Source organism: Nuphar pumila, chromosome 14, assembly GCF_984573655.1.
Source record: "Nuphar pumila chromosome 14, dmNupPumi1.hap1.1, whole genome shotgun sequence".
Classification (NCBI taxonomy): domain Eukaryota; kingdom Viridiplantae; phylum Streptophyta; class Magnoliopsida; order Nymphaeales; family Nymphaeaceae; genus Nuphar; species Nuphar pumila.
Genome location: NC_143262.1, coordinates 87142911 through 87431268, shown reverse-complemented (window position 1 = coordinate 87431268; position 288358 = coordinate 87142911). Strand labels below are relative to the sequence as shown.

General features: G+C 37.9%; 6 protein-coding genes and 1 pseudogene across 7 annotated transcripts; 4 read left to right on the top strand and 3 right to left on the bottom strand.

The window, feature by feature from the left end:
• The first annotated feature begins 25448 nt into the window (after nucleotides 1–25448).
• On the top strand, nucleotides 25449–32844 carry LOC149817264 (putative glucuronosyltransferase Os03g0107900). Its single transcript, XM_089987428.1, has 8 exons — nucleotides 25449–25938; nucleotides 28001–28147; nucleotides 28500–28564; nucleotides 29288–29357; nucleotides 30086–30307; nucleotides 31266–31409; nucleotides 31722–31857; nucleotides 32456–32844. The coding sequence occupies exons 1-8, from the start codon at nucleotides 25540–25542 to the stop codon at nucleotides 32683–32685; spliced, it is 1413 nt and encodes a 470-aa protein (XP_089843554.1). The 5' UTR covers nucleotides 25449–25539; the 3' UTR covers nucleotides 32686–32844.
• Nucleotides 32845–33439: 595 nt separating this feature from the next.
• SYN3 (Rad21/Rec8-like family protein) lies at nucleotides 33440–43118 on the bottom strand. Its single transcript, XM_089987055.1, has 13 exons — nucleotides 42995–43118; nucleotides 41293–41551; nucleotides 41146–41192; nucleotides 40761–40804; nucleotides 40622–40689; nucleotides 39858–40228; nucleotides 39583–39673; nucleotides 38547–38683; nucleotides 37752–38188; nucleotides 37565–37601; nucleotides 37207–37249; nucleotides 36996–37122; nucleotides 33440–33502 (listed from the first exon to the last, which is right to left on the bottom strand). The coding sequence occupies exons 1-13, from the start codon at nucleotides 43116–43118 to the stop codon at nucleotides 33440–33442; spliced, it is 1848 nt and encodes a 615-aa protein (XP_089843181.1).
• Nucleotides 43119–56010: 12892 nt separating this feature from the next.
• LOC149817262 (psbP domain-containing protein 4, chloroplastic-like) lies at nucleotides 56011–67123 on the top strand. Its single transcript, XM_089987054.1, has 7 exons — nucleotides 56011–56215; nucleotides 56267–56356; nucleotides 57318–57421; nucleotides 57599–57707; nucleotides 58164–58170; nucleotides 66753–66973; nucleotides 67059–67123. The coding sequence occupies exons 1-7, from the start codon at nucleotides 56011–56013 to the stop codon at nucleotides 67121–67123; spliced, it is 801 nt and encodes a 266-aa protein (XP_089843180.1).
• Nucleotides 67124–70258: 3135 nt separating this feature from the next.
• Nucleotides 70259–72142, top strand: LOC149817261 (pentatricopeptide repeat-containing protein At3g29230 pseudogene; annotated as a pseudogene).
• A 2267-nt stretch (nucleotides 72143–74409) lies between these two features.
• LOC149817260 (putative inactive ATP-dependent zinc metalloprotease FTSHI 4, chloroplastic) lies at nucleotides 74410–109170 on the bottom strand. 2 transcript variants are annotated; one of them, XM_089987426.1, is made up of 17 exons: nucleotides 108828–109170; nucleotides 107703–107949; nucleotides 107008–107383; nucleotides 105256–105514; nucleotides 104870–105001; nucleotides 103633–103707; nucleotides 103419–103544; nucleotides 103209–103318; nucleotides 103047–103125; nucleotides 102808–102945; nucleotides 102532–102643; nucleotides 80425–80588; nucleotides 80202–80307; nucleotides 79906–79982; nucleotides 78258–78401; nucleotides 78006–78168; nucleotides 74410–74804 (listed from the first exon to the last, which is right to left on the bottom strand). In XM_089987426.1, the coding sequence occupies exons 1-16, from the start codon at nucleotides 109146–109148 to the stop codon at nucleotides 78025–78027; spliced, it is 2610 nt and encodes an 869-aa protein (XP_089843552.1). In that variant the 5' UTR covers nucleotides 109149–109170; the 3' UTR covers nucleotides 74410–74804; nucleotides 78006–78024. The 2 variants fall into 2 exon arrangements, with proteins under 2 accessions (XP_089843552.1, XP_089843553.1); XM_089987427.1 differs by lacking the exon at nucleotides 74410–74804 and adding an exon at nucleotides 74912–75191.
• Nucleotides 109171–127074: 17904 nt separating this feature from the next.
• Nucleotides 127075–133456, top strand: LOC149817259 (endoglucanase 25-like). The gene is made up of 6 exons (XM_089987988.1): nucleotides 127075–128025; nucleotides 130028–130335; nucleotides 130553–131011; nucleotides 131389–131524; nucleotides 131678–131850; nucleotides 132786–133456. The coding sequence occupies exons 1-6, from the start codon at nucleotides 127656–127658 to the stop codon at nucleotides 133188–133190; spliced, it is 1851 nt and encodes a 616-aa protein (XP_089844114.1). The 5' UTR covers nucleotides 127075–127655; the 3' UTR covers nucleotides 133191–133456.
• A 13894-nt stretch (nucleotides 133457–147350) lies between these two features.
• Nucleotides 147351–275863, bottom strand: LOC149817258 (uncharacterized). Its single transcript, XM_089987053.1, has 22 exons — nucleotides 275582–275863; nucleotides 274653–274901; nucleotides 274323–274559; nucleotides 273697–273797; nucleotides 267742–268166; nucleotides 265294–265484; nucleotides 265083–265206; nucleotides 258795–258892; nucleotides 258357–258653; nucleotides 248692–248756; nucleotides 234936–235357; nucleotides 216564–216688; nucleotides 208060–208252; nucleotides 192135–192223; nucleotides 189499–189683; nucleotides 189247–189401; nucleotides 186278–186336; nucleotides 169124–169219; nucleotides 168797–168909; nucleotides 148928–149048; nucleotides 148807–148834; nucleotides 147351–148365 (listed from the first exon to the last, which is right to left on the bottom strand). Exons 1-22 carry the CDS (start codon nucleotides 275861–275863, stop codon nucleotides 147716–147718), a joined length of 4305 nt encoding a protein of 1434 aa, XP_089843179.1. The 3' UTR covers nucleotides 147351–147715.
• Between the last annotated feature and the right edge of the window lie 12495 nt (nucleotides 275864–288358).

Here is a 288358-nt window from a genome sequence, read left to right as displayed (position 1 = left end):
TGTAAACGTAGATCTTTGTTCAAAAGTCAAGCTTCTCATTTTTCCAAAAATGCAATGATTACAATTGAAATTACTTTTACAAAGATCTTTGTCTTCGCAATCTCTGTATTTGTCTTCGCCTCAAAAGAATAGCGCACAAAGTATTGGCGATCTAAGCCATGAACAATAATTTAACGAGTTCTGACGGCACAAAGGTTTGTATCCATATACGATAATCGTGAAAAGGTATTTGTGTTAAATAATCAATAGATAAGGAAAGGATTTGTTGCCATCGCTGGATACTTCGTGCTTTGAGTCGGAGAGCAATCTGTGGCATCGCAGCATAGTGATTTGTGGGTATTGTTCGAATGTCAAATCACACGTGGAAAACGTATTTTTGAATATTTAAAACTTAATGAGCGGCATGGAAAGACGTATTTTTGAATACTTCGAACGCAAGCATTTAATTTGGAGGCGGTTATCAAAAAAAGGCGGCATGCGAAAAGCCGTATTTATATTTTTTCTAAACGCAATCAATTAATTAGCTTCGTGCTTTGAGTCGGAGAGCGATCTGTGGCATCGCAGCATAGTGATTTGTGGGTATTGTTTGAATGTCTAATCACACGTGGAAAACGTATTTTTGAATATTTAAAACTTAATGAGCGGCATGGAAAGACGTATTTTTGAATACTTTGAACGCAAGCATTTAATTTGGCGGCGGTTATCAAAAAAAGGCGGCATGCGAAAAGCCGTATTTATATTTTTTTTAAACGCAATCAATTAATTAGCGGGTTGTTTTCAAAAAATGGTTGCACGTTAAAGGATTTTACCTTTGTAGGTGAGGACGGCGTTTCAGTATCTTTGTTGCAAAGGTGCCATCGATATCTCCGTCCAGGCATGGCGCCGAAGAAGGGGACAATCAGAGCAGTACGACCAGCCATGGCGGACAAGAAGAGGACTAGTGGAGCAATATGACCCCGTACGACGCCAAAGACGATAGGAGCACTACGATCGGGCACGGCGGCAACGGAGAGGACGATGGTAGCAAAACGACCAGGCACGACGCCAGAGGAGTAGACGAGGGGAGAAAAACAACCAGGCACGGAGCAAACGAATAGGAGGATGGGAGCTAAACGACCAGGCACGTTGCCAATGGAGTGGACGATGGCAGCAAAACGGCCACGCACGGCTCTGAACAAGAAGACAACCACATCCACAGTACCAGGACTAGCGCTTAAGAGGTATATTCTTTGAAACGCCTAAGCGGTTTAGTGAACATTTGGCTTTTCATATTGTATTTGGACTAGTGTTGTTTACTGTAGACAATAATTTCAATGTCCAATCCTGAATACCACGCTCATGGTGCACTCAGTGCAACATCCACAGTCTCGGGTGAGCGGCAACGCCCTGACGAGTTCGTAGATGACATCGAGCAGATGCAAGATGAATTTGCAGATGGGAACACTATCAGTAATTTTGTAAGTATTTGTCCACTATCAATTTCTAGGTCATCGGTTTGCATGTTTTGAAGTTCGTAACTTTGTGCAACCAGACAATGTATGATTTTGTCAATTACATTCAGAGCAACCCAACGAGCAATACAGTACGCATCATCAGCCCGTATTTCATGGTATGTCTGTGCCGCTGTTGTTCTGTTTGCTTTCATGACGTACTCACGTTTCTTGGTGGTTAAACCTTGCTATTTCGTGCAACAGATGTACGTCCGGCGAAAGCCATACGGCATAGGATTCGAAGATGCACTACCTTGTTGGAACAGCGATGATGAGTGCATAGACATTTCGAAATTTGGAAAGGTAAGTGAACAAACCTCTTATCCAAGGTTTATTCGTAACATCCACATCACGATAAGTCTCTAGAACGAAAAATGATTTTATCGATTCACAGATTTTACTTCCTACACTCTGGCAACATCCAGACCATTGGGTCCTATACGAGATGAATTTTCAGCTAAAACAACTATGGTGCTACAACTCATTGGACTGCCACAGTGGCGTAGAACGCGATGCTATGCATTTGGTAAGCTTGTACCCAAAGGTGAAGTAGCTATTCGAGGTGGACCGGACTGTAATATATTATCCCTTTTTCACAGGCGGGATTCCTTAACGGGCAAATGGGTGTCGACATTGGTGAGTGGATGTTGCTCTGTGCTGACGATGCTTCGTTACAAAGTAATGGGGTCGATTGTGGCATATTCGTAATGAAGCATATTGAAGCAATATACAATGGAGAACAACCTTGTTTCCACGCTGTATGAGCTTCGTATCCGATGTTATTGGGTATTCCTGTTATATATTGGTTTCACATTACCTGTATGCTGGTAATACGCGACGAAATATGCGGAAAATTGATTGAGTTTAAAACGAACGGCAGACAGAATAGTATAAAGTGAAACCTATCGATTGCTCTGTCTGTACAACCTAACGAGGCCCTCCATCATCGTTCTCGCCGACCTCCTCGACAGTAACCCAGTAGGTGCAGTCGCGCTGAGGGTGGCCAGCAGGAGCTCTGCCAAGTCCTCTTCCTCTCCTTAGCGAGGTCTAAGCGGATTTGTCGTTCCGGTGACGGGTGTTCATCTCGTTCCGTTGACGGGTGTTCTATGAAAAGTAAATTGTATTCAGAAATAGTTTTGTGTTGTATACGCATAACCAATGCTGGTAAAGTTGTTCTTAAGCAATGAAGAATACTGTACGGCGAAAAATATTTCTAAATATCGCATTACGTGAACTTATCAATAAGAAAGGTTTGTTCTTAGAAATCGCTGTATTGATGAACCGACGGTAATGTACACCTAAGGCGATTTCTTTAGACGTACTTGTGGATTTATTTGAGACCCAAAGATTCGGTCCAATCGCATTGACTACCATTCAGAATAGCCCTCTGGCATGACATTGTTTTCATTAATGCGGAGTGCTTTTTTATTTAAGATTTGCTTTTGGTTTAATGAAACTGACGTATATACTCGAAAACTGACGGAGGGTGATAGGACGTTTCATTAATATTTAAATGACACAACACACAGTTCCACTTTGCTTCGCGAATAAGGAACTGACATAATCGACAATTCCTGCATACACGACTTATTCTTGAATCGAGTGCATAGGCGGCTTCGACGCAGTTGTCGTATCCGTCTATACCTTTTTCATAGGTCTGTAAGATCATAATTGAAGAAACCGTCGTTTAAAATTCAAGCAATTTTCAAATGCTGGCACAGGTTTTCATGGTCGTAGCAGTGTAGTTTGACGTTAGACCACCAAGCGTATCGCTTTGTACTATTCGTAAAATACGAACGCGACATTAAAGCGATGTTTAAGCATACAACATTTCATAGCGATGTTGAATATTATCATTTCGAACATTAGAAGTCTTTGTTCATTGCACACATCGCAGTCTCACCCTGCGACTGTCAATCACGCGGGTTAAGCGCACATCTTTTATCAATTACAAGCCTTTTAGATCCTCGTCTCCGTCAGTTTCTCCTCCGAAATTAGAAAGGACGTCAACTTTTTGCAGAGTTGTTCGCGGAATCCGGGTATATCAACCTGCAAAAACAGATTGTAAACTAGAAGCAATAGACATGCCCTTAATTGCCAATAACAGAGGCCAAGGAATGGCATACAGCGTCGAAACAGGGTTCTGCATCATTGTATATCGCTTCAATGTACTTCATTACAAATACGCCGCAATCAACGCCATTATCTTGTAAAGGAGCATGGTATGCCGTGCGATAGATCCACTCGCTGACATCGACTCCCAAAATGGCTATGAGGAAACCGATCTGAGAATAATGCGACCGAAAGTAAATTCATGACCCCAGTACACTACACGATACTCATATAGATGGAATCTTACGAGATGGGAAATGTCTAGCCGTAAACCACTGTCAACTTCCAACGAATTGTAACACCATAGTTGTTTTTCGCGTAAATCCATCACGTATAAGACCCAATGCTTTTCAGACTGCCAGAGTGTAGGAATTAGTATCTGCAAATAGATCGAAAAAATGTTGTTACCACTGTCACGCTGTAATATTGCACTGTAGGTTTGTTTGCTTACCTTTTCACTTGTCATAAGGTCTCTGCAGTGATTACCGTTAACCCAATAAGGTTTGCCGTCTTGAAATCCACTGGAGTATGGCAAATGGCGTAATATAGTCTGCAAACCGAAAGAAACATTGCTAACACCAACGTTAACATACGAATCAATTGGACTAAATCAATAATGAAAAGCAACATAAAATACAACCGATATACCATGAAATATGGGCTGACGACGCTCACAGTCTGGCTTGGTGCGTTGCTTTTAATATAATTTACGAAATCGGATATAGTCTGTTTGCAGCAAATATGGTGTTGTATTGATCATACGTACACATGGCTTACGTTTATAGACAACTACTACTAGTTTCATACTAACAAAATTACTGATCATGTTGCATTGTGTGAATTCACTGCGCATTCGGTTGATGTCCTCCAGAAGTGATTGACTAAGTTTTCGCCCAACTTCGTCGGTGGATGTTCGACTGAAATGAATGCGGACATTGCAACGACCGATATTTAAATTACATTATATAGTACACAAAAACAAATCGCAAAAAACGCATGAAAGAGACGGATTTTGCTGAACATGTAGACTATGTGTAGACAATATACCCATGATTCGCCATTGTTGGTCGTGTAGCTGTCTTCGTCTGCCTCACCGACTATAATTTTCTATGTTCGAGGGCGGATCTCCAGGTTTATGAAGGAACCGTCGGTTTGGTTGTTGCTGGTTCACGAAGTAGAAGACAAACACACCTTCCAGTGCTTGTGCGACTATTTATGACCTAAAAGATGTACTGCTCAACCAACATGATCAATGAATATTGTACGACAACTCAAACATTTATGGGTATCCGTTGGAAAATACACATTGAGTAGCCTTTTATTTATAATATATGGATACAACTTTTCACAAGATAACAATAATGATTTCAAAAGGCAAGTGGAGGTGTCGGGAACGCGAAAGATTTGCTGGAGAAGAAGTTGACTGGAGGTATATGGCGATTTGTGGTTATCGTTGAATAGCGATCTGTGGCATCGCAGCACAGTGATTGACAGTCCTACGCTGCGATGCCACACATCGCAGCACACTTGAACAATCCTTCGCATCACGCTAAGATTGACAGTCCAATAATAATCAACAACGTTCTACGCTGCGATGCCACATATCGCTATTCAACGATAACCACAAATCGCCATACAGTGATGTCATCATTCACCTTCCTGCAGAAGCAAAAACCCGCTATCTATCGATTTGAACAAATTCAACCACGAACCGCAAGTCGTCAATGACAAACAACTATAAACTCTCAAAAAATCCGGCATTGTGGAGATCGGGTCATGCAAAGAGGCATGACAACTAAGTTAATAGCCCACATGAGATTCCTGTGTCCCAAACCTATCTGTCGACTGCATCATAGCCTGTCATGAAAGAGAAAATATTAGACACTGAATTATGTTTCACAAGAAATGCGTACCTCCTCGCAACATCGATTACATACCAAAAGCCTTGTAAAACTGTAGCGATCGTTGCCGAAAATCTGGTCGTGAGGAATGTAGGTTTGAACGTTTGTCGGTACTTCTGCAGGGTATTGCTGCATGATGGACATTACACAAGTTAGCTATTTGACAAGCTTCACGCAATGGGAAGCAATATAATGTTTTACATACTTGTTCATTCGAAGGGCTTTGTTGTTTTTTATTACAGGTTGGTTGTTTCTTAGTCCTTTTCTTGCCAACCAATTCTAGTGCACCCTTTGCCCTCCGACGACTGCGATCAGAGGCAGGTTTTCTTTTGATACCATGCGCTTCATGAATATGTCCATCATAATCAACAATGTTCACTACTGACTTGTTGAAGATAATGTTTACGCTTCGGCGCAACTTGTCGGGAGTGTCAAGCGAGACATGATTTTGACCTACGTTGTTCGATCCCATTATCTTCGGCTGGTATTTATTCGCTGCAACAGACTTAATGTGAATTAACTCCACGTTTTCAAGTAACTTCGTTGCAGCTTTTCTCACACATGCATAGCCTTCTTCGCTTCTCGATGCCAAATCAGCAACATGCATGAATGACCTACACAGTTGTTGGTAATGGGAGGCTATGTGGCACTTCTCGTCAACACCAGATTTACTCGCATTGTCCATAACGAGCATTTCAATCTTCGCGCGTCTCGTCCGTTTTCGCATTACGTAAGACTCAGGTATTTCTTGTATCTTCTCTTGATTGAGTGCCTTTAATGCATGACAGCATAGGATACCTTTGAATTCATACATTTTGCACGAACATTCTACCCTTCCGTTGTCGACATTGTACGTGACATGCGCTTCTTGCCTTTCCTGATGCTTTTCGCCCTGACAAAAAATATGGTATTTGTGCATATTCTCGGTTTGCACCAGTTCTTCTATTTTGCAATTCATGACATGCAACACCTCTTTCTTGATCCATTCAAATACAGTTAGTGTATACAGAGCTGCAGGTCGCATCAATATTTTCATGCCAAAAGTTAGAGGTCGTGTATTGAAGCATTTCATGTCTTGTTCAAGCTCATTCTGTCTTAGACCGTCTACAAATAATTCATATTGTTCCATGAAACGAAACATTGTTAAACATGAATACAGGGTTTTCTTCAGCGTGGCATGCATAGATTCGGCTCTTTATGTGCTTATCATACCTGCACAAAAGTATTGTCTTCCATATGCCAATGCCCACTTCTCTTTTTCTGCATATAAATTTTGTAACCACAGAGAGTCAGCAAGGTCGTATGTCTTAATCATTTTGTCCCAATCTGACTTAAAGGTGACCTTGTCTACGCTATGAAGTACACACCTTGTAAAATATTTGTCAAACCCTGTATTCTGATTAAATATGTGTCCTATGTTCTTTGCTGCATTTTAAAAGATATGCCACAAACACAGGCGATGATGTGCATCTGGCCACACATGAAGCACTGCAGCCGCAATTGCGTGATCACCATCTGTAAGTACAGTTTCAGGATGCTTCCCGTTCATTGCCTGTGTAAATACTCTGAACAATCACTCAAAGGTTTCCTTGGTCTGGTCATACACAAAAGCACTGCCTAATATACAACTCTGTGCGTGATGGTTCACTCCCACAAACTGCGCAAATGGCCACTGTTCAGTGTTAATCTTTGTTGTAGTATCAAACACAAGCACATCATTGAAGCATTCATAATCTAATCTAGACCTTGAATCTGACCAAAACATATTCACGGCATATCCATCTGCGTCCACTTGCATTGCACTAAAGAAACCATGTTCATTACTTGATTTATTCTGTAAGTAACGAACCAAACAACATATTTCTCCTTTTTTCATGTTATCTGTCCTCTTCCTGCTCAAGTGGTTTCTAAGATCCAAAGGTGTGAATGGCACATTTTCGCGACCACCATCAATGCGGGTAAACAAATTGTATGTCTTCCTTGGTGCAATGCCGGCGCTATCGGCTATTTCAGCCATTGCAGCATGAGCTACAGTTACTTTACGATGTGACCTTAGCATAGGAGTCATAAATGATGCAGATAAATCATGATTATGATCACTGATTAAAGTACGCACGACAAATTTCCCATTCGGATGTCTTCTCAAAACCAATCTCGCCTGACATCCACATCTTGATTCTGACGTGCTCCTAGTTGGATTTCCCATTGATTTCTTCCAACCTTGCTTGGAACAGACATATGTCTTTCTAACCAAGATACCCTGTGCATTTTTTGACCAAGAAAACCTTCTCACACTGAAGCCAACTTTTAAGGCATAATCATTGTAAAATTTATATGCATCTTCTTCGTTATTAAAATGCATTCCTTCTACAGGAACATAGTCAAGTGCAATTCCATATACATTCCCAGTTCCTACGGTTTTATTAAGTGTACTGACATCAAAATCAGGATCATTATTGAATTGCATTTCTTCTCCTGGAACATTGAAGTCAGGTGTACTTCCGTGTATATTCCCGGTGCATACACTTTTATTATGTGCGCTGTCATGGTATTCTACCTCATCATTGAATTGCATTTCTTCCACTGGAACATTCAAGTCAATAGTGGGTCTAATGCCTGCACCCTTCTTTTCATGTGCATCGTCAGTGCAGATGTTCAATTCTTTAGTTGGGTCATAAGTATAGATATTCAATTCTCCAGATCTTTCTATTGATTGAGCTACATCGTCTTTATTACAACCTGATGATAAGCTCAATAATGTTTTAAGCAATATATCAATTTGTGTTTGCAGTAACATGGCAAACAAGTCGATATTATCTCACAAAAACGAGAGTCTGTTACTAATACAGCGGTTTGAGATACAATGCATATGATGAGTGAATGTAGGATACCTGATGGGGTAGAGGCCCTTCCTAGCATCTGCAAACAAGCATTCTTGTCAACAGGTCCCAGCGTCTTACAAATATCGATAAGTTACCAACCTTCGTAAGAACAAGATCTACCTGCAATAACCAAACAAAGCCTTAATGACACACAAGACGACATGCCTTCTTCATCGATAGCATGATGCTGGGAAGCTACTCACGCCGCCTTGATGGAACTGGTTGGAATGTTTGTGCATCATTGCTTTCTTCCTTAATGCCTAACAACAACGACAAATAAAAGAAGACAGTGGAATGTTTTGTAAGCAATATATCAATTTCCGTTAGCAAGCGGCATAGGTTTACTACGATTTAATCAGGATGCATATAAGAACGGATACCACTAGGGTTACGCAAGTCAAAGCAACAATTTAATGAATGAAAGTATCAAAGCAAGTGCGGTTTGATGTTTGCTTATGCTGAGCATCGACGTGTCGCTTACCATGCCAATAAAATAAACATGTCATACATGTGTGTTGACGATAACGCTCTCATAATATCCACGAGGCTCTAAAGCGAGTTCAATAGAAGTCGTTGAGAGAGCAACGATATGCATGCGAAAATCGCCCCGCCATGCGTGTCAAGATGTGTTTCTGCACCCAAACGTTTTCAAAGTCTGTGTACAAATATCTTACAAATACATATTACAAAACATATAATATCTTACAAAACGATATGTATAGCGATTTGTCAGATATTGAAAATCGATACGGCAGTTCAGTATTTATAACTTATAACTCGACGATACAAAAACATACTATCTAAAAGGTCGATAAATATATCGCACAATAAATTACAAATCGATAAGGAAGAACTTGAACATAATAGCAAACAAATCGATATTAACTAACAAAAATGTATCTCACAAAAACGAGAGTCTGTTACTAATACAGCGGTTTGAGATACAATGCATATGATGAGTGACTGTAGGATACCTGATGGGGTAGAGGCCCTTCCTAGCATCTGCAAACAAGCGTTCTTGTCAACAGGTCCCAGCGTCTTACAAATATCGATAAGTTTCCAACCTTCGTAATAACAAGATCTACCTGCAATAACCAAACAATGCCTTAATGGCACACAAGACGACATGCCTTCTTCATCGATAGCATGATGAGATGAAAAGCTACTCACGGTGCCTTAATGGCACTGGTTGGAATGTTTGTGAATCATTGCTTTCTTCCATGATGCCTAACGACAGCAGAAATGAAGAGAAGACAATGGAATGTTTTGTAACACAAGGCAGGCACGAGAAGGCGACAGTGTGTTGTACAACAGGATAAAAAACAAGGCGGAAAGCTCGACTGGAGACGAAGGCAAAGTTTGCGTTGATAATGGGAGCACTGTTACAGCAGATGGCGCAGGCGAACGTCTCCACTTTAAATGGTTAACATCAAACTTTCTGGAAGGAGGACTTTTTTGTCCTTTTCCCCACCCGTCGTTTCACAACTTTTGAATGGAGGATATTTTTGTCATTTCCTCAAACCGTCATTTCAGGGCAAGAAAAGCAAGTAAGGGTGATTAAGTCTTTGCAACAGCACCAGAGTCCGATGCAAAGTTATGTCAACATACACGGGAATACGAGCCCCATGTGCATGAATACGTGGCGCTCATTCGATTCCCCGAACACGGACGTGGGATTCAGTGAATCATCGGGGGCGAACATACACAACCCTCCCGTGGAAGAGATTCTGAGAGTGGTACCCCGTCCTGTATAAAAAAAAAATCTCAGTTCAATTCCACTCGTACACTGTGTCAATCTCCAACTTCGTATCCCTTTTAGATCTTATGAGGCAAACAGTTTTGGTCAAATATTACTTAATTATAGATGGATTCAGCATGGTCGATCTAATACTAATCGACCTTTGGCTTTGGGTCATCTTTTTTTTCAACAAAAATAAATATGATTTTTAAATCACAAAACTGTGTGTTTTGTCAACAGTTGATTTTAAAATCCTCAATGAAATCTGAAAGAAGGGTACGACGATAGGGATGACATAGAAGATGAGTGAAAAACGATTTGTTCAAAGCCACCCTTTCCTGTCTGTTGGATGACTTCGCCTTGAATGGACCTAGATCCACATGGACCTCACTGTCAGACAGTTACAGGTTGGGGTGTCAACGGGTTGGGTTTACCCGGACTCGACTCGAACCAAACCTTATAGCGTCAGGGTATGGTGATAAATAAGAAGACCTGATTAAGACTCGGGGTCTGGGCCCGAAAGTCTGATTAATACATGGAACCAGGTATAGTTTGTAAAATTTTATACCAGACCCGACCCGAATTCTGATTAAGACCCGCAATTTTTCAATGTAAAATTGATAAAAAAAATATGGTTTTACCCGGTATGGTCCGGGTGTGATCGATTCATGTAGTTCGTATTGGGTCCGGGTATGATTTTTTTATAACGGACCCCACTAGACCTGGTTCCGGACCTGATACAATACCCAAAAATCAGGTCTGGACCCAATAGCATACCCAAAATTCAGGTCCAAATCTCTTTTCACCTGGGTCCGTAACAAACCCGACCCGTTGACACCCCTATACAGGACTTGGATTAGCTTGGCGAGCAAGGGAAAGAAGAGTTTTAGTCAAAAACATGGCAGCAAGGAATGGCCCGTCTTGACTTTCAGGTACAAGACCCTCAAGGGAAGGTTGCCTGGGGCCAAAAAGGTTTGTCTTGTTTATAGGAATGTGGTTTGGCGTGACATGACTCCAACATCTGGAACATGGATCTTGACCCATTCAAGTGGGTCCACTAACCCTTTTGTGTGTAATCCTACATTTGCTAACATCAGGGACCTTGACCAAGTTCAGAGCACACATGTTTTAGTTAATACCATAGCTACAAAAGTTTAAAACAGTAGACTTTGGTTACCTGGATTGTTGGTGGCCCATCTCTCTCTCTCTCTCTCTCTCTCTCTCTCTCTCTCTCTCTCTCTCTCTCTCTCTGTTAGGTTGCAAAGGGTTCGGATTCGGATCAGAAAATACACTGATGAGTCAGTTCGGTTCGGATCTGAGGTACAGCCAAAATTTGCAAAATCACCCTCACATTGTCTGAACCATTTGCAACCCTACTTTGTGTGTTCACTGCAAGTCCACTTGGTGGTAAATGGTAATGAAGGTTTACTACTACTGATTATCTTGGTGCTGAGTCCAGGAAAACCAAAAGGAAAAACCCATCTCACAAAAACATGTGGACACGAGGATGTGTGAAGTGGTTTGATCCGCAAGTTAGAAATTTTTGTTTTAAAGGACACGTGGACACAATTTTTTAAATTTTAATCACTAAAAAACTAATTTATTGATATTTTAATATCAAAAATGGGTTTTTTATTAAAATAGTAATTAAAATCATTAAAAAATTATTAACATAATCATTGTACGTGTCTGTTTCCGTGTCCACATGTCCCCTCAATTTACAATTGGAAGAATGGAAAAAAGAGTAAAGTCACTTGCAATTCTAACTTGATATTGATGGTGGTCAGTTTCACGAGCTTAAAGCTAGGCAAGAGGAACTCATTGGGAAAATCTAAGAGTGGAGGGCGAGAGAGGAAATCCGGTTGAAGCAGAAAGCTAAAATGCATTAGCTTCTGCAACATGGTGATGCTAACATGAGATACTTCCACCTCTCTGCGTCCTCCAAGAGAAGGATAAACTGCCTACCTGCCCTAGTTATAGAGGGTAGAAGATGGAAAGGTGAGGATATCTTAAACAAGGCAACCGAATTATGAGGCCAGATTCACCCACATTCAAGATGAACTCTTTGACGCATAGGGCATGAATTACAAACAGTTTGATTCCCCATCGCAAGAATTGCTTGGTGCCCCATTCTCTACCGAGGAAGTGAGGATGTCTGTGTGAGACTTACCGGGGGTTAGACCCTGGGAGTTGATGGTTTTTTCATAGAGTTTTTCAAGTTAATATGGGAGCAATGTAATAAGGACCCAATGGATGTGTTCAATGACTTTTTTTATAACTCTCGCATCTCAAAAATAGCAACCCCGATGACCAAACTTCTTTGTAAATGAATTAAATTTGTATCGACTCAGCAATGTAAACAAAGTTTTTAGGAGCCGAAGAAGAGGCTTATTTCAGCCCCAGTGCTCACGTTACCGTCGGGCCATAGAGGATTTGTGGTTTGCAATAATGCTTCAGGAATAGGACTTGGTTGTGTTCTGATGCAACACGACAAGGTTATAGCATATGATTATCGTAAACTAAAAGTGAATGAGTGAAGCTATCTTACACACGATTTGGAGCTAGCAGTTCTAATTTTTGCTTTCAAAGTGTGGTGACACTATCTGTATGAAAAAAAAATTGAGGTTTGTTCTGACCACAAGAATCTTAAGTATATTTCCTCACAAAAGGACTTGAACATGAGAAAAAAACGGTGATTAGAATTTCTAAAAGATTATGACTTTTCTATATCCTACCACCCAAGCAAAGCAATTGTCGTGGTTGATGCCTTGAACAGAAAGGCGAAAAGTTTGACAAGCATTATGAGCAGTAAATAGAGATTACTCAAGGATTTGATCGCGGATTGTGGATCGCCTTACGAAGTCAGCACACTTCCAAACAACCAGGGTGAATCAAACCTTAGAGTGCTTAGCAGACTCGTACGTAGATGAGATTGTCAAATTGCATAGAGTACCTGTCTCTATTATTTTGAATAGAAATTTGCAGTTCACGTCAAAGTTCTGGAGACAGTTATAGAAGGCTTTAGGAATAAAGCTTAAGTTTAGCACAATAGTACTGCAACTAGCAGAGTTTGTTTATAATAATAGTTATAATTTGAGTATCAGTATAGCTCCATACAAGGCATTATATGGGTAACCCTTTAGATCTCCTATTTGTTGGAGTGAGGTTGGTGATTGATCTATCAAGTCACCTATAGTACTGCAACACTATACCAATCAAGAGCAATTGATTAAGAAGAGGTTTTTGATTGCGCATAGTTATCAAAAAAGCTACGCAAATCCAAAGTATTGCGAGCCTGATTTTGAAATTTGGGATCATGTATTCATCAAGATTTCACCGACTAAGTGTGTGTTTCGATTCGGCAAGAAGGACAAGCTTAGTCTGAGGTATATAGTTCATTTTTTCATTCTCGAGAATATCGGAGAAGCAGTGTACAGATTGGCCCTTCCTCTTCAGTTTTTAAATATCCATGATGTATTTCACGTATTGATGTTGAGAAAATATATGTCAGACCCAACACATATCATTCGATACGAGAAGGTTGAGATAGAAAAAGACCTCATGATCAAGCAACATCCGATAGAGATTTTGGACCAACGAGAATAAGTGTTGCGGAACAAGACAATTCCTTTAGTAAAAATCTGATGGCAACACCATGAGATCGAGAAATACACTTGAGAGTTGGAAGCGAAGATAAAAGCGGAATATCCAGATCTATTCGGTGAGTAGCCTTAGTTAAATTTTAAGAACGGAATTTCTTTAAGGGGGGTTGGATGTAACACTTATCATCTTTCAAAGTATTTTTAATGTATAAAATAATATTAATAAGGATTTTTATGTGAAAGAAATATAAAAATACAATTTAGTCTAAGTTGAATTATAAAAGATATTTTATAAAGAATTAAAGTTTGATTTTAGTGAAATTCGCATTCAAAATCAAACTTATAAAAAAGAATAAAATTTTAATAAAATAATTAGCAAATTTTATTTAAATAAAATTGAATATGATTTTAGATGAATTTAGTTTTAATTTGATATGTATGTAATGTGATTTTATTAAATTAGAATTAGTTTTGGATGGCATCATATATATTTAATTTTTTAAATTCGAAAGTAATACAAAATATCAAGTAGGAATTTTATGAAATGAAAAACTTAGATTAATTAGGTTTTATAATATGGTAGAGGTTTATATGTAAGGTGGGGCATCTCTTTATGTGGGCCCTTCCTATGTGGCATTTCATGTTGGAATTAAGTTTAAAAATTGGTAAGTTAAAACCCTTGTAAATAACATTTTTAAGTCTCCTAAAAAATTAAGTAAATTAGAAAAGAAGATAAATAAATTAGATATGTCAAAAGTCAACACAAAGAAAAACATTGTGCAAACTTTTGAGACATAGAAAAGAAGTTCCTTAGAATGGGACATCTCATCTTAGTGAACTCTCTTGGCTAGAATAATATCTCTTAAGCAATAGTAATAAAAGTCAAAACCTACTAAATAAGTTAGAGAGGTTAGTATATTAATACCTAAACTATATAGTTTTAATATTTAGTAAGAGAGCGCAAGAGGGGACGTCCTATGCTTGTGGGGCCCCTATATGCTTAGTTGGAACCCCTTTAAGAGGTAAACCAACTCACACTACAAGAATTTTGTGGATTAGCGATGGACGTTATCCGTCGCTAATTCATCGCTAAAATTATTAGCGGCGGATAATGTTCATCGCAAATTCTTGGTTGCTAATTAGCGATAAAAAAGATTTGTCGCTACTTCTATCGCTAAATGGTGAGGGATTAGCGAATGCCATAATTCGTCGCTAAATAATGACTAATTTTGTTTTTGAGACGGATATAAATTCGTCGCTAAAATTTACCGACGGATAATATATGTCACTAAATTATGTCACTATTTTGTGCCTAAATTTTCAGTGAATTTTAGCAACGAATACATATTCATCGCTAATCCATCACAAAATTTAAAAAAAAAAAAAAATTTGGTCGAGGGGCACTGCCCTTCTACGACCCCCCACCCCCCGAGACCCGCGTTGGGGGGAACCCCGAGACCCGCGTTGGGGGGAACCCTCAGACCCCCCTCCACTAGAAGAATTTTATGGATTAGCAACGAACGTTATCTATGTCGCTAATCCACCGTCGCTAAAATTGTTAGCGACGGATTGGCAAAAGGTGACCCGCGAGAATGAAAAATGACCTCTATACAACAAGCAGAAAGGTTCAATTCATCATAGACTTTTACAATATAAGAATTTGATCACTTCACAACTATGCAATGGAAATTGCATAAGCTCTCAAATTGACAAAACTGGAATTTTCTTTAGATCCACATGCAATTGTAAACCACATTTACCTGCCAGAACCCAACCAAACTGGAGATGCACCACCTCCATTATATTTGTAACGATAAATATAATCACCCTCTTGTTTCTTTAGCTCCTCATCTGTGAGTTCATTCATTCTATCATACATTAGCCTGTCAAGATCGATTTCTTTGTTTCTAGGATCCATTCTGGCCTGCAAAAGAAGGAGAAGCAGTACAAAACTATCATAACTACAATCTTAAAAGAATAATGGCAAAAAACTTCAAATTATTTAGAATGTACATTTATCAACTGAACAAATAACCGCAGGAAACATCAGTAGCATATCCTATCTCACAAGGTAAGCATCAAAGGCAGATAGAACGGGGTTGCATCCTATACTAATTACACATTCTAGGTATTGGAAATTTGGAACTTAGGACACAAAAAAGTGGAGGCATGCTTTTACCTTATCAAAATTTACAATGAATATAACACTAGGTACAGACCGATCCTTCTCAGCCATAGACGACATGCTTTCCACATCAAACATGAAGGAGTATAATTGCTTAAACACATGCTCCACTTTTGTTGCTTCCACCTCAAAAATAGGTAATTCCCTCCTGTATTCACTCTGAAGTGCAAAAAAATAGTGGTTTTACTTCAATAATTGTGCCATCAACCTCATTTACGAGATTATACCAAGCAATACCGATGTAAAATAAAAAAAATGCATAGCTTGGTGAAAGTACAATAATTACCTCTCATGCAGTTCTAGCAGGAACCATGGCCTCCTTCAATAATTTCTCAAGCGCTATAAATTCTTGTTGTCCCACCTGGCATCAATGCTTACAAGGTATATATTTTCATTTTAAGATGGCAAAAACTCAACATCAAGCAAAATCTAAACAAATACAGATTTTACCATTACCTAAACATTCCCAAAATTTAAATTATGGTGATGAAGGTGTTGGAGACTTGCAGCACCTAAGAAAAAGAGAGAGACTAAATACATCCAAACTCAACTGAAAATATGGCACAATATCAACAAAGAAGCTAATATAGGTACTAAAATAGAACATCCCTTAATTATAGTTCAAAGGACTTCTAATTTTCACTGAAACAACTAAATTATAAGGAAACTAGACAAAACATATAAATACATCCAGCATTTGGATCACAACTACAAAATAATCCTCAATCAATCCAAAGAAAATGAGCAGGTTTTGAGAAATCATAGATATAATAATGTTGAAAATGCAGAGAGGATATGAAAGTGTGCAGTTGCACCTTCCTATCATGATGCCTTGAACATATGATTATTAAGCACTAAAAACATTGAAATGAATCTACGCGCAGCTGGAGTCAAAGGCACAAAAAAGATTTTGCATACCATGACATGAGGCAGCGGCTGAAGATTCTGGTTTCTAGCTCCTGCAACAGAATATGACCCTGAAGAAGATAAGGGACCACTTGTTGCAGGTTTGTGTGCTTCCAGTCAAGTTGATTGATTCAATCAAAAATCCGATAGACAACCAAATTATCATTGCTGGTCAAGAAACACTAAACTCCCATGTTAATAGTTAAAAGTTTGTTCCTCTCTTACTGAATCTAGTTGAAGAGAAGTTTACAAAATGAAAATAAAAATCAAGATTAAAATAGCAATTCCAATTCCAATTCCATTTTCACCAAAACATAGTCTCTACAGTTGTTCTATTCATCGAAAATAATCAAACAATTGACAAATGCAGAAAAATAAATAGGAGGTTCATCGCACTACTCATGCAGAATAAGAATTAAAATGCAGACTAGCATATAAAAAATTCTTGTTCACAACATAAACATGCTGAGAGAGAGAGAGAAAGAGGACTAACCGCAGCTTCAGCGGCCCTTCTTTCGAAAGAAGGCCTCGTCGCGATTAATACATATTGGGTGGTAAGCCTTAGGGCAGAACCTAAAGAAGCAAAGACGCAAAAGAAAGAAAACAAGTCAAATAGGCAAACAATCAAAGAAAAAGAAGAGAAAGAAAACATGACAAACAAGAAAACAATTGGAGAAAAAGAAAGGTGTGCCTGCCCTAATAGGGGAAAGAAAGTGAGGAGTACCTTCGGTCACAAAGCACAAGGTTTCCGCCATCGAAACAAATGAAGCACAAGTCTTCCTCCTTGTTCTTCTTCGCTTGGACCGTTGGTTGAGCCCTCACCCCTTTCTTCCCCCTCTTTTGTTTCTCGCTCCCGCTCTAGCTCGACTCCGGAATGCCACCATCCTCCACCACCTCAACTGCATTGACGATAGCCATTTCCAGATCCAGCAGTGCATCGTCTATGGTTGTGTCCCCAACTTTGCGAACAGGCGATGAAATGAGCTTTTCCAAGTCGACGCCTTCAAAAGGCCGAAAACCTGAATTCAAGAAGACATTCTCATACTCAACTGGCTCTGGAGGCGGCAAAACGTCGAATTCCAAAAGGCGGTAGACGTCGACGGCAGCTTCTTCGTCCATGGTGAGTTTCTCCCTCACACCGTCGTCGGAATCCTCTGATTCCCCCTTAAGCGAAGGGCATCTGGTTTTCCTAGGGTTACTTCTTCTTCTTATTGGGGTTTCAGTTAGCTAACCTACCTTCTCTCCTTGAGAACTCACCCTTCATCATCCACTCCTGTAGCAAGAGAAGAAGGTCTTGTTTAAGAGTGGAGAGGATTGTTCCTCTTCATATGCCCTTCTTCTCTTTGTCTTATTATTCGAAAATTGCAAGCTTTCTTTCGAAATGACCCTGGATTTTTTGCGATATCATAGATTTTTGAGGAAATATCAAATGACCCTAGCTCGTCAAGGGTGTCGAGGAAGAGATCGGGAAGGGATTTTTCCATTGATGGTACGGTGGAGGAGCTTCTCTCTGGTGTCTCCGCGAGAATTTTGAAGAGGGAGGGAGAATTTTGTGCCCTATACCATTTTATATCAAAAATTAGCGATGAAAAAATTTTATCATAAAATCCGTCGCTAAGTTGTGACGAAGTTTGAGACAGAATATTTTCATCGCTAATTCGTCGCTGCTTAGCGATAGATTTTGCGACAGAATTGTTTAGTCGTTAATCTGTTGCTAATTAGTGACAAAAATTTATGATAGAATTTTTTCGTCGCTAATTCTGCAACTAATTCTAATTTTAGGGACGGCTAGTTTTCTCTAGCTATTTCGTCACAAATTTGTGACGAAAATAATCTGTCATAAATTTTCGTCGCTAATTAACGTTTTTCTTGTAGTGTCATGTATATATATATATATAGCATACAATATAATATATAGTATAATAATAAGATGTATATACATATATATGTGAGAAAGTATTTAGGAGTCCAAGAAAAGAGAAAATAAAATTTCATGGAAACAATGGGGGATGGAGTTAGAGTAAGTTTAGGCTTGTTAGAGCCTCTATAAGAGGAGGGGTTCATGCCCCCTGTCTCTCTCTTATTTCCTTTTTCTCTCTCTCTCTTTCCTTCATTGAGTTGAGGAGAACTGGAACTCTATTAGAGGGAGCTCAGCCAAGGAGTGTAGTCACTTCGAAAGAGACAACCGGTTTGAGTCCACGTTAAATAGCTCGGTGTTCGCGCAGTTTCGACTCTAATGATTTTTTGCAGTTTCTCAAGGTAAGGGTTTCTATCTGATACTCGTAGATCAGAGCTTGTATGCATGTGCATACTCTGAGACTAAATAGGGTTGAACCCATACATTAATCATTACATATGTGAAGGCCGATGTTGGTTCAGACCTATTAAGCATTGGATCGGTCTCAAAATCGATATCTGATTTCATGGACTGGTCCAAGGATTGATCAGTCATGAGCATTGTTTGATATGAAACTGATTGATTATGATATATATATATATATATATATATGATTGATCCTTTTAAAAAATAGAATATTTTTGATAAAAAACAGAAATGGGTGTTTTTTGAAACCGATTTCGAAAATCGTTGGAGTGATCGATCCATATGTGGATCAGACATGAGTTATGACCTAATTAAGGTCCAGACAAACCTCTGATCATAAGTGTTTGATGAAGTTTTTCAATGAATGATTTTGTTTGATTTATGTTAAAACTTGTGTTATGAATTGTTTTGCCTTATTTTGGTCCTTGTTTCTTAAACTAGTATGAAGGTTACATGACCTTCAATTTTCGTGAACCATAATCGTAAAGGATGATAATAGATTGTTATAGAGGGTTGAACCACTCATGTTGTTATAGAGGGTTGAACCACTCATGGTTCAGCTATGAAGTAGTTCAATATGAATTCGAATATGATGGACATGCTTTAATTTGGATTCTATGTCTCTAATGTAAAAATCTTAGATTTGACTATATTGAATTTGGTTATTTTGCATGCGTTGTTAATTCCATTCCTTAGTTATTTTGCTTGGATTCTGATCCAACTAATGATTGAACTTCACTAGTTATTTAGTGGGCTGGGTCAGTTTGATTCCTAAAAGAAAAGATATATATATAATCGGTTTTCAACGTACAAGAGAAAATGCCCAAAATCTCTTTGTAGGGTGATTGTTTGGGGTATGGTTCGAGGAACTAACCCACTCATGGATCAGTTCTGAACTACCTTGGAAATGGGTCAGGTCAGTCATTCAATGGATTGGGCCTGCTTGGTTTCAATGAAAATCTTTAAGAAAACCACATGTTCTGTATACCTATAAATACGCATATATGTGTGCAAACGTGTGGTTGTGTGTGGGTGCATATGTGTGTGTGTGCATGTACATGCTTTGGTGTTGCAAATAAATACATGTATGTGTGCTCTTTCTATTATTCATGTTGAGAAAAAGTCTTTTAGGATATATGCTAATGTAGGTCATTTAATTTTTGTTACTCATATATGTATTGCATGTTATACAAAGAGGGCATATGGTGATCTCTTATATTTTTATTTTATTGTTATTATAAATATTAGTATTACTTTATTGTCTAGTTTCTGTAGAAAAGAAAAGATATCATGTGTTTGGTAGTTTGTACACGTTTAAATATTCTCATTTATGCATATGAACTCAGACCATTACCCGGTAAATCATTTGTATTTTCCTCATCTAGAGTTTTTATGAACGGTTTGCAGCATCAGAAAGCTAACAAAATTTTGCACATTTTGTAGAAGTTTGAGCACTTTTTTCAGTCTATGCATAGAGCAGGGACTGTCAAAACAACATAGCAGTTATGGACCTAAACAGACCGTGAACCGGTTATGGACCGGTTAATCAATGCATAGAATGAAAGCCTGGTATAAACCTGTGATTTTAAATGTAAATTAGCATGCAAACGTGACATGTGATGTGTATATGCAGGTTCTAAGTTCTTAATGAGCATAACACCGAAAAATATTATTAATGCAGGCTTATGATTGAATGCACATTGCTATCAAATTTTATGTGTTGTACATTATATTGATTCATGTGATTATGTATGGATGCATGTAGTTAATCATAAGCAATGCCTATGAGTGAATGCAAAAATAAATTTAATGTGTTACAAATTACATATGTGGCATGATAGTATCATTGACATGCATCTATGAGCCTAAATGGGAGGTTTGAATCTTAAATTAGATTCATTGTATATATGCATGTAATAGAATTGATATATTAAAAGAGTAATCATGTAAACATTAATTCTATTGAGCCTACAATAAGAGGGTAAGTGGTACTCTAGGCTTCATAGAATAAGTTTTTGATCGGATGATTCAAGAGCGGGTTCTTATGGAACCAAGCATCTAGATTACATATGATTAAATTCAAGACAAAAGAACAAAAAATCCATAAAAATGGTGGTTCACACATTAGTTTTCATTTTTTTAGTTCTCATATTCTAGCGATTCTTGATAATAGAAAACATCTAATTGGTCTTTTTTTTTGTTAAAATTTCATTCAAGTCCTTACAGTTAAGAAATTTGTCAAACTTGGCAGGGGCACATACCATAGGCACGATTGCATGCTTCTTTATGACGAAGAGCCTATATGCTTTCACTCCCAATGGAAGGTCTGACCCGACGTAAATGTTAGGCTTGCCTTGGATCGGGAAACCAGATCGTGTTCAACAAGAGCATTCACCGAAACATAAGAACCAGGATTGTGGTTCTACAATCCGATGCCCAACTCTATGAGGACCCCTCCACTAAAGTGTCGTGGGCTCGTATTTCTGGCTCCTCGGTTGGGTCTTTGGTCCATAGTTTCAAAATGATTTTGCAAACGCAATGGTGAAAATGGGTCGGATTGGGGTGAAATTAGGAAGGTGTGCTCCAAATTCAATTGATGTCTTACCTTACCTTTTTTCTGGTGGGGGGCATACGTACGGTTTGCTTATTGTTTCCTACTTGTGTCATCGTAAGGGGTATTTGGATAAATGACAGAATATGAAGTCTTTTTTTGTCATTAAATGTAACTCATGAGGGTTTGGGAATAAATCATGAGATACACTTCGTTGAACACACTGCACCAACTTCAAATAGTTGTTTTGCACCCATTTTTCAATTCATCATGGACTACGTCACAAGGACACGCTTTAAAAGACACTGATAGGCAGCTATTATTGTGTAATTTTCTATTAAGATTAGTGCATAAGAGGATAGGACACATAGATAAGTTGTAGTATCCCTGTGACCAATGTTGTGAGTATCAGAATCAGACCTATATCGTTTGGCCAATGATTCAGGTGAATCGGCAACATCGATTCTCAAACGAATTCGGACAAAAAATAATTTAAAAATATTGTGTATCAATCAAAACATGATGCATGTTAAAGCCATTAAAATATTATTAAAATAATATTAGAAAATTAATTTTAAGTTATTTTTACATTTATTAAAAAATAGCCAATTCATGTCAGTATCGTATCAATTTTTTGGCGACATGATATATGTATCGGCCGATACGCATCACTGATACTGACAACACTCCCTGTGACAGATCATTAGCCCCCAACTAATGGCAGTTGATGTATTAGATTTGAAAAATCTGCATAATTACCTATTAATAACTTTTTCTTTGCTAACCAACAGATCCATATTTTCTTACTGAATCTGTTTAAATGAGCAACTTACTTAGAGTTGTTTAACAATAAAGTTGTTCAATATTTGGATTATTACTAAGGATGGCAGTGGACCGGAATGGGGGACAAGGTCCCCCCCCCCGCCCCGCCTCATCTCAAAATCCTACCCTCCATCAAAGCATGGGTTTTGGTTTTAACCTCCATCCCCGCCTTCATCCCCGTTTCATGTCCTCCATCCCCGGTCTAAACTGGGCAAGGCGCGGTGGAGCTGTGTTTCCCTTCGGTCTATTGCCATCGGGGACAAGGCGGGTTGGGGTAAGGGGCAGGGTAGGGGAAAGCGTAAGTCCATCTTCGCCTCCATCCTTGCACGTGTTTTGATTTCAACCTCCATCCCCGCCTTCATCCATGTTTCATGTCCTCTATCCCCAGTCCAAACCGAGCGAGGCGGGATGGGGGAAAGCTTAAGTCTATCCCCACCTCCATCTTTGCGCGGGTTTTGATTTTAACCTCTTTCCCCGGTCCAAACGAAGTGAGGCGAGGTGGGGCCCCATTTTTTTCCCATTCCACTGTCATCCCTAATCATTACATTGAGCCACCTACTTTTATATTAATGCATTTCAAACACCAAACAACCTTTTTTATTTTTTTCTAATCAAATAACTAAACTCATTATCTTTCAGTAAAGAAATCAATAGTGAAGCCATTTTAGCTATTTTGTTTGTCTAAACAAAGGTCAAGTTAACCTTTTTTTTTTTTTTACCAAGCATGTTCTTGAAACATGAATGGCAAAAACAGGGAACTAAATGTAATAATAAAAACTTTGGTCACCTTCATGCAAGTAATTGATCAATTGAGTGATTTTCTGTACATCACTCTGAACAAACATGTTAAAGATGTGAACTCAGTTATATTATTGTAATATTGTTTATCTGCTAATCATAATCAAAATCAACATTATCACCATCTATTATTTCTCTAATAATTCGGCTCCACAAAAAGGGAAATATAGAAGTATCATGACAAAGTGAACAAAGTAATTCAGTAAAATACTAATTCAGGATGTTTTGTATTTATTTTAATAGGCCAAAGAAAAAAACTCTATCACCAATCTCACATTGGCTTGCCTCTCCTCTAGTTGGTAAAGCTCTTGAGGTCTCCTTACCCACAAGAGAGTACACCCAGCTTGGACCTTGCGAAAAGGATGCCACCCATGAGTTTCGAACTAGTGCCATCCTGTCAACTTGATGACACTCAGAAGTCACTCCTTCCAGATGAGTAGAGCTCTTGTAGGTTATGATTTACATATTTTTCACATTAAATCAGATTGCGGGTCTTCGAATCAGCATTCTTTTCTTTTTAAAGTTTGTGTTTGTCACCAAGAGGGGCTCCGCTTGTCTGGTAGGAAATGTTAGTGCACATCACCTTGTGTTGGGATGTTGCAACTTCAAACCCCAAATGGTATGGTTGTATAACTGGCATGAGTCTGCCTATCCCCCAGCTTTCTCTATAGAACAAAAAGTATGTGTTTGCCAAGCTTTCATTACAAAATCTGGAAACTGGATATGAAGAGAACAAAGATGTCATTATCAAAGCAAATGGGTTCAAATATGGGTTTGGATGGAATCAGATAAAATTGAATCCAGATCTGGCTAGCTTAAAACCCGATATTTAGACTTAATTGGTCAGGGTTTTAGCTAGATTTGGGTTCAGGTTTTAATGCAAAATTTAATCTCGAACCTGAATCTGATTATTAATGAAGAAGAGAGAAATAGGAGCTCATGGTTCTTAGATGAAGATGAGAAAAGAGATTTGAGAAAGAGTTTTATGTTAGGGTTAAAAATAATATGTATATATATATATATATATATAGAGAGAGAGAGAGAGAGATAATATTTATAAAAGTATGATAATACATTTTTTTAACAGGATTTGGGTTCAAATATGGGTTTGGATGGAATCAGATAAAATTGAATCTAGATCTGGCTAGCTTAAAACCTGATATTTACACTTAATTGGTCCGGATTTTTAGTTAGATTTGGGTTTAGGTTTTAATGCAAAATTTAAACTCGAACCTGAATCTGATTATTAATGAAGAAGAGAGAAATAGGACCTCATGGTTCTTAGATGAAGATGAGAAAAGAGATTTGAGAAAGAGTTTTATGTTAGGGTTAAAAATAATATATATATATATATAAGTATAATAATAAATTTTTTTTAACAGGATTTGGGTTCAAATATGGGTTTGGATGGAATCAGATAAAATTGAATCCAGATCTGGCTAGCTAAAAACTTGATATTTACACTTAATTGGTTCGGGTTTTTAGCTAGATTTGGGTTCAGGTTTTAATGCAAAATTTAATCTCCAACCTGAATCTGATTATTAATGAAGAAGAGAGAAATAGGAGCTCATGGTTCTTAGATGAAGATGAGAAAAGAGATTTGAGAAAGAGTTTTATGTTAGGAATAAAAATTATATATATATATATATATATATAAGTATAATAATAATTTTTTTTAACAGGATTTGGGTTCAAATATAGGTTTGGATGGAATCAGATAAAATTGAATCCAGATCTGGCTAGCTTAAAACCCGATATTTACACTTAATTGGTCCGGATTTTAGCTAGATTTGGGTTCAGGTTTTAATGCAAAATTTAATCTCGAACCTGAATCTGATTAATGATGAAGAAGAGAGAAATAGGAGCTCATGGTTCTTAGATGAAGATGAGAAAAGAGATTTGAGAAAGAGTTTTATCTTAGGGTTAAAATTAATATATATATATATATATATATATATATATATATATATATATATATATATATATATAATATGTATCAAAGTATAATAATAAATTTTTTTAACAGGATCAACAACGGGGAGGAGCAAAGGCAAGGTGGGGGCACGGATTTTGATTTTAACCTCATATCTCCGGTCCATTCTAAGTTTGATGTCCTCCATCCCGATCCAAACGGGAAGAGGCAGTGAGGGACTCGGTTTCCCCCGGTCCACTGCCATCCCTACTGATCACTGCTCTCTCTCACTGAAACTGAGGAAGAGGAGAGGGAAGATGAAAACCCTAAGCAACAGCAGGCCTAGGGCTTCATCCCTACCCTCTCCCTGCACCAGAGCCCATCAGATCGGCGCCCTAGCTCTCGTCGTCCTCACTTTCTTCGCCACCAGGCTCCTCGATCGCTACTCCGACTTCTGCTTCGCCTCTTCTTCTTCTTTGACGCTGTTGCCGTCGGTTTCGACTGAATCCGATGGCGGCCGATCGAGAGGAGAGGGTTTTCGATCGGTGTTCGGCGGCGGGAGATTGAATTGGCCGGAGAGAGGGTACGGTTCACGGCTCTCGCTCCGGATCTACGTCTACGAGGAGTCGGAGATCGAGGGATTGAAGGAATTGATGCGCGGGAGGGACGGCAGAATCACCGCGGAGGCGTGCGTTAAGGGACAATGGGGAACTCAGGTGAATTTTCGTGATTTGGGTTCTTTTTTTATGAAAAATGATTGAGACTTGGGAATTCTTGGAATGGTGTGTCTCTCGGATTCTCTTTTGAAGAGTTGGAGCCGTGAAGTTCTAAGAATATAAAAATTCTAGGCATTGCTTGAGAAATCTGGGGAATATTGAATTGGGGAAATCCTAGTATCGCCAAAGCTTTTCTTGCGCAAAATCGTGTTTTTCATCATTTGGACATTTGAAAGTGGGAATTTTTCGTAATGTGGTATCTTAATCACATTCTTTTTTATAGAACTTGCGACATTTGGAAAAAAATTTGATCTTATGATGATATTTTTTCGAGATCGATTGTTTTCAGGCCTCCAGAAATTGCATTTTTCATTTAGATTATTGTATGTATGTTCATTAAGACTTTTAGTGGTTACCAAGTTTTCATCCACATTTTGAACTTGTGATAAGATTGATGGACTTCGAATTTTCTATTTTGCCAGTCTTCTAAATTTTAATTGGAGATTATATGATCGGATAATAAAATTGTTTATATATGAGATAATAAATTTTCTAGATTATATGATAAGATGCTAGTATTTAGGAACACAAATTCTTGTATTCGCTATTTTTGGAACAAGCCCTTGGGGAAAATCATTCATCCATGTCTCCCTCCTTAATGATATTTACTGGTTCAACAACTCTATGGAACAATGTGCTGGTCTCCATTCTTTTCACTGTCACCGTTAACTTGAATCCACCATTCTCCTACATGTTCTCAGCAATTGAATGCACTATGTGCACCACCTGTTCCATGTCGGAATCCATTTTTCCCCTTTGCTTCTTAACCATGGTGCTATACATTTTTATTTTTTTTTGCTTCACCAGGCTGCCCTCTTTCCCATCCATGCCCCAGTCTAGTGAATCAGGTGCTATGAGTTGTTTAAAGAAGGGACAACCAAAAGGGGTGCAGAGTAGTTATCCCATCTACTTGATAGAAAGGACACCAACTCAACAGTGGTAATCCCCTATCTTGTAGGTTTGACTGTGTGTCTGCAATCTATACATAGCAACATGGAGAAAACTTTATCTTTGATTCGGTCCTTCTCATAGCCATTCTGAGGAAGTCTATTGATGCCAACAAAGGGAATACGTTAGCTCCTTGATTTGGTCCTTCTCATAGTATTCCTATGAAAAGTGAAAATTAAAAGATCCAAGAACGAGATGTAAATAACTGAGAAGTGCTTGTATACTAGAGTCTCGACACTGTGTTCTCCCAACTCGTGTGTTAGCCTCTGTTGTTCTTCCAGCGCCCCTTCACCTGGAATCCTTCTCCAAATAATGTCTAGAACACTTCTGTAGGGGAAAGAAAGGATGTGCCATCTGCAGATATGTCCAAAATCTAGGTTTTATTCCCCATTTCCCAGCAGTATGCCCACACACTCCTTGAAATCCTCTAGCACATTTGTCAGTCACTTGCACATCCTAGTAACTAGCCTTGCACCATGATGGTGAGGGCCAGCTACTTGGCAATCGTGCTATCCCTTATTTGCTTTTTACTAATATGGATTACTTTCTCTCTTCATGGAATAACCACCACCACTTAACTAAGAAAGCTTCATTAAAAACCTATTTCACTTTATCCCGATGAATACCAATTCTTGTGGGAGAGTGGCATGCCTCTAGGGGTATGACGCAAGCTCATTAACCCCCCTAATACCCTTCAGTCGACTTCCCAAGCTTTGTTCTTGTGTAGAGTTAGTTTTAGATTTTTTAAATTTTTCTTGACTTACATTTGCTATTCTGCAAGGTTGACGATAACTGAAAGAGTGGTACTTTATATTGAGGTTTTCTCTATCAAAACATTATTGTCCAGCTTTGTGTCAACTACATGGCTTCTGCTATTATTTCACGAATTTGCTATTCTATTTTGAAAGATGTGGTATGTCGCCAGAAAGCTGTTGCCATATAGTTATATACAATGTAAATCATTAATTGTTGACATATTACTATTACAGGTATCGTCCTCATGATTGTTCTTGTTGCTCTTGTGAAGATGACATGGTCTTGGTCACTTTGTTAGGTGAAAATCCATCAGTTACTTCTGAGGTCGAGCTTTCGTACATTTGACAAACACAAAGCACAGCTGTTCTTTGTTCCATCTTATGTTAAATGTGTGCGGATGATGGGTGACCTTAATGACAAGGAGATCAACCAAACATATGTTAAGGTTATTTTCTTGGGCCAGTTCTTCACTTTTTTTGTCATACTTCTCCTATTCTGTTAACTTGATCATGGGGGAAGCCCAAGATCTTTAAAATACATGTTTTGCATAATCATCTTCTTGACTTTCTTCCATTTTTTTACTATCTTCTTGCCTTTACGATTTTATGCTTTTAGATATCTTCCACTGCTTTCAAGATTTTATTTATGATTAAGACATCTTGTTTTATTTCTCCATGGAAGGGTGTAACTTCTTGTTTTTTATCTACTAGATATCTATAGATTTCCATTTCTTTTCCCTCATTTTGTGATCATCTCTGTTTCTTTTATATTACTCAATGCCTTCCGTTTTGTACCAGGTCCTGAGTCAAATGCCATATTTCAGGCTATCTAGTGGACGTGACCACATTTTTGTCTTCCCAAGGTATCTTAACCTCCTCAATATGAATAACAGTATGCTCCTCTTTTTTCCCTTTGCCATCTCTTGTTGCTGATATGTCGAGAAGAATATGCATATGTTAGTTTTGGACCAGATATCCAGTCCATTCTATCCATTTAAACTGGATATGATCACAAGGATCATATTCAACTTTCAAACTGTTCAAACTCTAGTTAAGCTTGTTTGTGTTCAGAGCAGATTCAGATCAGAGTGCAGAAGGCTCTAATTTGATCTGCATCCCCATGCAGCCCATGAGAGTGAATGTGCTTTTGTTTCAAGAGTAGCAAAAGGATACAGACCACCTGCTGTAATGATGTGTTGGATTCCACTCACATGCATGCACACACCCATACATGTGCACGTGTGTGTGTACATCTCTAATTTTATGGTTAATTCCATGCTTCCGTTATGTTTCTAAAGAAAAGATGTGCCCCTTTCTTTGGCCGCAAAAATGATAGTACTGTCCAAGGTGGATTCAGATTTGTGCAGCATCTTAACAAGATATTATTGCTTCTGAAAGTCTTCATAGTTAATTTATAGTCATAGAAAGAATTTAAAAGTTACTTTACAGATCTGCTGGCTCACATTGTAGCTATTCATGCAAGAGACTGTAGTTTTCCAGTACTTTGATGCTAGGGAATATTTAATTCGGTATTATTAACTTATCAAGGTTTCCAGTTTGACTGGTTGACTTTATCTACTCTATAGTGGTGCTGGTGCTCATTTGTTTCGATCTTGGGCGACATATTTAAATCAATCCATCATTCTTTCTCCAGAGGTATGATTTTTCTAAGCTCTCTAGACAGCAATTTTTCTCTGAATGAACTTTTTGAACTTAAAATACTCACTGAATAGTACTGTTTATAATTAATGCCTAGAATCTAAGGTTTCAACAAGCTAACATAACTATATTCTCCTTTCAGAAAGTGTCTTGGTTTGCTGTCATGTGAGCCCTTCTGATTCAAACAAAACTCAAAGCCCTAAGGTGTTTCATGTTTTCTATCCATTTTAGTTTCAGGCATGCCCTCAGTGCATCAAGAAGTGGATAGCTTTGTTTTGTCTGGTAACTAGATTGTTCTATGTATTCTCTCAAAAGAAGAAGAAAAATCAGGTGTTTTATGTAGCAAAACCTTGTTGAGATGACATGATTATTCAATTGTTTTATGTTCTAAATGTGTAAGATATTAACAAGCAAACAGAAATGTCCTTGGACTCAAAAGCAACAAAAATTGTTTCCACAATTCTGGATGTTGCTTACCCATGACACAACCTATATGAAGCATTTGGCACATTTAGGAGAAGCAAATCCCTTTTCGGCTCCTGGTGTATCTTCATGGTTTCAACTGCACTATGTTCATGCCCCTAATGGAATAATTGCATCTTTTCCAAAGTGTTATATCTTTTTGTTTCAGTTCTGAAAGCAACTCCCTTGCCTTATGCATTCCATGTGAGTACTTGTGGTTGATTGCAACTCAAAATATTGATGACCATCTTGCATCAGTACAGGGGGACCGGACAGACAAGAGAGATAGAACTGCATTTGATACTTGGAAGGATATCATTATTCCTGGAAATGTTAATGATGGGATGACAAAATTTTCTGGCAGCACCCTAGTCAAACCTATCCCACTGTCGAAGAGGAAATATTTGGCAAACTTTTTGGGTCGAGCACAGGGTAAGATTGGCCGTCTTCAGTTGTTAGAGCTTGCTAAAAGGTTCCCCGACAAGGTTAGTTTTCTTCTATGCAACATGATGTGGTATATCGTTTGTATTAGATAGGGTTCTTTTTTGTCTCTTTCTCTGAGATATTGCTCTTCTGAGACTACTTTAAGCTTTCCTAGTAGTTACCTCTATATGCCTAAAACATTCAATGGACTCTTTTTTAGATTTCAAATAATTACATCAATGCACATACTGCGACATGAATAAGCCATATCTTCTTTGTGGTTTAATGTAAATGTATGCACTGGAAATTGCATATCAATATGTGCACGTGAAAGTCTCTCTTTCAACAGCCCATAACCTAGGACCCTAGGCACATGCTACAACACCGTGTGGAGAACTTGCACATGGACGGATAATAGAAGACGGGACTTATATATCCATGTGTTTTTTCATCTCTCGATAACCCAAAATCTGCGTCCTAGTCTAAGGATACAACCTAGGGTAGGAAATATATTTAGTTATTTGCACATGCATCTTTTCCTCTCTGAAGAACCCACATTCTGGAAGCCCAAGCATGCACTAGAACTCGCACTAGAGAACTTTGTAACATATCCTAGGCATAATCCCTTGGATCCTTGATAGAGGCTACAACCTAGAATAGAGAACATGCCATGATATGAGGTGGACAAAAGGGGGGCAAGCCTTATTGGTCTGGCCTTTGTCAATGTCAAATAGATGCATTGTCTTGTCGCATAACCAGGGCCAAAGTTAATATTCTCATGAAGTGATTGATAAGAGCACTGACAAGGTAACAAATTAGCTTTTAGACAATGGTGCCAGCAAGCTAAAGTACTGTGTAGCACCCATGGATGTTCTAATTGGCCGTATCAATACAGAAGTCTTAACATTTTTCCTGTCTTAGTGAGTTTCTTCCTTTATAAGTATTGTCTTGCATTCATGTCAATTTAATGTTTCATGATTTGAAATATTTTTACAAGAGTGCATGTTATCTCTGGAGCAGCTGGAGGCCCCAGAACTGAAGTTGTCTGGTCCTGACAAATTTGGAAAAGTTGAGTATTTTGAACACCTGCACAATGCTAAGTTTTGTCTGTCTCCACGTGGGGAATCATCATGGACTCTTCGCTTCTATGAAGCGTTTTTTGTGGTAATCTCTCTCTCTCTCTCTCTCTCTCTCTCTCTCTCTCTCTCTCTCTCTCTCTCTCTCTCTCTCTCTGGTGCACACGATGCAGGTACTTATTCAGATGCCTCACTATGGAACCATAAGAGATACACGTATGGCATCTCTTCTGAATGTGTGTTTATGTGCATTTTGTGCATCTAGGTGCAGTCTTGTCTTTGTGGGTGTTGGTTGTGCATGCGTAAGACATCTTCCTGCATTTCTCAACAATGTTTATCTTGTGTTGTCTCATCTTATAGAACTGAAACTAAAATATCTACTCTGGTTGAACATCTACAGGAGTGTGTTCCTGTCATCTTGTCAGATCAAGTGGAACTGCCTTTCCAGAACATCATTGACTATACCCAGATTTCAATCAAATGGCCAGCTACTCGAATTGGTGTAGAGCTTCTAGAGTATCTTGAATCCATACCAGGTGAAAATCCCTAAACGCTAAGATTTTAAACTAGAGAGCTGTCTCAGACTCTCAGGTATCAGAGAATGAGACCATTGATCTGACTGATTACTGACATGCTGATGTGCATAGTTAACAAAAGCCAGAATGATAAGCTGGCTTATTCTTGAAGTCTGCATTAAAAGCTTAGCCAACTTGCTCGATTGCCTGCTTAATAGTGATTTGAACTTGTAACCAGAATTGTTAGTTGTATCAAGTCGTGTAATTAAGTTCAGATGGCACAGAGGAATCAAATCACTAAATATTTCAAACCGAGGCAATCAAGCAAACTCGAGTCAAGTTGGCTGTTCCCAAAGGCCGTATAAACTTTTGGTTCAATGTTGACCAACTAGAAGGTCAAGCTCTGAAGTGCTGATATAGGCCATTCTTGCATTCAGACAAATTCAAGTTGCTTGTGGCCTCAAAGGCCATGATACTTTTTTCTTTAACATTGGGTAATTGAATTGTTTAGTCGACACATGTCATCTCCTCAGTGAACATGCTTTATGCTCCCTTGAGCTTGAAAACTTTGAATGCTTCAAATTGTACAAGGTGTCTGATTCCATAATTCCACGTGCAGACAATGAGATAGAAGGAATGATATCCCGAGGCCGGCTTGTTAGGTGCTTGTGGGTCTATGCTCCAGAAACAGAGCCATGCTCGGCTATGCTTGGGATCATGTGGGAGCTTCAAAGAAAGGTGAGAACCTTCCATCAGTCGGCTGAAACGTTCTGGTTTCATAATGGTTCTGTTGTCAACAGAAACATGGTTCATTTCAATGATTGGAAGCCACCCATGCTGCTTCCTTGAACTTGTCTTTGCATTTGATTCATTCAGTACGCATTGTTGTAATTCTCTTGTATCAATTCATTGAACTTGTAAATATGCTCAGAGGAAAACAATGAATTTTTTTTGCTCAACAAGTGTACACATTTCAGTTTTCAAGTATGATGCTAAACCTGTGAAGAACTAAGGGCCTTTCTTGCATCACCCATCCATGCTTTTTTCCCAGAAACATTTGCATTATGCAAATGTTTGCTGCATACTGGTTTCTGCACATGGCCTTACACATACCAATGCTTCTGGACACACTACATGGTCTTGTGCTCCTACAAATGCAATACAACCTAGCAACTTAAAGTAAAGTAGCACAGAGGTCTCAAGAATGCCAGTCACCGAGTGCCCGACCAGCTGTACTTTTTTTTTTTAAAGGCAAGCTGGGGTTAGGCAGACCCTTACCAGTTATACAACTATACCATAGGGTTTTGAACCTGCAACGGCCCAACGCAAGGTGACGTGCACAAGCTACTCTTACCAGACAAGCGGAGCCCCCGTTGATAAGTAAGAACCGACCAGCAGTATTTCTTCCATCTTGCATAACACTTTAATTAAAAATGTTACATTTACACAAGAAAGGGTCTGCGAGTCAAAAAGGACATCTTTTGCGATTTACTGGAGTCAAAAATTTCATGCATACTTTATCTTTGAACTGCTCCCACAGCGTTCAAAGAAAACACGAGAATGTTTGTCATAGAGAGAGCATGTACAGAGAAACTAGATTTTTTTAAACAGATTTATGCCCGTAATAGCCCTTGTAGCAACCATGGAAGTAATGCCCGATGAAGAACTACAAAAAAAACAGATTACACCATTATTAATTAGAAATAAACAAATAAGTGGTGCTAAGATGGCCTGGCGTTTCGATCAAATATCAATGCAGTTGACAGGAAGATCTCTCTTGGCGCAGCTACGAACTAGGGAAACTTAGAAAAACAGAAATTAACATAAAATGCATGAAAAATAACTAAAAAACTTTCATAAGCCATTCATCCTTGGGTTAGACATGATGGATATAAGATGATTTTGGGTCTGGTTACTAAAGTTTGGATCCTTACTAGTTTTGGGTGTAGAGGGGTTTTGGAGAGGTTCAATATGGATGCTAGGCATGGCTTGAGGTGGCTCAATTTGAACTGGATCCAATTGGGTTTGAGCATGACAGAATTGGGAATGGATATGAAAAAAATCATGTGGGATTGAACTTGGTAGGCTTTGGTTCAAGTTCAAATTGGGTTTATCTATGAATGGTTCCATGGATTCTAATATAAGCTTTGGGAGATCCAATAAAATGGGTTTGGATTTATTATGATATTCTATATCTAAATCTTCTCTAATTGGATTTGAGTCTTTGGGTAAGTCATGGATAGGTTCTAATGGAAGCATGTCTGAATTAGATTTTGAATTGGTTTCACCTACTTGGGTTTGGGTAGAAGCTTTAGGAACAAACCTAGTTCGTATCAAACGTTGCATCTCCTCTCATGTCTGAACTTGTCCCAAACCTTGGTTTTCACAATCTTTCTGCAACTCATCCTATCACATCTTGGTGGAACCTGGAAGTTGTGTCGTCACCAATAGAACCCTGCAATGCTTCGAAACATCATGCCTGTCAAGGTAGAACCACATCACATAGAACCAATCAAAGAATATATTTGCATCTAAGAGACCATGGAACTTTGAAAACTCCACTTTGAAATCTTAGATATTGGTTTGCTTGTATTGAATCTTAGTTGATTGGGATCTTGGGGCCTGTGGGTCATTTTGGGCTTTAGAAGGTTTAACAAGAAAGCAGTGATTAGGCTGGGTAGGCTTGTGGGTCATTTGTAGTGGAAATGTGTTGGGCTTGGTATGGAAAGTCTGAGTTTGAGTTTGATTGGGTTATGGGTTTGGTGGTTTGAATAATGAGTTCGGTTAATATCCGATTGGATTATAATTGAATTGAGTACACTATGATCTCGTCAAACCCAGATTAGGGTAGCACAGAGCCTGGATCGGATTTGAGGGATAATAGATCTGGTCTAGACCCAATTCATGTCTATAAAGTGGTTGGGTGTAGTTTTGACCCGGTCTAAAACCAAGTTGAAGCTTCGTTCGAACCTAATTAAGCCAAGTTTGGGTCCATTCAACATGAATGGAACCAAAGTAATGGGCTTGGGTCTGATTTGGATGAAAAATCAAACCAAACCCGACATCAAAGAGTTCAAAATTGGTCTAAACCTAGCTAGGACCCATTTGAACCAGGTCTAGGACCCAGGACGAACCGGTTCGACCACCCTGTTTTGCGGGTGAGAGTACCCCATATGTGTTAGGGCAAGCTCGGTGTACTCCCTCCCCACCCAGACAGGTCTGGTGGTTTGTTGTGGTCGACAGGTGGTATCCTGCTGACAAACGGCCAGCAAATGACCGCCGTGCCACTCTTGTGGATATGGGAGAAGTCAGTGGTGGTTCGACCTCTACCAGTACCGATTGTTTCTTCTTTATTTTCAGTGACCAAACCCACCACAATGGTCGGCTGGCTGCTGATAGTGGCGGGGAAACGAATGGTGGGTGGTCCGTGATGAAATTGATGCAATGGACAAGAGGATCACTCCTAAACCCTACAAGAATCAGCACCCTTGTGCAAAAAACATAAAATTAATATAAAATGCATGAAAAATAACTAAAAACTTTCATAATCCATTCCTCTACAATGAATGTTTATAATGAAAAGGGAAAAAACCTAGAAACCCTAATCCAACAATGGATCTAAGATAAGTCAGAAATTCAAAAAGATCCAAAATATAATCCTAAACTAAGATCCAAACTAAAATAAATACAAAAAAAAATCAAATAATAAGAGTGGATCCAAATGGATCATGTAGACCCGATGATGCTCCCGCTCCTGCATCAAATATGCAAAGCATTCCTGACTCTCTTCTATACAAAAAATCTCAGCCCACGGCATTTTAAGCTGTACCAAAATACAAAATACAGTACCAGTTATCAGAAAACACAGTACAGTTGGGACGTAAAATAATTCCTATGCTTTCTGAGAGAAAGAAAACAGAAATTACAGCCATCGGGTAAATGAACCAAGCTTCTTGTAATTCAGTTTAGTTTGGCATCATAATAAGCTTGTTGAGGCTCACAAAATGGCCTTGTATTTAGTGTAACGAGCATGTTTTACAAGATTGATTGGGGGAGAGAGAGAGGGAGATTTTGTCTGCATGAATTGGCTTTTAAGTATGACTTAAATACAAGACGGTGGGAATTTATTTCTTCATTCTATCATTCTTTGAAAGAACAAATTATTTGAATGAGCCTAGGAATTCAAATCTTTTCCTTGTCTCTTAATAAAAAGTTTCATTCAAGTGATCTTGCTTCTGATGAGGTGAGCTTGAGGTAGAGATCGGAGTCAACAAGGCAAGCTCTGCCAGTTCAACACAATGTCACAAGTCACAAATCTCGGTGAGAGAAAATCTTGTGACATTTTCAAGATTTGGTTTTTTAAGGAAAATATTGGCATATATAAAAATATATAAAATACATAGCAGTAAATAAAATTATAAATAAAGTAAAAAAAATAGCACAATGCTATCTATATCATGTTAATATCATAATAAAAAACATGGTAATTTCTGTTTAGTTACAATTTTATCGAATGTCTACGAAGAGACAAAAACATGGCAATTTCGAAAAGAGATATTTTCAAAATATCGCATTTTTTCCATATTATTTAGGCCTTGGAATCATGATAAAATAGTGTTCTCAAGATATCAGTTATATTTGTGACATAGGTTCAACACATTTAGCAGCCTTATTTCCAAGGAACTTTTTCAAGACTGGTTAGGTTCCTGCAAGATTCAGTAGCATGCTGAGAATGGAAGGGACAGATCATGTATTTACCTTAAATTACACAAAAATGGCATCACAAGTTAACATTTGTCAAACCAGGTGCAATTGAGATTGTGATATCATCATAAGGCTTTTCTTGGTCAATTTCAATACAACCCCTGCTCTTCAAAACCTACAAGGCCAAAGTAGTAGAGTGCCTTAGTACACGCTCATATAAGCTTCATATGAAACAGAAGGAAACAATTCCAGGTAAAGCAATGCCCTTTTCAGAAGTGAAAGCAAACATAAAAAGGAAACAATACGACCACTCAAAAAATCATTCCACTATTATTTTAAATTTTGAACTTCATTATAAGTACTTTTCTGACTGTTTCTGCAAACAAGATTATACATATAATAGGAATGATGATTGACCAAGGTGGCATCTTGACATAAGTAAAAACACATGTTACCAAAACTTCGAAGAACAGCCGGGCACATTCTTTTCTTGTTCTTCCTTCCAGAATATTGCTCAAGTTTAACTTTCCTGGTGGATCTAATGGACCCTTAAATGACTTCTTCAGATACTGAACCACAGCCCTAAAACAAAAACCAACTTCAGAGAGAGGCGTGCAAACGTGAAACATAGAAGGAAATGACTGCTCATGTTACAGAGTCAACTACCTGGTTCTCACAGACCAGCTTTCAGCCCCATCTTCTGTAATAACTGTAACAGAAAATAGGACATATGAAGTGAGATCCATTAACACAATCGGAATGAGAGAGACCATCATATGGTTGGTTTCAAAGAGATTCATCAATCAGATGATCATGAATCGAAGAAATAATTCGCTACACAAGAATCCAATTGTAATATGGTATAATAGTAAGTGTAGTCGATTCAAATTGAGCAAGTCTGATCTAAACTATTCTCCAATGACCACCAATTATTCAAAGGAAAAAGAAAGAAGATGAAGGAGAACTCCATCCAAAACCATATAACCACAATTATCTAAAGTTAACTTTTTGTGTTTCATCTCACCAGTTTGTGAGGCATCTGCTTCCAAGCAATCCAGATCCTGCAACAAAAGTAGGGCTTCAGATACATCCAAATTTTTATAGGAGAGAGATTGTTTTTTACATTAAGGAAAAGGCTAACACACATCTACTATGGATATCCACAGCAGAGAAGAATCCATTGAAGTCCAACAATCAGAGAAGGAACTAACCTCAAGAGGGTGTCTAAGCCTAAACTCTGGAGTCTCCTCCAGAGGTAGCTGATGTGCATCATCTGCAATGGACGCATCAACACCAGGAACATCTGGTTCAGCAGAAGCATGTACTTCTCTTTCTGGATCAAACCCAGATTCAAAAATGGGTACTCTTTCTGGATCAAACCCAGATTCAAAAGCATATTCCCCATGCATTTCTGATTCTAGAGTGACAGTAGTTGAGGGAGTCAAGTGTTGGGAAGGCATGAATTCTGCAATCAAATCATTGCTGTGACCAGCTTCGTGACGGAGTTGTTCAATTTCAATGTCAGGGGATGGAGTGCCAGCAGGAGGTTCAGCTACTCTGCATTCAAAAGCAACCTCACCAGAAGATGGACCAATCTTGGAGGTAAAATATTTTCTCTTCACGAGGTCTTGAAGCTTTGCACACATACCTGTAATGCAGTGGATATCATAATCTGATCTAACATGCCACAATTGACAGTTGAAGACAGGTGCAAGAAGCCACAACATAGAAGAACAACAAAATAGTTCATAAATGGGCTCAGATTGTGATTTGGCTGGGCTCTGAGTCAACTCAAATCCTGTGTTAGACTTAGCTGAAACATAAACCTAGACCCTATGTATTTAGCCATCCAGTCTGAGTAAACCTAAAAACTTCCTTTGAAGGCTTCAACTTGTCCAAGTCAATGGAAATTAAAGCCTTGGAAGCCTCTCTCATCTTACTAGTGCCCGTCAAACAAGTACATGTGACTGGATTCTAAACAACAATCCCACTGAAAATCAGCTCACCAGAAATTAAGGGCTCGTGGAAAATTTCCACCCCATGGAAGTTCCTTTGTGCCTGCAAAACCTTCACTGCAGAGAAAGGAGCTCTCTTTCTTTCACGCCTTAAATTCCTGGTGTCATCCAATTGTTTCTTCATGAACCTACAAATCATGAGAACACATGAGAATCTCGGTAAGTTGTACAAGTATATATATATATATATATATATATATACATATATATTATTTATAATGATGTAATAGGTAATACCCTCTATGGGTATTTTCGTCATTTCAGGGAATTGTAATAGAAAGTGCCCAATGGGCACTTTAGTCTTTCTTTCTTTATTTCCTTTTTTGTCTTTTTTTTAGCTAAGGGCATTATTGTCCTTAGCTCTTAGAGCAGTTGGGGGTGATCCCAAGGGGCTCTAAGTGCTCTCCTTTTGTCTATATAAAGGGAGTAATTCCCCCTCTTGTATCTGATGCTTCTCTTAAGCATTCATGCTCAATAAGATGAATATTTTTTACATTCTTGTGTTCCTCTCTTTAGTTCTTTGATGTCTTGAATGCACTTAGTGTTTGTGTTGTGCCTTCGTGCTCTTGTATTGTCCCTTAGTTGGAATTGTGTATGTGCATGCGCACTTTGTGTTTATAATCTTGTAAGCCCTTAGAGGCCCTCTTTTTGTATTTTTGCAAATTTCATTACAAATCTTGGTCTTCATCACACATCCGGTGGTACTGTTATTTCCCATAAATGGTCATTATGCAGTTAATTTGTGATCATAGAGGAGAAAAAACAGTCAAATGAGAAATGAACAAGAACCAACTTTAAAAATATGCATATCAATATATAGAGGATTGGACCAAAAGATGAGAGTTTGTCAGTCCCTACTTGCAAAAGTTACACATGGCTGCTGTTAAACACTAAAATAAATCAACACAAAGTATGCCTTTTAAGTGTGCATGTAAGTGGGTGTATTGGCTCGAAGCAAAAAGAAAGCATGCCTTCTTTTTTGAGAAAGAGAACACAAATAAAATAACACATCAGAAATATCACTTACTTATTACTCAACACAATAACCTCATCAAAATGTAGCTTTCTCTTCCTCGATTTGGCTGCTGGCTTCTGACCAGGTGGTGTTGGACGCAAAACTGACAAGTTGTTTGAATTACCAACCGTAAGTCATTGACTATATGCAACTTATGCAGATGACCATAAGTGAACATAGACAACAGCAAATAAAATGTTTGAAAGCAAAATCAGATTAGATAATAGCAGGTAATGCAAGAAACAGAAAGAGTTCATAGAGGCTGATCTATTAAGAAAGGCACGAACCAAAGGCATAATTCTTCGTCCGTTCATTGCTAGCTTCTGGTGATACCAGAGCATGATGTGATTGACGTGAATAAGTTGACAGGGTTGCTAATTGAGTCGGAATTTCTTCAGGAATAAAAGGTTGATTTCGGTCCTCAACAAACTGATCATCAGGTGCATGTGGTTCTTCGATGGTTTTTCCACGTTCTTGAAATTCATCAAAAATATGACCTGATCCAGAAACATTTACAGCATCACGCATAATTTCTGTTTCTATATTGTCTCTACCAATATCATCCCCATAGTGCATCTGATCGTGTTGCTCGATATTAATTGTTGTAGGAGGACCATCAACATGAATATCACCATCTTTTGGGGGAGGAGGATGGGAGCTGCCACAATTGACAGTCTTAGCAAAAATAAATTCATGCCAGTTTTTAGCAAGTAAATTGCATGCCCCCACATAATACTTCAACAATTTGACAAGTCCACTCAGGACTCAGTCAACGATGATGTAGGCCAACTTTTCATTAAAACTCAGAAGCTAGTCAGGAATTTATCTGAGCCCATTAAACAAAGAAGTCCATTGAAGTAAGTCATTAATTCCAGAGCCCCCTCAAAGAATTCCTTGGACAGGTTTTGACCCAACGAACTCCAGGGCCCCTGATTACATGTTCCAGAGTAGTGATCATGCTTCTAGGTAACTACTTCTGAGATGTGCCTTACACTACAAATAGCAAAAGGAAACATGAACGAAAAGAGGTTCTCAAAGATAGGCTGCTTACTCTATATCCATGTCTATGGGACCAAAATCCGGAAGCGCAGGCTCCACAATTATATCAGAAAAACATTCCTGCAAGAGAATAATATTTAGATAATTGCTGCTCACTTGATAAATTAGGTGGCAATTAATCCCATGCATACCTCATCTAAATCAAAAGTTGCATACAGCTCTTCTTCACCAGGGACTGAATACACAGAAGAACAAAAAAAGTGATCAAAACATGCCATCATTTTGAAAGTGTCTTCATTGACAAATCAAACAGGTCACCAGCCAAATAAAATGACCAACAACACTTGGACTCTCAAGAACAGATTGGAGTGAACAATTGCCATATTCTTTTAAAAATTAAAATCAATTCTGGCCTAAAGTATCGAAATCACATTGCATTTCAGACTGATGCTAGTTCAGTTGAGCTGGGTTGAGTTTAGCAAGTCTCAACTCAAACCACCAAGTTCTGTTACCATCAAATGCATAAAGGAACACTCAAAAGTTTCTCTTTCGAAAGAAAAGTAAAGCAATCAAGACCTGCAATTGTGATTTCTTCATGAGTTCTGATATGATTATCTGGAGCCCTGGGAAAAAAAAACCAACAAGCTTCTCATTAGTTTGATGTCATCATTAATCCAAAGTATACAAATTTTGCACACACCAGCAAGAATCAGACACACTTACTCTGCATATGGTGGTATTTCCAGTTCAAAGGCATCAAGTTCCAGTGTCTCAGGAATTGTGATAGTGTGGAATGGTGCTGTTGTTGCTTCTTCTGGCAAATCAACTTGTAGTGAGGCAAATGCATATCTCAGTTTGGTCAAAATCTCATTGCAATCATGATAAAGGTAGTCAACTTTCCTTGAATATATTCTGACAACACCAAGTAGAAGGTGCCCAGATAATCTCAGTGCAATAGGAACTTCGGGGAACATGATAGTGTCTGGCAAGACATGAACAGAAAAGAAATGAGAAAATCAATGAAACTGAAAGAAGTCCCCATCTAACAGGAAAAAAGAAAAAACATATAAAGCAGAGAAGAGATTCGCACAGGTCAATCTATAACTTTTGCTGATAATATACATAAATTCAAAGCCTTTTCCTGATAAATCAATGACAGGAAATTCATCAGGCTAAAAAGATTTTCGTGGACAGCTGGTAAATGAATGTTAACCAGAGAATGGAACTTTATCTGAATTGCTTTTTCAGCTATAATAAAGTGACAGAATTCAGTTTTAGCATATAAATTCATTAGAAATATAGAACAAATTGCTTTTCTTCATTCACTAGAAGTGTAGAACAATCTGCTTTTCTCTTCACCCAGTCCAGCACATATACTGCACATAAATCTGTAGTGTACACAATACATGGAAGACACACAAAAGGGTTTATACCTCAATCAAATGCTGCAAGCACTCCAAAGTCCAAACTACAGAAGCTACTGACTGTTCAAACTCAGAACAACCAGCAAAAAGTTGAGATGTTAATTTCTACAGGGAATTCTTTTTCAAAAAATGTCAGATATTCAACCAAAGTGCTTCATAGAGAAGATATAATCTTCTTTGCTCGATCATGACTAATTTCCAGAAAAGAATCTTACCAAACAAAAATAACGAGAACCAGAAAAGAAAATGATTTCTATTGAAATGCCAAAAACTTCATATTTTTTTAGGGTTGAAAACAAAATCTAGGCTCAAGGCACCAAAAATCAGCAGTTAGACAAATCAAATCAAATAATTCAATTGCAACTTTTCTTATTTTTATTTTCCCCATTTCCTTTCGCTGTTTTTTTTCACTTCCCTCTTTTTTAGTTAGAGGATGATATCAGAACAGAAAAATTGACGAAATGAAATCGATCTACCATGATGGCACCATTGCAATCCCTAAAATTCAACAGTAAAAATGGTGAGAAGAATAAACTGATTTTGTGCTCTGTTTTCAATTAATCTACCCATAATTTCATCTTTCCGAAAATGCACATGAAAAATAAGTGCTCAAATAATTTGTTATTTTTTTAATTCTAATAAAAAGACACCAACACCCCCTCCCCCCCCCCCAAAAAAAAAAAAAAACATGAGAAAAAACAGGAAAGATATGAAAAAGCGTTCAGTCAAAATACCAAGAAATCCAATTTCTGGATTTACCTCGGCTAAAACCAGACAACTCTATGCCTATATTACCAGAAAAACAAAATAAATCATCTTACTTCGGGTTCAATTAACGTGTCCTTATTAACTAAAAAAATAACACTAAATAAAGAAACAGACGAAGCACTTTTTTTTGCATTAACACTAAATTAATGGCGCAGAATCGCTATCCCTGAGAATTCCCACACAAAAAAAAAATAAAAAAGGGAGAAATCCCAATAGAGGGCACAAAAACTCACCGACGGAAGCAGAAATGTTCATCTCGGAAACCTGAGACTTTCGCAGCTTGTGCTGAAGATGAGCGGCCATCCAAACCGTCCCGAGTGGGCCCTTCCTCGCGAGGATGAAGTGAGAGTAGAACATGACGACCGATATCGATCGATCGTTTTCGCTGCGACGACGATGAAACGGAAGAAGACGCGCTGATTTCTAAGGTTTCCCTGATTTATACCTCCCTTCTTCTTCTTCTTCCTTCCTCTACAGAGAGAGAAAGAGAGGTAAGGAAGAAGATGCGCGAAGGATGAGAGAGAGAGGAAGATGCGCGCGCGAGAGAGAGAGAGACAAAGAGTTTCGTTTTTGGCGGGAAAGTTGCTGGGTTGGCGCCTTATGATAATTTACGTAATGCCCTCGAATATTTAATTTTAGTCGTGTGAAGCCACCGCATACGGGTCGATTCAGGTTTTGTGTTGAGAGAGATGTGGTAAGTCCACGACCCAACCCGGACTGATCTCAAACTCTGAATGGATCAATGGTTCGGGTCAAGTCCAAAGCTTGAACCTGTTTGCAGAAACCGGCTCGGACTTTCAAAAACACTTCTTTACCCCTATCCAACCGAGCTGACTTGAGGATGAACCCAATCTAGAGTTTGGGTCGGGTCAGTGGCACCATGAATAGATCACCCATGTTTTAGATGGGCCCCACTGTTTGTTTGAGAGTCGTCGATTACTTTCGATGATCGGCGAGCAAAGAGGAATGGATGGATGGATGCCTTTCATCACATAGATGAATGGTGTTCAAGGAACCCTTCATACCCCGAGTCAGGGATGCAAATGGGTCGGATCCAGGATGGAGGTTTTGCAAATTTTGGCTGTTTCAGATCTAACTCTCCCATGTATTTAGCTGTTCGGATCCAAATCGTTTGGATCCCTACCCTGAGCTTGGTCACACTTACTCAATTTATACACATATGGGTTTATATGGGTTTGTACTTAAACTGAATTAAGCCCATAAAACCCTGAGTTTGGCTCAACTTACATAAGCTTGCTAGGTGGTAAGAAATATAGTTTTTGTAATCTTATTTCTCCCATCTCTAAAACTGTATTTTTTCCATAGACAAGCCAAGCCAGCTCGAACTAGGCTCGTTTAACTCGGGCTTATTATGAGCTCAAACTCAGCTTTTCTCATTGCAAAACCGAGCCAAGCTTGAACACTTCAAGCTGGGTTCATTCAGCCCATTTACCAACCCTAAGCTTGACTATTTGGTTCTCAACAGGTCTGGACCTTCACCAGACCAAGGTGGGTCCTGACCCGAATCAGACTCTGAGGTGCTGGCAATGGATCTGGAACTGAAGAAAACCGCACTCGGGTCCTTACCGTTTACATAACCAGATCCAGTTCATACCCATTAAAATTATATTTTTTTCATGTTCTTTTATATTGAACATTACAAGATATTAATTGGAACTCGGCCCAAACCCAAGTCTGGTATGAAATTTCATAAATCATGTCCAACTCTGTATACTAATGGGAACCTATAAATCTGACATGAGGTATTAAGACCTTCTTATTTATTACCAAATTCAGACCCTATCAGATCCGGTATGGTTTGTGATTGAATTAAACCCAAACCATAGACTAATGCTGACCCAGAATTGCACGCAAATATAAAGCCTAAGCTAGGTAACCAATAAAAATTGCATTACACCCAATATGTGTTCAAGAAAATGCCCCCCTTTATCCGAATCAGTTTACTCGTATTCGGTAAGTAAAAACCCAATCCAAATGATAATCGGATTTGGATTCAGTTTTAGCAAATTTACATCCAAGTTTGACTATATGGATTAAAGTCCGGCAAGATAGGGACCCGATTATATGTAGTGCTGTCAATGGGGCAGATCTGTATACCAGTGTATGGCCATAAAAATGCCGACCTGAATAATATTCGGGTAGAACTAAATCCAATCCAAGTGATACGTGGGTTGGATTTGACTATGATTTGTATCGTATATCTAATCTGACCTAATTTGACCCCTGTATTTCATATGTATTTTTACTGAATATAGCCTTTTTTAACTATATGGAGTGGGATTTGAGATTTCATTTTGTTGACCCGACAAAACCCAAAATAGAACCCAAAACCAACAACCAACTATTTCGGCGGGTTTGGGTACACCTTGATGGGTCAGGTACCAACCCGTTGACAGTGGGAGGCATACACCCTAATCGAATTCATGTTTGATAGAGGTTCCATTCACAGAAATCTGAACCCGAATAAGGTTGGATCCAATTATATGATTCTGACCTGTTTATTGTTCTTCAGTTTTTTTTTTATTAACTGTAGGAAAATTTAGGTGCATTTTACGATATTTTTTAAAATATATCGTTGTTTAGGAAAACCCAGGGTTTTCCTTTCAACTCGTTTGAAAGAGCGGTGTAACGCCGTGCTTTTTTTTTTTAACAAGATCTATGGTTTTGTATCGCCGCTAAATCTATGTTTTTCGCCCAATGTTTTTCGCCCAGAGATTTAGTGATGGTCAAGACCGCCGCTAAATCTACTAAGCTCGCAAAAAAAAAAATGATCAATCGTGATGGTTCGTCCAATGCATTCAAACTTTATCCCCTCCTTTTTTTTATAATAATCAAGAAAAACCACCTCACTCGTCGAGTTCATTGGTTGTTTGTGTAAAAACATCAGGTCTCTCTTGCCGACCATGGAGCTGATAACAAGAAGGGTCCTTCTGCAGGTCATGACTCTCATGAGGATGGAAAGAAGGATCCTTTGTTAGCATAAAATTGATCGCAGAAGAGGTACTTACTGGATGCCGCCATGGATGATCTGAACGGTGCTTCGGTGGATGTGAGTGGTCGGTGTTCTCCTCAGTCAATCGATGCCCTCAATGAGCTCAGACTAAAATGTCAAATGGTGAGCAAGACCCTTAAACCCAGAGAGAGAAATCACACACGTACGTGGCACTCATCACACCACTATGGGTCTCCTATTTATAAGAAGATTTGATAGAGGTCCATAATGGGCACTAGTGGAGGTTTTAACTGAGTATGAATGAATAGTTATGAAACCTCGTAATTGTCCTGCAACCCTCAAAACCCAAGAGTTGCACCCATGTATATCCCTTGATGTGCCCATGTCAATATGAGTCACATCTAGGTTGGATCCGATTTGATCCAAAATTCAACATTCTTCCACTTTGCCCATTGACATGGAAAAACACTTCACGGAGGTTCTATACCGTTATCTCGATTTAATTTCCAAGTGGGTTCACATGTTATATTGTATTAATAAAATGAATGATACGGGTTATAGAGCTGGATACCTCTATATGAGATATCATGTCCATGCATCACAATATTATTTATTTTAAGTGTTTAGCATGTTAGGATTACCATTATAAACGAGTTGGTGTCTAACTCATTCTATTGGTTTTTTTTAATTTTATTATTTTATTATTCTCTCTTCACAAGATGAGCGACACTTTACACAGAATCAACAATGCACAAAAATCATAGAGAACCAATTTAGTTTCATAAATGTGATCACATATAACCATAATGTATTGTCATACATCAGAAGAATTCAAATAGACTCATCATCATTACATGTTGAGAATATAATCTCGATAGTGTTGGCCCTTTAGTAAAAGAATCAATTCTCATTTTCTTTGTACCGATTATATCAGTACACACTAAATGATTCTCAGTTCTTTCTTTGACAATAAAGCAAAAAACAAAAACTTCATTATCACAAAAGATCTTGAGTAACCTCTTAATAAAGTCCACAATACCAAGACCCAAAAATGAAGTTTTTTATCTATAAAGCCTAAGATGAAATATTATTTAAATCTATAGTTTTTTATTCAATGGCTTTCAAAAATTCTTTTCATTGTTCTGCAATGAGATATTGCACTTCAAATATTCTTAGTCACTTGTGATTGCAAAAGCAATACGCTAAAACTAATTAAGCACTCTCATTTTTCATATACAGCCTTCTAAGTTCTCCCACTTCTCATGGGCAGCCTTCTGATCGATTGTGCTTTGCTCTATAAGAGTAGGAGGTTCGTCAGTTATAAGAGCAAAATCTAGGTTTGTATATCTTAAAGAGAATAATGTTATTTTTTTCTAACTCAAAAAATTGAATCAATTTAAGATAAAGATATTATTAAAGCCGTCAATCATTAAAGAATCTGATACTGCAAAAACAGAAGAAAAAACCCATATAAATGATCATCCGAAACTTAAATAAAAAAGGTATACACGAGACCTTTTATTATTCTCATTTTATAGGGCAAGCATAATAGTCATTATTATTCCACTTTAGTGAAAACAATAACACTTAGAATTGCTTTGTTACCTCAATTCTCAATAAATTGACTTCAATTGGTGAAACTAGTAAATCATGTAATTAGAGGTAATTCGATATAGTACATTTGGGTATGAACATGTTTCATGGGCTGGTGTACACACCAACTATTACATCGTGTAAATTTGAAACACAATGACCTACTTTTGGGTAGAATCAATATTTCTAAAAGTCACACACAACCATAATATTGAATATCAACATGGTTCAAAGAGTTCTAAATCAACACAACTCAGATCGCTTTAATGATTACATGAGTCAGTTAATCGAGATCTTTTACCGTAAACATATTCTTATTAGAAAGCATGCTCATGCATGATGCATATTCATGGTAAACTATGTATAATAACATCAAAAGACACAAATTCATGTTACATCTCTTATGCATAAATGAAATTTTGATGAAACATATCACATATATCATTAATCAAGTCATACTTTCATGCTTAAATATCATGGATAACTGAAAAACAATATAAAATGCATACTAGAGTTATGCAGAAGTCACTTATCCATGATAAAAATACACATCAAGTATGAGAAAATAACAAAGGCATGTTGTTACGGGTAATAATTGGGGTTATAGTGTTAGAATCGACCATAAATACCCCAAATTTATCTAAAACAACCTCGAACCGACCAAGAAAGACTTTAAACCCATATATAAATTGTCGAACCAGCCTAAAACATTTACAAAGGCCTAAAAACCCTAAAATTGAATGAGAAAGCCTTTATTCGTTTTCAGTTACACAAAAACAGGGTCTCCTCTTGCAGAAACTAGTGAAAAACCTTTTGAAACCAGTCTGAAAAGGCTCTAAACCTGTTCTAAAATCTACCGTATCGATCACCAAACCAGTTCTACTTCTTAAAAGGGCCAAACAGTGCATGGATCTTGTAGACAAGATCCCTTTTCAGACCTGATCCGACCCGAAATAGTTTATGGGTTAGATTTTCGATCGGGTTCGGATCTAGACTCAGTTCTAAAATGGATATTAGGTCAGATCCCATGATCCAAAGCTAGTCCAGATCCCAACCCGGTCCAACCGAGTCCCAAGTTCTAGATCAGGCCAAATAGACACAGACCTAGTCTATCCAAAACTAAGGATGCCAGTGGATCGGGGTAGAGCAGGGGACAAGGTCTCCACCTTCGCCCTGTCTCAAAATTCTGCCCTCCATCCCTGCCTCGATCCCTGCACGGGTTTTGATTTTAACCTCCATCCTCGTTTCATGTCCTATATCCTTGAACCAAATAGGGCGAGATGGGGCGATGCACCATTTCCCTTTGGTTCAGTGTTATCCCTAAAGAGTATTTTAGCATTTTACCAATGGGGATCGAGGATGAGGCAAGGCGGGGCGGAAGAAAGCATAAGTATATCCCTGCTCCCCATTTCATGTCCTCCATCACTGGTCCAAACAGGGCGAGGTGAGGCGGGACCCCATTTTCCCCCGGTCCACTGCCATCCCTATCCAGAACCCTAGGATGGGTTCAGACCTTGAACCGGATACCTCCGGATTGGGTTTAGACATAGACCCAAAACCCCCCAACAGGGCTGGATTTGGATTGGGTCCCATAACTGATCCACCCGGAAACCTCAATGGGTATGGGTCAAATCGGGTCCCTCTAGTGTAATATCATGTATTTTTGTACTTAGTCATTTTTTAAAATTTGACTAAATCTAGAAGAAAAATCATTTAAACCTCGATATTAGACCGATGCTTTTGAGTTTGGGCTTGGCCCAGGTCTCGTCAACTAGTTCTAAATGAGTCACTTAAAACGTGAGAAAAAAAACTAATTTTTGACTTTTAAATTCAAGCAAAATTCAAGTTATTTTGGGGCAAAATTCAGAATTTGATAGTCGTGTAATATGTTGTTGGATGCGTCTCAGAATTCTGAGCACAACAATATTTTACTTTCCTGAATTCAAGTTCCGGTTGGCCCAAAAATCACAGTTTTTCAAAATTGAGCAGTTTATCAAAATGGATCCGGAGTTGGATCATGTTGGATCCGATGCATATGATCCAAATTAATAAGGGTTTGGATCTGATTCATGACACACTTTAATCTAGGCATGATCCAAATTTTGATCCAATTTCATTTTGGATATGGGTTTGGATTTTTTGATCCAGATCTGAATCCAAATCCATGTCCAAAAACATCTTAGCTTTAAATTTAGTTTAAAGCTTTAAAATAAAGTTAGTTATTGTTAAAAGACTTCTAAAGTAATTAAACCAACTTTGGAAATTTAAAATATATTTAATTAATTATTAAATTAAATTTTATTGATTTCAAAAATTTGGTTAGGGTTGAGTAGGACTTCTTAAAAGAGTCATCCTACTTACCTAAGAAGGCTTAAGAAGTATTAAGAGAGAGTTTTAAAAGAATTGAAAAGTTTTAGAAAAGTCAATATGGAGGAGTTGGAAAAATTTTTGAAACAAGAGAGGAGTTTCATTTTTTTTAGAAACTCACCCTCTCCCGCCCATTTAGAAAGGGCTGGAGAAGGGGAGGCGTCACCCCCCTCTCACCCTCTTTTTATAAAAAAAAAAAGAAGGGAAAGAGAAAGAAAGAGGAAATGAGAATAGAGAGAGAGAGAGAAAGGGAAGGAAAAGAAAGAGAGGAAGAAGGACGAAGAAGAAGGAGGACCCTCTTCTCCAATCATCTAGCCCCTTTTCCACCATTGCTCCTCATTGTTTTTCAATTTTTATAAAGGTATGGGTCTCCTCTTTTGGATTCAAGTGAGAAATCGAATGCTGATTTGATTTTATGCAATATCTTGGATAGAAATCCATGAAAAAATGTTTATATGGTTGATTTCTCAAAAACTTGTGGATCCATGGATCTTCCTCCATGTCCGAATTGCTTGTTTTTCTTTTATCTTTTTCAATAAAAAAAATTATCTACATGTTATAATAGAATTTTATTGGATGTAAAAGTGGTTCTTTTAGAAACCGCTTTGTTGGGTATTGATTTTCGTGGTTGGATCTTGATATGGGTGGTTTAGATGCATGCGAATATATGTTGAAAACATGTTGTATGCATGTATTTTTTAGAAAAAGTGTGCATAATGGTACTTTTATTGGGAAAATTGATTATGTATGCATTCTTGAGTAAGCTCAGTGCTCATGTTATATTTTTGAACATGCATAGGTTGTAATTTGTTTTGTAAGCTTATGTGATCAAGATCATTGCTTAATCATGGCATAAACATGCATATTTGGGTAGTGAATCTGTAAATGCCTGCAAGTACAAGTCTGATGTTGTTTAATACATGTTTTTCATTCATAAAAGCATGCAGAGTTCATGCATAGTTTTACAGAAGTAGAAAATTGGGTCATTAATGGACCCTTGCATTTTTATTTTGGACCTCACGGTCTGGCCGACCAGACCAGCCAAGCATGGCTCGGCTGGCCAGACCTGTCAATGTTTTGACAGGTCTGCCAAGTTCGGTTGGACTGAGTCTAGCCGGCCTGACAAGGCCTACCAAGCCACACGGCTCAGTCGAGTGGCTCGACTGAGCCAACTCAGGTAAAAAAAAAGTTTATATATTATGTTGGTGGGTTGTTCAGCCCTGACAGCACACGCATAGGCCCGGGCTAGGCCTGTGCATGAACTGTCAGGCCCAATCAGGGTTTGCCCAATCGAGGGGTTCGGCTGGGCTGGTTCGACTAACCTAGGGCTGACAGGGACTGGCCAGACCCAGTCCAACCCTTGGGCAAGACTGGGAGAGGCCTGGCAATCCACTGCCAAGCCCAATCAAGGTTTGCCCAAACTAGACCCAGCCGATCCTGGTCGGCTGGGCCTGATTGGGACCCAACCGACTAGGTTGGCTAGGTGTAAGCCCTTAAAATATATATATATATATATATATATATATATATATATATATATATATATATATATATATATATATATATATATATATATACGGATATAAGTATATGTGTTTAAAACTGGATGTGGTTTAAATCATTGATTTGAGTTGAACATGTATATATAATTTTTTGGACCTTATTATGAGCATGATTCAAAGGTATAGTACCAAAAAAAAAGAGATAAACATCTATATGTGCTCGTGCAGGATTAACTGGCAGCCCAACCGAGTTGGGCTCGATTGGGCAATACCCATTACCTGTGAATCTGACAACACTTGCCAAGTGCTGGCAGATTCCACCGCTAACAAAAAAAAATAGATATATAAAAGGAGGGTTTTCTTTTTAAAAGAAAAGTGACCCAGCCGATTGTCAGTCGGATGGGCATTGTTTGGCCATTAGCCCCAGTCGACTACATGTCGGTTGGACATTTATTATGGGCCCGATATGGCTTCACTTGGCAAGGTATTCAAAAATCTTGATAAGTTTCACACAAGGGTAAATTATATAATATACTTAGCATGTTATTTTCAATTGTCATTACACATACAAACTTGTTAGGTGTTTGAATTCATGTAGTGCATGAATTATTACTTGGCCTTTTGCGTGTTTGCACATTAGTGAATCATGCTTAATTGAAGTATGAATGCACAATAGCTCTTAGGTGCACGTGCATTCATGTAATCGATATGTTTTGCATATAAGCAATCGCATAAAATAGATACTCTATGCTGAAATTAAAGTGTTAATACAAGGTTGTTCTCTTATGCATGAGCATACACAAAATTGATATGTTGTTGCCTGTAAATATTTGCAAGAGTGTTCACACACTTTAATTGAAAGGATTCAGGAATGAATGCATGTGTTTGACATGAATAGGTGAATTAAATGAAAGCATGTAATGAATCTGAAGTAGTAAACCCATGTACATGCATATGCATGTCATTGTTTTATGCACATCTTTACATGGCATATATGAATGAGCAATTGTGAAGCATTCAAAAGTAATGCATTGTGGTATGTTATTCATGATTTTTGCATATGTGCAACGGTGATCAAAATGAACCATTGTGGCCTTGGTGGGCCTCGAGTTTTGGTTTGCTCCTTCTTTATTTATTTTAAATGCATCAAAAAAATCATATTAATATTATTGCATGGTATTTCAATGTTCTATGTTTTTTTGCAAGTGGTGGTTTCGTAATGGTTCTCGCAGGAGAATATATGAGCTTTTGCCTTTGTTTGCATGCTGAATGACAAATTAAAGAATTGATTATTAATAAACAAATAAAGATAAAAGAACAGTGTAATATATGTTCTGAGATCTCCCATCGTTAGAATGAAAATCTTAGAGTTTCAATTTTGGGGGACCATGAGGAAACAAAAACTTTGTGTACTTTATTGATTACTTCTGAACCCGATATTGATGTTCTTTCTTCTGGCCACGATTTTAGAAAATTACCGCTACTTTGTCTGGGGGTGGTGTGTAGACACAGTTGTTATTTTGGTATACCAAGAAAAGCGACACTTGTGGATGGTGGTTCCTAGTGTCCCTGACATTAGATGAGCGGTTTAATGTTCAGAAGGCTATTTCGATCGAGGGCTAAGTTTGGAACCTAGTAATAAAATACAAATTTTGTGCTAAGCTACCATGGTAACCTAACTTGACTTCAGAGATTTTACCCGTTTGGTGTATCTGCGGGCAACAATAATTAAAAAGAGAAACTTAAATTGTATGCATTTAATAGGAACATGCATATGAAAAAAATGTTTTAATAAGAGGTAATAATGTACTCATGCATTGCACTGAAACCATGCATATTTCTACTATGCATTAGATCATACATGTTTACCTATTAAATGTTGGTGAATGTATAATGTTGTTCTCTAATACATGTTAAATGATTGTATTATTTAAATTATGATCCCTCTTATTTTTAAAATATTCACTCATGCTTAATAATTGCCTCTATTGTATGAATCTTATCTGTATTCTTTATGCTCATTTATTTCACTAGAAGAATTTATACACAGAATTTCTTGAATCTTTGATACCTCTACTTTTATGGTTTTCGTAGCCACAGGAGATCAGTGAAGTGACTCACCTTTGAGAGAGCTATTAGTGTTACACGTTTGCTAGACAACTTCACACATGGACAGCGTGACTCTGCTTTTCTTTATATTTAATTATTCATGCACTCTGATTCCTTTTATGTAATTGTCTCGAGACTGCTATTTCTTAATTAATAAAATTTTGGTTTGCTATGGTGTGGATGATAAATATAAGATCCTTTGTGGTTGATTAGTTATATAATTGTGAATGGAACTCTAAAGGCCCCGGGTCTCTGAAAATATTTTCACAAAGGTTTTAAAAAAAAAAAAAATTTGCACTTTTTAAGGGGTATGAGTTGGGGTCGTTACATCTAGGGCTGGCTCAAACCCTCAAACGGGTTTGGGTCCGGCTATGTTGGGCATTGATCCAATCCACCCAAAACCTCCAATAGGTCTCGGTTATTTACCAGATCCTACCGGGTCAAGAGAAAACTCGATCCACCTAGAAACCCCAACAGATTCGGGTCCTGGATCGGGTCGAACACAAACCCGATTCATCCATAACCTCAATGGGTATGAGTTCTGGTGCAGGTAAGACAAAGACCCCTGGAACCCCCTAATGGGTTTAGGAACGTTCTTCTCAAAATACAAACTGCCTGAACAAAAGTTGCTCATAATTTAATTGCGAACATTGCAACTGAATTTCATGTTGGTTCATCATAAAATGTAAATCAAGGCGTCGGACTGTGCTTGGACAGAGTTCTGTCAGAATTTTGTTGAGCTGTTGAAAAACATGCTATAATCCCTCCACACAACTCTGATGATGCTTAAATCACTCATATAAGATCCTCACACATCAATGAACTTAGATTCACTGACGGATCGTCAATCCTCAATCGGATATGGACAAAATTTAAGGATATACAGTAAAGGTTGCCTCAGTAGTCGCTGACGGACGACCAACCGAATGGCAGGCTAAAACTATTATGGTTGTTCACAGCCACAGTCATTGACCGTAAAAGTGGTGGGAACTGTGGTTGGTCTCAGACTGCCAATGGCGATGATTTAACTAAGGTGTCGGGGGGGGGGGGGGGCAACACTTTCTGACGACCCGCAGGCGGTTGGTTGCTTGTCAATGTTTTTCCTATCATCATCTGACATAAAAAAACCAAACAAAAAATTAGCAAAGAAAAATAACGCTGATAAAATTTTTTGGCAAGGTTACATGAATGCCGACATACCCACACCCTAAATGGGTGCAACAGAAGCGTGATGTGGGCCCATAACCCATTGTTAGCATAAAATGGATCACGAAAGAGCTACTTACCGGATGCGACCATGGATGATCCGAACAACGCTTCGGTGGATGCGGGTGGTCGACGTTCTCCTCAGCCAATCGACGCTCTCAATGAGCCCAGGCTAGAATGTCTAATGATGAGCAAGACCCTTGAGCCCATGTCAGAATGTCTCCTATTTATAGTGAGATTTGATGAAAGTCCATAATGAGCAATAGTGAAGATCTCTAATGGCCATGAATGAACATTTATGAGACATCGTAACTATAATGTAACCCCCAAAACCCAAGAATCACACCCATGCATGTCCCTTGATGTGCCCATGTTAATATGGGTTACGTCTAGGTCGGATTCGATTTTGATAAAAAATCCAACATCCTTATCATAAAGAAGTTAAGAAAGATCTTAATGAAGTTTGGAAAGAATTTCAGCGTGATGGAAAAATTTTTTAGCATCCATGCATCAAGGAAAGTCTAGCCGAGGATCATCATGAAAATGAAAAGGAGTTTCAACATGGTGAAAAGGATTTTCAATATCACTAAACGAAGGACAGACTATCTAAGAAAAGAATAAAAAAAAAGCAAGGAAAAAGACATTGTTACTTGTGTTCTCTTTATGCGGTGGGCCTGCCTTTAGGAGTACACTCAACTTTAACCTTTTGACAAACGATGCACACTTGTAGGTTTTGAAGTCATGATTCTTTTCTTAGATGGTGGAGAGCTGAAAACTATGGAACAAAATCAAAGTGAACAAGCTGATGGAGCCGAGCTTTAAGTGTTCAAGCTTGGCTCATTCTTGTGACAAGCCAAGCTGAGTTCAAGCTGACTTGTTTATAAAAAAAAAAATCTATTGTTTTATAATTAAAAAGAATAAGATTACACAAAAATACATTTAAAATAGTTTAACTTAACAAGCTTATACAAGTATTTACTTGTTTTATGAGTTCAAAAAAGCTCTTTACCAGCCGAACATAAGCTGAGCCACGGCCGGCTCTCTCAGCTCCAATGAAGGGCATGCAGCGCCCCGCTTGACAGCCATCCATCTTGGCATTTCTCGAGATGGGTGGTCGTCAGCGGCAGCTGCGTGCTTCATAAAAAATGACCTCATGAAATAAAAAACCGAAATAAACAAAATAAACATAAAGATGATCACTGATAAGGTGCTCACGGCTCAGTCAGTCAGTACAGAATCTAATCAGAGAATGGGCCGGTGTCACGTTTCCTAGATAAGAAAGTTTCGGAAGGTACGGTGAAAACTTGTGCAAGTGGCATCGTTCACTGTTCACTGCTTGATTTTCATATGTAAAAATCAACTTCCCCATCCAGAAATTCTCCCCACTACGTCTCTGCCACCAGAAGCCTATTGCTCCACATATAGTTTTTGTTCGGTAAGCCACTGCTTCAGGACAAGAAGAGAGAATCCAGAAGCCTCTAAAGCTCTGCACAGCGTCATGTTTCCTTTGGCAACAGCAGAATTGAGCACCAACACCTTGTCAAGTTTCTTCTCCACCACCAAGACTTCTGACCATCCTCACCCTTCTGCAAAGCCTTTCACACCCTCTAGACCTTCAATTGGTACAGGTGGTTCTGGTTCAGAAGTTGGTGTCTGTGTTGAAGAGAGGAAACCCACTTCTTGCAATGGGCTGAGCCTGTCTGGTTTGTGAGGGAGGAGGTCAGCCATTGTCTCTGGCTTTTCCTTGTATGCAGTCTTGGGGATCCAAGGATATTCCTCTGCAGTAATTAAACAGGGTCTCTTGCCAGGCAGGATTCCTGGTTTATCTGAACCAGATGAAAGAGGTTGGTCTTCTTCTTTCTTGAGGTTACTGTCCATTTCAATTTTTCCAGGGAAAAATGGATTTTATGTATTCTCATTTTCACCTGTTTAGAGTATTCCATTGACCACGAACTTAAAAATATCATGTTCGCTGGTTTCCTTTTTTTTTCCTCCAAAAACAAGTTCTTACAAGAATGAATCCTGTCTATGGCCCCAAGGGGGTTGACGCAGTGGGGTGGGGCCTTGGCTGCTAGAACGGCAATCAAGGTTCGATTCCCATGGGCGTCGCCCCCTGCGCAAGCCGACCCTCAGCATAGGCCCTTGGGGCAGGGGTCCTAGCCTCGGAGTTTTACACCGCCGGCAGGCCGACCGTATGTATGGAACCAGCGCGGCCAGGTCTTCATGCCAGATGCGGATTCAAAAAAAAATCCTGGCTATTTTTCATTTTCACCTTTTTAGATTATTCCAATGGCCGCCCCCTCAACAGTTCCATGTATGCTTGTTTCATGTTTTTATCAAATTCTTGGTTTAGCTCTCTTATGTTTGATGTTTATTTGATCCTTCAAACTAGCATCTGTTCATAGCTATGCATAACCGTGTATTTCACATTCTTATCATGTTCTCTTATAAAAAATGAGTTACTTTTAGGTATTTGTTTTGAGGAAATTTTGTGCAAGTTTTCTGATTGTTACGATTTAGGCTGAAGAATTATTGTTTGTTTATGAAACTATTTCTTTTTTGGTAATCTTTTCCAGTCCCTTTTATATATATATATATGTATATATACATATATATATATATATATATATATATATATGTATATATACATATATATATGTATACATATATATATATATATGTATATATATATATAATTTTTTAATTTCATCCCATTGTGTTTTACATAAAATTCATTCTGATTTCGAGTCTACTCAATATCATACAATTGGGCTCTCTTTAATAGGAAATTGTTTGCTCAGACAGGTTGGAGGACCTATAGGAGACTAGATGAGAAGTCTGGGTGTCATGGTGTTGGATGGAGTCCAATTATACCCTACATATTTGCTGTTCCTCCAAACTGGGAAGAGGTACAGTGCCTTATTAAGCATTTCCATGCTGCCAAGAAATTTATATAACTGCTATGGACTATTTCTTTTTATTCTTAACCAATAACAAGAAAAAAGGATATCTTTTCTCAATATTATCTCTATCCTTGTGATTGTTTTTTTTTGTAGTCTGAATGTGAATGCTATCATATGTCATAGGTTCCTGTGTCGATCGCAGATCTTGGTGGCACTGAGATTGATCTGAGATTTGCTAGTGCTCAAGAAGGCCGAATATTTGTGGTTGTTGCACCTGTCCTTAGATTTGCAGGTACTTTGACATCTGGTTTCCTCTCTTTTACTTTGTTCTACTTCCTATATCCTTGGGACTGTTATTGAGGCTATGTAATGTAGTAGTATGTCAGTAACAGATAATATCAATTCACTCTTTTGACAATGAACTTTTGTCATTTTAATACTTCTGAGGATTGCACTTATATGTAGGATCATCATGAATTCACTTCACGTAATGTGAAACCCATTTGATCTTTTTGCCATTGAGAATTGCTTACTGTAATTTGACAGGAAGGCTCTCTCTTGCAGTCACGGCCACATCCTTTGTGTGGTGGATGAGCAAACAGAAGGCATGATCGATTTAGGAACCTAAGAAGCATCTCAGCCTGTTAATAGATGACAGATGCTTCCTAAATTTCCATACTTGCTCAGTATTTTTAATCAGTTTGCATCTCTAGATATCTAAGCATCATTGCTTAATCATGGACACAAGAAGACATGTCAATGGATGATTCCAAATTTTAAAAATGTTGATCTTTGTTAGTGGGACTTATGACATGAATGCAGCATTCCTCTTGAAGAGTAGGTCTTATTTTTCCCTCGTCCTGCATCTGGATCTCATAGAATTACCATTCCGAACATCCCCTTTCCCTCTGCATACCTCAAAACTCTTTACTATTAGTCTTAGAGTCATTATGTCATCATCATCATTATCAAGCTTTATTCCAACTGCATAGTCTCACCTTTATCAGTATTATTTCCCCCCATTTTTTCTCATCAAAAGCTACAATGTCAGCCGCCTCACAATCTTTGATATCTCCTATGTTACAATCTCTTTCTAAGTCTCCAAAGATATTTCTCATTGATTCCTTCTCTGCTCCGGGTCAACCTTTCTCATTGGTGTCATCATAGTCTATGTGCCACATATCCTAAACCGTCTCAAACAACACTCTTTTTTTTTTCTGTTTTTTACAGATAGTATTCTAAAATGCTTGTAAAATATTTGCTTTAAATTTTACTTTTTTCATTATCCTTTCTCTCTCTCTATATATATATATATATATATATTCATCTTAACATATGCAGCTCTGCAACATGTAGACTTTTTCAGATGCTTACAAAATTGGAGATTTTCATGAGTTTAACAGTCCATAATCTGATTCTGAATGTGGAGCCTGATTTTATACTGTTTCTTTGCAATATGTTAATTCCATACTGATTCTAGAATGAATTCATAGTATCAATAATTAAGTATAACCTTGATGGTTGATTGTGTGACTGTTATAGATCTTGGAGACTGATCATGCATAATTTCTGCATTTTATATACATATTTTTATGCATGATCTGTCGAAAAAAATGAATTGAAAACCCATTCTTGTCAGCGTTTTTCAATATACTGCTTTAAAATCAAAATAAAGCTAAAAAGTCATTTTCAAACCTTCCATGCGTTTTTACAGTGTTTTAATTCGTTTAAGATTTTTTAATTTATAGTTTAATTAGTTTAGGAGTTTTCAACTAATATTTTATCTTGTTTAGGATTGTCCTTTTCTAAAACACATTTTTAGAAGTGTGTGCATTTAGAATTTTTAAAACTTAGTTGGAGTTTTAGAAATTTTTGTTTTAACCTAGATTTTTAGTATAAAACTAATTTTCAAGAGGAGGTTGGCGTCTTTTCTCTAGGGTTTCACGCCAGCCCCTTCCTTCCCCTCTCTCTTCTCTCTTCTTCTCCCGTTTTACTCTTGGCCGGTTTTCTTCCTTTGTTCTTCCTTCTTCTTCTTTTCTTCTTTACTTCTTGCCCTCGTCATCGCCGGTTTCTTCTTGTCCCCATTGTCGGAGGCACGTGCAGCTCGGAGAAAGACTGTTCTACTTCTCACCCCCTCCATCGTAAGTGGCCGTGTGGTATGTTTCTTCTCTCTCGTTTCTTTAATTTTTTTATGCATTTAGTTAAGTTTTTTTTTATTTCATACATAATATTGTGTTTGATCATTGCATACAACATACTTCATTTTAGGCATTTTCGTTGCATCTAGGGGAGCGTGAGATTTATTTTAGCATGCTATAGGTAGCTTTCGATTTTTGTAACTCATCTTGCTTTGTTTCTTTTAGTGCACGTTGAAGCAGTGCAACCCTTGCTGATCCTATACCAGATCTGTCGTTATTGGCAGATCTGGTCAGGCTTGTATTGTCAGATTCAGCACACATCAAGTACCAGATTTATTTAGTTATTTATTGCATGTGGTGTAACGTCACATATAGATAGTTGTCGATAATTATTTCTGGTAGTTTTTACGTTTTTGGGAGAGGACAGCACGATCACTGAACGGATCTGCGTGACATCCATACCTGATCTGTCAATAACGACAAATCTGGTTGGATCCTTCTCGACAGACGTTGTGCTGGCTTGAACGAGTCCGATCAGACCAGAACAGACCCAGCACTCGCAGATTTGTGAGGTGCACCTGTGCTGACCTGTTCATGCTGATGTACTTGAGCAAGAGCGGGTCTGCAAAGCACGGTTCACATATTGGATCTTGAGAACCGATCTGCACAATTTTTTTGGGGTTTGGATTCAGCATCCCATTGTTGAATCTGCTCGGAGTTGCGTGCACTTTGTGTTAAAATGTAAAACTGTACATATATGTATATATAATAATATTATATTATTATATATATATATAAATACATTTTTAATTTCTTTCTTTTTGTATTTTTTTTCCTTTATTTTTATTTTTTGTCTTTATGTCATCTAGTTCAGTTTGAACTAGAATGACTGTTGCTAGTCAAGTCCTGTCCAGACTTGACTAGCAATAGAGCTGTTGGACTGACACATTCCAACAGCTCTAAATAGAGCTGTTGGACTGTGCCCAACAGCTCTATTGAGTCCTCTTTCAGCTGTGTATATAAAGGGGTGCAGCCCCTCTTGTATTTCACTCCAATGCTTCTTAAGCAATTGGTTTTTCATATCAATAAAGAATACATTTTTATTTTTATTTTGTTTCCAGTTATACCCTTTTTAAGGGTTATGCTTTAGTGTCATTCTTGACACTTGCTCTTGTTAATCAAAGCTCGTGTTTCGAAGATCCCCATTTCATTTCATGGTATCAGAGCCGCGGAAGTACTAAATCTTGAGGAAAAGCTGCCTCGGTTTCCGTGCCCGTTTGCAAAAGTGTTCGCCACTTGAAGAGAAGTGTTTTATCACTTCATTGGAGAAGATTTCACATCTTGTTGTATTGTTTTTTTTTCTTTCTTTCTCATTTTCCTTCTTGTTTCTCTTCTATCCCTATTCTTTCTCTCCTTGTAATCGATGGATGACAATGATAAAGTCACCATCATGCCTATGAAACTAAGCGATACGAACTATGTAACATGGGCTTCAATCATGAAGCACCATATATGGGGAAAAGGCTTATGGGGGATTGTGGATGGTTCCGATTCGGAACCTAAGCTATCTCTTACTAAAAAGGAGGGAGATAAAGACGTCCCTCTATCGGAAGAAGAGAAAATCAAGGCTATTGCCTCATACGAGAAGAAATGGAAAGAATGGAGAATATCTCATGCGAAGATAATGTCATGGCTTATCAATAGCGTTGACATTAAAAAATGCTCAAGTCTTGCCAAATTTGATCATGCCGATAAGGCATGGGAATACCTTAAGAATATGTATTCCCTTAAAGATATTGCACACGTGTGCAACCTCCAAGAAAAAGTTCGAATGATGACACAAGGAGACAAAACTATTCGTGAATATTACAATGGGTTGTCCGAACTTTGAGAAGAACTTTCCCTTTTAGAACCAAAGTGGCATTGTGCCGAAGACATCGAGCTTCGTCAGAAACAACTCGATGTTGAACATTTTTACCAGTTTATCACTGGATTAAGGCCGGAATTTGAAACCACTAAATCGGCCCTACTTCACCGGGGAAAAATTCCTTCTATTGTTGAAACTATTGAAGAGTTAACAATGGAAGAAAATCGTCTCCGTAAAGGTTCTTTAAAAATTGAAGATGATTCTGTTTTAGCCGTGTCTAGACCAGGGAATCATGTTCGATCATATAGGCCTCCTCACTTTAACCGACAAAATGGTGACTATGATAAGAAGAAAGTTATTTGTCATCACTGTCATGAACCGGGACACTACAGGCCACAATGTCCCAAACTTAAGGAGCTGAGAGAAAAAAGAGCTGCAATTGCTGGATCAGAGCCTAAAGATCAGGATGCACCAGTTTCCCTGGCCCAACTAATGGAGATCCTTCAGCCTCTCATCAAAGGTGCCTCTTCCTCATCTGAAGCTTCAACCGGCGCAGCAGCCTCATCTTTTTCTGATTTAGGTAAAATTTCTTGGCTTCTTGACTCTGGTGCATCTTTTCATATGACCCCAAATAATCAAAGTCTATCCAAATGTGTTAAAAATAAAACAAGTGTGTCAAAGGTCTTTACTGCTGATGAGACTTCTCTTGAAATAGAAGGAATAGGAGATTTTGAAAAAATTTATAAAACAAAATTTTTTTTTTATTCCAGAAATTAGACATGTTCCCAAATTAAATTTAAATCTTTTATCTGTATCTCAAATTTCTGATTATGGGTGTAATATTTCTTTTTCTTCTCATGGTTGTTGGGTACAGGATCGCCAGTCAGGCAAGCTGATTGGGGAAGGCCATAGAGAAGGAGGACTCTATTACATGGATTTTTTGGAAATGCCGAAGAAAGCTTTTTGTTATAATATTCAAAAAATAGAGTTGGAACTGTGGCATAAGAGACTTGGTCACCCACATATAGCCAAAATCCAACATTTTCCAAATCTAGGGAAATTTTGTAACTCTGAATCATTTGATTGTAAAGATTGTATTCTCGGCAAAATGAAAAGATTACCATTTCAGAACAGAACCTTTTTCTCTTCAAGACCACTTGAATTAATACACTCGGATGTTTGGGGTCCTGCACCAGTAATTTCTAAAGGAGGATTTGTTTACTATGTTATTTTTGTCGATGATTTCTCCCGACATACGTGGATGTACTTTCTCAAACATAAGTCTGAAGTATTTTCATACTTTCAAACTTTTCATAATATGGTTAAAAACAAATTTCAAAATGATATTACTATTTTTCGCACAGATTCAGGGGGAGAGTTTTTATCCACAGATTTTCAAAATTATCTTAAATTGCATGGCATCACACATCAAAGATCTTGTCCTTATACACCTCAACAAAATGGACTGGCAGAACGAAAACATCGCCATATTATAGAAACCACTAGAACTTTATTAATAGCAAATCAAGTCCCTAAAGACTTTTGGGCAGAAGCTGCCTTAACTGCCACCTATCTTATTAATAGGATGCCATCTTCTTCGTTACAAAATATCACTCCCATTGAAAAACTTATGAACATTTCTCCAGACTACTCTAGATTAAGAATATTTAGGTGCAAATGTTTCATATTTATTGACAAAAATGATAAACTTTCCCCTCGTGCGATTCCCTGTGCCTTTTTAGGATATGCTGAAAACCAGAAAGGTTATAGATGTTTTGACTTCAAAAATAATAAACTATATGTGTCTAGAAATGTTTCCTTTCTTGAAAAGGAGAGCTTCTTTGATTTTAAAAAATTAAAAGACGTCACTGAGTACTCCTTTTTGCTAGATCTAACATCAACATCTGATGAATATGACCTTGATTGTAACTTTGATGATGATCCAAGAATTATTGATCTTAATGTTGAAAATGAAGAAGTTCATAGAGATACTAGTATTCAATATTCCAGGCGACAATAGTCTAATACTCCATGTGCACTTGAGAAATATTCTAACATTCCAACTAAACAATCATCCCGAATCTCGAGGCCTCCAGAAAAGTTTGTATCATACGAGTCTTTCTCACCCACATATAGGGCAGTTATTGTATTAATTCACTCATATGAAGAACCATCCACATATTTTCAAGCAAAAAATGATATCAAATGGATAGAAGCCATGAAAGTTGAATTAGATGCACTTGAAAAGGTTTCTACATGGAATATTCAAGATCTTCCTCCAGGGAAGAAAACTATAGGATGTCGATGGGTTTATAAAATTAAAACCAAGAGTGATGGTACTCTTGAAAGATATAAATCTCGTTTAGTAGCCAAAGGTTATGCCCAAGAATATGGGATTGATTATGAAGAAACCTTTGCTCCGGTGGCTCGTATGACTACTGTCCGAACCTTAATTGCCTTAGCTTCTATCAAAAAATGGTCTATTTTTCAAATGGATGTCAAAAATGCTTTTTTAAATGGAAAGCTAGTTGAAGAAGTATATATGGAACCCCTCCTGGTCTAAGTATTCCTAAGGGTAAAATCCTTCGCTTAGAAAAAGCTCTTTATGGACTTAAACAAGCACCAAAAGCTTGGTATGATAGGTTTAGTCGTGTTATGATTGATATTGGTTTTCAATTCTGTTTAACTGACACTGCTTTGTTTATTAAGAATTCTGATGCAGGGATCATTGTGCTTCTTCTCTATGTGGATGATATGATCATTACCGGAAGCGATAAACAGGGAGTTGAAACAATCAAAACACTTCTTAAATCTCATTTTGAAATGACTGATTTGGGCTTGTTGAGATATTTTTTAGGCATTGAAGTTGCTTATTCTCCTAGAGGATATTTATTATCTCAGACTAAATTTGCTTTTGATATTGTTTTCAGGTCTGGTATTACTGATGATAAGAAAGTTGACACTCCAGAAGTTGTTAATGTTAAAATGAAGATTGATGATGGAGAACTTCTTGCAGACCCTACTTCTTACAGACAGCTTGTCGGGGCACTTTCCTATCTATCCATTACAAGACCAGATATAGCACATGCTGTTCATACAGCAAGTCAATTTCAACATGCTCCTACTTCTGTTCATATGGGAGCAGTCATGCGTATTATCAGATACATCAAGTCCTCTCTTTCACGAGGACTTTTCTTATCTTCCTCCTCTTCTCTTGATTTAATTGCATATACTGATGCTGATTGGGGAGGTGATCCCAATAACAGACACTCAACCACTGGCTTTTGTGTCTTTTTAGGGAAATCATTAATCTCGTGGAGGTGTAAAAAGCAGCAGAAGGTATCTCTCTCATCCACCGAAGCTGAATACAGAGCCATGGCAACCACGACCATGGAAGTAGTTTGGCTCCGACGACTGCTTGCTGACATGGGAGTTGAAGCAACAAAGGCTTCACAAATGTGTTGTGACAACAAAAGTGCGATCTACATTGCCAGTAACAGAACATTCCACGAACGCACCAAACACATCGAAATGGATTGTCACTACGTCAGAGAGGAATATCTACACGGGATAATTGATCTGCCATATGTCACTTCAGAATATCAGTTAGCAGACCTCTTTACAAAGCCTCTCGCTGCTCCCCGATTTCGCTTTCTCTTAGACAAACTTTCGCTCATTGTACCGTAAGTTTGAGGGGGAGTGTTAAAATGTAAAACTGTACATATATGTATATATAATAATATTATATTATTATATATATATAAATACATTTTTAATTTTTTTCTTTTTTGTATTTTTTTTCCTTTATTTTTATTTTTTGTCTTTATGTCATCTAGTTCAGTTTGAACTAGAATGACTGTTGCTAGTCAAGTCCTGTCCAGACTTGACTAGCAATAGAGCTGTTGGACTGACACATTCCAACAGCTCTAAATAGAGCTGTTGGACTGTGCCCAACAGCTCTATTGAGTCCTCTTTCAGCTGTGTATATAAAGGGGTGTAGCCCCTCTTGTATTTCACTCTAATGCTTCTTAAGCAATTGGTTTTTCATATCAATAAAGAATACATTTTTATTTTTATTTTGTTTCCAGTTATACCCTTTTTAAGGGTTATGCTTTAGTGTCATTCTTGACACTTGCTCTTGTTAATCAAAGCTCGTGTTTCGAAGATCCCCATTTCATTTCACTTTGCATGTTGCAGATCACGGCTCAACGTGATTCTCAGATATGGAGTTCCAGCTTGATTAAATGAGGTGTAGGTTCAGCAAACCACACCAATACGCAGATTTGCATGAACGAGATTTGCAAATTATTTTTTTTTGGTACTAGCGTGACCAATTGCATCATTTTTTTATTAGTATGTTTCATTAGTTTAGCTATAGAGTCTTATATTTTTTATTGCTTCATGTAATCAGTTCATTAAATTGAGTCAACATTTTCTTTAGTTTATTTTGTTTTGAATTGTTTTACATTAGGCAGTTAGATTGGTTTTAATTTTTTAGTATTGTTAACTAGTTAATTTAATATTGCACCGTAGTAGTTAAAGTTGTTTTACGTTTAACTATCTTCATATAGTAGCTTAGATTAGATTTTCATATGGTTTCATGCCATGAATTAGGTAGATTGATTTATGTTTTCTGATAGTAGTTTGTTAAGCTAGTAGTGCATAATTGATTAGTTAGAATTTGGTTTGCAATCAGTTAGTAGAATCTTAGTTTGTTATAAATTAGTTAGTAAGTTAGATGATGTCAAATAATTAGTTGAGTTTCACTTGATTTTGAATAACATTTGTGCTTAGTAATCGTGTCTTGTCAATTTGTTTTTTCTTTTCTTTTTCTGTTTTTTTGTTTTATTTTTTGTGTTGCAGGGAAGTATTTACATGTGAAAAAGAGCCCTTCGAGCCCTCAAAAGTTCCCTGAAAGCCCTTCAGAAGAGCCCTAAAAAAATACTAGTAGCTTTTATAAGCCTGCTAATTCAAGTGAAGCAGTGAAGATCAAGGGAGTAGATCACAAGCAACAAAAAGACCCTTTTTTATTTTTTTTTAGTTTTAAGATTATTTAATTTAAGTAGGTTTGTAATAAGGTCTGTAATTATTTTTATTCTTTAAGCCCTCCGCAGAGGGTAGCACTCTCATTCTATTACTTTATTTTATTTAATTTTTAAGGTAATAAAGATTGCATTTCTGTGCAATACAAAGATTTTCGCTCCGTTCCCTGAGTTCGACTCGAATCTTACCCTAGTGTGAGACGGTTTTTATTATTTGGTGTCTGGCTTTCACAAAACGTTTTTATCAAAAATATCTCTTTAAAAATCTATTTCATAAAAACTTACACCAGAGACAATGCAAAAATTGAAGATATTGGACCACCCAAAAAAGTAATCAATGCATTTGGGCCAGAAGTTATTGGAGAAAATGTTGAAGGAAAGGTATTGAGCATGGAAGTAACTGAACATTCTGGCAGGAAATATTATCAGTATGAGTTAGAGCCACCCCATGTCCTGATTACTGCAACTGCTGCTGGCAACCGGCTTTATTTGATTGGTTTAACTGGAAATGGTAAATATACAAATCTAATTTATGATGATCTTTAAAGAGACAATGGTTTCTATAGTTTTGTTAAATTCACCTTCTTTTTCTGCAGGTCTCCAATGGAAGAGACATTATAAGGATCTAAAGGAGATATCCAACTCATTTAGAGTTGTTTGACAACTAACTCATAAATAGAATCAAAAGTTTGGACTCTCCAGGGGAGCTTGTAGGAAGCTTCAACTGTGGAAGAGGTTGTTGTTGTTGTTCCTTGGAAATTTTATATACATGTGGATCTGCGGACCATTATGTACTATATAAAGATTTATATGTGATGTACACATTTTCCCTATTCCTTGAGCATTATGTATTTCTTATATTAAACTCCAATTGAGGAGACTTTTCTTCAGACCATGTATTCAGTATTCAACTTGCTTTATCACCCAAGAGAAGCACTCTGACCGATAGCAACTTTTCTAAAAAAACAACCAAAATATGTATTAATTCTTGCCTAGTCAAACTATTACTTGACCAATCAAATTTATCAACAAATAGTAATACAATAAAACCATTTTGATAATCTTCCTACAAATAGTTGAGTTTTAGACTCAGAATGAACAGCGAGAAACTGATATTCAACATTGCCAGAAGCCATGATGGAGCTGCAGCCTGGTATCTTCCGAATTCGATTCTTCACCATCATTTCCCTTCTGTCAGCATCCTCCCATCGATCTGAAGCTGCATACAAGTTTGACAGAAGCATATAATGTGCATCATCACTAGATTCTTCTGCTGTCACCCTCTCCACCACCTTCTGTGCCAACCCCATATTACAGAATTTGGCTTCATAGGCTTCTTCAAGCAGACCTGCTCGACCAAGAAGATCAACCATGCAACCATAATGCTAGATTCCTGCTGCAACTTCATCATTCTTGCCCATGGTAGCAAACAGTTCCATGCCTTCCTTCACATATCCAGCATGTGCACAAACAGAAAGAACAGCCAGAAAGGTCAACCTGTTAGGCTTCACCTCTTGTGACCTCATTTCAGCAAAGAGCTCTAATGCCTCGTCGACGTGACCATGAATGGTTACTCCGGATATCATGGAATTTCAGCATATTTCATTCTTCTCAGGTGCTTCATTGAACAGTTCCCTTGCCTTTGAAATGTCCCCACATTTTGCATACATATCAATCAGTGCATTTGAAACAAATTGATTCGATCGGATTCCTATTTGTTCAATCAAAATGGGAATCTCCTTTCCCGTTTCTAGTGAGCCCAACTGCGCACAAGCTGAAAGAGCACTTGCAACACTTGATGAGTTGTGGAGTCTGATTTAGAGTTTTTGCCCTTGCAGAAAGGACGGTTCGGGAGTTTCCTTCCGGCGTGGGTCTCGTTGCACGTTCAACGAGCGGGGGTCCAGGGAGAGCCGCCCCTGACGGGGTCTTAGGGGGGCAGCACCCCCAAGAAGAATTTTTTTCTTGGGCTTATGTTTGAGACCTGGTGTCTTATGGATAAGACCCGATTTGTTTAGGTTTAGCGTTGTCACCTTGCCTTGTATAAATTCTTTCTTTTCTTTCTGTCTTGTATCTGTCGAGAAAGAGCAATATAGTTTTTTTTTCTTTGGGCGGCCATGGTTTTTTACTCTCTCGGATTTGAGGAGAGGTTTTTTCTAAGTAAATATGTATTCTTGCTGTGTTTTGTTTCCTTCGGTTGTTTCTTGCTCGCGGTTTTTGTAACAACACTCACTATATCTGGCTTGACACATGATGCACACATATCCTGAAAGACTAGGGATTTCTAGTTTAACAGGCATCAAGGTGCTATAACTTGCCCCAAAAATTACATGAGGCGTTTTGACGACTTCAACTTGCTGACTCTGAAAAGCCGGTCAAAGCCGCGAGATCCATGAGATGCTTTCGTAATTTTTTGCAAGACTGGGACCTTTGTGAAATTTCTGGTATTTCATTCTCCTGATGATCCAACAAGCAAAGCTCCCAATGCCTCAGGAAATTGGACCTTTTTTGACAGAAAGCTGGGGTTAGGCAGACCCCTACCAGTTATACAACTATACCATTGGGATTAGAATTTGCAACGTCTCAACACAAGGTGACGTGCACTAACTGCTCTTTCAGAAAAGCTGTGACCCCGGTGCTCTCACCACCTTTTATTCAACATTGTTAGTGAGAGTCTTAATGCTCTATTCAAGAAAGCTTTGCTAATCCGATTAAGGCCCGGGTCCGGACTTGAAGGTCCGATTAATACATGGATCCAGGTATAGCTTGTAAAATTTTATACTAGACCCGAACCCGACCTTAGTTCCAATTAAGACCCGTAATTGTTCAATATAAAAATGATAAAAATTATTATTTTATGGGGTCTGGGTATGGTTTCTATTATAATTAATGTGATTAAACCCGAGTATGGTCCCGATACCATACCCAAAAATCTGGTCTAAGTCTTGTTCCAACTGGATCCCAACCAAACCTGATCCGTTGACACCTCTACCAAGAAGGCACATCGGGTACAATCACATTGCATATTTTGAGTGTGCCGCTGCACTAGACCCCTCTCAATCTCTAAGATACAGCCTTATCAGCTGTGGTCCGACAGGTCGTTCGATGGTACTCTCTCATCTTATATATATACACACACACGGGTTTATCATTTCGTAGAACAGATCCTGTTCAGCTAAGGTTGTGAGTCTATTAGACCCCGGGGGTTTGGCTTAGCGGGATGGGGGCCTAGACCGTTTGACGGGCAGTCTAGCTTGAAATCCCTTGCCCTCTTGCTTAATCTGAAGCTTGCAACTCTCTGAGGTCGAGAGGTAAGCCCTCGGAGTTTTACGCTGACATGGTACGGTAGGCTGAGCCAGGGTACGTCTCTAGGCCTGGAGCGGTTTCTCCAAGTAAAAAAGAAGTTGACATTATTTGATAGTTTGGTATGATTTACGGTCTCTTTAAATTCAAATAAAGTGGGTGCTACTCTTCTTTCTGACTAGGAAGGCTCTGCTCATCCAGTAGAAGTCACTCGTGAAGCTGAAGAGATGTTACAACTTACAAGTTGAAAAGTTACAGTTGCGCATCCCTTGTCGCGGCACCAAAGCTGGGTGTACTCCTTAATGGGCAAGAAAAACATAAGATTTTTACAGCAATGAGCTTGTGAATGATTGCCCAATTATCAAAAAAAGAAAAAAAAAAGCATCACCCCTCTGCCACTTGCTATGAGAGGACGTTTTCAGTCTCTTCATGCTTCTCAGTACTATGGCATGCATATTAAATGGTGTGATACAATGTCCCTATTAGCTTTGGAGACATGGAAAGCAGAATGTTTCAATTATTGAGGAAGTGCAATACCAAGAGAGAAGTCCAGCAGACCCATGTGCAGATTTTCATGCATGGGCTCCAGGGGAGCAACCTTTTGCTAGGCACACTCATCCACCTCTACTCAACCTTTAACCAACTCCAGGATGCATTCATGGTCTTCAAATTTGCTCCATCTCCCAATATCTTCCTCTACAACACCATGGTCAAAGCCTACAATCAACACAATCTTCACAGAGATGCACTGCTTGTTTACAAGGACATGAGGAATATGGGTGTCTTTCCTAACAATTACACTTTCACTTCTATATTGAAGTCTTTAGAAACTCCTGAGGGGCCCAACCAGGGCGAGGTGATGCATACCCATGTCTTCAAATCTGGGTTTGAGTCCAATGTGTTTGTTCAGAACACTCTTATAGATATGTACTGCAAGTGCGGTGATTTAAATGCTTCTCGTAAAGTGTTTGATGATATGCCTGAACGAGATGTTGTCACTTGGAACTCGATGATTGCTGCATATATGTTACATGGAGATGCTGAATCAGCTACAGAGTTGTTTGATTCTATGCCAGAGAAGAATGTAGTGTCGTGGAACTCGATGATCGCAGGATACATGAAGCTTGGGAGAATTGAATTGGCGCAGGCACTTTTTAATCGGATGCCTGAGAGGAATGCTGTATCATGGAATTCCATGATCTCAGGATATATCCAGCTTGGTGACATGAAAACGGCATCAAGTCTTTTCGACAAGATGCCTGCAAGGAGTGTTGTCTCGTGGACGTCGATGATCTCCGGCTATGCACAATCTGGGGATACATTCTCTGCTAGTCTACTATTCGATCAGATGTCACAGAAAAATGTGGTTTCATGGAATGCAATGATCACGGGTTATGTTCAGAACAGTCAATTTAGTGAAGCATTGCGCTTGTTTAACAACATGCTGCTCACCGACCTCAAACCCGATGAGGTCACAATCACCAGCGTTCTTTCAGCATGTGCCCATATGGGTGCTCTGAATCATGGAAGGTGGATAAATTCTTATTTGGACAAAACCAGGTCTGAGATCAGTTTGGTGATCAGTAACTCACTACTAGATATGTATGCAAAGTGCGGTGACATCCATAATGCGCGTAGAATTTTTGAGGGAATGCCTCGAAAGTGTATCATCACTTGGACATCAATGGTTTCAGGACTAGCCTTCCATGGACACAATAATGAATCTCTAACACTCTTTGACAGAATGTGCAAGGAAGGAACCAAACCGGATGATATTGTCTTCCTCGCTGTTCTTTCGGCATGCACTCATTCAGGATCAGTTGATGATGGTTTTCGATATTTTGAATCCATGGAGAGAGATTTTCATCTTAAGCCCAGAATCGAGCATTATGGCTGCATGGTTGATCTTCTGGGCAGAGCGGGGAAGTTAGAAGAAGCACTGAGGTTCATTAAGAACATGCCCATGAATGCCAACGCTGTAATTTGGGCTACATTGCTCGGATCCTGTAAAATCCATGGAAATTCCATAGTAGCAGAAATTGCAAAACAGGAAATCCTGAATTTGGATCATTTGAATCCTGGATATCAAGTGCTTATGTCTAATGTTTATGCGTCAGTTGGAGAATGGGATGATGTGCAGAGAATTCGAGCAATGATGAGAGAGAGTGATATAGAGAAGGTGCCTGGTTGCAGCTCTATCGAAGTGGATGGTATCGTCCATGAATTTCTGGTTGCAGACTTGCAGCATCAACACAGAAGACAGATCTATGAAACTCTTGATGGATTAACTCAACAGTTGAAAATAGAAGGATATGTGCCTTGTATGAGTAACAATGTTGTATGGGCCCGACCGTGTTCAACTATTTTACAAGAAGCCTGATATAATGCCTGAATTGTTATTAGTGAAAGGGGTTAACATTGAAGAATACTTTCAGCAGCATGATCATTTGGCATGAATGCACACACACCCTCACACCTTCCAGTTTATACGGTTGCCGACACACACTATAGTTTCTAGTGATGGTGAGCTTGGGGCCATTTTAGAGAGTAATGTTCCCTCTACGAATATTTAACCAGAATTGATAATTAAAAAGAAGTTTTTTTGCAAATTGGTCCCGCCTTATCAGCCATTTGCAAATTAATCCCCGCCTTATCAGGTTTTGCAAACAGAAAATGATTGACAAAAATGATGCATTTCCTGAAAAAACTCTACAAATTTTTAAAATCCGCCTGATGTACCCTTTACACATGCAATGGTATTTGCGAATTTTCTGTCACATTTGTGAATGTCCTCATGCATGCTTCCACGATTGCGAATGTCCTCACACATTTGCGAGTGTCCTCCTGCTTGTGCCCCTCATGCGATTTTTAATAAAAGGAATTTGTTGGGAAAAAACTGACACTTCAAAAGCATTATGGGCATTTAGTGACACTTCAAAAGCATCGCTAAAACCTTTAGCGCCGCTTCAAAAGCACATATTTGGGGGAAATTGCAAAATACAATACAACATTCACATATTTTGGAATAAAAATCACATATTTGGGAGGACATTTACATATTCTCATATTTGGAGAGAAAATTCATAAATGTGGAAGGAAATTTGCATATATGAAAGAAAAAATTGCAAATAAAGGAAGAAATTCACATATTTGAATATTTGAGATGGAAGTTCACATATTTAGAGAAAATTGGTGAAAAGGTCCTTTTACAACTGAAAAATTATGATTTTGGACATGGGTAGATTTTTTAAAATTATAAGGTTTTTCAGAAAACACATCATTTTTTTCGTACATTAGTCATTTTTTCTTTTGGAAATTTGACCCTGGGTTAACAGCCATTCCTGGAAACTGTTAAAACTTAAAAGCAGGCAAATTGATGGTTCTGCCTTCAAAGGGACTATTTTACAAATAAAGAATAAGGTAGGGACTAATTTGCAAAAAAAGTGTCAAAATGACTGTTCTGCCCTCATCGAGGACTATTTTGCAAGAAACAAAAAACCAAGGACTGATTTGCAAAAAGTGCTTAAAAACTATTTTGCAAAAAACCCAAAAGGCAGGGATTGATTTGCAAAAAGTGAGTAAAAGCAACTGTTTTGCCCTCATGGAGGACCATTTTGAAGAAAAAGACTGTTCTGCCCCCATCGAGGACTATTTTGCAAGAAACCTATAAGTTTAGGACTGATTTGCAAAAAGTTAGCAAAAACAACTGTTTTACCCTCCCAAGGACTATCTTGCAAAAAACAAGGTTGAATGTGCACGCAAAAAAACAAATAACGGACGAGAGATCAGATCCCTTGCTTGCAAGAAACCTATCAGTTGAATGTGCACGCAAAAAACAAATAACGGACTATTTTGAATAAGCATGCCCTAAATGTTTTTTCATCAAACAAGAAACCTCTCAGTCACTTCTCATGGACGAGAGATCAGATCTCTTGTAGTTTGGTACAGCTGGGTTAGTCTATATGGCAGAGAGGTTTCCAGTTCAAATCCTATAATCGTTCAGCATTAACTTTGTGTAAGCCATAAAGGGGTTTGGCGCAGTGGGAGGGGCCTAGGCCGCTAGATGGGTGGTCAAGGTTCCATTCCCAAAGGGGTTCGGCGCACCCCCTTGCATTAACCAAAGCAAGGCAACTTCCTGAAGGGAAGGGGGTGCACTCACGGAGTTTTACACCACCGAGCGGCGACCACACTTCGTTTCTTCATGTCATAAAAAAAAGCAGGATTTCAATGGTTTAGACTTTCCCTAATCTAGCCGAGGCTGGCCTTTCCAGTTAGACAAGCTAGAGTACTTTGTGATACCTTAGACCTAAATATATATTCTTAGAAAAAGGCCGTTGTAAAATGTTTCCTATCTGTGGCCTAAAACCAACTTAGCATCTCAACCTCGAATCCCATTTACAAAGCCCCTTTACACTTGAATTCATTTACTAATTCAATGCCAAATATAACAAGAATACTGGGAAAATTATCTGGTGTCATATAATTAAAAGTTGTGGTTGCATAAACAATCAAACATTGACGCTATACTTGATTATTTGCCTAACAAGATGTGTCCTACTTCAATTCTCTATCTTACATCAACGCTAGTAAGATGATAGGTTACAAGAACATCAAAAAGTTCTCATAGAAAACCAAAAGATCACAAAATTTTATGAACTTAAAAGTAGTTTTCTTTTCTTCAAAGTTCCTTTTGATTGATTAACAGCCTACAAGTACAACCATGGTGAGATCACTAATTTAATTACAAAATGCAAGAGATCGGCCTTAGTTTTTCTCCTTGTGCTTTTCAAAACTTCCAAAGAACCTTGGTAGCTTAACTATGGAATTTACTCGGATCACACCATCAAGACCTTCCCATTCTTGTTCTTTAACATATGGACCCTGAACCTTCTCAAGTGCCATTGCCTCACCGCCACTTTTACCTGTCACAGACAGATCACAACTTCCACATTCGAACTGCTCAATCATCTGTGTGATCGAGTGGCCATTATCAATTGCAAACTGATACACTCTTTATGACCTCTGCATTTGATAGGACATCCCTACCCAACAAACAGTGTAGTCAGTATTGATGAACATTTTCCTCAAAAATGACAAAATGAAAAAGATAATGAAACCAATCATAACGTTGAAACTCAGAAAAAAGAAATCATCCTATAAACCCTTTTAATTTCTCTCAACTTGAAAGTTGTTAAAATCTCAATTGAATGGAATCAAGAATAAAATAACACCTTTTTTCTTATCCAAATCTATAAAACTTGCAACCCAAAACACAATGGAAAGTTATTCATAACAAATTAAAAAAACAGTTGAGGTACAAGCTTGGGCAAACTGAGAAGCTGAGCAGAAAGAGAAGTCCCAATGTTGCAAAGCTGCAATCTTGGGTAGTGTACCCAATACCCTCTGATTATGTCCCAAATGTCCTGCCCCTGCACAGTTCTCATGAAATCATAATCCTCTGCATTATTCTATTTGTTTAATCATATTCTCTAAAACCAATCAGAGAATATTAAAAGGACATTACATTCTATAGTGTATACTTAAGAAATCCAAAAAATGATTATTGAAAAAGCAATCTAGTGAAAGACTAAGTCGCTTCAAAAAGGTTATTACCACACTATTAAACTGGGTTAGCTAATATTCATGGTTACTAATTGGAATTTTACACAAAACAGGTCTCTGCTGACTGCATAGACCGATAGGAGAATCAACCACTGAAAAATGTAACAGACAAGAAACTAATAGTACATAGAACATTAGATTGACTGAATATTATACAACCAAGGTGCAAAACAGGTCAATGTTCAATTTTGTGTAACATCCCTGGCTAGAACACAAGCTACGCCTCAAGTTAAACAGATCATGCTCCTACCATTCTCTCATTTCTCAATTAACAAGAAGATAGTGGCATAATGGAGTTAAAACAATGATATTTCAAGCAACTCAAGCCCGATGAAAAGAAAAGAGAAACTCAGAACGAACATATGACAGAGACATTTGAAAAACATTGACCAGATGTTATCATTCAAAAGAGAAAAGGAGAGTTGTCATGAGCCCTAAATCGAAACGAAGTAGCAGAAAAAACACCCATGTCTAAGAAATGAACAATTGAGAGAGGGAGAGATGAAAACCTACTATGAAGGTGTCACTGCTTATCGCTAAAGATATCCTGATTGACTGCTAAAGAAACCAATCATGCAGAACTTTAAGTTCATAGGAATACAATAGACACACATAACAAACTGGTCAATCTTCAAACAAAAAAACAGATTATCAGTTCATATGGAAATCACGTGATTTTATGAAAATTTTCCATATAGCAACCCTATCAGATCCTCATTGAAAAGAAAAAACCTATCAGATACTGGACTTCATCATCCCAATGAACTGTAAGAACAAGTTCTACAGACAATTAGTACAATTGTGAACCGCTCAAACGAACGAAAAAAAAATTCCAAAATCCTAACTTCACCAAAATCGTGAAGCACAAGTCAAACTAAAAGAACCAATCAACGAATCAACATCCACGGGAGAGATAGATAGATAGATAGATAGATAGATAGATAGATAGAGAGAGAGAGAGAGAGAGAGAGAGATCCAATATAGGTGGTAGGAGTCTCTTTTCTTTAGGGTTTAGATTTTATTTTTAAACTTGAAAAAGGAGGCACAAACACAACCAATCAAGCATCAACCCCATAATGTGCCCTTGCTTTGATTTTGTGGCCTTTTTTTCCATTTGGTGCTTTAGTCATATGAGGGTCTTTTTCCATTTGGAAGTGAGGTGTGTATGTGCCTCAGGTTGAGGCCTGTGCTTTAGGGCTTCAGGCGAACACCTCACAAGCCCTTGCGCTTCGAAGCGTAGGGCATACGCCTCACCCTGAGGTGTACGTTTCTCCCCTTGGGGCATAAGTACTTGACAACATTGTTCATAACAGTCAACTTCCCATCTATGTCACATGGGTGCGGGTGCGGCAAAATATATATATATATATATATATATATATATATATATATATATATATATATATATATAATTTTTATGTTTTAAAAGAAAAAATAAATCCCGTGATGTTTCGAAAAACCCTAGCCCTGTAAAACCCAGGATTTAAAAAAAAAATGGGTCAGACCCGGGTCAGGTTTGGACCCGACCCAAACCCAAACTCAATACCCCACCCCGTGCTTTTATAAAGCAACAGAGGGGTTAGGGTTTTCTCATTCGAGAAAACCCTCCCCACCTCCGCCGCCTGCCCTGGTCTCTCCTCCCGTCCGACCTCCAGTCGCCGACCGACGGCTCGCCGGAGCGCCGACCGATAGCCTACCCCCCGCCCTCCTGTGCTCGTCCCTCTCCCTCTCTTTGTTACCCTCTCCTCCCCCTTGAGCTCCCTCAGTCACTGGAACCCCGACGAGCCCCACCACTTGTTTCTCCCTCTCTCTCACGACGTTTTTTTGACAGTCGACCCCCCTCCCGCAGGCACCCTGTTTGTCGGCGACTTCAGCGCCCTCCGCAGCCTTCTCAGGTAAACCCCCCTTCCCCCGAGTCTTCTCTCTTCTCCTTCCCCAGAGTCTTCTTCTCTCTTCTTCTCCCTCGACCCTCCCACGTGCACCCTGTTTGACGGCGGGAGCATTTTTTTTTTGGGTTCATAAAAATGAACACAAATGACCCTGGGTGTGTTGACCGCACCCAGGGTCCCGTTGACCACACCGGGTGCCGCACGCACACCCGCATCACGTCGCGTCGACGCGGGTGCAGCACCCAGTTTGCCGAGTCCCTGTGACTTAGCTTCCCATGTAACAAGTGATTAACAAGCTATCTCCAGATGTGGAATTTGGATAGATCTCAAAAGAGAAAAGGGAGCAAATGTGAAATCTGTGTACACATTGCTGCTTGCACTCAAGATAGCTATTCTAAGTTTTGGATCAACAAAAATGTGTCCCACCTGACCAACTAATGGAGATGACCAAACATGATCATAATGCTGCTTGTATTGAAGGGTACATTTTGCAATAGTGATCCAACCAAAGATGAGCTACTATGTTTCGAGTCTATTGAGATGAGTCAATTTGACTAACCAATGATCAGCGTGGACCGATCTGGTGCCAATGACATGCACATTAGGGACAGACACATGCAAATGCGTGCAACCAAGTACACTATGGGATTCACTCAATTGAAATTTTCATTTCATGGTTTTTCAAGGGAAAAACATCCAAAAGGTGTCAAGCATAGATGACATATCCAATACCTCGGAAATCACACAATGCTCAAAGGAAGTGGTCAGCCAACAAGAGATGAGGCACTTCTGTATCTTCCTTAATCTCAACAGACACCTCCTCTTTAATTTGCTGCATTCTTTTCTCCCAGATACCATCTACCAGCTTCCATGTCTCATCGCTGATAATTTGTGTCTGAACAAGGGGAAAGAAATCCATTAACAATAGAAATGCAATTAAGAAATTTTCAGGAACTTCAACAGTCATGTTTCTTCATGACTAACCTCCATGGGCCTCGGTGCACCAAATGTAGCAAAGCCGATGTAACCTGGAGCGAAGGTTACCCTGCCTGGAAGAGAAACCCCATGGATTCCCCACCTCCCAGAATGAACAAGCACAGCATACTCATCAACTTCACGCACGGGTGGCTGCAAAATCAAATTCTGCTAGAATTAGCAAATATTTGCAATTTTTTAAAGCAACATGTTTCCAAAACATATCAGTTGTTGATAAAAATGCTGCAGTAACAATGACAATGGATATTGAAAAGAACATATAAAAAGAAATGGTTGACAGCTTCCACAACTAGCACTGGAAAATGAGCCAAGCAGTTCGTGGCATTGGCTCTCAAGCCAAGCATGAGCCAGCTTGTTTAGGTTTTAGAATACCAACCAAGCATAAATAAGGGGTGCTCAGTTCGTGACAGTGTCTATGCAGCTGGATGGCCCTCCCTGTGGATGGCTGTGGGGAGTGATGCAGGCCATCCAATTTAACATATCTGCAATCTAGCAAAAACAACCTTTAGAGGCGTTTTAAAGGCATGCTTCACAGGATCAGACAGCTAGTGCCCATCCAAACTCCTATATATATTGGCTACTAACGAAGGTAAGGAACTAATGAGTAGAAATCACTCTTTTCTTCAAAAATTTCTAATTTTTTGTAGATCAAATGTTACGGTTGTGATCTACATGGTTTGTTTAGTAGGAATCTTGTTTTGAATCATGTGATTATGACAAATAATAAGGTTTTTAAAGGGGTTTAAAAATCAACGTCCCACAATGTGCCAAAATTTCATAACTCAAAAAATCAAGTTTTTACATCAGAAAAGAATGAAACAAGGCTTGATCCTTCGAAAACAAACCATGTTGAACACATCTATTTGGTCAGATTGAGTCGATACAATTTGCATCTATGATTTCTAGCTCATTAGTAGCAAATATTTTCCCATATATATAGGAGAATATTTGGTACTAATGAAGGTACAAAACTATTGAGCTGAAAATCATAAATGCAAGTTATAATGACCCAATCTGGCCATATAGATTTGTTCAATGTAGTTTATTTGATAATGTCGGACCATCAATCGTGTTTTTCCAATACAAAAACAGTTTTTTTTAAGTCATGAAGTTTTGGCACAATGTGGGCCATTGATTTTTTACGCATTGAAAAACCTGCTTATATGTTGCAAATTCGCAATCACATAATTCAAAATCCATTTTCTACTACAGAAAACAAGTAGATCACATTTAAAGGGTCTGATCTACAAAAAACAATAGTAAAAATATAAAAAAGGTGATTCCTACTTGATAGTTCCGTACCTTCAATAGTAGCACACACACACACACACACACACACACATATATATATATATAGTCTTTTATGTCAAATACCACAAGGTATAGTAGCTGGTTGAGGTAGCACGTCCTGTAACTGGGAGGTTTTGTGTTCAACTCTCACAATTGTGACCATTGTAAAAAAAAATCATAAAAAAGGAGCCAGTTCAAGCTCACAGTAAGTGGACCCAATCTAGGCTTGAGCCTAACAGCGATGATCTTGAACAGCCCAAGGCCTGGTCATTCAGCTTGCTTACCAGCACCATATGTGATAAATTCAAAGAAGTCACATATAACAAACTGCAGACAGACACTGCACCTGAGGTATTCTTGGAGCCCTTGAGAATATATCCCAGATCCTCTCTGCCTTAATTTCCTCTTTCTCGAGAAGAACATCTGCAAAGAAAAACATGAAAATTCTCTATAAGAAAATGTTTTCCCCATGTAAATGCCATTAAATAGTTGCAGAATCTAAATTCTTTCAAATATTGATCCATTCATTGATTCATTCCATGTTTTGTTCTATGCAATTATTTCCAGTATAAAGAGCTTAAAAAATTTGATTATGAATAGGAAAAAACTACCCTCTAGTACAGTTGAGCTGATTGACTTAACCTGTAATGGTTTCTACAGCAGAACGGTACTCTCGTATAACCGCCAAACATTTCGCTACAGCGAAACGCATATACTCCTCTCTGAGAGCTTCTAATTTTGGTGCAAGCTGTGCAATGCAAATTTAGACATTATAAGAATGTGGTCTGGGACTAAAATCCTGCCAATTTAAGAACAATATATACAGAAACATGACAATTTGCACAGACAAATATCAACCACTTACATTTGGTACAAGATCACCCTGTGTTCTATAGTATGCTTTTCCAAAGGCTGTCATTCCAGTTTGCAGAATCAACTCCTCTGCAAGAGCTGAAGCTTCAGAAGTAGCTTTAGCAGAAATCCAGCACAAGTTGTCTAGGCCAAATAACTCCTCCTCGATGATCCTAGCTGCCCATCAATGACAAAGGTGAAGCAATCAACAAAATAGTGATCCAAAGAATATGTTACAACAAACTGCTTGTGAAACTACAGAACACAATTAATTTCAAGCACGGTAAAAAAAAAGTCAAGCAGCAAACTGTTTGGGCATCTAAGATGACAGCAGTAACTGGTACAGGTTCCAACAATGGTAAAGGTTGTTCCACAAGATAAATGCCGATCCTTTCAAGCGTTGGGACGGAAGATAGAGTTGGAATACATATGGAACTCATTCCATGTGTTCGTCACAATACAAAAAACTAGGGACAGGTCAAAGAATGTGACTAATTCTACTTTTAGATCTGTAAAGAATAAAAATTAATGTTTTTATAAGAATCCATATCGTTCGGCATTTACGGCCGAGGCATATAATTTAGTATTTGCAGATCATATTTTCCTATATATCACACCATTTTGTCATGACACTACAACAAAAAGAGATACTGGTGACCGCCAGGAGGGTTAGTCAATATTTTTACCAAACGAGCGACTGCTCACCACTAAGAAATAAAAAATGGGGAATCATGCACCCACTCCTCTCTCTCTCTCTCTCAACCAGAGGAAGATGGTGCCCATGGTTCAAGGAAGATCATCAGCCAATAGGGTCCGATCAATTTGGTTGACAGGGTCTGATCGAAGATTTGCAACAAAGTTTTAAGACGACCATGTATCATCACCTTCACTCATCGGTGAGGTCTCTCTCTCTCTCTCTCTCTCTCTCTCTCTCTCTCTCTCTCTTCCCAAAGTACCATCTTCAGGGTTTGCCTATCTGTTAATCACAGATGTTTTAAATTTTTAATTATGGCCTTCTAATTCATGGGAATAGTTTATTGCAGCTTTTTCTTGTTTGTTGGATTTTATCATGTCATCTTGGATTTTTGGGTGATTGTGCGTTTCTCGATGCTAGGGTATGGTTTGTGGTAAAGAGTTGCTATGAATTATGTAGAATCTTGATGTTAGTTGATTAAATTGGAAAATGGAATTTGTTGTACATATTCTGGAGTTCTTTGGAGTGTTGCCATGAATTATGTGGAATCTTGATTAACATCCTGACACTTTTGAGGGAACATCATTGCTGAAGACTGAACCTATGACTATCACCTTTTGTTATTATTCCTTCTTGTTTCTAGTAGTAGTAACCTATCACTTTAGCTAACTGGCCTTGTTTGATTGTTTTTTGTTTTCTTTTGAAAAACTTATTAATATAATACTTTTTAGATGCCTTTCCTTTTCTCTGAGGAACTGCCATTGATCCACAAATCCCCATGAATAAATTAGGACGTTAACATCAGCAAGATACAATTAACATATATGCAAGGATTTTCACATTTTAAATCTTCCTTTCTACAGAGGCAACCGGCAATCAGATCTTGAAGCAAGTCATAGTAGAGTGAGTTACTTATTCACACTCTCTTTTACTGCCATTTACTATATTTAATTTTTTTTATCACCATTGTAGTATCCATTCTGCTTACTGCTTTTTCCTTGGAATGGGGCTATTTTGTTACTGCTACTGTTGTATGCATCCTTCAATTTACTTATAACAGCGTATATGCTTTCCTTGATTATTTTTTAAACTTGATTAATCTGCTTGTATAATTTCTTGTATTCAATGGACTATGCAAATAAAAGAATAAATCAACCATATAAAGAGGTGATGTTAATTGTTAGTATGTTGAAGCACTCCTATTTGTTAGTTGATTAAATTGGAATGCAGAATTTGTTGCATACACTCTGGATTTCTTATTCTTCTTCTTTTGTTATTCCTATTAAATATTAATCTTCCTATGTTCTAAAGTGGTTTAAGGGTGAGCAGTTAAGTAATATATTTGTGTTGGGAGTAGGGAGAAGTGATGCAAAACCACTACTATTGAGAATCCAATTGCCTATAGAAGTGTTAATTCCTTATTTCTCCATGAATAGTGTAAGACAATGGGGAGTGAATTGCAGCTCTTCTAACAGTTGCTAGTAAGTACAGGCTGAAGATTGCTGATCATTTTTTTTAGGTAGTTCAATTTATTTCTTGGTGTTATATATATGGAATAGCTTTAAATTATTTTCAGGTTTAAGCTTATGTGAGTATGCAAGGTGGGGGCCACACAACTCACTTAACAAGTGATTGCATTTTTCTCTATGGTCTTCATGTTGGCGCTGAGGGCTTGTGTAGGCTCGAGCGGTTATATAAGAGAGGTACAAGAGAAGTTCATGTTCTTGTTTCTAGTAGTTCTCATGAGCATGAGGGAGGCTTTTCTTCTTTGTCATTCACAATGGTCACTGACTTCAGTAGGCCATCATCTGTTATTCCAATGTTGAACAAGGGTTTCTTGCTGCTTGTATTTTATTTAATCCATTTGTACTAAGAGAGTGTGATATCTTAATGAATATATCCAGCAGCAAGAAGTGGTACTTTACCATTTTTGTTTCCAGTTTTAGATTTTGTACACAAAGTTTGTGGAACTTGAAAGTTTATCACTTAGCTTTTATCTCTCTCTCTCTCTCTCTGTATATATATATATATATATATATATATATATATATATATATATGTGGATTCCAAGTTTTCACATGTTCATGAAAGGTTGTACACTTTTTTATCTAAATTTCATCGTAGAAGTGCATCTTCCTTCCTGTCAGATCTGAATTTGATTCTTGTCCCCGATCGATCTTGCAAAATTTGTTAAAATATTTTCTTCACATTTCTGCTGTGCTTTAACTGTGATTCTTTCTATGGACAACCTTACATTGTTTGGAGAAACTTTATATTTTTCTATTATGCTAGTTCTTGAATATCATACCATGTGGTTTCTTTAGATATAGTTCTGGATCATGTATAATAGCACTCATGCCATTTTTATTTCTTTACTGTAGGCCTATGTCACATGGGTATGGGTATGGGCGCGGGTGCAGGTGCGGGTACAAAGGGTACGACATGGCAATTTCAAAAAATGAGGCTATGGGGACACAGCTATATATATCACATAAATTCAAAATAAACTGAATATAATTTAAATATATATGTTATATCTAAAATATATATTATATACTGAAAATATAAAGTTATAAACTGAAAATATAATTATAAATTATAAATTATAAATTGAATACAAACTTGTATGTCCAGAGGGTAAAATGGCACGTCCAGGTGTTGATGTGTGTGTTAACATGGGGACACGTGTGTCGACAAAGGTAGAGAGGGAAAAATGGAGTGTCCATGTGACAGCTATAGGCTGTAGTTTTCACCAATATTGGTCTGGATGAAGCAATTGAAATTTGATGATTATTGTCATAATCTTGCACTTGTTTCATTTGTCGACTAAGTAACAGGAACTCGGCAAAGCAGGTGCCGCACCCGCGTCGACACGACGCGGGTGCGGCACTGGGTGCGGTCAACACGACCCTGGGTGCGGTCAACGCACCCAGGGTCATTTTCATCCACATTTCGGACGTTAAAAAAACACCCCAATGAAAAGGAGTGATTAGGGCAATTTTTTTTTGCCCAAATCACTCCTCTCCTCTCCCGCGCAGCTCAGCTCGAGCCCTCTCCTCCCGACGCCACCTCCTAAGCTCCTCCTCTCCCTCGTCGCAGGTACGTCCCTTTCGCTCTCTGCTTGTGTCGGTAGGGGAGGGGCTGAGCCCCCCCCCCCCCTGTGCCCTCTCTTTCTCTTGTTGGGTCGACATGGGAGGGGTCGAGCCCCCCCCCTGCTGCTCCCTCTGATTTTGGCAGGGGAGGGGCCAAGGCCCCCCTCTCGCTCTCTTGTTGGGTCGGCAGGGGAGGGGCCGAGCCCCCCCTGCTCCCTCTGTTTTCGGCAGGGGAGGGGCCGAGCCCCCCCTCTCGCTCTCTTGTTGGGTCTGCAGGGGAGTGGTTGAGCCCCCCCTGCTCCCTTTGTTTTCGGCAGGGGAGGGGCTGAGCCCCTCCCTATTTTCAGCAGGGAAGGGACCGAGCCCCCCACCCTTCTCATTTTGATTTCAGGGGAGGGGCCGAGCCCCCCCCCCCCCCCCTGCTCCCTCTGTTTTTGACAGGGGAGGGGGTCGAGCCTCCGTCCCTAATCTCTGTTTTTGGCAGGGGAGGGGTTGAGTCTCTCCTTGTTTTTGGTGATTTTATATCAAGATAATGTCAGTCTGTATAATTGATTTAAAATTTTAAATGTATTCTTTTTGTATTTTCAGGATAAAAATGACGGATAAAGGGAAAGGATTTGCGTCATCCTCATCCCAACATGTGAGTTCTGCTGCTAGTTTTGTTGATAGTTGCAGTGGGATTGATGATGTGGGGCTACTATGGTTACATGTAGATAAACTTGCAAAAATTGGAGAAGGAGGTGGTGGAAACAAGAGATTTCGATGCAAGCTCTGCGAAAGAGATTTTGTTGGGTCTTACACAAGAGTGAAGGCTCATTTGTTGAAGATATCAGGACATGGCATTTCAGCTTGCAGAAAAGTTGATGAGGCAATGCGAAGACAATACAAGAAGAATATGACAAGAGAAAGGCAATGGCCGATTCTTGTGCAGTTAGTGTGCCATTTGCAAGCCACCAAGAAGATACTGAGAAAAAAAAAAAGAAAAGTCAATGTAGGAGGTAGAGGAACGATACAAGCATCATTCAATACATATGAAAGAAAAGAATTGGATAGAAAAGTTTGGAGGTATTTTTATTCTGGTTCACTCCCATTTAATGCGGCTAGAAATCCTTATTGGAAGGATTTAGTAACATCCTTGGCAAATTGTAATTTGAGTGGTTATGTGCCTCCAAGTTCAGAAAAAATACGAACCACACTTTTTGCAGAAGAGAGGGCAAATGTGGAGAGGTTGCTGGAGATTAAAAAATATTCATGGGAGCAAAATGGAGTTTCTATTGTGTCTGATGGATGAACTGTAAAACCCGCATTAAAAAAAAAATTTGTTTTGGACCCGGGCCGGGCCGGGTCCGGACCCGACCCGGGACCCTTTTTTTTAGGGTTTTAATAACCCGACACAGGAGAAAGGGTTTTGTTAAAACCCTTTCCCCTGTGCGCCGCACCCTCCACCCCGCCTGTGACCCGATAAGGGAAACCCATCGGGGTTTCCCCATTTATCGTCCCCCTAGCTCTTTAAGAGCATCGCAGGAGGGCGAGGGGAGGCACGCCTCCCCTCTCGAGCTTCCTCCTCCTCGTGCCGACCTTCCTCTCCTCCTTCTCTACGCTCGCTGCCGACGCCTCTGCTGCGTACGTCGCCGACGCCGACCACCGCCTCCCAGGTTAGTACCCCCTCTTCTCCTCCCTCTTCTCTTCCTCACCCCCCCCCCCTCTCTGTCACCTCGCCAGGAGGCCAACAGGCGGCGCACGACCCCTGCCGCGCCCTCCCGCCTCTCCTGTGCTCATCGGAGGGCCGACAGGTGGCCTGCGAGGCCCCTGTCGTCCCCTCTTCCCTCTGGGGGTGCGTCGGAGTGCCGGCAGGGGACCAATGCCCCCTGCGACACTCCCTCTCCTCGGTGGGTGATAGGGAACCGACGGGAGGTCGGTTGCCCTCCCTGTCACCCCCGTCCCAAGCCCTCAATCTCTCTCTCTGGCAGGGGTTAGTCCCCCTGCTGCCTCTCGATCCGCTAAAAAAAATGGACCTGGGCCAGGTCGGGTCCGGACCCGACCCGGGCCCCTCTTCATTAGGGTTTCATAACCCGACACAGAGGGAGGATTTGTTAAAACAAATCCTCTCCCCTGTGCGCCGCGCCCTGCCCTGCCCACGCCGCTCCACCCTCCTCGACAAAATAAGGAAACCCCTTGAGGGTTTCCCCGATTGTTGCCGCTTCTGAGTCTTTAAGAGAAGGGCATGAGGGGAGGGGAGGCACACCTCCCTTCTCTCCTCCTCCTCCTCTCCTCCCGACGCTGATGCCTCTTCCCTATCGCCGCCACCGACGACCTCGCAAGGGAGCCGACACCGACGGCGGCGCCCCCCCTTCCAGGTACGCCCTCTATCTCAGTCTCCTCCCTCTTCTCCTCCTTCCCCACCCCCTCTCTGTCAACTCGCCGGGACGCCGGCAGGCGGCGCACGGCCCCTGCCGCGCCCTCCCTCCGTGCGCATCGGAGATCCGACAGGGGGCCTACAGGGCCCCTGTCGTCCCCTTCCCTCTTTTGGGGTGCGCCGAAGTGCCGGCAGGGGCCAATGGCCCTTGCGGACCCCCTTCTCTTCCCCGTGGGAGATCGGGGCGACCGACAGGAGGTCGGTCGTCCCCCTGTCACCCTCCTCTCTTACCTTCTGGCAGGGGCCATCGGCCCTTGCCCCTCTTCTTTTAAAACCCAGCAGGGGTCGATGGCCCCTGCCATTTTTTTTAAGACCGACAGGGGCCTTTGGCCCCTGCCCTCCTCCTCTTTTAAAGACCAGCAGGGGCCGATGGCCCCTGCCCTTTCTCTCCATGAACGACAGGGGCCATTGGCCCCTGCCTCCTCTTTTGAAGCCGCAGGGGGCCTTTGCCCCTGCACTCCCCTCTCTCTGCTCATTTTTTGGCAGGGCCCATCGGCCCCTGCCATTCCTCTTTTTGGTAGGGGCCTATGGCCCCTGCCCTTCCTTTCAAGCCAGCAAGAGCCTTCGGCTCTTGCCTCCCTTTTCGGAAACCCAGCAGGGGCCGATGGCCCCTGCCCCTCTCTTAGTCGTCTGGCAGGGGCCGATGGCCCCTGCCCCTCTTTAAATATCTGGCAGGGGCCAATGGCCCCTGCACCTGTTTCCTTTGCCGGCATGGGTCATTGGACCCTACCCCGCTCTGTTTCGAATCGGCAGGAACCGTTGATCCCTGCCTTGTTTTGCAGAGAAGCCGAAACCCCAGTCCTTTATTGCCGTTTTCCCTATTCATTTAAATGCATGCTAATAACGTACCTTGCAGCTTACGCAACAGGCTCCGATCGTGCTCCGCGGCTCAACCCTCGTATTATCCTCACGCGTAGGCATACGCAGCTACACGACATCCCAAGGCAGGGTAAAGTCGCACAAGGGGCAATAGATCTAATTAAGTTGAAATAATTAAGATGTCCATGCTAGTTGTACTTAGATTTATATTGCTTTTGCGTGGCGTATTATTATTGTCTGCATGCTTACGAGTCGAGGTACGATTTTACTCTTCGAGTATTAATTTGCGTATTTGCTTATGGGTTGAAGGTGGTTTACTTTTTGCAATACTTATGCCCTTAATTGCTTGCATATATACTTGCTTGTACGTTCCTATGGGTTGATGTACAATTTCATTCTTCGATTATTATTTTACGTAGTTGTTTATGAGTTGAGGTGTGGTTTTGTATTTCTTGAAATACATATGCCCTTGTTTGCTTACATCCATTTTTGCCTGCACGTTTCCTTTGAGTGAGGTACGACTTCGTGTCCCATGTATTACTTATGACCTTATGTGTTTGCCTATCTAAGTGGTCAAGGTATGGTTTGACACCTCGTGTGTTACTTATGCGTTTTTTCCTCGATGTGCGGCATCGCAAGTCGAGAGTTGCTTTTCGTCATGTTATAATCTGCACATGCTCACATTTATGGTAACTATGTACTTACATAAATGTAGTCTTGTGCCTAACCTGTTATCACTCATTTTCAAAACACTAGAAGTTGCACTTGTGCGCTATAGTTCTTTTAAAGAGGATTTCCTTCTGCAAACCCAGGGCTCTTCAAAGTGCACAACTTTTGCAAAGTTAAGTTTTAATCCTCGCAGGATTTCGAAGTTGCATTTGAGTCCTCCCAAGTCCGCACACTTGGGAGAAATATTTTATAACCCTGATTCGAGTTGCGACCCAATTCGAATAACCCCGATCAGGGGCATGAGCATATGAATAAGTAGGGTTCTGTTGAAGGACCCATTCTTTATTTATCAATCTAGTGTCACATGTCGATACTAAGATAAATTTTGGACGTAAGATTGATAGTGTTGTGCATTGCATGAATGACTTAATGTGGCATCATGGCTTTTAAGGATGAATCATGTCAATTGAGCACTCCTTTATTCTTTGTATCGTTATGAAGTTATGTGTTGGGTGTTCCTTTTGAGAAGCCCCCACACCTCCCTGGTTCAGTATAGCGTACTGTTAGACATGCACAACATGTTAAGTACTTTGTTGATCGGACGAGAGGTCTGAGATGACCTTGCATCATGAAATATGAAAAATGTTGTTGAAGTGAATTCAAGACTTATCTTGCCATGATGTGTTGTATTAATTCTTTTGCAGATAATATATGTTGGGGTTTCTCTTGTGGAACCATTTCCCTTTCATCATAGTCGTACTTTTTGACAAGTACGATCGTACTTTTTGACAAGTACGTCTTCTTACGTTGCGATGATTGGATGAGTAGGTTGTGGCAAATAACAAAATGTTGTGATCACCTAAATAAGTGATGTTTTCGCCTTCACCGGCAAGATACTCGAGTTGGTCGAAAGACCAGAGTATGTAGAATGAGTCTTCAGATAACTACCCCTGATGTACTCATTCGAATCGCTGACTCCTGTCAGGAGAGAGGACAGGAAGGTACAAAACTTTGATGGACAGGCCATTAATGGCAGTTACGAGCAAAAGACTCGGCTTCCCCAGTCATCGGAGTTAGGGGAATGAGACTACCATAATTATCCTAGGTGGTAGCTCTCCATGTTTGGGATGCATCCATTGTTTATGCTGCTTTGGGAATTTCTCTCTTGGTCACCGACCGTCCCCTTAGGTGCGGACTCAGTCAGTTATCCGGGTTATCATAAAATACATAGCATAATAAACCCCCGGATTAGTCTAGGCTGTTTCTAGAGTCGTGCCTTGTGCGTACCCGCTTGGCCAGTTAATATCGAAACATAATTTAAATCCGATCACACAATGTGTTCAGTTATGCACGTATGAAAGTTATAGGGTACAACAGGTTCAATACTTATGGAATTGTGTGTGTGGTTGAGGAAGCATTGTATTTTGCTAGTTAACTTTTTTGTGCAGTGCTTTGCTTGTAATAGTTAGCCTACTTGTGTCAGTAAAATGTTTACAATAATTTTAGCATTGTGCTCATGATAGTTGCTCTCTGAATCTGTTGAAATTAAATTGCTATATAATTGCCTGTCTACCTGACATATTAAATTATTCTGCTTAATTATGTTCAATATTGTCATGTCTGTGCACCTACCAGTTTTTAGCGAAACTGACCCATTTTATGGGCAGGTAATGGATAGGTAATACAGTCTGCGATGGCACCATGACGTGATGAGATCAAGATAGATCTCTTTCCCTGACGTTTCGCTCCTGAGGACATGTTGGTAAATTTGGTATAAAGTGTGTTTCAAAATTTCTCTTTTATTAAACTGTGAGTTAATAAAACTGTTTAGTAAGCTTCTTCTTGGTTTCAACAAACGAATTCTCAATTATTGAAACTCCATTTCTAAACCATTTGATTTCAATGGTTGTGCAGGATTTGACAAAGGAAAGTTTACGCTGTAATGCGCTCAAGGTCCATCGACTTGTGATTTTTAAAAATATCATTTTCCACTGAAGTATTATTTAAACTCTGATTATTGTATGATTTCAAAGCTTTCTAAACTATTCTAAAAGTTACAAGTCCTGGATTTTTGGGGCGTTACAGGTAGGCAGGGGCAGTGCCCCTGTCGCTTCATGTTTCCCGGCAGGCAGGGGCTCGCCCCGCTGCCTCTAAAGTTTTGGCGCGCAGTGGTAGTGCCCCTGCCGCCTTCCTGTTTCGGCTGGCAGGGGCAATGCCCCTGTCACCCTTTGTCTTGTTCGGCTGGCAGGGGCAATGCCCATGTCACCCTTTGTCTTGCTCGGCTGGCAGGGGCAATGCCCCTGTCGCCCTTGATTTTACTCGGTTGGCAGGGGCAATGCCCCTGTTGCCCTTAGTTTTGCTAGGATGGCAGGGGCTCGCCCCCTGCCGCCTCTTGGCTTCTGGGAGGGCAGGGGATACTCCCCTGCTGCCCCTTGATTCTCGGCACGCAGGGGCTTGTCCCCCTGTCACCCCCCCCCCGTCTCGAGCTCTCTCCCTCACTCTGTCGGCAAGGGTTGGCCCCTGTCGCCTCTCGACTGTCGGCAGGGGCTAGCCCTGCCGTCTTTTGGCTGTCGGCAGGGGCTCAACCCCTGCCGCTTCTTGGTTGTCGGCAGGAGTTGCCCCCCTGCCGCTTCGCCGCTGTCGGCAGGGGCTGGCCCCCTGTCGCCTCGCTGTTTTTCGACAGGGGCTCATTCCCTGTCGCCCCACTGTTGTCGGCAGGCAGGGGTTCGCCCCCTGTCGCTTTCCTGATTTCAGCCAGTAGGGGCACACCCCTATTGCCTCTCTCTTTTTCCGATCGACAGGCCTGTTTTTTTTTTCTATTTTTCGCATGATAAATAGAGTAGCGCTGAATACTTACACTTTTGCAGACTTCGTATCGAACCCCCGCTCTGGCTCCGCGGCCCGAGCCTCGTATCATCTACACGCGTAGACGCACGCAGCTGCACGACATCCCGAGGTAGGGGAAAGTCGCACGAAGGGTTTGTGTGAATGAAATAAATTATAAGGATTCTGTGATAGAATAGTTCATTTGACATGCATTCTTACTCGTAGAATTTCTTAACTGGTGATTGTCTGTATGGTGTTCCCGCTCCCGTATTTGTTTTGAAATTTCATGCTTATTGTGAGCTCTACGAGTAGACTCCTTGCTAGAAAGATCTTATTACTGTATTTCCGCCTTGCTCACTGTTATAAGTTACTATAGATGCATTATTGGTTATTGCCTGATGAATCTTGTATGAGACTTCTTGTTTCTTAGTATTCGAGCATGCCAAGTATAATACAAATTTTTATAAAACTTTGTGATGTGTTATCTATCGAGAAACCCACAAATTACTATCATTAGAACTGAAGACAGGTATGATACAAATAGTACGGGAGGTCATTGAGTACCTCGAAGTGATCAAGCAACTCTTTATTGATATCAATGAGATAATACCGGCCTCCACAGGCCCATTTGCTCATAAGGCAATACATGCATGAACCAAAAGTATCATAGAACATTTTATGTTGCCCTCTCATCGTAGTCGTATCTCTAGGGAGGTACAACCGTACTTTTGGACAAGTACGTCCCATGTGGGTTACGATGGTTGGGGGATGAGGTTGTAGCAACCTCGATGCATGCAATTGGCACAATGCTGAGATCACATAAATGGTGACCTTTCGCCTTCACAGGCAAGATGCTCGAGTGGGTCTAATAGACCAGAGCATGTAGGATGGGGCGGCGGTTAAGAAACCCCCGTCGTACCCATTCGATCTTCACGGTTCATCAAGGGAGAGGATGGATGGTACAAAGACTCTGATGGACAGGTTGTTAACAACCACCCCACGGGCAAAAGACTCGGTTTCCCCAGTCATCGGAGTTAAGGGAATTGGGATTACCATAAATTATCCTAGGTGGTAACTGCCAGGCACTTCTGCAGAAGTTGGATGCATCCATGGGCCACGAATGCCTTTGGGGATTTACTCTCTTGGTCACTGACCGTCCCCTTAGGAGCAGACTCAGTCAGCCATCCGGGTTAATGAAAGCACCTGACATAATAAACCCCTGGATCGGTCTCGGCTGTTTCTACGTTTCGCGTCTGTGCGTACCCACAAGTCAGTTAATATCAGAACTTAAAGAATATCTTCATGAATAGTTGTAGATGACTGAGACTCGCACTGCTTCAACTAACAGTTCTTTGCACATATTACATTTGTTAGAATAGGCTACAATTGTATTAATTGCTTAAATATCATAACTGCTTATCTCATAAATGTACTGTTTTATTTTCATTCTACTTATCTGTTCGTGCACCTACTGGTTTGTTATGAAACTGACCCATTTCATGGGCAGGTGAGGAGTAGGACTTCACTGGCGGCCGATGGCGTGGTGCAACGTGGATCAAGATTCATCTTCTTTCTGCTGGCGGCTTGGCTTTGGGACTTTTTGGAGTTTTCTTAGATTTATTGAACTTTGGAATAAAATGCTCATTTTGTAATAAACTGCATATTTTAATCGATTGCCTTATTTCTTAAATTCCTTTAAGTTGTTGTACATATGAATGATGGTTTTTCAGCTAACGTACCCAGAATTGTTGACTTGTGTTCCTTTCTAAATGTCTTCCGCTGTCATTTTTAAAAGTTAAAACTTTAAATCTTTGAAAGGTTTTTCGATAAAGTTTTCGAAATCACAAGTCGAAATTTTGGGGCGTTACATGAACAGATATTCAAAGGCGTCCATTAATCAATTTCATTGCTTGTTCGCTTAGTGGCCCAATATTCTTTAAAGCAGTTGATGCATCTGGAGAATATAAAAATGCAGAGTATTTGAAGGGATTGTTTATAGAAGTGATAAAAGAAATGGGTGATAAAAAAGTGGTACAAATCATTACAGACAACACTCCAGTTTGTAAAATTGAATGGACTCAGAAAATTGATTTTTGACCAAGGAAAAAAAACTTTGAAACAAAGAGAAGACTTCTGACTTATTTTTTATGAAATATATCCAAGTGTATCGGGAATAGTTATCAACAAAGATTAGATAGTATCTGCTCCTGGATCCAGAGACAATCGGGGCGGGTCCCCATACATCAGAACAAATTATCTCAAAAGGTTTTGAAGCTCTCTTATTAATGGAATGAAAAGGCAATACATGACTCTTGCATGAAAGACAACTGGAACACTTATGACTGCTCTCATTCCCATTGAGACTTTCTTTTAGAATGAGATTATTAGAGACAAGTTTGTCAATAAAATGACTCCCACAATGTCCTAATCGACTATGCCACAAAAATGGCTTATTACATTCAGAAATACTAAAAACATTAGCATAAGAGGATGAACATGACTCTAATGAAGGCTTCGAATTCAGATAAACAGGGCGAACAACATGACATGGAGCTTCTTCAAAGACATATATATTGCCTCGTCTCTTTCCTTCAGCGAATGTTTCCCTCGTGCGTAGGTCCTTGACCTGCATAGACAAGGGAGTGAATTCAACTGAAGCATTATTATCATTAATAAGTTTGAAAACAGAGACAATATTTTTCTTGATGTCAGGAGCATGAAGAACGTCAGAAAGAGTAAGAGTGGAATATGACATGGGAATGACAGTTTTTCCAACATGAGAAACAGGATGATGGGATCCATCTACAGTGACAATCTTACTTTTTCCAAAATAAGGAATAGGGTTAGAAATCTTACCTGCATCACCTGTCACATGAGTTGCTGCCCCTGAGTCGACAAACTAAGTGCCTTCATCACTCTGCTTCAATTTCAACTCTGACAAGGCAGATATCAGCAGATCTTTAATCTCTCCACTGTCTCTGGTATTTGTGAACTTTCTTTTGGTTTCCGTTTGTGGGCTCTTTCCTTTATTCTCTGGATTATGCCAGCAATTTGCCTTGATATGCCCCCTTTTGTTACAAAGGAAGCAAGTAGGGATGGATCTTGATCTATGCGCATGATCTAACATTCTTGGAGTATAAGAAATGGTGGGTTCCTTGGCACATGCTCAAGACCAAGCACAGGAAGAGGAGAGGATACGTAAGAGCTGCAGAATCCTTCACTGGAGGCTACAGTATTGACACTTCATTAAGTATATAGTGTTACAATCACTAGGGTACGAGAATACCCATTACACAACAATATAATTTACAATATGCCATTAATATAATAAATGAACATGTGCTTAAATCTAAAATTAGATACACTTAAATTGGGTTTGGATCTGATCCAAACCCAGTACGTGAATAATGTCTTCTTTTCATCCTCCCTCAAGTTGTACATGGTTTTGAACCATGAACAACTTGCCTTTCAACATCCAGAATTTGTCCTTGATAAGCCCTTTGATAAACAAGTCAGCAACTTGATCAGTAGTTCGAACAAATCCTGGTTCAATTTCCTTCTCTTCGACTTTTTGTCTTACAAAATGTTGATCAATTTCAATATGCTTGGCACGACTGTGGTAGATAGGATTGAATGACATGTTGATGGCACTTTGATTGTCACATAAGAAAATACATTTAGATATTGATTCTCCTACTTCTGTCAACAGATGTCTAATCCATGTTACTTCAGCTATAGCAGCTGCCATTGATCTATATTCTGCTTCGGTACTCGATCTCGCAATAGCCCTTTGTTTCTTACTGTTCCAAGAGACAAGATTTAGGCCAACGAAAACACAATATCCTGAGATTGACCTACGCTCATCTGGATCTCCTGCCCAGTCTGCATCTGTGTATACAAGAAGTTCATGCATGTGACGTTCCTTCATACTCTTCTTGTACACAAGACCATCCCCAATAGTTCCCTTCAAATATCGAAGAATGCGTTTAACAGCTTCCATATGCCCAATGCGCGGTTCATGCATGAACTGAGATACCTGATTAACTGAATAGACAATATCAGGGCGAGTAAAGGTGAGATATTGAAGCATCCCTACTATGCTGCGATATTCTGTAGGATTCTCATACAAATCTCCATCTTGGGAACTGAGTTTCTGATGAAGTACATTGGGCGTGCTTAGAGGCTTGCAATCTTTCATACCTGCCTTGCTGAGAACATCAATAGTGTACTTATGTTGAGTAAGTGTCATGCCTTCAACAGTTCTGTCAACTTCTACTCCAAGGAAATATCGCAATTGACCAAGGTCCTTCATCTTAAACCTGTGATTCAGGAGTTCTTTGACCTGCTCAATATCTTCATTAGAGTTACCTGTAATGATTATGTCATCAACATATATCAATAACAAGGTAATTGTGTCTTTACATTTGAAGATGAAAAGAGAATGATCAAGAAGAGACCGACTAAAACCATATTTCTCTATTTTCAAGAGAAAAACTATCAAACCAAGATCGGGAGGCTTGCTTTAAACCATATATAGCTCTCTTTAATCTACACACATATTCTTTGGAGTTCCCTTCTGCATACCCCGTGGGTTGCTCCATGTACACTTCCTCCTTCAGAGTTCCATGTAAGAATGCATTTTTTACGTCCAGCTGATTGATAATCCACTGGTGCTCAATAGCCAATGATAATATAATTCGAATAGTGCCCATTTTCACAACCGGACTGAAGGTCTCGTCATAGTCTTGTCCTTGCTCCTGCGTGAATCCCTTGGCAACCAGTGTAGCCTTATATCGTTCAATAGTACCATTCGGCTTACATTTTATTTTATAAACCCACTTGGACCCAACCACATTTTGATCGTGTGGTCTGGGAACAATCTCCCAAGTGCCACATTCATGAAGAGCCTCCATTTCTTCATTCATAGCTTCAATCCATCGCTTAGAATTTGCTGCTTGATAAAATGTTGTGGGTTGATCTTCCTTACCTAAAGAGGTTAAGAAGAGTTGGAAATCCATAGTGAAGTTCTCATAACTGACCCATCTGTCAATAGGATGTCGAGGTTGAGTGGATCTTCTGGGAAGAGAGGAAGAAGAATTCATCTCCTGATCAGAATTGGAGATGGTCCCCTTCTCACATCGAGAATAAACAATACCTTTATACCTTCCGGGAGGCAAGGATAGATCTGAGAGGACACTTTCCTGAGTCCTTTGGAGAGCATCAGACATGTTTCCCTCATCTCTTTGATTACATTCTGAAGGACAGACATCATTAACACTAGAAAAGAGATCAGAGTGTAACCAGGGGTGATAAACTTCAATTTCAGGAAGAGTGTTAACAATGTAGTCAAAATTCAATTCATCAAATACATCATTCCTGGATATTTTGATACGCTTGTACACGGGATCATAGCATATGTACCCTTTATAATCATCAGCATACCCCATAAATCTGCACTTTAAGGCCTTATCCTGAAACTTGTGTCGCATTGAACTGTCAACATGAACATAACATACACACCCGAATACTCGCAAATCATGATAATTTGGATGAACACCATGTAGAGAAAAGTAGGGTGATTTGTTTTCCAGGATATTCATGGGCAATCGGTTTATGATATGAACGGTTGAATGAAAAGCCTCTGCCCATAAGGTAATTGGAAGGTTACTATCATGCTCATTGCACTCTCGACAATACGGCGATGCTTGCGTTCAGCAATCCCATTTTGTTGAGGTGTATGAAGGCAAGACACCCGTCTACGTATTCCATTTGTCTGGAGAAAATTAATAAAGTCATTTGAGAAGAATTCACCCCCTCCATCACATTGGAAACAAAGAATATTATCAGAAAATTGATTTTGAACAAAGGAATGAAAGTTCTGAAATAACTTGAATGTTTCGGATTTACATTTCATAAAGAAAATCCATGTATACCGAGAATAGCTATCAACAAAAATAAGATAATATCTGACACCAGACATAGAGGGAACTGGAGCCGGACCCCAAACATCCGAACAAATGATTTCAAATGGTCTTGAAGCTCTTTTATTAATAGAATGAAATGGAAGAACATGACTCTTACATTGTAGACAACTAAACATTTTTTATCATTGACATTTAAACTTAGACTTGACTTGGGAAGAAGACTGCTTGAAACAAGCTTTTGAATGAAACGACTATTACAATGACCCAGACGACCATGCCAAAGATTCGGCTTATTACACTCAGAAAGACTAAAAACATTCTTAGGAAGGACTGAAGAAGATGATGATGTGAGCTTCAAGGTGGAAGGATTCTCTTGGAACACGTACATATTCCCTTGGCGTTTTCCCTCAGCGAACGTTTCCCTCGTATGAAGGTCCTTGACACAAACAGAAAATGGAGTAAACTCAACTAGAGCATTGATGTCATCTACAAGCTTAGAGACAGAAACAATATTTTTCTTGATATTCGGAGCATAAATGACATTTGAAAGAGCAAGAGAAGAAGTAGACATAGGAATGACAGAGTTTCCAATGTGAGAAATATGATGGTGAGACCCATCTCCAGTGACTATACTATTTCTACAAGCATAAGGAACAGGAGTTAGGAGCTTACCAGCATCACCAGTGACGAGTGGCTGCACCAGAATCGACATACCAAATGCCCTGATCATTTTGTTTTAAATTCAATTCAGCTAGAGCAGATAGTAACAACTCCTTGACTTCACTATTGTTCTTCAATTTATCTGACCCCTTTCTTGTCTCTGGTTGTTTGCTTCTATTTTGAGGATTAAACCAACAATTAGCTTTGATATGTCCCCTTTTATTGCATAGAAAACAGGTGGGTATAGATCTTTGCCTCTGTCCATTAGGAGGAATATTGGGTGTAGGTAATATTCCACGACTTCCTTGTCCATTTCTTTCTTGTTCCCCTCTTTCTCGAAAATCATACCTACCACGTCCTCGTCCATAAGCAACTCCTGTGGCAAGGACATCGTGTGCCCCAGCTTGAGCATGAGTATCTTCAGAAAATCCCTTTAAGGGCATCTCATATTGTAAAAGTTTGGCACGAAGGTCTTCAAATGTAGGTAAATCTGGCAAACACAATAAAGAAGTAACCATCATATGATAATCCGATCCCACCCCGCTCAAAGTTTGCTGCACCATATCTCTGTCACTAACTGCGCACCCCACGATGGCCAACTGATCTGTAATGGTCTTCATTTTGTTCAAGTATTCCATGATGGTCATGGAGTCCTTCCTCAGCATTTGAAACTCTTTCTTCAAAAATAATACTTTGGCCTGAGAAACTTGAGAATATGTCTGAACCAATCGATGCCATAATTGCATTGCAGAACAGTCATCCGGAATTGCCACAAGCACCTCCAGTGACAGGGTGGAAGTGATGTAGGCAACCAAAGCTTGATCTCGCTTCATTCAGGATATATATTCTGGATTTCTGACAAAAGTAATGGAAGTGTCACCCTCCCAAGCCTTGCCATCTTGTGATATGAACTCTGGAGGAACAGAAACAGAGTCATCTAGATGTCCAGAAAGATCTTGACTTCTTATAAATGGGATGATTTGTCTTTTCCAGGTGAGAAAATTGGAGTTATTTAGTTTTTCATATACAAGTTGACTAAGAAAGTTGGAAGAGAGGCCAGATTGAGAAGAAGGGAATCCATAGGTGATTGAAGGCTGAGCAAGACTCAGAAATAAAAGAAGTCAAAAACAATACTGGAGTAGAACCAAAGAAGTCAGAACAAAAAAATCAGAACTCGAAACTCGTTTTTTTTTACGGGTAGCAGACCCAAGACAGAACCAGAGTTATGCAGTAAACTGATCTGTAAAGATCAGTCAATGAAAAGCAAAGAGCCGAATATGATTTTTTTTTGGAGGTAACGATATTCTAAAATGTAAAGAAAAAGAGTCTGATATTTTACTCAGATCTGAAGAAAATATCATATTAGGAACAACTTATGAAATCACACAAAGGTTTGCTCATGCGTGACCAAAAGAAATCACATGCGTGACCAAATGAAATCACGTGTGAGAAGGAGAAAGATTAGATGCAAATAGTTGGGAGATGCAGATTTTTAGAATAATATCAGTAGATTTCAGAAATAGGGATGCAGATTTTTAGATGAGAAGGAAAGAGAAATAGGGATGCAGATTTCAGAAATAGTAGGGATGCAAATTTCAGAAATACGTTGACCGGAGAGAATCAAGAAGAATAAGAAAAGAAATACCTTGGATGAAGATGTTGGAGAGAGGATCAATGGCTCTTATACCATATAAGAAATGGTGGGTTCCTTGGCACATGCTCAAGACCAAGCACAGGAAGAGGAGAGGATACGTAAGAGCTGTAGAATCCTTCACTGGAGGTTGCAGTATTGACATTCCATTAAGTATATAGTGTTACAATCACTAGGGTACGAGAATACCCATTACACAACAATGTAATTTACAATATGCCATTAATATAATAAATGAACATGTGCTTAAATCTGAAATTAGATACACTTGAATTGGGTTTGGATCAGATCCGAACCCAGTACGTGAATAATGTCTTCTTTTCATGGAGTGGGAAGTAGACCACACCCTCTGTGTCCACTTCGCCCTTGTCCTCCTCGTCCCCGTCCTCTACCATAAGTCACTCCTGTGGCAAAAACTTTTTGAGAATTTGGGTGAATGTAAGTTTCTTCAGAGAATCTCTTCAGAGTCATTTCGTACTGGATCAATTTGGCTCGTAGCTCATCAAAGGTAGAAAGAACAGGAAGGCACAATAGTGAAGTGACTATCATATTATAGTCAGATCCCAATCCGCTCAGAGTTTGTTGCACCATGTCATTGTCACTAATGGCACATCCTATAACTGCAAGTTGATCTGTGATGGTATTCATCTTGTTCAAATATTCCATGATGGTCATGGAATCTTTTCTTAGCAACTGAAATTCCCTTTTTAGAAAAACCATTATGGCTTGTGAATACGTCTGGACCAGTCGCTCCCAGAGTTGCAATACTGTACAATTGTCGGGAATGGCAACAAGGACCTCTTGAGACAGGGTTGAGGTGATGTATACAACAACAGATTGATCTTTCCTTTCCCAATTGAGAAATTCTATATTTTTGACATATACGATCGAACTCGCACCTTGATCATCTTTCTCTTCTCTCTGAACAAATTCTAGTGGAACAGGGATGGTTCCATCCAAGTGACCTAAGAGACCTTGGCTCCTTATAAAGGGAATGATTTGTCTCTTCCAAATCAAGAAGTTTGAGGTATTCAACTTTTCAGAAATGAGTTGGTTGAGAAAACTTGAAGAAATATTTGATTGAAGGGAATAGGGATCCATAGAGAGTGGATTTCAGCAAGAGTGTTCACGAAATGCTCAGCCTTTTTTTTTTGCGGCTGTCAGATTCAGAGAATAAGAATAGAGAGACTGAACATTTTTCTATGCTCTCCAGAAAACTAATATTAAAAGAACTTTTCCACGTTAGATATATTTTCAAACGAGTAGCAATAAAAAAAAACTACACGGCAAATATATATTTGAATATGCAGAAATGGATGCGTGAAAGGGATTAGACAAAGGGAGATCGAGTGGACGACAACAGTAAAGGGAGACAAGCAGGCAATGTCAAACAAAAAACGAAATAGGGCACACGATTGGTCTGATGTTTCACGTGAATCGATTTCAGCGATTCACGTGAAATACAGCCACTCGTTTTTCACGGTCTGGGTTCACGTGAACAGGATACACAGAAAAATTCAGAAGAGGGGGGAAGAACGAGAGAAGAATTTTATGCACACAAAAATAGCACAAGTATTAACTTCAGCAAATAAAATATTCAGATTGAGGGAGGGAAAACGGGTCTACGTCTCTTCACGTCGGCAAATCCAACTGAAAGTCCACTTTGATTCCAGAGAGAATCAGATCTTAAAGAACAAGGAAGAAAAGAGGAGATGTTGACGGAAGAGAAGGAGATGTTATCGATCTTACCGGAACTGAAGAACACGGAGGAAAGGAGGAAGAAAACGCACGCAGACGAGAAGGCGATCTCAGGCCAGGCTTCAACACTGCTCTGATACCATGTTGGAAATCCACCACCCGTACCTGCATTGAGAAAGAGAGAGAGAGAGAGAGAGAGAGAGAGACGAAGAGACGAAATGCAAGAATGGGTCTGCGGCTGTCACGATTTCTGTATGAAATCGTGACCTAAAAGAATACATTTATAACTTTACTTTACATAGATATGGATTCGGGTCTGGTGTATCCAGACCCGATTAAGAGTAAACGTATACTATGTACACCATCTTTACATTGCATGGATCGGGTCGACTCGGGTCGGGTCCCGGGTCTCGGATCCTTTTCACCTTTTTCAATTATATCTTGAACCAGAGTCTTATGTTTTGTCTTGAGACTTTTGGCCCACATTCTCATGGTGTTTTGTCTTGTAGCTATTTGTTGGCATCTGATGGGGTTAGGTGGACTTTTATCAGTTTGCCACAGTTGAGTTGAGTCACTCCATGCTGAAACGCCAGAGCCTGGTGGATTTCTGTGTTTTTGTTTTTTTCTGTTGAGACTGGGCATTGCTGACAGCTTCAGCCATCACCAAAGATGTGAAAACAGAAAAGTGGCTTATAAAGGCAGAATACTGATGGCCTGGAGAGTTTGGGTGATGGCCCAAGCTGTTGCTACTTGCTACTATTTCCTGCGGGTTTTCCCGTGACAGACATGGTCCGTCACTGCTTCAAATAGTGACAGTTGGGGCTACTTTTGGCAACGATTCAGGGCCGTTGCTAGTCGGTCAATTTGTTGTAGTGAATCTAGTGATAGACCCCTTCCTGATGAAAAGGCAAGGTCACAAATTTCCAGAATTCTCCACTGAGCCTAATACAATTTCAAATCATATTGAAAATATCGCCACAATATATGCAATATTTCTGAAAATATCATCAAATTATCATGTGGTATAATTAAAAAAAAGATCTCGAAAAAAAAGTTGAAAACATTTTCTAAAATACCCTGATATTTATCACTATATTTACAAAACTTTTCCTTGCTTATGCTTTCTATATCTTAAATACAACTAATCTTAGTTTCTATTTTTATTTTTAAGAGATTTTCGGTGTTCGCTTTACATTATTGAAAAGAAAATTACTGAAACCTACTTATTTTACTATTATTGTTATATTGTATTTTTTAGTACAGAGATTTTTGCCAAGATTTATCTAAAAGCTTATAATATCCCAAGAACAAAGATTTTACCTACAACCAAGACATGACTATGACTGAAAGTTACCCCCCCCCCCAAAAAAAAGATTTAAACTGTGATAATGGTTTCAGAAAGAATAAACGAACAAATAGTCAGTCATACAAAACAATAATATTCATCAATCATTAAATCCATACTACATAAATTGTAATAATCTGCAAAGAAATATTCAATAGTGCATACTAATTTGTATTTCATCAATCAACTGACTCATTTTTACTGCTTAAGCAGCATGAAGGCAGACAAATGACAAGTTCTCATTTTGCATTGACAACAGAAAAAGTTCAAAATTTGGAGGAATAGAAAGGCAAAAGAATGAGTGATAAGGGTAGCTTGAGACTTACGTGCACAAGCACGCACAATAGAGTTCACATAATCTGACTTTCTTGAAAAGACCCTTCCACTGACAGCCGCATAACGCATATTTGGCAGGCTATGTATAGTTCGAATATCTGTCTGCAAAAGTAAATAAATAAAATGGCACTTTCTTAGATGGTAAAATTTCCTTAAAAAGTAGAGAATAAAACAAATGTCATCAAAATATTTTTCAATAATAACAAAAAAAAAAGATGCAAAGGTATCTAAGTGTAAACCATCAACCATGGTAAACAACATCAAACCTCAATGAATGGACGATTAGGATTTGGATAGTAGCATGCAAGAAGAGCCACCGTAGCTTCCCTATAAGCCAACCGCAGCTTCATATCTTCAGATATATGTGTTTGATCTTCTTGGCCTGTCTCAAAAGTACCTTTTTGCTGAAAATCCCCAAAAAAAGGAAATTAGAGATTTAAGAAATTAAAGCTCATCATAGTTTTATAAATAAACTTATGCATGCCAACAGACATAAAGTGCTTACCCTCTTCAATGCCTCCAAAAGCTCCTCTCGTTCAATATGGTCCTTATCCTTTCTTTGAGTCAAAATTCCAGCTTCGTTCCTACAAAGCAAGCTCAACTTCTTCAGAGAACCATTCTTTAAATGGGGATGGCTATCTTAGGAATAGATAACTCAGAAACTTACAATATATTCTGCAACTCCGCTCCAGTAAAATCGACTGTGAGTTCTGCAATTTCCTTAAGGAGGGTCTCTTTCTCTTGTTCTGACCGAAAGAATTTGTTCCTCGCATGAACCTGCAATATGCATCTTCAATCGTACCTTTAAAAAAACAAACTCAGATGCAAAAACTACACCCATAAATCTCCATAATAAACAATAGCACTGAATGCAAACCTGCAGTATGGCGAACCTTCCATCTTTTGATGGTTTTCCAACACGTATAATCTTATCAAACCGACCCTTCCTTTTGAGAGCATCATCCAGTAATTCCTCTCTATTAGTTGCACCTATGACCAACACCTAGCAAAGCAAGACCTACAATGAACTTCCAATATCCTTGGTTATTTCAAACATATAAACAGAATTATTATTTTGGTTTCCTTCATACTTGTGAAGTTGAGACTTTGAAACCATCCATCTCCGTAAGAATTTGAAGCAAGCCTTGTTCCCTTTCTGCACCACCCTGAGATGGCACAAACCAGAATTACAAAAATAAGCTTCAAAACATAAATGGATTAACAGCATTAGATGGTTAAAATGCCTCATTTATTTATTTGTCTTTTACCTTTTAAAGATTAAGGAAGCTTACATCATGGACAGGAAACAACAGAATGATTTTCATGATAAATGGAGTCACCTGATTGAGAAGTCAGAACCAGAGAAAAGGAGAAAGAACAGAAAATAAGCCGATTAAAGCTGGACACATAGAATTGCATGAAGAAAAGAAAAAGCTAGATGTTTTTGAATAAGTGCTTAATTTCATGACAGCAGTTTTAAGAAACCAGAGAAAACGGAGAAACAACAGAAAAGAAGCCAATTACAGCCAAACACAAATAAGTGCACCAAAAAGAAGAAACAGCCAGATGTTTTTGCATGTGTTTAATTTCAAGAGAGCAGTTTTGTCTTGGCTATTCAAGAAATGAAAGAAGACACCCAAGAAAACATGCATGCATCAAAAGAAGAAAAAGGTCTTGGTCTTTATGCATAAGTGCTTCATTCCAAGAGTATTTTTCCCTTTGCTATTCAAGAAACAAAGGAAATACCCAAAAAAACATGTAAGCCCAAAAGAAGAAGAATGGATTGGTTTTGCGTGCAAGTACTTTTTTCAAGAGTGTAATTTTTTTGCTATTCTAGAAATGAGAGAATGCACACAAGAAAACATGTTAATCTTCATGTGATGAAGTAGTTCACCTAAGATTAGAACACTATAGTTCATAAACCTGGTCACTTTCAAAAGTGTAGCATGCAAGTCAACATTCCAGAAAATAAAGAATCACTGTTGGGCAAAAAAATTAGGATTTAGAGTCAAAATGTACAAGCCGATATCTTCGAACATCCTCATACAAGAAAATACGCAGAGTTTTGAAAAAACGTCTATTGAACAATCTCACACAAAGTCATTCTTGAAAAGGGAAATAACAGAAAACATGTGAGAAGTAGACATAATGGAAATGATGCCAAACTCCATGTCAAAGGCAAACAAATACATAGAGAAAGAGAGATCCCATGAAGCTTACCACAGATTGTTAAGTGGTAATAATATAGATTTAATTATTGGAAAAAAGAAAAGACAGCATAAACATTAAAGTCAAAGAATTAAAAGACTGCACTATAAGCCATCTCACCCCTCCAATATCTGGTCCACCACGTTTGCCTCCAATAGCATCAATTTCATCAATGAAAATAATGGATGGTGCAAAACTTCTTGCGCTAGCAAAAAGGTCCTTGACACGAGATGCTGCAACACCAACAAACATCTGCAAGTCAAGGATTTAACATCAGCAATTAGAAAGGTTGAGTAAAAATCAACCATAAGTATAAAAATCCAAAAACCCGTGTGACACAAGCACATATGCTAAAAGCAAATATCATGAGAAATTACATAGTAGAACTATCGCAGCACAAGAACATATGTGGAACCATTGCATCCAGGACCAAAGCAGGATGAAGACTAAAGGTTAAAGAAGAAGGTTTAAAATCATGCATAAGCATAAATATGACAGGCAATTACCTCTACAAAATCAGTGCCATTTGCAGCAAAAAAGGGAAGCCCTGATTCACCAGCAATTGCTTTGGCCAGTAGCGTTTTACCAGTCCCAGGAGGTCCATGAAGGAGCACCCCCTTTGGACAATAAATACCTTTGCTCTGATATTCCCCTTCATTTTTCAGTATTTTCACAATCTCCTGCAGTTCCCTCTTTATGTATTCCTGACCAGCAAAATCATTAAATGTGATCCCTGTAGTTTCCTCCGCCGAAATAAATTTGGCCCTGGTGAATAAGAATATTGATTAGGAACTCAGTGAATAGCCATCTTATCACTGCATCATTAAACATCATGCAAACTTTGCTTCTGAGCCTATCTCTAACAGGACACAAGAACGTCATAAAGACAAAACCAAATAAAAGGTTGAAAAAACTTCATTGATGATATATTTTGGAAAAAAAAAAGATATTTCAACATATAAAAGAACATCAAAATTTTACAAAAAAAAAAAGACTTTCAATGCTGCATTTTCAATTTAACATATGATCAAACTTTCAAAATATGATGAGACTTGCAATGCTTCATTATCAATTTATCATGAAAATTAGAAAAAATACAAAATATCCCCTTCTATTTCCTGGATATTTTGCCAGAAAAAGGGAAAAGCACAAAGAAAATAGACAAGAATAGTAAAAGTCAAAGTGAAGGGTTAGAAAAGTTTGGTAACTTTGAAAAGTCATGCAAACAAGAACCAATGTTAAGTATATACCTAATTCACTCCTACCAATGCATAAGATTTAGTCAAGATTGATGCATTAATAAAAATGCATAGGAGTTTGTGCATTAATATGTTGTTGAAAACTAAGATCTTTTCCATGTAGATTTTGATCTGTGTCATGGATAAAGTTTTCAATGTTAAAAAGAAAAAAAAGACAATAGATTAACAAACGTGATGGTTAGATGGCACAGCACTCCATCTTAGCCAAGAAATCTCAGATATGAATCACATAGGTGGCCATTTCCAAGCTTGACTGTGGAAGCATAAAACTTTCTGCAAATTGCATTTGACATGGTACGGTTACTATCCCTATATTAGAGCTATTTAACCATAATTTTATCAACTGTAATTAACATAAAATAGGATACCCAAGGCTGGCCCTCTTAGATGGGTCAAGTGATGAAGAGGAGGAGGAGGAGAACCATGAATCAAAGTAGACAAATGAACATCCACTAGAGCAATGCAGGTATTCAATTAATATAACAATAAATTATTAAAGCATGTAATGAATTAAAATAATCTTCTGTATCAGCATCACCAACTAAAACAGGTTTGTTTGATGCATAATCACAAATATCAGTATCGGCTATATCTCAGCGAGGATATTTTTTGCAATATTATAGGCTTGGTGATAAATCTCAGAAAAATCTTGGGGCTTAAATATATATATATACAAATATATATATATATATATAACAAAAATAAGTAAGAAAATATCATGTTTAGATAATAAAATACATATATAATAAAAAAATAAGTAAAAATGCGAAGTAAAGAAGAAAAACACATTTAAGATGTATAAAATAAATAAAAACAGTAACAATAATCGATAATATAGCGATATTATCAAATTGACTATATTTTCAAAATATCGTGATATTTTACCTATAATATCATTTGCTGAAAATACAGCGCGATAATATCGCAATATTTTGAAAATATTGCCGATATCTGTGACTATGGTTTGATGTAATGACAAATGAGGTGAACTTCACATACCTGCTCTTACCCAATGACCCAAGTGCATGGCGTTTAAGGGGTCGCCGCACTTTTTCAGGTGGTTTTCCTAAATCACAGGGTATTAACTTTGCATAGATTGGTTGCATTACTCTGTCAATCCAGATGTATAAACCAATCGCAAGAGCGAGACGCATGGACCAGATAACAGCAGTGGCAATTGTGGTATACACTTCAGCACGGACAGGATCAATGTTTATAACATCAACATTTATAAGTTGCTGGTGCAACTTGTGCCACACATCATTCCAGCAGTCAATGGGCATCCTATCAACCACATGCCGTTGAAATACAATCTCCCTTTTAGTATAATCTTTCAGATCTTCTGGCTTCCCGTCTTTGTAATATGGCAGAATAACTGCAAACGAAACCAGCCAAAAAAAAAAAGAAACAGAAAAGATACTTCAGCTAGATTTTCTTCAGTGAGAAGGAAAACTTTTCCCAATACAAGTAACACAATATAATTCTCCTGTCAATATAGCGGTATGAGTAGCACCAGAAGTTGCCAACGAACATAATCAAATTGAGAGAGCGGGTAAGAGAGAGTGAGAGTACAAATAAAAACTAAAATTTGAAATAGTTGGAACAAAATTCTTTCTCGAATTACACAAACTAATCAAATCAAAGAAATAGATGAAATGTAAAAAAAATCAAATGATCCAAAATGCACAACTAACCTGAGATTGTCTGACCATAATTTGAGTACTCCATGAAATGAACATGATTCGAGTCAAGGAGTCTGCGAAATTCACTATAATCAATCCGGTGTGAATTCTCCGGGTCCCACTCAGTTCCTTTCAGCTTACCCTGCACACTCAGCAAGATCCTACTCCAAGATGAGGCCATCGTAAGCATCCTATCCAACTGTATATCAGCTTTCCGCTGCAAATTCTCCAATCTTTCTTGTTCTCCATCCTTCAATTTCTGAACAAGAGCACCGTATCAATAATGTGTTGTTGGTGGTGGTGGTGGAGGTGGTAATGATGGATTCTTCAAAATAAGAAAAAAGAGAAAAAAGGTTTTCACATTTTATTCCCAATAATTTGGAACTATTCATCAGTCTCTTGCTATTCAAAATTGATTCAGCGTTTAGTTCCCTTCACTCCGTCAAATTTAGCCCACGTTGACTCTCAAGATAAACCCCACTAAACCTTAAAATTATTGCATAACTCAAATTTGCGGAAACAAAACAAACAAAATACAAATAAAAAGCAACAGTGACGATGCTGAAAGTGAGTTTATCATTATACCAATAGAATTTCGTAACAGTTTTTCAAGGATTCATGAAAGGCCTTTAACAAAATTTCCCAAAACGGTTAAGGCTCCGTTTGGGGGGGCGTTATTGGGAGGGTGACGATTTGGGAGACGAAATCGGCCGATTTCGCAACAACATCCTCAGGCGGATGCTATTGAAATCCACCTATTTAAATTCCATTGCTCCTCCCAACTCCGCTCTGATCTCCGCCACCCCTCCCAGAATCAAGAAACCAACTGACGTAGATGGACGTGGAGTCGGTGAATCCCCGTCACCACTCCCGTCGGGGGATACCAAACAGAGTCTAAAATTTCCAACAATGCATTGGGACTCCAACACTCCATCTTACCGAAATCACTACAGCATGTAACAAAATAACCCAACCAACGCCAATGTACATAAACCCTCCCGCAACTCCAATCGAAACGATCAAACTTCAAGTAGAAACAAACAAAACTAACTAAAACTCTTTGACAATGCACGAAAACACAAACAGATAGCAACATTAAAAAAAAAAAGAATAAGACGATAAGGTATCAAAACCGACCTCGACGAGTTTCACAGGATCGCCGCCGACTCCTTCGGTGATTTCCGAAACCACGTCCGCGTCCGAGAAATCGGAGACTGTTCGAGTCGACGTTTCCGTTTCTCCCCTTCCAATTATCCTCGGGACGAGGGCAATCGGGGCATCATTGAGCCCTAGAGTTAGGGTTTTCGGAGGGAGCACTATGCGAAACCCAAGAAAACCGGGACGAATGCCCCTCCTTCTGCGTCTGATCGATAGGGAAGACGAGAATCGGGGGAAATTGGGAAGAGAATGAAGAGGAGAAGGAGAGAGCGAGGGTTGCCTCTCGAGGACAACGTTCATGGCGTCTCTGCGCGAGCGAGAGAGAGAGAGAGAGAGAGAGAGAGTAACGAGCGGCATTTTATTATCCAGTTTGGAGGGAGACCGGGGAGAGCAACGATGGCGTGGGGCTGGCTCCTCTTTTCCCCTCGGTGCGTGCGTGATCTCGACCGTCCATCTTTATTGATTGAAATATGACAATGATTCGAGGACTCGAGGACGCAGGATTCGTATTCGACTCGGGAGTTCGGGTTTTTTTTTTCAAAAATGGGGCAAGGCGACACGGATTTTTTTTAATTTTTTAATCAATAAAAAACTATTTTTTAATTTTTAACATTAAAAGATGACTTTTTATTGGAATAAAATTAAAGCGTAATAAAAATATTATTTGAAAATATTAAAATAATGTCGTGCATGCCTGTGCCCGAGTCGGCATGTCCAGTCGTGTCACCAGGGACATGCTGCCAAAATGGCATGTCCTTGTTCCATAGTTTTCAAGGGTTGCGTTTAGTGTGACAAATACCGCAATATTTATGAAAAAATTATGAAAATGTCAGAAGAAATTACTTAAAAGTTTTAAACAGCAATTTCTTGCAATATTTTTAAAATGTCACAAGTTTTTAGTAAAAACATAAATGTCTCATTTTAAACACGATATTTATGTTTTTAATGACTATTTATCATGAAAAAACTTTGTGTCTTTTGTTTTTAAATGCCCCCTATGCATGTGAAACGGGAAAATGAAAACAAAAAACAACTAAGTAATCAGCCCTCCCAGACACAAAGCATCTTTTTCATGTGATTGTTGTGTCAAGCTGAAAGGCCCAAGATCGAATCCCTCTGCCACATGAGGGCGGCTGTTGTTCTGGTAGGGGTCCGCCTAACCCAGCTTACCTTTAAAAAAAAAGAATGTGCCTGTATGCACCTTCATTAGTACCAAATATCTATTGTGTATGATGGGTGCTTATGGAATTATAAGAGAGAGATCCTTGTGCGTATGGTGATTGTGATTCTATTTGGGAGGGTTGACTAGGTCAAGCATCTTTTGCATCTGCACCTCTTGCTTGCTAAAAGCAATCGGCGGTCTGAATGCCTGGGAGCCTGGGTCTCGGTGAATATATGATGATTGTAGAAGTTGTGGGCCTTGCCCCTTCTCCTGGGGCCTGATGGAGGAGATCGACTCATCAGTGAGTATGACATTGGGTTCATGAATCGATTCCTAAATGGGGTGACACGCCTTACCATTCCTAAGGGATGCAACAGATTTAACATGCGCAGGATGTGAATCTGTGGGGTGCAGGTCAAATGACATAGGATCATTTCCCTTTGGGTTGACAACGGACTGACTAGATAGGCCTCCCTCGCTTTGCCAACTGAAGGCCTGAGCCAACTATCCCATTTAAGTCTCTAGCTTGGCTATTGACTGCGTGTGGGAACAAAGAGTAGCCTTAATATCAGAAAAGGCCTCTAACATCTTCTGCTGGAATGATGGACTCAATGTGTGCTCTTGAGGAGAAGGTAGACTAGACTGGGGATGAACCTGTGGAAAAATGGGATGCGAGTAACCTTGTGAAGGGTTACTATGTCTAAACTGTGTCTGGGAGGGCTGATGGGATGGGGCAATGGCATGGTTTTGCCAACCTGGGTTATATGATGGTGTAAATGAATCAGGCATGGGTCTAGCGAAACCTTGGGCAACATTCACCTGCTCCTGAACGAATTCAAGATATAGCGGCTCTGCCGGACAATCATAAACACAGTGTGCAGGGCTAGCACAAAGCACACACACTTTTCCTACAGGACTTCTCGAAAAGTTTGCTAGGAATTGATCTAACTTCCTATTCAACTGGTCAACCTTGGTACGCAAATCTGACTCAGACCCAACTTCGAAAATCTCAACTTTCCTAAGACCACTAGATATAGATGTAGTCCTATCGAGCCGTGAAGCTATCGCATGGTGCATCAAATTTTCGCTCAATGTCTCAAAAAGCGACCACACTTCATCCTCACTTTTAAGCATAAAAGTGCCCCCACACGCGACATCCACCATTTGACAATTCTTCTCAGTAAGACTGTCATAAAAATATTGCACTAGTTGCCAGCGAGGCACTTAGTGGTGGGGACACTTGTGGAGAAGATCCTTCATCCTCTCCCAAGTCTCGTGGAACATTTCCCCCTCTATTTGCGAAAAGCTAGTGATGGCCTTTCGATACTGGTTCGTCTTACCGATTGGGAAATATTTTTTAAAAAATCTCCTTTGCATATGTTCCCACGTGGTAATTCGAACTGTATCTAACGCCTTCAGCCAATGCTTGGCTTTATCCTTCAGAGAAAAGGGAAACAAGGTCAACCTCATAGCGTCATCTTCAAAGTTGTTGATTCGCACTGTCGAGCAAATCTCAAGAAATTCGTCAAGATGATGATATGGGTCTTCATTGCTAAGGCCATAAAACGAAGGTAGCATCTGGATCACATTGGCCTTTATCTCAAAATGATTCGCTCCTACATTAGGTCTTGCGATGCATGATGCGGGAGTATAGGTGTTAGGCATGAAGTACTCCCTAAGAGGACGAGTCATTTGTTGATTCCCAACCATGGTTGCAGATCTTTGGGCTCTCCTAATAAGGGACTCTGGGTCCTCAATCGGTTCTACTAGCTCGGGGTCAAGTGAGCGTCGACCTTGCACACACCTCGAAGTAGACTGGTGTAGCACACGTCCTAATTTTTGGGTTTTCTACCTAACTAACGTGCTAGCGGCCAAACCACGCAAACCACAAAGCGAGTAAACTAAAAAAAAAACAACAAGAACTAAACAAACACCACGCAGTTGCACACAATAGGGATTATGCAAAGAAAATATGAAATCTATGTGTACGGTACCAATCATACACAATCACCTCTAAGGGAATCCTAGTAGGTGGGTTGTGCAGAAAAGTAAGCTCGTCTCTACGATATGCACACACGTCGTTCTAATCCTAAATGCAAAACAAACACTAGGCAATAAAGTGAATACTCTTATTTCGTCGTTCCCCGGCAACGACGCCAAAAATTTGGTGTGAGTTTTTATGAAAACAATTTTTAAAACAATATTTTTAATAAAAACAAGTGTGAAAGCTAAACACCAAATAATAAAAGCCGGCTCACACAAGTGGTGGAGTCCGGGTCGATCTCAGGGAACGAGACATACTTGTATTCAAACACACAAGCTACACAACTCTTTATTGCTAAAATAAAAAGAGTTACTTAAATAATTAACTAAGGAAGTATGGCCCTACGCAGAGGGCTTAAACAAAATAAATAAATGGTTTTATTACAGACCCAATAAAATTGAATTAAATGTCTAAATTCTAAAAGAAAAGCAAAAGTGTCTTCTGCGCTCGTGCTTCGTGTCACGTGTCGAACGTGTGCCAAAGAATATTGCTAGCTTGCTCCCGCTCCACGCTTTCCTGCAAAACACAAACACACAGAGCAGAAAGACGAAACAAATAGTACTAAACTAAAAACTAAAAACTAAAAACAAACATTGTAAAAAGGTGCAAAATGAAAGAATGTAATACATAAAAATCAAAATGACTAAAATACCTAAAAATGTCTAAAATGTACAAAATGATATATCTAAAGTAAGGCTAAATGCAAAACGTAAAATGAAACTAAAATGCATTGTTTGAAGTGCAAAACAAAGTGATATGCCTAAGATGAAAATCACGTAAAAATCAAACTAAAATAACCTAATGAAAATAACATGATATACCTAAAAAAAAACTAATGAAATTAAAATGCTAATGAAACTAATGATATGCCCTGACATATGGATAAATGCATATGCTGCGAAAATGCTTTAAAATGTGAACTGCAAATGAGAAGGAAAATGTGAAATTGCAGCCATAAAAGTTAACATGTAAGTGCTGCCAAAATCTGTTTTAAAAACCAACAACCTGTGAAAAAAAAATCCTTTTAACACTTGCCATGAAATAGTGATTGCACTAGTTGTGAACCATCTTTAAAAACAAAACCTTCTTTAAAAACATACCCATCTTTAAAAAAAAAAACAGACTAAAAGCCTGTTCTTTTCAAAACACATTACCGTGAAAATTCATTTTCATGGCTGAACCACAACACCCGACCTCACGACAAGTGAGGTCGACTTTCACAGTGGCTCCTAAAGAGGAACTGCCGAAGATCAGGGGAAACGCCAGTGAACTGGAAATAATCCGGTAGTTCTACAAAAAAAAAAGGGGATCCGATGGTTCTTGGATTTCAAAACAAGTTTCACTGTGAATCAAATGTGATTCACAGTGATTCAAAATAAGCAATTACGATAGCTTTGATCGCAAATTCTGACTGGCAGAGGGTTTCCATTGCAGTGAATGATGCTCAGCCGTGAAGATGTCGCCATGAAGAAAGGCCTCCCTTGAATGGTGCTCAGATGTCGGCGATCGGGATTCCAGTGAAATCCAAATTTCACGGTGATGAAAAACAGGAATTCCACCGACAGATCTTGAACATGCGAAATGCAATGGATGATATGCAGTTTACAGAAAAAAAATGAATGAAGAATGAATTGATGCAAATAAAAAAAAAGCAGAAAAAAAAACATAGCAAAATGAAGTGCCAGTGATAAAACTAAAATGCTAATGCGATGCTAATGAATTCCAATCGACATCAATAATGATGAATGACTAAGCTAATGTAACTAATGTACTGCAATGGACGATCCTTATCCTTTGCAACAAACATGTTGCAAAAGATTAAGATATGATACGACTTATAAGCAAAATATGATCACTAAATGCAGACATTCAAAATGCAAAATTGCAATTGAAATCAGACATTGTATATATAGATTGCAGGAAATCAGATTAAAGAAAAAAAAAAGAAGAAAAAGAAAAAGAAAAAGAAGAAGAAGAGAAGAGAAGGAGAAGAAGGAGAGGAAAAGAAGAAGAGAATGCTTTACCGTAGAGAAGGGTTGAGAAGGAGAGGTGGACTTCCACGATTGTTGCCGCTGGATTGAAGATCTCCACCGGAAAGAAGGGAAAAGATGAGAGAAAGAGGCAGAAGGAGAAGAAGAAGAAGAAGAAGAAGAAGTGGTGGAGAGGAAGGGGAAGAAGAGAGGGCAACAGGCAAAGGGGAAAGACCCCTTCTCTCAAACCCTACGTAGGGTATATAAAGAGAGAGTTTTTGGCTACTAACTCCTATCAATTTTACAAAATTCGAAAAAGAGTATTAAAAACTAATTAATTTTTGAAAAACTCTAAAAACTTACATTTTGCCTAATCTAAAAAAAAACCTTAAAGAAACTATAACTCCAATTTATTTATTTATTTCGAATCTAACTACTTAAAATCTAAATCCTAAAGAAAATATCCCTAACTAATTCCTAAACGACCTAAATTTTCAAATTAACTCGCAATTTATGCTTTTTCCGATACTTACCTTTTTCGCGTATTTTCTCGAAACCAATGATAAATATGAGAATTTAATACGATTATTCATTAGATCATGCATGAATTAATATGATAAAATGCTAAAATAAATGCATGATCAGGCATGTATCATTTGGCCAACTATTTAGTTGAATTGACAAATACAATTCTCAAGTGAATCCTTCTGAATCGGCCAAAAAATAATTAAAAATATATTATGAGTCAATTGGAATGTGATATGTGTTAAAGCCATTAAAATAATAATAATAATAATAATAATTTGACTTAAGCTATTTTCTATATTTATTAAAAAATAGTTGATTCAAGTCAGTATCGTATCATTTTTTTGGTGATATGATGTATCGAGCCGATTGAGGCCGACACACAATGATACTGACAACACTACTCTAAAGCAATTTTTTGGGGCAATTTTATAGATAAACCTGAGGGCAAAAAATATAACCAAAATTTAGTGTGAAAGTTTCAGAATACCTTTCTCAGCCTTTTGGCTAGGATCAAGTGTGGAAGTTGGAGTTCATGAATTTGGGGGTGCAAAAAACTTGAAATAAAGAATCTCTAATCTTTTCAAAATTTTATCCTTACTTTAGTCACATTTAAAATCAGGAACAAAATGAGAGAAATAAAAATGATAACACTTCTCTCTTTCTTTCTAGGACACACCATTTTGACAGAACCATCCAGAATCTTGTTTCTCAAAGAAGTAGTCACCAGGCCCAATCCGAGAGGGTTTTCGTTCTTCCAAAATTTTTGGTAAAAGGTATGCTTGTTAGCTTTCAGAATCATTTGAGTTTGTCAAAAAACTCCATCATATGATTTTTTTATGTTTTCTGGATCGAACCTTGCCAGAGACAATTTCAGATCTAGGTTTTCTGCAAAATATCAAATCTTTCACGATTTTTGTGACCCTTCAAGATTTACATAATATAAAATATATTTTTATTTTATTTTTCTCAAATGTATTCATATGATATGAATGACATATCAAAAAACCAGCTATTTACATGAAATCATTGATTTATTATATTTTTTTCACAATCGACTGTCAAGAATCACTCTACACATAGGATAGAATTTCTGTCTTGGGTTGCAATGATCATAATCCTCACTTTTGTACCACCAACAAGTTCCAATATTTTTTTGAAATACCTCTTAGATATCTTAAAGGTCTCCATAAAAGCGTCCGGCCATTGGTGATCTGATTTGAGAGGTAGAATTATTTTACTATGATGGATCGGTCAAGAAAATCAAGAAAATCAAGAAAACATGAAAAATATAATATAACTCATGAGAAAAATAAGAAAACTCAAGCATCATAATGGAATAACAATTTTTAATCATGCATAAAGCAATGAAAAATATCTAAACATCATCTACAATCATAAAGAGATGTCATATGATCATTATATATACTTTAAAATCGAAACTATCAAAATAAATCATGATTTTTGTACAAAATAACTAGTTTAAGATGCTAGCATGCGAAAATACCATGAAATGCATAAAATAAATTTGCAGAGACTTGATTCATAATGTAAACATATGCAAGAAAGCACACATACATCTATTCATGCTGGAAACAAAGATTTAACCATCTAAAATTACATAGGATCCCAATTTCTCAGTTTAGCTGTCCAAGTAAATATTTACGAAAAATAATTTTGTAAATCTGTTTTAAGGCATGATAATGAATTAAAAATACTTTCAAAACCCTTTTCAAACCTATTTCATATCTTATCCACCATGGATCAGTTTATAGAATTGGTAAGATGCACAATTTATGTGTTTGCATTCGATCTATGCTACGTATAGGTTGAATTCTATCTGAAACGTGTTTTTGGAACCACCAAAACCTTCGTCTCTCATCCTAGCACCTTAGAGCAGCTTCAATGGCTGCTGGAAAAATCTCTAAGGAAAAAAAAGACCATAAAAAAAGAAGAAGATGGAGAATTTTAATGAGAAGAGGAGAGGGAGAGAACTAATATTGTTAATCCTCCTCATGAGAGCTTATATTTATAAATGACTTAGACAAGAGTCTTAACTATATTATAAGAGGTTAATATTTATTAATTTTATTTATTAATAAAATAAGTAAATAAATTATGGGTCCTAATTTATTAAATTTCGAAATTACTTAAGCTATTAAAGAAAATTGAGAAATTCTTACCCTAGCTTGGGCTTTAGTGACATGTTAACTTTCCGAGATGCCTATAGACCCAAAGACTCAACAAAATTCGATATTTAAATACTCGATTTGATAACTCTCAAAACATAGATCATCATGGTGGTCTTAAATTTAATTATATGCACACAAATTGACAAAAAAATTTAGTCGATGTCGAAAAATATTAAATTTTGACCTACAATTAGGCATAAACTTTGGCCGATGATAAAATGCTCAAATCAATACCAATTTGGGCGTGTAGATAGTCAATTTTGATGCCCTCAAAATGAGAAACATCAAGATCAACTCTGATCTAATAGGTGAGCCATCGATCAGTTGAGTTTTTTTTTTCAAAATAATAATGATGTTATTCAGAGCATCTGACCCTATCGGTACATTCCAATGAGATTAGATTCAAATTCACATTAGATCTAAACTCAGGTTTGGATCCGAACCTAACTCATCCAAGATCCAAAACCCTAAGCCTTCTGAACCCCTGTGGTCTACACTCAACATAATTGACATCCCACTAGATTGGGCATGACCCCTCTGATCCTCTCATGAAACCTAGTTCGAGTCCAAAACATAGCTCAGTCAACTTAGACTCTCGAATTTCACTTGAATATAAAATCGATTTCAACTTGAATTTAACAGTTAAAACTAAAACAAAATCAAATGTGTTACAATGCTACTGCCTCTGGTTTATCTAGACCTGCATCGTCGTGTTCTATCGACCCTCCAGATCTCCACCCTCAACATCACTGACGATTCGCGCCTCGACTCTCTCATCTTGGTTGTCGTTAATGCCCAAAACCCCAACAAAAAGGTCAAGTTTCTCTACGATGACATCTCTGTGTCAATCGACTCGAGCAGGGTCTCACTTGGATCTAGTTAGTTCCTGAGTTTTTTGTACATCGCGAAGAACAAGCCAATGGTGTCAGCGATCGTATAAAAAAAGTGCAAGACAGTTGACACGTCTGGGGAGGCCAAGTTGGCAACGGATCTAAAATAAACAGTGTGCCGTTGGCGATCCAAATGGAGATAAAGGTGAGGGCCAGGCTTGGAGCATTGCAGAGCGGCAGGGTGCAGATCAAGATCTTCTGCGACAACTTCTCCCTCAGTGTCAGCAAGGCAAAGGTCTCCTCTTCCTCTTCCATCTCCAATGGAAAATGCACAATCAAGATCCAGATTCATAATTGAAGCAAAAATCTATATTCAAGGTAAAAATCTAATTCAAAATCTATATTCGGGGCAAAAACCCATATTTTGGGCAAAAATTCAATTCTAAATCCATATTCAGGGCAAAAATTTATGGTTTTAGACATAATTTCATAATTGGATTCATATCCAAGCAAAAAAACCATAATAAACTTGTTAAAACATGTAAAATGGTGAACAAATCGAGTTATACAATCCAAAATGAAGTAATTCAACCCATTATCCATGACTGTCTAAGTTGTCCGCACATCATAATCAAACAACAGACATTTGAAACATAGCATCTGAGTATGGTCTAAACAAACGTTGGACTTGGAACAGTTGTTACGGAACGAACAAAACCAATGTTCTATTCCATCTTTTTTGTTCATTTTGTCCAATCCTGGACAAACCATCAAGCATACCCTTAGGGAAGTGTTTGATTGCCTTGTATGACAAAAATGAAGTGTTTTACAAAAAAACCCTATAATTTTAGAAAATTTACCCAATGCCGAAAATAACAATATTTTTACTGTAAAAAGGACATTTTCAACAATTTTTTTACTGTAAAAAGGACATTTTCACCTTTTGCACATACGAATTTCCTTTGATATGCAATTTTTTCTCTTAAATATTTAAATATGTGATTTTCTCCCACAACTTCCACATTTGCGAACATACACTTGCCTGTGCTCCTTATGCGTTTTTTAGTAAAATGAGTTTGTTGAAAAAAAAAACACCTCAAAAGAAGGATGAGCCTTTAGTGAAACTTCAGAAGTGCTGCTAAAGCCTTTAGCGCCACTTCAAAAGTGTATATTTGTGAGAAAAATTATAAAATACAGCACAATATTCACATATTTTGAGAGAAAATTTGCATATTTGGGAGGCCATTAGCATACTCATGTTTTGAGAGGAAATTCACAAATGTGTGAGAGAAAAAATCATATATTTATGAGAAAATTTACAAATAAAAAAAAGCACATGTTTAGATATTTGAGAGGAAAGTTTGCATTTCACGAGAAAATCAGCATGTGCAAAGGATGAAAATGTTCTTCTATGACCAAAAAAATACGATTTTGGACATTGAGCAAATTTTCAAAAATTTTATGGTTTTTTTTTTAAAAATACAGCATTTTTATCTTACAGAAGGATCATTTTTTCAATTTTATAAAGGTTGAAAATTTGGTACAGTGTAGGGCATTGATTTTTCAACCATTACAAGATCTTACGTACATGTTGGAATATCATGATCCAACCATCGATTTCTATTCACCCAAACATGAAGGGTCAATAAAAACATTTAGTTTTTTTTACTAAGGGGGTGGTAGCTAGGGATGACAGTGGACCAGGGCGGGGGCAGGGGACAAGGTCTCCACCCCTACCCCGTTTCAAAATCTGAACCTTCATCTCCACACGGGGATGGATTTTAACCTCCACCCCCGCCACCATCCCCATTTCATGTCCTCCATCCCCGGTCCAAATGTGGGTGTGGCAGGGCGGAGCCCCATTTTCCCTTGATCTATAGTCATTCCTTAAAGGATTGGGGATGGGGCGGGGGAAAGCGTAAGTCCATCCCTGCCTCCATCCTCACACGTGGATAGATTTTAACCTTCATCCCCGTTTCATGCCCTTCATCCCCGGTCCAAACGGGGTGAGGCATGGTGGGGGGGGGGGGGGCGTTGTCCCCCAATCCACTGCCATCCCTAGTGGTAGCAGCATAATTGGTTCTAAAGATACCAAGCCAAGCAGGGGCAGACAACCCGTTCCAAATGGCCAGGCCAGGCCGAGGCTCAAGGACTCAGCCCACCCAGGCCAAGCGGTAGGCTGGCTGGCAGGCCATGTTCATTTTTATTGGACTGACCAGCCAACTGACTGGCCGGGCCTAAGTAGGGATTTAAATGAGTTGGATCCAGGATGGAGGGTTTTGCAATTTTTGTCAGTTCATAATCCCTATGTATTTAACTGTTCTGGATCCGAACCGTTTGCATCCCTAGGCTTAAGCCAAAATAATGGCTAAGGCCCAGCCTGTGCTCGACCGATGTCCAGTCTTAATGCCAAGCAGGTAGCTTTCGTCCAAAGATGCAAGTGGGTGGAGCTTGTCATGGGTCCAGCCAGGTCAGGGTCAACCCTGACCCAACCCGTTGACAGCCCTAGGATATTTGTGATGCCCCGATGTAATCATGAAAAAATCTTGATATTTTTCAAAAAACCACTTATTTTTAAAACATCATGGTTTTATCTTGATATTATTCCTTTGTTAACGTGATATTAACATTTTGATATATTTTTATGTTTTATTATAGTTTTATTTATTTCTTATATAGCTTTTAAAATTTAAATGTACTAATATTTTTTTGAGTAAAACGATTTATTTTTTTAATGTCATGAGATTACCCGTTGCCTAAAAAATCCAAAAACCAAGACTGTGACTAGATTTTCTACTTTGAATAGTGACATGCAACCAGCAAATAAGGATGGCAGTGGACAGGGGGAAAAGGGGGCTGCACCTTGCCCCATCCTGTTTGGACAGGAGAGGGAGGACATGAAACGGGGATGGAGGCGGGAATGGAGGTTAAAATCAAAACCGGCGAAGGGATGGAGGCGGAGATGGATTTACGCTTTTTCTTGCCCTGCCCTCGCCCCTGCCCTGTCTCTGATCCTTCTTTAGGGATGGCAGTGGACTGAGGGGAAATGGGCCCCTGCCCCGCCTCACCCTGTTTAGACCGGGGATAGAGGACATGAAAGGGTGATGGAGGTTAAAATCACGACCCGTGCTGCGATGAAGGCGAGGATGTAGGGTGGGATTTTGAGACGGGGTGGGGGTGAAAACCTTGTCCCCCGCCCTCGCCCCGGTCCACTGCCATCCCTACCTGCAAACTTTGACCTATCATAGTGAGGTCTTCATAGGTCAAGTGGCTCGAGCCAAGGTCCTTTGAGCACAACCATGACACCCTTCCCTCGCCAGGAGGGGGCTTAGTATGGCTTTATGATTGACTGAAAGTTTTATGGCCTCTTTAATTTGTAATATTTTGCTTTTAAACATAAATAAAATGGCCGTACCATATCAACTGGGGGTTCCGCTTGTTTGGTAAGAGCTGTTAGCTTACATCACCTTGTGTTGGGACGTTGCAAGTTCAAAACTCAATGGTATGTTGTATAATTGGTGAGGTCTGCCTAACCCTAACAAAAAAAGGGCCACACCTTGTGAAATCCCGTATTCCGGAAGACTGGGATGATGGAGTAGATTGGAGATGGTCTTAAAATAAAATGCACGAAATATATGTTAGGATACGTGGATTTGATAGGTCCGACAATTTTTTTTTAATTAAGGCATGAGGATAAAACTATTTTATTGTTTACCTCAGTTTTTTTTTACCAACGAGAGGCTTGTTAATATGGCAACGGTAATAAGTTTTTTTTTTCTTGGCCAAAAAAAAAAAAAAATATATATATATATATTATTGAAAATGTTATGAAAGAATATCAAAACATAAAAAACTAATATTAGACCGTTAAAGCATGTAATCGACGCATCTCACATGGCGTCCGCTAAACACTCCGGATCAGGTTATATATGATGGCACAATTTTTTGTGCCTTGATGGCCCTCCATCAGGTCTTGGCCCCCAGGCTGGCCCTATCCCCTTGGAAAGCCGATCAGGTCATGCTGAACATGAGCGTTTGTGCTCGTGCCGACATCGTGGCCATCCGATTTGCATTTTAAAAAGCTCAAAAGTCAACAAAACCACGTGGCATTCATCCAAAATGCAAACAGACGGCCACGATGTCGGCATGAGCAAAAACGCTCATGTTCAGCATGACCTGATCTGCTTCCATCCCCTTGCGGCAAGAGATGCTGTGGGTTTTAAACTTATAATGTCAGGTCAACTTGGTGACATTCACAATTTTTTTTTTTTTTTTGAAAGGCAAGCTCGGGTTATAAGGCAGACCCTGACAGTTATAAAACTATACCATTTGGGTTTTGAACATGCAACGTCCCAACACAAGGTGACATTCACAACTTGCCTCTACCGGATTAGCTAGTGGAGCCCTTCTGGGAGTTCATCAGTAGTTGTCTTATGAACTGCCAGCACCCACCAGATCCACTTTCTCTTCATTTCATGACAACCAAATGAAATATTTGCATCATCATTGGCATGAAGTGGCTGTCACCAAAACAGTGAAGGGTTGATATCATGCATTGCCAATTTGCCATCCACAAAAGTTGAGAAAGTTTTCCTTCTTTTTTTAACTGCAAACTGGGGATAGGCAGACTCCCTAACAGTTATACAACTATATCATTGGGTTTTGAACCTGCAAAGTCCCAACACAAGGTGACGTCCACTAGGTGCTCTTACCAGTAGGGATGGCAGTGGGGCGGGGCGGGGCGGGGGACAAGGTCTCCACCCCCGCCCCGCCCGGCCTCCATGGCGGGGATGGATTTTATCCTCCACCCCCGCCTTCATCCCCGTTTCATGTCCTCCATCCTCGGTTCAAACGGGGATGAGGCGGGGCGGGGGAAAAGTGCACGTCCATCCCCGCCTCCACCCCCGGACGGGGATGGATTTTAACTTTCGTCCCCGCCTCCATCCCCATTTCATACCCTTCATCCCCGGTCCAAATGGGGCGAGGCGGGGTGGGGCCCCGCTTTCCCCCTGTCCACTGCCATCCCTACTTACAAGACAACCAGGGCCCCCCTTTGATACAAAAGTTAGGATAGTTGTGGAAAGAAGAGGCTATCAAATGATGGCATCGTCCATATATAAGTGTATCTTGGTTATTTCTCTCAAATACTTGTGTTTTAACGTTCATCTAAGACAATGAAATTATGAATTGCTTAAAATATTTCGAATCATGAGTGGCTCACCACCATAGAGGGCCAAACAAGGAAAAATTATTCTGCAAGATGCCTTTACTATGGGATAAGGTATGGTGGTTGTTGCACTTTGTATATTGCCTACCATCTCTATTCTCTCTCTCTCTCTGAAAGAAACGTATCATCTCTCAACAGCCACATGTTTTTCATGTGAAGCCTTTGATGCAAAATTGCCTTTAACTCCAACAAAAGTTGATATCATTCACCATCCGGGTCGGCGAGGTTGGTAGGAGCTGTCAGTGCACCTCTACTTGTGGTGGGACGTTGCAGGTTCAAACCCCAGTGGTACGTTGAATAATAACTGGTGGGGGTCTGCCTAACCCCAGCTAGACTTAAAAAAAAAAATTTGTGTATTGCCCACCAAACACCAAGGCAAAAGCTAAGCTTGGAAGAACCAAATTATCTCCATTCACACCAGCAGTATTGAAAAGGAAACATGGGTAGGTGGGAATTCCCTTTTCTCCATCTATTGGCTGTGTGCTGTTTTGAAATAATAATGAGAAGCCATTTACACCTGCCTCGCCCGAGTGGCAACTGGGCAGTGAAGAAGGTGCTGCTTCGTCCGAGGTTCGACTCCCACTGAGTGTGCAGGTGCCTTTAATTGGTGAGCTCTGGAAGTGCTTGGGTGTTGGAGTTGTAGTTGCATGGAATGGGAAGAAATTAGGAGTTCCCAAGTCCTATTCAATGTTTGGAAAGAGAGAATTAAAGAATTTGGTAATGCCCAACCATCCAATTCGCTTTATAGAAATGAAAGGGTGATTGGCCTTTTGCATCTCTCTCTCTGCACGTCACTATTACTGTCGGTGGCACCAAACCTCAATTATTCTCTCAAATGATATAGAAATTTAACTAGTTTTTATTGGACTGATCACGAAACGTCGAACTAATTAAGAATTTGTCATCGAAGAACCATCGAACATTGATTGGGGGGCACTGGAAATTCTCTTGCTTGAGAAAATAAAAAATAAAAATCCTTTCATGATTTCTGGCCGCAAAATATGTTGGTGGAGAGACATAATTTTAACAAGAAAAAATAAAAAGAAAAAAGGAAACCTAAGAAACCCCATATGGGGACATGGATTTGATCATTTAACATTCTATTTCCCTTGCAAGAGCTGCAAAATTTCATTCCTTTTCTAGCACACAATATTTGATTACTTGATTAAGCAAGTTTTGTCAGACGATACCAAATTGGGACTAGATCTATTCCATGTCCTTCGAACCCTAACAAGTTGATATTCTCATGAATCTACATAAATTTCATCTGGCCTTTGCTCCCATTATCTTTTTATTTTATTTTTTGCGACCAGGGTCAGTTACTGAGCCTACCTCCCTACCAGGTAAAACTTCGGGTTGAAGACGCGACCACCCAGCCTTACATTTACCGACAGTGCTAAAACAATGGCAGTCCCCATGCAGTAGTGAGATTCAATCCTGAGCCTTCAGCTTGACACAAGACCCTCTTTGACAAGGGTTTTCTGATCTGCAAAAGAACCCTTTTGGGCCTTTTTAAGTTACCTTCTCCCTAGACTTGTTACCAAACTAGTGTATTCACTGTATTGGGTTGAGGTCTTAGACTTTGTAGGGTCACCTAGCACAGTCAGCTTGTCACCTTGCAATGTCTTTGAAGAGCCCAATTAAATGATGTGCAAGTGGAGAATAAGAAAGATGGGACCCACTCATGGTTGTCTTTTTTGTATTTTTTCCATAAATTGACAGCTTGCTCAATGTTCTTGAGTGGCTCTCCTTGCAGGACTTATGGGGAAAAACTGGGCTCTGATATCATTTTTCAATCACTGCATTGATGTGTTGAAACCATGATGAATCCCATCAAGTCATGTTGCCACATGTAAAAACTTGACATATTTGGGTGTTAATATTTTTTTTCTATAATAACTTATTTTACCTTTTTTTATTATTATAATTAAGAATAAATCACACCCAGCACAAATACTTGGTCAGGCGGCTCAGCCTACAATACCTATAATTGTTCTACCATGAAACTTTGAGGCCCTACGACCCTTGAACTTAGGGCTTATACTGAGAGTCAGCTTGCAGAAAAATGATATGTTCATAAAAATAGAACCTTGACCACTTGTCTAGTGGCCAAGTTTCCGTTTCCACTCAGCTACGTCAAGTGCCTCTCTCATGTTAATTAGGGATGGCAGTGGACCCGGGGTGGGCAGGGGACAAGGTCTCCACCCCCGCCTCGTCTCAAAAATTTGCCCTCCATCTTAGCCTCCATACCCATTTCATGTCCTCCATCTCTAATCCAAATGGGGCGGCCCCCTGTTTCTCCTCGATCTACTGTCATCCTTAAAGAGTATTTTAGCATTTTACTAATAAAAATCAGGGATGAGCGAGACAGAAAAAAGCGAAAGTTCATCCCTACCTTCATTACCGCACAGGTTTTGATTTTAACCTTCACCCCCACCTTCATCCCCATTTCATGTCCTCCATCCTCGGTCCAAGCTGAGGCGAGGCAAGGCTAAATCCCATTTTCCCCGAGTCCACTGGTCCCATTTTTCCCGAGTCCACTGCCATCCCTAACGTATATTGATGGTGCAAGTTAAAGAAATTTTTTTGGGAGAGTTTTTGAACACTTTTTAGGTGTCAGCAAAAGCTATCTGGACTGGTCGGTTAAACTCATCAATAGTTCATTTACAGCTAGCGGGACTTGACGAGCCGAGCCGAGCCGAGCCGAGCAACCATGTGGCCTAACATACTTCACTTGACTTTTGTTCCATAGTATAGAGAACCTACCGACAGACGACGTAATAATTAACTATATATAAATTATTAAAAATAAATAACACTATTAAATAAAGTATAAAAATTATTAAAATAAGAGATAAAGAGAGGGGGGTGAGTTGAACGTTTTTCTTCCGCATCGTAGTCTCCACGCGTTTTTCTAACGAGCTGTTGCCAGCCTGGCATTAAAAAATTACCATAATACCCTTTCCATCGTCAAAAATGACGCATGATCTTCTGGCCATTTGTTTTTTTTTTAAAAGAAACGGTACAAAATTAGAAATAATTCATACGTTGGAGATTAGCAAAACTACCATTCAGCATTTCAGCCGTGAAACCTTTTTGTATTGTGCTTGGGGTGCAAAACCAAATGAATACGGGTCAAGATCACGATTGATCAGAATACTAAGTTGTAAGCAATAACTTGGAATCTGAATCAACATTCAACATAGACCCTACGAAGGAAATTTGATGTTACCACAAGATATGGATGCAAATGGGTTGGATATAAAATGAAGGTCTTGCAAATTTTGGCTGTTCCAGATCAGACTCTTCATGAATTTAGCTGTTACAGATCCGAGTTGCATCACTACCACAAGATCTGGTAATTACAATATCTTGACAACATGCATTTTACATGTAAAACATACAGTTCAAATTCGATCCATATCTATATGAAGATTCAACCAAAATATCTAACCAAATCCAATTTCAAATTTGAAAAAGTCCATATATACTTTCTCTCATCAGATTTAAATCTCACTAGGAGATGCAGATTGTCCCACTGTGTGGGAATTGTTTTAAATTTTAGCCTGCATTTGCTTGGAACAGATTTCTGTTTGTGAATAGTTGATGGTATATCTCCACACAACTATAGCCACATGATTCTGCAATGGATGCTGAATTCCTTGTCTTTTGTTTTATCTGAGATGATCTAGCATTCTCTAATTTTCATTTTCTGCATATTTTTTCATGAATCATGTGGGTCATGCTAATTATATTTTTCAAGTCTTCCCAATTTCCAAACTTCTGATGATAATGATATTTATTGTTATTCTATTTCTAATTCTGTATGTAGAACAATGAAATAGTTTTAAAACTTCCATATTTCCTGTATGTTATCTGGTTTACCATCCATTCTTTGAAAACTCAAATCCATTTTCCCCGAGGGGGGAGGGAGGAGGGGCATAACGGCTAATTTTCAAAATAAACAAGCGCTTTCTTGAAGAAAAGGACTACTGATGGAAAATCATAATTCTGAAGGACATATCTGTCAACAGAGACTACAAAAGATCTTGTGGTAAAAGCCTCCCCATCTGTCCTGTAAACCAACTGAATCTAGATCTACCAATATGAAAATAAATGATTAAAAACTCTTTTTGGAAATTTTTTATTTATTTTTATCTTCACAGTGATAGCTATGGTTAGCACTTAGTAGTTAGTACAGTCACTAGACTAGAGAGAGTCGCCAACAAAATAAAAATAATGTTAAATTAGAAAAAAAAAGGTGAGAGAAAATACTGTTGCTTGGCTTCTACTCATAATTCTCACTTGTCCACCATATCTTCTTCCTTTTTAGTCCCACTCCAACCCACCAATTTTTCGGCAATTCCCCTCCTGAAAACCAAGGCATTCCCGGCATTGCCTCCCTAGGGAAGATCTCCAGTACCAACAAAAGAATCCGATCTGTTCTTGCCGGAAAATACAGCAGAAACACAGAAATATTTCATCTTTTCCCTCTTCGAAAACAGGGAAAAACCAATAAAAATCCCACATTTCTGCTGCTAGAAAACCCACTAAAGAGCCATCTTCTCTTTGCCAGAATCCCCACAAAAAATTCAATCTTTTTCCTTGCCGGAAAACCCACAAAAATCCCACCGTTTCCCTTCTGAAAAACCCATAACAAGCCCACAAAAAAGCCAGATCATTCTGATCCTTCTTTTTTTCCGGAAATTCGTTGCACTACAAGTAAAATCCCACTTTTTCTGGCGGGAAATCCATCGAAAAAACTCGGATCTTTGTGGTGCATTTTTGCCGGAAACCGTCGGAAGAACTTGATTTTGCAGGAGAATTTTCTCCGGAAAGGTCCAGTAAAAGATCATCATGTTTGGTAGGGACCCCTGGGGAGGCCCCATGGAGATCAACGCCGATTCCGCAACCGACGACGATCGGAGCCGGAATCTGCACGACTTCGACCGCGCCGCGCTCTCGCGGCCGCTCGACGAGACGCAGCAGAGCTGGCTCCTCGGCCCGAGCGAGAAGAAGAAGAAGAAGTATGTGGATCTCGGGTGCATGATCGTCAGCCGGAAGCTGTTCGTGTGGACTGTGGGGACGATCGTCGTCTGCGGGCTGCTCGCCGGCCTCATCACCCTCATCGTGAAGACGGTGCCGCACCACCACCGAGCGCCTCTGCCGCCTGATAATTACACGCAGGCGCTCCACAAGGCCCTCATGTTCTTCAATGCTCAGAGATGTAAGCATTTCGATCGATTGGGGTCTCTTTTGGTGCAATTCTGTTTCTGAATTGGGTGTTTATGAACATGGTTTGATCTGTTAGATCGGTGATTCTCTTTAAAGTTTCCGAATGTGGATTTCTTAAGTATCATTGATATGGGCAAATAGATTTGTGTTAATTTTGTTATTTTCAAACTTTTATCTGGTTTTGGTTATTTATTTTATTTTTAACTCGAGTATTTTTGGATGTTTTTGTTTTGTTTTTCAGAGTTACTTTTTCTTTCAGTTTTTAAATTTGTTTAATTGTAAAAGTGTGGATTTCTTGGTTATCATGCATGGGGCTGATCGGATCTGTCTGTTAATTTTAATGGGTTATAAAAATTCCAATGTATTGAATTATCTGATATTCTATTTTTGATCTTGATTAGAGTACCATTTCAGAGTTTTAAGTTGTAGATTTCCTTCTTTTCATGCATGGGAAAATTTGATATGTTTTAATTTCATTTAAATGTTTAAAAAAGTACGAATCCATTAAATTTCTTTCTTGTCATGCATGAGAAATTTTGGTCTGTTTTAATTTCATCTAAATGTTTAAAAAATTGTGAATTCGTTAGTTTATCTGAGTTTTTCCTTTGGAAAAATTATGAACCCATTAGATTATTTTGCGTATGGTTCATGGGGAAATTTGGTCTGTTCTAATTTGATCTAAATGTTAAAAATGGAAAGAACCCAGTAGTTTATCTTACCTTCGTCCATCTTTTGTTCTTTCCATTCATACTCGGGCTGTGAGTTGTGTTTTTTTTTTTAAATTACATGATACATGTGTTTTTGAAGAGTAGTCTTTTTAAAACTATTTTCGCATCCTTTTGTGACCATCGTCTATTGCGGATTGGCTCGGTTTCATGATTGGGATTGCAATTCAATATTAATTTTTTCCCTGGTCCGTTTGACTTCCAACTATTTTTCTGTAATATATATATGTATAATTTTCTCATTTGATATGCCAGAGATTTAATTATATTGTCAAATTTTCTCCTCTGATCGCATTTTAATTATAGAATCGCTTTCCTCATTTTTGGGGATTTTAATTCAATGATATTTTTCTCCTGGTCTGTTTGACTTACAACCATTTTCTGTAATACTTAAGTATAATTTTTCATTTGATATGTTCAGACATTTAATTATATTATCATTTGTTTTCCTCTGATCGAGTTTCAAATTTTGGACTGAGAATATACTTTCCATTCATTTGATATGCAGATCTGGTTCATTAGATCACTGTGTCTAAAGGTGGGATGTCAATGTGCGTTATGCATGAGAGATATCTGTTATATTTATTTTCCATTTCCACAATATCACGGACTCATGCTTTCTGCTTGGAAACCATGCTCTCTCTCTCTCTCTCTCTCTCTCTCTCTCTATATATATATATATATATATATATATATATATATATATATATATATATATATAGTGCTGGAAACATTGTAAATGTTTTTTTTTTTGGGATTTTTTGTTTTATTTTTAAATTATGACCATACAGAGGATGTGACTTACCTCTTGGAGCGTTAAATTTTGACACATGGGTGGGTTTTTATAAGGTTCGAAAAATTAATGGCCCAAAATCTTTGTAAATTTTTGAGGCTCCAAATATAATTTTTTTTATCGAAAACACATGATTCAGGTGCTGATTCCTAGTAAATCGTCCATGTCGAGCACATCTATGGGGTCAGAATTGCAAAAAGAACACCAGAAAAGCCGAAAACCGATTTATTATGTTTGCATCATTCTATTAATTTAAAATTTGAATTTTATCTTTTTGATGTTTTGAGCTTTTTAGTGTCTCCAACCTTTTCTCTGTTCTGCTTTATTCCTGCTCAGTAGACTGCGTTGTGGTTATTTCTTATGAATGCAATTTTCACCTGTAACTGTTTATCTTGTTAATCTGATTGGGAAAGATATGTTAGGCTATTCTATCTGTACTGACACTCCTCCCTGTGTTTTTAAACTTTATGATACAGCTGGGCTTCTTCCTAAAGATAACAATGTGTCATGGAGGGGAAACTCTGGAATGAAAGATGGGTTGTCCGATGATTCTTATCATAAGAGTCTGGTTGGCGGGTTTTACGATGCCGGGGATGCAATCAAGTTCAACTTTCCTCAATCATTTGCCTTGACCATGTTGAGTTGGAGTGTGATTGAGTACAGTGCGAAGTATGAAGCTGCTGGTGAACTCAATCATATTAAGGAGTTGATCAAATGGGGAACAGATTATTTTCTCAAGACCTTTAACGCTTCTGCAGATACCATAGATGTGATTGCTGCTCAGGTGAGTCCATTAATTCTGGTTGTTTTTATTTCTTCAATCCCGTCTTTCATGTCTTTGATTCTCATTTCTATCCATCTAGTTGTCAAATATTTGAACACAAGTTTGCACAAACATGGACTAGGTTGAATTATATTTTTCTGTCTATTTTGATTCCTATGAACTACATATGCCGTTGTCATTTTGTTGTGTATTAAAGTTGGTTCTGAATCATATCCAGGTTGGTGTTGGAGACACTTCTAAGGGTCCTAGCCCCAATGACCATTACTGTTGGATGAGGCCAGAAGACATCAACTACCCTCGCCCTGTATACCAATGCCACAGCTGCTCGGATCTTGCTGCAGACATGGCTGCGGCCTTGGCTTCTGCATCTATTGTTTTTAAGACCAACGAGGCATATTCAAAGAAACTTGTCCATGGTGCCCAAGCACTGTTCAAGTTCTCTAGAAGTCAAAGAGGCCGGTACAGTCCCAGTGGCACTGATCCTTCAATGTTCTATAATTCTACTGGGTACTATGATGAGTATGTGTGGGGTGCTGCATGGATGTATTATGCAACTGGAAACACTTCCTACCTTCAACTAGCCACCACGCCAGGTATTGCTAAACATGCTGGAGCATTTTGGGGTGGTCCTGATTATGGGGTCCTCAGCTGGGATAACAAACTTGCTGGTGCTCAGGTAAAATCAGGATGACTTATTCTTTTTGCACTATCATCATCATCAAGGTCATCATGACTGCTCTAGTCTTTATGTTAGTCATGGAAAACATAAATTTAAGAATATTACATGGAGTCATGGACAACCATGACATTTCAAATGCTCAAAAGATGGATCTTATGGGACAGATCTAATGTGCATGTTCAATCAGTTTTCTTTGTAGAAACATGTGAAATTGGGTGTAATTTGAAATCTTCAAAGCACTTCATGATCATTTCTTAGTGGTGGACTCTTTTACAGTCCTATGTCAGATTTTCTAGCATTTAAGATTGTGCTGTTCTTTGAGTAGTTGAAAGTAAATTTTACCAATTACAGTTGCATATATTTTGTTTATGCAGGTTTTGTTGAGTAGGTTGAGACTGTTCCTAAGTCCTGGCTATCCGTATGAAGAAATGTTGAGGACTTACCACAACCAGACCAATATCATAATGTGTTCATACTTGCCAGTTTTCACTAGCTTCAACTGGACTAAGGGTTTGTATTTTCCACCACCCTTGTCTTTCTTTTCTGTTCTCCTCAATCCCATAAGAAATTGAGAGAGAGAAGCAAAATTAAGTTCCAGTTCAACTCACAGACTAGGTCTGAGTTACCATCTCAATACTGATGAGAAGTGATGCACCGTTGCAGGGGGCTTAATTCAGCTGAACCATGGAAGGCCACAACCTCTTCAGTACATTGTCAATGCCGCCTTCCTTGCTTCTGTTTACAGTGATTATCTTGATGCTGCAGATACTCCTGGCTGGTACTGTGGTCCCAATTTCTTCACCACAGATGTCCTAAGAAATTTTTCAAGAAGCCAGGTATCAAAGCATTTCTTTCTTGATACGGCTAATGCCTATCAAAGCATGTTATTTGACTTTGGACACATACACATGAACATGCGCAAGCACAGACACCCCCCCCCCCTCTTCTCTCTCTCATGTGTCAGAAAACATGGTATCCAAAATGAGATTAATCTTGATGCGAAAATACAAACAGGGCCTCTAAGGTGATTGTCATGCTCTGCTGACTGCAATTCATGGTCAAATTGATTTAGAATTGACTCCAGATTGCACCAACATAACTTTATAAGAGAATAGATTCTGACCTCCAAAATTTTTTGATGGTAAATTGTCCATAGCAATTTCATCATACGGTTCAATTTAGTTGTAAGATAGAAAGCATTTTCTATTAATGTTCCCCCAAAACTTTGTTCTGATGTTCTATGACTTAATAGATCTTCAAAAAGGATATCTGTTTAGATTAAAGCAAGTGACCTGATTTTAAGAAACCCAGACCTACATGGAGAAGTGCTTTAACTCCATCTGCTGGTTGTTGCTTTCGATGAGTGACTCATTGAATGGCCTGGGGTAGTGGTGATTAGTGCAGGTGAGTTTGGTAATAGTGATTAATTCAATTGACCTTTGCCACATCTGAGCTTCATATGATCTGGGTCCTCTCTGAATATTAAATTGAATCCTTAAATTCAAACCTTCTTCCTCAGCCATTTCATGTTCATTGTCATAAGCAGTTATAATAAACTTCTTAGCGATGTTTAAGCCTGTTGCTGAAATTTAACCAGCTGGTCCAGCTCCATTGCACAACTTATTTATTGAGTGATAAACCTCAATTAGCAAGCATGCCAAGTGCTAATTGTTCTCTCCATTTCATTCATCTTCTTGTGTCTTGTTAATGACCAATGTATTATCAAATGGTTGATTGTTTAGGTATTTATTATTTTTTTTGGTTTCTACAGATTGATTACATTCTTGGTAAGAACCCCAGTAAGATGAGCTATGTGGTCGGCTATGGTGATCACTATCCTACACACGTTCACCATCGTGGTGCATCGATACCCAAAGATAGGACCAACTACAACTGCAAAGGTGGAAGGAAATGGCTTGACAGTACAAAACCGAACCCACACACACTTGTTGGTGCCATGGTTGCTGGACCGGACAAGAATGATGGGTTCCATGATGTTCGCACCAATTACAACTATACCGAGCCTACTCTAGCAGGCAATGCTGGGCTGGTTGCAGCATTGATCTCTCTGTCCACCCATGAGAACACGAATGGGATCGACAAGAACACAATATTCTCTGCTGTTCCTCCCATGAACCCAATTACACCACCACCTCCTGCACCATGGAAGCCATGAGAAAATAGAGGACTTTTAGATTGATTGTACTCAAATATTTAAAGATGTTGTAATTGTTTTAGTCTCTGAAGCCCTTTACGACTTTGGGTGTTTGGATAGAACCCACGTCCATCTTATGGAAGCCCAAAATAGCTTATGGATTATCTTTTGTATGTATGATTTCTCTTTTTTGTGTTCTTAAATCTTCTGCTGATGTATTAACTATATGTGGGCAGATGGGTTTCTTTTTGAAATGAAAAAACTGCATGGTCATAATGAACAAGAAAGCCTATGCCAACTGTGTGTGTGTGTGTGTGCGAGAGAGAGAGAGAGAGAGTAATCTTCTGCTGATGTGTTGTAGAATTGGGCAGTGGATTCCTCTTGGAATGAATTATTTTGTTGGATATGATGAATATTAAAACCTCTGCCGTGTGTGTGTTACCGACCTGGAAAACCAACAATCTAAAATCATTGTTCTGCACACAGTTTTTGTGGAAAGGTGCCTTAGTGTTTGGTTTTGTACCCACAAGGCCTGTCGGCATGGGAAAAATTCAGGTCCAGCCCTATTATCTTGGGCCCATCTCACCCCCACCCCACCTTGTACTCAACTACAGTACAGGGGGGGTGGGTTTTGTGGCTGGGTTAGATTATAGGATGCTATATATACCAACAACCCAGCTGTTCTGAGCAATTATTGAAAGCAGAAAAGGGAAGAGGGGGGGGGGGGGGGTGGGCAAGGTCTGGGAACACCCTGGGGAAAAGTCAGGTTTTGGGGCACAAGTTGGAGCCCAAACCTAACCCACAGGTTTGGTACCCAAAACCAATCAGTTTGTGCCATCTCGATTTCCTAGGCCTAGCAAGTCTTAACTTGTCATGATAATGTGATGAAAAGGCATGGCCGTAATCAGTAAAAAACAAGTCAACTTTGTTATTATAGTATAGACAAAAAGTGACGCCTATATAAGGCCCCGTTGAAAACCTGGTTTCGGTGGAAATCAGGTTTTGGAGAACAAACTGATGGTTGCCAGAAGTGTACTGGTACGGGTACGTTTTTATTGAAATATGTATCTAAAAATTTTGGTACGAGTTTGTAATAGACATTGATATCACTTAATTTGACTATGTATAGCTATAGCAATGGGACAATAAGACAATAACTAAAATATAAAAAAAAAACATAGAACTGATGTAAGGGTTGCCTCTTACAAGAATTTATAAGAAGTACATGCAAGTACGAGAATGATCTTTTGCATGTCTTCTCAAATCTCAATCAAGAAATTGATATGAAAACTTCAAAAATCAGATTTAGATTAAAGAAAAAAAAATAACCTCAGGTGTGGCAGCAAGAGAAGCCTATTAATGGTTTCAACGAAAGTAAGTTAGATCCACATATATAGGAAAGATGTAAGATGAGACTCCAAAGCTCTTATTATCTCAGGTCTTACCTTGTTTGAGAGGAGTATAATTATTGCCACCACCATAGATGAAAACAAGTTTGGTTCTGATTTCACTTATATAAGAAAATGGATTATTGTATTCTTAGGGCCAGGTTTCATATCATTTATAGATGAAACTAAGTTTGGTACTGGTTTCACTTATATAAAAAACTGATTTCCTACATTCTTAGAGGCGAATTTCATATACATTTAGAAACGGGTTTCTTAGTGTCAAAGTAATAAGGATTGATAGATCCTTGATACAACTAGAATCATGCATGATCAGATCATGCATGATATCTTATGAAGGTAGGTAAAACTGTAAAGATTACACATGACAGATCATGCGTACGTGATCTTAGGTGGCTCATACATTAAGCAGGCCTCTCTTTTGGCATCATTTTATTCTGTTGTATTTTAGTTATTTCTATTTCAATCCCTATTATCAAGGGATTTGACATTCAATATTGTATATACGTGAACCATATACTCTTAATTAATTTTTTTTGGCTCATTAGCTTTTTTATAGTATCATAGCTAAGTTCCAAAAAACCGAACCATTCACCATTGTTATCCTGACCAGTATTCTCATAAGATTAGATTGTCCCTGATCGACCATGGCATCAGAGCTACCAAGAAATCCTAAGAAACCCAACAACGAAGGAAGTCCATCATCTCCTACATCTCCATATCATCTTCATCATTTTGATAACCTCGACACTGTCATCCTATCAACTTTACTCATGAGCTACAACTACTATACTTGAAAACAGGCAATGATAATGGCGCTGGATGCAAAAAATAAGCTTGCATTAATGGATGGTTTATTACCTCAGTCAGAAGCCACCTCAAACAATTATCAATTGTGGAATCAATACAATGACATGGTGCTTTCCTGAATTCTCAACGCAGTCTCAAAGGACATTGCTAATAACATCATTTATGCAGATCTTGGAAGGCATGGAGGGATTTAGCAGAGAGATTCTCTCGAGGCAATTCTACTCATATTTATCAGCTTAAAAAGTTGATATGTGATATGTGCCAAGATCAATATCTCTTGGCGACATACTTCAATACTTAAAAAACCTACTGGGAGGAATTGGGTTTACATTCCACAATTCCTACATGCATGTGTGGCTTGTTCAAAGAGTATAATAAATGTCAACAGATGGAGAAGGTGTTTGAATTTCTCATGGGCCTTAATGAATATCTTTCTGAAATTTGTAGTAATGTTTTGGCCATGGATCCATTACCAAAGGTGAACCGAGTTTATTCTTTAGTGAGTCAAGAGGAGACTCAACGTCTCTTGACACTATGCACAAATGAAGTTTCCAACTCAACCACATTAATAGCAAAATTCATTGGGCAATGCACCAGCTGCTTGAATGATAATCAAGGCATTGGTAGGGGTCTTGGACAATCTCAGTGTGATCATTGTGGCATGCTTGGACATGTCAAGACTTGATGTTACAACCTAGTAGACTATCCGACCGGCCATCTGCAGAGTCAAGTCGTTGTTGAAAAGTTGAATAGTAGGGCAAATAATGTAAGCGATATAAGAGATGCCAACAGAGCAACCAATGCAACCATAAACCAACATCAATCCAACCAAATCAGTGGGATGTCAACCTTGTTGCAACTAAGTGAGGATCAACTTAAACATGTAGTCGAATGACTCAATCCATATTCCAAACTGGCTTTCACTAATCTTGCAGGTGATACCTCATATTCACATTCTTCTTTCTCTTCATCGTATTTTCCTTGGATTATTGATAGGGGGCATCAAATCATGACACCTCACTTAAATTCTCTCTTCGATGTTCAACCTATGTCCAAAGAAAAACCCATTAAACTACCTAAAGGTCATACTATGTGGGTATCTCATTTTGGAAAAACCCACATATCACCATATTTGACTCTTACCAATATACATTACATTCTCCATTTTCATTACAATTTATTATATGTAGGAAAACTAACCAAATTGTTGGATTTTGTTGCCTTGTTTTTTCCCCTCATTTTGTGTTTTTCAGGACCATTCAACGAAGAGGCTTATTGGAGTGGGTAAACTTCGGGACAGGATCTACCATTTTGATCCTCTCTTTCAACCTAGCCATGCCCTTCATGTTACCCAATCACTAGACACCCAAGTTTGGCATATAAGATTTAGGTATCTATCATATGATCGAACTATATTTTTGTCTAAAGAACTTGGTGAATTATCTCCTTGCTTTCATCGTTTGTGTGACGTATGGCATCGAGCTAAGCAAACTCAACTTTCTTTTCAAATAAGCTTTAATAGGAGCAGTGAACCTTTCTCTCTTGTGCATTGTGATATATGTGGACCCTACAAAACACAATCTCAGACAACCACACATTTTTTTCTTACTCTTGTGGATGATTTCTCCTATTGCACTTGGGTCTTTCTTATGAGATATATGTTAAAAACCTATTTTTTCTTGACAAAATTTTATGTCATTGTTAAAACTCAATATGAAAGTCAAGTGCAACGTATTTGAACTGACAATGGTGCTGAATTCTTGTCACATAATATGCAATTTTTTTTATCAAAATGGGATTAATCATCAATGATCATGTGTAAAAACTCCTTAACAAAATGACAGAGTGGAACAACAACACCACCACCTTCTCGAGGTTGCATGCACTTTACGCTTTCAATCAAACTTACTCATAGATTTTTTGGAGAGAGTGCATTCTTACATCCACCCATTTGATCAATCAGATACCTACTCCTATTTTGCAAAACAAAACTCCACATGAATTCTTTTTCAAAAGTAGACCCAAATATGATTACTTGAGAATATTTGTGTAACACCTCAATTTTTATAACCCGAAAATGGTGATTTTTTTTAAACCTTTTTAAAATACTTTAACAAATACCAAAAAATTCATCGGTTTTAAAATTTGGAGTGCTACTCCAAATGAACACTTGCAAACATACAATTGTGGAATTCAAAATTTAGCAACTAGTTAACCATGCATGAAATAAAATCAAATGCCAACAATATCCAAAATTAATTACTTTAGTCTATTGACATAATAATCAAATAATAAATCAGAGTCCAAAAATCTTGTAAATACAAAAGAAAGGTAAGCCCAGTCCCCGTCGCAACCTCCCACCTTCGCATGTAAGCTACTCCTCATCATCTGAAAAATATTAATCCGTATAGGGTCAGACAACACATGTCTCAGTAGAGTGAGATATACTAAACTCGTAAGACAGAAATACAAAGAAGAAATTTCAACAACAGTTTCATAGTTTAGCATTTAAAATTTACTGAAATAATTACATAATTAGTCATGCATATTCAATCTACAAAATTAAACAAGAGAGCATCAATTCACACATTAAAAAAGTAAAATGCATGAACAGTTAATATGCATGACTTACCATATGCAGAAACCCTTCAATGCATGCATATATTATTGTCTTTAATTATATTCTCTTTCTTAAATGATGCATGCAATGCCTAACTAATGTACATGCATATTAAGTTATCACTTCTTAGCCCTACTAATACGATACATGCTTGACTCCAAGATTAGGACCATGGTTCAGGCAGTGTTTTACATATAGGGGTGGCTTTGGCCTGACCAAGCCCTTTCATACGTAGCCCGATAATACGAGAGAGATTCTCAACACCTCTCAACACCTTTCAACACGATGCATCAGATTTCTTCATGAGTACCTTGTCCTCTACGCTATAGTCTAATGCAGAGGTTTCTCCATAAAATTGTGGGAGGGGAGGAGCAACCTTCCGTGCCCAAAACATATTTGCCCCATGAAGTTTTGTACCACCTGTCACTCTCCGAGCAAGTATCTTGATTTTAATGACACATGTTTACTTGATTATATTTATAATTTTTATGCAACATCAAAACCTTTGACCACTTTAAGGGCAATGGATGCATTCTTATAAAGCATTGACATATTTATTCAATCATGTTTTTAACATAAACTTGAGCATATGCAAAAATAAAATTTTTATTCACATTCATGCTTTAGTTAGCACATATGCATGTACATGGTCAATGCAATAAAGAACATGAATTAGAGCATCTATATCGTTGCAACATCAATATCATCATCATTATTATAACATGGGCATATATGCAGCCAATATAATATTTAAAATTAAACCATAAACTTGCATTCATTGAACCCTTCAATCATTTATCTTTATGTGTAGGCTTTCTTAGGGCAATTCATGTTTTAAGCTAGACATATAAACTTCTGCATAAAATCAAACTTGCATACTCATTTACATGCCGCATACTATTCGATATGAAGAAATTTATATGACATATATGCAAACTACGCAAAAGTTGACCCTTGGTCCAAAGACCGGTCTCGATTAGCAAAATCCTCAATTCTGCCAGACTGTGACAGAGTTAATAGAAAAAATACAGTTAGTGAACAGAGTTGATATTTTTGTAATATGTAAAAAAAATTGTCAGCTTTTCGTAGCCGCAAACCGTTCATAAAAATTTTTTCATATGAGAGAGTTATGAACATTTTACTACAGATATAACATATTCTGTTCCGACTATCACAGGACTGTGCAAAATGCATGAACAGAGTTTTATTAGTTTTTCAACGCAATAAACTGTTTGTCAAAACTCCTCTAGAAGAGAAAGATACAAATGTTTTACTAGTCGGATGTCTAACTAGAAAGCTATAATTCTGGGTCTATGCATTCCGGTTGGACCAAACCGAGTCACCTGAATTCGTACACCCATGATTTTTCTTGCATAAATTAAATAAAATCCATAATAAAATATACAACTAAGTTTGATATATTTTAAGTGAGACAATCACACTTTTTCTTAGCCGTTTAGCCAGAAAAATATGCCCATCTCGCACATGCTTTATTTTGTCATAAATTAATTCAGTAAAATACACAATAAATTAACTAAATCATAGAATATGTATGAAATAAAAACTAAAAAAAAATCTATAAAAATTATAGAATATCTACTTTAATATAATTTATTAACTACCATTGAATATTGCATAAATCTAGCTATAATATCCATATCTTTTCAATATTAACCGATTTATTTTTTGAAAAACCCGATATTGCTAAAATCATAATATCTCTAATTTTTTACCATGAAAAATCACAAAAAATTTACAAAATGTCTACAACAGCCTATTTTACCAATACAAATTATTACTTGCAATAAAATCAGAGCATAACACAAGTATTTATAAAATTTACAGATTTCTTTTCTGAGAAACTGGGTTTTTATGAAAAACCCAATTTTTAGGAGGGTTTTTCTTTGGGAAAATCGTTCTTTTTCCATGGATCTTTAGATTTGGGTCAAACCCACGGTTAGGAGGGTTTGATCATGGTCTAAACTCATGAAAAATCATTGAAATCTATGCCAAGAATTTTGTTCTTGCAAGAAAAGTATAAATCACCTATCTCGTGTTGAAAAAATATTTTTCCAAGATTTCAATGGGTCTTTTTACACGATCCGGATGATCCACATCTTCTACTAGCTTGAGAAGGATCTAATACACCCTCTGAAATCACGTGGAGGTCTTTCTTGAATCCAAAAAAGAGAAAGAAAGGCTCTAAGGGGCGTGGAAAAAGAGGAGAGAAAAAAAACTAACATTGTTAATCCTCCTCACGAGGGCTTCTATTTATAGATGGGCTTAGACAAGAGTTACATCTCTAATATAAGAAGTTAATATTTATTAATTTCTTTTATTAATAAAATAAAAAAATAAATTATGAGACCTAATTAATTAAATTTCAAAATTATTTAAGCTATAAAAGAAAAGTTGAGACTTTTTACCTTGGCTTGGGCTCTAGTGACATGGTAACCTTTCGGGATGCCTATAGACCCTAAGACTCATCAGAATTGAATGTTTAAATAGTCGATTTGATAGCTCTCAAAATGTAGATAATTATGGTGGTCTTAGATTTAATCATATGCATACAGATTGACAAGAAAATTTAGTCGATATCGAAAAATATTAATTTTTGACCTATAATTAGGCATGAACTTCAGTCACTGATAAACCACTCAAATCAATATCAATTTGGTCATGTAAATAGTCAATTTTGATGCCCTCGAAATGAAGAACATCAAGGTTAACTTCGATTTAATAGATGAGCCACTAATTGGCCAAAATTTTTGTCGAAACAATAATGATATCTGATACTATTGGTCTAATCCAATGAGATTGGATCTAAATCCAAAATCCATAGTCTGAAATCATTTACTTTCTTGTTTAGTCCATATATTTTAGTTTTTTTAAATTATTCTTGAAAAAATGTTCACAACTTGAGACAAATGTTCATAATTAATCGAAATCAAGAAAATCAAGATTATCAAGAAAATTAAGAATTCATGATTATAGTCATGAATACACAAATAATTCATCAGTTATTCATTTTAATTATCAAGAAAAAATCTTGGGTTTTTACAATTTAGGTGTTTATGTTATGCTCTACATTTAGCACCCATACGAGACAAATTTTCTTGACGGTCTCGAAAATGTATTTTTATTGAATATCCATATAATCAATGTGGATATCGTCTTTTATGATATAGAAACTCATAAAATTTTTTTTAGCCGAGTTGTTTTATTTTATGAAAATAAATTTCCTTTCATTACCAAAACTCGGAATGAGTCTCTTAATATGACACCCGTCATACCAAACCCTATAGAGGACATATTCACCAACCATATACCCCTAGTAGACACAAAAAATGATGACAATCCACCACCTCCAGACCTTGAAACTGCCGCACACTCACCAGATCCATATTCAAATCCCAATTTGACTATCTCTCCAAAAAACATTTTCAATGTTCACAAATCCACAAGGACCCACAACCGCCCAACATACTTGATTATGTATGTTTCTCGGCAATGGTGTCTAAGCAAGCATTACTCATGTCTCCTGGTCATGCCTCTTCGGGTAAGTCCTATTCCATCCAAAAGTTTCTTTCTTTCTAAGTTCTCTGCTTTCCACATGCCTTTTTTTCTATTGTTTTTAATGATGTTGACTCTAACAACTATAACAAAGCCACTAAACATCCATATTGTCAAGAAGCTATGTCCAAAGAGATCCAATCTTTAGAAGCAAATAACACTTGAACTATAGTCTCACCCACTACCACCGGGTAAAAGACTTAATGGATATAAATGGGGTTTATAAGGTCAAGTATAAATCTGATTGAGTCCATTGAGTACTATATAGCCCATCTGGTCATCAAAGAATACACCCAAGTTGAAGGGTTTGATTACCATGAGACGTTTGCACCGGTGGCCAAACTCATCACCATGCATTGTTTATTTGCTCTTGCCTATATTTACAATTAGATGGTTTACCAATTGGATGTAAACAATGTGTTTTTACACGATGATCATCACGAGAAAGTTCATATAGATTTGCCATTGAGATACAACTGTTAGGAGGAGCAACATCATGTCTGCAAATTAAACAAATAAATTTATAGATTAAAACAATCATCCAGAAATTGGTTTAATAAACTCATATTTGCGCTAAAAGAAGTTGAGTTTATACAGTCATCATCCGATTATTCCCTTTTTACCAAGAAAGTTAGATAAAAAATTGTAGTCATCTTAATCTACGTAGATGACAACATTATAGCGGGGAATGATGGTTACACAAGATCTTGGGTCAAGCATTTTTTGAGCTCCCGATTTCACCTTAAGGATTTGGGTCGATTAATTTTTTTTTTGGGGAATTTGAGGTGGCTAGAGCACCATCAAGAATCTTTTTGAGCCAAAAGAGGACTTATGGGTGCAAAACCAGTTAAGTTCGTGATGGATCAGAAGTTGAAGTTGAATGCGCAAGATGGGAAACTCATTCAAGATCCTACTTACTACAGGAGACTAGCAGGGCGTCTAATATACTTGACAGTGACTCAACCAGACATTGCCTACTCAATTCACATATTAAGCCAGTTTATACATGAGCCCAAAGTGCCACATTATAATGTTGTTGTTTTGGTTTTAAGGTATTTAAAATCATCTCCTGGTCATAAAATTTTGCTGCCTACCAAAAGTTAACTTAAGTTATCATCTTACTGTAATTCAGATTGAGTTAGTTGCCATAAGTTACTTTTTTATGTTAAGCGTTAGTCCTCTCTCATGAAAAAGTAAGAAACAAGTCGCAATTTTGCAATCTTTTAACGAAGCAGAATACCGGTTCATGACAATGGCAATGTGTGAATTGATTTGGCTGAAAGCATTTCTTCTAGATTTTAGAATCAATGACAAAAGCCCAATGATATTGTATTGTGACGATCAATCCGTCATTCATAGTATGACAAACGAGCGGACCAAGCATATCGAACTGAATTATCATCTTGTTCGTGAAAAGGTTCAATCAGGAGCCATATGCACTAAATATGTTTTTTACAAAATTGTAACTTGCTGACAAAAGACCTTGGATGAGATCAGTTCCAATTTCTCATAAACAAGCTGAGAGTCACATATCTACCCTCCTCAGCTTGAGGATCGATGGATCGTAGATACAACTAGATTCACGCATGATCAGATCATGTGTGATATCTTATGAAGGCAAGTAAAACCGTAAAGATCACGCATGATCAGATCATGTGTGATATATAAGTATAATAATAATTTTATTAACGAGGGATCGGATATGGGGCGGGGCAGGGGCAAGAGTAAGTTCATTCGGATTTTGATTTTCACTTTCATCTCCAATCCATTCTCCATTTTATGTCCTTCATCCCCAGTCCAAACCAAGCAGGTTCCGATGAATACCGACTTGTTCTCGATCAACTGCCATCCCTATCCAAACCACATCAGTTTGTGTTGGGACGTTGCGAGTTAAAAAATATAAATCAATAAATTTATAATATTTTTATATTTATTAAAAAATAGCCGATTCAAAGGTGAAGCGTATCTATTTTCTGCCTATACGATGCGTATCGGCCGATACACTGATACTGATCACATTGGTTAGAACCTTAGCTTGAGCTCCGTCCAGAAGAAGGGAGAGAAAGAAGACTAATCTTGGGAAGGGGTGGAGTCTGCTTCAGTTTCTGAAGAACCAGGCCTCCTAACTAGGGCTGTCAACTGGTCAGATTTGATTCAGACCCAGGTGAGTCCAAACCTAGATCAATTTTGAGGTGTGGGTACTAGGTCCAGAACTGGACCCTTTCAAGTCTGCTATAAGGAAAACCATACCCAGATCCTATAAAGATTACATGAACTACACCCAATCCATAACTGGTAAAATAATATTTTTAAATTTTTTGTACTGAAAATTCATGAGTTTTAAGCAGAACTCAGGTCGTACGTCTGGCATGAAATTTCACAAGTCATACCCAGCTCCATATATTAATCGGACCCTTTGGGTCTAACCCAATTCTTAATCTAACCTCCTTTTTTATCACCAGACCTTCACCCAATAGGGTTTGATACGGATCGGGGTCTGGGTCAAACCAGACCCATTGACACCCCTACTCCTAACACCCAAAAGAATGAATTCTCAAAATAATCAATAATCTTATAAACCCAAACTTTGCACTACCGATACGGATCCCACTATATCCAATCCAACCACATATTCGCCTAGCCTGTGACCCTAATACTGTAATTTCACCCTACTGGGCCTATAATTGCTAAATTCAAAACTAAGGTCATAATTAACAATTAAAGTCTAACTAACTAGACTACGTATGCTTTTTGTAATTAAAATAATAAAGTCAATCGTTTGGTTGTGCTTTTTAAAAGTAAAAATACTGTTCAAAAGAGATTCCCTTTCAAAATCTTATGAGAACTAATGAGATTCACTTTCTAAATATCACTTTTGGTGTTATGGTGTTATGAACCAACTTTTAATAAAACTAAAAGTTTTATGTTTGGTTACTTTTGGAGTACTGTTCAAATAAGATTACTTTCTAAAAGTGTTCGAAAAAGTGAATCTCATGTGAAAGAACCAAAAGTACCCTTGGTAATTATGACTTGGGATTCAGAAGCAAAGAGCCACCATAGTGTGGAGTGTTATCAGTATTGTTGTGAATTGGCCTATTCTTATCGGATTGGCAAAAAATCGATACCATACGATTTGAATCTGGTTATTTAAAAAAAAAAATTAAAATAAATAAATAATTTTTAATAAAATTATTTAAATATTTTCCTAACATGCGTCACCTGCTGGTTAAAAATTGGCCGATTCAGCTCATGTGGTTCAAAGTCAAAATCAGCCGAATCCTTGAATCGTTCTAAAAATCAATTTAGGGTCCGATGCCATCCTGACAACATTGGTGTGAAAGGGTGGTTGGACTTGGCAGTCCTAGTACTCCATTTCACAATCATAAGAGCATAAGAGAAGTGAGCATATTCATCATGTCAATATAGCATCTCCTCAACAATATTCATCACTATAGGAAATATTAAAGCTATATTATCTAATAAGATCCTAATGCTATTCTTTGATGTTAAATTAACCAAATTTAGAATAACCCTTGGATGTAAAAGATCTAACCTATGGTCACTCCAGAAATGTGCATAAAGTCAGTCCATATAAGTGGCAAGGTGAAATAAGAGGGATAGAATATATATATATATATATATATATATATATATATATATATATATATATATATATATATATATATATATATATATATATATATATATATATATATATAATAACTGAAATCCAGGAAATTATAGATTACCATTACGTGTGGTTTTCCTTGGGACTCCTTCAAGAAACCAGAGGCCAATCTTTGGAGACTCTAGGAATAAACACAAATTTTTTCCCTAGTTCACTTTATTTTCATTTCTCATAGTACCAATCTACCGCAACACCTTATTTATATTTAGTTTATTTGTTGTATTTTGTTTTATTTGATTTGTTTGTCATTGTAAAATCTATCCAAATTAATTCATACCATTTTACCTAGTTGCAACACTTGCCCAAAATTTGTCACCAAAATCTGCGTAATTCGAGAAACATATTTGGATTTGGATCTATCCATAAACGAACTTAACATGTAGGATTCAGAACTTGTATCCAACCTAAACCTGACCTATTTACCACTTGTTACAATACAACTTTTATTTTATGATGACGACGAAGGAACCCTCATTGAGAACCCGGTCGTTTAATAGGCCGGCTTCCTGCGAGGTAAAACTCCGGGTTGAGGACACAACCACCCAGCCTTATGTGCTACAACCATGACAAAGCAATGGCAGCCCCCATGCATCAGCGGGATTCGATCCTAGGCCTTCAGCTTGACGCAGGATCCCGCTGACCACATGGATAATCACCTCTGTGGTAATTACAATACAGCTTTTAAATCATTAATATATTATGCAACATCCAATCTTATGGAGAAATGATTCCGTTAAGCTTCTCAATATGATTAGTGATTATGTTAAGAACAAGTAGAGCTCAATCCAAAAGGAGTCTAACCTCCGCCCACCAACATAATCTCAGGGACTCAGAGAACAAGTAGAACGTGAAAATGGACATTGAGGAATGGTTTATGGATGTTCTGCCACAAAGATACGGGTACAACCGGACATGACACATGTTCGAGACATGAGTACATTAAATTTTTGAAAAATAGGAAATAAGACACGAGAACACAAATTTTTTTGTTAAATTTCAATCAATTAAAATATTTTTAATATTTAATATATATAAATATATTTTTATTGAAATGATATTAAAATTTCTTTAAAATAATATCTGCACGTGTCATAGCATGTCTAGCCGTGTCAGCAGAAAATGCAGCCAAAATGGCGTGTATCAACAGGCCCAAACATTAAGGGCATCTTCGAAGGGTCTTAGGGATGTCATTGGTATGTCGTGGGTAAGAAGCCGGCCCAACAACTAACGGGGCTCAGCTTGTTTGGTAGGAGCAGCTAGTGTACGACACCTTTTTTTATGGACAGAGAAAGCTGGGGTTAGGCAGACCCCTACCAGTTATACAACCATATACCATTGGGATTCGAACTTGAAACATTCCAATACAAGGTGACGGGAACTAACTGTTCCAGACAAACAAGCGGAGCCCTCTTTGGTTGTTAGTGCACGCCCGTCTTTGCAAGTTGAAAACCCAATGGTACATTGTATAACTGGTGGGGTAGGTCTAACCCCAGCTGGACTATGGAAAAAAAAAAGATGCCGGCCCAACATAAACATCTGATTAGTTAACTGGGTTGGATTTCACTTTGTTCTGGACTATGGAAAATTTATTAACATTGGAATTTGTTTATGAATGGATACATGACCAATTAGAGAACCCGGATTTGGTAAAAAAAAAATTCTATCCATATCCAGATCCAAATGGGCTAAATCTGGTTTAGCAAAACAATAGGCTTATTGCCAGAAGCTTTAATAAGCATTTGGTGGTTGGATAATTTACCTCAGTAAGCCCTCAAGATATTTAGAAACTATAGATTACAAACATCTTTTTTTTTTTACAGTGAAAGAAAACTCTCACAGAGAACACGGTCATTTAAAGGACCCACTTCTCTGTGAGATGAAACTCCATGTTGAGAACACGACCACCACCAACCATACGTGACCCAATCGCGCTAAAGCAACAGCAATCCCCCGTGCACCAGTGAAATTTGATCCTGGGCCTTCAGCTTGAAACAGGACCCTGTTGACCACATGGGTAACCACCGCGCTGTAGCATTACAAAATTTAAAATGAGTTCATCAGGATTAATTAGGTGTAGTTTTAGACGTAATGGTTTCTTTCTTAGCAGTGCAATCAGAATAATACATACCGAAAGTGTCAAACCTCTGCCTTATGTTACAATACAACTTTGGGTCTCATGAACACCCATCTGTTTTCTAACAATTAGTTTAAATCCACATATAATCCCAAAAATAGAAATTTGCTCCTTTGCTTTGCCATGTCAATGAATTCCACTGGAAAACAAAAAGGACGGACTTCTCATTCCATTGCAATTCCATCTGAGACTTGTTTTGATCAATCAAGATGCAGACAAAAATCTACTATTTACAAACAAAAAAGCTTCAAGAAAAGAACCACCTTTCACTATAAATGGAGAAGATATATACCAAAAATTAGGAAAGAAACAAGTTCATTTACTATCCATCCCAATCTCATCAGGCGCATATCCATCAGAACTGTCATCACTTGAAGTTTCACCTGTTTCCTCCGGTGCGTATTCTTCGTTTCCACCGTCTGTGTCACCACCTGAAGCGTCCTCAGGCTCCTCGTTGAGTTCTATATCCTCTTTAAAATACTTTACCTCTCTCTTCTGGCGTTTTCCTCTTCCAAAATCTTCACTTTTTGATGCATTACTGTTGCATTCAGCAAGTATCTCGGGCCATTCTCTGGGATCTTGATCAGGAAGTGGAATAAAACTTTGGATGCCACCAAGATAGCCATTCTCTTCAGGGGTGTACTTTTCATCAGGCGAAGGGTCCATATCAAGGAGAGTTTGAATAGCATTATCATCATAATCAAATGATGTTGCTTCTATGCTTTTCTTGCTTAGGATTTTCCGAGCTCCATGAAGCAGTACCGAGTGCAGCTCCTTAACATCTACCTTTGTTTTAGGATTCATCACCAGATTCTCGACGGCCAACTTTCTCTTAGATTTCTGCAAAATCTTTTCCTCCACCGAACATTTTGTTATTAATTGATAGACCACAACAGGGCGCAATTGCCCAATTCTGTGTGCCCTTGACTGTGCTTGCAAGTCAGTAAAGGGGTTGAAATCTGGATCTGTAAACGAGAGAGAGAGAGAGAGAGAGAGAGAGAGAGAGAGAGAGAGAGAGAGAGAGAGAGAGAACAAGTGAGGAACCCACATATGGTATGCATGGTATCAAGAGAAACTTATCTAGCCAAGTGATAGCAACCAAATTTGGCAGACATATCTGATAAGGGTGCTCAAACAAATGATCTACACTGATAGTGCAACCAAGAACCAACTCGCTAGTTCAACCCGTCCATTGAGTTGGGCCCAGGTCGCAATAAATTTCTGAGGAAACTTGGCCATGCAAATTCTTAGGTGGGTCCTAGCCTTGGAGTTTTACACCCCTGGCACGATGACCGTAGGTATGGCAGGCTGAGCCAGCACGACCAGGTCTTCATGCCGGGTGCAGTTTCTTCGAGTTATAAAAAAAAAAAAATCCTAGTTTGGGGCATAGAATGGATCTGTCTTACCATATATGATGACTCTATCTGCACTGGGCTGCCAGAAAGAAAGGTTCGAGTTAGTTCCAGCTATGCCAAACTAATACTTCATGTCACCGTAATGGAATTCTAATCCATCACAAAAGCATACCAAGTCAATCCCGAGTCCACCTGCACGAGTTGAAATAAGAAAAATAAACACCTCGCACTCTGGGCTATTGAACTCTTGTATTTGTTGCTGCCTAGCAGGTGCATTGGTATGGCCATCAATCCTGTAAATAGGAAAACCAAGAGTTATCATAAGCATTCACATAAATGGACATGTGGAAATTACAAGATAAGGTGAAAGTAGGTAAGCAGCAGAGTTTCTTGCGAGACCTATCCTCTACTTAGAATCACTGAATTATTGAAGATGAGGTATTTGATATCACATACTACCCACAGTAAAGTGAACAATTTTTTTAATGCACACATATAGTGGATTTATAATTTGGTTTCTTCGAACAGATGGAAATATGTAACCATACTATCTGCATTGCGTAGGATTTAAGTATATAATAATGTTCACACTTGGACTGTGACTAGGACCACTATGTCAAGAACACATATTTACCACCAAATGGTGGAGAAATTTCAGAGGAAAAAACAAGTTGAAAGAAAATATGTTTGTTTTTGAATTCTCCATATGCCATCTCTATGATAGAGTCAAATGAAGAGGTAAATTAATTGACATTATCAAGAAGATTGAGAAATTGTTTTCCCTCTTCCAAAAACTATGACTCATTTCATGATCTTGTTGCTACGGGATGATAGTGTTGTAGCATGTGAATTACTAAGTATTTAGCACGTTGCTTTTGATGCAGTTAGCACATGTTTTATTATTGTGTATTTAATATGTTTCCAGTTTGACAACTGCCCAATAAAACACTCTAGATGCTATTCATTCTTTTAGTAAGTGGATTAAGATGAATTTTTAATTGTCAAAAGAATTGATGAAATGCAGATAAACCCAGTCACTCAAGAAGCCACCTTATGGCAGTCTTCCCTCTATGAAATAGATAAGGATATTCCATCCAAAATTATACAGAATGCATACTAGTTTAAAGTTCTGCCACCAAAGGCCACATCAGGTTTCACTGTCTCCCACATAATCAACATAACAATCCTCCAACTTTTCTTTGTTACTGTTGTAGAAAATACATACTTGTGATAGCTTTGGGTGTTAGCCTTAGTAGATATGCCACAATACATCGCCCTCTGATTGGCCCATTGGGTATCTTGGGAACAGGTAGCACACTATTCATTAGGTAATGCAGGGATGACAAAAATTAGTCAGACAAACGAGACTGTCCTAATCAAATAGTGATGGTTGTTAAAAAGGGCAGATGGTGGTCCAAGCTGAAAAATAAATTTTCAATGGCAGTGAACCATTGGAATTGGGAGAAAAAAACAAGCTGGTGGGTGAGTACAGGAATATGCAAAGTTGGGCGAGTGCCATGGATAGATTTAGGGGAAGTTAAAATAGGAAATGAATGGCATGTCAAGGTTTGGTAAGACATATGGGTAGGAATCGAACCCCTATTTAAAGTGATATCCAAGTGTACACATGCTGGTCAGGAATAAGCACCAGTGACAGATTGTTAAATAGGTAAATAGGGCATGGGATACAACTTAAGAAGGTATAACACAAAGCATGAATTAAAATGTGAAAGCTGCAGAAATTGATGAATGATATAAATATTAGTGGTGCAGAGGATGGTTTATGTTGAGGAACATTTATTTTTTGGGGAGGGAAATCTTGTGGAACTTTTAAGGTGAGATTGCTTTACTTGCCTCTTATAGAACTAAGAATGTCTGCCGAATGGGAATCAGGCCCTTCAAGATGGCAATTGTTTACTCATGGCTAATATTTCTTGACAAAGCTTCTACTAGGGGTGGCAATCGGGTCGGGTTGGCGGGTCAGCATACCTCAACCCGAACCCGACCCGTTTATTAATCGGGTAACCCGACACGACCCGCCAACCCGCTTAATAAACTGGTTGGGTCGGGTAAACGGGTTGGCAGGTTAGCGGGTCGGGTTGGCAGGTTGGCAGACGGACCCACCCGCCTGTTAAAATATGATGTATATTTATATATATATATCTATATATATCGATTACGACACATATACATATATATGATATATATATATGTCTACGTGTCTATCTATATATATAAATATATATATATATTTTGTAAAACCCCACAGGGGTATTTCTGTCATTTCACCTGTACACGCATATCCTTGATATGCTTTTTCCTTTCTTTCTTTTTCCTTTTTTCTTTTTCCTTTTTGTATCTTTTACTTTTTCCTTTTTTACATTAGAGAGGGGTCCACATAGAGTCGTTGGACCCCTCCAACGGTCATAAATATGACCGTTGGAGGGGCTCCAACGACTCTATGGGAGCCCCTCCTTGGGTCCCTTGCTGTGTATAAATAAGGGGCTCAGCCCCATGTATTCCTTAAGCTTCTTTTGAAGCATTCTATGAAGTGAGATATATTTTTTATCTTCTTTTTGTGCTTGACCACTTTTGTGGTTTATTTTGCCCTTTAGTGGCATCTTGTGTATGTGTGTGCTTCCGTGCTTTCACTTGGAGACGTTGCTCTTTTCATTTGGCACTTCATTACATGGTATCAGAGCCTTGGCTAAGAAGGCTTCATTGGATCCTCCATTGACAAGTAATACCTCTCCTCTCTCTTGTCTTATAAATTTTTCTTCTAATGGCCAACAAAGATGCAAAAATCGATCTCTCATTCAAATTGGATGGGACCAATTATCGTATGTGGGCGGCCGCTATGGAGAATAATCTCAAAGGTAAAAGGCTTTGGGGTTATGTATGTGGAACCATTCCGGAACCACAACTTAAGTTAACTAAATTTGAAGGAGGTGAAGAAAAGGCCTTAAATGAAGAAGAAAAAGAAAAGGCTATTCTTGATTACTCTTCTAAAATGGAAGATTGGGAAAGTGAACATGCTAAAATCTTAGCGTGGTTCATGAATAACGTCGAATTGAAGATTTGTGCAAATCTTGCTAAATTCAAGAAGGCTAATGAAGCATGGTTTTTCATGAAAGGTATGTACACTCAAAGAGACCTTGCTAGGCATTTTTTTCTTCAAGAAAAGGTAAGAGCTACCAAGCAAGGTGATATGAGCATTAGAGACTACTATAGTGCTCTATCCTCTTTATGGGATGAACTTGTCCTTCTCGAACCTCAATGGGAAGGAAGTGCTATTGCTATGAGACAAGAGCAAATGGAAAAAGAGAGGTTCTTTCAATTTATTCATGGGCTTCGTCCCGAATTTGAACAACTTAGAGGATCTCTACTTCATAGAGCCTCTACTCCTCTAAGTGATATTTTGGCCGATTTATGTCAAGAAGAAACCCGTTTGGCCTTAAAAAGGGATGTTGATGAAGTACATGCCGTGTCTAGACCCGGCAACAATGTAAGATCATATAAACCACCACATTTTTGGAAGAACAATGGTGGAGGAAGGAAAATCATTTGTCATAATTGTAATGAACCGGGCCATATTCGTCCCGATTGCCCTAAATTCAAGAAGGTAGCTTCTGTGGGAGAAACTCCTTCAAACATCAATGAAGATTCAAAGAAGGATGGTGACATAAAGGATTCCATCGCTCATCTAACCGAAACTCTCCAACAATTTATGAAGATGAACGCCTCTACATCATCATCCTCACCTTCCACTTCCGGTGCCGCCATCTCTTCTTTCCCAGGTATGTCTTCTTGGATTCTTGATTCGGGTGCCTCTTTCCATATGACTCCAAATGCATCACTTTTGTCAAAACCAAGTCTCAATAAGTTTAAATCATATGTATCCACCGCCGATGGAACTTCTTTAAATGTTGAGGGTATTGGAAACCTTGAGAAAATTTATGACCAAAACAAAGAATTTTTTGTTCCCAAAATCCGAATCATCCCAAAACTTAATCTAAATCTTTTCTCCGTCTCTCAAATCACCGATTTTGAGTGTAATGTCTCTTTTTCACCAACCCATTGCTATGTGCAGGATCTCCGGTCCGGGAAGCGGATTGGGCAAGGCCATAGAAGAGGGGACCTTTACTATATGGATTTTTTGTCTTTGCCATCCAAATCATTTTGTAATCATGTTCAATCCAAAGATATTGAGACTTGGCATAAGAGACTTGGGCACCCTAGTATTTCCAAATTGTACCTTTTTCCATTTTTGGAAAAATTTTGTAATACAAATACATTTACATGCAATGATTGTATTCTTGGGAAAATTCACTCTCTTCCATATTCTCATAGCAATTTTGTGTCAAAAAGGCCTTTTGAACTTGTGCATTCCGATGTATGGGGACCGGCACCCATTATGTCCAAAGGAGGCTTCTCTTATTATGTTTCTTTTATTGATGATTTTACTAGATACACATGGGTTTATATTATCAAGAATAAATCTGATGTCTTCACTAATTTTAAAGAGTTTCACGCTCTTGTTCAAAATCAATTCCAACACAATATAGCCATTTTTAGATCCGACTCAGGAGGAGAATACATGTCTAAAGACTTCCAAAATTATTTTAAAACAAATGGAATTTTGCACCAAAGATCTTGTCCTAAAACTCCGCAACAAAATGGTCTTGCGGAAAGGAAACATAGGCATTTAATTGAAACCACAAGAACTCTTCTTGTGTCTAAATGTGTTCCTAAAAACTTTTGGGCCGAAGCTCTTCTTACCGCAACATATCTTGTGAATCGTATGCCCTCTTCCTCTTTGAAAAATGTTTCGCCCTTTGAAAAATTATTTAAAATTACTCCTGATTTTAATAGATTAAGAATCTTTGGATGCAAATGTTTTGTACTTAGTTTAGGACAAGATAAGTTGTCACCTAAAGCTATTGAATGTGTATTCATTGGCTATGGTGAGAATCAAAAAGGCTATAGATGTTTTGATATTCGAAACAATAAATTATATGTGTCGAGAAATGTAAACTTTATTGAAGAACAAAATGGTTTCGATATCCACACATCTAAGGAAGACATCGATTATTCTTTTCTATTTGACTTAGCTCCTAGATTTGAGTCTCCTGAGGCTATTTCTTGTGATACTAGTTGTGATGGAATTTCACATTATAATATACAACAACATGACAATACCTCCCAAAATGAAAACCTTAATGATATAAATGTTTATACCCGACGGATAGGAAATGAACATCAACCTGCTATTGACAGATACTCTCAAGACTTCTCTTTAGAAGAATCTGCTAACAACAATCTACCTAGGAGATCTTCTCGTACCAGTAGGCCACCACAAAAGTTTGTGTCCTATGAATCTTTTTCTCCAAATTATAGGGCCTGTCTTATGTTAATACATTCGTATCACGAACCTACATCTTTCAAGGAAGCTAAAGATCACCCACATTGGATTGAAGCCATGAAAATCGAATTAGAGGCTCTTAACAAGGCCCAAACCTGGAGCATTATTCCTCAACCTTTAGGGAAGAAGGCAATTGGGTGTAGATGGGTATATAAAGTCAAAACTAAAAGTGATGGGTCTCTTGAAAGATACAAAGCTCGTTTGGTAGCAAAAGGCTATGCCCAAGAATATGGGATTGATTATGAAGAAACTTTTGCTCCCGTGGCCAGAATGACTAGTGTACGAACCTTAATTGCTTTAGCATCCATCAAACAATGGCCTATATACCAACTTGATGTTAAAAATGCTTTCTTAAATGGAACTTTATGTGAAGAAGTTCTTATGGATCCTCCGCCGGGTCTTGAAATTGGGAAAGGCAATATTCTAAAATTAAACAAAGCACTTTATGGGTTAAAACAAGCGCCAAAAGCGTGGTATGATCTCTTTAGCAAAGTAGTTCTTGATAATGGTTTTTCCTCATGTTACACTGATACTGCTTTGTTTGTTAAATCCTCTAATGAATACATAACCATTTTGTTATTATATGTTGATGATATGATTATCACAGGTAATGATAAGAAAGGTATTGATCTTATTAAAAATATTCTTAAGAAAAATTTTGATATGTCTGATCTGGGTTTTTTGAGGTATTTCTTAGGAATTGAAGTTGCATACTCACCCAAGGGGTATGTCCTATCTCAGATGAAGCTTGCCTCTGATATTATTGCTAGGTCTGGGCTAACAGATGACAAAAGGGTGGAGACTCCAGAAGTGATCAATGCCAAGATGAGAGCCAATGATGGCACTCCTTTAGCAGATCCCACGCCTTATCGTCAATTGATTGGATCATTAACATATTTATCTATTACCAGGCCTGACATTTCCCATGCAGTTCATAGTGCAAGCCAATTTCAGACTGCTCCTACCACCACTCACATGGCAGCAGTGATGAGGATTATCAGATATCTAAAAGATTCCATAACTAAGGGAGTATTCTTATCCTCTTCTTCACCTCTTACTTTACTTGCGTATACTGACTCTGATTGGGGGGGTAACCCCGATGATCGTATTTCTACCACAGGTTATTGTGTGTTTCTTGGGGAGTCACTTATCTCCTGGAGGTGTAAAAAGCAGCGTAAAGTTTCTCTCTCATCTACTGAAGCTGAATATCGTGCGATGGCCACCACCACAACTGAGATTATATGGTTAAGAAGCTTACTTAAAGATATGGGTGTCTCATTCTCAACTCCCTCAAAGCTATGCTGTGACAACAAGAGCTCCATTTATATCGCTAGCAATCACACTTTTCACGAACGAACGAAGCATATTGAGATGGACTGTCATTATGTTCGAGATGAGTTCCTACGTGGCACCATTCAACTCCCATATGTTCCTACCGAATATCAGTTGGCGGACTTCTTCACCAAAGCCTTGCCTTCGCCTCGCTTCTATTTCCTCCTTAGCAAACTCTCGGTGATTTCACCGTGTGTTTGAGGGGGGGTGTTAAAATATGATGTATATTTATATATATATATCTATATATATCGATTACGACACATATACATATATATGATATATATATATGTCTACGTGTCTATCTATATATATAAATATATATATATATATATTTTGTAAAACCCCACAGGGGTATTTCTGTCATTTCACCTGTACACGCATATCCTTGATATGCTTTTTCCTTTCTTTCTTTTTCCTTTTTTCTTTTTCCTTTTTGTATCTTTTACTTTTTCCTTTTTTACATTAGAGAGGGGTCCACATAGAGTCGTTGGACCCCTCCAACGGTCATAAATATGACCGTTGGAGGGGCTCCAACGACTCTATGGGAGCCTCTCCTTGGGTCCCTTGCTGTGTATAAATAAGGGGCTCAGCCCCATGTATTCCTTAAGCTTCTTTTGAAGCATTCTATGAAGTGAGATATATTTTTTATCTTCTTTTTGTGCTTGACCACTTTTGTGGTTTATTTTGCCCTTTAGTGGCATCTTGTGTATGTGTGTGCTTCCGTGCTTTCACTTGGAGACGTTGCTCTTTTCATTTGGCACTTCATTACACCGCCTAACCTGTTTATTAAACGGGTCAACCGGGTTGGCATACCCCTAACACGAACCCGACCCGTTTATTAAACGGGTTCGGTTTTGCCCAACCCGAACCCGCCTAAGAGGCGGGTTGGCGGGTCGAGTCAGGTTTTGCCACCCCTAGCTTCTACCTAAACAAAATTGAAAGGGGTTTCCACATAACAAGTTTGTTATATTTTATGTGGGAGAGATCAACAATCTACCATTCACCTACTCTGAAATTGTAAATGCTGGCATGGCAGAATTGGCCTTTGGCATATAATAACATGTTGGCAAACTGGGTAAGAATTAAGGGGGAAAAGGGATTAGCATTTGGAGATGGTGCCATTTGCTAATAGGATAGTATATGTGGTTAGAAATGTAATATCGTGTATTTTCACACTTAGTTAAATTTGAGATTTTCGAAAATTTAGCTAAGTCTGAGAGAAAAATCGTTTGAACCTCAATTTTAGATCGATGCATTTGAGTCTGGGCTTGGCCCAGGTCTCATCACCTAGGTCTAAACGAGCCACTTAAAACGCGATAAAAAGTTTTTATTTCCGACCTTTAAATTAAAAAAAAAATCGAGCAAAATTCAGGTTATTTTTAGGTGAAATTCGGAATTTGATATTCGTGTAATATGTCGTTGGATGAGTCTCAGAATTCTGAGCGCAATGATATTTTATTTTTCTCGATTCGGGCTTGGTTTGGACAGATTTGAAAAAAAGAGAGTATTAAGATGTGAATGCTCTGGTTACTTGGGCTTTACATGCGATTCAATTTGTATATGGGTGAAAGGGTCATGTAAGCATGTTTTATTTTCAGCTATGCTTGTAAAATTTCAGATTTTTGCCATTAATATTATAATTAGCCCTGGGCATGCAAAATAATGATTTTTCTGCACATGTTTAGATTGGTTGTGCCATGCAGGTTCAAAGTAATATTGTGTAGTGCTTTCATGTACATATGCATACGTGGGATAGACATGTTTTGCACTTACATAACGGCATGCATGTTCATATTTTTGAGCGAGACGATTCATGACCGAAAGCACACATTTGACCTGAGTATATGTATTAAATGAAATTGTGCATTGGACATGAATATGTGTATTGAGTGGAACCATGCATTTAACTTGGATACATGTGCACTCATACATATGCTTATGAATTTATTGTTTCATGTACATCTCAAGAGTTTGCATACATGAATGTGCATTGAAAAACATGTGAAAGTAATGGATAGTGGCAGGCGATTGATGATTTTTGCATATGAATGCATTGATGATCAAAGGGATCATCCTGAGCTCTGTAAGCCTCAGGCATTTGTTGCTTTCTGTTTAGTTGTTCGTGTATTGCAAGAATCAAATATGATGTTATTGTCTTATTGCACTGTTCCATGATACCACGGGTCATAGTCCCGTGAAAAGCTTGGCATGTTGATTTGCAAGCTTATGTTATTAAATTTGCATGTTGATTTGCAATTGTAAACGAGATGAATTAATAACAAGATAAAAGAAAGTAAAGAACAATGTAATTTATGATTCTTTAATGTCCCTTCTTTAGTGTGAGAATCTTATATATTGCGGTTTTGGAAAAACCGTGAGGATACTAAAACTCCGTGTGCGTTGTTGTTGTCCCTGAACCCGATATTGAGGTTCTTCTTCTGGCCACAATTTTAGGGAGAGTATCATTTTGCCTGAGGGTGGTGTGTAGACACCGCTGTTGTTTTGGTATACTAAGAAAGTGGTACTTGTGGATGCTGATGTCCCGACATTAGATACCGATTTCTAATGTTTTGATGGATGATGTTATTTCTTGATATTGGTCGAGGGCTAAGTTTGCAACCTACTAACAAAATACAAGTTGTGTACTAAAGTTGTGTACTAAGTTACCTTGGGAACCCTACTTGACCTCAAGAATTTTTACCCGTTTTGAGTATTAGCGGGCAATGGTAATTAAAAAAACGTGAACTTAAATTGTGTGCATTTAATAGGAACATGAATATAAAAAGAAAACTCTGATAAAAGATAATAATTTATTCATGCACTGAATTATATATCTTTCTGCTATGCATTAGATCATGCATATTTACTTATTCCTTTAATTGTGATATATTGATGAATGCATGATCTGTATTTCTTAATGCATGTTAAATATCTTTAATGCTTAAATTGAGATCCTTGTTATTTATTAAATGTTCCATCATGCTTAATAATTATTCCCTATTGCATGAATGATTAGTTGAATTATGAATGCATTATGATTATATCCCTATAAAATATTGCATGAATCTTATTTATATTCTTTTTCAAGGTTTTAAAACCCGTGACTCGGACCTCGACTCGTTCTTTATTGACTCGTGACTCTGCGGGTCAACTCGGTGACTCGGATCGGGTTTTGTTAACTTTTGATTTTAAAAGAAAAACAATATATAAATTGTCAGTCCATGGGAAAGATGTATTATTCAGTACAAGAGTGATTCATCACGCCAACACCTTCATAGCCCTTGGGAACTACATGATCCCAATGGCACTGGTATCCTGTGTGATTATGGATTGCAGTCACTTGGATCATGCAATATACAAAGAATGGCAGGTCGAGTTAAGAGATTCATTATTTTGGACAAACAAAGAACACATAATGGAGTTGGACAGATTTTCTGCACCATGCATCACCTTGAAAGAATTCAAACAGCTATTAGCAGCTCGAAAAAAGATAGAATAAAATTTTCAATGCCTAAGATTAGAGGTTGGGAAAAGTGAAATTGCTGCATGCCTTAGATTCATGATGCCCAGCTCTTAAATAAAAAAGATTCCAATTAGACAAAGGGCAGAAACAGAGACAGATGATGTTGGTAAAATGACCCAGAAGCTGCACAATGCTACAGACTGGGGACAAGTATCACTGTATAAAATAAACTATCATTTACAAGAACATAAAGTGGAAAACTAGAAGTTGCCTTGGACCTCTAGTGGTCCACGAAAGGGTGGTGATGGGGCAATGTTAGTTATAGAGGCAGAGTTTTTTTATGAAGTTGTATCATCATGTATGTAAAGTAATATGCTATGTCACACGGACTCGGCTAAGGAGGTGCCGCACCCGAGTCGACACGCCCCGACACGGGTGCGGACTCGGGTGCGGCTTCGGACTCGGCCCGGACTCGGTCAACGCCGAGTCGGACTCGGTCAACGAGTCCAGGCCGAGTCCGTCCACATTTTGGACTCGGTCAACTTTGACCGAGTCCAAAAATATCTCTAAAAAACTAATTTTTTATATTTTTATTTAAAAAAAATATATATAAAAAAGGCACTGTGACTGTGCAGTCTTTGCAGTGTGCACAGTCTTTGCAGTGTGCACTGTGCACAGTCTGTGACTGTGCACAGTGCACAGTGCTGTGCCTGTGCACAGTCACAGTCTGTGACTGCACAGACACCTGTGGCATTTTAAAAATAAAATAAAATTATATATATATATATATATATATATATATATATATATATATATATATTTTTTTTTTTTTTTTTTTGCCGAGTCCCCGTGTCCAAAAATTTTAAAATTGTGCCGCACCCGTGTCGCACCCGCACCCGCACCCATGTGACATAGGTAATATGTGATATTCAGATAAGGAATCCTTAGGTCCTAACTCTCCAATCTCCATGTGTCTTGAAAGAAATATCTGCTTTTAGATGCATAGAATTCTTTGTTAATTGGGTTTATAGACTAGAATGCTTTGTTGTTTGATTTATATACTATAACAGTTATTTGTTCAAAAAGATCTTTCCTGACAGTCCATGGGAAAGATGTATTATTCAGTACAAAAGTGAATATGTGTGTGTGAAATACCCAAAAAATCAAATTTCAAACATCCAAGAACTCGCCCGAGTCAGGCCGAGTCAGCAACCGAGTTTTCGCAGCCCGAGTTAAGCTTGCCGGGTTGACTCGCTGGAGGGCCAAGCCGAGCCACCGAGTTGACTCGGCGAGTTTTAAAACACTGTTCTTTTTACTTGTTTGATTCATTAGAAGGATTCATACGCAGAATTCTTTGGATTCTGACACCCAACTTTTTGTGTTTTTGGCAGCCTCAGAAGTTTAGTAGAGAAGACTTGCTTCTGAGAAAAGTCACGAAGTGACTACACGACTGTAGGGCAGATTCTTGGGACGGCGTGACTCTTTCTTTTTGTTTTTTTTACTTTCATTTACTTATGTGTCAGACTCTTTACATTTGAATAAATAAAGTTTTGCTTGATTCGGTTTGATATGAAAGATGAGTATAAGATCCCTTGTGGTGGTGGTGCTTGTGTTTAACTGTAAGGCCCCGTGTCTCTGGAATTGTTTCCGCACTTGTTTTATAAAAAAAAAATCTACACCTTTTTAAGGGGTATGAGTTGGGGTCGTTACAGGTTTGGTATCAGAGCCCACCACAAAATCTTATATTTTATAATCTTTTGGCAAGTGAGCCATGTCCAAGAATACCAGCAAGTCGTGCCTCGTACTCGAGAGCAGTCTCCTTCACTGATAAAGTTATGTACTTTTATGAAAGTACGTGAATTCATTATGTGTTCATAGTTTAATTCATAATTTTTGTGATATAAATTAAGAAATTTTGATGTGCTTGTATAATTGTACTTATATATGTACGAGATCAATCCTAAGAGGGTAGGATCGATGAGGGTATAACTTTTATAATTTTTCATGTTTTAGATGTATATCCACAATTAATCAGTACGTTCTAATTTCGAAGACGAAATTCTTTCAAAGGGATAAGGATATAATATCGCATATTTTCACACTTAGTTAAATTTGATATTTTCGAAAATTAGGCTAAGTCTGGGAGAAAAATCGTTTGAACCTCGATTTTAGATTGATGCTTTTGAGTCTGGGGTTGGCCTAGGTCTCATCACCTAGGTCTAAACGAGCCCACTTAAAACGTTTGAAAAAGTTTTATTTTCAACCTTTAAATTCAAGGAAAATTCGAGCAAAATTCAGGTTATTTTCAGGTGAAATTCGAAATTTGATATTAGTATAATATGTCGTTGGATGCGTCTCATAATTCTGAGCGCAACAATATTTTATTTTTCTCGATTCGGGCTCGGTTTGGACAGATTTGAAAAAAAAAGTATTAAGATGTGAATACTCTGGTTACTTCGGCTTGTACATGCGATTCAATTTGTGTATGAGTGAAAGGGTCATGTAAGCATATTTTATTTTCAGCTATGCTTGTAAAATTTCAAATGTTGTCATTCTTATTATAATTAGCCCTGGGCATGCAAAATAATGATTTTCCTGCACATGTTTAGATTGGTCGTGCCATGCAGGTTCAAAGTAATATTGTGTAGTGCTTTCATGTGCATATGCATACGTGGGATAGACATGTTTTGCACTTACATAACGTCATGCATGTTCATATGTTTTGAGCGAGGTGATTCATGACCAAAAGCATACATTTGACCTGAGTATATGTATTAAATGAAATCGTGCATTGGACGTGAATATGTGTATTGAGTGGAACCATGCATTTAACTTTGATACGGGTGTACTCATACATATGCTTATGAATTTATTGTTTCATGTACATCTTAAGAGTTTGCACACATGAATGTGCATTGAAAATCATGTGAAAGTAATATGCTTATGGATTTTTCTTTTTACTTTCATTTACTTATTTGTCAGACTCTTTACATTTGAATAAATAAAGTTCGGTTTGATTTAGTTTGGTATGAAAGATGAGTATAAGATCTCTTGTGGTGGTGGTGGTGTTTCACTGTAAGGCCCGGGTCTCCGGGATTGTTTCCGCACTTGTTTTATAAAAAAAAATCCACATTTTTTTAAGGGGTATGAGTTGGGATCGTTACAGGTAAACTCTCGAAGTAGGGAAAAGTCGCACGAGGACTCTGGATGAATTAAATAAAGTAGTTGAATCTTGAGATTTAGTAATACCAATGCAGTTGTTCATCCATAATAAATGTGACATGAAAAATTTAGGAAAGCTTAGATTTCACCTTGGAGTATTTATAGATAGAAGTGGAGATCGTCCATCCCAACAACAATGTCTATTGATGAGTGAACCAAATCTAATATAGTTAATTATAAACTAATCAAAACAATGCCTATTATAAACAACAAATTATTTCAATAGAGAGAATGGGAAACCTAAATTGGAAAGCTTATAGCAGTATCATTGTTGTTTTTGTGTTTAAATATAACACTTTTAGATGGAAGATATATTGCATGCTAATTTACATGTCCTGCTGAATTTCATTCAAAAGCACTGGAAGAATCATGAAATTCGTTAAGAGAACTGTCATGGAACATTTACCATTAAATTGACGTCTAACATGCACATGGAACCACTATCAAGTATCCTGATGTATGCCCAACATGTTTTTGTATATGCATCTTCTTTAGCAATTATGTGATGACAAACAGACAAACAAACAATCATTAGAATGTCAGAAAGTCATAGTTCTTGGTTTATATTAAATAGCGTAAATGTGCTTTAGCTTATTGCATCATGAATTTATTTACCTTTTGATAATGTCATACTTATATTGTTTCTGTTATCTTTTATTCTTCAATAATATCCTTAACATTTTTGTTATTAAGACTATGACATCTTATGAACTGAACAAATTAGGGGTTGTTTGAGTTCTCTTCATCTCCTTCAATAAGTTCTCATTAACATTTGTTACACAATTACACTGTTCACATGATTGGGACTGGTATACTAAAGGACAGATCTGCCATTTGGATTCATTAGGTCTTGAAATCTGTCTTTTGTAAGCTCAGTTAAATGTTTCATTCTTGATTATTATAGCATAGGTTTCAGTATCCTTGTTGTCTAGCATTAGTGCAACCCAGTCATTCAGAAAAATATATAAGCTTCAAGCTAGACATGATTCATGCACTACCATTTGGTTGTAGTATCACAGAATCATGAATATGTGGAAACTGATTGCCTAACTACAATGTCAAATTATAAGAGTTTGCAGCAATCTTGTGTTGCCATCTGTAAAGTCATGTACTTCTCTGGGAGTCATATCAAGTTATCAACCTTTTTAATAATTCTTTGACTGTCCCTCTGGCTCTGCATACATGGCTGAACCACAAGTTTTGTCTGGACCTTTACACATTTTCCGAAGTCAGCGTACGACCACTCTAAGTATATGATTAATCTAGTTTGCTTTAGTACTTAGGAATTCAAATTTGTTGTGGGAAGGAGGTTTAAATTATTTTCTTACTTTTTAAATTAGTTCCCTAAACTCAGCTTTTATCTAGAGAACACTCTCTATTTAGAGTCAACAGGCTACTTTTAGTGATTCCCAAATTTTCCTTTTGAAAGATGCGTCCAGCAGAAGTGGCTTTGAGTAAGAACTGAGAGGCCCAGAGTAAGAATTGTTAGGCTACTTTTAGTCGGAAGGAGGTTCAAATTATTTTCTTACTTTTTTAATTATTTCCCTAAACTCAGTTTTTATCTAGAGAACACTCTCTATTTAGAGTCAACAGGCTACTTTTAGTGATTCACAAATTTTCCTTTTGAAAGATGCGTCAAGCAGAAGAGGCTTTGAGTAAGAACTGTTATGTTTTTGAGACGACTAGGGCATGTTCGGTTTCCAGGCACAGTTGAGGCCTCCAGGTATGCTTTACTCACACAAATAGGATTTATCTGATTTGATCATTGTGCGGCATTTCTGTTTTGGTTAGGATTCATCATCAAGGGTTTTTTTGTGTGTAAATCCTTTTTCTCTTTCTGTTCGGTCCCAAGCCATAATATAGGAGGAGGGTTGTGGTAGGCCAGTGACAGCCATCATAAAAACTTAGTCACACCCTTTGAACATGAACCAATATGAGAATTTTGTTGGGGCGTTCCCTACTGAGCGACACATTGTACTCTATAGGCCAGGAGGCAGTGATAAATGGCCAAGGGTTGCTAGGTCATCGCCCAGGAGCGTCGGGTCACGACCCTTGTGGTGTCAAATAGGCAAGGGTTCCCTCACTTTGTTAGACGGGTGAAGGTAAAGACGGTAGTTCAAGACCATAAAATTAGGTTAGCCACTTGAAACATAAGGCCTTTAACTGATAAGTTGGTAGAGTTAGTAGATGTTATGTGTAGGAGAAAGATTGATATTTTATGTTTACAAGAGACCAAATGGGTAGGTGAGACGGCAAAAGTGATAGACCCTTGGGGATATAAGATTTGGTATACAGGAATAAATAGGAATAGGAATAGGAATGGAGTAGGGATTGTTATTAGTCGTGAGTTTATAGATAATGTAGTTGAGGTCTGTAGGAAGGGTGATAAGATTTTACTTATTAAATTAGTATTAGGTACGGATATCATTAATATTATTAGTGTTTATGCACCTCAAGTAGGTTTAGATGATTCCATTAAGCGTCAATTTTGGGAAGATTTAGACAGAGTAGTACAAGGGATATCTCATGGAGATAAGATTTTCATCGACGGTGACCTTAATGGACATGTAGGCATTAGTAGGGATGTATTTGAGAGTATTCATGGAGGCTATGGTATAGGAGAAAGAAACGAAAGTGGAGAAAGGAATTTAGATTTTGGTTTGTCCTATGATATGATCTTATCCAACACTTGGTTCAGGAAAAGGGAGTCTCACCTAATAGCATTTAAAAGTGGGTTAATACGAGTCAGATAGATTTTTTCCTATTAAAAAAGAGAGATAGGGGTTGTTGCATCGATTGGAAGGTTATACTAAGAGAAAGTGTAGCGACACAACATAGAGTCTTAATTTTAGACCTTAGAATTAGAAAATGCCGCAAAAGGGATAGACATAAGATAGATCATAAAATTAAGTGGTGGGCACTGAAAGGAGCTAAACAAGGAATGTTTGTAGAGCAAGTAGTTAAGGAAGTTGATTGGTGTCTCGAGGAGGATTCAGAATCAATGTGGAATAAGATAGCGGGTTGCATGAGAAAGGTGGCTAAGGAGGTATTGGGTGAGTCTAAAGGCGGTGCACTGCTAGGTAAGGATACATCATGGTGGAATGAGAATGTCAAATTAGCTATTAAGGTTAAAAGAGAGTGTTATAGAAATCTAAGTAAAAGTCATGATAATGAGAATTTCGAAAAGTATATGATAGCAAAGAAGGAAGCTAAAAAAGTAGTTCGAAACGCGAGGGATAAGGTATATAAAGAGGTTTATGACAAGTTGGATACCAAAGAGGGAGAGAAAGATATTTATAGGCTTGCAAAGATGAGAGATAAGAAATCGAGGGATCTGGGTATGGTTAGATGCATCAAAGATGAAACTCAAAGGGTTTTAGTCAAAGATGAGGAGATTAAAGAAAGATGGAAAAATTATTTTGATAAGCTTTTTAATGGAAGTCATGCTCAAGATCTTGGAGACTTCTCCATTCCTTCTCATAAGATGAATCGTGACTTCATGCGCAAGATTCAAAAGAAAGAATTTGCAGAGGCTTTAAAGAAAATGAAATTAAGAAAGTCAGTTGGACCAGATGGTATACCTATCGAGGCTTGGAAATGCTTGGGTGAGAATGGTTTAGAATGGTTGACAAATCTTTTTAACAAGATTTGACGGACAAATAAGACGCCTAAGGAGTGGAGGTAGAGTACTTTGGTGCCTCTATATAAGAATAAGGGTGACATACAAGATTACACAAACTATCGTGGTATAAAACTCATGAGTCATACTATGAAACTTTGGGAGAGGGTAATTGAGCATAGGTTGTCATGATATCAGAGAATCAATTTGGTTTTATGCCTGGAAGATCAACTATAGAAGTTATACTTCTTAGACAAACTATTGAGAGGCATAGAGAGAGGAACAAAGATTTGCATATGGTTTTTATTGATTTAGAGAAGGCATATGATAGAGTACCTAGGGATGTTCTCTGGTGGACAATGATGAAGAAAGGTGTTTCTCTCAAGTACATTAGTATAATTAAAGATATGTACGAATGAGTGGTAACCAATGTCCGCACTTGTGGAGGGGTGACAAACAATTTTCCTATAACAGTTGGGTTACATCAAGGATCTACATTAAGCCCTTTCCTATTTGCTATAGTGATGGATGAGCTTACGAAATCAATTCAAGAAAATGTGTCGTGGTGTATGTTGTTTGCTGATGATATTGTTTTGATTGATGAGTCTAGAGCTGGGGTTAATGCTAAGTTAGAATTATGGAGATAGACATTGGAAGCAAGAGGTTTTACGTTGAGTAAGAGTAAGAGAGAATATATGGAATGTCGATTTAGCAAGCAACGCAATAGTGATGAGAGTGTAGTGAAGCTTGGCGAGCAAGAAATATCAGTGGATGACTGTTTCAAATATTTGGGATCCATCATTCGAAATGATGGAGAAATTGATGGAGATGTAAATCATAGGATAAAAGTTGGGTGGATGAAATGGAAAAGTGCAACTGGAGTGTTGTGCGATCGTAGAATGCCATTGCGGTTGAAGGGAAAGTTTTATAGGACGACTATTAGGCCCGCTTTACTATATGGTACAGAATGTTGGGCTGCCAAGAGACATCATATTCAGAAAATGAGTGTAGCTTAGATGCATATGCTTCGATGGATATGTGGAAATACAATAAAAGATAAGATTCGAAACGAGGAGATACGTAAGAAGGTAGGCGTTGCATCCATTGAAAATAAGATGAGAGAAAATCGTTTACGGTGGTTTAGACATATTTGGCGAAGGCCTAATGATGCTCCAGTTAGAAGGATGGACAAATGAAAAAATATATTAGTCAAAAGAGGTCGAGGTAGGCCTAAGAAGACTTGGATGGAGATGATAGGAAAGGATATGAATGCTTTGAACCTCACCGAGGACATGGCATCGGATAGAAATGATTGGAGAAGAAGGATTCGTGTGGAGGACCGAGAATGATTTTCTTTTTTGGTTTATATCGCCGACCCCAATTGTTTTGGGATGAATGCGTAGTTGATGTTGTTGTTGTTGAGTTGAATCTTGAGATGCATGCGTACATATAGATGAATATGACTGATGATGACTAACTATGCTAGTTGTGTTGTCTCTTTCTTTCAGTTTAGATGTTCTTTACATATGTTGCTTAGATTTAATTTCTCGCAATTACAAATGTTATTACTACTTTCAATGAAATAAATTGTTTATCATGTGATGTCCTACATTATTCATTCTACATTGTCTATTTGCGCGCCTACTAGTTTGTTATGAAACCGACCCATTTCATGGGCAGTAAGACTTTACTGACGACCGATGCCGTGATGCAACATGGCTCAAGATCACCCTCTTTCTACTGACATCCTGGCTATTCTCTGTAAGTAAGATTAGTTTATAAGCTAACATGCCCATAATTGTCTTGTTTTTTTTCTCTCTAAAAAAATGGTTTTCGCTGTCGATTTTAAAAGTAAAAACTAATCTTTGAAAGGTTTTCCGTCAATGTTTTCGAAATTTACAAGAAAATTTTAGGGCATTACAATAAATGGGTTTTTGATGGGAAGAGATTGGATCCATATGTAATAATTTAAGAAATCAAAGTTCAATCCTTCCGCTTGCTCATGAAACCTGTGGGAGAACATAGGGTTGGATTGAATCAAGTGACCAGGATTGGTCCAATCTCATACTAGTGTTCACAACTTTCTTCTGTGTTTCAATTTTTCTTCTTTTTCTCTCACTGTATGAATTTTAGGGCCCTTAACTTGCTCTCCAATGAGTTCCAAATGCCCAATTGAAGAAAGATTTGTAAATTGGCATCAAGCAACTTTCTAAGGTATTTCAAATATCTCATAAATTGTAGATAAGATGGAAGTCATTAGCACAAACAAACAAAAAAGAAAAAAGGTAGACAAATTGGATCAAGATAAAATATATTGCAACAAAATTATCACAATTAGAAGAAAATTTTGGAGAACATAAAGTAGGTCTTATAGACATCACAACCTGAAAAGAAATAGTTGATGAACTTCAAGGTCACTCATATATGGAAGAAAGCCTACAAAAATTATTGTGTCACTAGGAAACTCAAAATTTCTCAAGATCACATATTAGTAAACGAGCAAATATGACGGAGACAAAAAAACTGTAATAATATATCAAATGACATGCATCCAAGATTTTCTATTACTAAAAATAGAACGAAAAACCTAGATACATAAAGTTAGAAATAAATGAAGGTTTCATTCAAGGATTGGTTGTCACAGAATTCAACTGTTTAATTCCCATATCTTTTTCCATTGTTGTGTACTTTATCAAGCAGATCATATATCAAGTGTGTTAGCAGAAAATCAAGTAGGATCATAGGTTAAAGATGAGCATCATGCTTCAGACTAGTAGGGCAAGATAATGGCATTGAGCCAAGAAGTCAATGGAAAAATTGTGTTGTACTGAAACAGAACTCGAAAATGTAGGGAGAAAAATAAAAGAAGAAGTCATAGCATAGAATACGTATTTCTATCTCCATAGTAAAAAAAAGTCAATGCAATGACTACCGAAAATAGCTTCATAACATAACATGTATCCTCTCTTTAAATACTGACCTAAAAGATTTTAGCCCAAGGAACTCGAAAAAATCTTCCAAAATGTCAAGCATCCTTGTCATTTGTGAGAAAAGCAAAACACGATTTCCTCTCTCCTTCAGCTTAGGGAGTAACTGCCAAAAAATATGGTGTCATTATGGTTGAAAATGCATAACTTGCTTTCTAATTCATGAAAGAAGTTATTGAGCCAACCCCCAGATGTGCACAATAACAGAGACAATCATGTGTTCATTCTAAAAGAGATGAAAGCAGGAAAAAGAGAAGGATGTTTCATTTGAAAACCATATTACAACTGAAGCTCAGGCAGAGGAATGGGGGTGGGTGAACCTTTCTCAAAAGCTGAAGCTTCCCTGAGTTTGCAACAAGAGCAGAAAGAGCTTCTTCCCTTGGCAAATTTAAGGATTCCTGATCAGGAAAGAGATACTGCACAGAATAATATGAATGTGTTGTCAAAGATTCCCTTTTGCATGAAGTTCCATATAAAAATCCAAGTGAATCTATAAGCTGTCTTAATTTTAGGTCACCTGTTTTGTGTGCGAAACACTTTTATGCAAAATAAAGCTCACAAACATAGAGTCAACTAAGCAAATGGTATTCAGTAAACTAGGCATTTTTCTTTAGACGCTAGATATGGAGCAACATGCCAAAGTTCATTTTAGAGTGTTGTTAAAATGTAAAACTGTACGTGTTTGTATATATATATATATTTCATTTCTTTCTTTTCTGTAATTTTTTTCCTGTATTTTTATTTTTTGACTTTATGTCATCTAGTTCAGTTTGAACTAGAATGACTGTTGCTAGTCAAGTCCTGTCCAGACTTGACTAGCAATAGAGCTGTTGGACTGACACAGCCCAACAGTTGGATTTAGAGCTGTTGAACTGTGTCCAACAGCTCTATTGAGTCCTCTTTCAGCTGTGTATATAAAGGGGTGCAGCCCCTCTTGTATTTTAATTCCAATGCTTCTTAAGCAATTGGTTTTTCATATCAATAAAGAATACATTTTTATTTTGTTTCCAATTATACCCTTTTTAAGGGTTATGCTTTAGTGTCATTCTTGGCACTTGCCCTTGTGAATCTAAGCTCGTGTTTCGAAGATCCCCATTTCATTTCATGGTATCAGAGCTGCGGAAATACTAAATCTTGAAAAAAGCTGCCTCGGTTTCTGTGCCCGTTTGCAAAAGTGTTCGTCACTTGAAGAGAAGTGTTTTAACTTTTATCACTTCATTGGGAAAGATTTCACATTTTGTTGTATTGTTTTTTCTTCTTTTTTTTCATTTTCCTTCTTGTTTATCTTCTATCCATATTCTTTCTCTCCTTGTAATCGATGGATGAAAATGATAAAGTCACCATCATGCCTATGAAACTAAGCGATACGAACTATGTAACATGGGCTTCAATCATGAAGCACCATGTATTGGGAAAAAACCTATGGGAGATTGTGGATGGTTTCGATTCGGAACTTAAGCTATCTCTTACTAAAAATGAGGGAGATAAAGTAGCCCCTCTATCGGAAGAAGAGAAAATCAAGGTTATTGCCTCATACGAGAAGAAATGGAAAGAATGGAGAATATCTCATGCGAAGATAATGTCATGGCTTATCAATAACGTTGAAATTAAAAAATGCTCAAGTCTTGCCAAATTTGATCATGCCGATAAGGCATGGGAATACCTTAAGAATATGTATTCCCTTAAAGATATTGCACACGTGTGCAACCTCCAAGAAAAAGTTTGAATGATGACACAAGGAGACAAAACTATTCGTGAATATTACAATGGATTGTCCGAACTTTGGAAGAACTTTCCCTTTTAGAACCAAAGTGGCATTGTTTCGAAGACATCGAGTTTCGTCATAAACAACTCGATGCTGAACATTTTTACCAGTTTATCACTGGATTAAGGCCGGAATTTGAAACCACTAAATCGGTCCTACTTCACCGAGGAAAAATTTCTTCTATTGTTGAAACTATTGAAGAGTTAACAATGAAAGAAAATCGTCTCCGGAAAGGTTCTTCAAAAATTGAAGACGATTCCGTTTTAGCCGTATCTAGACCAGAGAATCATGTTCGATCATATAGGCCTCCTCACTTTAACCAACAAAATGGTGACTATGATAAGAATAAAGTTATTTGTCATCACTGTCATGAACCGAGACACTACAGGCCACAATGTCCCAAACTTAAGGAGCTGAGAGAAAAAAGAATTGCAATTGCTGGATCGGAGCCTAAAGATCAAGATGCACCAATTTCCCTGGCCCAACTAATGGAGATTCTTCAGTCTCTCATCAAAGGTGCATCTTCCTCATATGAAGCTTCAACCGGCACAACAGCCTCATCTTTTTCTGATCCAGATAAAATTTCTTAGCTCCTTGACTCTGGTGCATCTTTTCATATGACCCCAAATAATCAAAGTCTATCCAAATGTGTTAAAAATAAAACAAGTGTGTCAAAGGTCTTCACTGCTGATGAGACTTCTCTTGAAATAGAAGGAATAAGAAATTTTGAAAAAATTTATAAAACAAAGAAATTTTCTATTCCACAAATTAGACTTGTTCCCAAATTAAATTTAAATCTTTTATCTGTATTTCAAATTTTTAATTATGGGTGTAATATTTCTTTTTCTTCTCATAGTTGTTGGGTACAGGATCGCCAGTCAGGCAAGCTGATTGGGGAAGGTCATAAAGAAGGAAGACTCTATTACATGAATTTTTTGGAAATGCCGGAGAAAGTTTTTTGTTATAATATTCAAAAAATAGAGTTGAAATTATAGCATAAGAGACTTGGTCACCCACATATAGCCAAAATCCAACATTTTCCAAATCTAGGAAAATTTTGTAACTCTGAATCATTTGATTGTAAAGATTGTATTCTCGGTAAAATGAAAAGATTACCATTTCAAAACAGAACCTTTTTCTCTTCAAGACCACTTGAATTAATACACTCGGATGTTTGGGGCCCTGCACCAATATTTTTGTCGATGATTTCTCCCGACATATGTGGATTTACTTTCTCAAACATAAGTTTGAAGTATTTTCATACTTTCAAACTTTTCATAATATGGTTAAAAACAAGTTTCAAAATGATATTACTATTTTTCGCACAGATTCAGGGGGAAGAGTTTTTATCCAAAGATTTTCAAAATTATCTTAAATTGCATGGCATCACTTATCAAAGATCTTGTCATTATACACCTTAACAAAATGGACTGGCAGAACGAAAACATCGCCATATTATAGAAACTACTAGGACTTTATTAATAGCAAATCAAGTCCCGAAAGACTTTTGGGCAGAAGATGCCTTAATTGTCACCTATCTCATTAATAGGATGCCATCTTCTTCGTTACAAAATATCACTCCCATTGAAAAACTTATGAACATTTCTCCAGAGTACTCTAGACTAAGAATATTTGGGTGCAAATGTTTCATATTTACTGACAAAAATGATAAACTTTTCCCTCGTGCGATTCCCTGTGCCTTTTTAGGATAAGCTGAAAACCAGAAAGGTTATAAATGTTTTGACTTCAAAAATAATAAACTATATGTGTCTAGAAATGTTTCCTTTCTTGAAAAGGAGAGCTTCTTTTATTTTAGAAATTACACTGAGTACTCTTTTTTGCTAGATCTAACATCAACATCTGATGAATATGACCTTGACTGTAACTTTGATGATGATCAAAGAATTATTGATCTTAATGTTGAAAATGAAGAAGTTCATAGAGATACTAGTATTCAATATTCCAGGCGACAAGAGTCTAATCCTCCATGTGCACTTAAAAATATTCTAACATTCCAACTAGACAATCATCCCGAGTCTCGAGGCCTCCAGAAAAGTTTGTAGCATACGAGTCTTTCTCACCCACGTATAGGGCAATTATTGCATTAATTCACTCATATGAAGAACCATCCACATATTTTCAAGCAAAAAATGATATCAAATGGATAGAAGCCATGAAAGCTGAATTAGATGCACTTGAAAATGCTTCTACATGGAATATTCAAGATCTTCCTCCAGGGAAGAAAACTATAGGATGTCGATGGGTTTATAAAATTAAAACCAAAAGTGATGGTACTCTTGAAAGATATAAAACTCGTTTAGTAGCCAAAGGTTATGCCCAAGAATATGGGATTGTTTTTAAAGAAACCTTTGCTCCGGTGGCTCGTATGACAATTGTCTGAACCTTAATTGCCTTAGCTTCTATCAAAAAATGGTCTATTTTTCAAATGGATGTCAAAAATGCTTTTTTAAATGGAAAGCTAGTTGAAGAAGTATACATGGAACCCCCTCCTGGTCTAAGTATTCATAAGGGTAAAGTCCTTCGCTTAGAAAAAGTTCTTTATGAACTTAAATAAACACCAAAAGCTTGGTATGATAGGTTTAGTCGTGATATGATTGATATTGGTTTTCAATTCTATTTAACTGGTACTGCTTTGTTTATTAAGAGTTCTGATGCAGGGATCATTGAGCTTCTTCTCTATGTGGATGATATGATCATCACCGGAAGCGATAAACAGGGAGTTGAAACAATCAAAACACTTCTTAAATCTCATTTTGAAATGGCTGATTTGGGCTTGTTGAGATATTTTTTAGGCATTGAAGTTGCTTATTCTCCTCGAGGATATTTATTATCTCAGACTAAATTTGCTTTTGATATTATTTTCAGGTCTGGTATTATTGATGATAAGAAAGTTGACACTCCAGAAGTTGTTAATGTTAAAACGAAGATCGATAATGGAGAACTTCTTGCAAACCCTACTTCTTACAGACAGCTTGTCAGGGCACTTTCCTATCTATCCATTATCAGACCAGATATAACACATGTTGTTCACACAGCAAGTCAATTTCAACATGCTCCTACTTCTGTTCATATGGGAGCAATCATGCGTATTATCAGATACATCAAGTCCTCTCTTTCACGAGGTGTAACGCCCCAAAAATCCAGGACTTGTAACTTTTTGAATAGTTTAGAAAGTTTTGAAATCATACAATAATCAGAGTTCAAATAGTACTTCAACGGAAAATGATATTTTTAAAACAACTAGTCGTTGGACCTTAAGCGCATTACAGCGTCAACTTTGCTTTGTCAAATTCCGCACAACTATTGAAATCAAATGGTTTCGAAATGCATTTTCAATAATTGAGAATTTGTTCATGGGATTTTACAACTCGTTATATTTGTTGAAACCAAAAGAAGTTTACTAAAACAGTTTTAGTAACTCAAGGTTTATTAAAAAGAGAAATTTCAAAATACACTTTATACCAAATTTACCAACATGTCCTCAAGAGCGAAACGTCATGGAAAAAGCTCTATCTTGATCTCATCACGTCATCGTGCCATCGCAGAATGTATCACCTATACATCACCTGCCAATAAAATGGGTCAGTTTCACTAAAAACTGGTAGGTGCACATACAGGACAATATTGAACATAATTAAGCAAAATAACTTAATATGTCAAGTAGACAGACAATTATATAACAATTTAATTCCACCAGATTCACAGAGCAACTATCATGAGCACAATGCTAAAATTAGTACAAGCATTTTACTGGCACAAGTAGGCTAACTATTACAAGCAAAGAACTGCATAAGAAATTTAACTAGCAAAATACAAGGCTTCATCAACCACACATACACAATTCCATAAGTATTGAACCTGTTGTACACTATAACTTTCATACGCGTATAACTTAACAAATTGTGTGATCGGATTGAAATTATGTTTTGATATTAACTGGTCAAGTGGGTACACACAAGGCACGACTCTAGAAACAGCCTAGACTGATCCGGGGGTTTATTATGCTATGCATTTAAAGATAACCCGGATAGCTCACTGAGTTCGCACCTAAGGGGACGGTCAGTGACCAAGAGAGAAATCCCCGAAGCAGCATAAACAATGGATGCATCCCGAACATGGAGAGCTACCACCTAGGATAATTATGGTAGTCCCTTTCCCCTAACTCCGATGACTGGGGAAGCCGAGTCTTTTGCTTGTAACTGCCATTAATGGCTTGTCCATCGAAGTTTTTGTACCTTCCCGTCCTCTTTCTTGACAGGAGTCAGCGGTTCGAATGAGTACATCAGGGGTAGTTAACTGAAGACCCATTCTACATACTCTGATCTTTCGATCCAACTCGAGTATCTTGCCGGTGAAGGCGGAAATCATCACTTATTTAGGTGATCTCAGCATTTTGTTATTTGCACTCATCAAGGTTGCCACAACCTACTCATCCAATCATCGCAACGTAAGAAGACGTACTTGTCAAAAAGTACGGACGTACTTGTCAAAAGTACGACTACGATAAAAGGGATATGGTTTCACCAAAGAAACCCCAACAAATATTATTTGCATAAGAAGTAACACAACACAATTTGACAAGATAAGTCTTGAATTCATTTTAACAATATTTTGCATATTTCATGATACAAGGTCGTCTCGGATCTCTCGTCCGATCAACAAAGTACTTAACATGTCGTGCATGTCTAAAAGTACGCAACACTGAAAAAGGAAGGTGCGTAGGCTTCTCAAAAGGAACACCCAACACACAACTTCATAACGATCCAAAGAATATAGGAGTGCTCATTTGGCACGATTCATCATTAAAAGCCACAATGCCACATTAAGTCATTCATACAAGACACAACACTATCAATCTTGCATCCAAAAATTTATCTTAGTATCGACATATGACACTAGATTGATAAATGAAGAATGGGTCCTTCAACAGAACCCCACTCATTCATAGGCTCATGCCCTTGATCGGGGTTATTTGAATTGGGTCGCAACTCGAATCGGGATTATAAAACATTTCTCCCAAGTGTGGACTTGAGAGGGCCCAAATGTGTGGCCAAACCCAACCCCGTGCCCGATAGTGGGCTAATATATATATATACTAAAGGATGGGTCTGCAGTTAGATCTGTATGAGTCCAACCCGCAGACCCAAACAACCAAAGAATCCTAGGTGAATCGCGGGTCGCGGTCCCGGTCGATCCACGCCACGCACCTCACCATGCATTAAGTAACAAAAAAAACGAAAAAGACCCCTACCCGATAAATCAAGTGTTAGGGTACATTTTTGAACTCTAACACGTCATGAGGGGTGGCTGGGGAACAAAGATGCGCAGCCGAGAGGAGTGAAGGAGGTAACCACCTCCTTCTTTTCAGGGGCGCACCCTCCTACTTAACTCCCCTCCCACACCCCTCTTCCTCTCTCATGTTCTTCCTCAAAACCCATTCCCTTCCTCTCGTTAATACCCTCTCTTGATTGTCCCTCACATCACCCGCACCTGCTGCCCTGAAATTCAATTTCTAGATCTGGGTTATGTTCATGTGCGTGGATGTTAACACATGTTATGAATGAAAAGTTTAAGTGCGTACATTTATGAGACATGTTTAATTATCGTGCATTTATGGATTGGTTTCAAGTGCATGTGCATACATGAAATCGATGTGTGTTTAGCATGTACAATCCTGCATAAATATTCTCATGTACTTGTGAATCTTGAATGGATGCGTGTGTGTTAAGTGATTTCATGAAAGCAATTTCACATGCATATGACTGTGGTAGCTCATGCACATTGTTAAATTGGTATGAATGAATGTGCATTTGGAATCATGTTGATATCATTGCATAAATTGCATATTGTTATGATTTTTGCATACGATGGATCGATGTTCAAAATGAATCATCATGGGTATGGTGGGCCTCGAGCTTTGGTTTGCTCTTCATTTATGTATTTTGAATGCATCGCAAAAATCACATTTATTTTTATTGCATCGGGAATCCCATAATGGTTCTCGCAGGGGTAGATGTGGGCTTTTTCCTTTGATTTTACATGCTGATTTGCAAAACTCAATAATTGGCTTTTAATAAAAAGATAATGAATAAGAACAATGTAATATACGTTCTGACATCTTTCATCAGAAGAATGAGAATCTTAGAGAGATACAAAAAAAAGACTCTGTTTGCACTAATGTTTACCCCTGAACCCGATATTGAGGTTCTTTCTCCTAACTACAGTTTTAGGGAGAGTCTGACACTTTACCTGGGGGGTGGTGTGTTTGACACAGCTGTTGTTTTGGTATACCAAGAAAGTAGCACTTGTGGGCGTGGAGTGTCCCTAGTTCTCCTACATTAGATGCGGAGGTCTAATGTTCCGAAGGTGATTCGGCCGAAAGCTAAGTTTGGAACCCAGTAATAAAATTACAACTTGTGTGTTAAGCTACCCTGGGAACATAACTTGACCTCAGAGATTTTACCCGCTTAGTGTATCCGCGGATAACAGTAATTGAAAAAGATGAACTTAAACTGTATGCATTTAATAGGGCATATATATGGAAAGAAAAACTTTAAAGGAAGATAATAAAGTATTCATGCATTGCACATAAATCATGCATAATCCTACTATGCATTAGAAAATGCATATTTTACCTGTTTCTTAAATTGTTACATGTTGGTGGATGCATGATGTTTAATTTCTAATGCAAGTTAAATGTCTTGCTTACTTAAATTGTGATTTCTGTTGTTGATTAATGTTCTTTCATGTTTAATAAATGTTCTCTATTGCATGAATGCTTAACTGAATTATGTAATTGTCATAATTGCATTCCTCTAAATTATTGTATGGACTCTTATTTGTATTCTTTATACTCATTTATTTCATTAGAGGGATATGTACGCAGAATTCTTCGGATTTCTGACCCCCTCTTTCTGTGGTTTTTCACAACCGCAGGTGATCAGTGAAGCGACTGACTTCTGAGAGAATCACGGGTGTCACACACTTGCTAGACAGATCATAGATAGACAACGTGGCTCTTCTTTTATTTCTTTTTTTGTTTTATCTAGTTGTTACTTCACTCTGAATTCTTTATTTATGCAATTGTCTCTATACTTATCACTTATTATTCAATGAAGGTTTGGTTTGGTATGGATGATAATTGTCAGCTCTATTGTGGTTGGTTGTTTTATCCAATTGGAGGTGGAACTGTAAAGGCTCCGGGTTTGTTGGAAGACTTTCGCAATGGTTTAAAAAAACAATATGTATTTCCAAGGGGTATGAATTAGGGATGTTACAGGTTTATTGTCCTTTTTCTCTGCGTGTATGTCATGGGTTGAGCCTATGGTGTGGGTTGTCCGAAAACCCCAAATCAATCGATTTGGGGATTTCGGTTGCTGTGAAACAAAACCCAAATCGAGCAGGAAACGAGGGATATGGGTTGCCGTGAATCCCTAATCGAGGAAAAAATTAGGGATTCAGGTTGTCGTGAATCCCAGGTAAAAAAAATTTGAAAGCTTGAGCCAAGGTCGGTATTGCTCAGTTTTCTTTTGAAAGGCATAGGTGAAAACGTGATAGTTGCAGGATATTACTTTTTTGAGATTTCCTTGCATGTATGGTGATATCATGGTAGATAAAACCTATGTGTAAGTTCGATTTTGAACTAGTCGTAGTATGATCTAGGGGTGGCAAAATCTGACCCGACCCGTCAATCCGCTTCTTAGCCGGGTTAGGGTTTGGCTTAAACGAGTTCGTGTCGTAAACGGGTCGACCCGCCTAACCCATTTATTAAACGGGTCGTGTTCGTGTTAGGGGTATGCCAACCCGCCAACACGCCAACCCATTTAATAAACGGGTTAGGCGGGAGGTCAATCCGTTTACACAAACCCGTCAACCCGCAACCCGTTTATATATATATATATATATATATATATATACAACAACAAACAACAACAACTACGCCTTCATCCCAAAACAATTGGGGTCAGCGATATGAACCAAAAAAAAAATTCATTTTGGGTCTTCCACATGAATCCTTTTCCTCCAATCATTTCTATCCAACGTCATGTCCTCGGTGAGGTTCAAAGCATTCATATCCTTTCCTATCATCTCCATCCAAGTCTTCCTAGGCCTACCCCGACCTCTTTTAACTAATATATTTTCCCATTTCTCCAACCTTCTAACTGGAGCATCATTAGGCCTTCGCCGAATATGTCCAAACCACCGTAAACGATTCTCTCGCATCTTATTTTCAATGGGTGCAACACCTACCTTCTTACGTATCTCTTCGTTCCGAATCTTATCTTTTATTGTATTTCCACACATCCATCTAAGCATCCGCATCTCAGCTACACTCATTTTTTGAATATGATGTCTCTTGGCAGCCCAACATTCCGTACCATATAGTAAAGCAGGTCTAATAGTCGTCCTATAAAACTTTCCCTTCAACCGCAATGGCATTCTACGATCGCACAGCACTCCAGTAACACTTTTCCATTTCATCCACCCAACCTTTATCCTATGATTTACATCTCCATCAATTTCTCCATACTTTTGAATGATGGATCCCAAATATTTGAAATAATCATTCACCGGTATATCTTGCTCACCAAGCTTCACTACACTCCCATCACTACTTCGTTGCTTACTAAACCGACATTCCATATATTCAGTCTTACTCTTACTCAACTTAAAACCTCTAGCTTCCAATGTCTGTCTCCATAATTCTAACTTAGCATTAACCCCAGCTCTAGACTCATCAATCAAAACAATATCATCAGCAAACAACATACACCACGGTACATTTTCTTGAATTGATCTCGTAAGCTCATCCATCACTATAGCAAATAGGAAAGGGCTTAAAGCAGATCCTTGATGTAACCCAACCGTTATCGGAAAATTGGTTGTCACCCCTCCACAAGTGCGGACATTGGTTACTACTCCTTCATACATATCTTTAATTATACTAATGTACTTGAGAGAAACACCTTTCTTCATCATTGTCCACCAGAGAACGTCCCTAGGTACTCTATCGTATGCCTTCTCTAAATCAATAAAAACCATATGCAAATCTTTGTTCCTCTCTCTATATCTTTCAATAAGTTGTCTAAGAAGATGTATAGCTTCCATAGTTGATCTTCCAGGCATAAAACCAAATTGATTCTCCGATACCATGACAACCTTCCTCAACCTAGACTCAATCACCCTCTCCCAAAGTTTCATAGTATGACTCATGAGTTTTATACCACGATAGTTTGTGCAATCTTGTATATCACCCTTATTCTTATATAAAGGCACCAAAGTACTCTTCCTCCACTCATTAGGCATCTTATTTGTTCGCCAAATCAAGTTAAAAAGATTTGTCAACCATTCTAAACCTTTCTCTCCCAAGCATTTCCAAGCCTCGATAGGTATACCATCTGGGCCAACTGCCCTTCTTGATTTCATTTTCTTCAAAGCCTCTGCAATTTCTTTCTTTTGAATCTTGCGCATGAAGTCACGATTTATCTCATGAAAAGGAATGGAGAAGTCTCCAAGATCTTGAGCATGACTATCATTAAATAGCTTATCAAAATAATCTTTCCATCTCTCCTTAATCTCCTCATCTTTGACTAAAACCCTTTGCGTTTCATCTTTGATACATCTAACCATACCCAAATCCTTCGATTTCCTATCTCTCATCTTTGCAAGCCTATAAATATCCTTCTCGCCTTCTTTGGTATCCAACTTGTCATAAACCTCCTTATATACCTTAGCCCTCGCGTTTCGGACAACTTTTTTAGCTTCCTTCTTTGCTATCATATACTTCTCCAAATTCTCATTATCACGACTCTTACTTAGATTTCTATAACACTCTCTTTTAACCTTAATAGCTAATTTGACATCCTCGTTCCACCATGATGTATCCTTACCTAGTGGTGCACCGCCTTTAGACTCACCCAATACCTCCTTAGCTACTTTTCTCATACCACCCGCTATCTTATTCCACATTGATTCTGAATCCTCCTCGAGACACCAATCAACTTCCTTAACTACCTGCTCTACAAACATTCCTTGTTTAGCTCCTTTCAGTGCCCACCACTTAATTCTAGGATCTATCCTATGTCTATCCCTTTTGCGGCATTGTCTAATTCTAAGATCTAAAATTAAGACTCTATGTTGTGTAGCTACACTTTCTCCTGGTATAACCTTACAATCGATGCAACAACCCCTATCTCTCTTTCTAAGTAGGAAAAAATCTATCTGACTCGTATTAACCCCACTTTTAAATGTTACTAGGTGAGACTCCCTCTTCCTAAACCAAGTGTTTGCTAAGATCATATCATAGGACAAACAAAAATCTAAAATCCTTTCTCCACTTTCATTTCTTTCTCCTATACCATAGCCTCCATGGATATTCTCAAATCCATCCCTACTAATGCCTACATGTCCATTAAGGTCACCGCCGATGAAAAGCTTTTCTCCATAAGATGTCTCTTGTACTACTCCATCTAAATCTTCCCAAAATTGATGCTTAATGGAATCATCTAAACCTACTTGAGGTGCATAAACACTAATAATATTAATAATATCCGTACCTAATACTAATTTAATAAGTAAAATTCTATCACCCTTCCTACGGACCTCAACTACATTATCTATAAACTGACGACTCATAACAATCCCTACTCCATTCCTATTCCTATTTATTCCTGTATACCAAATCTTATATCCCCAAGGTTCTATCACTTTAGCTTTCTCACCTACCCATTTGGTCTCTTGAAGACATAAAATATCAATCTTTCTCCTACACATAACATCTACTAACTCTACCAACTTACCAGTTAAAGACCCTATGTTCCAAGTGGCTAACCTAATTTTATGGTCTTGGACTAACTTCTTTACCCCCACCCGTCCAACAAAGTGAGGGAACCCTTGCCTATTTGACACCACACCCGGGCGCCGGTGTGACGCGTCGCTTCTGGGCGACGACCTAGCAACCCTTGCACATTTATCACTGCCTCCGGGCCTAGAGAGTACAGCGCGTCGCTCAGTAGGGAACGCCCCAACGAAATTCTCATATTGGTTCATTTTCATAGGATATGACAGTTTTTATGCTGGCTGTCACAGGCCTACCGCAACCCTCCTCCTTTATCCGGGCTTGGGACCGACAGTGTATAACTACACAGGCGGAGTTACTCGGGTCGGTTATCGGGTTGCGGGTTAGTAGCAGCGTCATAAGACCTATTTATTGCTAATAATTATTAATAAAGTATTTACGGGGCAACATGGGTTGCTTTATGGGGCAATGTGAGAGTACGGGAGGACGTCTTAACGTATTTACGGGGCAACGTGGGTTGCTTTATGGGGCAATGTGAGAGTACAAGAGGACATCTTATTTTATTAATTGATTTTAAATACCCAAAAAAAAAGAAATTAAATTCATTGGGATTGCTTAAATGCCAGCCACGTAGCGTTAATAAATTTTAAAATGAAAAATGGTGATTAGATCACACAGTGGGTCAGGAACATTGAATCCAAACCCCACAGACCCATGTCTCATTTTGACACTGTGGGGTCGGCAAAAAGCAACACTACCCAACCCGTTTATTAAACGGATTAACCGTGTCGGGTCGGGTTACCCGTTTAATAAATGGGTCGTGTTCGTGTTGAGGTATTTTGACCCGCCGACTCGACCCGACCTGATTGCCACCCCTAGTATGATCCATGATCTTATTTTTTTATCAGAATCTACTATTACTGCACTATATCAATTATTCACTTAAAATCTATTCCCAAACTCGGGAGAATCCTGCTATGTACGACTCTTATGAAGTTTCATAATGGTTCATCCTAAATCGATAGATCTGCAACGACAGTAAATTGTTTGTTTATGAGGGTTTGATGTTGGCCTTGTATATCACTATGTTGACCCTGCTTAAATTCCTAGTTGAGTTAAGTGACTTTAATTAGCCTGGCCATCTATTATGTGAAAGTGAGGTTTATCTGTTAACGGTTAAGGCATGATGCATGAGAGTCTGTTTTAAATTCTTATAAGTACCCCTGTTTGTAATTCTGCAGCACACTTACACACCTGGTTCATGACACAATGTTGTTATGCACGTTACTGTACACACATAGCATAAAGTGTTTTCTATGGGGACCCTAGCTGTGAGTACACTTAGCTTGTGATATTTCTTTCTACACACTTTTATGTGCGCAAAAAAAAAACAGTATGCATTTACATTACTGGTAAAGATGCAAATGAAATTTTGGTTACTCGTGGATATGTATTCCAGCAATAAAAATCTGTATACAGCAGCATTCTTGAAATTGTTCATGCTTAGGTATTTTAGTAATAAATCTGCACTCATGGAGTTAAAGTCCAACTGGTTTAATAATACTACGGTACCCTAAAGGGGTAGTTTATTAAGTTGGTTATTGTTAGAACATCTTGCCTAATGGGCAGTATGGGTGGAGTACCAAATGCGGGTACTTGGACTGATAAAATCACACTAGTAAAGAAATTAAATGTTAAGTTTTGTTGACCCGACTGGTTTAAAGGTATCGGGGCTTGTGTGCTTGACGGTTTAAAGGTACCAGAGCACTTTGAGTGGGTCTCTAAAATCAAATAGTGAAAAGTTTGGGTTGTATACCTTTGTAATATAACGAAGGTTGGGGATCTAATACTATGATAGTAGGAAATAAATTTGGGGAAATGCCCGTGTACTCTAGAAAATTTAAATAACTGAAAAAAAATCAACCCACTCAGATTCGGGATTACCATGAAGAGGGTAGGTGGTACAAAACTTCGGGGACATGTGTTTATTGCTTCGGGCGACAATGGCTCGGTGGTCCTCAGTCCTCGGAGTTGGGGGACCCGGACTACCAACGTGTCCTAGGTGGTAACTCTTTGTTCTTCTGCAGAAGTTATGGATGCATCCTGTTTTGGTTTTGGGCCTTTGAAAGGTTCTCTCGATCACAGGTCACTCCCTTAGGATTTACAGTTTCAGTTAGAATGTTCGGGTTAATAAAACACCAAATGAATAATAAACCCTCGAATGTTCTCTTTTGAAATGATTGTCTTGGCCCGCGTGTACCCGCGAGATAATTAAGGAAAAACACTAACTAAAAGCATCTTGTGTAGATCGGTTGAGAAGGGAGTGATAGGTTTGCACTTAAACATGTTAATAGTTACTTTTAGCATGTGATTATTTAAATCAACATAAAATAAACTCAGTACATTCATGAGTTTGATTTGAATATGTTATTGTTCAATATGTTAATTAGATTCTAGAGGTTGTTGTGGTAATACTTCAGTTCATGTTATTTACTTTACGTTTTTACCTGTCATTAACTAACTTAGCATGAATTAAATTTTTTATTCCTGTGATGATTTATTTGATCATGTTAGTGCGCTCATATATACTAGTTAAAAACTTAAATTGGCAATGTGCTACTTTTAGTCATGTTCAGATTCTCATGATATGCTTAGTGTTATGCCTTATTGTTTGTAAACAAATCCCTTGTATATTTGTTACTTAGTATATTTGTCAAATTCAAAGTAATTACCTACTTAGACAGTTGTAGTCTAATTCCAATCAATTTATCATTTTCAAGCAAAGAAATGAATAAAGTTTACGAGCGACTGCGGGATGGGCGTCGATCGAGATGCTTGATTTATTGTGTTCTCGGGACAATCTTCGATTAAATTTCAATTTATTCTTATTCCTGTTATTTGAAAACTCTGATGTCATTATTTATTTGGAATAAAATAAATTGCGTTGCTTGGTTACTCCTGTAATGCGTCTGAATGTTTAACTAAATGAAATGATTGTTACACTATGATTATGTGTAATTATAAATGCATTCTACAAAATACATAAGAGTGTGTGTATACTCTACCCTTTTCTGGCCATTGTGATTCCGGAAACTAGTGAAGCCAAAGGGTGTAATGCTCCATAGTCATATTCGGTATTATCACATCCTGTAACTGGCAATAGAATCTTTAGTCTCATGAATGCACTTCACTAGAATAATTGGGACAATTTTGGACCCAGTTTGACTTGAAACAAGCCACTCCTTGACTTGCACTATTCCAGCATCAGATTGGCTGGCAACCATCAGGGTGGCACCATCCATGCTGGCTGGTGTGACCCTGAAAGTTGCAGCCAATCTGATGCTGGAATGTGGCCAAAAAATGCTAGTGTATCACCGTCCTGGTACACACAAGTGTAGAAAACATTTTTCCATATAATATATATAGGGAAAATACTTGAAAGTTGTATCAACTCAATCTAACCACATAGATGTATTTGGCATGGTCTGTTTGCTAAGGATCAAGCATGGGATCGTGCTTTTCTGATGAAAAAACGTGATTTTTTGAGTAATGAAATTTTGGCACATTGTGGGCCATTGATTTTGAACCCAAAACCCTAATTACTTTTCATAACCACATGATTCAAAACAAGTTTCATACTAAACAAACCATGTAGATCACATCCATAATATTTGATCTACAAGAAATTGGAAATTTTTGAAGAGTGATTCCTATTCATTAGTTCCTTACCTTCATTAATAGCCAATATTAATCCATATATATATCCACTGTTAAGTTGTACATGTATGTATATAAATATATATATATATATGTGTGTGTGTATATTTTATTTATATATGATGTAATAGGTAAATACCCATTAAGGGTATTTTCATCATTTCAGTTCTTGTAATAGGCTGTGCCCATTAGGGGAAAACCAGTACTTTATTTTATTCTTGTCTTTTTGTCTTTTTCTAGTTTTATAGAGACTATTTGGTCAAATACCAAATATAGCTGTTAGGTTATTTTTTGGCTAGTCAGCATAGTTGACTAGTCAATAGAGCTGTTGGAACACTCCACCAGCTCTATTGAGGTCTCCCTATCTCTTGTATGTGTATAAATAGGGGGTTTTATCCCCTTTCAGTTTCCAATGCTTCTCTTAAGCAATTATGCAAAAAAAAGATCAATATTTTTATGTTTTATGTTTTTTGTTTTTCTATTTAGTTTTTTAATGTTTCATATGCACTTAGTGCCTTTGTTGTTGCTCTTCGTTGGTTACTGTATTGTCCCATAGTGGACTTGTACTTGTGCACATTGTAAGCCATTAGTGGCATTGGTTTGTGCTTGTGCGCTTTTGTGATTGTGATCTTGTAAGCCTTTAGTGGCATTGTTTTTTGCATTTTTCGCTATTTCATTACATCCACAACCCCACACCCATGTTTTTTGGAATTGCCGCACATGTACCTAGACTCATGTGGCACACACACACACACACGCGCGCGCGCGCGGGCGTGCGTGCAACAGTTCTATATCTGTCTTCCCGAAAAAAGTTTTTGAATGGAATTATATACACATATACTACTTTGACCATGTTCTTCAAACTTCCAGAAGCAATAAACTAAAATTACTGAAAGCACTTACAGTTCAGAATTCTTAGAAACCACCAGCACCACATAATTGAAACAAAAGAAAGAACAAAAAGTAATTTAAGTCAAGACCAGAAGCATATGATCATGACCTTGCTTATGAATATATGCTGTTTCAACTAAAGCAGTAGATGGAAACTTGAAAATGAAACCAAGTCATTCAAAAAGGGGGACAACAAATCTAACGGAGTGAATAAGTTAGGGATAACTTCATAAAAGCATCATAATTAAAAAAAAGACATCAACATGGTTTAAGAAGACTCACTGGATGGTTACAACATTTCCTCAATTCCATAAGGAGGTACTTCAACACAAACTTTCTTCCTGACAATATCAAAAGAAAATGGCACTCATATGATCACATGGATTTTTTGCACATTAACCAAGTGTAGAAGTTAGAGCATATCAATTTGCATATTTAAGGAATCATGGCCAATAAGGGGAGTAGAACATGCCAAAATCAGATCACTCTTTCGTAAATAAAAGAGGAAAGCAGAATGTATTAAAAACAGGATACTTTCTTATATCAAACCTGAAAATATAAAACTTTTTTTATTCGCTAAAGATTTTTGCAACTAACACATTTAAATGTGCATGGCTGGACAATAATGTGAAAGCAAAAGGTACTAGAACTATATCACATAAGTGTGGGTGTGAAGGGTGAAACATAGCAGTTTCAAATAACTTGGGTGCGGACATATATATATAATGTGTGTGTGTGTACGTATATGTATTTATGTATATACCATAGATAGAACTAGACTTGGTTAGGGTTAACCGAGTTAATTTTCTGACAAAAATGGACCCAGGTGTGGTTGACCGTACCAGACACAGAAGAAGTCAGGTCCAAACATCGCGTGAATGTGACACGTGTACATTGACCTTTAGAAGTGTCTGTGTTACATAGTACTAGAACTAATTTCTGTTTGGTGCCGAGGGAGATAGGCTTTTCCACAAGTATGAGTTCAGTTCCTCATATTAACATAAACTTTTTAATGAACATCAGCCATGGCACCAATGCATACATATGTTTTTAGAGCCATACAAGCACTAACCACAGATTATGTCAGTCAAAGAACAAAGGCATTCTCATTGCTTCATATGTCATATCACGCTCACAAGTATCAGTGTCCAATAATCAGTCCAAAACTACAAATTGGTTTTATTAAAGACTTTAAGCTGCCAGGTAGTCCACTCACTTATCTCTAGTACACTATGGAACACGGACTCTCTTCTAACAGGGAAACTCACCCACAGCGACACTTGGGCACAGCTTCCTTTGTGTCAGGTAAAGTCAACCACACTGAGGTCCATTTTTGTCCAAAAATAGATCCAGTTAACCCTAACCAAGTCCAGTTTTATCTATATTACACACACACACATATACACGCACCCTCACACACAAGTTTTTTTAAATTGTCATGTCCCACCATCCGCACCCGCATCCACACCTATGTGACATAGCTTGTACACCAATGGCATCCTTTTGGGGATAGTGAGTCATAGACTTCACATGGTTTACCACCAAAGCTTTTCTAAATATTTTCATTTTTTGAAGCAAATGAAGCTTGGTTACTCTTCAATCCTTCAGAAGATAGGAGAGTGTCTATTAGGCGTTTTTTGGATGTGAAATTGGCTCAAGCCCATCTAAGCAATGTGTGCATTACATAGTTACCAGCCAGGTAAATACCAAAAAATATTTTGTAAGGACCATCCAACACACCAACATGGAGGAAGGCAGAGAGAAATACACACAAGAAGCTAACAAGTGGCACAGCTAGACAATTATCCCTGGACTGCTGGATACCCCTTTCTATACTGGCCCTGAAATTTTGATACATCATATGTACATTTTCCACATTCAGAGGAAGTTCTGAACATGACAGGAATATGCCATAGAAATGTCATTTTGATTGACAATTCATTTCATTCTCATGTCCACATTTTGTGAGACACAAGGCATCCTTCCAAAAGAAGCAGGACACTTGAATTCTTTAGCACCACCTTCAACACAGATTTAGCAATCAAGTGGCAGTGAGAGCCCATTCTTCAAGGCCACCGGTTGTGGGCATGATTTCTCCAAGGGAAGTGTGGAGCAAAGAGAAAAAAAAATGTAAAGGTGGTTCAACCACATGGAAATGTTGGACTTCTATCCAGCATGTTGTTGTGGAAGATGTTGCTGCAAATGCCATTGTCCATTAAGGAAATTCAGTTTTGCAAAAACCTGATGACGGGAAACACCCTGCAACTCTTCACCCTTTTCTTTTTGTTTTAGGCCTTGAAAAGGACTAGATATTGAATTTTCATGTGGTTTTCAAGTAATCTTGGTGGGTATGCTTAATCAAAGTGCTCCGAAGATGAATTTCCAGTTGGCTAGACACCACGATGTGATTGAAGAGCAGCATCGCGGTGCAGATAATGAAATGGCCCTTATTTGAATTTTTAACTAACAAGATTTACATGCAGAAGACTTTCATTTCAGTGTATACAAAATATGCATGTCCATTTCTTTCATAAATACATACATATATAGGGTCGTTAGAATATGCTAACTGGAAATTTGTGAACTGGAGTGTGAACTAGGCATTCCTGACAGTTTTTGTGCGAATCCAACCCTGCAGATGCATTGGGTGTGGTGTTGGATCATGTATTTCTGATGAAAAAATGTGATTTTTGGATGCTCGAATCTTTACAAAAATTCTGAGCCGGTGATTTTCAAGCCGTAAAAGATCCTTCCTATGCATCATAATCGGATGATCCAAGAGTCTGTTTCTATAAAACCAAGCATCTAGTAAGAAAAAAAAAACATGAAAATCTCGGTTCATACTCCAGTTCACATATTTCCAGTTAGCATATATATATATATATATATATATATATATATATATATATATATATATATGTATATATATATATATATATATATATATATATGGCACGTCACAGAAAGCAGCAAGTGTTGGGGTAACAAGGTCCATTTTCTGTTTGCCTTTGTGCGTGCATGTGCATGTGCATGTGCATGTGAATGTGAATGTGATGAATTGCATACAGGCTATAGATAAAAAAATGACACACTTTAACATTACATGAAGTGACAAAAAAGTTAGCATTTGAACATTAACTCCATTAAAATCAATGACAAACATTACCAGCCTACATCAATAACAGAAGAATGAGAGAGAAAGTGAAGCATGGCAGGTGAAGAGAACAAGACTGAATGAAAATGAAACTTACCATTAGTCAGTCCCTTATTCAATTCTTTGTAGTTCTTCTTCAATAGGTTTACATACAGCTGTCTTTGAGAATCAGAAAGAGCACAAGGAACTTCCACCCATTTCTTAGCTGGTATGGAACTGGAAAGAACATCTGACTTCATCCTTCTTAACATTCTATTTTGAACAATCAGACAATATTTAAACTTACATTAACTCCAAAAAGGAAATAGTTGAAGTGAACAAAATTTATGCATTAAGAAACAAAATCTACCGAGGTCTCAGCAAATTATGAATTTGAGAAACTTTCATGTCAGAATTCAAAGAATCATTATCCACTAGATCCATGCCAATTGTTGAAAAAGATTCAGCTTTCTCCCTTGGATCAGAAAACTCTTCTGGATCAAGAAAATGAAGTAAAGCAAAAAGCTCTAGCAATGTATTTTGAAGAGGAGTTCCCTGAAAAAAGTAAATCATAGATTTTAGTGGCACCCAAATCAGCAATTCTCCAAAACATTAAAACCAAGTTACAACCAACAAGATGCATGTTCCTAAACTAACAATGTTAAACCCCATCAACACACACATTATTGATACCAGATACCTTATCATATTCCCATGTTGGATCTCTTCCTCATTTTACTGATATTACTAATGGATCTTCTTTAAAACTTCCAGAAAAAGAAAGCCTTTTTTTCCTCAATTTTCTGCAATCATAATGATCTAACATCTCAAAAAAATTCTAATGAATACCATGTTGAGAAAATGTGTAAAATAGTAGATGCAAGTTACACACCATGGCATTCGTACTCATTTCTTCCAGCCACCATCCACCAGGGAGAGGGCAAGGAAAATGTGTCTATGAATTCCAAGCACCACCTAATCAGAAAAACATTAACTAAGTTGGACAACAACAGTATGGTGGCTCAGAAAAACAAAACCGTGGGCCAGACTATATTAAATTGCAATATGTTGGAAGTTTTCAACATCGAGGCCCACACCACTGAGTTTCATGTCATCAACCATCTTTTTCAAGACTTCACACCAAGGACTCAATGGGCACACAAGAACTTCTGCAAAGGTGCACCATAAATAGGTAATAGGATGCCACTGTCTAGCTTTCATTGTCCAACATCCTATCCAAGAACCATCATGGAGCCAAGATAGAATCACGAGGTAAGGGTATTATAATCGTTGTAAACACTTTTGTTGTAACTATTAATAAAATACTACAGCTATCATGAGATGAGACCATTCAGGCCATCATCTGACACCTATGTCACAGGGATTCGGCTAGCAGGGTGCCGCACCCGCGTCGACGCGACTCGACGGAGGTGCGGGTGCGGCACCGGGTGCGGTCAACCTGATCCTGGGTGCGTTGACCGCACCCAGGGTCATTTCAGTCCATTTTTGTTTGGATTTTTTTTTAAAAAAAAATTGCCCTACGAAATGTGCTGCGGAATTTAAAAAAAAAAATCTGCTGAGCTGCTTCTCTAGTTTTATAAAGGGGCACTTGTGTCAACATCTGACGAGTTTTGTTGGCATCCCATGTTATTCCTGCCTCCAAACAATTAATTCACAGCGTTGGAAAACATACTATTAACTTCCTCTCTCCATAATAAATGATAATGGTGGTGGCAGAGCCTTGGTGGCTATTAGTATTCACTTTTCTCCTGACGAGATGGGTGCTCTAGCCATAGCCTTGTGTAGACCTCTCTTTTCCACATGTCAAATCCAATAAATTTCTTTTAGCTGTCATCTGTGTGCAACTGTATATAAAATGAAATTTGAAGAACCCTATGCAGTGGCGTGGCAGTGGCGCCGTAGGCCTCGTGAAGACTCTCTCTCCAACAAACCACGTCAAACCTTTCCCTTATATTTTTTTCGTGAAGACCAGGGAGTTTCAGACATGATTGAATCATGACAATCAGCAAAACGCAGCAGGCTGGGTCGTTCAGACTGCCAATCCTTTCGGTTCATCAATTTTGTCCCGTTGAGCCAAAGTACACAACAAGCGGAACGTGGGTAACAAGTAGAGCTACCGGAAGCACCTAGGCAAAAGGGGAAGCGCGCTTCCCCGAAGCGCGCTTCGGAAGCGCGAAACGTCGCGCTTCCGAAGCGTGAGGGGAAGCGTCCCCCTTTTTTGGGAAGCGCGCTTTCCTTTTATGGGAAGCGCTTCCCCCACGCTTCCCCCTCGCTTACCCATTTTTTTCATTTTTTTCGCTTCCCCTCGCTTCCGGTTCGCTTCCGGTTCGCTTCCTAGGTCGTTTCCGAGACGGTTCGGAATTTTCTTCTAAGTGGTCCCACGCTTCCCCGTTTCCTAAATTTTTGAAAGTGCCTCGCTTCCCGCTCCCGCTTCCCGTATCGCTTCCTCGACTGGTAACTCTGGTAACAAGTCTTCAAACAAACACACCAGCAAAAAAAACTGGAGCCCGACCCATGCCGGGGGAACCCCCGACCCCCTATATATATATTTGCCCCTGCCGCACCCCCGCACCCATGTGACATAGTCCGACACACTTTTCGATGTTCTCCCATTCTCTTCATTCTTTCTTTTCTTCTCTCTTCATTATCCATCAAAATCTCCTGCTGATCACTGTAATAGCTCTCTTAAACCAGTAAGGATAGCTGAAATTGCATCAAATCTATTGTCTTTGCCAACTGATGTCACGTCTAACACAGTGAGACCTCATTGAAACTGGGTATGATTGTAAAGTAATTTATGATTTGTTGAGATTTTCTATTGTCTTTTATTAAAGTTTCGAGATGGTGAATTAAATAACAAATAATAATGTCAAATGAAAATTGGCAAACAAACTCATGCAGGCAAGCAGGACAATACACATTAAGAGAAAAGACTAAAAGTTAATAATCAACAAAACAAAGTAAGATAAAGCTAATGAAACTCACAGTCAAAAGCAACCGAAATTCTGTATCCAACTGCTTAAGGGAACTTGTTAGCTTGCAATCAAGATTCTTTATCTTGTGAGCCTCATCAACTACGAGAATGAAACAAGCAAATGAGAGAATAGACCAAAGAATATCATCATAAGATCATGAACTATATGAACAGAAAACCAAGAGCTTGAAAAAAATTGCATGTATAAACAGACAACCACCCCAGATCTTTTGATTATCATTTTGCATAAATCTTCACGCATGCCTCAATTATCATTTGGATTCAAGGCAGATGTAGTCCAAACAATCGTGGCATGGTTACTGTTCACTTCTCTACCATATCCCTTTGCATATTAATTATGTTCGAAGAAGTTCACAAAAATGGCCGCATCCCCATATCTACAACATTATCCATGTGATGTAGATGCAAACATACATGTGCACATGCATGCTAATGCTTATATATGCATGCAAATAAATCATAGTCAACACAAGATCTGTGAAACGAAGTAACATTCAAAAATCTAATTCTGATATGTCAACATACTTAATTTCTACTAGCACTAACCAAATTTTTCCATGTAAATAGTCAACTAAGCATCTAAAAATAATCAGAAACATGATCAATAAATCAGGCAATATACTAGTCCCAAATATATGATTAGATAGTAAGATAACTAGATAAGCCTCAAATGCGATGAGTTTAATCTATAAGAGTTTCCACAAAATGAGCCCATCATATAAATTTATTCAATATTAAAATAAGTAAAAAAGGAAACAAATATCATAGACCAAATTTTGCATTATATTATATCAGATTGGTGATTTGAAATTGTTTGTCCTGTTGCCAAGTGAGAAATGATGCTTTGTCTTTCCATTTATGCAATTGCCAAGTGAGAAATGATGCTTTGTCTTCCATTTATGCCAAATGAAATTATCAAACTCATTCTTCACTTAGATGCTAGAACTCTAAGCTTGCAAGAGACTGACAAAGAAACCTGACAGTAAAAACTATGAAACAATCAAACCAATATTCTAAAAAGTGCACTGAAAGTCATATAAAAGGGTCTAAGATAAGGGATAAGTCATCAAAAGATTTTTAAAAATTCAACAAATTTGGAAATTTAGCAATCTAAAGTACTTCATTTGGTTAAGTTGCATACCTAAGAAGAGGTACCAATTATCATGACAAAAATTTATAGCAGATCTTGCAGCAAAGGCAAGATTGATGTTGAGATGTAATATGTATATTACCATTCATTTGTGCTATCCCCTTGCTGTGTACATAATATTATTTATAGGGGTGTTTCTGTACACATAGTTAGGTGCAAGTCAACAGTTTTTGACTTTTAGTGTAACAATAGAGGTGTCACGGGCTTAAAGCAAAGGCCCCCATGACTCGCCCCGGTGCTCCCCAACACCAAAGGCTGGCCTCTCAAGTACGCAACAAATGAGCGCAATCAGTCACTCGACAAACACGTGCATGTACAATAAAATAAGAGAGAGAAGGGAGAGAGCAAGAAGGCAAGAATGCATAACTTCTTATAGCACAAGAAAGCTTGTACAAAGGGGTCCTTTATCTCTTAGTACACAGGGGATACTAGAGCAAAGCCCCCTTACATACACTTGAAAAGAGTAAAGAGGTATTACATCAAGTAAACAAAGTGAAAACTTAGCGGTCTGAAACACGCTCCCCCACTTAAGTTGCTGCCGTCCTCAACATCAATCGAGCATGGTACTCCTCCACAAGTTGATGATGCTTCCTCATGTTGGAAGCTTTCACCCAAGTTGTTTCACTCTCAGGTAGTCGTTATCACTTTGGGTTCTTCGATCATTGTGATGGTTGTTGAAGGCGTGCGTGGTGGAATAGGAGCACATTGAGGTATGCATTGTTGTAGATCTTCCTCATCTTCATGGAACGACTTCAAGTTGGACACGTGAAAGACTAGATGCACCTGAAAATTTGTTGGTAAGTCCAACTTGTACACCAAATTCTCAATACGCTTTGTGATGGTGAAGGAGCCGTCGTATTTGCGAATGAGGCCTCGGTGGTGTCCCCGAAAGATGGCAGTGCACTTGGGGAAGAGCTTCACCAACACCTTGTGTCTAATACGAAATTTTTCAGGTCAATGCTTCTCATCCGCCCATTTCTTCATGCGCTTTGTCGACTTGTTCAAATAAGCTTTCGTCAACTCTGTCTGGTCCTACCAGTTCCTGACAAACTGGTATGCATAAAGTGTTTTCCTACGTCCTCGAGCAGCAAGAGTGTTGAGTCTGTGGTTGTTGTGATGTTGCAACTTCAAATAGATTGTGACTTGATGACTAACTCTTTTAGAGATTGTAGCTGAATTGGGCGATATCAAGCAAATCCACCCAATCTCTCTGGTTGGCACTAACAAAGTGTCGAAGACTTGAAGAGGGAGCTTCCTCTAGCATGTCATTGATCCGCTCGGTCTACCCACCAATATGAGGATGAAAACTTATGTTGAAATGTAAGTCTGTGACTCTGTCCCCATCAAGAGGAATAACTCTCGCCAAAACTTTTCAATGAAACGAGCATCGCGATCACTAACAATGCTAACACGGATTCCCCAATGCATGAACAGCTTCGCAGTGTCAGCAACGGCTAGTGGCAAGGGCAGGTATTAAAATAACATAATTTGAAAACATGTCCACAACCACAAGAATTAAGTTGCACCCATGTGCACTAGGCAAGCTGACAATGAAATCCATGGTGACACACTCCCACGGACGACTCGACATGGGTAATGGCTACAACAATCTCGTCGATCTCTTGTTCACGACCTCATCTTGTAGACAAATCAAACAAGTGTGCACGCATCAACATCATTGCGTATTTACGGCCAGTAGTATGCACGCTTCAATAATGCCAATGTCCTCTGTTGCCCAGGGTGACCAGCCCAGCGCGTGTCGTGGCACTCTTGCATCTAGCGCCTCCGCATAGTACCCCACCGCGGGATGTAGAAATGATCTCCAGCAGTGAAGAGCAAATCATCTTCTAACCAGAACCACCATGTTTTTTCTTCTTCTTCTAGGTGTAGAAGTAACTCGTCGCAACGTTGTCAATCTATACAACAAACTACTACCCAAAAGGTAATGTCTCAACACACAGAGACTATGCATGATAGCCAACATCTCACGCTCGTGCATTGTATAGCGTCTCAGTGTCATTCAGCTTGCGACTTTCAAAAGCAATGGGATGTCCTTCCTGTAGCAGCACCCCTCCATGTAAAGTTTCAACAACTGTGGGATGCGCTTACTCCTATGCTCCCTAATGTGAAGTGTGCAAAATGTAAGTAGTGTGGGGAGTAAGAAACTTGAATATGAGGCCAAGGATCAACAGCAAGTCATGGATACTTTGATGGCCATGTGCACTGAATTTGATAGTTTGCAAAATGGGATTCTTCATCAAGCATCTCTTCCCTCGGTCTAGACTTTATCTGAGCTCATAGCTGAGGAAACCAAGAACAACGCTCTTGGTATTTGCCCATACGAGGAGACTGCATTGGTTGTGTCTATACAGCATGTTGGTAGGGGTGGAGGTAGAGAAGGTGATAGATTTGGGAGCTTTAGGATTGACATGAGTTCAATCAGGTGTCACTACTGCAAGGAGCTTGAGCATATGAAAAATATTTGTTCATCTCTCAAAAATAAGAAGGCAGGAGCTTTTGTCGCTTCATCAGATGAAGAGGTAGAAAAACCAAAGGAGATGAAGACAAGTGGTGGAGCTCACCCCTCTTCGCCCATTGTGTGCAGTGCTTACAAGTCATTATCAGGAGGGTAGACCCAGGCTCTCAGCGTATTCAGCAAGAGATCCAACAGATCTTAGCTTAAACAGCCGTCTCTCACCATTTTGCACCATCTTCCTCTTCTGGGATTTCTTTTGCAGGTACTGTCTAAATGATTGAGGGGTGTCATGTCATATGACTACTTATAAATCTAGCTTAGCCAATTGTTCTCCCTTAAGTAGTTTCATTCTCACTACATATGGTTCTTCTAGACCAATGTTGTTAAAGCGCGCCTTGAGGCCCTCTGCGCCTCAAGGCGCCAGCCTGAGGCATGAACAAAGTATTATATTTTTCAGAAAATGTTTTTCAGTTATATAATTAGTTTTCAGATATTTTTCAGTCATATAATTAGTTTAAGAAGAATAAGAAGTTATATTATATTTTTCAGAAGAAGTTTTTCAGTTATATAATTAGTTTTCGGATATTTTTCAGTTATATAATTAGTTTATATAATTAGTTTTCAGATATTTTTTGTTATATAATCAGTTTCTTAGTTACTTTTATATGTTAATCTCATCTTTTTTAATATTTATTTGAGATTTTCGAAGTTATATTTTTCAGTTATATAATTAGTTTTAAGATATTTTTCGTTATATAATCAGTTTCTTAGTTACTTTTATATGTTAATCTCAGATTTTTTAGTATTTATTTCAGATTTTGGAAGAAGAAGAAATATTTTTCAGTTATATAATTAGTTTTCAGATATTTTTTAGTCATATAATTAGTTTATATAATTAGTTTCCAGATATTTTTCATTATATAGTCAGTTTCTTAGTTACTTTTATATGTTAATCTCATATTTTTTAGAATTTATTTGAGATTTTCTATTTCTTATTGGTTGTTGCTTCATCAATAAAGCATTTTTTTATTTATTTGTATTTTTAGATATTCTTTTATATTTTTTTAAAGTTTTCAAAAAAAAATTGAGGCTTATGCTTGACGCCTCGCCTCAATTTTTTGTGGAGTGCCTCACTACGCCTCAACGCTTTTCACAACATTGTTCTAGACCTATCTCTAAGATTGGATCTATTACTCCTACCTCTTGTCTTGGGAAAAAATGGAATGCCTTAAGTTCACCATGTACCTTTTGTTGTTTAATTGCAGTGTTACCTTTTCTCCACTTGATTGCATTGCTTAGGATCAACTATCAGGGAAGAGGATTGAGATTGGCCATAGTTGGCTAGACATGGATTTGCAAAGAGGATCAAAAGTCTGTCCAAAAACAACAATTTTGGATGACTATCTGTGATGGCATCAAAGGTTTGGTCAATGGTTGCCAGTCGAGGAAGCGTGAACGAGAAGAGATACGGGTAGCGGAAGCAGGAAGTGGGGCACTTTCAAAATTTTAGGAAGCAGGAAGCGTGGGACAATTTAAAAGTGAATCAAGAATCGTCCCGGAAACAACCTAGGAAGCAAACCGAAAGCGAACCAAAAGCGAAGGGGAAGCGAAAAAAATAAAAATAAAAATACAAAAAAATGAAAAAGGGGGGAAACGAAGAGGAAGCACAAAGGAGCGCGCTTCCCATAAAAGGGAAACGTGCTCCCCAAAAAAAATCGGTGCTTCCCAATGCGTTTCGGAAGTGCGACGTTTTGTGCTTCGGAAACGTGCTTCCCCACTAAGCTAGGCGCTTCCGGTAACTCTGGTTTGGTCACATCTCTAGTTTGCAACTTCAACAACTTTCGTCTTCTCATAGAAGTAGAGAGTTTAAACTTTAAAGTGTTTTTATGTTAAGGAGTGTGAAACTTGTAAATTGGCAAAAAATTCATGCTCTATCATTTGGGTCTAGAACCATTGAGTCAATTAAGGCTTTTGATCTTGTACACTCAGATCTTTGGGGGCCTTCAACAGTGTTGTCCAAAGAGGCTCATCTTTTTTATTTTCATTGATGATTGTACAAGATACACTTGGATTTACTTTAGTGGCTTGGAAAATACAAAAATGAAATATAAGAAATACAAAGAAATGCCTCTTAGGTGCTTGCAAAATACACCGAGGATCACTTATGGGTCAAGATACAAACACAAGCATTATGCCACTAATGGGAAACACAAGAGCATAAACAATATTTATTTGTATTCCAAAGGGAGCTTGAAACAAGCATACAACAAGGGGATTACTCCCCTTTATATAGAGAAGAGGGGCCATATAGAGTCCTTGGGAACCACCCCCAACAGCTATAAATATAGTTGTTGGGGAGGTCCCAACAACTCCAATGGCTAAGGACCATTATGTCCTTGGTAGAAAAAAAGTAAAAAGTAAAAATACTAAAGTGCCCCTAATGGGCACAACCTATTACACAAAGTAAAATGCCAACAATACCCCTAATGGGTAGTATGTATGCATATACAACCATATTATACACCTATATGTGTGCAATTGAACATTTTGTGAGAAATATCAACCTGCAATAGACAAAAGAGAGGTAAAGAGAGAAGAGAGGAGTAGGCAGCAATAGGGTTTACCCCTTTTCTCTTATTATTTATATGTATTGTACAAAGTATAACATTACACAAGTAATAAAAGTAAATTACAATATGCCACCGCCCTCTTGGGGCGCACACGCATCCCGAGGTGGATCCTTGGAATGTGGTGTGGGTCGGATCCATGATCCAAAACTAACAGCCTCCCTCAAGTTGAGTATGATCTTTGATCATGCTCAACTTGCCCTTGAGTGCCCAAAATTGATGAGTGGATATTCCCTTGGTAAAGATGTCAGCAATTTGCATATCTGACCGAACATATGTAGGTTTCCTTTTCTTCCACCTTTTGTCTAACAAAGTGTTGATCGATCTCGATATGCTTCGTGCGACAATGGAGGATGGGATTGAATGCAATATTAATAGCACTTTGATTATTGCAAAGAAGCATAGAGGACGAAATTGGTTCTTGTAATTCTTGCAGTAGATGTCTCACCCATGTAACATCGGTTGTTCCTGCTGCCATTGCACGATACTCTGCTTCAGTACTAGATCGCGTCATTGCCTTTTGCTTCTTGCTACTCCACGTTACAATATTATTGCCTATAAGAATGCAATACCCCGAAACTGATCTGCGCTCATCAGGGTCACCAGCCCAGTCCGCGTTTGTGTAAGTGAATAGTCGACGCCCTGACGTATAAGTTGTGTCCTTGATATACATCAAACCATCTCCAATTGTACCCTTCAAATACCGAAGGATCCTCTTCACACCTTCCATATGTACATCTGTAGGAGCATTCATAAACGGGGAAACCTGATTGACAGAATATGCAATGTCAGGCCTAGTGAATGTTAAGTATTGTAACATCCCTACCACTCGACGATACACAGTAGGATCATGATAAGTGGTGCCTTCTTTAGCACTTAGCTTATGATTTAGAAGACAAGGTGTGCTAATTGGTTTACAATTCTCCATCCCTGTAGCAAGTAAAATATCAATAGTGTACTTATGTTAACTCAATGTAATAGTCTCATGTCAACTATCAACTTCCACACCCAAAAAATATCGCAAGGGACCCAAGTCTTTCATCTTGAATTTAGCCATCAGCATAGACTTAACCCAAGATATGTGAACCTCATCACTCCCGGTGATAATGATGTCATCGACATATATAAGCACCCAAGTAGTAGTTGAATCACTCTTAAACATGAACAACGAATGGTCCAGAACACTTTTAGTGAACACGTAACACTGGATTTCCGTGGAAAAACTTTCAAACCAAGATCGAGAAGCTTGTTTCAAGCCATAAAGAGAGCGTTGAAGCTTACATACCCAATTGGATGAATCATGCATGCTATAACCAGGTGGCTGCTCCATGTAAACTTCTTTCTTTAGTTCACCATGCAGAAAAGCATTTTTAACATCAAGTTGACTGAGAGTCCATCCATGTTGTAATGCCAATGCAATGACAATCCTGATGGTGCCCGATTTTACTACTAGGCTGAACGTTTCATCGTAGTCATGCCCATACTGATGTGTGAAGCCTCGTGCAACCAAACGAGCCTTATAACGCTCAACATTGCCATCTGGTTTGTGCTTGATCTTGTACACCCATTTGGATCCTAAAAAATTCTTGTTGTCTGGCTTTGGTACAATCTCCCATGTATTGCATTCATGCAATGCTTCCATTTCCTCATTCATGGCCTCTACCCAGGCATGAGAATGTACAGCCTCATGAAAGGAGGAAGGTTCTGTATTTTTGAAAATCTGGTTAGAAATGTTTGGAAATCCAAAGAAAATTTGTTATAACTTACCCAACGATCTATAGGGTGTCTAATCCGAGTAGAACGTCGTAGAGAAATCTCATCATTGACTGGATGAGCCCTACGAGAATAAACAAGACCAGAGAAACGTGAGGATGGCGTTATAGGAGGAATGTCTTCTATATGTGGTTCCACATCGGAAGTATGAGATTCATTGTCTGTCAATAAAGATGAATCCACATAAGGTAATGAATCATATAAAAGTGAGTCACTGAGCCAAGGATCATAACTGTCCTGTGTATCTGTGGAAGACGAACCCAGAATGTCAAATTTTTTGTCATCAAAAACAACATTTCTAGATACCCGAATTTTGCCTGTATGAGGATCATAACACCTGTATCCCTTATAATCATCTGCATACCCAAGAAACTTGCACTGTACAACTGTCTTAAAACTTATTTCTCAATGAATGGTCAACATGAACATAACATACGCAACCAAAAGGGTGTAGGTCTTCATATGATGGATGACAATTATAAAGAACATAATACGGAGAATTATCTTCAAGGATAGTCATGGGCAACCTGTTGATAACGTAAACAGTTGTATGGAAAGCCTCTGTCCAAAGAGAGAAAGGAATACCTGCAGTGTGCATCATGCTCAAGGTTGTCTCAACAATATGCTTGTATTTTCTCTCAGCTACCCCATTTTGTTGAGGAGTATAAGGACAAGAAATGTTACGTGTGATGCCATGCTCCTTCAAATATTCACTAAAATCATGAGATATGTATTCTCCCCCCCATCACACTGAAAATAGACAATATTGGTATTGAATTGATTTTGGACTAGTGCATGAAACTGTTTGAACAACTTGAAAACCTCATGTTTGTTTTTCATGAAGTAAATCCAACTAAAACGAGTGTAAGAGTCAAGAAAGAGCACACAATATCGAGATCCAGAAAGAGAAGCAATGGGAGCAGGACCCCAAACATCTGAGCATATAATTTCAAAAGGCTTTGTGGCTCTTTTATTGATACTATGAAAAGAAAGTACATGACTTTTGCATAAGTTACAACTTGGACATTTCGTCTCTAAACTGACTGTGGGTATTAAACCTTTAGCAGACAACTTGTCAAGCAAGACTTGACTACAATGACCCAAACGAAGATGCCATAAGTCTGGCTTATTACATTTCAAGACTCTAGAAGGAGAACTATGATCTGTGGATCGACTCAAAAATGTTGAAAAGGAAGGAGCTGAAGGGGTCACGACTACGGTAGACGACGACTTCAAAGGCACATGGGCTTCTTCAAAGACGTACATGTTCCTGCGCCGTTCACCTTTAGCGAGCGTCTTCTTGGTGTGAAGGTCCTTAAGAGAAACAGAAAAGGAGTAAATTCAACGGAAGAATTTGTTTCATCAACTAATTTTGACACAAATAGAATATTCTTTTGAATAGCAGGGGTGAGTAAAACATTGGACAATGGTAATTGAGATTCATGCAAAGAAAGAGAGACATTTCCAGTGTGAGAAATAAGGTGGTGAGAACCATCTCCTATGACTATAGTGTCATTCCCAATGTAAGGAGTCAAGTGAGAAAATTTACCTGCATCAGAAGTAACATGTGTTGTTGCCCCTGAATCAATATACCATATACCTTAATCATTTTGGCGCAAGTTCATCTGATTGAAAGTAGTCATAAGGATATTCTGCACGTCTTGTGGAAGAACATGTCCCTGAGGAGTGCGTGCAAACGTCTGAATTGCCCTCTGCCCTGAGCGACTATCTGGCCTCCCTGTTTTGTTCTGGTTCTGAGGATTGTACCAGCAATTTGCTTTAACATGTCCCCGCTTGTTGCATAGAAAACAAGTAGGGACACGTCCACCTCGTGATACACTGCCTCCTCCACCTAGTGTAGGTAGTAATCCTCCTTTGTTCATAGGTGTTCCATTGGGACGAGGAGGAGTAAATAAGACTCTTGTTTGAACAGGAGTATGTGCCATCATCACAGGATGAGCATCATCTAAGGAATGTTCCTAATTTAAAGTGACCTCATATTGCAGAAGCTTAGATTGAAGATCATCAAAACATGGAAGAACTGAGACAACCTGAAGTGTCGTACAAAACATGCGGTATTCAGGTCCAAGGCTACCCAATACCTGTTGTACCATATCCTTATCTGATACAGGACATCCAATGGCAGCTAACTGATCTGTAATCACCCTGACATCCCCCATGAACTCTGTAATAGTTTTGTTACCTTTTCGCATAGATTGGAATTGCCACTTGAGTTGCAAAGCCCGAGATTCGAAAACCTGAGAAAAAGAATGAGCTAGTCCATTCCACAACTCGGCAGCAGATTGATCATCAGAAATAGTTTGTAAAACACGATCAGAAAGCGTGGAAGTGATATAAGAAACTAATGTCTGATCCTGTTGTACCCATATAACATAAGCAGGATTGGTGGTTCGAAGATGACTAACCTTCCCATCTTCACCTGTTATCTCTTGCACAATATGTGTAGGTGGGGCGGGTGATTGCCCATCTAGATGCCCATAAAGACCATGACTGCGAATGAAAGGCACAATCTGGCGCTTCCAAAGTAAGTAATTATCATGGGATAACTTGTGAGTCATGAGATGAGTAAGAAAACTAGGGTTCAACTTGGAATCCATGGTCTATACGAATAATGGGATGAAGTAAGAGGTAGGAAAAAGGAATGGGGTAATTTCGTACAGACTGTACTGACAGTATATTGAAAGAAAACCAGCAATGCCGTGTGCTGAAAAATAATGTCAGCGCCTTCGTCACACAGCAGAATATTTTGACGCATGAACCAGAATTTAAAGGAACACGAATGTGACGTGACCTAGGACTAAAGGAGAGAAAAAAAGGAATCCTATGTCCTTTAGAAGCACATACTGTCAGTGCCTTATGGGTCTTCTAGACGATCGATTTCCGTGCCCGTGCTTGATACCATGTGAGAAATATCAACCTGCAATAGACAAAAGAGAGGTAAAGAGAGAAGAGAGGAGTAGGCGGCAATAGGGTTTACCCTTTTTCTCTTATTATTTATATGTATTGTACAAAGTATAACATTACACAAGTAATAAAAGTAAATTACAATATGCCACCGCCCTCTTGGGGCGCACACGCATCCCGAGGTGGATCCTTGGAATGTGGTGTGGGTCGGATCCATGATCCAAAACTAACACATTTATCTAAGCATGTTAAGGAGTGTGAAACTTGTAAATTGGCAAAAAGTCATGCCCCATCATTTGGGTCTAGGACAATTAAGTCAGTTAGGGCCTTCGATCTTGTAAATATGATAAGTCTGGGGGACCATTAAGTCAGTGTTGTCCAAAGGAGGCTCATCTTTGTTATTTTCATTGATGATTGTATAAGATACACTAGGATTTACTTTATGAAAATAGAAATGAATTGTTAAAGATCTTTAGAAAGTCGTGTGATGATTAAGACTCAATTTTCTTTCAAAATTAAGATCCATCAAAATCAGAGGGAGAATATATTAGTAGCTTGTTTGAAAACTTTTTATAAGAAAAAGGAATTATGCTTCAGAAGTCTTAACCCATACACCTGAGCAAAATATTGTTGCGGAAAGGAAAAATAGGCATATTCTTGAAACAATTAGAGCTCTCTTGTTGACTAGTCAAGTACTCAAAATTCATTAGGTTGATGCTACTTGTATAGCAGTTTATAAGAACAACTGCATGCCATCTGGGGTATTGAAAGGCATATCTCCTTACCCGAAACTTTATGGGGCAACACCTAACTATAATATGATGAAATTGTTATGTTGTACATGCTTTGTTCTATTGCCTAAGAGATATAGGGATAAACTTTCTCCACAAGTTGTGAAATTTTGTTTCTTGGGGTTTGTTGAAGGACAAAAGGGATACAAGTGCTATGATCCTATTGGTAAAAAGATTTGGATTTCCAGACATGTGAAGTTTATGGAGCATATACCTTACTTTGAGCAGAATAATGGTGGAAGAAACATAGTGGAAAATATATCCTTCTTGATGCCTTTCCCAAAGCAAGAAAGAAGTGAAAGGAGTGATGCTCAAGTGCCAAGTGATAGGTTTGGACAAACTTTATTTAAGGAGACAGGAAGGAGTGCTGACTATACCTTTCTTAGAAAGAGAAGATCAAGAAGGAATTGAACTCTTAGAGACATCATGATCCCCTTCCAGTTGATTTTGTCGATGCAATTCAAGCCACTTCTCCTCCTATTCCTCAAAGTACGTCTTAGTTCTCGTGTTTTTGTTCCTCTCACTTGTTTTGTATCATATGAGACCTTCTCTCTAAAACACTGAACTTTTCTTGCACTAAACCATTCCTATATTGAGACTAACTCCTATGCGGAAACAGCCACTTAAGATGAATGGCAAAGGGCAATGGTTGAAGAGCTAAATGTGTTGGAAAAAATGCAGACTTGGGAGTTTGTAAAACTACCAGCTGGGAAATATGTAGTTGGATGCAAGTGGGTTTACAAAATCAAGACTAAGGGAGATGGCACACTTGAAGGGTATAAAGTAAGACTTGTTGCAAAGGGATATAGATAACAGTATGGCATTGATTTTGTAGAAGTGTTTGCTCCTATGACACATATGACATACATTAGAGCCTTGATTTTTGTGGTTGCACTTAAGTCTTGGAGCTTGTGACAATTAGAGGTGAAAAATGTTCTCTTAAATGGACATTTGGAAGAAGTTTATATGAAACTTCTGTTAAGATATATATATATATATATATATATATATATATATATATATATATAAACCGAAATACCCATTAGGGGTATTTTGGTCTTTTTATTGAATAAGCGCCGGCCCATTAGAGGCAGATATCTTCATTTCTCTTGTCTTTTACTTTTTGTTGTTTTTGTCTTTTACTTTTTATGTCATGATTGGGACAGCTCCATATGGCTGTTGGAGCAGGTGCAGCCCCAACAGCCACATGGGGCTCCCCCCTTTGGCCCCTCATTGTATTATAAATAGGCCTCTTTGGCCTTGTATTTTTCTATCTCTTTCAAGAGAGACTCTATGCAATAAACAAGTTATTTGACCCTTGTGTGGGTGGTGCTATTATTTAATCAAGTATTCTACTTGATTAAGGTGTGTTCTTGCATGTTTATTGGGTTGAATCCATTTCATTTCAACTTCTACAAAGATGTTTAGAATCTTTAGATCCTTAAGGAAGGGTGTACAAGCTAAAGAGGGCAGTGTATGGTCTTAAACAAGCTCCAAGGGCCTGCTTTGAAAAATCAGCTCAACAGTAAATCATTGAGTTTTGAGCAAAGTCAACATGATCCAACACTATTTATGGCATCTTCAAATAAGGGAAAATGTATTCTTCTCCTTTATGTGGATGATATGATTATTGCATGGGATGATGTTCAAAAGATCGAAGATACAAAAAGGAAGCTTGCAAGAATATTTGAGATGAAAGACTTGGGCATTCTTAAGTATTGCTTGGGTCTTGAGGTAGCATCCTCAAGACATGGAATGTATTTGGCTCAGCATAAGTATGCCATTGAGTTATTGTCAAAAGCTAGACTTGCAAATGATACCAAGAAGGTAGATTCACCTATGGAAGCAAATGCAAAGTTGAGAGCATTAGATGGAGAGGAATTAGATGATTGTGTTCTCTACATGCAGCTGGTTAGAAGTTTGATATATCTAACTATAATCAGGCCAAATATTTCCTATGTTGTAGATATAGTCAGTTAATTCATAACTGCACCAAGGTCAGTGCATCTAGCTGCTGTGTTGAGGATAATTAGATATGTCAGAGATACAAATTACAAAGCAATATGGGATGTTCTCCTCTTCTTTCTCTAGTCTTTCGTGATGTAGATTTTGGGAGTTCTACTAGAGATAGACTATCTACATCAGGGTTTCGTGTGTTTGTTGGGAGCTCATTGATTTCATGGAAGAGCAAAAAACAACAAAGAGTGGCTCTATCTATGGTTGAAGCAGAGCACAGGGCTATGGCCCAAGTTACAATAGAGGTTATATGGATTAGATAGCTATTAAAAGATCATGGTATTCTAATTCATGAGAAGACTCCTTTATTTTAAGACAACATGAGTGCAATTCATATAACCAAGAATCTTGAGTTTCATGAGAGAACGAAGCATATTGAGATTGATTGTCATTTTACAAGACGTGCTTACAAAGATGGAATTATCTCTCTCATGCATGTGGGGGTCCAAGGAGCAGATTGTTGATATACTCACTAAGAGTCTTCCTCTAGCTCACTTTAGAATATTTCTCTCCAAACTTGGAATTGTTCTGTTAGCATTATCTCAAGCTTGAGGGGGGAGTGTTGAGATGTAATATGTACATTACTATTCATTTGTGCTATCCTCTTACTGTGAAAATAATATTATTTATAGGGATATTTTTGTACACTTAGGTGCAAGTCAACAATATTCATCTTTTAGTGTAACAATAGAGGGGCCGTCCACTTTTATGGTTGTAACTTTCTTTCTTGCAATACAATGAAGCCTCTCTTATTCTTCTTTCTTGCTTTCTCTTGTTGAGTGCATTAGGGTTTCTGATGATTGACAGATGACAAAAAGAAAACACTCCAATTGAAGTAAATGTTGAACTTAGGAAGCATGAAGGGAAAGAGTTGGCAGATCCTATGTGGTACACATAATTAGTCGAAAGCCTCATATAGCTTACCAGTTCTCATCTTGATCTCACTTACGCAATACACCTAGTAAGCCAATTTACGGGTGCACCTACTTTTGGTACATATAGTAGCAGTTATGCACATGATTCACTATGTGAAAGAAACAATGGATTATATACTTGTGCCTCCCTCAACCTCCTAATTGGAGCTTCGAGCTTTTTCAGATGCTTATTTTGCAGACTCTCTATCATACAGGTGTTCTATTGTTCGATTTTGCATACTTCTTGGTGCTTCTCCTATCTCATGGTGCAACAAGAAGCAAGATAGAGCTGCAAAATTAATACCTGAAGCTGAATATAGGGCAATATCACCAACAACTTCAAAAATGGTATGGCTTCCACAATTGCTTCATGATAAGGGTGTATAGTGAAGAATCCAACTCCACTTCATCATGATAATACAAGTGCTATTCATACAGTAAAGAATCTAGACTTCAGTGAATGAACAAAGCACAAAAAGTGGATTGTCATCAAACAAGACAAAAATACTTGGCTGGATTAATGTAATTACCATATCTGACATCCCAAAATCAAATAATTGATTTCTTCATGAGGACACATTCATACCCAAAATTCAAGTTCCTATTTTTCAAACTCTCCATTCTGAGCATTCTAACACTTAATGCACATAGAGCTTGATGGGTGTGAAAATATAAGTTCTAATGTATGCAAGTGCACAAAAGAAAATAGGGATATTAATGAAAATATATGTATAAGGGTAGTTTAGTCCCTTTTCTGTATCAGTCCTTACATGTACTTGTCATTCATCTTGAGGTTATTTTGGTCATTACAGGCACATCTTATCGATGTATCCAACACTATTGTAAAGAAGGGATATGGACGACAGATGGATGACACATTCTTAAATCAGTTGAAAGCAGGATATTGTTGCATCCATCCAGGATTTTTTCTTGATAATAACATTCTCAACCATATTAATGAAATAACCTTCTTGTTTTATATGAATCACTGGCATTTATAAAATAAATAATCAACAAATTAATCCCCAAATAAAATATAACAACAAATAATAATTTGGTGCATCAGATTGGCAGCACCTAAGAACACCAACTAACAGGTTACAATAAAAAAAAAAGACAATGTTTTATTTTGCATCAAGCAACATTCCACATGCTAAAATTGCTTCCATTACCCAAGAAAGAATATTCATCAGAAACAAAAGTTGAAGGAGAAATTTAAAAGAAGGGGAAAGAAGGAACATACTAACTATCACAGACCATTTAAACTTCCTCAACAAAGAATTATCTAAAAGAACAAGCTCATAGTTTGTGATCAAGGCATCAAACAAAACCGTATTGATAGATGAATAAAACTCATGCTTCTGAATGCAACGTCGTGACATTTTTTCTCCTTGATATACAATGACATTAAGCTTCTTAGCCCAGTGATGAAATTCCTGGCATAAAACAAAAAGGCCAACAATTAAATGAAATATGCACAACCAAGAAAAGAGTCGTTCAGTGAGCAGTTTTCAGTAATACATACATACTAACTAGCAAAAAATAAGAGATAGACAATTTCTTCCAGAGAGTTCATGCATTATAGTCAGCAAATAAAGATATATCAGGCTTAGATTCTAGTTGTTCCAAAATCAACATAAGAGTTATGTATCGCACCCATGGATATCAGTAAAGCACAACAATTTGAGCAAGATTTTCATAAATTATTTAAAGAAAAGTTATTTGACAGTTCAAAAGTTATTGCATTATCAAACATATATAATGACTATATCACAAAACCATCAAGAAATATTTTTTTCATTTTAATTTTCTTCTATTTTAAAATTCTTCTGAAAAGGCTTATTTATTAACAATTCTTTAGGTCCTGCATTTCATGCTTCATGGACATAGGCACAAAAATGGACAGGAGATGCAACCTATATGTAATATGGGTGTTTCCGAAGACCCAATGCAGCTATGTCAACATAGTGCGAGACAGACGTGGATGTCGGTGCAGATGCAACAATCAGCATGATGAAAGGAGGGTAGTGTGCAATTACCATGCACCCAACCTTTTCTCGTCATATTTCATACTTGGTCAATCAAGACCAAGTCCATTTTCATCATTGCTTAGACCTTCAACCCAAGGTCCCTTTTCCTCCATGCACTGAGCCGCATCAAGTACTCTGGTGACCCTCTTCCTGTCAAGTCAGGTTACTCCGGCAACCTCCCTCCTACCAGCAATGACCTCCACAAGTAGCAATAAGGTCCTCTCTCTCTCTCTCTCTCTCTCTCTCTCTCTCTCTCTCTCTCTCTCTCTCTCTCTCTCTCTCTCTCTCTCCACATATATATATATATATGGAGTGATGCAAAAAACTTGCTAAATGGGTTTTTCAGCTTTTCCGGTGTCTTTTCGTAATTCCAACCCCATAGATATGTTCAGCATGGTCAATTTACTAGAAATCGACACCTGGAATATGTTTTCGGTAAAAAAATTGATATTTGGAGCCTCAAAAATTTACAAAGATTTTGGACCGTTGATTTCTCAAACCTTATAAAAACCGGCCCATGTGAATGCTCCAAGAACTGATCCCTATAAAATAAAGTACCTAGATCACATCTGTACTGTGAGAATTACTTAAAAAAAAAAACTGAAAACCTCATTTAGCATGTTTGTGTCACTTTATACATATCCCAAACAGCAAACCACCCTAACACAAGTCTGATCAAACCCAAGGTCCACCTGAGTCTACCTGATCAGACTTATAATTGATCAAGATTAAACTGATCACCTGCAAACCCTTGTGAATAAATGCAGTTAATAGTATGTGTATATATAGCTGTGCCTACACACTCATGTCCTTAGAAATTCTAGCATCAAACCCACACAGCCACACCCATACCCATGTGACAGAATACAATAATGTAAATAGCACACGCATGAAAATTATAGAAAAAATTGGAACAGAAATAGTCTGTGACTCTGTATACTTCAATATATGAATATAATGCATCAGAATAACCAGTCTTACAGGTTACTAAGTTAAGACTAACATAATGAAGACAATGACATTATTAAAAGAATAAAACAAGTAATGACAAAAAGAATGTCCAAGAACACTTAGAAAGAAAAACTAGTGAAGCTATCACTCTGGTGTGAGTGCCTCTATGCAACAATGAAAAGACATGGATTCTCGATGCTCGTGCCATGTTGACATGAGACAAACAAATCAAGTGAACTTTTTGTGAAATAAGTTCTACTAAAGTAGTATTATTTCAAAAAATAAAATAATACATCTTTCAAATCAACATTGCCTAAAAGGTCTCAAAAATAGTACTTCATCTCAATAGCACCACCAAGAGTATCACTCTAAGTTTATATAGATGAAAATACTTCTTTAATTCCTCACTATAGAAAGAAGAAAAAATATAATTGTTTATATTTTTGTGTAAAATAAAAAGGAAGCAGAGTCAGTTTTTTGGGTGAAAAAGTCAATTTATTGGTTGAAACTTGAAAACTTGCACGCAGCCAAGTGGTGAGTGCAGAGAGAACCATTCTTTCGCCTTTTACTAAAGAAATTTGAAAACTCAAAACACTAATTTTCATAGTTTGTTGAGACTTAACAATCAAATTTCCAAAGGATTTGTGGAGAGACATGTTTCCTTCACTCCTCATCCATGTTTCACCCTCTTGCTCATTCTCTTCCTCCCTCTCTTCTCCCTTCCTTAACCCTTGAGGCTATGTCACATGGGTGCAGGTGCGGGCGCGGTTGCGGGTGCGGGTGCGGGGATTCGGCACTTCCAAAAAACCCGGGTGCGGGAGCGCGGCAGGGGCAAAAATGTAAAATATATATAAAGGGGTCCGGGGTTCCCCCGACGCGGGTTTTTTCAAATTTCATTTTGCGGACAGCTGCATAGCGCACCCATCTCGTCAGGAGAACAGTGAATACTAATAGCCAGCAAGGTTACCACCATCATTATCATTTATTATGAAGAGAGAAAATCCTTTACCAAAAAGAAGGATCAGCAAGGCTACCACCATCATTATCATTTATTATGGAGAGAGAAAATCCTTTACGAAAAAGAAGGATCAGGATTGAAAAGGCAGGAGCAGCAACAGCTGTCAACAGATTTTTTTTTAAAAAAAATTCCGCAGCCCATTTCATAGGGCAAATTTAAAAAAAAAATGGACCTAAATGATCCTGGGTGCGGTCAACGCACCCAGGATCGGGTTGACCGCACCCGGTGCCGCACCCACACCCGCGTCGAGTCGCGTCGACGCGGGTGCGGCACCCTGCTAGTTGAATCCCTGTGACATAGCCTTGAGGTCTCCTTGCACACCAGAGAGTAGACCAAGCTTCAACATTATGGCAAGGGATGCCTCCATGGGCTTTGAACTGTGGTCATTCAACATCTAGCAACAAGCCATGGTCATCCCTAGTGAGGAAGGTGGAGCCCTTATAAGCAATTTATCAGTTTATTTGTAAAGGAATGTATTTCAAGTTTACCTCTCCCCGGTGACTATAGTTTGCTGATTTGAGAACATATGCTGAGATGGAATGCATCAATTCCAATTTCAGTGTCGCTAGTGCCATCAATTAGAGCATTGGTTGATGTTTGCAAATCCCACAATGGCATACTCATCATCCACTATCATACCCTTAGAGTGCACATAGATCATCAAGCGATGATTTTTCTTAGCAATGCAGGCTTGTTCAATGACTCTCTCTCTCATTGAGCAGCATTATCTCAAGACCCCGCATCCTTCTCCTTCACTAGAGAAAGTCCAGTTGCAGATCCATGTCTCTAAGGAATATAGGATTTCCTATAAAACTTTCCTTGGTGGTCCAGTATGCTGCCAAGAGCTTCAATGCTAAATACCTCATTGTGGATTCAAAGTAGATTTAGAAGCCAAAGGAATGGTCATTTTCTTCCTCATGTAGATTTGTTCGTGACTTTTGAACTTATCGATGAATTTTGTCAATCTACTAGCTGAAAAGCCTAGGTTAAGGGCCTTGGCACCCAGGTCATCTACTTTGCTTCATTGAGCACAAGATCAAGCCGATGTGGGTGACGATCAACAAATTTCTTAAAGAATTTTAGATTTATACTCCAAATGATTGTTGAGGGATTGAGAGGTTGGTTGTGACCTTGGATGAGGCCACTAAAGCTCGAACGCACATTGACTTTATCGGTATGTGCTGCTCCTTGTTTGCCTTTGATCCTTCAGTCACCTCCTCCTCTTTTATGATTGGCTCACAAGTTCAGGCCCTGATAACCTTGAGATTTGAAGGTCAGACCAAGTTCAAAAGACTAGCAGACATGTATCCCTCCCTCCCTTGGACAAAAGCATTATTAACCATGTTCATAAACCTTGCATTGGATGGTACTTTTAATCCCAAACCTACTTAATCTTTAACATTTGGGCTTTCCCAGTTGCATGCTACTGCAACCGTCAATGGTTGGACCATGTGTTGTAATGAAAGAGCAAAAAAATACAAATACATGCCTCTTATGAGCTTACAAGAACACAATGACCACTTATGGGTTAATATAAAACTCATAATGAATATTATTGAGAGATGGGTGCTTAAGAAAGCAATATCCATCTAAGGGGAAGCATCTCTATATATACACAAAGGAGAGCCAATATAGTTGTTGGGAGAATCCCAACAACTATAAATATAGCTGCTTGGATTTCCCAACAGCTATATTTGGGCAATGACAATATTGCCCATTACAAAAACAGTTACAAAACAGAAAAAACAAATAAAGGAAACAAAAAAAATATGCAAAGACACTAGTCCCCCTATTACACTTATATAAATATATGTATCATATATATATTTATATTTATATGTATATAATGTGCATGTATATACACATATGATCATATACATATATATGATACAACTTAACAGGTGTAGAGTCAATCGACAAATTGGCAGTGCACTCAAAATACGCCTAGCCAAGTTACTAAGCTTCCCCCAACATTGGAGTTTGCCTCATCTTTCCAACAGCTTTTTTATGCACTCAAAGGTATGGCCATAGCCTCCCCTTCAAGCATCCCTTCCCATGGCTTCTCGGACCACCCCTGTCCCTTTTTTGATTTGACAAAATTACCCAGAAGTGTCCTCCCTTAAAAGTTTCTTTCTAGACCAACCTCATAATGTTTCCCTCTGTCCCCATCCATAAACTCATTAGCTTGTGACCCTTCTTCTTTTGGCCTTCAACCCCCACAAGCACCTTCAATCTCTCCTTGGACTATAGCAAATATCCTTGGTCCAAGCGCTGCCACCCCCCCCCCCATCCCACCATTGATATCTCACCCTCCGAATAGGACCAGCCTCCTAGGAAATCTATTCATCAAGTGCTCGCAGGACATCTATCCCCAGCTCTATAGGATTCTGCAATAGCATCAGGTAGCTTCCCGGTGCTTTGTGAGCCTACAGGTTGTGTTTTAGTGTCAACTCCATGCATGGATGGTCAGGGTCAAACGATTCACCTTGGCAAGGCCTAGTTGTGCTCAGGCAGTCGTGGAAAGCCTTATATCGCATCCCTTATTTGTTGCCAACAGCATTTCGATGGTCTCAGTTTCAGATGAGTTGTGCTTTATTTGTGGCATTGCCACTATAGGAGGTGGGCCCAAATGGGACAACCCCAACAAGGCACAACCACTTTATAGGGGCCTTGTTTCCCTACCCAAACAGACCCACCATTAGAGAAACCTTTGTTCCCTCTCACCTACTCTTTGCAGACGACATACTTGCTTTTGGCAATGCATTAATAAGTAATATGTGGAGATTTTGGTTTATTCTTAGAGCATTTGCAGTTAAATGTAGTGTTGATGTCTTGCAAACTTTGGAAGGACCCCTAGTTGGACACAAGGCCACTCAGACTTGGTTTTCCCCCACTATCAATCGGTATGTCACAAGGAGATCTCTATCAAAGATAGTTGGGAGTGTGGTTCGGGATGGAGCATAGTCTTAAGGAGAAATCCCAATAAACAAAGCCTCAAAGAGTAGTTTGATGTGCTGCAAACTCTGGGGAAAATATCCTTAACAAATGAGTCACACTGTATGTGGTGGACCTATGACAATAAAGGGGAATTCTCAATTAAATCTTGTTATAGGGTACTTGATAGGATTTCACTACAAATCCATCCTAAGAGAGCTATTTGGGAAAGGGGCACCCCCAGCGTCATGTGCATCAACTTTCTCTTGGCTCATTTTTGTGAGCCAAGCTATTAATGTAATATGTAGGAGTTTTAGTGTAGCAAAGTACATGTTCTATGTGCTGCCATGATGAAGAGACCATTGATCGCACATTTCATGTGTGCCCGCTTTTCACCAGCTTGGGGACTTGCTGTGGTAAAATAACAGGTCGATCAGGGCAGAGTTGTTTTATTTAGGGACCAAATTTTAGTAGAACATGCCAAACCTTGCGGAAGCAAGTGGATAAGGACGCGGAGAAGCTGGATCATTCTGGGATGGAGGTTGATGTAGTTGCAAGTCATAGCTTATCAATAACAGGAGAAGACCAATCTACATACTCCACAAGGCTTTGCAAAGAACTCAAAGAAAATGCTTGTAACTAAAGTGGTTTGATGAGGATCTGAAATGGGGTGGGCAATGTAGAATTGGTGCAACTGGGGGATAAGAATTGTTAGGCTGCTTTGGTCGGGCTTATTCTATTGTGAAGCTGTCGACCAGGGAATGGTTTGGAAATGATTTGGTTGGGTGGGGTGCACTTGTGACTGTAATTGTTGCTATCATAACAAGAGACCATGTCTATGTTGGTGCCAGCAACTGCCTGATGGCATATTTTTGGGCTTTACTTTAGTCATGGGCTCCTTCAGGAGCCTGTGGAATCTATGTAGTCAAAATCGGCGAGTAGGCTCTGACTAAGCTGCCTACTCCAGCTAGGTGTATCCCTACCATGGTACATGCACCCAGGCCCATGCACCTAGGCAAGTAAGGCCATTTGCAGGGACAGAGCTACCATAATTTTTTTCTTTGGCTTGTACCTGAACACACAGAGAGTCAGAGACATATATGTGTGTATAAATATATATATATATATATATATTTTTACATAAGCATAAATTTATACATATACACATATACATGCCTTTTACAAATATATGCATCTGTTCTTGTTCAGCGCACACATATATTACAGATGTGTGTGTTTTATTGTTTCTTTTATATATATGTTTCTATAAATATAAATATATTCATATTTTTTACAGGCATACCTATATATATATATATATGAATGTATGTTATTTTTCATTATACCAGATCCAGCTCCATGTGTCTTTCTTTCAACTGCAATAGTTGGCAATAGCTGTCGATTGCGAGGCAACCATTTATCGTAATAGAAAAGACTACCCCCATTTCAGATAGAATGTATCCATTTACCATATGTTTCTTCCATATAGCCTATGTTTAAAGTTTAAATTTTTATTTTTTACTCAATTTCATTTAGCGGTTTTAAATATATTTTTATTTGAACAAGAGAAGGGGCTTCTTCTGTTGAAAGTGCTAGCAGATCATGTTATAGCGAATAGTTACAGTTTTATGATGCAATACAATATGCTACATCTTGTTCATAATTATCTTGCTTATTAATATAATGCTGAAAACATCTTTTGCTATTGATTTTAGCAATTCATTGTAAGTTCTCTATTTGTTTATTTTTTATTTTTTTGTACCAACTAGGCTGACTAGTCCCGCCCAAGCCCTGACTAGGCGTTTTAGGGGTCTACTGGCTAGTTTCTGACTACCTTTTTTTCTACATAGCGTGGAATACATCATTGCAGATTACAGTCTACTCACTGCAACAGAGAAACTGGTCTTTCTAGTCTACCATATTTCATTTCAGCATCAGGAACAACAGATAAGTTGCATGCAGATGGCACTTGATCTTTTCGGATATCAACATACACCCACCCTGCTACAGTCAAGCATGTACGTGTCAACTTAAAGAGTGCTGGAACTTGTTGCTGTGCTTTCATGAAAACCAGGTCTACAGAGTGTTTACTGCTGTGGGTCTGCACAGTGGAAGCTGTGGGAGTTTGAGCACTTCAAAAAATAAAGAGTTTAGATATTATCTGAGATGAGGGTGCTGACTGAGTTCCTAACCGGCTCTAATTGGTGTTTGATTCTTTCACTATTCTTCTGTTTGCTGTTTTCCGTTTTCTGTTTTTTGTGAGGTGATCCCTCATCACATCACCTTATGTGCTTAAATCTTTAGATCATTGAATACAGTTTTTAATTCGGCAAAAAAAAAAACAGAATCCTTTGCTTCTAGAGAGCTGCCTGCTGCTTCAACATATTGGTGTTGAAGAGGTGGTGGCAAACACCACTTCACCGGCATCAGTTCATGGGAACCTCGAGCAACCCATAGAATCACAACCCTTGTAAGTCCATGCTGAATATCTTGAATCCAACATGATATCATGACTTATATCAGTAACATGTAAGCAATAATGACTCCCTGTGCATGGTGGGCAGCACAACCATGGCAGGGACCAGTGATGGGCTTGACTTGCAGCAGCTGAATGCATCAAAAAAACAATAGGGACTATTGTTGTCATGCAGCAATTATATCATTCATATTTTTCCTCAATATTCACCAAAAAAGTTGTTTTTTTATTGACAGGATACATTCTTCTACTTCTAAAGCAGCTCCATCATGGAAAACACATCTTATTGCTTAAAATTGATAATTAAAAAAACAGATATAAGTTTGAAAACAACAAACCCGTTCCCAATGTGGAAGAGTACTTTTGGGAGCAATTATTAGAACAGGATGGTTGCTCAGATGCTCTTCCTTCATGCAGCATACAAATGAAATCACTTGAACAGTTTTTCCCAATCCCATCTCATCTAAGTAAATAAATATAGATAATCAATTATAATTGTAGAAGTCAAGAAAATGTATATAACTTTCTACAAGCAGATGATAAAGAATATTTAACAAAGGACAAAAAAAGGTTAATAATTATGAGAGATTATAATTTCAAAAATAGCAAAAGACTTATAGAAAAGAGGCAAGAGACGAGACCTACAATGAAAATAAATAGGAAAAAAATCAACCAACGCAGACCGAAACAAGTTTTCCAATTCTTGCATGCACGCAAAAGATACAGCTCAGGCCAGTTTCCTGCTACAGGATACCTTTTTTATTCACCCAGGAACTTCTTTAAACATATGACTGCAATGCCAACCTAGATTTTCAGTCAAATACTTGTCTTTAATCATTGGTATGCTTTGCATGGCATGTTTCAAAATATTTTATCTTTTTCACTCCATCTTCCCAATATACTTCTAGGTTCTCTGTTCAAAAAATTTCTAAATCTGCCAATTACATTGTTTGCCCTCATTTTGTTCATGAGTTTAGAGATTCTGACACAAATCAATGAGGATTAAATGGAAAAGGTACATATTCTCAAAGGCCACCTTCAATGAAGATGGATAGGTTCATCACAGAATTATGGATTGTCCAAGGATTCAAGTGGTAGAAAGAAAAATAAAATAGATATTAAAAAGTGGAGAAAAAAATATGATTGATGTCTTCAATCCTGGCAATCCTCCAAATTTTAGTTGGGACTTCCACACAAAGTGAAGGCATTGAGATGAAGGCACCAGATCAAACCCCACTGGCACATGGGTGTCCGTAGTTTTCAAAGGTGGATCACATAAGGCAGGGTGGTCGTGGGACCCACCGGGGTTTGCATCGCCAGGTGGCAGGTTCATTAAGTGGCTGGGTCCTCTGCGAGGGTTCCACATCATCCAAAAAAACACAGAAAATATTAAAAAATTTATTTTTAAAAAAAGAGAAACCCAATAGGGATGAAACTGCCAATGGGTTGGCGTGTTCTGTCGAAGAAACCGAGAAAAGGAGTGGGGAGAGAGAACATAGGTTTCTTGAAATCGGCAGCCTCTCGTTTTCTTCTTAGTGGCTGCACTAATACATCATTAAGATAAATAGGGTTACAATTCTTTTATATGGACAAAACTGCCCTGTGTTAGTAATATATATTACATTAGAATATAAACATACACATGAACCATATGGATCCTCTACTGGATCCATATCTGATCCATATTCTAATACCCTCCCTCAAGTTGTGCATGGGAGTGAACCATGTGCAACTTGTTCTTCAGATACCAGAAACGGTTACTTATGAGACCTTTTGTGAACATATCAACGACTTGGTCTTCTGAAGACACATAAACCGGTTTGATCTCTTTGTCTACTATCTTTTGTCTGATGAAATGCTGGTCAATCTCAATATGCTTAGTCCGACTGTGGTGAACACGATTGAACGCAATTTGTATAGCACTTCTATTATCACACATAAGAGTCGAACTTGAGATACTCTCTCCCATCTCTATAAGTAGATGCCTAATCCAGGTCACTTCTGTTGTGGTAGCTGTCATAGATCTATACTCTGCCTCAGTGCTAGATCTTGCCACAGCCTTCTGTTTTCTGCTACTTCATGAGACAAGATTTCTTCCAATGAAAACACAGTATCCTGAAATAGACCTCCTCTCATCTGGGTCCCCTGCCCAGTCTGCATCTGTATAGGCCAATATGTCATGTTTTGGTGTCCACCATAAAGATTGTACATAGGTGAGTCTATCACCCACCGTGCCTTTTAGATAGCGAAGAATACGTTTGACGGCATCCATGTGACCAATCTTCGATTCATGCATGAACTGAGATACTTGATTTACATAATATACAATGTTTGATCTAGTAAAAGTAAGGTATTGTAATATGCCCGCTAAACTGCGATACTTGCTTTCATCAGTATATAACTCACCATCACAAATACTGAGCTTTTGATTGACAACACTGGTGTAGGCACAGGTTTGCAATCTGCCATTCTTGCTTTGGCCAGAAGATCAAGAGTGTATTTGTGTTGAGTTAATGACATTTTTCATCCTGTTTGTCCACCTCTACACCAAGAAAATATCTCAGTTTTCCAAGATCTTTCATCTTGAACCGCATACTTAGTAAAGCTTTAATTCGTTGAATATGATCTGGAGCATTACCAGTGATCACTATATCATCAACATATATAAGTAAGAAAACCATAGTGGTTCCATCCTTGTATATAAATAGAGAATGGACTAGTTGGGAACGAATGAAACCGTGGTTCTGAATCTCTAGGGAGAAGCTTTCAAACCATGACCTGGAGGCTTGTTTTAAACCATACAATGCTCTGATTAATTTGCATACATATTCTTTTGGGTCTCCCTATGCATAACCTTGAGGTTGCTCCATGTATACCTCTTCTTTTAAATCCCCATAAAGGAATGATGACTAAAGGTCCACCCATGTTCAATTGTCAGGCCAAGAATAATAAGAATAGTTCTTGTTGAGAATAGGTGGTTTAAGGTTAAACCTTCTTAGTTTGGAGGTTATTTGAATTATTTTCTTAATAAGGGACCTAAAGGTAATTTATTCTTTTGGCCTCTCTCTATTTAACATAGAGAGCAGCCCTAATGTGTTTAACGAGTTCTATTTTTCATACTGTCGTCTCTCTCTCTCTCTCTCTCTCTCTCTCTCTCTCTCTCTCTGCCTCGGTTTCAGCATTTGCTTTCAGGGCGTCAACATGGTATCAGAGCGGTAGATCTCGATAGTGTGATCGATCTACACAACACAGAAAAAAAATCAAATAAATCTGAAAGAGGTGGAAACAGGTGTGTCGATTCCTTTTTTTTCCTGATGACAGATCTTTGACACGATGAGTGTGGGTCCTTAAGATCTGCATATAAAAAGTCTTTTTTTTGGTTGATGAAAAAAAACCCAACCGAAAATTTCTAGGTGTCGTGATCTCTATGCTTCTGCGTGCTCATGTTATCGTGGGTTGTGAATCTGGTTGCTGAGTTCCCTGCTGAGTCGTGAAATGTTTTTCTTCCAGCTGAAAATTGCTCTTCATGCTCCAAACTTTCCTCAAAGTTTACTCTTTGTTAGTTGCCTTAAAAAAGAACAAAACTGTAGAGTAATATTTGATCCAATGGGTTGTCATTTTCAGGATTTGCTGACGGGGAAGAAGATTGGTGGAGGCTATGAAGAAAATGGAATTTACTACCTACATCATCCAATGGGTATTGTTCATTCTGCAGTGAAACATTCATTCAGTCCTGTTCAGTGGCATCGTCGTCTTGGTCATCCTTCATTGTCACAGCTTCGGTCGATCTTCCATCAGATTCCTTCCACCACATCATTTCAGTGTGAAGCGTGTCAGCTGGGCAAGCATCATCGAAGTTCATTCCCTTCGAGTCAGAGTCAGTCTAGTAATAAAGTCTTTGAACTTCTTCATGCAGATGTAGGGGGTCCTAGTAAGATTCCTACTAGGACTCAGTGTCGATATTATCTAGTTATTGTTAATGATTTCTCTAAGTTGTCATGGGTGTTTTTAATAAAGGAACGATTTGAAGTTCCAAGTATTCTCCTATCTTTAATTCTTGAAATAAAAACTCAATTTGAATCTATTGTCAAGATTGTTCGCACTGATAATGCTCTCGAGTTTAAATCAAAAGGTCTATTATAATTTTACCAAGATAATGGCATCCAACCCCAAACTTCTTGTGCCTATTCATCTCAACAAAATGGGGTGGCTCAGCAAAAACATCGTCACCTGCTTGATGTTGCCAGGACCATTATGATTCAATCCAATGTTCTTGTGTTATACTGGGGTGATGTGATTACAACTGCTTGCTATCTGATCAACCACATGCCTTCATCTTCTGTGGGTGATCAAATTCCAATTCATATCCTAAAACCCAATACCCCCCTCTTCTCCCTCTCGCCCAAAGTATTTGGATGTGTTTGTTTTGTACACAAACTTGGCCCTAACCGTGATAAATTAGTTGCTCAAGCTACAAAATGCATATTTATAGGTTATCCCAAAAATCAAAAGGGATATCGATGTTATGATCCTACTTCTCGCCGAGAGTATGTCAGTGCGGATGTCTCTTTCTTGGAATCCACTCCATATTACTCTAGTATCGGTTCCACGCTGCAGGTTGATCCAGCTGAGTCTTGTCCATTACCTATACCTCCTTTTCCTTTGGAATTCGTGCCCTCATTCCCGAACCAACCTTCATCCTCTTCCAGATTTCATAATCCTCCATTGGTATATGTGCGTAAACATCCACCTCCGCAAGTGCCTTCATCTTCTTCTTCTCCTGAGGTAAGTTCTACTGACAATAGTGATCTTCATGATAATCATAACATGCCTATTGCTCTACGAAAGGGGACACGACAATGTACATTATATCTCATATCTCATTTTGTCTCTGATGCCAGAATTGGAAATCAGATGAAATCTTTTATTTCAGCCTTATCGGCTGAAACTATTCCTCTGAACTATGCAAGAAGAAATGGATGCTTTAATATCTCAGCATACATGGGATCTAGTTGATTCCCCAGCAGATGCTGACATTGTTGGATGTAAATGGGTATATACAATAAAGTACAAATCTGATGGTTCCATTGAACGGTATAAGGCCAGATTAGTAGCAAAAGGTTATACTCAGACATATGGTATTGATTTCTTTGAAACCTTTTCTCCTGTTGCACGGATGGGTACCATTCGTCTTGTTCTCTCAGTAGTTGTTCAGCATGGTTGGAGCTTGTACCAATTATATGTGAAAAATGCATTTCTATATGGGGATCTATCTGAGACCGTTTACATGCAACAACCTCCAGGATTTGAGGTTGAGGGGGAGTGTCAGAAGGTGTGTAGATTGAGGAAAGCGATTTATGGCCTAAAACAAAGTCCTCGTGCATGGTTTCAAAAGTTGTTTGAAGTGATGTCACGCTTTAGCTTTAATAGGTCAGCAGCAGATCATACACTATTTAGCAAGAAAACTGGCTCTGGCATAGTTGTTATGGTGGTATATGTGGATGACATCATTCTTACAGGAGATGATGAGAAAGCTATTGAAGCCACAAAGGCTCATCTTCAAAAACACTTTGTTACAAAAGACCTTGGTTCACTCAAGTATTTTCTGGGTACAGAAGTTGCCAGGAGCCGTGAAGGGATGGTGTTGTCTCAACGGCAGTATGTTCTTGACTTATTAAAGGAAACCGGAATGTTGGGAGCTAAACCAGCAAATATTCCCATAAACTATAAAGTTCAGTTGTTTGAAGAAGGGTCAAAACCGGTTGATAGCAAAAGCTATCGCTCCCTTGTAGGGAAACTACTGTATGTAACTGTGACCAGGCCGGATATTGCTTTAGCAGTAAGCAAAGTTAGCCAGTTTATGGACAAACCGACTAAGGTACACTGAAATGCAGCTATTATGATTCTCAGATATCTAAAATCTTCTCCTGGAAAGGGATTATTGTTCAGGAAAGGTGGAACTCTGGAGATAGTGGCTTATTCTGATGCTGACTATGCAGGATATGTAGTAGATAGAAAATCTACCACAGGATTCTGTGTGTTTCTGGGAGACAACTTGATTTCTTGGAGAAGTAAGAAACAAAATGTGGTTTCTAGGTCGAGTGCAGAATCAGAATACCGGGCTATGGCCCAAACAGCTTCGGAATTGATGTGGGTTCGTACTGTTCTTCATGACCTTCAGGTGAAGGTTTCCTCTCCTATGACCATGATGTGTGATAACAAGGCTGCAACATATATAGCGAACAATCTTGTCTTTCATGAGAGAACGAAGCACATTGAGGTGGATTGCCACTATGTAAGAGATATAGTTCAAGCTGGACATATCACTACCAGATATCTAAAGTCGGAAGATCAAGTTGCAGATATGTTTACAAAACCCCTTGCTAGACCAAATTTCTCAAAATGTTGTGACAAGCTGAGCATGATTGATATCTATGCTCCAGCTTGAGGGGGAGTGTTGAGAATAGGTGGTTTAAGGTTAAACCTTCTTAGTTTGGAGGTTATTTGAATTATTTTCTTAATAAGGGACCTAGAGGTAATTTATTCATTTGGCCTCTCTCTATTTAACATAAAGAGCAGCCCTAATGTGTTTAACGAGTTCTATTTTTCATACTGCCGTCTCTCTCTCTCTCTCTCTCTCTCTCTCTCTCTCTCTCTCTCTCTCTCTCTCGGTTTCAGCATTTGCTTTCAGGGCTTCAATAGTTCTCATTTTCACCACTGGGCTGAATGTCTCATCATAATCTTGACTGTATTCTTGAGCAAAACCTTTGGCAACAAGACGTGCCTTGTATCGTTCAATGCTACCGTCGAGTTTATATTTTATCTACTCTAGAGAAAATGAATTTTTATCTGCTCTAGATTTTCACATAAAGAATAGCAAGCTATTAAAAAGGAGATTTAAAAGGCCTTCAATGGGCTTAATTTTTTTTTTGTACGGCTGAAAAAGGATAAACATTGAACCACAAAGTACAGACCTATGCCTCAGATACAATCTATAGCAGCTAGATTATTCTCTTTTCTCCTGCATAGGGTTGTTAATGGGTCAGATCTAAGCTCAGGTCGCCTGACCAAGTTCAAACTTTAGGGTTTGGTCGAAATTTTGAAAACCCAAAATTTAGAATGTTCAGGTATGGGTCAGCAGTTTTGTAAACAGTCAAATGATCAGATACCCAACCCGGTAAATAATGGTTTGGGTCGGATATCCGGTCCAGGTATATGTACAGCTTGTATTAAAAAGATAAAACAGTGAGACTCGATCATACCACTCTTTTCTGAGGGCAGAACGCGCAACCACTAGGCTAACAGCGGCTTGTTGGTTGTTATGGTTAAAAAACAATATGTGAACCTTGCTAAGTGAAATGTAGCCCGACCCAACCTGCCATTAATCTGACTTGTTGATAATGGAAATAAGGGGTTTGCAAATTGAAAAATAAAATTGGGTTGGGTACGGGATCTTTCTTTTCTGACCAATGACTAAATGAACCAGAACCCACACCTGGCCATTGTTTATATGGGTGGATTAGATCAACCCTTATCCGACCTGTTGACAGCCCTACTCCCGCATATAAATAGTTGAGTTGCTCATATGCTACTATTACAGACCTTCTCATATCCGACCCTGGATCTAGATCCACCCAAGAGACTCAATCTGAGACGCCCTCTCCTATTTGGATTCTTATTTTTGGTCGCTTATTTCTTTTAGTATTGTATAATTGTTTAGTTATACACTGCCGGTCCCAAGCCCGGATAAAGGAGGAGGGTAGTGGTAGGCCTATGACAGCCAGCATAAAAACTTAGTCATACCCTATGAATATGAACCAATATGAGAATTTTGTTGGGGTGTTCCCTACTGAGCGACGCGTTGTACTCTATAGGCCCGAAGGCAGTGATAAATGGGCAAGGGTTGCTAGGTCGTCGCCCGGAAGCGACGCGTCACACCGACGCCCGAGTGTGGTGTCAAATAGGCAAGGGTTCTCTCACTTTGTTGGACGGGTGGGGTAAAGAAGTTAGTCCAAGACCATAAAATTAGGTTAGTCACTTGGAACATAGGGTCTTTAACTGGTAAGTTGGTAGAGTTAGTAGATGTTATGTGTAGGAGAAAGATTGATATTTTATGTTTACAAAAGACCAAATGGGTAGTTGAGAAAGCAAAAGTGATAGAACCTTAGGGATATAAGATTTGGTATACAGGAATAAATAGGAATAGGAATGGAGTAGGGATTGTTATTAGTCGTGAGTTTATAGATAATGTAGTTGAGGTTCGTAGGAAGGGTGATAGGATTTTACTTATTAAATTAGTATTAGGTACGGATATTATTAATATTATTAGTGTTTATGCACCTCAAGTAGGTTTAGATGATTCCATTAAGCGTCAATTTTGGGAAGATTTAAATGGAGTAGTACAAGGGATATCTTATGAAGAAAGGCTTTTCATTGGCAGTGACCTTAATGGGCACGTAGGCTATGGTATAGGAGAAAGAAACGAAAGTGGAGAAAGGATTTTAGATTTTGGTTTGTCCTATGATATGATCTTATCCAACACTTGGTTTAGGAAGAGGGAGTCTCACCTAATAGCATTTAAAAGTGGGGTTAATACGAGTCAGATAGATTTTTTCCAACTAAAAGAGAGAGAGAGGGGTTGTTGCATCGATTGTAAGGTTATACTAAGAGAAAGTGTAGCGACACAACATAGAGTCTTAATTTTAGATCTTAGAATTAGACAATGTCGCAAATGGGATAGACATAGGATAGATCCTAGAATTAAGTGGTGGGCACTGAAAGGAGCTAAACAAGAAATGTTTGTAGAGCAGGTAGTTAAGAAAGTTGATTGGTGTCTCGAGGAGGATTCAGAATCTGTGGAATAAGATAGCGGGTGGCATGAGAAAGGTGGCTAAAGAGGTATTGGGTGAGTCTAAAGGCGATGCACCGCTAGGTAAGGATACATCGTGGTGGAACGAGGATGTCAAATTAGCTATTAAGGTTAAAATAGAGTGTTATAGAAATCTAAGTAAGAGTCGTGATAATGAGAATTTGGAGAAGTATATGATAGCAAAGAAGGAAGCCAAAAAAGTAGTTTGGAACGCGAGGGATAAGGTATATAAGGAGGTTTATGACAAGTTGGATACCAAAGAGGGCGAGAAGGATATTTATAGGCTTGCAAAGATGACAGCTAGGAAATCGAGGGATTTGGGTATGGTTAGATGTATCAAAGATGAAACGCAAAGGGTTTTAGTCAAAGATGAGATTAAGGAGAGATAGAAAGATTATTTTGATAAGCTATTTAATGAAAGTCATGCTCAGGATCTTGGAGACTTCTCCATTCCTTTTCATGAGATGAATCGTGACTTCATGCGCAAAATTCAAAAGAAAAAAATTGCAGAGGCTTTGAAGAAAATGAAATCAAGAAGGGCAGTTGGCCCAGATGGTATACCTATCGAGGCTTGGAAATGCTTGGGAGAGAAAGGTTTAGAATGGTTGACAAATCTTTTTAACAAGATTTGGCGGACAAATAAAATGCCTAATGAGTGGAGGAAGAGTACTCTGGTGCCTCTATATAAAAATAAGGGTGATATACAAAATTGCACAAACTATCGTGGTATAAAACTCATGAGTCATACTATGAAACTTTGGAAGAGGGTGATTGAGTCTAGGTTGAGGAAGGTTGTCATGATATCGGAGAATCAATTTGGTTTTATGCCTAGAAGATCAACTATGGAACCTATACATCTTCTTAGACAACTTATTGAGAGAAATAGAAAGAGGAACAAAGATTTGCATATGGTTTTTATTGATTTGAAGAAGGCATACGATAGAGTACCTAGGGACGTTCTCTGGTGGACAATGATGAAGAAAGGTGTTTCTCTCAAGTACATTAGTATAATTAAAGATATGTATGAAGGAGTAGTAACCAATGTCCGCACTTGTGGAGGGGTGACAAACAATTTTCCTATAACAGTTGGGTTACATCAAGGATCTACATTAAGCCCTTTCCTATTTGCTATAGTGATGGATGAGCTTACGAGATCAATTCAAGAAAATGTGTCGTGGTGTATGTTGTTTGCTGATGATATTGTTTTGATTGATGGGTCTAGAGCTAGGGTTAATGCTAAGTTAGAATTATGGAGACAAACATTGGAAGCAAGAGGTTTTAAGTTGAGTAAGAGTAAGACAATACATGGAATGTCGGTTTAGTAAGCAACGAAGTAGTGATGGGAGTCTAGTGAAGCTGGGTGAGCAAGAAATATTGGTAGATGATTGTTTCAAATATTTGGGATCTATCATTCAAAAGTATGGAGAAATTGATGGAGATGTAAATCATAGGATAAAGGTTGGGTGGATGAAATGGACGAGTGCAACTGGAGTGTTGTGCGATCGTAGAATGCCATTGTGGTTGAAGGGAAAGTTTTATAGGACGACTATTAGGCCCGCTTTACTATATGGTACAGAATGTTGGGCTGCCAAGAGACATCATATTCAGAAAATGAGTGTAGCTTAGATGCATATGCTTCGATGGATGTGTGGAAATACAATAAAAGATAAGATTCGAAACGAGGAGATACGTAAGAAGGTAGGCGTTGCATCCATTGAAAATAAGACGAGAGAAAATCGTTTACGGTGGTTTAGACATATTTGGCGAAGGCCTAATGATGCTCCAGTTAGAAGAATGGAGAAATGGGAAAATATAGTAGTTAAAAGAGGTCGAGGTAGGCCTAAGAAGACATGGATGGAGGTGATAGGAAAGGATATGAATGCTTTGAACCTCACCGAGGACATGGTATTGGATAGAAATGATTGGAGGCGAAGGATTCATGTGGAAGACCCAGAATGATTTTCTTTTTTGGTTTATATCGCCGACCCCAATTGTTTTGGGATGAAGGCGTAGTTGTTGTTGTTGTTGTTGTATTTTTGTTAGTATTGTAGACTATAAATAAGTGTTATTACTCTTGATTAATTATGAATTAAAATAGTAGATTGATTCCTTTTATTTTCACCCTATTCTTGTACCATAACCATATATTTATAGCCGTTGTGAGCAATCTCGTACCCTCTAGAGTTATGGCACAAGAAAATAGTAGACTGATTCATTTTCCGTTCTCTCCATTCTTGTGCCATAACACTTCTGGTTGATCCCTATATTTATAACTGTTGGGAGCAATCCCAATGGCTATATGGGTAATTCCCACAGAGTCCCTAATGGCCAATTAAATTACAAATGAAAATAAAAAAAGAAAAACTATTCTAACTAACCTAGTTCCATAATGTGAAATAACCACAATGCCCTTGTTGGGCATTATATATATTCTTTTATATTTAAGAATATATATAATCACATGCATATTTTAACACCCATCCTCAAACTTACAGCATATACACTGGAATTTTGTCAAGTAAAAATATGAAACAAGATGCAGCAAGAGCTTTGGTGAAGAAGTCAGCAAGTTGATACTCAAAAGAAATATATTGAAGCTAGATAACTCCTTTCAAATATTTATCTCGTACATAATGGCAATCCATTTTGATATGCTTGGTGCGCTCATGGAAGGTGTGGTTGCTAGCAATATAGATGGCACTCTTGTTGTCGCAACTCATCTTCGAAGGTCTGAAAATGTCTATTCACATATTTTTGAGAAAATTCCTTAATCATATTCACATATTTTTCAGAAGATTCTCTAATCATACATGTTTCATAGTTGTCATAGTCATAGCCCTATATTTAGCTTCAGTAGATGATAGTGAAACCTTCAGGTGTTGTAATCTCAACTTTGCATTGACAACTTAAGGTATCGTCACTTTCTTGTCATCTGTAATCCCAGACTTAGGACAAATATCATCATAAAGCTTCATCTGAGAAAAAATATAGCCTCTGGGAGATTAGGCGACTTCAATACCTTTAAAATCCCAATTTAGACATCAAAATTTTCTTTCAAAACATTTTTAATTTTATTAACTACTTATTCATCATTCCTTGTTATTATCATGTCATCCACGTATAGCAAAAGAATAACAATATTGGTACATGTATTTTTAATAAAAACAGTAGTGCCAGTATAACAATAATGAAAACTCAAATGAATCATAACACCACTAAATCTATCATACCACGCTTTAGGAGCCTATTTGAGACCATATAACAACTTTTTTAATCCAAGGATTTTCCATTGGTCAATACCAAAGCCCGACAAAGGATCCATATAAACTCTCATTTAATTCTCCATTAATAAAAACATTTTTAACATTTAATTGATAGATAGGCCATTTTTTGTATGAAAGCAACGGTTACTAGAGTTCTAACACTAATCTGCTTAGCTATAGGGGCAAATGTTTTTTCATAGTCAATCTTGTATTCTTGATAATAGCCTTTGGTAACTAACCTTGTTTTATATCTCTCTAGACTTTCATCACTCTTGATTTTAACATTCAACACACATATACAACCTATGGTTTTCTTTCCTAAAGGTAAAGTAGTTATTTCTCATGTTTCGACTTTCGTAATGGCATCTTATTCCACCTTAATAGCTTCATTCCAATGAGAAATTTTTAGCTCTGTTATAATTAGATAGTTCATGATAAGAGGGTAATGCTATTAACCATACTCTATAGTTTGGGGACAAGGAGTCATAAGACACAAACCTATTAGGTGGAATGGAAGGTTGACTAGATCTTCTAAGGTTGGGTTCTTCTATAAAGGAATTATGGTCAATCTCTAAATTTTTATCGAAAGATTCTTCTTTGGGAGAAGAATATTTTTCTAAATCATTTTTAGGGTTACTTTCCTCACGTCAGGTATAAACACATATATCTTTAGTAGATCTACTATATCACTATCCTTGATACAACTATCACAAAGTTTAACATTATCATTATTCAAAGTCTCATTATAATTATCATTTCTTGGAGCGAGATCAAATAAAAAGGTATAGTCTAATTCATCTTTTTTATTTCTTTTATCAAAACCATTCTCATTTTCTAAGAAAGTCGCGTCTTTAGAAACATAGGGTTTGTTGTTTTTGAAGTCAAAACATATATATCCCTTTTGACTTTCCTCATCCAATGAAAACACATTCAACGGCTTTTGGGGATAATTTATCTCTTTTGTGTAGGAGTACAAAACATTTACAACCAAAAATTTGTAATCTTTTGAAGTCAGGTGTCATTTTAAATAACTTTTCACGAAGAGAAATATTTTGCAAGGATGATGATGGCATTTTATTTATTAAATATGTTGAAATTAAAATGGCTTTGACCCAACAAAATTATGGAATATCCTTCGAGATAAGAAGGGTCCTAACGGTTTCTATAATATATCTATGTTTTATTTCCGCTAGCCCATTTTGCTGGAGAGTTATAGGGCAAGACATTTGATGACAAATTCCATTTTGTTTTAAGTAGTTTTGAAATTCATTTGACAAATATTCTTCACCTGAATCGAATCTAAGTATGGAAATGTTGCTTTGAAATTGATTTTTGACTATCATATGAAATCCATAAAAAAAAATACATTGGATTTTAAATTGAGAAAATAGACCTATACATGTCTTGTAAAATCATCTATAAATGTCACACAATACGAATAACCTCACTTCAATATAACAGGAGGACATCAAATATCCGAATGCACTAACTCAAAAGGTCTTTTAGAGATAAAACTTTTATTTGGAAAAGGGATGGATTTAATTTTGCTAAGTATACAATCTTTAAACACATCTTTTTCATTACAAAATTTTCCTTGAAAGGAAAAAGATATATTTTTTAATAGCTTGGATGTTCAAGTCTTTTATGTCAAGTTTCAATATCATTATCTTGGATATAAAAAGCCCATGAAATAGAGATCTCCCATCCTATGGCCTTGCCCAATCCGTTTCTCGGATCGGAGTTTATGCACAAAGCAACTTTTAGAAGAAAAAAAGATTTCACATCCATGGTAGGTAATTTGAGATACGAAAAAAATGTTTAAATAACTTAGGAACAAACCTAATTTTTGGAACAAGAAAGTTTTGAGAATCTAAATTTTCAATACTTTAATTTTTAAAGATGTTCCATTGGCGATGGAAACACAAGGCAAATTTGGGTTAGTGCATACGTCGGACAAAGCAATCTCATGTGGGGTCATATGAAAGGAAACTCTGATTCAATAATCCATGAGCACTCACTGAGATAAGAAGAGGAGGCAATGGTGGCACCCGATGTAGAATATGAAGATTTAAGCATTTGTTGAAGTGCCATAGTTAATTGACAAAGAGTGTCTTTTAGTTCTCCAACACTTTTGTTTTCTTTCTCTTTCTTTGGCGTGGATTCTTCTACGAAAGTCACCTTGTTTCTAAGCTTTACACAAAGTGGTCTAATGTGACTCGGCTCATTGCAACAATGACAAATAGGATTTTTTGATCCTCCATAGTTGTTATTCCATAAGCCACTATGTTACAGGGACTCGGCATAGAGGTCGTCGCACCTGCGTCGATGCGACACGACGCGGGTGTGAGTGCAGCACCCGGTGTGGTCAATGTGACCCTAGGTGCAGTTAATGGACTCGATCAACTTTGACCGAGTCCATTTTATTACATTAAAAAATATATTTAAAGTTTTGTCCCATCTACAAAGCTTTGAAAGTATTAAATGTTGTGTATTGAATGTTCTCACCCACGTACATTCTTTTATTGTTTTTAAAAAGCTTTGTCATAGAAAGTTGAGCCATTTATATTCTTTTATACTTTTATAGAACTTTATCATAAATGCATTAATAAAAGTGAAAACTGCATTGGAATGGATTTCTATATTAAATGGGGAGAACCAAGTAGGTCGGATTCTGAATTAAATGTACTTTTGTATTAAATGGGGAGAACCGAGTAAGTTGGATTTATGTATTAAATGCATTAATAAAAAAAGTGAAAAGTGCATTAGAATGAACTTTTGTATTAAATGTATATAAATCTAAATCTGATTAAGCAATATCCGATTAAAATCTGATTAAGCAATACTTCTGGATTTTTAATTGTTTCCGATGAAAACGGCATTTTCATTAGGAGCTTGCTTTATGGATAAGTTTTATATATACATATATTAAAATATTAAAAAAATACATATATATTAAAATATATACACATATACCCTCTCGCACCCCCGCACCCAAGTTTTTTTAAAGTGTCGCATCTCCGCACCAGCTCATATGTAACATAGAAGAGTCATTTTGCCTCTCAAATTGTGGAGGTCTATATGCTCTAACATTGTTCCCGGACCTAGATACGGCCATTACTTCATCTCCTTTTTTAACCATGCTAAGACGAGTTTCTTCTTAGCATACTTCGGCAACGGCATCTTCCAAAGGAAGTGAAGATGTCTTAAGAAGGAGAGAAGTCTTCACTTGTTCAAACTCCGAACATAATATGTACAAAAATTGAAAAAAAAATCTTCTTTTTTCATTTGAATGATAGAGAGAGAAAGAGAAAAATGTAGAAGAGTATGACCACTTGCAAGCACCACGAACACTTTTGGATGCTTCTTCACGAACACGAACACTTTCCACAAGATCAAGAGCACTATGGCTCTGATACCATGTAATGAAATGAGTGAAAGATAAATACAACCCAACTAAGGGCATACAAAAGCACAATGCAATGTGCTAAGCCACAAATCCACTAGGGATAACACAATAAGTCAACTAAGGCTTGCAACAAAATATAAAAATAAGTAGTTTATTAATGAAATGCTTAGCAAGAAGCATAGAAATAAATGGGGACAATATGTCCCTATCTATACACATCAATACATACAAGAGGGAGCCTTGGGAGCTTCCATATAGACGTTGGGAGCAACCCCAACGGCAACGGCTCTATGGGTAATTCCCATAAAGCCCTTAATGGCCAATTAAATTACAAACAAAAAGAAAAAAGAAAAACTATTCTAACCAACCTAGTTGCATAATGTGAAATGACCACAATACCCCTGTTGGGCATTTTATATATATATACATACATATTTTAACACACGCCACTCCTGCTCTAATCTAAAATAGAAACTGGAGTCTGCAACCTAGCACATATGTACCAATGGATCTTGTTTAAATCTTGCAATAAAGTCATCTAGCATGAACAGACTGCATCAGTAAATCAAAAGGGATGGACCAAAAACCAACCAGATCCCAGCCTAGCATTCCTGCATCTATGAAATAGGCCAAGCATGATCATCAGTTAAAATTACACATGCTTCATGTTATTACTAAAATCCGAGACCACTTACCATGCTTGTCACAATTCAAAAGTGGTCCATCTTATTTGTATATATTCATATTAAAGGTGGTTAACCTTTTGTACTTCAACCATTACACAACCTTTTTTTCTCCTTTTAGTGCTTATTAAAATGTGGATAGCCTAGGCATTTTTTTATGTTCTTCCCAGGTTTTGTTTATAAGCTTAAGTTACATCCTTATTCAAGCAGATGAAAAATGGGAGGTTCTTCTCCAGAACCTCTATATGTCTTCATAAGATATCAAAGTAATTAAAAGACCGAATTTCTCATTCTTATGTGATCCTCATGACTTGCTCATTTGCTGACTCGGCCTGTATGGATTGCTAATTTCTTGAGTGCACAACCAACGTAAAAAAGATCTCCAAAATTTTTAAAAGTGACATGGTCATAGATCTCTATTATGGCAAACCTTATGGTCTATGAGACATTCTTTCTTTTTGCTCGTTCTGCATGCTCAAATGGTGCAAATAGACTTGATTTATTAGCTTTGCTATGTTTCATAATTATAACCATCTTGAGACAAGTTTTGCACTATTACATCTAAGTGAGGACATCAGCATTTTGTGTTGTTTGTTGATTATCTTTTCCAATACAATATGATATTTCATTGCACATAGAAGTGACCCACATAATTATTTTTACTTATTTTCACGTTGACCTTCAGTCTTCTTCTGAAACTCAGAAACTTTTCATTCTGACCAATGGTGAATAAAAAGTAGCATGTTTTAGAGCTTCCTTCAAAATGATTCAAAATTGTTCATCTAAGATCTTCAACAAACATGCCTAAGCAAAATGGTGTGGCAGGTTTCTAGGTACATATTGAAATTGACTTGTGATGCTACCATCAGCTTTAGCTCCTCATAGTTATAGAATTAAAATTGTTCAAACCAAAGTTCATGGGATCAACATTTAACCCTCTCTCATTTTATCTCCATGCAACCCTTTGAGTGCCATTACTCCTCTCCTCCCAACTAGCCTGTGCTTAACAGTTTCAAACTTTCATATCATATCCTGTTTTTCCCTGTTGGAAGGGATAAATTGCTTGCCAAATCGAATAAGTCCTGCTTTCATAGATATTTGGATCATCAAAAAAATAACATCAAGAATGATGTCTAAAAGATTTTATATACTCAAGCATAAGATACGTGATGGATGGCAACCATTCTTTCAAGGCATTGCAATATATACAAAATCTGAACATGATGTGTCTTGGTTGACTTTCCTAGTGAGAGCACCCATAGACATGAGCTTGTCCTAGAAACGCCTATATCCAACAGAATTCTGAACCCATCAAACCAAATGTAATAGAATATGATAGTATCCCAATTCCTCTATGGAAGACTGCTGTTCAATGCATGTGGCTATACAAGAATCAGACTGGAGCATATGGGTCACTATAATGCTAATTTGTAGATAACTGGTATAAAGACTCTCTGTCAGTGTACATATTAAGATCATCCTAACCTCTTTGGAAATGCAACAATCAAACATTGGGATGTATAACATTTAGATATTCAAAATGCATTCATGAATAACAATTGGTGCACCTAATTTAGCAAGTACATATATGCTATGTTGAAAAGAAGAAAAGGTCTATTGGTGCACATAGTTCATCAAAGAGGATTTTTTAGGGTTAAAAACATAAACAAAGACAATAGGAATCGTTCTATCATATGGTTTCCTCCTTGAACCCAAGAGAATCTTAGGAAATTCCCAAAAATCCACTTGTGTGTTGGTTGTAAATGCCTCCTATAACTAAACCATGTTTTGCCTTTTAAAATTACAATTTTATCCTTCTAGTAACACAAAAAGGAAGCAATGGCTGCTAACATAGCAAATTCAACTTAGTTCCCTTTTCCAATTCCTTTTAAGGAAAGGCAACCTCAAGATTGTTTGCACCAGTGCATAAACACAGGTACTTGGCATAGGGGAAATGGTTCCCAAAAATGATGGAGAAGATTCAACTCTAACAAATATCTAATGACACTCATGCTTAATCGCACAAAAAACCAAACTATATTCTACATGCTAAATACTTGCAAAGATCAAAATAAATTGATTATGCAGCATATGCTAAACCACATAAAAACAGGGGCGTACAAGTGCAAGTAATAGCACCAGCTATGAATAAGAAGTCATCAAAACAAAATGCCTGAAGCCCAAGAAGAAGTGCATTCATTTTCAATGCAAAAACGTAACCCCAACAACCACAATAAAACAAATTTGCTTCTCTTAGAACAAAGAATTCATCTGTTTCAGGAAAAAATCAAAGATTTTCACAGCAAGCACAAGACTGCAGCCAATGTGACAATTGAACCACCCTCAAAATAAAGTCAACCCTAACATACAAACACCCTCAAAACAAAGTCAACCCTAACATACAAACCATATAGCAACTAACATCATGCATAACAGAAACAAAAGCTAATTTGAATCTACAAAAAAGACCACCCAGAAATCAAGGAAACCTGCAAGGATAACATTCCGCCTGTTCTGGAAGTTGCTTAAGATCCAATTAACTCCAAAAATTTGGTACTCAAACAATGTACCACCAGACAAGTAACACGGTTGTTTATCCAGCTGGAAATTCTGAAGCTTTCCACAAGGCAAATCATATATTTCATCAGCTTTCTGGTGCCTCAGAACAAGTTTGTTGAATTCAATTACTAATTCCTCTGTGCAAGAAGTTTCCCAGGTAGCATCACTATATTCAAGGCCCTTCCATTTCACAAGATATTCATAATGGCCACCTTCTTGACTCTGATGACATAGATTAACAATTTCACAAACTTTTGTGTTATTTGACTTCTCCCTGCATGCAATAACTCGGTCAATTTTGAACCACTCCGGCCTTCTCAAATCAGTGGTGGTAATGGTATCTGCAGTGGCTCTGAGAGCAATAGAGAAGCACGTTAAAACAAAATGAAAATATCATAGCAGAAAGGCCTGCATGAAATAGTTAACAATTAAAGGTGAAAAGATCCTTGAGCAAGCAAAGACAAAAGGGAAAAAAGCAAATTCTACATTAAAACCACTAATGGGAATGGATACTTGACCAAAATAGCCGGACAACAGTTGGTGTGATAGCAAAACATTGTTAACAGGGATAATTCATTATACTCCAAATTCTAGATTTCTTATGAACCATGAGCACACAACTGTAATGAGATATTGCGGAAATATAAAAAGTGACAATATCACAAATCCACCAAGAGACAATACAAGCACAATCCTTTAAGAAGGCAACAATATAAAAAGCCTCTTATTGAAAAGAGAGAGAGCTCTCAAGAATGAAAAATATACAAGGGGATCACCCCTATTTATACAAAAGGGAGAGGAGAGAAAGTGAGGCAAAATGCCTCAAAAGGAGAGCCCAAAAGGGGGCTCCCATGGAGTCGTTGGGAGCCCCCAACGGTCACATTTGTGACCGTTGGGGGCTCCAACGACTCTATGGTTGGAGCCCCTTTTGGTCTTTAAAAAATACAAAAAAAAATAAATGAAAAAAATAAGAAAAGAAAAATACATTTTAACAAAAACTGAAAATAGTTGTTTTCTAAAACAACTATGTGAATTTACAAAAATACCCCTATCGGGTATTGATGCAATATTATATATATATATATATAAGAGATACATTTTAACACCCCCCTCAAACTTTACGGGGAAATGACGTAAAGTTTGCCAAGAAGGAACATGAAGCAAGGAGCCGGAAGAGCTTTAGTAAAGAAGTCCGCCAACTGATATTCTGAAGCGACATACGGTAGGGCAATTGTTCCTCGTAAGAATTCGTCACGAACATAGTGGCAATCCATTTCGATATGTTTTGTACGCTCATGGAATGTATGATTGCTCGCAATATAGATGGCACTCTTGTTGTCGCAACATAATTTTGAGGCTTCGGTAATATCAACCCCCATGTCTTTAAGCAGACTGCGAAGCCATACAAGTTCCATTGTCGTGGTTGCCATAGCCCGATACTCAGCTTCCGTGGATGACAGTGAAACTTTCTGCTGCTTCTTGCATCGACAGGCAATCAAAGAGTCCACTAAAAAGACAAAACCCAGTAGTTGAGACTCGATCATTGGGATTACCTCCCCAATCTGCATCAGTATAAGCAAGAAGATTCAAGGAAGAAGAGAAGGATAGAAATAGCCCTTTATTGATGGTATTCTGAATGTAGCGGATGATTCGGAGAGCAGCACTCATATGCACAGTTGTAAGAGCATGCTGAAATTGGCTAACTGAGTGAACCGCATGGGCGATATTTGGTCTGGTGATGGTTAAATAGGTAAGAGACCCAATGAGTTGTTTGTAAGGTGTGGGATCTTCCAGAAGAACCCCATCCTCCAACCGTAATTTGACATTAATAACCTCGAGAGTCTCTACTTTCTTGTCATCAGAAATCCCAAACTTAGAACAGATATCTGCAGCAAGCTTCATCTGTGACAAAATATATCCTCGAGAAGAATATGCAACTTCAATTCCAAGAAAATATCTAAGAAAACCTAAATCAGACATATCAAAATTATTTTTTAACATATTTTTAACATCAATAATATTATTTTGATCATTCCCAGTGATAATCATATCATCAATATAAAGCAACAATATTATGATACTAGTACCTGCATTTTTAACAAAAAGAGCAGTGTCGATATAACAAGAGTGAAATCCTAATTTTACCATGATATCACTGAAACGATCATACCAAGCCTTAGGAGCTTGTTTGAAGCCATACAATGCCTTCAAAAGCCAAAGTGTTACCTTGCTTAACATTAATTCCGGGTGGCGGATCCATGTAAACTTCTTCACTTAAACTGTCATTTAAAAATGCATTTTTTACGTCAAGTTGATAAATAGGCCATTTTTTTGTTGATGCGACAGCTATTAAGGTTCTGACACTGGTCATTCGGGCTACGGGAGCGAATGTTTCTTCATAATCAACGCCATATTCTTGGGAGTATCCCTTATCGACTAATCTAGCTTTATATCGTTCTAAAGAACCATCGCTTTTAGTTTTAACTTTGAAGACCCAGCGACACCCAATAGGTTTTTTGTGTGAGGGTAGATTAACTATTTCCCAAGTATTAGCCTTTTTAATGCATTTAGTTCAACTTGCATTGCTTCAACCCAATGTGGTATAGTTTTAGCTTGATTATAGTGAGCGGGTTCAAAATAACAATGTAAGGTTATTAAACACGCCCAATAGTTGGGGGTTAAGGAATCATAGGATACAAACCTATTTTGGGGTATTGATATTCTAGAAGAATGTCTAACTTGTGGTTCCTCAGTAGATTCAGAAATTTGAGAGTATTTTTCAAGGGCACTAATAGGATTTTCTTGATTTCTTCTTGAGTAAACATTTATATTTGTATCACTATCATTTATATTTGAATCACTATCATTTGAGGGTGTTATATCAAAATGGGACACTTCACGTGTATCTTCTATGTTTTCAAGAAAATCTTCTTGTATGTCATCAATAAGATCATATAAGAATATATAATCAATTTCATTTGTTTCTTCTATTTTATCAAAACTGTTCTCTTCTTCTAGAAATGTTACATCTTTTGAAACATATAGTTTATCATTCTTAAAACCATAACATCTATACCCTTTTTTATTTTCACCATATCCTAGAAAAACACATTCAATTGCTTTTGGAGACAACTTATCCCTTTTATATAATAAGACAAAACATTTGCAACCAAAAATACGAAGACGATTGAAATCAGGTGAAAATTTGAAGAGCTTTTCATAGGGAGAAACATTTTTTAATTTGGAAGAAGGCATTCTATTAATTAGATAAGTTGAGGTTAGAACGGCTTCGACCCAAAACATCTTTGGAATATTCCTAGAGACAAGTAATGTTCTAGTCGTTTCTATAATGTGCCTATGTTTCCTTTCCGCTAGGCCATTTTGTTGAGGAGTCCTAGGACATGACTTTTGATGGCAAATTTCATTTTGGGTTAAATAGTTTTGAAATTCGTGAGATAAGTATTCACCACCGGAATCGGATCTTAAAATAGATATGTTATTTTGGAATTGATTTTGAATCTTTTTATGAAAAAATCTTTAAAGGAAGTAAATACTTCTGATTTATGACTAAGAAAATAAATCCAAACATACCGAGTAAAGTCATCAATAAAAGTAACATAATATGAATAACCCCCTTTAGACATAACCGGAGAAGGCCCCGAAACATCCGAATGCACCAATTAAAAAGGTCTTGATGAAAGAAAAGTTCTAGTTGGAAATGGAATAGACTTCATTTTTCCAAAAATGCAATCTTTGCAATTAATTTCTTTTTCCTTACAAAATTTGTTTCCAAAAGGAAAGAGATACATTTTGGAATAACTTGGATGACCAAGTCTTTTATGCCAAATTTCCATATTTTTTTCTTGGACATAAAAACAAAACTAATTTGTAGGGAGATCGAGATGGTCCATATAATAGATGTCTCCCTTTCTATGGCCTAGCCCAACCGCTTCCCGGACCGGAGATCCTGCACAAAGCAACCATTACATGAGAAAGATATTTCACATCCATGGTCGGCAATTTGAGAGACCGAAAAAAAAATTTCAAATTTAGTTTCGGAACAACTCTTACTTTTGGAACACAAAAATTTTGTGAATCTTTAAAAGAGCCAATACTTGAAATTTTTAAAAAAGTTTCATCGTCCGTAGAGACATAAGAGTCCTTTGAATTGGTGCAAACATCAATAAGTGCATTTTCATGGGGGGTCATATGAAAAGAGGCTCCAGAGTCAAGGATCCAAGAATACGTACCGGGTGAAGATGACGAAGCAATAGCCGCACCCGATGTGGAGGAAGAAACTTTTAGAATTTGTTGGAGAGCCATAGATATTTGTCCAAGAGTTTCTTTGATGTCATTGTTTTTGCCTTCATCTTCTTTGGTGGTAGTTTCTTCAAGAGAGGTCACCTTAGGCTTGAAAGTTCCATTAAGCTTTGGACAAGCGGGTTTAATGTGACCCGACTCATAGCAATAATGACAAACAATCATTTTTCTTCCTCCAATGTAGTTTCCTTGTTTCCCAAAATGAGGAGGTTTATAGGTTCTAACATTGTTACCCGGTTTTGATACGGCAAGTAGTTCATCAACATGTTTACTCATGCCAAGCCTTGTCTCCTCTTGAGTGATTTTGGCAATAGCATCCTCAATAGGAGGAAAAATAGATCTATGGAGAAGTGAGGATCTCACTTGCTCAAATTCAGGACGTAGCCCAAAAAGGAATTGAAACAATCGTTCTTGTTCCATTTGTTTTTGTCTTAAATCAATATCTTCCATAGAAACCCATTTTTGCTCCAAGAGAGCCAATTCATCCCATAGTGGGTTTAGGACACTATAATAGTCTTGAATGCTAGAATCACCTTGTTTGGTGGTTCTAATCTTTTCTTTCAAGAAATATGCTCTTGCAAGATCCTTTTGGGTATACATACCCTTCATAAAGGACCAAGCCTCATTGGCTCTACGAAATTTAGCTATATTAGCACATACCTTAAGCACAACATTGTTCATAAACCACGCAAGGATTTTTGTGTGATTACTTTCCCAATCTTCCACTTCTTTTTTATGATTTTCAATGGCCTTGAGGCGAGCATCTCCTTCAAGAGCCTTTTCTTGACCTTCTTCGTCCTTTGTGAGCATAAGCTTAGGTTTCGGAACGGTGCCCATGACAAAACCCCAAAGTTTCTTTCCTTTGAGATTATTTTCCATTGTCGATGCCCACATCATATAATTCTTTCCATTGAGCTTGAAGGATAGGTCAATCTTTGCCTCCATGATGTTGCCAAGAAGTGAGAAGAGATTCACCAAATATGAGATACACGAACCACACCTTTCCTTCAAGAATCGAGTGGCTCTGATACCATGTAATGAGATATTGCGGAAATATAAAAAGTGCATACAAGCACTTACAACAATGAATAAAAGAGACAATATCACAAATCCACAAAGAGACAATACAAGCACAAGCCTTTAAGAAGGCAACAATATAAAAAGTCTCTTATTGAAAAGAGAGAGAGCTCTCAAGAATGAAAAATATGCAAGGGGATCACCCCTATTTATACAAAAGGGAGAGGAGAGAAAGTGAGGCAAAATGCCTCAAGGAGAGCCCAAAAGGGGGCTCCCATGGAGTCATTGGGAGCCCCCAACGGTCACATTTGTGATCGTTGGGGGCTCCAACGACTCTATGGTTGGAGCCCCTTTTGGTCTTTAAAAAATACAAAAAAAATAAATGAAAAAAAATAAGAAAAGAAAAATACATTTTAACAAAAACTGAAAATAGTTGTTTTCTAAAACAACTATGTGAATTTACAAAAATACCCCTATCGGGTATTGATGCAATATATATATATAAGAGATCTATTTTAACAACAACAGTCAAACATGCTCTTCCAATGCTCAAGATGACCTATGAGAAGGAAAACTCAACATGGTGGTGATGTATTGGAACATTTTCGATCAGTATTATGTATCTTCTACAGATTTCATCATGCAGCATGATTTGCTCAAAAGGGAATGATCTTCAACCATCTATAGAAAAGCATCCATCACCCTGTCAATGATGCATGTAATATATGACTATTCTAAACAAAATGTCCCAAGATTATCTCTAAATGAGGTGTGGCATAACATTCTTTCTAACTTGCATAGAATAAAAACCGGGTAAATATTGGCTACTAATGAAGGTACAGAACTAAATGAGCTAGAAATCATAGGTGAAAGTTGTATCGACTCAATCTAACCACACAGATGTGTTCAGCATGGTTTGTTTGTGCTTTTCTGATGTAAAAATGTGATCTTTTGAGTTATGAAATTTTGACACATTGTGGGCCATTGATTTTTGGAGCCCTTTAAAAACATAATTACTTGCCATAATCACAGGATTCAAAACAAGTTTCCTACTACATGTAGATCACATTTATAACATTTGATCTACAAAAATCAGAATTTTTTTAAGAAAAAGGTGATTTCTACTTGTTAGTTTTGTACCTTTATTAGTAGTCAATATTTACCCAAAAAACCAATAGGAATCGGGAAGAATTGCAGCATGTGAAGTATGTGTATACGGAGCAATCATCCTTTGACTCCATGTGTGCTTGATCTTAAGCCCACAGTTTAATTAAAAGCTTTTTTGGGCAGATATCCCTATGCCCCATCAAATGGTTTTCCTAAGTAAGGCTTCAGACTTTGTCCAGTAGACTGATGTATCTTAAGCATAAATGGCATTGGTTGAATTTCACATTGTTAGCTTTACCGTATATAGAAATGAAACGAGCTTATTAAGTTTGCATTTTTCAGTTCCCAGAATAGTGTTCTGGTAAAAATGGATTGAGTGTGCAAATGCATTTTTTTAATGCATTGACAGCGCAAAACCATTTCATTATAGATCCTTGCCTTGGCAGTAGCCGCAGTACCCATAGATGTTTTCCAGAGGAAATGATTTCTCCACTTACAAAAATGCAGCTCTATTTTAGAGCCCAATTGCACTGAATATATACAACACTTTAAACAATAAAATAACTGATAAAATACGTTTTGACGTCATCAGATCTGGATCCGTGCGTCTTATCCTTATTAGACATGTTTCTTTATGTAATGGCATTTTAGTTATTTTCATGTATTTTAAACCTATTGTATCATTTGTTTCATAATAAAGGATTAGGGTTATGCCATCTCAAGAAGTGGCTGCCGTTTTTTAGCATCTCTCTCTCTCTCTCTCTCTCTCTCTCTCTCTCTCTCTCTCTCTCTCTCTCTCTCTCTCTGCTAACTGTGGTGATTTCTTACATGGTATCAAAGCAGGACTTCGGTTTTGTTCCAAAAAAGTATGCCCTTTTAGATAGAATATTGTTTTCTTCCTGTCAAAATCCTCTCTTTGCTTCTCTTCTATCCTCTTCTAATCAGTCTTCTTTCTCTTCTTTCTCTCTACTGTCAGTTTTCCTTTACTGACAGCAGATTATTCCTTGTTTTATTCAACCAATATTGTGTTTTTTATATATGACGTCAATCCTAAAAAAATAAAGTGTATTTGATGTTAAAATAAAGGTTGTTTGCTTTCGAATATCCCAATCTGAACTCTAATTCCAATATTCCTAACCTAAAAAAAGGAAAAGGTTTGTGTTCTTTTTATTTTTCCAGATTTTATTTTTCTGGAATCTTGTTTTATTCTTGATATTTCTTTTCGGTTCCGATATTTCTCTCCATTGCTTCATATATTCTCAATCGGCATATGCATATTAGCAAGCATTATATTGAGTTTTGCTGGGCTGTTGCAGGAATCGGACTGAGTCCGGAATAGTGCCCTATTTAAAAAAAACAAGGGGATGTTTTATATTATATCCTGCATCTTACCTAATCCTTTTGTTGTACTGCTGCATATTTGCTCTTGACTGAAATCTATTCTCTTCTTTCCTTTGCTTTCTTCTTTTATCCTTTCACCTATTTTAAATGGATTCATCTTCCTATGCCGACCTCTCTTCAAACTTTTTGAGTCGGCTTGTCTCTGAAAAACTTAATGACTCAAATTTTTTGACGTGGAAGAGACAAATTGTTTCTTTCATAAGGAGCCAAGATATGTTTGGGCATCTAGATGGATCAATTTCAGTTCCACCACAATTCATTCAACAGGAATCAAAGGATGACAAAGGAGATGCTCCGATTACCTATTTTCAAATCCAGAATTCACATGATGGATGAAGCGTGATAAGGCATTGGTTGCATAAATTACTTTCACCCTGGCTCAGAAAGTATTGATTTCAATTCCAGATGATTGTCCAGCTAGTCAATTACGGAATAGGCTTGTGCAAACCTATTCTCAAATTTCAGAGTCAAGAGTTTTATTTCTAAAAAGGGAGTTTCAGACTTTTAAAAAGGGTTCTATGACACTCATGGAATTTTTAAACAAAGTGAAATTATTTATAACTCAGCTTGCTATTGTTGGAAGTGTTGTCTCTGACAAGGAAAAAGTGCAGCAAACTCTCAATAGACTGGGTCCAGAATATCATATTCTCTCTACCTCTTTATCAGTTTTACATGTGCTCCCCAGCTTCGAGGATCTTCAAGCAAAACTTCTTCAATATGAAATGAGCATAAAACACTTGCTAGAAGGCAGTAAACATGTGGATTCTCAAAATGTCTTGGCATCGGATATATCTCACAGTTTTGGGCGTGGAGGTAACAGTTTTCAAAGTGGCAGAGGTCGAAGTTGTTTTGGTCAAAGAGGTTGTGGTATTCTTCCTACTCCGAGTACACCAGTATTTTTCAATGCAGGGAATCAGAAAAGAGTGCCTACATGTTCTCAATGTAATAAGAAAGGACATATGAAAGTTGATTGTCGGTTGAACCCTCAAAACAAAGAAAAGAATAATAAATTAGGAAACAAAAGAGAAGTTAATGGACAGAGATCTTCTAGAGATATGCAACAACTTTGTTGGCGGCTTTATCTCGGATGAGTATTAAGCAAAATGATCAAGGTGAATGGTATGTGGATTCTGGAGCGGCAACTCATGTCACAAGAAATGCTGGTAAGCTCTCGAATTTATCCCATTATTTCGGAAGTGATAGTATAGTCACTAGAGATGGAACACATCATCACATTTCTCATGTTAAAAGTGCACAAATTCCTTAGCCTAGTACCTCTCTTAATTTGTCCAATGTTCTTTTTGCTCCTAATATTCAAAAGAATATTGTTTTTGTATCTAAACTTGTTGATGATACAAATTCTTCTGTCAAATTTACTCCCTCTTTTGTGTATGTTAAGGATCTTCAAACGAAGGAGGCATTCATTGAAGGAGAGCGACAAAGAAACACGTATATCTTCAAGGAAGATCCAACTTCTCATTCTTCTACCTTGAAGTCCTCTCTTTTGAAGTCGACATCTCAGAGTCTCAAGTCTTGTCATAGGGATGTTTTTAGTCTTTCTCAATGTAATAAGCCAAATTTGTGACTTGGATCATTGTAGTCATGGTTTCATTAAGAAACTTGTGTCAAAAGATTTTATTTCAGAGCCCTATTTACATTCTGTCCTAGATGTTAAAAAATATTCACGATGTCAGTTATATAAGAGTCATGTTCTTCCTCTTAATTTGATTAATGAAAGAGTCTCAAAAGCCTTTGAAATTGTGTATTCTGATGTATGGGGGGCAGCTCTTGTATGTTCTTCATCTGAAAGTCAATATTATGTTTTATTCATTGACACTTATTCTCGTTTCACCTGGATATATTTCATGAAACACAAGTCCAAAGTTTTTAGATTGTTTCAAGACTTTTGTGTCCTTGTTAAGAAACGTTTCTCTTCCAATATTGTGCATTTCCAATGTAATGGTGGAGTTGAATATTCTTCAAAAAACTTTCTTGATTTTCTTCAAAATAATAGGATAAGTAGGCGTGCCTTGCTCCTCATCAAAATGGAATGGCTGAAAGGAAATATCGACATATCGTTAAAAGTGCGATGAGTATGCTTCATGATAGTAACATTTCTATTAATCTTTGGACAAAAGCCTTTCATACTGCAGTATATGTAATTGTCTGCCCATGAGAATTTTAAAAGACAAGTTCCAATATTTTACCCTTCTTGGAAAGGATCCTGATTATAATAACTTACGTGGTTTTGGTTGTGTTTGTTATGTTCATATTGACAAATCCCTGAGAAGGATAAAGCTCTGAAGTGCAAGTTTGTTGGATATGCGGATGATTATAAGGGATACAGATGTTATGATCCGGTAACCAAGCGTATCAAGATTTCCAGAAATATTGTTTTTGATGAACAGAATTTTGAGAGCATGTCACTAGTTCAACAGCAGAATTCATCTCGAAATATTGAAATTTATGATCCCTGGTTAAGTGCTGAATTGTTTGAGAGTGAAAAGAGATCTTGTCAGCCATTTTGTGAAAAAATGAATTCAAATAAACAATATCCCGAACCTTCAGATCCTTCTGAAAATGAAATGCCTAGAGAATTTCAGAGATTTGCTAGTCAAGTTTATGTCAGAAGGGCAAGAGATAATGTCACGAACAATGTTGAGCAGGATATGAGTCAACCTTCTTTGAGAAGATCAGAAAGGATATGTCAACTTATTCAAAAATGGGTCAGTTATGATAATTTTTTCATGAATTTTCAGTTATTCATGTCTCAAGTAGAGAAGCATGATGAACCTATTAACTTTCATTAAACTATTAAATCGCATAAATGGATAGAGGCTATAAATGAGGAAGTAGAAGCTTTTCATGAATGTCAAACCTGAGAAATTGTTCCTAGACCTGAGAAGAAAAATGTTGTTGGGTGCAAATGGGTTTACAAGATGGATGTATTGAAACATATAAAGCAAGACTAGTGGCATGCGGGTTCACAAAAGAATATGGGCAAGACTATGTTAAAAATACCTTCTTACATGGAGATTTTAAAGAGGAAGTTTTCATGGAGCAACCTCCTGGATATGTTGAACGAGAACCCAAGGATTATGTTTGTAAACTGAAAAGAGTTCTTTATGGATTGAAGCAAGCCTCTCATTCTTGGTTTGAGAGTTTTTCTCTCAAAATTCAAAACTATGGTTTTTGCAAATACTATCTTGATCATTCTCTCTTCATTTTCAAGGATAAGGATGTTACTACTTTATTACTTATATATGTAGATGACATAATTCTTACGGGCAGTCATAGGTGGATAAAAGAGATGATGTTTTAACTCTTACTCAACATAAATATACTTTTGATCTTTTGAGCAAGGCAGGCATGTCTGATTGTAAGCCCCTAAGCACACCTTGTATTTTGCATCAAAAACTGAGTTCTAATATGGAGACTTATATCATGATCCGACCAAATATCGGAGTATCGTTGGAATGCATCAGTATCTCACTTTTACCAGGCCTGACATCGTATATTATGTTAATCAAGTTTCTTACTTCATGCATGAACCAAGAACTGGTCATGTTGAAATCGTGAAAAGAATTTTTAGATTTTTGAAAGGAACTATTGGTGACGATCTTCTTTATCAAAGAAATTGGATTGACAATAAGAAACATGAGATTATCACTTATACTGATGAGGATTGGGCTGAAGATCCGGATGAAACTAGATATTGTATATTTATTGAAAAAAAATTGGTGTCATGGAGTAGCAGAAAACAAAGAGCCATTGTCAGGTCCATTATTGAAGCTGAATATAGGTCTATGACAGCTGGGACCAGTGTTGTGAAAAGCGTTGAGGGGTAGCGAGGCGTAAAGCGTAAGCCTCAAAAAAAAATTTGAAAACTTTAAAAAAATTATTAAAAAAAAATATTTAAAAATACAAATAAATTATGAAATGCTTTATTGATGAAATAACCAATAAGAAATAGAAAATCTCAAATAAGTACTAAAAAATATGAGATTAACATATAAAAGTAACTAAAAAAGTGATTAAATAACTGGAAAATATATGAGATTAACCAACAAAAGATAAAATATACTAAGAAACCGATTACATAACTGGAAAATATATGAGATTAACCAACAAAAGTTAAAATATATGAGATTATTCTAAAAAATATGAGATTAACACAAAAAAGTAACTAAAAACTGATTACATAACTGGAAAATATATGAGATTAACCAACAAAAGTTAAAATATACTAAGAAACTGATTACATAACTGAAAAATATATGAGATTAACCTACAAAAGTTAAAATATATGAGATTATTCTAAAAAATATGAGGTTAACATATAAAAGTAACTAAAAACTAATTACATAACTGGAAAATATATGAGATTAACCAACAAAAGTTAAAATATACTAAGAAACTGACTGAAATAACTGGAAAATATATGAGATTAACCTACAAAAGTTAAAATATATGAGATTATTCTAAAAATATGAGATTAACATATAAAAGTAACTAAAAAACTGATTATATAACTGGAAAATATATGAGATTAACCAAGCAAAAGTTAAAATATAGTAATATACTAATTACATAACTGAAAAATATACAAGATTAACCAACAAAAGTTAAAATATAGTAATATAGTAATATACTAAGAAACTGATTCCATAACTGAAATAACTGGAAATATATGAGATTAACCTACAAAAATCTTGTTGATTATGTCTCAGAAATCTTGTTGTAAAAAAAAAAATTGTGCCTCAAGCTTGCGCCTTGAGGCACGGAGGGCCACGCCTTTTGCGCCTCAAGGCGCGTTTAAGCTACATGGGTCAGACATCTTCTTGCAGATCTTGGAGAAGGAATCTCACAATCATTTTTGTTATGTGATAATTAGAGTGTTATTAACATTGCTTATAATCCTATACAGCATGGTCGCACAAAGCATATTAAGATAGATCAACATTTCATCAGACAGAAGGTTGAAGACAAAGAGATTGAGCCTCGACACATTCGTACAGAAAGTCAAGTTGTAGATTTGTTCACCAAAGGCCTAGCAAAGCATCAATTTTGGTTCTTAAAGAACAAGTTGTCCATGGTCCATGACCATGCACAACTTGAGGGAGGATGATAAAATATGGTTTGCCGTCATCTGATCTAGATCCGTGCGTCTTATCCTCATTAGACATGTTTCTTTATGTAATGACATTTTAGTTATTTTCATGTATTTTAAACTTATTGTATTATTTGTTTCATAATAAAGGATTAGGGTATGCCATCTCAAGAAGTGGCTGTCGTTTTTTAGCCTCTCTCTCTCTCAGTTGAATGCTAACTGTGGCGATTTCTTACAATAACTTTGTATGATAAATTGATAATGATATTGTAAGCATATAAAGTGAGAAATTTTGAAACATATTAGAACTCCCTTTTCCATCAAAATTCTCAATTCCGTTTGCGCCTAATGTCCTACTTGCCTTCCAATATTGTGGATGAGAATCAGACCTTGTGAAATTGAAGAGGGGTTTGAAACACCATACCAGACTGTAGATAATGTGGCAATTTAGACAACCTCAAATAGCCTGTCCCTGATCTATACAGACAAACACAAGCATTAAATCTGCCCCTAAACTAGACAGACAAACACAATCATTTAGAGTAAGGAAAAGGATAAAAACAATTGCTTTTCAAGATACAGAATAAATAAATCACCCGAGACCATCAAAACACTGCCCTTGATGAAAACGCAAAGGAATATATCGAAGAGAAGAAATGCTAGAGGTATGAAGAGAATTAATGAGAAAATAAATTTGAAAAAAAAAGTAACCAAAAAACTTTCACACTCACGGAAATCTCTGTCGAAAATTACGAAATCGAGCACGATCTAATTGGTAAACCCACTCTACAGGGACCTAGAATGAACAAAAACAACAAATAATCAGATACAATTCAACACATCAAACAGAGACATAGAAATGGCACAAAGAGCCACAAAAGGAACTCAAATGTATGTGACAAAATATCAAACATCTGAGATCACAGAAAGGAAAAGAAAAAACAATAGTTTGAGAGGGAATTACATGACCCAAGCCTGAATGAGCCCAGCCACCAATCTCAGCCCAATAGATCTTGAATTAAGCTGGAGGAAGAGCCAAGCTTGGACAATGTTTGTGTTGTGTATATGTATGTTCAAGCATGTATGCATGTGTGTAAAGCAATATGTATATATGCATGCAAGTATTTACATATGTGCAAATGTATGTGAGATAGAGAAAGAGGAAACAAGATTTGAGCCCGTGACTTCCCCTATGAAAAAAGAAGGGTTTCTGCTATAATAACAACAGTTTTATGGCAAACATTTAGATATGAATGACATAGATAAAAGTACACAGCCCCTTAACAGGCTTATTGAGCTGTTGACAAGCCCAGACTCATGCTCAAGCTATAGTTCATTTGCTAAATAAGACATAAATTAATGATCAATCTTGGCTTGTTTATTACGTGAGAAATGTCAAGCTGAGACCAAGCTCCTCATGTCTCAGAGCCCACTCCTATGTTAAAAGATGAAATCCACTACCATAACAGAATTCACCCCAACAACAAATTTACATGAATGTTCTTCAGACAACAATACTGAAATAATTAACAAAACAAGGGGTTAATTCATACCAGATGAGGCATCAAACAACAAGTACCAGGACTTTTACTCTACCCCTCAGTTATAGACCATTACCTCAAGTAAAGTTTTCCTTTCCTTACAACTTCCCTACATAAGATCTTTCCAATCTAAAATTATTTAACACACACACATTTCTTCAACTTCCTACTCTTATCTGACAAATCATGCAATAAATAAAAATAAAAATACAGATTTTTGACAAACACTTGTTGTCTTCATAACTTTTTCAAAATGACATCATTCTTCAAGTGATATTCTTGAAATCTTAAAATTTTCGGTACACATCCCATTGTTTTCATGTAAAATTGTAAATCATCTCCCATAAAAGGTGTGTAACACATTCCAAATAGTGAAAATTCATTCTATTAACTAAAATCTGTCACACGCATACTCCACGTTGTCTTCCGTTCCGTATCCCCTTATATACAAGTCATATTGGAAACTTCATAAAAATAGCTGTATCCCCGTGTCTTCAACCATATCCATGTGACATAGATTCTAAAACACATGGCCATCCCTACTCTTCTTCCTTACTCAAACATTACTTGATTGCTTTTATTTTATCCAACTCATTCATTTTCTAGAGCCCGGACGTATGGATGGGCCAAAAGTCTAGCTAGGATAATGATAACAATATCAGCAGTAGCAGCAACAGTGCCAGCAACGACAACAACAAAATTGATCTTAATGAGTCCTTTTTGGACTGATGCTGATGCAGAATTCACTAATGTGTTAAAGTTGTGCATGTATAGGTAATATATACATAGATATACATATATATACCTATATATTGTTTGTATATGGATATAATATTGTAATAGGTAATACCCATCAGGGGTATTTTGGTTATTTTACTAGACTATGCCCAATACGGGCACTTGAGTCTTTTGTAATTTTTCCTTTTTTATTTCTTTTTTGTCTTATTGTATTTAGATTAGGGGCACTATGGTCAACACCAGTAGAGCCGTTGGGAGCTCAGTAATGGCTCACGGTAGCCCTAATGCCTATATAAAGGGGTTCTTCCCATTGTTTGTGTTCTGCTTTTCTTAAGCATTTGATATATAAAATTTGTTATTTTATTTGTGTTTTGCTTAGCCCATAAGAGGCTTTTGTGTTGATTGTATTGGTCCATAAGAGACCTTGTGTTTTGTGTGCACTTATTGTATTCTTGTAAGCCCATAAGTGGCAACCTTTTGGGTACTACCTATGTCACACGGACTCGGCTAGGGAGGTGCCGCACCCGAGTCGACACGCCCCGACACGGGTGCGGACACGGGTGCGGCTTCGGACTCGGCCTGGACTCGGTCAACGAGTCGAGGCCGAGATCGTCCACATTTTGGACTCGGTCAACTTTGACCGAGTCCAAAAAAGTCTATTGAAAAAACTAAAAAAATGATTTTTTTATATAAAAAGAGACAGTGCACAGTGCGTGTTGTGCCTGTTTAGTGCTGTGCACTGTGCACAGTGCTGTGCCAGTGCACAGTGCACAGTGCGCACAGTGCACAGTGCGCACAGTGCCTGTGCACAGTGCGCACAGTGCCTGTGCACAGTGCGCACAGTGCCTGTGCACAGTGCACAGTGCTGTGACTGTGCACTTTTTAAATAAAATAAAATAAAATAATATTTTTTTAAAAAAAAATAAAATAAAATAAAATAAAATAATATATATGTAGCCGAGTCCCCGTGTCCAAAAATTTTAAAATTGCGCCGCACCCGTGTCGCACCCGCACCCATGTGACATAGGGTACTACTTTGTTTGATGACACAATGTACATTTCCTTCAAAGTCATTAAATCTGTTTTATACAGAATACAAACTCTATATACGATAGATAACAGTAGGCATATTATGAAATGAAACCACAAGTGCACAAATAAAGGGCTACAAAGAGTACACAACCACAAATACAAGGGCCACTAATGAGCCAAATACAACAAGCCACTAAGGGCTAACACACCACACTCACAAATAGGAGCTCGAGCACAATAAAAATAAATAAGAACCGTATTAAGAGTGCTTAGAAAAGCATACATAACATAAAGGGGTGAGGCTCTATTTATAGAGCCTCACATGTATTGGGAGGGAGTCGTCGCACTAAATCTCCAACAGTTTTGAATGACAACAAAAAAACAAAAAAAAAGACTTTACAGTCCCTATTAGACTATATTAAATTAAATGTTATTAAATGACCAAAATACCCCTGATATACATATATTTTATAAATATATATATCAATTAGGTATAAACATATATACACAATATTTTAACACTCCCCCTCAAACTTACGGTAAGATCACCGAAAGTTTGCTAAGAACATACAAAATTCTTGATAGAAGAAAACTTTGGTGAAAAAGTCTGCAATCTAAAATTCGGACTGAACATATGGTAAAGTAATTGTCCCCTTTAAGTATTCTTCTCAAACATAGTGGAAATCTATCTCAATATGTTTCGTTCGTTCATGAAATGTTTAATTGTTGGATATATATATGGCACTTTTGTTATCACAACATAATTTTGAAGATTCTGAAACATCAACACCCATATCTAAAAGTGATGATCTCATCCACACGACCTCGGTTATTGTTGTAGTCATCGCCTTATACTCAGCTTCCATGAAAGATAAAAACATTTTTTGTTGTTTTTTGCATCTCCAAAAAATGAGTGAATCACCTACAAAAATCCGTAGTTGAGTGACGATTATTGGGATCTCCTTCCCAGTCAGAATCGATATAAGCAACAAGATTTAAAGATGATGAAGAAGATACGAATAGCCCTTTAGATATAGTTTTTTTATGTATCGAACTATTCTTGACACAACACTCGTGTGAATTGATGTGGGCGCATGTTGAAACTGACTTGCAATGTCTGGCCTGGTAATAGATAGGTACATTAATTATCTGATAAGTTGTCTATAAGAAGTTGGATCATCTAATAAAACTTCGTCTTCAGCTCTCATTTTAGCATTTATCACTTCAAGAGTATCAGCATATTTTGTATTTGTGATTCCCGAACGCGCAACAATATCAGTTGCAAACTTGATTTGAGACAAAATGTACCCTCTTGGCGAGTATACTTCTTCAATTCCTAAAAATATCTCAAAAAACCAAGGTCAGTCATATCAAAAGATTTCTTAAGTGTAATCTTAATTTCTTCAATTTCCTTCTGATCATTCTCATTAATGATCATATCATCAACATACAAAAGCAGAATGATAAGTGAGTAATATCAATATAATAAGATTTAAATCCAACATTCAACACAGTTCCACTAAACCGATCATATCATGCTTCAGGAACTTGTTTAAGCTCATATAAAGTTTTAAGACAAAGAACCATTTTATTTTCAATAATCAGACGAGTGGAGAGATCCATATAAACTTCTTCATTTAAATTTTCATTTAAGAAAGTGTTCTTAACATTTAACTGATATATAGGTCATTTTTTAATAGATGTTACTGCAACTAGAGCCCTAACTTTGGTCATGCGAGCTACTGGGATAAATGTTTCCTCATAATCTATTTCATATTCCTGGGAATATCCTTTTGCAACTAATTTTTTAAGGACCTGTCACTCTTTCTTTTGACTTTAAATACCCATCTACATCCTATTGTCTTTTTTCCCTAAGAAAAGGTTGGAATGTCGAAGTATGGGCCTTGTGTAATGCATCGAATTATATTTTCATAGTTTCAACTTATTTTTTTATGTTTTTAGCTTCTTCATAGTTAGATGGTTCATGATATGAATCAACTGCTAGAAGGCATACGGATTCATAGGAGACAAACCTATTTGGAGGCCTATGTATCCGTTCAAATCTTCTAACATTAGACTCTTCAACATTTGTTGGTTGACTATACTTTTCAAAAGCACTCCCCATTATTTCGTCTAGAGTATTGTAAGAGGTTATGAGTTGGTTTTCTTTTTTCACTTGGTATATTAATTGACTCAAAATTATCAATATCATCATTATCAATAATTTCATTATTTGATTTAAGTAACAAATCAAACAAGAAGGCATACTAGGATTCTTCCTTAGGTTTTTCAAGATCAAATCCATTTTCATTTTCAATAAATGTTATATTTCTAGACATAAAGATTATCATTTGTTGAATCATAGCATCGATAGCCTTTTTTATTTTCAGCATATCTAAGAAAAACACATTTTATATATTTAGGAGAGAGTTTGTTATATTTTTCAAGAAGCACAAAGCATTTACATCCAAAGACCCTTAGTCTTTTTAAATCGGAGAGAGATTTTAAAAAGTTATTCAATTGAAAATTTGTTTTCCAAAGTTTGAAAAGGCATTCTATTTGTTAGATATACTGTGGTGAAAGTGATTTCGGCCAAAAAAAAATTGGAATTTCTTTTGAAATGAGTAGGGTCCTAGTAGTTTAAATAATATGACGATGCTTTCTTTTGAAAATATCATTTTGTTGGAAGGTCCTAGGACAAGATCTTTGGTATAAAATACCATGAGTTTTTAGATAGCATTGAAATTCATTTGAAAGAAACTCTCCCCCTGAGTCGGAACGAAAGATTTTAATATTTGTAAACAAAATTGATTTTTAACAAGATTATGAAAAATTTTAAAGCACAAAAAAAAATTGGATTTGATTTTAAGTAGATCCAAGTATGCCTACTAAAATCATATGTGAATGTAACATGATATGAATAACTACATTTTGACATAACGGGAGTAGGGCCTCGTACATCCGAATGCACTAATTCAAAGATTTCATTAGTCAAAAAAGTTCTAAATCCAAAAGGCATCATTTGCATTTTTCAAAGTATACAATCTTCATGTACAAATTCTCTATCCTTATAAAAAAATTCAAAAATGAAAAATGAGACAATTTAGATATACTTGGGTGTCCTAATCTTTTATTCCAAAGATCTAAATTAATTATGATTACAAAAAAAGTTTTTAGGTAAACATAAGGAATCCATATAGTAAATATATCATCTTCTATGGCCTTGCCCAATCAACTTCCCTCACCGGAGATCTTGCACTCAACAAGCCTTAGATGAGAAGAATATTTTATATCAATAATCGAAAATTTGAGATACCGAAAAAATGTTTAAATCTAATTTTGGAATAACCCTCACATTTGAAACAAAAAAAATTAAAGTATTGTTGAGGCTTCCTATACTTTTAACTTTCAAAGTACTATGGGCTTTTGACACACATGAAAAATATGAATTAATGCAATTGGATAATAGAGACTCATTATAAGTCATGTGAAAAAATGCTCGTGAATCCAAAATCCAAGAAGACTTACTTGAAAGAGAATAAGAAGCACCGGATGTAGAAGGAGTGGCTTTTAGAATTTGTGAGATGGCCTCTGCTACATGGGCAATTCTTAAATCATTGAAGTTGCCCCCTTTCTTTGATTTTTGAGGTTCTTCACTTACGGTGGCCACTTTCTTGAGCTTGAGACAATCTGGTCTTATATACCCGATTCTTTATAATGATGACAAGTAATTTTATCCTTGTATCCTCACACATTATGTCCTTCTCCATTGAATTTTCTTTCAAAGTGAGGTAGTTTATAAGTTTTTACAAAAATTTTGGGACTTATACGGCAAAAACCTCATCATTAAACTTGTGCATTCCAAGTCTTGTTTCTTCTTGACAAATTTAAGCAAGAGCCTCACTTATAGAAGGAGTCGAAGTCCTATGAAGCAAGGAGGACCTAACTTGCTTGAATTCCGGTCAGAGACCATATAAAAAAAAAGAAAAGGTTTTCTTTTTCAAATTATAATTTTCTCATTTTAATAGTCGAACCTTCTCATTTTGGTTCTAACATAACTAGTTCATTCAAAATAGGAGATAGATACCACAAGAGTCTCTTACACTTTTATCTCTTTGTTTGATATTGCGTACCTTGTCTTGAAGATAATATAGCCTAGCCATATCTTTTTAAATGAAGGTACTCTTTACGAAGATCCTTGCATCACATGCCCTTTTAAATTTGACGATGTTGGTAGCAATCATGAAATCTATGGTATTCATGAACCATAAAAGTATTTGAGCATTGCTAGCTTCTCAATCTTCCAACTTGTTTTGGTATTCTTGCAAAACTTTCTCTTTCTTCTTCGGATAGAGTTTTGAATTTATCTCCTCTTCTTGTTAATTTAAGTTGAGGTTCATTAGTGGTTCCACTAACAAACCCTTTTTACCTTTGAAGTGATTTTCCATTACGGTAACCAACATCAAATAGTTGCTTTCGTTGAGCTTGTAGGAGATGACGAAGGCGAAATCTCTTTCTCCCATAATGAAGAAGGCTTGCGTTTGAAGACTAAAAATTGAAGAGCACCACCACAAAGAGAGCAATCCCAAGATAACTTTCACCACTTTAAGAGCCCTAAGCTCGGATACCATGAAATGAAACCACAAGTGCATAAACACAATGCCACTAAAGGGCTACAAAGAATGCACAACCACAAATACAAGGGACACTAATGAGCCAAATACAACAAGCCACTAAGGTCTAACACACCACACTCACAAATAGGAGCAAGAGCACACTAAAAATAAATAAGAATTGCATTAAGAGTGCTTAGAAAAGCATACATAACAGAGGGGTGAGGCTCTATTTGGAAGGGAGGCAGTCCAACGACGGGTGAGGCTCTATTTGGAAGGGAGGCAGTCCCGTTGGACTGCCTCTCCAACAGTCTTTTGAATGACTTAAAAAAAACAAAAAAGAAAAAAAGACTTTACAGTCCCTATTGGACTGTATTAAATTACATGTTATTAAATGACCAAAATACCCCGGATATACATATATTGTATAAATGTATGTATATCAGTTAGGTATAAACATATATACAGAATATTTTAACATTATTGAACCCATAAGGTACATAAAAGCCATGTCATACATTTCACTCAGCATGTGTGCTACATGCATGAACTTTATTGACCGTCTCATTAACTTTATGGACTTCTTTTCATGATCTTCAATATTTGTTTTTATTTAGTTGTGTGCTTTTTATTTTCAAATTTGTCATGATTACATTACATTTTTATTTTCAACTTAGATTTATTTTTCCTTAAGTTTAATCATTATGATCTAGAACTGTTGTTTGAGAATTTACAATTTAGATGCTATGCATGCTTTATTTCATCAGCTTAAGAGTTTTGAATATACATGATCAGTTGATCACACACACAAACACACATGCACCTGTGTCATACTTTAGAAAACTCGCATGTTGTACGAAGCGTGTCCATGTCCCGCACCTGTTGTATACGTGACATAGCATAAAAGTGACAGTCATGTCACAGTACCCAGATCTGACCAATTTTAAATGTCAAGAACCAGAAAAACTAGAGCAAGTAGAGATTGTCCACAAAGTTCTGGGCTAAATAGGCCAGATTTGGTATAATCATCAAAGATGGGGACCTTCCTGCACCTTTTCAACCAGTCCCCATTGCATCACCATCCATAGTGAACAAATGTGGTCTTTTGGGCACAAGATCTAATTCATTTGCAAGAAAATTAGAACACTTCCCAAAAGGATTCCTATGAATCTATGTCACAGGGACTCTCCAACTAGGTGCCGCACCCGCATCGTACCTGCACCCGATGCGGTCAACCTGACCCTGGATGCAGTCAACGCATCCAGGGTCATTTATGTCCAACTTTTGGACTTTATATATATATATATATATATATATATATATATATATATATAATTTTTTATATTTTTGCTGCACTCCCGCACCCAAGTTTTTTGAAAGTGCCGCACCCGCACCCATGTGACATAGCTATGAATGATAAAATTAGTCACATGCAATCTATGTGCAATTTTTTTCTGAAACGCCTTAAAAATACTTCATGCTTAACTCCTCCAGAGAAAAGAAAAAGGATAGATTAGTGGATACATGTGATTTTCATCTGACATTGATTTTGGCTTCTGACCATGTAGTTTTATTTTGAGCCATGGGTCATCAAAACCATGAATTTGCACTTGTTTGGTTTAACAAATTTAGGGGCTCACAGAAATCAGGTGGTGTTCTATTGAGAGCAGCTCTCTCAGGTTTGAAATGCAGACAGAGAAACATGCTTGCATTTTATGTTAATATACCACTAGTTCAGTCACTCACATACTATGATGAAAATCTATGAAGCTCGAATCTCAAATAAAGGCATATAGAACCATTTTTACAGTTCCAATTTGTGGCAACAAAGAGCAGTAATTTGGAGTTTTAGAATAAGCACTTGTTACTAGTGGAAGTTGAAAGGCTTTCTCTCCGTTTATGGATTTCAACACAAACAGAAAGAGGGACCTTCACTCTCACACAAAATTTCATTTACTGATTCAAGTTTGTTGATAGTAGTTTTGTGATGTGGTTCCCATCAATCAATAGAATCATGGTTCCTAAATCCTAAGTTGGACTTTCTAGTTGGCACACATTTTTATAGAAGTATGGACACAGAAGTTTGTTTATGCAAGAAACTCCTTTCAACATAAATTATTGGCCAAAACGAAATTTATCCAATTCCATATAAAACAACCACATAAAATAATCCAAATCAGAATTAAAACCCTTTAACTTGAAAACTAAAACAAAAGTATCAATCAGAGCAATATCCATTTCCAAATGCAATCCAAATCCGAATTAAAATATTTAACTTAAAAATTAAAACAAAATTATCACATCAGAGCAATATCCATTTCCAAATGCACCACAAGAAACATCTCAACATAAATGCATATTATGTCTTAATTTATAACATATCATCAAACCAGAGGAAGTTTACTATTATGAGATTTCACGTTTTTAATTTGAAAATAAATATTGAAATAAAGTCAGATTAAGTTCACACACCCAAGCATCATGATGATGAGACAATGAATCCCACTTTATCAACCACTGCTCTTGCATCACATTTTGACTGGTATCTGTACAAATCCATCTACGACCAACAATTGAATGAATTTTTTTCTTTGCAAATATGGGTTGTTTCCAGATGTCTTCAGTGAGTAAAGAGCCTTCTTTGCAATTAGGGCAGAGCCAGGAGCCTTCAGGGACCACTTGCATAGGAGGATAAAGACAAAATGTGTGCAAAGCAACATGGCAGTCCACACCATCGCATAAGAGCAACAAATTTCCAGCAAGCGCTGACTATGAAGACAAAGAAACAGATCACAAAGACAACACTGTAACAAGAACATCTATACAAAAACAGTAACTAGGGCAATATGATAGCAATATCCATGCATTCACGCATGAATGAACATGCACAGTAGAGCGAAAACAGCCAACCTGACAGGCAAAACAGAATAGCTCGCGGGTTTGCTCATGATGAAACTTGTTAATGCTTCCACCATAGTCTGGTTTAAGGGAATGTTCCACATCTAAATCTATGCAAATGTGAACCAGGGAGAAGAAACAGAAAAAAAAAAGTGAAAATCACTAAACAAATAATATAAAACCTATAACAAGAACATTTATAAAGCTCCACAATATAATAAATTTAACTCATAGACCAGATGAGGGAAGGCAAATTTAATTAAAAAATAAAACAAACTGCAGATAAAAAACACACCAAATTGAAGAGAAAAATAAATGAATAAAAGGAAAATTAAGAAAATACTAAAATATTACAAACACAAGGTCAATGTTGGGTTGAGAAAGCAGCAGCAGATGAGAATCAATCTTGACACCGAAAATCCAGTTTCTGCTGCTACTAAAGATAAACAAGATTAAGCATAGAAGATCAAAACTAAACTATCATGCAACCAAATTGAATGGAGTGAAGTTATTTTCACCACAGCTATAAGTAGGAAGTGCTTAACAATGATGTAATTTCTAAATTATAATTGAAAGAAATCACAAGCATGAAGACAACATCGTTGAGATACTCTCACATGAAAAAAGAAGACCTTTTATGCATTTTTTTAAGACATGTTACATGCTCTAATACAATGAATGTTGTAAATGTCATACTGTATCGAATGATACAGTACATTGTACCACAGTATCAACCTCTAGAGCGACAAAAGATAGGTCCTATTATAGTGGATTAAGATCATCAAGTGGCATCATCACATATCATACAATACGATCCATACTAGACGAGTCAACTGCTGACAGGAACCTAAAGCTCCCGGCAATCGGGAAATTGGTGTCCAGCCATTTTTAAGAGATTTTTTAAGGGAAAAAAAAAAGATCTTTTTTACCACATTTTCACACCCAAGGCCTGAAAACACCTTTACCTCATTGGATCAAACCACCATAGAAAATTAGGGGTTTGTCCAAAACCAAGTCCTATATGGTGCTTCTTTGAGAGATTTACCCTCATCCAGCTATTTAAAGGTGTCTTTTTGTGCAAGTGTATCATAAAACCAAGCATCTTAATTTTTGGAGATAGAAGAGAGCCCTAAAGCTCAAAACCACGAGGTAAGAGGCCTGATATATTTTCTTAAAAGAGATGTTTGCATAAATAGTTTATTTTTGGGGAAAGGCTACTTCAAAAAACCCGACTTGGGATCATTTTATTCAGGTTTATGACAACAATTGGTTGATTATCAGAGATAAGTATAGAGACAAGGAGATTCATGGAGGTTTTTCTGGAATGACGCATCATTTGATAAAAAGCAAAATGTTACCCATGCACCTCTAAAAAAGCTGCCAAAAAGTTGTGAAGCAGTAGATAAATGAATTGTTTAAGGCACTCAGAGGAAGAAAATGAAAAAAACAAAAGCAAGTAAAGATTGGAGGTTGGAACATGTTGCAGTCATGGAAAGAGGTAACATCAAAGAAGTGAGGGGTCATAAAGGTAGTTGGGAGTGTTGGAGCGAGTGTTAGTCATCCTAATAAAAAAATGTGCAAATTCTTCAACAATAGAAGATCAAAAGCACAGTTGCCACAGGTAATAGTGGCACTGAGACTATACCACTCACTATCACAAAGGGGAAGAGGGGAGAAGCAACCACAAGGAGAGGATTTACAAGTCCAAGATGCAAGACTGGCAGTTATTTTTCACTTAAAACCATGGTTGTATCGTACCATATTGTACGATACGTTACAATAAGTATAGTTACTATCAAGCATAACGATATGATACATAGTCGTATCTGGTGGGTATCATATCTATATCTAGTGTATTGTATGATACACCCTCAGCGCACTTTAAAAAGGGCCAAAACCCATTTTTTGTTATGGGTTTTAAACACCTACCCTCCATAGGCAGGTTTTTTCATTTATGTAGAGGCCATTAGAGGGGAACTCATGCACCCTAAGAGGATTGAGAGCATTTTGGAGGCCGATTCTTGCACAAGGAGAGGACCTTTGGGATATTTGATAGTAAACATCATTGATGATGTTGTTTTGTATCATTTGTCATAAAAATTGCGTAACGAAATTTATATTTAGTTGATTGTGAGTTGTGACATCTATGTTTAGTTGAATAACGAATGTTTAATGACATATCTATGTTTAGTTAATCTTGTTGCATAAATTTATTTTACTCTTGTATTCTATAATTTTTTTGGATTTATTTAAATTTTTTAAGATTTTTTTAGTGAAAATTGTGAGTTTTTACGATACAATACAAAATGATACGATATGCAGCTTATTTTGAGCCTGACCGATATATAGGTTACGATACACTTTTTACAACCTTGCTTAAAACAGCCTGATGAGCTCAGCTTGATATACGTTCTAACATGGCTTCCAAACAGATGATCAAGCAAGTGAACCTAGCAGTTGACTGTTTCTTTCAGAAGAGGTGCACGACATTCAATTGCTGATGCCATTACCAGCATAGGATATAGTTATAAGATGTCCTCTTATCATGCATTAAGGGAAAAGATTTGAAATAGATTATACTAAAACAAGTTGTACAAGTCAAACTATGGTGTAGTGAGCTCAGAGTATTGGAAGAGTATGGGCTGCACCGTTATGGAAAATGGATGGATTGATAACAGGCAACAAAATTTGGTGAACAATTTTGTGTTTCTTCCTAAATGAGTGATGTTTTTAGGTCTATTTGATATGTCAGATAGACTAAAAGATGGCAAAGGAGTTGACCAAGATATTTTTAGGGATGATAGAAGAGATAGTCATCATTGATACCATAACAATCATTAAAGTGGATAGAAAAATGGTTCACCATCAATATAAGAGTTCCATTTAATGCCCATATGCAACACACAATACCGATCTCATGCTTGAAGATATTAGAGAGAGGAATGGAATTGCTTCCATCATTGAGATGTAAGAAGATTACGAAATTCATATACAATCATTCAAAGGTGCTAAATCTCATGAGGAGGCTCATCAATAGAGACGAGTCGATACGCCCTACATTGACAATGTCTAATTTTGAAAGTGCCAAGACTTGTGTTGCATCAAAGTGCATTAAAGCAAATGTTTGCATCATATAAATTGAGCATTTGATAGTATATAGGAAAAAGAAATGGGACTAAAATGCTGAAATTAGTATTCTCAGATGAATAAACACTTGTTAGTAAATAGGAAAAATAATATGACAAAAATGGTGGAGTTAGCATTCCATCAAAGTTTTGGCAGGGGCGGTATGCTTCTGAAGATGAATGTGCCATTAATGAAAGTATTGAAGAAAGTACACGTAATGAGATGCTAGATATGCCCTACCTATATAATATAGATAAGGAAAAGGAATGAATCATAGATAATTTCAAGGGCAGGAAGCAATATTATAAGCCTATTTGGAAGATAAGAATGGCCAGCTTCATCAAGATATTCATGTTACAACCTATTATTTGAACCCCTCCATCTTCTTCTCCCCCATGTGTTTAGAAGATAGAGATGCGATGAAGGCATAAAGGATTACTTAAACACCATTGAAGATCTAAATCTAGATGAAGAAGTGTAAACCACTATTTATACTACAATCAAAGAAAAGGATTTTGGAAGGAAGAACGTAAGCTTATTGCATAGCTCATCGCAATCAAGTATGCATTTGAATTTTGAAATGCAATGGTATTATCCTTAATTATATGTTTGTATTATGAGCCTATTCTTATGAATTATAAGCTTATGAGTTTTTCTTTTTTCTTATTCGGATTAACAATTGAGTAGATTTGGTGAAGATGCTCTAACGTCGTCCTCATTTGTTGAACATATATTAAGCCACATGTGCAATGCTAGTATGTGTGAGAGAAATTGGAGATCTTTGAAGTTTGAACACATGCACACAAGGGAAGGTAATAGGTTGGAACACTCATGGTTAAACGATCTTGTCTTTATCATCTATAACCTGAGACTCAAGTAATGGTTAGATCTTACTATCTTAGAATGTCAAATTTATAAGGCCATTAATTTTTATATTGATTTATGTAATAATAAAATACATATATTATTCATACTTTATAGAGGTCCTAACAAGGTATATCATGGAGACAAGATGTCTAATCAATGCATTCTCATACTGGAAGATTTGATGCAAGAATAGTCAAGCATTTTGAATAATTATGCTAGACGGAGGCAGCTGAAGGCCAATTTGCAAGATGAGCTCAAAAAATAAAGGTAAATTTATGCAAAGTCTAAACTATAGGAGGGGAAAATGAATGACTCAAAAGAATAGTCACAAATATCGGTCTCGGCTATATCTTGGCAAGGAAATTTCTTGCGATAATATAGGTTTAGTTGATAAAGATTGGGAAAATCTGGATGCTTCAAAAAAAAATTATATATATATATATATAAGAATAGTAGAAATAAGTAAGAAAAATAACATGTTTAGATAATGAAATACACCTATAATAAAAGAAACAAGTAAAAAATATAAACGAAAAAAGAAAAACATACTTCAGAGACAGAAAAGAAGTAAAAAAGTAAAAGGAAACTCATAATGTTATGATATTATCACGATAATATCGTGACATATATAAATTTCTGATATTTTCAAAATATCATGATATTTTCAAAATATCATGATATTTTCAAAATATCATGATATTTTCAAAATATCATGATATTTTGCCTTTAATATTGTTTTATGCATTTACAGCTATATTATCGCTATATTTTCAAAATATCGTCTATATGTGACTATGAGTCAAAAGAGGAAGATCCTTTCATTATCGTTTTTGCCATGATTGACGAATCTAGGCAAAATTGAGTTATTCTTTTTTTGTTAGTTGATTAATGAATTATCACACTGATTAGTGTTGTTCTGATGTATTCAGCTTGTTGATAACTTGATATGTCTGTTTAATAATGATTTTGTTTGTTAGTTGTTACTTTATATGCTCTAGTAGTCTACATCTAGGTTTAATGGATATTCTAGTAGTTTTAGTGCTTACATTTATTTCTTTTTTTAAATTTTTTAAAAAACTTTTGGTTCTGCATCTTATGATACGGTATGAAACAGTCCAATAAACACATATCGTAGACTCTTCTAAAATGCCTTCTACAGTTCTACTACAGTTTTTAGAACAGTGATATCCATGAAAATACAACAAGAAAGTCAAATCATAGGCCAGCTTTATCATTAAGATTTGCTACAATTCAAAGAACATTTGACATCTCTATTCCCCAAATGCAACAAAAGAGAGCCTTTTTATGCAACATTTGAAAGGCACATGTTTCATATATTTTCATAAAATATCCAATAAGAAAAAAACATGTTCATGCTTCTGCCTTCAATACAAAGTTTTATCTCAAATAAGCACCATGAGTATGAACATAATATGCAAAGTCAGCTACTCATCAATACAAATAGACGAATAAGTTGCCCAGAAAAAGCAAGAAAATATGAGATACGAAGAAGATTATTAACTATTATGTTAATAAAAAAGCAGACATATAAAAGGAACAATCCTCAAGTTGGAATTGGAAGGACAAAATCCATAGTACAGATTTTAGTTCTTGTATCTTACAAGGTTTGATGTATTTTATTTTAGTTATGATAGTTTCAAGCCAGATTTAGTCTTGGTTAAACATGATAATGGAAGAATGCTTTTTCATTATGCATAATCAGGATGCCCCAAGATAAAGGACTGCTTCTTCAAGAAAGTGATATATTCATTTATGCACACATGCATAATCATCAATTTCCTTAGATAAATCCATTATTTGAATAGTCAGTTGTTATGCACAAAAGCAAGTACTCTCTGCATCACACAAACACCTTTTAGTTAACCAATAACATTTAGTTTTATCCATGTTGTACTAAACTCATCACATTTCCAATTCCCTTCCAACACTAATAGAGAAAATGATGCTTCGCCAAAAAACAGAAAATAGGAAGGAACAAAGCATCAGGATAACAACAATTTCAACCATGCACAAAACCAAGAATCAAAAAAGATGCTTCAGCTTTACCATGTCCTAAGTTCACATCAATATCCCCAAAAACACCAGTTAAACATTCAGAGTCATTTAGAACTAACAAACTTTTGCCATCATCCACATGACAAGTTGCAGTCCTCTTTGGCATGCCTGCAACTACTTGCCTAATTGTTCTAGCTATACTAAAATTTGTGGTGCCATGATTTTTTAACCATTCACACTGTCTCCCTTTGGGGGAGTTCAAGTAAATAGCAGATTTTGGTGAGTACTCACAATCAGAATCCTCTGAAAGCTGACTTGGGTCAGACTCAGAATCATTTGAATAGTCAGAAGCAGAACTGATACTGCTCTCAGTATGTTTGGAGCTTGAAGGAGATGGTATTAAAGAGTTCCCCTGCTAAAACAACATAGGCAACAGTAAAAGTGTGGCTCCAAAACTTGAAATAGAAGAGGAATTCATGTTCCAAACAATCATTAAGTTTACCTTCTCATAGGAGCACATTTTGAAAGGCTTCCCATCCACCTGTAATTTCTGTTGGAGCCTTCCAGATCTTCGGAGAATTGGTAAGGCAATGCTTCCTGATTCTTCACACTCAACAATAGATGCCAAATTGTGGATCTCCTCTGCTGAAACTTTCTCCTGAAGCGTTTCAGACTTCTGGCAAATTGGCATGGCTGCACAAAGGGAATCCGGATAGTTCATGTCATATATATATATATATATATATATATATATATATGAAGAATATTATATCAATATTATTAAACTGGCAACAACAACAACAAAAAACTTAGAAATTGTTTATATGCTGCTACAGCTTCTAAACCAGTATTCAACATGTACATGAAGTGTGTGTCTCGTATGAGAGCAGTTGTCCCAATATTTGACCCTCTCACGATACCAGCTTCCAGTAACGCAGATGGCCTTTGAAATATCAAGGTGGCAAGGAGTAAGGATCAAGATACCAATTCCAATATCAATAACTGACCATTCCTTACACTCCAATATTAGTTGGGCCATTGTTCAATATTTTGACTGTAGTAGGTTGTGGTAGCATTATTGCTGTTTCTTATCCCAAGAGAGTAGCAACTAATCAAGAAAAAGCAAAATCATAGCAATCATTTATCACTACTAGAGACCCATTGAAAATCATTTATCACAAATGGAAAACCCAAAGTTGCAAGAATTAGAGGCATGACACAAAAAACACAATATTCTGAATACATCAAATGATCATCAATATTGTTGCTCTATGGATCCCATCAGAAAGCGCATAACTAATCACAAACACCAACTGCACAAGCGGTGTCACCTGAAATAGTCAAATCTCAACAAAATACATATGGAACCCGTTGATATTAATTTTCATCAGTATGTTTGCAGACTCTGCTCTCAGGATACCATCTGCTAAGAAACATGGGAGACATGAAACATATTGCTCAATTATTGAGATAGCACATATGCGAAGGCAAACTGCCAACTTCCTAAAGGCTTCATTTTAAACAATAAAATGAGCCTTTTCTATGCTAGTCAAACGGCATAAAAGTCATTACAAACAATAATCATGTCATCCGTATATAATACTACAAAGGTAGGAGAAGGGTGCCTTCTAATTTGTTGTTGATATCCCCGACACCTACTTTGAGCATCCTTACTAAATAAATTCTATATTTTGACTCATATATAAGCAAAGCAAGGATGATGTGGCTTCATTAAAAAACAATAAAATACAATGCTAAACTAATTTTTTCAAACCAAACTCAAACAATTTTTTCTTATATCAAACATTTTGATTTAACAGGCCACCTAGTAGGAACCCATCATAGTAAAATATGTGTAAATAAACGTTTTTGGTTGCTCATTCAAGAATTCCTTTTTACATCAATCAGCCATAAGTTCTAATTATAATGGTTGTATAAAACCTATAAATTGGTCAAATAAAGTTCTCAGCAATTTCATTGTCCAACTATTAGTTGCACACACACACAGATATATATAATTTAATATTCGGCAAATAAAGTTCTCTGTAATTTCAATGTCAAACTATTGGCTGCATATATACATACATACGTGTGTGCACCAAAGTGATAAAGATTCTACATGGCGGGGCAGTGGAGCGTTGTTTCCAGGCTTCCAGCAACCAGAGCCAGCCTCTTAAACCATACATCAGTAAGTTTGTCCACACCGCATTTCCAGGTGCAGCTACAACCAACATTTTGTGATAAAGGACATAATCAATGCCTCAAGTCTCTGATACCAAGACTCCCACCCTCCTCTCTCCTTTGCAAAATCCAAACCACCCAAATTCCTTGAAACTTTCCATAGAAAATTTCTGAAGTGCGTATTTAGTCTCATTTCTATCTTCAGGTGTGCAAAAGATGGCAAATAGGATGGATCAAATGCTGAAACATGTCTGACTATAGTAATTCCACCAGCCAGTTATATACGGTTAGTCATCCACACACTGCAAATCCAAAGACGTTATGAACTGCAATGCCAAACGTTGCAGCCCGAACCATCTTCACAAGGAGTCGCAACTCGCAACACAAGGTCTTGGAATTCAGCGTATTCAAGAACCATTACCAGTGTTTTAAAGAACAATCTGTAGGCAAGCGCACGTAGAGCTTAAATTTGCAGAAAGCACATCACCTCACCGCAAGAGTTGCGATACAGAACACTACGACACCTTCACTACCAAGAATCCCAATGCGAGACTTAGCATGTCCAAACACTACATAAAAGCAGAGCCACACCCAAGCACACCGACTCGTCACAAGAGCAATGCACCAAAAGAAAACGAGTCTCGTCACATCCAAGCACTCCATAAAAGCAGAGCCATATTCAAGCACAGCGATTCACGAAAAAATCAATGAAACAAAGCGAAATGAAACGAAGAGAACACACGCATGAAAAAAAGGGAGAGGGTTTTACCATCATTGGCTCCATCCTTACGCCTCCTTCCTCTGAGGCGCCCTTCCCAATCCCCGAGCTCCATGAACCTCACCTCCGTCGGGTTAACACACTCGCCGTATCCACCCTCGAAGACGACTCGCCGATCGTCCGACGCCACCCCCTTTCGCCTCAACGATCTCCGGCCGGCCACCACCGCCGATCGCAAGCCCGATACACCAAAGCTCCGTCCCCCGTCCGACGGCCCAACGCCGGAGAAGGCAACTCCACGGAAAGAACCGATTCCCGCAACGTCGCACGCCTCGCCGGAATCTTTAGGGTTTCTCCTACGACGACGCACAGCACAGAGGGAGAGGGAAATAAACGTTCGAGTTTTTTGGCGGGCACGGTCTCGCTTTTGTAGAGGGAGAAGAGACCGTCTCGGTTTTGTGTCCAGGTGGCGTATTCTGATACGCTTTGTCCCAGCTAATGTTAATCGCTCGATGAGACTGAGTCGTTTTAGTCTTTTGACCCTCGGACCGAAGTCATGGCTCGGTTGGGCTGGGCGGGCTTCGGAGTCCCTTCCGGTGCCTGCTTGATGGCTCGGGGTGCAAATGGTTCGGGTTCATTTGCAGTAGGGTATATCCCATCCGATGTCACGAACCGACTATACCCACACGAACCGACATTTGGTTGACACGTGGGTTTGTGTCGGGTCTAAAAGATAGACCCGTAGTGAAAACGGGTCAGGTCTTGGGTATTATAAATGAATACCAGAACCTGAATGGACCCAATCCGATTATGTACCTAGATCCAAACAGTTATCCATATTTTAAACCCGAACCCGACCTGATTGTATACAGGAACCAATTATACAATGAGACCCCAACCGAGCCGTACCTGACCCAATTATATACCTGAACCGCCCATGCCCAAAACTGCTTCATACCATATCCATATGAAAGTTTCAATTAAACATTTAAAGATGTTGAACAACTTATAATTAATATGCATTGCATTTCAGTAATCTAAACTTTAATTATCCTTGCATATACTTCACGTTGCCCTTGTCGTAGACATTGTCAGATTGAAGTGAATCCCAAAATAATACTAGACAACTCATTGAATTTGACACATTTTGAATATGATAAATCATTATATTATTTTTTTTGTTTCAACAACAAAAGTTTGGTTGCATGATCATATTTTTTCCATATTGAGATTATGACACTATTTATAATAGTTATTAAGCTTTGATTTTGTTAGCATGTAATAGTTTTAGAATTTACATATTTTTTATTGCGGGTAATTAAGTTTATAATACATATCATATCAAAAACTGAGTTGAAACCCGAACTCACTAACCTATATGGGTCTAACTTTTTCAGTCATACCCATACCTGAACCCGTTAACCCATATGGGTCCACAAATCCTAGTTGTACCCGAACCTGGATTTAGATTGGTTTGGGTTTAGGTCTTACTTTTAGACCCGATTCAAAATCGAGTCTGATAAGGCCTACCCTGTTAAACCCCTATTTCGGATCTCCAACATGAATTGGAGACATTGTTTTCAAATGTGGATCATAAAAATGTGATCAAGGTGTATTTTTGGATTAGGGGCAAAGCCACGTTAAGGGGAAGGTGGGCACACGCCCACCATGACTCGCTGAAACCCCAAAGGGTGCACGTTGGTGCCTCGTATCCAACCCATCCTCATTCCCCAAAAAATCCTGACTTGCAACCCCACACTCGGGCCCCGAAGCAGGTTATATGTTTCCTCTCGAAACACGCAGGTGCGTGTTCTCAGGTCTGAATGAGTGTCACGTATGTAAGCATGTGGAGCTTATTTCCCCGTGTGTGTCAGCATCACTTAGCATCGAAGTCTGATGCGTTTACAAAGACTTAAGTACCCTTTCCCGCAATTAGCGACATAAAATGATGTTTCGAGTAAAGGACAAAAATATCCTTCCGCCAGAAAGGGTTAAAATCATCATCATTTTTGCCCTAAGGAGTAAACTCCTCTGTTTTAACAGAAGCTCCCCGCAATATGTCGCCCTAAACATCCTTGATCACCCTTTGGTGATGCACCATCTGCTGTAACAGAAGCTCTGATTGACGATGCACCCTTTGTTGTCGTCTGTTGTCGATGGAGCACCCTTTATTGTCGTCTCCTATAGTCGGAGCACCCTTTGTCATCGTTTGCTGCCGCCAGAGAACCCTTTGTCGTTGCCATCGTCTATTATCGTTGGAGCACTCTTTGTCGTCATCTATTCGTGATAAATAGTTGAACTACCAGAAAAATCAGTATTTTGTCTATTGTTCATCATAATACGAGGGTAAAAATGTCAAACTAAGTAGATAGAAAATAACAAATTACAACAGAGATAATGATGGCAACGTCAAACTGAGTAGAGTGGCAATTTATAAAAGAAATCATATAAGAGAATAATGATTTACAGTAAAAATCAAATCAAGCGATTTACAATAAAAATCAGATTAAAGAGTAGCGATTTATAGTGAAAATCAAATCAGAGAATAGCGATTTACAGTAGAAATCATATAAGAGAGTAGCGATTTACAGTAAAAATCAAATCAGAGAGTAGCATTTTATAGTAGAAATCAGATCAGAGAGTAGCAATTTATAGTAAAAATCAAATCAGAGAGTAGCGATTTACAGTAGAAATCAGATAAGAGTATAGCGATTTACAATAAAAATCAAATCAGAAAGTAGCGATTTACAATAAAAACCAGATAAAAGAGTAGCGATTTACAATAGCAATCAGATCAAAAAGTGGTGATTTACAGTAAAAATCAGATCAGAGAGTAGCGATTTATAGTAGAAATCAAATCAGAGTATAGCGATTTACAGTAAAAATCAAATCAAAGAGTAGCGATTTACACTAAAAATCAGATCAGACAATAGCGATTTATAATAGAAATTGGATCAGAGAGTAGCGATTTATAGTAGAAATCAAATCAAAGAGTAGTGATTTACAGTACAAATCAGATTTCTACTGTAAATCGTTACTCTTTAATCTGATTTCTATTGTAAATTGTTACTCTCTGATCTGATTTCTACTCTCAATCGTTATTCTCTTATTTGATTTCTACTATAAATCACTACTCTCTTATTTGATTTTTATTGTAAATCGCTACTCTCTGATCTGATTTTTACTGTAAATCGTTATTTTCAACAGAGAGAGAATAAAAAAAAAACATGGCCGCTCAGAGAGAAATCTTATTGCTCTTTTCAACAGTTACAAAAGAGAGAAAATAAATAATTTTATAAGGCAAGGGTGACAACTCTAAACCTAAACAAGTTGGGTCTGATCCATAAGAAACTGAGTCTCAAACATAAGCCCAAAAAATTTTTCTTTCGAGGGGCGCTGCCAGAAGCGACCCCCACCCCTGCTAACCGCGCAATAAGACCCGCGCCAAGGGGAGCCCCTGGACCCCCCTTGCTGCAAGGGCAAAAACTTTAAATGAGGTTCCACAACTCATCAGGCAGGAACGAGAAGGCGGCCATGTGTTGTAACACAAGCTAAAAACAAAGGTGAAACATGCAAATCTGTTTATAGGGAGTGGGAGGACATTTTCATCCAACGCATATCTATCTTACGGGAGGATATTTTCATCAAAAGCATATTTACCTTTTTTATATGTTATTTTTTTATAAAGTCATCGTGGGCAACATTGGCATATGAATTATCATGGGTCCCAAGATATTCCTCTGTACACATAGGAACAAGCAATTTTATGTTTCGGGGAGAACACACAACACCCTCTCTCTCTCTCTCTCTCTCTCTCTCTCTCTCTCTCTCTCTCTCTCTCTCTCTCTCTCCACAATTTTGTAATCCCAGCAACATGGGTTGTGATCCCCTCTCTGTGGCTCCTCCCTTACCTGCGACTCCTCAGTCGAGCCCCCACTCTCCATATATTTCTCTCTCAATTTGCTCTCTCTACGACCCCATCTGTGCCCCCCTCTTTGTGGCTTCACCCCTACCCACGACCCCACAACCAAGGCCCCACTCTCCCTCTATTTCTCTCAAAATTCACTCCCTCTACAACCCCACTTGTGACCCCCTCTTCATGGTTCCCTACCTCTCTCCCTCTCTCTACTTTTTACATGGTCCCCTCTCCCAATGGCCCAACCCCACAATAGCACAATTGATTGACGCACCACGTACATTGTTGTTGTATGTAGGGATGCACATGAGCCAAGCTTGGCATGTTGAAACTCGGCTCGCTTACTTAACCTAGTGTTTAGGCTCGACTAGTGTCGAGTTTCAAGCCTAACCAAGTTGGGCTCATTTACCTTGTCTTGAGTGAAACGGGTCGAGCTGGCAAGGGCTCAGGCTTAGCTTGTCGGCAAGCTCAAAATTTAACTTTTAACCCATTTGATTGGGTTTTGCATTCTCCATAAAAATGATAAGACTATTTCAAATGAGTTTATAATAGAGCATAAGAACCCAACACATTATATATTTATGCTAAATTTGGTGTAGTTTGTACAAGAAAAAAAATGTTTAAGCAAAAGAGCACAAAAACCTAGCACATTACATAGTTTTTGCTAATTTTGGTGAAGTTTGGACACACAAAAAACATGTTTAAACAAAAGAGCAAAAACCCATCACTTGAATTCCACAATGAGCCAAGATATAAAGCGTGTTATGACGTCGGCCCACTTCATTTTCTGCTGCAAGCAAATTCTATCTTTAATAATCCTTTGTAACCATAGCAACTGAATTCAGCTACCTGAGTTGTTGAATGGTTTCTCCCAAATGGTAATGACTTGTTAAGAACTTACTTTTAATACAAGAAATAGGAAAAAAATGCAATGGTGAGAAAATAATCAACATAGAAAATATTGTATCATTATTTTGGTTAGTGAGATGGAAAATATATAATCAAAATTACACCTTTAGTGTTTTTTTAGGACATGTTCGGCAATATCTACAAATTTTCTGAAATTTTAATCAAAATGAAGCAAATTTTTATGTGACAAATTCAATTTATGAAGACATTGATCAATTAGGTGACTTAATAATTATCTTGGCTAATTAAGATTTATTATCATTTGTTGGATTAAATATTAAGCATTAATTATTAAGCATTAATTGTTAAGAATAATTAATTAGTATTTACTTGATAGTTAATCAATAATTAATTATAAACTATACCTAATTAAAATTAAGTGAATAATTACACTTGAATTATTCATTAAATTATGAGTTCAAAATAAGAAGAATTTGTTAAAGTATTATAAAAGAATGGATATTCTTTTTAGAGTTTGGATCTAGTTTGGATTTGGATCGAATCTAATTGGGTCAAATCCAACTAGAAGATCCAAAGTAGAAATTTTAGAATTTAGAGTCTCTAAAAATAATATATGAACCAATATGAAAAATTTATAATTTTGACTTTCTAAAAGTAATATCAAGAAAAATAAAAATTTATAAATGATATAATATACCAAAAAGGTAACCAGAAGTTAGAACTAGTTGGAAAGAAACCAATCAAAAGGGAGGGCAATTTTGGCCTAGTCCCTACCTAGGTGAGTGTGTAGAGTGAGAGCCAATGAGATTCCACATGAATCCCAATAGAGGATCTTTACAATTCCTAGAAAAAATAAATATGAAAAAGACTAGAAATGATAGCCTTTTGTAGCTTACTAAATTTGTGAAAGTCTTCGCATGACTAGAAGAAGTCAAGGTTCAATCTTAGGAACTGTTTTTTGATAAGAGGGTTAGACACATCTCAACCCCTCATCTCCTTACATGAAAGCTAAACCACACATCTCACCTACTCATGGAATTTTTTTACTATAAATACCTTTCAACAAGTAGAAGAGAGGAATTCTTGAGCTCTTTTTCTCTCTCCTTCTCCCAACACTTTTATATTTTCTCTTTCCTTTTCACTCAAGTGTAGTGTAGGGTACCTTAGAGGGACCCTATTCTACACGCATTGTGGTTGAAGTGCAAGGTTTGATTCAAAACATCATCTCCTTATTGAAGACCTCAATCTGGCCACTCATCTGCGGATGGTAAGGTGTAGCAATCTGATGATGCACTGAATACTTTCTAAGTAAGGAAGCAACCTGAACATTTAAAAAATGCATACCGCCATCACTAATCATCACTCTCAAAACACTGAACCTACTAAAGATATTGTGCTTGATAAATCAAAACATCTCTTTATGATCATTGTTCTGGGTGGCCACGACCTTGACCCACTTGGAGACATAATCAACCACCACTAAAATGTAAACAAATTCAAATGATGGCGGGAAGGGGCCCATAAAATCAATGCCTCAGACATCAAAAATCTCTACGACAAGAATGGGCGACAGAGAAATCATATCACGCTTGGAAATGCTACATGTTTACTGACAAGGTAAATACATCCGACAAAAATTGTGAGCATCTCTATGAAGTATCGGCCACCAAAATCCAGAATGGAGAACCTTTGCAGCAGTCTTTCGACTGAAAAAGTGTCCTCAACAGGCCATGGCATGACATAACTCTAGTATAGAATCGAACTCCTCCTCGGGGACGTACCTTCGAATCATCTGATCCGAGCATAATCGAAACAACTCTAGATCCTCTCAGAAATAATGTTTCACCTGTGACAAGAAGCGATCTCTCTCATTCATGTTCCAATACGCAGGAAACTCTTCGGTCACTAAGAAGTTGATGATATGTGTGAACCAGGGCAGACGATTGACATAAAGAAGCTGCTCATCTGGAAAGGAATTATCAATTTGTCCATGATCAGTGGATGTCTCCACTGTTAGTCTGGACAGATGATCTACTATAAGATTCTCATATCTACTCTTATCTCGAATCTTGAGATCAAATTCCTGTAGCAGAAGAATCCAATGGATGAGGCACGACTTGGCATCCTTTTTACTCATCAACTATCGTAGGGCGGCATGATCTGAGTAAACGATGACCTTTGAGTCCAATAAATATGAACAGAACTTCTCAAGGGCAAACACTACATCTAGCAATTTCTTTTCAATGGTCATATAATTTATCTGAGCATCGAAGAGGGTCCTACTAATGTAATAAATGGCGTGAGACTTTTGTTCTATCTTCTGGCCCAAAATGGATCCAACTGCATAATCAGAGGCATCACATATGATCTCAAAAGGCACTGACCAGTCGAGGGAATGAAGAATGGGAGTTGTGGTCAGAGCCTCCTTCAGAGACAAAAATGCCTTCAGACAGGCCTCATAAAAAACAAACGGCTGGTCTTTCGACAACAGGTTGCATAACGGTCTAGAAATCTTGCTAAAATCTTTAATGAATCGTCGATAGAAACCTGCATGTCCTAAGAATGAACGAATCTGCCACACAAAGGTTGGTAGAGATAATATGGCAATTGACTCTACTTTGGCTTTATCGACCACAATCTCTCCCTCAGACATAATATGTCCTAGAACAATCCTCTATTGTACCATAAAATGACTTTTTTCCCATCTAAGCATAAGATTTGTCACCATACAGTGCTTCAACACTCTCGATAATTTTGGAGACAATCATCAAAGGAAGAGCCATGGGCTGAAAAATCATCCATAAAAATCTAAAGGACGTCATCTACTATATGAGAAACGATCACCATCATGCATCGCTAAAATGTTGCAGGGGTATTGCAAAGCCCAAACAGTATTCTCCTAAATGAAAAGGTGCCATATGGACAGGTGAACGTCGTCTTCTCCTGGTCCTCGGGGTGAACGACCACCTGATTATATCTTGAATAACCATCCAGAAAACAGAAATAATGTTGGCATGCAAATCTCTCTAAAATCTGGTCAATGAACGGCAATAGGAAATGATCCTTCCTAGTTGCACTATTAAATGTCCTATAATCAATACACACTTGCCACCTCATAGTAGTCCTCATGGGCATGCTCTCTCCCTTCTCATTCAGCTCAACGGTGAGCCCAGTCTTCTTGGAGACAACCTCGGTGGGGCTCACTCGCCGACTATCGGAGATGGGATAAATGACCCCTACGTCCAACCATTTGACTACCTCTTTCTTCACCACTTCCTTCATGTGGGGATTCAACCTCCTCTGCATCTCTCTTGAGGGCTTGGCACACTCATCCATGATAATCCGATGCATGTAAAAGGAGGGGTTTATCTCTTTCAGATCAGCCATCGACCATTCAATCACCTCCTTATGCTCATGCAAAACCTGCAGAAGCTGACACTCCGATGTGTCAGTCAGGTTTGTAAAAATAATGAGAGGGAGAGTTTGATCCTTTCTTAAAAAGGCATACTTGAGCGAAGCTGATAAGAGCTTTAACTCAAGTTCGGATGGACTCTCAATGAAAGATTGGGCAGGCTTCTCTGCTAACTTAGGGAGTGATTTAAAGTGTCACGTCCAATTCAGCTCACCTGACCACCAATTAATCAATCTAAGGCAATCACCCTTGAGTGATTCATCCTCCTCTTCCTGAGATGAACCACTCAATGTTCAAACATGCTATACTTCTACGAGGTCCTCAATGTGACCGACTTTGAAAGAAGTCACATCACCTGTAGGGCCCATCATGTTTATCCTTATCTTTCTATTGTCGAATGAAACATCCATAGCGCTAGTGCGACAATTGATGCACGCATTGGCGGTGGTCAGGAAGGGACGACCTAAAATAATGGGGGTTTGCCTCATATCATCCACGCCTTCTATATCCAAGATAATGAAGTCAACAGGAAAGTAGAAGTCTTCTACCTTGACCAAAACATCTTTAAGAATCCCTCACGGGACCTTGATTGATCTGTCTGCCAACAACAGAGTCATAGGTATTGGCTTCATCTTTTTTAACCCGAATTTGTCATAAAAAAAAAATTTGACAAGATATTCATGATTGCCCCAAGGTCGAGCAAGACACGCTCAACAACGATGTCTCCTATGGCACACAAAATAATAGGAGTCTCTGGGCCCTTAAGCTTACGTGGGGTTTGGTGTTGTAACATCGCACTCACCTGCTTAGTCAGATAGTTATTCTTTAGCACAAGAAACCTCAACTTCCTCTTCTGCGTATAAAGCTCCTTCAGAAACTTTATGTATGTAGGGACTTGCTAGATAGCGCCAAACAAGGGAAAATTTATTTGAACATGCTTGGATATCTCAAGCATGTCTTCCATGTTCACTCCCTGCTTGTCGAACGACCTCAGTCTCTCTAACGCCTTAGGAAAGAGAGCTTTGGAGATATAGGACTTGGAAGGCTTAGAAGGGAGAGCCCTCTCACTTTCGTTAGGTATGACAGTAGGGACTAACTACTTCTCACTGAATCTCAAGCTTTCTTCTGCAGCCTCCCTCGATTGGTACTGTTTTCCACTCCTAAGGGTGACAACCGCTTGAGCCTGCTCTTGATAGACATCTGTCATGTGCAGGCCATGCATCAGCTCCTTACCCCTAGGGTTAACCACTGATTGACTGAGAAGTGTTCCCTCGCTTTGCCTGCTAAGTGTCTTGGCGAGCTATCTCATATGCGTCTCTAACTTGGAAATCAACTGAGTGTAGAAACTCAGGTTCTTCTTAATGTCTGAGAAGGCCTGCAACATCTTGTCCTCAAAGGACTTGCTGAATGTAGACTGACTATAGGATGACTGGAAAGAGGGAAAACTAGGTCTTTGAAAACCAGACGCATAACTGTCTTGCCTGGGTTGGTTCTGGGAGGGGGTGGAAGGTTGGACTTGCGAATTTCTCTATGAGAAATTGGGATGGTTACGCCAACCTGGATTATAGGTATTGGTAAATGGGTTAGGTGCGAGCTTGGCAAAACCTTGCATCATCTGAGCTTGCTTATGGACAAACTCAGGGTACTGTAGCGCCATGGGGCAATCAAAGACATGGTGTGTTGGGCTAGCACACAACGCACACAACTGCATGGCTGGGGATGGATTCGACAACAACTGATCTAATTTATGGGTCAGCAGGTCGACCTTGTTATGCAACCCAAGGTTCATCCCTAACTCGAAGATACCAGCCTTCTTGGCTTCAATAGGGGCAGATGTAGCCTTCTCAAATCATGATGTTGAAGCGTGATGCATCAAATTCTGGCTCACCCAAATATTTTAGCTTTAAAATTTTGAAATAAATTTTTTTTCTAAACAACAGCGGAAAAGCTTTATTAAATCCTTGGTCAAATTAGTTGGGCGGGTTATAAGTAATAGCACAGACTCAAGGCATTAAGTATAATAAACTCTTGCATTGAAATATTACAAGTTATCAATTACAACTTAATGATTTATTATAAGTCAAAATTCTTCAGGACATCCGAAGAAGATATGGTCACATGGCACTCTCCGTAGCGATGACCGCAATTGCTCGCCATTCAGTTTTCTGAAAAATATTAATTCATAAGGGGTCAGACTACTCCGTCTGAGTAAGAACCATAATATCTATATGAATGTGCACAATGTCATGTATACAAATATATGTGCAACATGTTTAGATAGAACTAATAACCTTCTAAACAAGTGATGAATGTACAATTCACTAAAGTCAAGTATTTCATGATATATTCCATAGGCATCAAAACATGATACATCGTATGCATGAAACACATTTAGGTTATCATGTATTCTGTATTTAAAGAAATACATGTTTGAGCTATGCATCACACGAGTGAACCACAATCATACTCTAACCATAGAAACCTCAAGTATTATGTGCACACTTGAAGACTTTTAAAAATATACTAACATTAAGTTTCTTTTGTTAATTACCCTATGGGTACACACAAGCATTCGACATCGTAGCGGACCGAGACCACACGGGGGTCTATTATTTTATAACCCATGTGACTAGCCGTATGGATATCTAAAGAGGATAGTTCATGACCGAAAGAGTACTCCTCAATGGCTAAAACTAGAATTTGGATGCACCTTTTACTTCTGCAGAAGACTTAGATCTACCACCTATGACACATTGGTAGTCTTGGCCCCTAACTTCGAGGACTGGGGACCGGGTGAGACGCCTAGCTCTTACAAAAACTAGAATGTCCCATGGAGTTTGTATCATCTACCCTCTCCAAGGTAGACCATGGGTTCAGTAACATACACTGTCTTTCAGATGTACCCAAAGCCCTGTGAAACCAGTAACATATACTATTTTTAGGTATACCCAGTATCTTGGGAAGCCAGTAACATATACCGTCTTTCAGGTATGCCCAGAATCCCTTATATTTTTTTTTATGTGTGTATAATTTTCATTCTTGCTTGTTTGGGTCCAGTAACATACACCGTCATTCAGATATACCCAGAACTTTGAGAAATTCAGTAACATATATCATCTTTCAGGTATACCCAGAATCTCAAATAGAAACTCGTAACGTATACCATCTTTCAAGTATACCCAGAATCTAGAGTTTCCATTTATGTCACCATGTATTAGATTAGCCTTTTTTTTGGTGCTAGGGTACACATATCGTACCCCACTGATTGTGCTGCCACATGGCATAACCCAACTTTAATAATTTGCAAGTGCTCATTAGGGCACTATCATCTTTCTGCGGAGCTGTAAACTCAATTTTAAGCTTTCACATGATCATGGCATGAAAATGACCTTTTTTATGCAAATCCTAGATCAACTAGCACATAAACATGTCATAACATAAAATCATAATTTAACTATATGCAATTCACATAGCATTGTAAGTGCCCATAAGGCATCACAAGGATTTGACATGCTTAGTTTCAATTTATACCATCATGCCCTTGTAGTTTTTCTTAACTATACTATTATAACAAAAATAAGCGTTTAACAATAGGTAGTTTATGCAAAGAACATGGGTCACAACATTCATATATCAACCACATACAAAAATATGTACCACATGAATACATCGTTGGTATCTCATTCATTTGCCATATTCATCAACACATAACATTCTCTTTATAAGCAGATAATAAAAATCATTATGCTATTTAAACATGTGTACTGCAGTGAGTTTTTGCCAAAACCAATGTATGTACATAATAGAAAATCTGAGGCCCACTGTGAGTATGTGCATAATAGTGAGTCTCAGATATAACACATATTTCATAAGAAAATCTTATAGTAGCTTTAGGTTCATAGTAGATTTGCAATATGACCGTCATAATTTAGATAGTAGATTTGTATTCATCACATATCCTTATAAGCTTCAAAATGACTGTCATGATTTCAAGGGTAGATTCATGTCTGTAACAGATTGGCATATGCTGCCACATGACAGCCATATATTCAATGACAACTGCATGTTCATAGTCGATTCATATTTATTGCAACATGGATATCATGAGTTCCATGACAGGTTTAAGTTCATAGCAGAGTCACACTTGTTGTAACTTGACTACCATGAATCCAACGACAAGCTTATGTTCACAGCGGAGTCACATATGTGGAAGTATAACACTCACATATGGAATGGTTGGGACATGATCCTAGCCGACTTTGTGTATACCACTACAACACACACACACACGTTGTAGACCATAGATCTGAAATTTTCAAGATCCACCGTAATACATGTCATATAGGCAACTATTTTGAAATCTGGAAATATTTTGCGGTCTGATTCAACAATTTGCATGCAGATTGTGTGGTCTGATCTTACACGAGTGCAAGGTATACCAACTAACCTCTCATGTAAAGAGGTTATTCACATACTGGGACATTTTTTTTCTAAAAGATTTGTGTGTGCAGGTCGTGTGGTTCAGATCTACACATTCTCAGGATCTACCATAATACACAACATGTAAGTATGTTATTCACATGCTGGAAACAACCAATAAAACCCAACTTAAAACTGTGACCGTTTGGTAATCCAAACTAGACAAAGTATCTAATCTTGATAACAATCTGGTAATAAAAAAGATGACTATAGTCCAGACATTTGAAATCTCTTCTCTTTTTATATCTTTGACCGTTTGCTGGATATGACAAACCCTTATCCGTCTGCTGCCGTAGCACCAACTGTGCCATCCCTCGTCGGTCACTTCGATTCAACCCAGCCGCATCGGTCTGCTGTGAGTAATAGGCATGACCGAGTAGGTGTACGGGTATAGGTAGCCGACTGGGGTTATGCATCATCCAACCGGTTCACATCTGTTTTTTATTTTTTTAATACCCACCCAACAAGCTTGTTAGGCATGTTAAGGCCATGCATTTTGCTATCAGCCACTCCATGGCCCATGTGCATCATACTTAACACTATATCTACCAATGAGAATCACTTCAATAGATTTAAGTATAGAAACACATTAGGGTACATGTATATGCAAAACCAGCTTCCCATTAATATGACCACACACCAACGTGCAATGGAAGTGAGTATGCATCATGGTAAAGGGGTATATGGTACCATACCCTTCTTCTTCTTTTTTCGTGTCAGTTTACATGTGTGTGTAGGTCGTGTGACCAGACCTGTATATAACAAAAATATCAGGCTATAATTTGCATTAACGATGGAACAACTTGCTCTAATACCTTTTTTATTTAATACTAGCACATGCAAATTCTTCATTTGGGTATATGACTATGAAGATTAATTGTAATGATGCTAGCATATGCAGATTTTTTTTTTTAAAGTTTGGTACCAACAATGCAACACAAACTTTTGCGTAAACATAAATTATGACTCAAGTAGATTAACCCTAGCAATAAGAAACGACAAGCTAGGCATGAGACGGTCTTTCCGTTTTGATATTCCTCTAACTCTAACATATTAAGATAAAAGCTATCATCTTGTATGTATAAGGGTCCGGCTGCGTATTCACCTAAATACCTAGTCGTTCACCAAGAATAAATAGGATACTCGGTTTGAGTGTATTTAATGGAATGATCTACACGAGCATACTAGGGTACAACCGACCCATATCCTCTTACATACCAAAAATATTGCAGAATATTCAAACTACAAGCACCAAATACATGCATAAAGACATTATACCCCTTACCTTGTTCGAAGCTTCAATCAACGACGAGATGTTCTTCTTCCTCGCGGACGAAACGAGTCTTTGACACATCTGGAATGTAGCTGGATCAATGGCTGACCCTTCTTCAAGCCAAAACTCCCACATAGTTCAGCTATAGTACCCTGACTTCAGCCCCCCTCAAATAAGTGAAAGGAGGAGAAATCAAGGAGAAAATAAAATAAAGAAAGAACCAACCATATTTTTTTTTTGTAAGCCTCTCTCACATATCTGTTTTTTTTTTCTTGAAACTTCTGAAAATTAATTCCTCTAGTCTCCCCATATGGCAGCCCCTATAACTCTCCATTCATAAAAATCGTGAATTGGGAAGGTAGCCTCCTTACTTTTCTAAAAAAAATTTATGAACATTCAAAGCTCTAATTTCCCCTTTTTTTTTAAACCATCCAGCCTCCTTCTCCTTGAATGACATTCATTGCCTCATTTAAGCCCTCTTAAAGGAGAAATTCTAAAGTCTTTTCGAATTCCCACAAACTTCAAAAATTAATTTTGGTCAAAAATTTATATTCGGCGCCTAGGGGATTTGAACTAAGATCTCCTCCCTAAGGGGTAACGAGCCCCCAACAGTGCACTAGAAGTGATTTCGTTGCAAATCCTTGCAAAGAAATTTTACTTAAATCTCTCTCTCTCTTTCTTTGACACACTTTTCAAAAAGGCTAGTGTTTTTGCAAAAGCTATAGGTGCACGGGAGGATTCGAACCATGAACCTTCTCCCCAAGGGGAAACGAGCCCCACCAGTGTGCTATTGTTTGTTTCATTGCAAATCCCTGCAACCAAATTGTATTTAACCTCGTTATGGCGGAATGACTTTTATTAATAAAATGTTTTATTTAGCAAAAACGTTCTAGCACTCAAAGGATTTGAACCTGAGTTCTCCTCCCAGTGAGTCAACCATCTCGACCACTGCACCAACTCCTCTTTAGTTGCCCCTTCTTGCAACTAAAATTCTTTTATCCTATTATGACAATCCGTCTAAATCCCTGGAATGGACGTTTTCACATACTTTTTCCCGTGGTCAGGGGTTTCGAACCTGAGATGTCTCTTCTTGTCTTGCCTGTTGACTCATTATTCTTTGGGCATGGGTTGTGTCTCATCGTCCTCTTACTTGATTACAACATCATTCTCTTAGGAATTCTGAACTTATATTTACTGCATTTTTAGAATTTGATTGAGATTCAACCATTTTTGGATCTTGATTGCAATCTGACCATATTTGGATCCATTAAGATCCAATTGGTGTAAGGCCCAAGATAGTTCTGAGATAATGTAAAATATGATGTGTCTCAGTAGATGGAATTTCTCGTATGGTTACAAGGATTTTTTTCAATATATATATATATATATACACACACACACATTATTGATGAGCGAGATTTGAAATCGCGTAAGTAAGATGTATGAAGTGGCATGAATACTATTTATGAGGAATCAATTCTTGAAAATCATAAGTCAAATTCATAATATATAAGACTAGTTAATCCTCAAATTTGGGACCCAAACGAGGAAAAAACCTCGTTATTTTATGTAAATTACTGAAAAGCGTATATCGATAGGATATGGGTCGTAACGAGGACACTTTTCGCAAGAAATGAAAATTTAAAGATGTACTTTGAGAATTTAGTTGTAATTAAAAATTAAAAATTGAATTTTAATTGGGTTTCGGATCTATTCAAGATCTTAATCCATATATCGTATCCGAATCCAAATACTGGGTCCATTTGATCCAGTTTGGATACAAGATCCATTTGGATCGACTCTACATCACTTTACCGTATCTATTTCCAAGAATGGTAATATTTATTTATTTTGATAATTATCAAAATTTTGTGAGTTTTACAGGTGGAGCCCTCTCAGATAATGATGCTGAAGCGTGATGCATCGAATTCTTGTTGAGGGTCTCAAACAGGGCCCACACCTCATCCTCACTCTTCAGCATGAAAGTGCCCCCGCAGGCAATATCAACCATTTGACATTTCTTTTCAGTCAAACCGTCATAAAAATATTGCACCAGTTGCCAATAGGTAGGGGTGGCAATCAAGTCGGGTTGGCGGGTCGTGTCGGCGGGTAAGCATACCTCAACACGAACCCGAGTTGTTTATTAAATGGGTCAGCTATGGCAAACATGAACCTAACCCATTTATTAAACGGGTAACCCGACATGACACAGTTAACCAGTTTAATAAACGGGTCGGGTAAACGGGTTGGCAGGTTAGCAGGCGAGTTGGCGGGTCGGGTTTGGGTAAACGGGTTGGCGAGCCGAGTTTGGGTAAACAGGTAAATGGGTTGGCGGGCGGGTCAGGGTCGGGTAAACGGGTTGGCGGGCGGGTCAGGGTCGGGTAAACGGGTTGACCCACCAGCCTAACCCGTTTATTAAACGGGTCAGTTAGGTTGGCATACCCCTAACACGAACCTGACCCGTTTAATAAACAGGTTAGGCGGGTCAACCCGTTTACGACATGAACCCGTTTAATCCGAACCCGAACTCGACTAAGAAGCGGGTTGGCGGGTCGTGTCAAATTTTGCCACCCCTACCAACAGGGCACCTGGTGGTGGGAATACTTTCAGAGAAGATCTTTCATCCTCTCCTATATCTCTTAAAACATTTCTCCCACAATTTATGAAAAGTTGGTGATGGACTTTTGATATTGGTTCGTTTTATCAATTAGGAAATATTTCTTGAGGAACTCTCTTTTCATGTGTTTCCAAGTGGTAATCTGAACTGTATCCAAGGCCTTCAGCTAGTACTTAGCTTTATCCTTAAAATAGAAAGAGAACAACGTCAACCACAATGTGTTATCTCTAAAATTATTGATTTACACTATAGAGCAGATCTCGAGAAACTCATCGAGATGACGGTAGGGGTCATCGTTGCTAAGACCGTAAATTGATGGTAACATTTGAATAATATTGGCCTTAATCTCAAACTGAGGCACTCCTACAATGGGTCTTGTGATGCAAGAGGCGGGAGTATATTCATTGGAAATGAAATACTCCCTCAGGAGATGAGTCAATTGTTGATCTTGGGCCATGGGGCCGAATCGACGGACTCTCCTAATAATGAACTCTGGGTCTTCGACTATCTCTGCAAACTCGAGGTCAAGCGAGTGTCGCCCTTGAGGGTAGACCAGTGCAAAAACCGTCCTAAGACACAGGTTTTCTACCTACCTAACGTGCAGTGCGGCTAAACCACATCAAACCACAAAGCAGGTAAAAGAACAATGAAAAGAAAGCAGAAAATAAACAAGCACCACACACTTGCACCCATAAATATTTTGTGAAAAGTAAGCTATGAGCACGGTACCAATCGTGCGCAGTCACCTCTAAGGATATCCTAATAGGTGGGTCGTGCAAGAAAGGTAAGTTGGTATCTAGGGTGTGCAAATACATAGTTATAAACCTAAATGCTGAAAAGAAACTAAACAATCCTAAATAATGAGCAGGAAAGGTAAACTAAATTGTCTTAAGTAAAGAGCAGAAAGTAAACTAGAAACCTAAACAAACAAGAACACACAATGACAATAGAGTGAATACTCGTATTTAATCATCGTTCCCGTCAACGGCTCAAAAATTTGGTGTGAGTTTTGGAAAACGGATTTTAAAATAACATTTTTATGTAAAAACAATGTGAAAACCAGACACCAAATAATAAAAACTGGTTCACCCTAGTGGTGAAGTCCGGGTCAAACTCAAGGAACGAGAAAAATACTTTGTATTCAAGCAAATAGTTAACTACTCTTTATTGCCAAAAATAAAAAGCAATTAATTGAGTAAATAAAGAGTGAGTTCAACCCTCTGAGGAGGACTTTAAACAAATGAATAAGTGACCTCATTACAAACCCAAATTAATTAAATAAAATAAAATAAAATAAACCCTAATCACTACAAGAAAAATATGGATTAGAGACGGACATTTGCGATGGATTTTTTCTGTCGCAAATGTGTGATAGATTAGCGAGAGAAAACTATCCGTCCCTGACATTCAAAATATTTATAAAATTAGCAATGAAAATATCTTCCTCGTAATTCTGTCGCTAATGAGCGACAAAATCTTTTTGTCTTTAAACACTACAAGAAAAAATGCTAATTAGCGACGGAATTAGCGAGAGAATTGTTTCGTAAATAATCTATCATTAATTAGCGAGGGAAAAATTATATCGCTAAATTTTGATTTAAACCGTCCCATCTGAGGCACAAAATTTTCCCTCTCTCCTCATTCGAAATTTAAATCGATGACAACTTATTATACGTCATGGCGAAGGAATGCGAGGAAGAAGAGGAGTCAGAGTCGCCCACCGGCGCTGGAGGACCAGGCTGGCCCGACCTCTTCGGTCCGGTAAGTCATTTTCTTTTTCGAGCGTCTCGTGGCTACCCTCCTCAGCAATCACTCTGTTCTTCACCACGACGATCACGTCGGTGCCCCTGATCGTGGAGAGGTGGTGGGCGATGGCAACGGTCGACCTGCTCACCATCACTCTGTCCAGTGCCTCCTGGACTACGCGCTCCGACTCCACATCGAGCGCGGAGGTGGCCTTGTCGAGGAGGAGGATCTTAAGGTCCTTGATGATGGTGATCCTCTGCTTCTGCCCGCCGGAGAGCTAGACGACGCGCTCGCCCACGCGGGTGTCGTAGCCCCATGGGAGCGCCGAGATCAACCGGTGAGCATTTGCCGCCTCTGCGGTGGCGACGATCTCATCTTCAGAGATGGTGTTGTGCTTGCCGTAGGCGATGTTGGCGCGGATGGTGTCATTGAGGAGGACAGGCTCCTGGCTTACCAGCCACTGCGTTGTGTAGAACCAGAGAGCACACCGGTTCAGAGCGCACCGAAATAACGCCCGACATAGATCAATTTTTTTTATTTAGCGACGGATAATATCCGTTGCTAATTTAAAATAGCAACGGATAATATCCGTTGCTAATTTAAAATAGCAATGTACTCACGATGAATATTATCTGTCGCTAATTTAAAATATTGACGTACTCGCGACAAATCATGTCCATCGCTAATCTGTCACAAATTAGCGATAGAAATAGTGACAGATAAGTTCTATCGCTAATTAGCGAACATGATTATGCGACGAACGCTATCCATCGTTAATCTGTCGGTAAACTGTTTAGCGACGGATTAGAGATGGATTAGCGACGAATAGCGTCTGTCGCTAATCCACGTTTTTCTTGTAGTGAATCTAAAAATAAAAGAAAAATCTTCAGTGCTTCGAGTCTTTTGGTCACCTTTATCCTTGTGCTTCCCTCTTTGTTCACTTTTGTATGGTTTGATAAATGGCTTTCTGAGGGCTCCCTGAGGGGCTCTTTTGAGGGCCTGAAGGAACTTCAAAGGGCACTTCAAGGGTATGAAAATGGGCCTCTTGCATGTTCGATCATTTCCCTAAACAAAACAAAGACAGAGAACGCAACAACACAAATAGAACTAAACAAATCTAAGCTTAAAAACGGTAAAAACAAGATCATAACAAACTATTAAAGAAAGAAACTAACTAATCACAAAATAACTAAAAATTGCTAATATTGAATGCATAATGATATAAATAAACAAGACAATCAAGGCTAATGAACTACTAAAACTAATAAAAGCTAATGAAGTTAACGTCTAATGCTGAATGAGCGTCTAATGCAATACATGACTTATGTTGAATAACTAACGCAACTAATAACTAATGCTAATCAGCTAATGCAATAACTAAAGGATAAACTGAACTAATGAAATCAATGATGAATGAAATAAGATAACCTATGTAATCTACAACTAATGCAACAAAGAACTTAAGCAATTAAACTAATGTAATGGACATCTGCTGCAACCGACTAACACTAATCTGCGAGAGCGTTAATACTAACAAAACTAAAAAGAAAACAAATGTTAATGTTAACTTGCTGAATATGTTAATAAAACAAAAACTAAAACTAAAGCGTTATTTGACCTAACTAAGCAAAATGTGAATTGACAAAACCAGAGATATGTAATCAAGCTGATGTAATCACTACAGCCAACAAACATGAATAACAAAACAAAACAACTAATCAAGTAAACATCTAATGCAACATGAGTACCGAACAACGTCAAACACGCTGTGATAGAAAAAAACTCTGGAACAGAATAAACAAGACCGACTAATAAAAAAAAAAAAAAACTCAAAACGTTGTATGCAAAACCAAACCAACTGAATAAAACAAAATGAAATGGCTGAATCAAAATAATAAAACACAAATATTAAATATCGACTCAGAACAAAAATTGATAAAACGCAGTTTCACTATGGTGAAATCTAACTATACGAACTAGAATACTCATCGAAACTACACTAGACTAAACTATTATATATATATATATATATATATATATATATATATATATATTTGTTTTATATTTTGAGATGCTAAATGTAATCTAATCTATGCTAAATATACAAAATATGTGATAATCAAATAAGACTACATGCAATGCTATGCTTTATGATATGTGAAAACTAAAAAGCTACGGTGAAACAAGAGAGAAGAAGATGGTTTTTACCTGTTGTACCCAAACAGACTTTAACTCTCTCTCTAAGAGAGGGGATGCAAGAAACTGATGATGATGGGGTTTAGAAGACAGTTTGAGAAGTATATGAGGCAAGAAAGGAAGAAGGTAGGCAACCAGTCGATCGAAAATGGGGAAGAA

Excerpts from the sequence above, each read along its gene's own strand:
- LOC149817259 (XM_089987988.1), top strand. The coding sequence starts at position 127,656 with ATGTTTGGTAGGGACCCCTGGGGAGGCCCCATGGAGATCAACGCCGAT. Across the intron at positions 128,026-130,027 it reads GTTCTTCAATGCTCAGAGAT|CTGGGCTTCTTCCTAAAGAT; the intron begins GTAAGCATTTCG and ends TTTATGATACAG. Across the intron at positions 131,525-131,677 it reads TAGCTTCAACTGGACTAAGG|GGGGCTTAATTCAGCTGAAC; the intron begins GTTTGTATTTTC and ends GCACCGTTGCAG.
- SYN3 (XM_089987055.1), bottom strand. The coding sequence starts at position 43,118 with ATGTTCTACTCTCACTTCATCCTCGCGAGGAAGGGCCCACTCGGGACG. Across the intron at positions 41,552-42,994 it reads GAACATTTCTGCTTCCGTCG|ACACTATCATGTTCCCCGAA; the intron begins GTGAGTTTTTGT and ends ATGTCTTGCCAG. Across the intron at positions 37,602-37,751 it reads GGCTTAGACACCCTCTTGAG|GATCTGGATTGCTTGGAAGC; the intron begins GTTAGTTCCTTC and ends CTTTTGTTGCAG.
- LOC149817258 (XM_089987053.1), bottom strand. The coding sequence starts at position 275,863 with ATGGCTGATCTGAAAGAGATAAACCCCTCCTTTTACATGCATCGGATT. Across the intron at positions 268,167-273,696 it reads GTCTTCAATAAGGAGATGAT|AATACGCCACCTGGACACAA; the intron begins GTTTTGAATCAA and ends AAAGCGTATCAG. Across the intron at positions 149,049-168,796 it reads CTTGGGCTAAAATCTTTTAG|GATTGATGGCCATACCAATG; the intron begins GTCAGTATTTAA and ends TCCTATTTACAG.
- LOC149817262 (XM_089987054.1), top strand. The coding sequence starts at position 56,011 with ATGTTTCCTTTGGCAACAGCAGAATTGAGCACCAACACCTTGTCAAGT. Across the intron at positions 56,216-56,266 it reads CAATGGGCTGAGCCTGTCTG|TCTTGGGGATCCAAGGATAT; the intron begins GTTTGTGAGGGA and ends CCTTGTATGCAG. Across the intron at positions 56,357-57,317 it reads ATCTGAACCAGATGAAAGAG|GTTGGAGGACCTATAGGAGA; the intron begins GTTGGTCTTCTT and ends TTGCTCAGACAG.
- LOC149817260 (XM_089987426.1), bottom strand. The coding sequence starts at position 109,148 with ATGAACGTTGTCCTCGAGAGGCAACCCTCGCTCTCTCCTTCTCCTCTT. Across the intron at positions 107,950-108,827 it reads ATCCTGTGAAACTCGTCGAG|AAATTGAAGGATGGAGAACA; the intron begins GTCGGTTTTGAT and ends GCTCTTGTTCAG. Across the intron at positions 78,169-78,257 it reads GTGCACCGAGGCCCATGGAG|ACACAAATTATCAGCGATGA; the intron begins GTTAGTCATGAA and ends CCCCTTGTTCAG.
- LOC149817264 (XM_089987428.1), top strand. The coding sequence starts at position 25,540 with ATGAAAACCCTAAGCAACAGCAGGCCTAGGGCTTCATCCCTACCCTCT. Across the intron at positions 29,358-30,085 it reads CCATCATTCTTTCTCCAGAG|GGGGACCGGACAGACAAGAG; the intron begins GTATGATTTTTC and ends GCATCAGTACAG. Across the intron at positions 31,410-31,721 it reads TCTATGAAGCGTTTTTTGTG|GAGTGTGTTCCTGTCATCTT; the intron begins GTAATCTCTCTC and ends GAACATCTACAG.